We start from the raw sequence: 285,184 nt of genomic DNA on the forward strand, positions 1-285,184 counted from the left end.
TAACTACTTTAGTTGTGTCTTCAGGATCCTTCGGTTTCCTGCGGTGGCTTCTCATCTCCGCCATGTCCCCACCAACCTGGGCCACCTGAGTGTGCACGCTCAAGGGAGAGTCCCAACGTGCCCACATCCTCTGCTCAGGATTGTCCTAGATCCTTCCCACTAGACATAATGAAAGCATGTGCCAGTAATTTGTCGTTTGCACATCGCTTTATACATTACTTTTGAGATACATTTCTTTAAAAAGCATGAAGAGTAGAGAATGCGGAGACCCTGGGGCCAAGTCCTAGTTCCCTCACCAAGAACAGTGTAGCCTCAGGAAAAATTGCTGAGATAGATTTGAACCTCAGAGTTCTCGTGTATGCCTTCAACGTGATGGTCACTTCGGAAGTGACTGAGTTCCAGACAAGAGCAACAAAGGGTTGAAATCACAAGGGTGCACTCCACAAGAGCCAGCCTGCTCAGGGGGGTCATCTGAGAACCAGCAGAGGGCGGGTGGAGAGCTGGGGGGCTGCTGGGGCTCCCCGGGTGCTCCTACGTCTGGACCCAAGCACTGACAAGGTCAACCAGCTGACCAGCGAGCAAGTTCCAGCATCTTTCACAAGGTAGCTGGCAGGTTTTAAAAAGCCATATTTAGGGGCGCCTGGGTGGCGCAGTCAGTTAAGCGTCCGACTTCAGCCAGGTCACGATCTCACGGTCCGTGAGTTCGAGCCCCGCGTCAGGCTCTGGGCTGATGGCTCAGAGCCTGGAGCCTGTTTCCGATTCTGTGTCTCCCTCTCTCTGCCCCTCCCCCGTTCATGCTCTGTCTCTCTCTGTCCCAAAAATAAATAAACGTTGAAAAAAAAAAAAAAGCCATATTTAAGCTTCCAGGTAAATTAAACACTGAGAGTCCCAAACATTCCAGTGGATGGAGTTGAAACGAATTGCACTTTACCAGCTCCATAAACGAAGGGAAACATAATTCAGGTTCTAAAGAAAAAAAAGTTCCACCAAAAATTGCCACCATATATAAATCAATCGTCACCGTGTAACATGCCAGTGAGCCAATAGAAATCACACCTTCAGAGAATTTTCAATGTCAAAAAATTTACGATATGTTTGTATGTTAAAACAAAAGTTATCAAAGGGTCTGAACAGTGTGAGCTCAACTTTGTAAAAATACACACAAATATATGTAATCACATTGGGACCCAGGACACAAGACAGGAAATGTTAATAGTGGTAATCTTGTGAATTGTGAAATTTTATTCTTCATTTTTTTTTTGCAACTTCCAAACTTCCTAGCCACATATTAATTTTGAAACAACAGAAAGAACACGATGTAAGCACTGTCTTTCGAGAGGTCTCTATTTCACCCCATATGTAAGCCAGTAGCTACTCTCTTAAAAAAATTAATAAAGGAAAATAAAGAAAAAGAATTTCACTGCTTGCCTCTGTCCCTCCTGACCACAGAAACCTAGGCTAAAACTCTAAACCTGGAAACGGATGTCCTCGTGCTCACCAACAAAGTCCACGGGGAATACAGCAGGAATATGCCTGACGTGGCCAGCAGACATATTCCCTGGCCATTTACAAGATCGAAAGTCGTGGATTCTCCATTAGATGGGCTCCTGCCACTCCCAGACTCTCTGGCTAGCGAATGGCGGATCAGTACCACGCTTCCCTCTGGGGTCTCTGCGTCATCTGAGGGACACTACCAAGATATTCGGGCCCTCCCTGAAGAAACCACCACGGAATGACCAGGTCATGAGGTGGAACTGCTTTTTCTTGTCTTACTAGGAGTTGCTTGAACCTCCCTGGTTTTCACACATTTTTGTGTTTGTGTTACCGTAACATCAGTAAATTGGCAGCTCTGATTCGGTTGATCTGGGGTAGAACCAAGGTCCACGCGTTTTCCACCTGCAGTCCTAAGTGTGGACCTCACACCGCACTTTCCAAATCCCTGTTGGACTGACACACGGGTTTCTCAGACATCAGTGGAAATTGTACCAAAGTACGTATTTGAACACTTTTGCCTTGGAATTATGCAAAAGCTGTTGAACGGAAGGTGAATTTCAGTCTTACTTTTGTTTCCCCCTTGAAAAACAATTTTATACAGTATCACTATGCATTAAGCGCTCGCTGTGTGCCAGGAGCGGTGACAAGCATTTTTCAATGGTCTTATTTAATTCTCCTGGCAACCTCATGGAGCAGGAATTATCATTACCATTTAATAGGTGAGAACGGAGCTCAGGAGTGGTGTGCTCAAGGCTGTGCAGACACAGGGCGGTCGAGGGAGGGTTCTTCCATTCTTCCTCTCTTGAAAATCCAAGGACTAAGGAAGTTGATTTCTATTTTGCACTCTGTTGCTAAATTTCATTCTTGTTAATGAATGTGCTTCCTCGTAAGTAGGGGGCTGAACATTTTTGTCTTTCCTTGTTAGAAAGATTTTTTTTTTTTAATGAGCAGAGAAAGATTCATCTTAGCTGAGAATAAAAAGAAGATGTACATAGAGAACGCAGGCTTGGCCCACGGGTTTGAGGGAAAGAAGCGTAAACACAGCGTCTCGTCAACTGAGTAAAGCGCCCTACACACAGGCCTGGGGAAACAGGACACTGTCACTCTCCATACACGCCAGGGCAGAGCGAAAGGAGCACAGAGGAGATGAGCACCCTTCCAGCAAGCTCCTGCCTGGGAACAGGCCACACTTTCTGGCTTCTCAACCCTGCCGCGAACTTGGAATACATCGGGGCACGCGGCACAGTCCTCAGGGAAAGTCTTTTAAAATACTGACTATATCTGGGAACAAAGCAAAGCAGGGCCTCTGGACATAGGAAGGAAATGCTTACCTAAAATCACAGATTTGGGGCGTCCGTCAACTGGAAAGCTCTGTAAGGGAGCATCGAAGAGGGACCCGGGGCCAAAGCAGGGTGAGTGCCCAGGGACACCATCTTTACAAGCAGCAGCAAAACACAAACACAGCGCGTGGCTACAGCAGAACTGAGGTCAGAAAAATCCACCAGCCTTGGGGCGCCTGGGGGCTCAATCGATTAAGCATCTGACTTCAGCTCAGGCCATGAACTCACGGTCTGTGGGTGTGAGCCCCGAGTGGGGCTCTGTGCTGACAGCTCAGAACCTGGAGCCTTCTTCGGATTCTGTGTCTCCCTCTCTCTCTGCCTCTCCCCTGTTCACACTCTATCTCTCTCTGTCTCTCAAAAATGAATAAATGTAGGGGCGCCTGGGTGGCTCAGTCGGTTAAGTGGCCAACTTCGGCTCAGGTCATGACCTCGCAGACTGTGGGTTCGAGCCCTGCATCGGTGTCTGTGCTGATAGCTCAGAGCCTGGTACCTGCTTCAGATTCTGTGCCTCCCTCTCTTTCTGCCCCTCCCCTGCTCACATTTTGTTGCTCTCTGTCTCTCAAAAAAAAAAAAAAAAAAAAAACGTTAAAAACAAAAATTTAAACACACATCTCCCTGCATCACCACCCCCCGTAGCAATCCTAACAATTTCTATTTTTTACATTTATATCCATATTTTACATTCATTTCACATGTGTCTTATCATGAAATGGCAAATATCCAAATAGCATGCATGTTTAAAGGATGCTCGCTTTGGAATATAATTTCACATTATTCCATCCCGGTGGGGAGTTTGCCAAAGCAGCCTGACTTTAGTTTCAACCATTAATGTTTTTTAGTGTCTGTTATGCCCCCAGGAAGGTGTGTGATGCCATGCAAAGAAAATGAGCTGAGTAAAGCCCTGACCTCAAGGAATTTCCACTTGATGCTGGATACTCTCTCCGTTGCCAGCCACTGTGGTCCCAGACGGGCAAGCGAGGCGGGGCCAGATTGAAAAGGGAGCAAGGAGTAACGCCCCAGTGGATGGTACACCTGCTCAGGTCTCTGCGACTCAGGACAGGAAACCCCAGGTGTGGGCAGCCGGTCGGGGAAGGTTTCTGTCACCAGGAAAGTGTCAGCCACCCCCCTGCGTCCAGCCCTGCACCCTTCCGATCTCCCTCCTACTACAATACAAATCAGCTTTCCAAAACTCCCGTAAATATGTAATTTTCCTGTGTCAGATGTTTGCATCATTTTCTGTTATCTACAGAGACCAGCTACTTCATGCCCTGCAAGGCCCTCCAGAGGGGGCCCTGGACTTGCTTTTCCAAAAAATCCTCTGTCACTCCAGCACACTCCCTTCGAGTATCTGTGTTTCTGTAAATGCTCCTCCCCTGGCTTAGAGCACCATTCTTCCTCACCGCGGTCCTCCTCCTGAACTTCTACTCATCCCTCAGAACCCTCTCTGAAATCCTCTCTAGCTTTGAAAACAGTCTAACATGGCTCCTCCTCAGGGTCAGCACCAGGCCATGGACACGGTTTATATTTCAGCTGCAATGATTGTGTTTGCCTCCCCGTTCAGCCTGTTGGAGGGTGTGTGTGTGTGTGTGTGTGTGTGTGTGTATGAGTGTGCACACGTGTTTCTCCCAGATATCCACCTGTCGGGCATGTGATAGATGTTCTAAGTGCCCAAAAATGTTTCTTGAATGAACACTGGTCAAGGAGGACTCTGAGAAAACCCTCGGAGGACGTGGAAAAGCTGAAGAAAGCAGAACATTCAGCTTCAAGACCAGCATGGATGCCAGAAACGTCCGAATTCTCTCCCAGAGCTCAGGGAGCAGAGACCAAGAGTGGGAAATAGATGAGCCTTATCTTAAGCAAAGGTGTGTATGTGAAATACAGCGTTGGGGAGGTGAAGTTCGCCCCAGCACACCAGGTGGGCGTCACTGGGGACAACTGCACCGTCACAACCGGGAAGCCTGGACCCCGTGAAGAGAGACCATAGGACACTGTGGTGGCACGCCTGAGTTTTGCCCAATGGAGAACGTTCCAGCAAGCTGCTTTCCGTACATGGAGGGCACGTCACGTGCACCACAGTGAAAGGTTGACGACAAAGCCAACACAATGTGCGTTCTGAACAAAAGGAGAAAATGTATGTACAATAAAATATGGCTCTCACCATCCTGATTACTCATCCCATCGCCGTTTCCACGCCGGACAATTTAATTTAATTTTCTTTCCAGGGTTGTCAAAACCTTTCATTATTTATTGGCCAGCCCTCCGGAGGTACTGTTGCAATGCATACATTTCCATATTGAACAATTTCGTTTTGACAGGGATGATGTTTGGATAGATGCTCTTTGTTTACAGAAAGATGCAATCAGCGTGTGAGGGCACGGGAGGACAGGCGTGTGTGTTCTAAGAGGCAGTGTTATAAACTAGGGCACAATACGCCACGGTTACATGCACTTAGCTCTGACAAGGAAGGCAATTTTTCCAACGCAAAGTAATCGTGATGAGGCCATGGCTGGATCCAGAAAGCTAAAAACTAAACATCAAATTTATGCAGTGTATTTAAGGACTTTCATAACAGAAATTATTTACGTGTCAGGTACCATCTATCCTAAGAGGACCTACTTAGAAAACTTTTCAAATGCATATTAGCTACTTGATAGACTGACTAGAATAGCCCTCTAGAAATTACTGTAGTCTATCATGTATACATGGAGCTTTGGGTCTTTTTGAAGAAGAAAATGTGTATTACGTTTTCAGTGGAGCAAAACAGCTTCCCTGAGCCCTCTTGGTTTATTCTATTAGTCCCTGTAAACCAACACATAGCCTTAGCTCCTTTACAAGGCATGGCCACAACCCTAGCACGAAATGTGATCAAACAAAACCGATCAGCTCTTGGATGTGGTCATTGGCAGTGGTTCAATACCACCTCGCTTTGTGTTGAAAAGTTATTGTGACATTTGCCTAAGCAGCCAGTTTAACCTTCCTCTGCAGAATACCCCTAAGAGGGCACCTGACTTAAGTAGACGAGTTTGAGCCCCGTAGACTCCTGCCCTGTTTGCCTGGAAACACCAGAGAACCTAGGAAGGATGGGAATAGACAGGTAAGAACAGAAAGGGAAACCCCTCTTTGGAAGGCGATCTTTGAATGAGTCCCTGACTGAGCGCTGGGGTGTGTGTGTGTGTGTGTGTGTGTGTGTGGCTGCGGGGGCGAGAATAACCCATGACCTCCCATCCACCACACACAGAAGCTAGAGCTCTTTTTGGTTGTTTACAGTCATTCACTGGGCTTGGGGTTTCTTAAGACAAAGGTACAGAACTCCTGGCAGGTATCTTATGTGGAGGTAAATTTCCTAAAGATAAAGGCATACGTATAGATTTCTTACATATAGATTTCTACCTTCCTGTTCCCATGGACCAACATAGGAATGTTTTCTTTTGCATAGATTTTGTTTTTCGAAATCAAGTTCTGAAACTGGCCCTCTGTGTCACTGAATCATGGAGCATAAACTGTATTTGACCGGATCTGGTCTAGGCGGTCTAGCTGTCGTGTCTGGAGAGCACTGGGGAATGAACAGGAGAACTGGCATTTCAGTATTTTGCGTAAAGGAATGTTTTTGTCTTGGGCTCTCTCGCTAGGTCTCCAGGGTCTCACGGCCTGAGTATGATACACACATTGCGGACACACTGGCTGGCATGGGCCTCCTAGCTCACATCCGGAGCCTGGGTACCACGCCAAGGGGTGGAGGGACCCCGTGGTTAAGAGTATGCGTGTGGGCACCAAGACGGTCTAGATGACCCCAGCTTCATTCAGCCCCTGCATGCCTTTGGGGAACTTCCTAATCGCTCCCAGTCTCATGGCTAAAAATCATGCCTGTCTCAGAGAGCAGAGAGGACACAGCCAAATGTATTCCAGGAGTACCAGCTCCCAGAGTCAGGCCTCCTGTGTGCTCAGCGAGTGGCTGTGGACACCTGTGGAAGTCACGGCTTGGGGCCCCATCAGACCATAGAGGAGGGTGAAACATGGACCTATCCCATCCACCTCTAGTGGGTTCTAATTTAGTCTCTGGTGAGAAGCAGAAAATCTCATCTCTTTCTTCCATAGGTTTTCTTATTTGAAGAATTCAGGGTCGCCACAAAGGAGGAGCTAACAAAATCCGGAATGGTATTCCCAAGCCTCATGGGTTATTCACGCCACTGTAATACACACGATCGTGTGCATTCATACCTATCATTGTTTGCTAATAAAAAAGTAAAGCATCGTATGATAAACTCAGTATAATAAACAGATGCCTGTTTTTGCCAGAAGTTCATCATGAATGGGTGTGTAACTATCGGTCTGCTGTTCACCTGCAAAGGACCAGGTGTTGAATGACCTCTTTTTGCACAGAGCTTTGCTGTTAATCTTCTGGAGACATGTAGATATTTTCTTTGAATCAATTATATTATTTAAACCTACACTAAGAAATATTAAGTGTCATGCATTGTAATATATAACAGCACGATGACTGAAATCTTGGATCTCGGAGGCAGACAGACATCATTTCCAGTTTAGACCCCACCGCTGACCAGCACCAGCTTCATTCACCAGCCTTCGGTTTCACTGTCTGTGAACTGGGAATTTCTACCCCGTGGGACAGAGTTATATACACAGCCCTTCACACGGGCCCTGGCAGACAGGAAGCACACACTAAATGGCGGCTACCAGTGTTCCTCTGTCAGAAGTTAAATGATTAAAGTCAACATAAATGGAGAGGCAGCACTCGAAGGAGGTTACATACTCCCAGTACGACTTTCCAGTACATTTGAGGACATGTTTTTAACCAGAAAAAACATGGCGGAGATTTACAGAAAAGAAACAGAATAATAAAAGGCAATATATAACTTCTCACGTAAGTCAAACCGCCATAGTTAACCAAAACAATTGCTAAACAATAGTGCATTAGGAAACAAAAGCAGGACAGACCCACCATGGCGGCACTTAGCTACTAATTCAACCAAAGCCCGCGAGCGCTCTCTGTCAAACGCAGCAGGTAAACCGTGCTGTGCTGTCCACGACCTTCCTTAGTGCCTGCCTTTTGCTTTCCGCTTTTCCAGAAGGAAACATGAAAGAGAAAGTGTTTGCTTTGACTCTTTCACTCCAGTATGTTTTCTCTGGGAGAAAAAAACCTCTAATTTCATTAACTTGTGGTCATTCAAACCCGCCTGGATGCACTCGGCGCGCTGTGGCGAGACTCCAAGGTAAAAGCGTGTGCTGTGTCCCGGGGTTCTAAAGGCCCAGCTGTCTTCACTCTAAGTCACCCACTAAACCATTCACCCCTTCACTCCACCAACCAACCAGTATTTATTTGCAACAACTGTGGCCGAGCATCAGGGGAAATTACAAGGGACGAGACGGTAAGGACTCAGGTAAGGCGCTGGGCACCGCTCCCCTCCAGAGAAGTGAGAACACACTGCTTCCTACATTTCCTGGGAGAGCCCAACATGGGCACTTCTGTATCCACATTCCTCCCACTGAATCTAGAAATACTTTAACAAATTATATGCACCTGGTAAAGGAAGAAAGGATGGAAGGAGGGGGGAGAGAAGGAGGGAGGGAGGGAGGGAGGAAGGGAAGGGAAGGGGAGAAGGAAGGAAGGAAGGAAGGAAGGAAGGAAGGAAGGAAGGAAGGAAGGAAGGAAGGAAGGAAGGAAGGGGAGAGAAGGAGGGAGGGAGGGGGAAGACAGGGAGGGAAGGAAGGAAGGAAGGGAGGTAGGAGGAAGGAAGGAAGGGTGAAGGGAGGGGGAGGGAGGGAGGGAGAAAGGACACATTTCCTTCGAATTTCTTTAACATACATGGGGCAACCTCAGGAATATTCTGCTAAATCTGAAATGAAACTAGCCTTTCAAATAGAGTCTTGACAGTAATACACGTGTTTGCCTTCCAGTTCCCCAAAGAAAATTGCTAAATAATCTGTTAAAAATTGCACACATCATATACACGGCGTTGTACTGGTGCTCAACTTTACAGAGTAAACTGCACGTGTAAAATTATAGCAAACAGGAAATTCCTGGTCCTGGCTGTTCCCTCACAGAAAGGAGCCTGCAGAGGCTGGTGAGGACCAGAGGCCATTGGAAAGTCCCTGTTCTGGAGACGCTTGGGAGGACAGAGGATGGAGAAGCCCATGAACGTGCGTGCATGGGTAAAGGCAGCACTGTTTTTTGATGAGGCTGATCCAGGGGAGGGGAGACGAGACAGCTTCCAGAACTGCGGCAAGTGTGATGAAGAAAACTAGCCAAATCTTTAGCCAACGTGAACCAGCTAGAGAAAGCTTCAAGGATCAAAAAACTGGTGATATGGGGGGATCGCCGCACAACAAATTGCCAAGTTCACGATGCCTCGTGTTCGTTTAATTCCTGTAACTCGGCGGGCAGCTCTTTGTCCCATGTTTCTGTTTTCCCAGACGGCTGGGGACGCGGGATGGGCCGGCCAGTGCTAGCTCATGAAACTAACTGACCATGGAGCGGCCAAGGTCTCTCCCTAAAGCGTTGTGCAGCCACGAACAGGAAGCCGTGTGAAGCAGGAGGGAGGCTCTGCAGGAAAAAAGAGGGATGGTCTGAGCCTTGCCCCAGAGTTTCTGTGTGGCCTCAGACATCTCACTGACCTAGCTGGGCTTCTGTTTCCTGTCCGTCCCTACGAGGAGGTGGCTATAAAGACCCTCACTGCAATTACTTGGGTAGAGAATGTTAGTCCTGGCCTCACATCTCAGGTATAAGAGAGCTCTCTCATGATTTTCTTTAAATCATCTGCATTCTGACTTTTACCGTCGCCCCAGTGAGGGAGCCAATGTTTAACCTGTTGTCATCAGATGATCCTCCTTTCGATCTTGTCCCCAGGGTCCTCCATAGTGCCCAGGCATCCCAGCCAGCCCCGGTTACCATCGAGATAGATGCTTGTGTCCCAAGCAGTGTGGACTCCCGGGTTGGTCTCTGACTCTGTGCCGTGCTTTAGTACAGGGAATTGGACAAGTCAAAGAGTTCTATTCCAGGGTCTTCCCTTTTCAGTTGCCACAAGCAATAGTGCCCATTGAGGCTGCCACCATCCCAGGTGACATCACCGAAAGGCCTGGAGAGAAAGGTCTCTCTCCAAGTCCCAATCTAAATCCACCACTATCCCTGTCTGGCCTGAACAAAGAGCCTCTCTCCCTCCAGGACCCATGTATGCCCTTGTGGAGGGTAAGTTTAGATTGTCACAAATAACAAGAGATAAAGTGTTCTGTGGACAGAGTGCACTGGGGCCCCAGGGTGGACATGAGCAGAGGCAGGTGGTCACAGGTGGCCACTTCCTTCAGAGAGGAACAGGGACAATACTCAGGAAGGACAAAGGCAAGCTGTGTGTGTCAACAAATGAGTCCCCCACACCTAAACTCCTCGAGCACAGACCAGTTCGTTAATTCCAGAAATACACCAAGAAAGGAGACAAGTCACATGTCAGGGAATAACCCTGACATCAGAATCCAACGGAAACCACCCACGAAGTGCACGGTCCAGCCACCAATACCCACAAAGTGAATGTGCTGTTCCTCCCATCTTTGCTAAGAAACTAACTGTGCCCTGTTTCATGAAAGGATCAGGAGCTTGAAAGGGATTCTTTTAAACAGCCTATAACGGAGGGCAAAAACTGGGAAGGCATTAAAAAATTCAGCTATACAATCACTATTTTGCTGTGAGGTTTCCCTGATGAAGACAAGTCCACGGATGTATAAAATTATATAAATGTAGTATCTTCTGCAGTTTCGAATGTGACCATCGGCGAAAAACATCAATGGGCTAAACTGTTTCCTAGCACATACATGCACACGTTGCTGTGCTTGTAGAAGTTGTGTTGCTGTTGCTGTGTGACAAAGCCCTCTGAAAACTTAGTGGCCTCAAACAATGATGGTTTTACCTTCCTCAGTCCTGTGGGTTGGCTGCATCCCCAGCAAGAGGCTCTTCTCTTTCATTCGGCGTCAGCAACGGCCCGGCGACCGCCCCGAGGCTAGGATGTCTGAAATGGCCCAGCCATCCACCTAGAGCCTGGGCAGGCCCGGCCAAAAGAGGACACCCTCTCTCTCTTCCCACAGAATCCCACAGCCCTCCTCTCTGTGGAGCCTTCCTACAGCTCTTAAATGGCGACTCAGGGCTTCCAAGAGCTCGGAAGCAGAAACTGCCCAGACTCCTTCGGGCTCCTGTCCTGACACCTGTGCAGAGACACCTAGGGCACCTTCTGTTTGCTAAAGCAAGACCCTGCTTCAACATGGAAGAGCGATACAGAGGGATGGGGAGGCCAGGGTCACCGGGGACATCTCTGGAGACCAGCTACCAGGACTACAACAGGAAATGACATGATTTTCCTGATCAGCCCTCAAGGGGAAGATTACTAAAGAACTGAATTATCAGCACCTATTAAAGAAAAACCCTACCAGGCCACCAAGGAAAGACACGGAAACATGGTTCCCACTTCTGGTCGCATTCTACTTAGCACAGAAGCCGCATCTCGTGAGAGAAAATAAGCTGTATTTTAAGGAACTATCCCATCCTGATAAGAGTGCACCTCTGATAAACGCACAAGGCTCACTCAGGACACAGGAAGGAACATCCTATCTAGCACCTTAGGAGTGTTCTTGGTTTTTAATGAGAATGCACCCAGCAAGCCTTCGGTGGTGTTAAACGTACCTCACCTTGTTACCTACTAAGTAAAAAGGCACCGTGTGGGATTTAGCAGCGTTTTTCTCAGCGAACCAGGGATGCTGGCGTCACACCAACCACACCGTTGGCTGCAATTATGCTGTCCTTCTCACCGGCTATTTCCCACGCCCCCTTCCACCCTGCTCCACCCCGCCGAGGGCCAGGTACTGAAGCGAACGCATAAAACGTAGTAGCGAAATCCGTACGTGAACAGTGTGTCTTAATCGCTGGAATAATTTCGCCAAATAGCAATATTCAAAAACCCTACCAGGAAATTAAGGAAGTTTTGGAGCACAAAGCTTTACACTATGGACAGACACCCTTTTCTCTCTCCTTGATACACGGCTTCATGTCTTAAATGGGCTCTTCTGTCGGATGCTGAGAGCACTGCAGGGTCTCCGGGTCACGGTGGGGAGAAGAAGGGAGCGCAGCCTGGAAGCACCTGTCTCTCCCTCCTGTGTCCACGAGCACACCTCCTCCAAGCGCCGTCCCACTCGGTACATCCCCGGACCTACAGCCCCAGTGCCCATCCTTGCACACCTGCTAATCATGCCACACACACGTGCACCTCCACCCAAAGCTCGCTGTCCTGAGACACACGCAGGTCTCTCCAGATGTGCCATCCAGCTGTGTGACACGGCCAAGGCCGCCTCTCAGGTCACCTGGAGGCCAGCATCTCCCGCCAGACTCATGTTCTTCCCAGCTTTCCTCCTTCCCTGTCTTTCCAACCTCACCCCATGGCAACAGCGTCTGTCCACACCCGCTAGGAACTCACTGATGGGAAAGCCGGTTCTATTATTTGCTAAATGAGTCATTTGTGGGAAGGTGCAGCGTTTACCTCTTAGAGTCTGAGAAGTGGAAATAGCACGCAAGATCCCAGCACAGGGCTTGGCTCAGGGTAAGGACACAAGAAAGATTAGCCATTACGTAAACTTGCCAGTTAGTCCTTATTCTAAAATTGTTTTAATGTTTACTCATTTTGGAGAGACAGAGAGAGACAGAGCACAAGGGGGCAAGGAGCAGAGAGAGAGGAAGACACAGAATCCAAAGCAGGCTCCAGGCCCCAAGCTGTCAGCACAGAACCTGACGCGGGGCTTGAACTCACCAACCGCGAGATCATGACCTGAGCCGAAATCGGATGCTCAACCGACTGAGCCACTTAGGCACTGCAATTAGTCGTTATTCTAAATACCCCATTCTCGAGTCTACCTTACCATTAAATGTCTACTAAGCTAAACAGCATTGAAAGGAAAATGCGGAAAATTTTCAAAATTAAATTAAAAAGCAACCATAAGAAGACAACTTTCACACACACACACACACACACACCATATATATGTGTATATATATAAATGCGCAATAATATATATATTAGCCAGTTAAAGGAACCAGATGGACAATTTACAGAGGATATTTTTAACTATATGCAGAAATGACAGTGTGAGGGGGCTATGTCCTCTCCAACATTTTCCAAAACAGGAAAAGCTGTCAACAAAATGAGAAGGGGAAATAAAGAAAATACAATATTATTGTGGAAATGGTCAATATATGGGTTCCTTGGCTTTTCATGTAAGTTTGGAGAAATTACTAGCATGTTGGTGAAAATGTATAACAGCAGGAAACAAACCTGAGCCACGCTGTTTGTGTACTTTTGACAACATAATATTTCAGGGGGCAAAGGGGACATTTCAGCCACTTTGGGGAAAATGCAATTACCGTGACAGTCTTCAGTCCCCCTCTGCAATCACCGTGCTCGTGTCTTTCAGCCATGACCGTGAGCAGGGGGGGGGGGCACCTGGTCGTGCCCCTGAAGGACAACACATTTCTTTGCAAAACTTAAAGACACATTAGCAGCTTTAAGTCTAAATCATCGGGTCAGTTACCAAAGAATTTACATTTTCAAAATAACAAGTTGGGAACTCTGCAGATCAACTGACCTACAGCCTCGAAGTGTCTGTCATGAGAGACAAGGAGCTGAGGCACTGTTCTAGATTAACAGGGAGCAGAGACATGAGGGCTCGTGCAGGGCATGTACTCGATGGGATCATTTGGGGACCAGCCTGAAGGACATTATGGGATCGACTGGGGAAATACATTAAATAGTTGCATTACAGCAGTGCGAAGTCTCCCAAGTATAACGGAATAATATTCTCCCCAAAAGACGTTCCAATGCTACCCCTCAGAACCTGTGAATGTGCTGGATTGCACAGCCAGGGGGAACGAAGGCTACAGATGCCATCTCAACTGACGTGCACGTGGGCTGGTTTCCTGGACCAGCCAGGTGGATCCAGTGTAGTCCCGGGAGACTCGGTGCCAGAGTGACGTGCTTCGGGAAGGACTCCATCAGCCATTGAGGGCTTTGAAGATGGTAGGGGCCACGAGCCGAGGGGTGCAGGCTCGCTCCAGAAGCTAGAAAGGCAAAGACGTGGATTCCCTCCTGGAGCCTCTAGGCAGAGCGCAGCTCAACTGACAGCATGACTTGAGTCCAGTGAGACCCATTTCAGACTTCTGATATCCAGATCTGCAAGGTAATACGTTTGTGTTGCTTTAAACCCCCTACCATGTGGCTATTCGTTACACAGCAGCAGAAGAAACCAATACAGCAAGCATAAGAATTCTGCTGAAATTATGGAGAAGAATGTTCTTGTCTTGGGAAGTATATACGGAAGTATCTAGGACGAAAATGTCATGCTGTCTACAACCATCTCACAAATATCTCAGCAAAAACAAAAAAGGAGGGGCGTGGGGGGTCAGACACTAATATGATGATATGAGCAATCTCCTCCTCAATCTCCTGATCAATCTCCATGAAGAATGTGCGTGTTCATCATACCAACAACTTTCCCGAGAGGGTTTACGATTTTTCGGAATTCAAGTTCTCGGAATGAAAAGAGAAAAAAGAAAAGGGAAGGTTGTGAGATCGTGTCAGAGTTCAGAGTCGGAGTTGGACGAAGGGTTCTTCTAATCCATTAGCAAAGTCTACCATCGGCAACTCCCACTGTGTATTGGGACACCCCAGATACTCCACGGCAGGGAGGTGAGGAGACAACCCCAGGTCCCCTCCAACCGCCCCCGCTCCCCAGCAGAAGTCAGCAGTTTTATTGTCTGGAGTGTGTGGGTGGGGGGGTCAGGCCAACTGAAGGTAGATACACCATTCAGACAACAGGGGTCAAGTGAAAGCTTGCTTCCTGCACGTCTGGTCAGTCTCCACTTCCCCACGGGGCCCCTGGAACCCCGGCAGCTGACTCACACGCTCTGGGTGGGAGACTGGCGGAGTCTGCTCTGGGGAGTCTCAGCAGCCGCGAGGGAAGACGTCACTGCACTGCTGGTGGGGTCCCCCCCAAACTGGCCATGGAGACCACCCTGCAGGAAAGACCACCCAGGAGCCCACAGCTTTCAATCATGGTCTTAGTGCAGCACTCTGTGGTATGAGTCGTCGTCTGACATTTGAGAAGTATTGTTAATATGAAAGACACAGTCCAAAATAATACACTTTGTTTTGCAAACATTCAAAACATCCCCTAGGATTTTATTAACAGTGTCAGAGAATGGGAAAGGGTAGCACATCCATACAACAAACTACTAAAGAAATTTTAAAAAGGGGGGGAAGGATATGTGGAGAACAAAATATTTGGAGAACAAAAATGTTTTGAAAACAAAAACAACTTTGGAAACTGATACTATGAGAGCAGAAAATTTTTAAATTCAGTGACATAGTTGCGAGACGGAGCAGAGGAAACTTTACAACAGAGGAGTCCCCGGGGCTTCCCGGTTTCCTGTTTCCATGGTGACCAGTCACCTTCTTGGCCTATTTCAACGTGACCACGGTCTAAATGCTCTGCCCTGGGGGCTGACCAGGGTCACTGGCTGGGGAATCCGTGTTCCAGAAACGCTGTCCCAGCCTCAGCCAGTGCAAGGCCACGTAGGGGCCAAGCTCAAGGGGACAGAAGAAGTGTGAAACCAGATCCAGAGTCTGGCAGGAGGAGAAAGGTGATACCAAAGGAGGGGCTCTGGGGAGGCAGGTGCAAAGCCGGGGTGGGTGGCACCAGCTGACCCTGGGGCAGAGTGGGGGCAGCTTACTCGGTGTCTCTCCCATGTCTTTGTCTGTCTCTGACCTGATCCATTCCATTTTGCTTTTTAGGTATAACCACCAAAAGTCAACCTGATTCAGCCACGTTCATCCCAACACCATAGGACATTTTTAAAATAAATTCTCTGAAAGCAGAGAATCATAAATGTTTTGATGAACAAACATGTCTTCATTCCAACTTCACTGCAAGAATAGTTGGCTCTCTGGGACCCTTCGTACGGGACCCAGTGTCCCTTTCCACTGATGCCTGCTCAAAAATACACATGCTGGGGCGCCTGGGTGGCGCAGTCGGTTAAGCGTCCGACTTCAGCCAGGTCACGATCTCGCGGTCCGGGAGTTCGAGCCCTCTGGGCTGATGGCTCGGAGCCTGGAGCCTGTTTCCGATTCTGTGTCTCCCTCTCTCTCTGCCCCTCCCCCGTTCATGCTCTGTCTCTCTCTGTCCCAAAAATAAATAAACGTTGAAAAAAAAAATTTTTAAAAAAATACACATGCTGCTTAAGTGAAGTGGCCAGCCACGATCCTCGCCTGCGGGATGCATTCCACCGTCCATCCACTCGTGGTAACTAACATTGCATTTCATAGGGACCTATCACTAATAAGCGTCGTATTCCCATTCCGTAATTATTTTTCCAATTAAAAACCATTTTTAATTCATCAAATTTGTAAGGAATCACAACGTTCACATTAAGTACATGCCCGTAGCAATTTTCCTAATTGCAGAAGTCATCACAGCATCAAAGCTAAAATTTCCATTACTTTACAACCAATGTTTAAATTTCATTTATTTGCTGACGTTTCCTACACAGTCTCTGGTCGTAGGCACCGATGCCCAAGAGGGGCACTGCTAGCAGGCGACGTTTTGAAAATCCCTCTCTGACCGTCGGTCTGCCCGTGAACCACGAGGGCTGAACAAGGGATCATTGGCGTTCCGCTCCGATTCTGGTGCCCAGCCTTTCTCCCGCTTCCCCTTCCCCAAGTTTTCCAAGTGTTCCCAAGGTTCTCCGATGTTAGGGCACAGAATGCTCGAGTGTGAGAAGTAACGTCTCACAGGAGTCTGATTTGCTATAGAAAAGCCTCCCACGTGGAAGAGGCAGAGAGAGCAGGTGCCCACGCGGGGCGGCCCCTGTGCTCACCCCCATCCCGGGTTGCCAGAGCACAAACAGAAGTACGGGGCATCTCTTGGGGGACGGGCTGAAAATTACTCACTGTCGGTCGGCCTGACATTTAAACTTAACTGGGTGCCTACGTTTCACCCAGACCAAAATCCTGGCCGTTAAAATCAGTGCGGGCACACCAGCTTCCGGCCACAAGAGGGTAACAGCGTCCAGACCTACACTTGGCCGTAGACAGCCAGAACCCTGGGCCAAAGTGAAGGTGCGGTTCCTGACGTTGGATGAACATAGGACGGCGTTCCCTGCGGGGGAGCAATCCACGGGAAGGGCACCCCGGGAAGGCCCAGCAGCCAGGCGGGAGGACAGGCGAAGAGATCGCAAGCCAATCTGAGTGGTGGGGCCGAGGGTCCGGGCCGAGCTGTGGCCAGCCCTGATTCCTGCTGTCACGGTACTTGCCGGGGCCCCTCGACCCAGCTCCCTGACAGCTCCTCCTACTGTCAGTGCCGGCCCACAAAGTCCCCACCGCTGCACGCCTAGGGAGCCTGGTGGCCTCTCAGCCGGCCACCGATGGCCTCGGTGGCTGGCGTGGCCTCAGGGCCCTCCCGGGGGATGTGATCTTAGGTGAGCTACCAAATCACATTCCTTCCGTGACACCCGCTCCTAAGTCTGCTCAGCCCGCCCTCCCACAAGGGGGTTCTCATACATGGAGTTTCCTCCCGGGTCCGCCCAGACTCCTTGCGTCTAGTGCGTCCTCTGTGCGTATGCATCACAATCCCAGACGGATGAGGTCCCCCTGCTTCTCGAAAGCTTTGACCCATCACTGTGTTCGCGTCCCACCGGGGAGAATCAGTCCCTCAGCTCAGCCGGTTATGCTGTGTGCTGAGACACGCAGTCGGGCCTGGCAGGCCAGATGCTCCGGACATCGCCGCTCACTAGAGAAGGGAAGAACACGAATCTGGCGGCCAGCCAGCCGCCACGGCTTTGCATTCTTGAAACCCCTCGCCCCTGCCCCTGATTTTGCACCTTGCACTGGGTTCTGGATTTTACTTCCTAAATAGCTCTTGAATTGGTCACCTCTTCTCCTCCAGCACCAACTCTTACCTGTGCTATTATGATGTTTCTAGAACAGTCTCTCCTCCTCTCTTTGTAATCTCTTCAGGCTGCAGCTAGAGGATCTTTCTAGAACACAAAATGGGCTTATCCTCTCCTGCTTCTCATCACCCTCTGGGTAGAGACCAAACTCAAACCTACACAGCATGGCCCCTCTCTGACTTCAGCATCACCCCGTCCCCACCACACGTGGCCTTTTTTCAACCCTCATCCCCATGCGCCACCCCCACCCGGGCTCCACACCCTTCCTTCCCTCTGGGATGACCTTCACGGCCGACTCTCCTTCATCCTTCAGATCCCGAGCCGAAGCCAAGCCTCGCGGACCTCTCCTCCCAGGTAAATCCGCTCTTACACACTCCGGTAGCCCCACGAAGCTCTCCCCACGCCGTTCGCACTCCTGCATTTCTTTGTTTAATGGCTTGATGGATGTCTGTCTAGAGTATGAACTTGAATAAGGGCAGGAGTCCCTTTATTTTTGCAGCGACTGTCACAGTGGAAGTTTCATGGGTATTTGGGGAAGAAACAGAAGAGACAGTGAGAAGAAGGCAGAAGCGAGTGGTGGAGAGAGAGCAGGATGAAAGGAAGGAGGGGAGCAAGGAAGGGGAAGAAGGGGGAAGGACAGACTTCCCAGAAAGACTCACACACGAGCCCGACAGTCACTTCTCGCACTTCTTAGATGAGGACGGTGCACGTGGGAGGGCGAATGGGAAACTGAGGAACAGGACACCCGACCCTTCCGGGGAAGAAACTGTCAGAGGAGAACACTGGAAATGACCCAGGCCATACAGTCACAATGTGGTGCAGATGTGTCACCTTCCGGGGCCACCCGTGTTTACTTGGGAGTTGGCAGGAGCAAAAGTCAGCGGAGAACAAGGACATCCTGGCAGGAGTCAGGAGCCGGCACCCGCTCATCTCCACCAAGAGTCTCTTACAGGTCAGGCACGCTCCTGAATACTCAGGTGAGTACTTGGGATCCGTGAGTTTTTAAAAAGCAGAGCAGAGTTTTTCTGTGGTGAGTTCACATTCCAGTAGAAGTAGGCCTAGCGCTTTCTCCTCGAACAGATGGGAATTAGTCACTTTCGCAGGTCACTGGACAGACCGGGCTTACGGGTGGCCAGCAGACCCCAGTCTCAGGGTTGGGACTGTGTCCTCCTTCCACAAACAGGCTTGAGCATCTGACTTCAGCTCAGGCCATGATCTCACAGCCCATGAGTTCGAGCCCCACATCAGGCTCTGTGCTGACAGCTCAGAGACTGGAGCCTGCTTTGGATTCTGTGTCTCTGTGTCTCTCTCTTCCTCTCTCCCTCTTCCCCTCCCCCCTCTCTCTCTCCCTCTCCCTCTCTCAAAAATAAAAATTAAAACAAAATTTAAAGAATGCTAAATGACAAAATGGTATTAGCAGATAAGTCATCAAACCACAGCTACACGAGCAAAAATGAGGAGGTGAAAACAGTTTTACGTGTGGGGTCTACTCTTCCAAGGGAAGCCCACTCACCCTGCTGGGCTAACCTGCCCCCATTCTAGTAAGTTCTCAGAGAGCCCAGCCAAGCCTTGTCATCCCTATGTCCATAGCACCTGATGCACTGCCTGGTCCCAGGTGTTGGACCCAGAGAGTAAAGAAACTGGATAATCGCAAACACACCCGTGCTATCGATTCTGGAAAGCTGACTCTTTCCTGTCCACACTCATGATTATGGAAGCCCTGGAGATAATCTGACTTTGTTTCACTAAAAACACCAGTACTGAAGAAGAAACTACTGGGTGGTACAAATGGAGAAGCATTACCAGAATTGATTTATGGAGGAATGTTCGTAGTGGCAGATACTACCAGAGTGCCGGCGTTCAGAAGTTCACGGTCATTTCCATTACAAGCGGAGGTCCCTAAGTGCTTAAGATGGTAAGAGTTATGTAAAGGAAAAAAGTCCTATCTTCTTCTCAGAATCATGCCATTTGGGTCTATAGGAAGAGAGAACCTGTTCAGGAATGCATAAATATGAAACTACGTGTATGCATCACGCCGACATAAACAAATTACAGAACAGAATTGCTACGGTAAGATAGTGCGTCTTCTGGAAGGAGCCAAGATGGCGGAACAGCATGGAAGCTTTCTGTGTGTCTCGCGTCCACGAAATACAGCCAGACCAACACTGAACCATCCTACACACCTAGAAAACTGACCGGAGGATTAACACAACAATCTGCACAACCTGAACCACAGAATTCAGCAGGTACGCGGCGCGGACGAGTGAACTTGGGGAGCGAGAAGCCGCGGGAAGGGAGGTGCTTTTGCGGGTGGAGAGAGGACGGAGACTGGGGGAGGGGGGCGGGGAGAATAGGAAAAGCACCCCTCCCCCTCCCCAAAAGGAGCTGGAGAGAAAGTGGAAAATGGGAACCGGCCGCAGGGACTAAAGCAGAAAGGAGAGGGTTTAAATCCCATTAAGACTGTAAACGCGGGGAGCGCAAGGCTGCACCTCCGCAGCTCCCTACCTGGCGGTGCTCTGGTGGGAAGGGCGAATCCCCAGGAACAGAGTGGGGTCCGGGAGGTGCTCGGGCCCCACGGGGAAAGGCGGTTCCGCTGCCGGAAGGACATTTGGTGGAGACTGTTGAAGCCACCTGGTCCCCACAGACCCCGGAAGGCGGCCACGTTCGCTGGTGCTGGAACAAGGTCGTTGAGGGTGAAGCCTGGGGCCAGACGTGTGTTGCGATTTTCCACCATCCCCGAAACGCTGCTGCTAGACTGATCGCCAACTTTTTCTGGGGCGGGCTGGCCTCGGCCGCAGTCTCCGGGCACCGGCAGCAGCAGGGTCCAGCGGGCGTCCCTGGCTGCAGCCGACATTCGGCCGTTGCTCAGTGAGACCCCCCCAGGGAGGGGCGGAGCGGGCCAGGGCCACAGTCCTTCGGAAGTAAGGGGCCGGGGAAAACAGCCGCGTCTGAGGCAAAACTCGGGAGCGAGGTATGGCCTGGGGCCTGGTCACGGAGAGTGGGAAAGCGGGGAGCGGACGAGAGCTTAAGACGGAGGACGGGTGCGCCATTGCTGATCCGGGAGAACAGACCGGGTAGCTGCGTGACGCCATTTTGACCGCTCCCGCGCAGGCGCAGACGCACCTTCGAGCGCCGTAACACTCCACCCCAGGAGGCTAGCAGCGCCATCTAGTGGAGAGCGGAGCCATTACACCGAGCCCCGGCCAACTGGGCCAACTTCACCTTCAAGAACACAAGTCTCACCGCCGGCTTAGTTTATGGACTATAAGACGCGACATAGACTGACTTCTAGAGAAAATGAAGTAATTTCAGTCCTACTTCAATCTGTTAGCGGGTCCATCTATTCAATTTTCTTTCTTTCTTTTACTCTTTTACACTTCTTTCCTCTTTCTTTAATACAGAAAGAGAAAAAATTCATTTTTATTTTCAATTTTTATTAAAAATATTTTTCTTTCATTTTTTACTGTATTTTTTGCTTTTATGTAAATTTTTTCAAATTCCATTTTACTTCCATCATTTTATTTTCGTCTACTACAGTGTATTCACCTTTTCAAATTTTCAAATGATTTCCTTTTTTTTCTTTTTCTTTTTTCTTTTTTGTTTTTTTCTTGAATCCGGAAAGAGAAAAACTTCGTTTTTACTTTCAATTTCTATCAACAATATTTTTATTTAATTTTTACTACTATATTTTTTGCTTTTATGTAAATTTTTTCAAATTCCATTTTACTTCCATCATTTTATTTTAGTCTACTACAGTGTATTCACTTTTTCAAATTTTCAAATGATTTCCTTTTTTTCTTTATCTTTTTTCCCTTTTTTGTTTCTTTTCTTCTTGAATACAGAAAAAGAAACAATCATGTTTATTTTTAGTTTTTATTTAAAATATTTTTCTTTAATTTTTTTCCACTATATTCTTTACTTTTGTGTATATTTTTTCAAATTCTATTTTACTCCCATCACCTCATTTTAGTCTACATCAGTGTATTCATTTTTACAAATTCTCAAAGGATTTCCTTTTTTTTCTTCCCCCCCTTTTTTTTCCTCTAATCGGTCAAACCACTTTCAACACCCAGACCAAAACGCACCTAGGATCTAGCATCATCTATTCGATTTGTGTGTGTGTGTTTTTAATTTTTAATTTTAATATATTTTTAATTTTAATTTTTTTAATTTCAATTTTTCTACTTCATTAATTCCTTTTCTCCCTTCAAAATTACAAAACAAAGGAATTCACCCCAGAAGAAAAAGCACAGAGACACGACAGCCAGGGATTTAACCAACACAGATACAAGCAAGATGTCTGAAGCAGAATTTAGAATCACGATAATAAGAATACTAGCTGGAGTCGAAAATAGATTAGAATCCCTTTCTGCAGAGATAAAAGAAGTCAAAAATAGCCAGAATGAAATTAAAAATGCTATAACTGAGCTGCAATCACAGATGGATGCCGTGGCGGCAAGGATGGATGAGGCAGAAGAGAGAATCAGTGATATAGAGGACAAACTTATAAAGAATAATGAAGCAGGAAAAAAGAGGGAGATTAAGGAAAAAGAGCACGATTTAAGAGTTAGACAAATCAGTGACTCATTAAAAAGGAAAAACATCAGAATCATAGGGGTCCCAGAAGAGGAAGAGAGAGAAATAGGGGTAGAAGGGTTATGTGAGCAAATCACAGTAGAAAACTTTACTAACCTGGGGAAAGACTCAGACATCAAAATTCAGGAAGCACAGAGGACTCCCATTAGAATCAAAAAAAAAAAAAAAGGCATATCATACTCAAATTCAGAAAATACTCAGGCAAGGAGAGAATCATGAAAGCAGCAAGGGGGGGGGGGAAGTCCCTAAACTACAAGGGAAGACAGATCAGGTTTCCAGCAGACCTATCCACAGAAACTTGGCAGGCCAGAAAGGAGTGGCAGGATATATTCAGTGTGCTGAATCAGAAGAATATGCAGCCAAGAATTCTTTATCCAGCAAGGCTGTCATTCAAAATGGAAGGAGAGATAAAGTTTCCCAGACAAACAAAAATTAAAGGAATTTGTGGCCACTAAAGCAGCCCTGCAAGAAATTTTAAGGGGGACTCTATAAAGGGAGAAAAGATGAAAATATATATATATATATATAAATAAATAAATACCAAAAGCAACAAAAGATTAGAAAGGACCAGAGAACACCACCAGAAACTCCAACTCTACAAGCATCATAATGGCAATAAATTCGTATCTTTCAGTACTCACTCTAAACGTCAATGGACTCAATGCTCCTATCAAAAGACAGGGTAACAGAATGGATAGAAAACAAGATCCATCTCTATGCTGTTTACAAGAGACCCACTTTAGACCTAAAGACACCTTCAGATTGAAAATAAGGGGATGGAGAACCATCTATCATGCTAATGGTCAACAAAAGAAAGCTGGAGTAGCCATACTTATATCAGACAATCTAGACTTTAAAATAAAGACTGTATCAAGAGATGCAGAAGGGCATTATATCATAATCAAGGGGTCTATGGACCAAGAAGACCTAATAACTGTAAACATTTATGCGCCAAATGTGAGAGCACCCAAATATATAAATTAATCATAAACATAAACTCATCAATAAGAATACCATAATAGGTGGAGACTTCAACACCCCACTGACAGCAATGAACAGATCATCAAATCAAAAAATCAACAAGGAAACAATGGCTTTGAATGACACACTGGACCAGATAGACTTAACAGATATATACAGAACATTTTATCCTAAAGTAGCGGAATATACATGCTTCTCCAGTGCACATGGAACATTCTCCAGAATAGATCACATACTGGGACACAAACCAGCCCTAAGTAAGTACAAAAAGATCAAGATCATACCATGCATATTTTCAGACCACAACACTATGAAACTCAAAATCAACCACAAGGAAAAATTTGGAAACGAACAAATACTTGGAGACTAAAGAACATCCTACTAAAGAATGAATGGGCTAACCAAGAGGTTAAAGAGAAAATTAAAAAGTATATGGAAGTCAATGAAAATGATAACACCACAACCCAAAACCTCTGGGACGCAGCAAAGGCAGTCATAAGAGGAAAGTATATAGCAATCCAGGCCTTCCTAAAGAAGGAAGAATGATCTCAGATACACAACCTAGCCTTATGGCTTAAGGAGCTGAAAACAGAACAGCAAATAAAACCCAAAACCAACAGAAGACAGGAAATAATAAAGATTAGAGCAGAAATTAATGCTATCGAAACCAAAAAATCAGTAGAACAGATCAAGGAAACCAGAAGCTGGTTCTTTGAAAGAATTAACAAAATTGATAAACCACTAGCCAGTTTGATCAAAAAGAAACAGGGAAGGACCCAAATAAATAAAATCAAGAATGAAAGAGGAGAGATCACAACCAACACAGCAGAGATAAAAACAATAATAATAGAATATTGTGAGCAATTATATGCCAATAAAATGGGCAATCTGGAAGAAATGGACAAATTCCTAGAAACGTATACACTACCAAAACTGGATCAGGAAGAAATACAAAATTTGAACAGACCCATAACCAGTAAGGAAATCGAATTAGCAATCAAAAATCTGCGAAAAAACAAGAGTCCAGGGCCAGATGGCTTTCCAGGGGAATTCTACCAAACATTTAAAGATGAGTTAACACCTATTCTCTTGAAGCTGTTCCAAAAAATAGAAATGGAAAGAAAACTTCCAAACTCTTTCTATGAAGCCAGCATTACCTTGATTCCAAAGCCAGACAGAGACCCCACTAAAAAGGAGAACTACAGACCAATTTCCCTGATGAACATGGATGCAAAAATCCTCAACAAGATATTAGTCAACCAGCTCCAACAATACATTAAAAAAATTATTCACCAGGACCAAGTGGGATTTACACCTGGGATGCAGGGCTGGTTCAATATCCGCAAAACAATTAACCTGATTCATCACATCAATAAAAGAAAGGACAAGAACCATATGATCCTCTCAATAGATACAGAGAAAGCATTTGACAAAATACAGCATCCTTTCTTGATAAAAACCCTCAAGAAAGTAGGGATAGAAAGAGCATACCTCTAGCTCATAAAAGCCATATATGAACGACCCAACACTTATCCTCAATGGGGAAAAACTGAGAGCTTTCCCCCTAAGGTCAGGAACAACACAGGGATGTCCACTCTCACCACTGTTATTCAACATAGCATTGGAAGTCTTAGCCTCCACAATCAGACAACACAAAGAAATAAACGGCATCCAAATCAGCCAGGAGGAGGTCAAACTTTCACTCTTCACACATGACATGATACTCTATATGGAAAACCCAAAAGATTCCACCAAAAAAACTGCTAGAATTGATTCCTGAATTCAGCAAAGTTGCAGGGTATAAAATCAACACACAGAAATCAGTTGCATTCCTATACACCAACAATGAAGTGACAGAAAGAGAAATCAAGGAATCAATCCCATTTACAGTTGCACAAAAAATGAAATACCTCGGAATAAATGTAACCAAAGAGGTGAAAAATCTATATGCTGAAAACTGTAGAAAGCATATGAAAGAACTTGAAGAAGGCACAAAAAAAATGGGAAAAGATTCCATGCTCCTGGACAGGAAGAACAAATATTGTTAATGTCTGTACTACCCAAAGCAGTCTACATATTCAATGCAATCCCTATCAAAGTAACACCAGAATTCTTCACAGAGCTAGAACAAATAATCCTAAAATTTGTATGGAACCAGAAAAGACCCCGAATAGCCAAAGCGATCTTGAAAAAGAAAACCAAAGCAGGAGGCATCACAATCCCAGACCTCAAGCTATACTACAAAGCTATCATCATCAAGACAGTATGGTACTGGCACAAGAACAGACACTCAGATCAATGGAACAGAATAGAGAACCCAGAAATGGACCCACAAATGTATGGCCAACTAATCTTTGACAAAGCAGGAAAGAATATCCAATGGAATAGAGACAGTCTCTCCAGCAAGTGGTGCTGGGAAAACTGGACAGCAACATGCAGAAGAATGAACCTGGACCGCTTTCTTCCACCATCCACAAAAATAAACTCAAAATGGATGAAAGACCTAAACGTAAGACAGGAAGCCATCAAAATCCTCGAGGAGAGAGCAGGAAAAACCTCTTTGACCTTGGCCACAGCAACTTCTTACTCAACACATCTCTGGAGGCAAGGGAAACAAAAACAAAAATGAACTACGGGACCTCATCAAAATAAAAAGCTTCTGCACAGTGAAGGAAACAATCAGCAAAACTAAAAGGCAACTGACACAATGGGAGAAGATGTTTGCAAACGACATATCAGATAAAGGGTTAGTATCCAAAATCTATGAAGAACTTCTCAAACTCAACACCCAAAAAACAAATAATCCAGTGAAGAAATGGGCAAAAGACATGAATAGACACTTCTCCAAGGAAGACATCCAGATGGTCAACCGACACATGAAAAAATGCTCCACCTCACTCATCATCAGGGAAATACAAATCAAAACCACAATGAGATATCACCTTACACCTGTCAGAATGGCTAACATTAACAACTGAGGCAACAACAGATGTTGGCAAGGATGCGGAGAAAGAGGATCTCTTTTGCAGTGTTGGTGGGAAATGCAGGCTGGTGCAGCCACTCTGGAAAACAGTATGGAGGTTCCTCAAAAAACTAAAAATAGAACTACCCTATGACCCAGCAATTGCACTACTAGGCATTTATTCACGGGATACAGGTGTGCTGTTTCAAAGGGACACACACACCCCCATGATTATAGCAGCCGTATCAACAGTAGCCAAAGTATGGAAAGAGCCCAAATGTCCATCGATGGATGAACGGATAAAGAAGATGTGGTCTATATATACAATGGAGTATTACTGGGCAGTCAAAAAGAATGAAATCTTGCCATTTACAACTGCGTGGATGGAACTGGAGGGTATTATGATAAGTGAAATTAGTCATTTAGAGAAAGACAAAAATCATATGGCTTCACTCATATAAGGACTTTAAGAGACAAAACAGATGATCATAAGGGAAGGGAAACAAAAATAATATAAAAACAGGGAGGGGGACAAAACAGAAGAGACTCATAAATATGGAGAACAAATTGAGGGTTACTGGAGGGGTTGTGGGAGGGGTGATGGGCTCAATGGGTAAGGGGCACTAAGGAATCTACTCCTGAAATCATTGATGCACTATATGCTAACTAATTTGGATGTAAATTTAAAAAATTTTAAATTTAAATTAAAAAAAAGATAATTTGTCTTCTTTAAAAGTTCTCTAATTGCCTCGGTAATTATGCTCATCTGACAATAAGGCACTAATGTAGTACCACATTTTTTAAATGTTTATTTATTTTTGAGGGACAGAGAGCACGAGTGGGGAGGGTCAGGGAGAGGGGGGGACGGAGGATGCGAAGCACGTTCCATGTTGACAGCAGAGAGTCCAATGTGGGGCTCGAACTCACGAACCGTGAGATCATGACCTGAGCCAAAGTCAGACACTTAACTGACGGACCCGCCCCCAGGAGCCCCGAGAATCACATGTTTGTTTTCCATGGACAAAATATGAAGGAAGTGGCTGAGACTGAGGGAAGTGGGTGGAGTATCGGGTGCCACATACACATCTCTGCCCACAGACCTATTTTCTTTTCACACCATTAGAAACAAGAAATAAAAGTTAATAACATGCTCATCACCTGATTTTTCAGACTGGCGTTTTTTTTTTTTTATCATAAACGCTTGACTATTAAGTGGCTCATTTCACGGGCACATCTTCTCCCCGCCTTTCCAATAACTGTAATGATTGAATATGAAATAATTCCATGTGTTAAATTGCTTCTCCTTTCCTCAACATCATGCTGTCCGGGAAGCTCCCGTCCTTCGGCTTCCGGCCAAGACCCCCGATGACAGTGCACGATTTGGTCCCGACAGAGGCGAAAACATTGTCACTGAAGGTGCCAGGTTTCAATTTGACTAAAGCAGAGACGTTAAAGGAAACCGCCCTGCACACGTCCGTCTGCAGAGAGCACAGAGCCACCCTGCTCACCAGGCTACATTTGCACACGATTAACTTTCCGAGCCCTGGTTTATCATCTGGAGGGGTAATAAATTGAGCCCCTTGATTTTTGGCATGCCTTGTCATGTGTATTTGCTGTTGTGTCTTTTTCAAGTGTCGTTACCTTTGAGTGCACATAAATTCAGTCTTTCTGGGGGTCAGACCCTCATTAATTCACTTGACCGGGCTGGGAAACTGCTCTTTAGAAAGAATAGGGGCGGGGGGAGAAAATAAAACATTCTCCCCCAGGCTCGCCAGCAAGAAATCAGTGATATTAAATACCAGGAAAATCAGACCAAAGAAAAACATAATTCAGCACTGACCGTACAACCAACACCCAGGTCCTACCACAATTCCAATGTGATTGGTAAAAAGGAAGTTAAAACACCTTTTTAAATGGAAGTTCTACTTTTAGCGGCAATTAGAAATGCTAATAAAATCATAAGCTTGGCATCCACCGTCCCAATGGGTCTTTAGACTCGGACAGACTCTAAGTCATGAAAGTAAATTATGATGCTGAATTTCAAAGTACTTGAGTAACGTGATGTATTCTCCAGGAAGACCCCAAAGAAATAAATATTCCAAGCTTCTGGCCAAGGTCGCCCTATTGATTCAGCAGGAAAGGGCGTTCTAAAAGGCAAGTCATTTTTAAAAATTAACACTATACAGATGCGCCTTAATGCTTTTTTCAGAAATGTCTGAAACGTCGGATGGAATGTCAATTTAAAGAGTTAAGAAAAAACTCCGCTCACAAAGGAGAAAGTGATATTTAGAAAGCACGGCATACCTCACTGCCCCATGATCCTGCCTCAGAGGAGAGCCAGCAAGGAGAGAAGACAGAAGGAACCAATCTTTCTTTAGGGATTACAGGATCGCTCTGCGTTAATGGGCACTGGATTCCCACAGCGTTCTTAACACTGGAAAGACAGGGAAGGCCAGAGGTCACGGGGTCTGCGGGGGAGGTCATGACCTTTGGAAGCATTAGCTCCATTTGTAAATAGCCATGGTTTTGAGGGAGAAGAATAGAAACTCATTGATAAGTTGGAAAACGTAACTGGGCCCATGCACCATGAGCGGGGGGGCTCCGGACGGCCCAGAGGGGCAGGTCACAGCGCGACGGGGCTGGGTCACCACACCCCGAGTGGACTGTCCACCTGCAGGGCCCCTGGGGAAGGGACACAGGGACTTTCCAAGTTCTGTGAAATGCTCACATTAACACACCGTTCAAGGTGCTGCTTCTTCAAGGCAGACAGGCTCAAAGGTGGAGTCCGTCCCCCAGACTTGCCTCCCGCTTCGGGATTTAGGTTTCTACCTCAAAGAGCGAATCTCTGGTGTGAGAGACGCCCTGGTTTTCTGTCTTCATCTCATGGTTCACTTGCCCCACTCGATCTTGCTCGCTCCAGGCCTGGGGGGTGCGATGCGATGCGATGCGATGCGATGCGATGCGATGCGATGCGACGCGGGAGGAGCTGGCTTCTGCTCATCCCCTGCAAAGGGCATTTCCTTCACGTCGAAGTGGTGGGAGAAGTCGCCAAAGCCATCGCCTCAAATGTCTCTTGGGACTCTGCTGGCTTCTGTGCACACGGCCCTTTCAGACCCTGTCCTGGAACCACAAGACGTCACCCTGCCTGGATTTGAAAACTTGAGGCTAAAAGAGACATCCGTGTGTGTTTACTCTAACGAGCTACTCAACAGTAACTATAATTTCACTTAGTCACATTGACTTAGCACCTAAACACACACCAGGAACTGCGCTAATGGCCTGAAATGTCTGTAGGAACGTGCTTTCTCTCTGCCTGTAAGGAGTCTGCCGATTTCTGCACCAGCAGTAAGTTCTAGACCCGAAAGCCCACTCGACACAGGGGTGGGGATTCTAGAATGCCAAACCCTCAATGGAGAGCCCGGCTCAACGTCAAAAAGTTTGACATGCAAAACAATGAAGGTGTTTTGGCAGGTGAGGCAAACATCCAGGCCCCCAAAAGGTCCAAATTCTTTCTGCTAGTGTTTTGTTTTCTTTGACCTTGAACTCTGAGCCAGAATGTTAACAGTTGGTTCAGGAAACTCAAGCACGTAGCTAACGCTCATATTTTTAACTGGAAATCCCTAGAGTTTCTGTCATGTGTACCTGGCAAAGAAGTCTGACGTGGGGTCCGCTGGCATCTAGGGGGCTCAGAACCACAGACCGCCTGCGGAGCACTGGGAGGCGGGGGAGAGAGAGGCCAGTCTCCCTCGCCACCCTCGCCACCCTCGCCACCACGCCCTCCATGAACCTTCCATCAGACCAGCCTGTCTGGGGGCTGAGAGAGCCCTCCCTGCTACACCCCTGCTGGGAAACATTGAGGTTGACACACGTGAGATTAAATTCTGTCCACTTAGCCTCAGTCCTCCCCAACGGACTCCAGTCCTCTCCCTCCACTCTGGTGAGCAAAACCCTTCCCTCACATCATCGTGTGGTCCATCGCCACTCTTCCCCGTCTGTTGGCTACCCCCACGCCACTCTGGCTGCCCACCTGTCCCCACGCCTGTGTCTCATGCCCACGTCTCCACCTCCGCATCCACCTCTGTGACACGCGCCGCCTCGGTTGAAACTCCCATTCTGATGATAAAGGAAGTTTTCAGTGTTTCCTGTTTGTGGGCCCTGCTCCTGGGCTCTCAGGGACCCTACACTCCAACGTTTACCAAGGTCCGAATGACTCAGTAAAACCTCAAAGCACAGGCTCTATTTCTGCCCCGGAACACATTGTACAGCTGCATCGTTAAAGAGAAATCACCAAAAAGGGGCATTCTGGACACAAAAGACGAGGAAAAGGAAGAAACTTGCCTGGTTCCCATGAGGTGAAAGCCACACAGCCCTGCAGGTGCTAGAAGCTTAAGATAAGGTGTGCAGCTTTCTGAAATGCCCTTTATCTATTGACTCGTAGCTTTTTACGTAAAACCTGGGCATAACCCTACACCCCAAGTCCCTTTGCGGGAGCACTCTCCTCTTGGCGAGGACCCGGATCCCGGACAGCTGCCCTCCCTGGGGCTGGAATAAAACAGCCCCCCTTTCTCTGGGAAGTTCTGAAAGGTTTGTTCATTGTGGGACGCTGATACGGATCAGCGCCCGTTCATACGCGTGGACGGACGTGCCTCACAAAGCGAGCTCCATCCGCGACTCCATTGAAACGTGGCCGTGAGTGATGTCACCGGAAGACTGTCTAGAAACAAGGAAGATGTCGCGTCTCCCCTTTCCTGCGTCAAACACCACACAAGGCCCTTGCTGTCGGCACTACTCTGATCAACTAGTCCTGCGATATTACACTCACTCTTTTCTGATACTGTACAAAAATGATAAAGGCTTCGAGATTAAACTAAGCTTTCCTATCTTACAAAAAATGCATAGAGGTGCCTGGGTGGCTCAGTTGGCTGAGCGTCCAACTCTTTCGGCTCAGGTCATGATCTCACGGGTTGTGACACAAAGCCCCACATCAGGCTCTGCACTGACAGTGCCTGCTTGGGATTCTAAATAAGTAAATAAAATTTAAAACTTAACATCTTTTTAAAAAGGATAAAACCCAAGATGCTTGTGTAAGTTTTCTCCTTTACTGAGTGAGGACCGTCATGCTGAAATGTGTCCCGTTTGTGACTCCGTTCTGCAGAGTTTAATTTCGCTTCACAGAGACATCCAGTGCGAGGGAGGGATCGGGTCTCACATCACCTCTTTAATAGGACCCATCGTTGTTTTAACCAGGGGAGGAAGGCATCCTCTGGGGACAGCAGACAGTCCTCTGCTCCCACCGTGGGCCCTTCTCACCTCGCCAGGATCCACACCTGTGGGAGGCATAGACCGGACGGCCGCACTTCCTGCTGTCCCGGGTAGGGACCGCATAGGTGGAGGGTGACAGCCGTCACCTGGGGGAGCCACCACCTCGCTGTCGGCCCAGAAGCCGCACCCGAGATATCTTACATTCTTTCTCCCTACTAAGCCTTGGAAATCCGGAGGGGTTTGGCCCTGGCCTGTGGCGCCTCGGGACTCGCCATATTTCACACACTCAGAGGGCAACACAAGTCTGAACTCAGGTGTCAGTTTGTGACACCCGCTAGAAGTGTTTTCCCGGGGAAGCGTGACATTTTAAATAAAATCCACCCATCGCTTCTAAGCCGGGCCAGATCCTTTTTCTTGAACAAAATCCTTTTTTCTGAACCTGTAATGCTGTTCTCCTTGGACCGGATGCCAGATCTCAGTAGCACAGAGGAATGGTCCGTGTCTCCTTCGTCACCCGTCCAAGGCCCAGAGCTCAGCCTGTACGCGAGCAGTGCTGGGCACACGCACACACCTCACACACATCAGCCGGCAGATCCCCAGCAGCCCCCCACCCCCGAGCAGCTCACTCGGATGAATCCCTGTGTGCAGGGGTGAGCCGACTGCACGAGAAGGGGCACCCCTCTCTCTTCCCTGTGCTTTTCTCTGCTTTCGCGCAATGTCACTGGGTGATTGGAGATGGCTTTCCTGATCTTCCGTCTTCACTGATTTAACTAGTGGCTGTGTCTCTTTACGGGGCGGTGAGGGATGCGTCTGCTTCTCTGCAGGTGGTGCGGGTGGCTTTGTCTCCTCCTGGGCCTTGTAGTCAGGACAGTGTCCCCATCTCCCGGCCCTGGGCTCACTTGTCCTCCTTCTCCCGTCCGAAACTGTTGTGTGAGTCCACTGTGCTGAAATCCGCGTTGAAATGACAACACTACATCCCAAATTTCAACAGCAATGGATATGATCAAAGGGGCTAAAACTCTGTGAAGATTAACCCAACTTCAGCTGCTGTGGCTGGAGCTCGGAGAAGGCAGCCCGCGGACGTCCTGAGGGACGGCGGGTCTCAAGGCCACCCAGCCGGGAGGAATCTGCAAAGTCTTAACCTCAGTGCCGACAGCGGGGGCTTTGCCTACTTGTCTTTGAAAGGAGCCGGCAGAGAGGAACTACAACATAGCGGGTCCCGGTCAGTCCTCTGATCAGCCCAACACCCTGTGGCCATCCACGCGCCAAGCTGTAAGTCTGATCCACGGGAGACAGTAGGCGCTTTCTTTTTTAATTAGACGATTCCAACCTAGAAAGGAGGAGGGATTCCCTGCGAATGATACCATACAAGTAGCTGCTTTGAGCTGTGTTTAAGCTTGGTGTTATATCATTATTAATATCCGGAAGGACTCAAGTAAGAATTTCCGGTATCCCCAACTCACCGACGTAATAAGATCACAATTTCCCTCCTGTCCCTGGCCAAGAGTGAGCAGCGGGATTCAGCGCACGAGGCCTTTTACGCCGCAGACTTCTCTCACTGATCGTGGGAACTGGGCGGGGCAGGGTGTCTAAAGTTTTGTCTCGACCCTTCACTGAGGTCAGCGACTCCTGCCAGGAAAGCAGATCTTGAGAATTCAGAGTCCGAGGGCTGTAAACGCCAAAGATGATTATATGATCCACACGTTTGTACTTTGCTTTTTCACTGTGATAAAATAGCCCATGGTTTCAGGTGGCAGCTCTCAGAGAACACCTTGTGAGCATTTCTCAGAGGGATCAAGTCTGTAGTTCAATGGCGTGCTGTCTCATGGCATGGAATATTCGTTTAACAGATCTGTACAAGCCCCACATCCAAGGGGCCGTGTACCCTAGAACCGTACCACCTGTAACAGATCTCTGCTCAGAGGCGCCCCCTTCTGGACACTGGACACAGTTTACGAGCGTCTGGATTGCCACAGGAACACGTTTTTGTGTCCTTCCTTAGCATTGTATTATCGTAGCATTATCGAACATGCCAAATGTGGCAAGGTAAGGGCGTGAGGAGGCCATGTGTGTGACAAGAAGTAATGTGACGCCAGGGCTGGGCTCCAGGTGGTCATGCTGTGGCCACGCCCTCCGTCACCCCAGACAACCCTCCGCACAGGCGATCCGGGCCATGTGCCACCTTAGCGTCCTTCCAGCCCTATTTGGAAGAAAAGGAGACAGCCTCCCCTAACAGCGTCCAGAACAAGCCAGTTCTAGGCACACATCAAGACACAGCAGAACCTGCGTGCAGCAGAGGGAGGGGCCCATAGGAGGACCCCAGAGGGTGTACTCCCAGCATGAAAAATATTGCTCAACCAGAGATGCTCTCTGTGGACGGTGAGAAATGATGGCACGTCATAGAACTTGGGCAATTTAAGCTACATCGGTGATGTTTGATGATTTGCCTTTTTTTGAATGTTTATTTATTTTTGAGAGAGACAGAGACAGAGCATGAGCGGGGGAGGGACAGAGAGAGAGGGAGACACAGAATCCGAAGCAGGCTCCAGGCTCTGAGCCGTCAGCACAGAGCCCGATGCGGGGCTCGAACTCACAAGCTGTGAGATCACGACCTGAGCCGAAGTCGGCTGCTTAACCGTGTGACCACCCAGGTGCCCCTGGTTTGCCTTTTTTTAAATAAAAACATCCTCCTGATATATTACGCATAGCTTATCTGCAATTGAAGAGCCCAAGCTTATAGAATATTCTCAGGATTTCTGGGTAGAGGCTTTTATTAAAGGGCAGATCAATACCAGGCACTCTCAAGCATTTATGCTGGTGTCTGGGGCCCCAAATTATCTCCACCTGGTTCACTTGCACAACCAGCTTTCTCGAACATACAGCCTTTTGGATCCTGAAGGTTCTACAGGCAAGGGCGGCGGGTTGGGGTAGGGGCTCGGCCGCAGGGTGACCCGTGCCGTTTCCGCCCCGGGGGGACGAGGAGGCTCCAGTTGGGCAGGCTGGAGCCTTGCAGGCGGTGAGGGTGGTGTGACAGCGGTGGCTCCCGGGTGTGTGCAGGAAGACAGGGAGTTAGAGCCCGGGCCACAACGCCAGCCGCCGTGCTATCACCTGCGTGCGGGCCGCGGGGCTCGCTGTGCCAGGGGGGGCTCTGACCTCCTCCTAACTGAGACTCCTTGAATAAAGTCTACGTGCTGTCATCACCGCGCTCCGTCACCCGGGCGAAGGGCTGGCCCGGCGGCAAGGTCTGCAGACCACCGGGGCGCCCCGTCCTTCCCCTGCTGGGGTCACGCACCCCACAGCACTCACCTGCGTGTCTCCTCCAGCCTCCCTTTTGTTTTGTTTTTTTAATGGTTATTTATTTTTGAGAGAGAGCAAGCAGGAGCGGGGAAGAAGCAGAGGGGGGATGTGGGGACACGCTGACGCACAGAGCCCCACGCGGGGCTGCAAGTCATGAACGGTGAGATCATGACCTGAGCCCCCCAGGCGCCCCTCTCCTCAAGGGTTCCTGAGCGCCTCTCAGACGGCAAGAGCATGTCACAAAGGGCCCTCCGGTCCTGGGAACCTTGTAACCGCCGAGATAGACCCCCACCACATCCGCCTCCCACTGGGCCTGGAGGGCAGGCGGGCCCACGTCTTGTCTCCGCGCAGTGAGGTCCCCAGGGCCGCGGGCGACCACGCGGCACCGATGTGCCTTCCCCGGGCGGCAGGAAGTCGTGAGCCGGGCTGGCCTTGCAGGCATCTCCCGGAGCCGCAGCACAAAGGCAGCAACCCTCCTCTGGCCGGAGTGGAGTCCGGACTGTCTACACCCAGCTGCCCCCCTTAACACCGCCCCTCTGGTCCCCGCCCTGGCTTCAGTTTGCAGTGCGGGATTTTAGGCAAGGGTCCTCCCAGAGGGTCTCTGCACCAGCCCAAGGCTTGAAAGGTGGTGCGTATCTAAGGCAGGTTCTCTCTCGCCCCGTGTTTGACGCTCTCTAAGGGTCCAGCTGGTGGCAGAAATCTACTTTCCACACGACACGGCCATTTCCTCCCTGACTCCACCCTCGGCGCCTGCCAATGTCTGTGTAAGTTTACACCACGCTCTGCCCCCCACGGGATGCCCGGCTTTCTGTACCCCCGATCTCAGTCAACGGCAAATCTTCCTGGGCTCAAAAACAGACCCCACACCCACTTTCTTACTTTCAGCAGGAAGAAGAGACACTCACTTACTCTGCGTTATTTCATCCATGTGCGATTTCAATTCCAAAAGTCTATAGAAATTACCAGAAAATTGTAGATTGCAGACTCCAATTATTCATTTTTCCAAATATGGCATCTATTTGTACCTTAGGAAAAAAAAACCTTCTTCAGACTTTTTTTGCAATTGTATGCAGTTGCCTACAATGCAAACACACCCCGGAAAACAGGTTATGAGAGCTTCATAATGAGGGAGAAATTCAAGATTTTTTCAAATTTATTAAAGTATACCTCTATGTTCCCACATCTTTATTATTTATATATTTTTCCAAAATAACTGAATCACCACAGAACCTTTTCCAGGTAATCGTCCTCCTTCCATATGATCGTCACTCATTTAAGGCCATTTAATGAAGAAATATTCTCTCCTGAGATACTCTCTACAATCGGGTTTTTAAAAAATTAACACTCAACATGCTTCAAAAACAACAAGATGCCACAGGCAAAGTCCCGCTGTGAGATGCAGACATGAGTGTAACCTGGCTGAAAGAAATACAAGTGCCATCCGTGTCTGTCTCTACCTATGGAACTGAGCGCAATGAATTTTACTGTCCATGAACTTGCCCCAATGTTGCAGAGTTTACATTCCACCAAATGGGAACGATTAATCTAAGGCTATCTGGTTGGTTGGCTTGACTATAAAAGAAGCAATTTCTCCTGATTTCTTGCCATTCCTTTATTTATTCCAGGATCATCTTTCATTTAGCCTAGAAACGAAATCTGAAGAGCTCCAGAAATGGAATCAGACACCAACGTGCGGTCACGCGTCCACAGGGACGGATGGCCCCTTCTGTCCTGACGACGTTGGCAGGTAATGAGAAGGGTGGGAGGGGAAGGGAACGTGGGGGTGGACACACCTTAATGGGCGCCGGCTTTGGGCAGGGTGCCACGCGGGGTCACTCGAGGAGGGAAAGTCCCGGCCGCAAAGGGCTCACACCTTGGTAGCCTTCTAACCCTGCCTGTAACGAGGCAGGTTACAAATGCGGGAGACAGACACCCTCGGCGACAGACCCTGGGAAAGCCTCCCTGAAGTACCGACAACATTCTCCAGGAAACAGACACCAGCACAGAGGAGGTGAGATCTGTCAGCCTTAAGAGGTGCATGGGTTTTGACCAGCCAAAGAAGGCGGAGAGGATCTTGCCCACAGAGAGAACAGCGTGAGCAAAGTTGGGAGCTAGGAAAACACAAGGCATATCCGGGGATCAGTGAGACGTCAGCAATTCACCCGGAGCCTTGGAGAAACCAGTCACGTCACACACTCATCCTGAGACGAGACTTGGGTCGGCCCCATTCCTGGCCCATTAATTCCAGGAAGCTCCGTGTCGCGCGTCCTTGTCCTCATCTCATTAGGAGGACGCGACAGAGGCAGAGTGGTGACAGAAGCACGGCTCTGGCTCTGACTGGTGGGGTCACGAGTCCAGCCTCGCCGTCCTTCCTCCCACGGCTCAACAGTCAGAGTCAACGTCGCCGGCCGTAGTTTCTCGCGGCCCCCGGATGAATTCAGACTCACCGTTTCCTGAACACAGTCGCTCTAACACCATTTGCTGAACACAGACACTCTAAAAATAGTGAGAGGAGTTACTGCCGTGGCCTGGGATCGGCATTTGGGGAGACGGAAATGATGCCTTATTAACTACAATTGTAGTTATTACCCAGTTCAAAGAATGCTCATCTTTGATGATTATTGTAAGTAAGAAAAGTCAAGTCCAAATAAAGACTTGGAAAGTATTTGTGAGTTAAAGGCCAGAAATAAGGAATGTGGGTGAAGAACATGATTATCCAAAAGATCGGAGTCCAATAGACGAAGGTTTCTCACCGTTGTCAAAATTCTCTCGATACACATGGCTACGAAGGACGGGACGGAGGAAAGGTTAAGAATAATCTGTAATCGAGCCCACTCTCAAAATCACCACATAGCTTGACATTAGAGCTTTGTGTGAAGTTGCAAAAGATTTTTTTTTGATGTTTTTATTTATTTTTGAAAGAGAGAGAGAGTGAGTGGAGGAGGGGCAGAGAGAGAGGGAGACAGAAGATCCAAAGTGGGTTCCGTGCTGACAGCAGAGAGCCCGACGTGGGGCTCAAACTCATGAGCCGAGAGATCATGACCTGAGCCGAAGTCAGACCCAAAGCTCAACCAACCGAGCCACCCAGGTGCTCTGCAAAAGATTTTTAACAATACACATTAATAATTTCCAAATTATTTATGGATTTCTTGTGTATATGTTTGCACAGAAGTCCTTCAAAAATAAAGAATTGAAACCACGTGCCCAGAGCTGCTTAGAAAGCCCAGGATAAAGCATCCCACACAGCTTTCCTCAGTTTATCAATTTGCAGAATTACCAAGGGGAGAAAAACAGACTTCACTCTGACAGAACGTCTAAAATCCTGCAGGAAAGTCTCCTATGCAAACAATCTTGCGTTAAAAAACCCGAGGCATGTGACAGCTAAGGGGGTGGGGACAGTGAATGTTATAAACACTGAGAGTCTGCATGTCAAAATAATTCCTTACCTAAGGAAAGGTCGATCTTTACCCCTAAAAAAAAAATTCTTTGATTCTCTGCGTCTTCTACCAGACTAAACGATCCCCCTGACAAGGGGTCGCCTCCCATGCAGGAACTTCTCGGGGTTCTCCCCGCACCTACGAGGTAGAGCCGGTTCTCACACAGGGGACACCTGCAGGCACCACGGCCAGTAAGAGTAACGGAGAGTTTCCGCAAGTCACAGCCTTGGCTTGTAGTATCACCCCATTTAATCCTCATGAAGCCCTGGGACATGGACTCTTCAATTGTCCCAATTTAAAGATGAGGAAACTGGGGCTATAAAGCTACTTCTGTGGCCCAGAAAGCCACTTCTTTGTAACGCTGACATGGAAAGTGGCCCGTCACCTACCAGGCCCGGTGGGTTTTAAATCCCTGACACTCACGGCAAAATGAGGTGGCTACAGGCACTGACCGGGTGGCCCAGAGCCACACACACCCGCGAGGAGGGGACCGGGACACGGCCCGGGTCTCAGGCAGGGACCTATGGCCCAGAGGCCCTGTACACCCCCCTCCAGGTCTCAGGGACATCTTAACGGAGACACAAGAGCAGAAACGGGTGAGGACAGCCAGCACTCACGGGACCCCTGGGGGGTGCCAGGCCCAGCTCTAAGCTCGCGAACATCAGCTGGCTTAGTCACGACAACCTGACAGTGGTGCCCAAAGCCGGGGAAGGGCCAAGCCTGGGCCTTCATTCTCCCCCAGGGGTCCAGCCATGGCCTCGGGATGAGACAAATTGCAGGAAGGATGCAGGACAGTTCCTTTCTCCTCCATCAGGGCAGGTGACCCCAGGGCACAAGGGATGATGGGACGGACACCCCGGAGCACATACTGTATCCCTGAAGCGTCAGATTTCCTGCCGGAAAGCAGGCAGGCTTACCCCCCGCAAATCCTTGTCTTTTGTGGTTCTCTTTATGAAGCAGAACTTGCGAACAGACTCCCAGAACCCTCCCTCACCTGCAGGCCCATCCCAAACATCCGTGACTCCCACTCACACGTCCCTCAAAGCTGCCAGGCCTTCTCATGGGTTCAGTCACGTCCCCAGACTCACTCATGCTAAGCGAGCACCTCAGAGCGTGAGCTCGGGTGGGAATGGGCTCCTTGCGGACGCTCTTGGCCAAGGACAGGTCTCGCCAGAGCAGGACGGGTCCTCACCCAACACGACCAACACGACCACGGCCCCAGAAAAGGGGGGCTTTGGACACACAGGGAACAGCACACCAGCCCAAAGGCGGAGACCTACTAGAAATGCCAACGATGGCCAGGCGGCCATGAGAAGCAGGGGAGGGGGAGCAGGCTGTCCCTCGTAGCCTCAGAAGGAACCGGCCGGGGCCGCCCCGATCTCGGGCCGCCGGCCTCCTGACTGTGGTCTGAGCCACATTAGTCACGGCCGCTCCCGGGGAAGTCACTCGGCCGCCCTGTCGGCCCCAAGCTCGCCCCGCTCCCACTGGGCCTGGCTGGGCGCACGGCCCGAGCACCGGCGGGACCCCCGTGGGTCCCTTCCACCCGCCGTCACCCCTGCGCCGCTTGAGCCCACCCTGTCCTGTCCCGCGGCCTCATCTCCTCCAGACCCTCAGCCTCCAGAGCAGCACCGGGCCCCCCGGTCTTGCCTGCCCTCTGGGCCAAGCACCACCGCACCCCCAGAAGGATCCCACCTGCCCCGAACACAGAGAAGGCTTCGCGGCCCCCTGCTGCTGTCCTGGTGTGGCCCACAGCCCTTCCCGGGGAATGGTCTGCCGGCCGGGCCGCGGGGTCCCCGAGAGCAGGGCTCAGGTCTGTCCTCTGCGCCACTCACTTGTCCCCCACAAAGCACCTGGACTCCAGCAGACATTTTCTTTTCTTTTCTTTTCTTTTTTAAAGCTTATCTATTTTTGAGTGAGAGAGAGAGAGGCGGGGGGGGAGGGGCAGAGAGTGAGAGAGAGAGAGTGGGGAAGGGGCAGAGAGAGAGAGTGGGGAAGGGGCAGACAGAGAGAGAGAGAGTGGGGAAGGGGCAGACAGAGAGAGAGAGAGGCGGGGGGGAGGGGCAGAGAGAGAGAGAGGCTGGGGGGGAAGGGGCAGAGAGAGAGAGAGGCCGGAGGTGGGGGGGGGGGGAAGGGGCAGAGAGAGAGAGAGTGGGGAAGGGGCAGACAGAGAGAGAGAGAGGCTGGGGGGGAGGGGCAGAGAGAGAGAGAGAGGCGGGGGGGGAAGGGGCAGAGAGAGAGAGAGAGAGAGAGTGGGGAAGGGGCAGACAGAGAGAGAGAGAGGTGGGGGGAGGGGCAGAGAGAGAGAGAGAGGCGGGGGGGGAAGGGGCAGAGAGAGAGAGAGAGAGAGAGTGGGGAAGGGGCAGACAGAGAGAGAGAGAGGTGGGGGGAGGGGCAGAGAGAGAGAGAGGCTGGGGGGGGGGAAGGGGCAGAGAGAGAGAGAGGCCGGAGGTGGGGGGGGGGGAAGGGGCAGAGAGAAAGAAAGAGGCCGGGGGGAGGGGCAGAGAGAGAGAGAGTGGGGAAGGGGCAGAGAGAGAGAGAGAGAGTGGGGAAGGGGCAGACAGAGAGAGAGAGAGGCTGGGGGGGGAGGGGCAGAGAGAGAGAGAGAGGCGGGGGGGGGGAAGGGGCAGAGAGAGAGAAAGAGAGTGGGGAAGGGGCAGAGAGAGAGAGAGAGAGAGTGGGGAAGGGGCAGACAGAGAGAGAGAGGCGGGGGGAGGGGCAGAGAGAGAGAGAGAGGCTGGGGGGGGAAGGGGCAGAGAGAGAGAGAGGCCGGAGGTGGGGGGGGGAAGGGGCAGAGAGAAAGAAAGAGGCCGGGGGGAGGGGCAGAGAGAGAGAGAGTGGGGAAGGGGCAGAGAGAGAGAGAGAGAGTGGGGAAGGGGCAGACAGAGAGAGAGAGAGGCAGGGGGAGGGGCAGAGAGAGAGAGAGGCTGGGGGGGAAGGGGCAGAGAGAGAGAGAGAGGCGGGGGGAGGGGCAGAGAGAGAGAGAGGCTGGGGGGAAGGGGCAGAGAGAGAGAGAGAGGTGGGAGGGAGGGGCAGAGAGAGAGAAAGAGGCCGGGGGGGAGGGGCAGAGAGAGAGAGAGAGGTGGGGGGGAGGGGCAGAGAGAGAAAAAGAGGCGGGGGGGAGGGGCAGAGAGAGAGAGAGTGGGGAAGGGGCAGAGAGAGAGAGAGAGTGGGGAAGGGGCAGACAGAGAGAGAGAGAGGCGGCGGGAGGGGCAGAGAGAGAGAGAGAAAAAGAGGCGGGGGGAGGGGCAGAGAGAGAGAGAGAGGACAAGAGGATCCCAAGCAGGGTCCACACTGTCAGCACAGAACCTGATCTGGGGCTCAAACTCACCAACCGTGAGATCATGCCCTGAGTAGAAATCAAGAGTCTGGCACTTAACCAGCTGAGCCACCCAGGCGTCCCCCCTCCCCCGAACAAACATTTTCTTAAGTGACTTCTCTTGGGCCTGTGTGTTTCCTTTCCCACACAGAGTTCTGAATTTGCGCACTGGTCCCAGTCTCAAAGAATATAGACGTGATGTGGCTCGAGAGGCAGATGACCCGGGCTCGGCCGATCACACACACTTGCTGGATGTCCGCAACTGGGACCGAGAGTCGCAGCCTCCAGGCGTCTGTAACGGTCTAATGCAAGACCGTAGCCCGGAGCTGCCCGCTGCTCCAGAACCGAGGGGAGAAAGAGAGACAGGTACGCACCAGCTTCTAGAAGTCAAGAGGAAGGAAGATGCGGTCCGTGTTCCCTAGTCTGTAGCTGCCACGCACACCGTAGCCACTAACTTGGACTTGAATTGGTGGCATTTAAATTAAAATTAAATAAAATGGCAGCTCTGGGGTCTTCGCCACGTCTCCCGTCTCCGGAACTGGGGAAAGGAAGCGGGGAGGTGGGGACCTTCAAGCCTCCGAAGGCATTAGGGCAGGACAGAGGGAGAGCCCCCACCTCGTCCATGAATTAACAGGGCCCATCATCGCCAAAAGGGAGGGAGCGATGAGATCCGTAGGGTCCTTGCGTCTGTGGTTAAATAGCAGGTTTGGGGCCCCCCGGGTGGCTCAGTCGGTGCAGCATCCGACTTTAGCTCGTGTCATGATCTCACTGTTCCTGGGTTCAAGCCCCGTGTCTCCCTCTCTCTCTGCCCCTCCCCCCTCATGCTCGCTCTCGCTCTCTCTCTCTCTCTCTTAAAAATAAACATTAAAGGGGCGCCTGGGTGGCGCAGTCGGTTAAGCGTCCGACTTCAGCCAGGTCACGATCTCGCGGTCTGTGAGTTTGAGCCCCGCGTCAGGCTCTGGGCTGATGGCTCAGAGCCTGGAGCCTGTTTCCAATTCTGTGTCTCCCTCTCTCTCTGCTCCTCCCCCGTTCATGCTCTGTCTCTCTCTGTCCAAAAAAAAATAATAAACGTTGAAAAAAAAAATTTTTTTTAAAAAAATAAACATTAAAAACATTTTTTCAATAGTGGGTTTGAAATTGTCAGTAAAGACAGTGGGAGGGAAGCTCGGGCAGGGGGGCTGCGGGATCAGCAGTGACCCCGAGTCCCCGCCACGTGGCTGGGCCCTGCTCCGTGGTTCCCACCACCTCCGCTCAGCCACCCCGGGGAGGGGGACCCCAGCAGCACAGCCTTGGAAGCCTTGTCTGCAGGTGCACTTGCCGCCCCCACCAGAGACGGGGAGACGCGCACAGGGGTGTGGGGTGAGGCTGGCCCCTCGGAGCCATTGTCCAAACAAGAATTCCGTGGCACCTGGTGGAAGCCTTCCCGCCCCCGACTCCGTTTGGCCTTTGCACCGTGTTCACGGAGAGGATGAAAACCACGGATACGTGACGTTGTTAGTGAACTGTGGGCACGGGTCAGGTACTTACCAGTTCGTGCTCGCTGGAGGATGAAAAAAGGAGTCTGTAACCTGGAGGCCCCCGATCCGGAGGGAGGCCCTTTAAAGCCCCTTCAAACCCCGCCTTCGTAGAACCGGAGCAGGTCGCGCAGAAGAGGGAGCACAGGTGTCGGGGCCCCAGCACACTCCACCCACACCGGCTCGCAGCCTTAAACCACTCGATCCTCTGGAGCCACATTCCCCGGGGGTGGAAACAGGGACCCGGGACGCTCACGAAAAGAGCTACCAGAGAAAAGTGTCGACCGCGTCTCACAAAGAGCGACGCAGAATTCACCTTTACTCCTCCTTCTTCTCACCCTTGTGCCCATCAGTCTTTGTGCTCATCGTCTAGGCTGTCGGTATCCCAGCCTGCAGAATGCGCCGTCTCTAAAGACGGGGATGCTTTCCGGCTCCGGTCCGGTCCCCGAAGCCTGGCCCAAGCCTCGCCCTGCGAGGCGATTTCGCCAGTGTGATTCTGCAAATAAACGGGTGAACCCGTGAAGACCGCACTCGGTGCCCAAATGGAATTAGTGCCTTTTGAAAATGAAAAGCCCTGGGGCGCCTGGGTGGCTCATTCGGTTGGGCGTCCGACTTCGGCTCAGGTCACGATCTCACGGTCCGTGAGTTCGAGCCCCGCGTCGGGCTCTGTGCTGACAGCTCAGAGCCTGGAGCCTGTTTCAGATTCTGTGTCTTCCTCTCTCTCTGACCTTCCCCCATTCATGCTCTGTCTCTCTCTGTCTCTAAAATGAATAAACGTTAAAAAAAAAATAAAGAAAAAATAAAAAAAAATAAAATAAAATGAAAAGCCCTGTGTCTGATCACCGATGTAAAGCAGGCTGAATTGAATGAAGTGCGCGTCCCCCTGATGAAGCTGTGTCACACCCGGGCTTACTTTCCAAAGATTCCCGGGTGCAGGGCTCAGGGGCCAGGACCCACACGTAAGCGTCCCCATAATTTGGAGATTGGGGAGATCAAGTTCCAGCTCCATTCTGAGCTTTTGGAGCAACTAGAAAAACAAATCCAACGTATCTGTGAGTGAGTTGAGGAATGTTTTATGTGCTGAATGCTAGCGCGTAATTGATAGAAACACAGCTCATCGTGTTGAAGCAACTGAGAAAAACACGTTGAAAAGAAGTGAAACAATATAAAATATAGCTGGAGCTCGTGAACCATACGCATTTATTTTCCTTGCACACCATATTGGATCACAGAGAAGAGTGATGTCATTATTTTATTATTTATCACTACTGGGACTTAGCCATGTGAGACTTGGCTGAGGTATCTGGATTTCAGACCATTTGTTTTCTGCTTTTATCATTAATCATTCCTCCAGCCAAACACCGAAGCCATGGAAATGCAGAGATCCCAAGCCCCCAGCTGTTATGAGTGTGCGGGACTTACATGCACGTCTCCATGTGCGCCATTGGGCCGAAGATGCTGCGAAAGCATAACGCCGTGCAGGGCTGGCGCTGGGAAGTCTCTCAGGGGTCACCTGGGCCCCTTGCTTCCCAGGCTAAGGGTCGGGGCCTGGGGAGAGGCAGCGTCACACCGGAGAGCAGCTTCATTCCTAGATGCATGGTTTGGGTGAGTAATGTAAGTGCCCCCAACCTATTTTCTTTTTTTTTTTTAAATTTTTGTAATATTTATTTACTTTTGAGAAAGACAGAGAGACAGAGTGCAAGCAGGGGAGGAGCAGAGAGAGAGGGAGACACAGAATCCGAAGTAGGCTCCAGGCTCCGAGCTGTCAGCACAGAGCTCGATGCGGGGCTTGAACTCACGAACCATGAGATCGTGACCCGAGCCGAAGTCAGACGCTTAACCAACTCAGCCACCCCGGCACCCCCAACCTATTTTCTTCTTTGCAAAATCCCCTCCTTGCCCTCCTCCTGCTCCTCCTCATCATGGTCCCCCTCCCAAGAGGGGAACGTTTGTGTCAAATATTCTAGAAGCAACATCACTCCGCAGAGGTGGGCTCAGGCACTCAGCTCCGGGTCACTGGGGCGTCCCTCCATGGATGCCCTAAGACGGCACAAATCACTCGCCTCCAAGGGGCGTGACCTCCCGTGGCCCTGCAGCCACCGCACTGCCCAACACGATGGGCCACCGGCCACACCTCACTGTTGAGTCATTGAAATGTGGCTACTCCAAATTGAGATGTGCTGTAAATGTAAGACATTTACTGGATTTGAAGGGTGAATACAAAAAGAGTCAATTATCTCCTTCACACTTTCCTAGTAATTACAGGGAAATGGCAACATTTCAGTAGAAGAGGTCCAATAAAATATATTACTAAAACTAATTGTACCTGTTTCATTTTCTTTTAATGTGGCTACTAGAAAATACGAAATTGCACACGTGGCTCCCATCGGTGGCCCACATTCACTTTCTCTCAGAAGCTGTCCTAACACCCCCCGCTTGGCCCAGCCTGGCCGTCATGTGAGATTTCCTCCTCGTTCAGCAGCACCCGCGGTGAGACAGCAGCCCAGCTAAGACGAGGGGGCTTGTCCGAGGCAGCCAAGCCTTTGGCCCCAGTCTGCCTGCTCCTGGAATCTTCACGCAGCAGTAGGAACTCAGTCTACACCCGTTCTTGCCTTGAAACCTTCACTGTCAATTTTCAGGCTTTCCCCATGGCATCATTTAAAACAGACACTCCAGAGATACTATAATCCCAGGGCCAATGGCATAGTTGAGGGTTCTGGGTTAATTGTGTCCCCAGGTCCTAACCGCCAGTGCCCATGCATATGAACTTACTTGGAAACTGGGTCTTTGCAGAAGCAATTAGCAAGGATGAGGTCCTACTGGACTAGGGTGACCCTAAATCCAATGGCTGGAGCTCTTATAAGAAGAGGAAATGCCTGCTGAAGACAGACACAGGAGCACGCCGTGGACAACAGAGGCAGACGGACGGCGCAGTCCTGCGGGCAGGGACGGCAAGGATGGATGGCTGCCACCAGCTGCTGGAAGAGGCAAGGAAGGGTCCTACCCAGAGTCTCAGAGGGAAGCCGGCCCCTGGTGCCATGTCACTTGTGGTACTTGGTGACAGCAGCCCTGGGAAATGAAAATGCTGTCAGGGAGGGACCTTGCTGCAAAGCTTGCGTACTCTCCATGATGAAAAGACTTTATTTTGCAGGTTCATAACTAAATAGCTGTCTTTATGGGAAAAATGCGTATTTTTTTAACTTTTTTTAATGTTTTATTTTTGAAACAGAGAGAGAGACAGAGCATGAGCAGGGGGAGGGGTAGAGAGAGAGGGAGACACAGAATCGGAAGCGGGCTCCAGGCTCCGAGCCGTCAGCCCAGAGCCCAACGCGGGGCTCGAACCCACAGACCGCGAGATCGTGACCTGAGCCGAAGTCGGACGCCTAACCAACTGAGCCACCTAGTTGCCCCTGGAAAAAATACATATTTTATTAGTAATCATAAGACACAGCACCTAAAACAAAGCATGAAGAGTACATAATGCACAGTTCCATTTGTCAAAACACAGTTTGGTGACAGAGAGTTGACCAGCGGTTGCCTGGAACTAGGCGTGCAGGAAGAAACAGGCCACCGAGGGGCACGAGGGAACTTTTGGGGGTGATGGAAATGTTTTGAATTTTGAATCAGTGGCGGGTTCGTGGGTCTATACGTTTTTCAAAACTCTTCAAAATGCACGGTTCAAATGACGCAGGTCCTTGTATCTTTCAATTAAGTTGATAAAAAGCAGCATGGCATCGCAATAAACTGAGATGTTATTCGGTAAATGCTCGTAGAGTCATTTCCATCCTGACTTGGCGTCAGCAAGGTCTCTGCTACCCTGCACCACCTCTACTGTTTTAGCTTCTCGAACAAGCTTCTGGGCTGCAAAGTCGGGCCTGTGAACTTCCGGTTGTAGGTGTCCGTGGCATAGATTTTATTATTTTTCATTGAAAGAAAGACTTTTGTACTGCTGACACAGTGAAAGGAAGTGAAAGTCGAATGTTAACAGAAAACAAACACGCTTTTAAAAATCACATTCAGGGGGCGCCTGGGTGGCTCCGTCGGTTGGGCGTCCGACTTCAGCTCAGGTCACGATCTCACGGTCCGTGAGTTCGAGCCCCACGTCGGGCTCTGGGCTGACAGCTCAGAGCCTGGAGCCTGCTTCCAATTCTGTGTCTCCCTCTCTCTCTGCCCCTCCCCCATTCATGCTCTGTCTCTCTCTGTCTCAAAAATAAATAAATGTTAAAAAATTTTTTTAAAAAAAATCACATTCAGGTCAGAGTTTTTATACTAACATTTTTAGCACACGTATAGCCGCAATTTTTTTCACCTTTTAAATATTTCACACAATGCCTCATGTGGTCCCATTGGGTCTCTTAACCTTTCCTTTACACTTTCTGAGCATATTTTTTCACAAGTGATTTTCATCCATTTGAAAGAACAGGTGGAAATAAGAATACAAACAAACGGTCAAACGTAGGAGTCTTTAAAATCTTGTCTAGGTGGGTCATATCTGCTTGACACGCTATGAAAAACGATTAATCACAAACTCCTCACCTAAAGAAACTGCTAATGCTCAGGCTAATCACAATGTTCTCGTCATATCAATAGAGTAAGCAAATGATGCAAATAGTACTTTAAATATCAGTGAATCTTGATGAAATTTTAGCTACCCGAGAGTTTTTTAACGTGAGACACACACGCCCAGTTTTCTTCTAGCCTTAAGCGATGGCATCATCCACCATTAACATACAATCAAAAAAAATTTTCTGCATCCTTTCCACCCAAAAGTGACCACATAGATGAAAGAGCTATCCCGTGCCACGGCACTTTGTGTTTACAAAGGCGCTCTGACGGCTTTCAGCCAAAGGCGGGGAGCTGGGACCTGGCTGGACATCGATACAATTTCCATGCACACCACGGTCACTCAGGAACTCCAGTGAGCACAGAGTGAGAAATACTTTAAAGATATTCTTGGAAAAAACCAGAAAACATCTGGATGAAAAGGGGTGAATATGGCCACCACAATGACCCACAACGATGTTCATTTACATGCCTTGCCCTGTTTTTCTTCCACACCACACAATTTCATCACATACCTGCTTAACCAATTAGAGATTCGGAGGCAGGGGGGACTAATTATTACTTGGCCATTGGTAGAGCGATTGTTGGCCCCATAAGTCGTCAGAAGCGTAGATAATGCGCTCCAACACTGATAGGATTTTACCCATTTTCGTGTTCACCCACGCCCAATACTAAATAAAATGTGCGTGCCAGCATGATACCACTGTAGGCAGATTTTTCAGAGAATTCAGACAAAGTTGAATTCTTTCAAATAAAATTATTTGTTAGGTATATCCTATTGGATCCTTAAATGCATTGATTTTTTCAGTGATCAATGGAGCCTCTTATTAACAGACAGGTTCCCCCCTTTACTCTGTGAACCACGCGGAGTTTTATTCAAATCAGTGAGACCATTGGCCCACAATGGTACCTCTTCTGGCGTTTTTTTCACAGGACTTGTGAGAATGGCTGTAGCTGCCCACCCATCATCTCAAAAGATTTCTAAGGAAGGGGCGTCTGGGGGCCTCTGTCGGTTAAGTGTCACCCTTGATCTCAGCTCAGGTCATGATCTCAGGGTTCATGAAATTGAGCCCTACATCGGGCTCTGCACTGACAGCACGGAGCCTGCTTCGGATTCTCTCTCTCCCTCTCTCTCTGCCCCTCCCCCACTCATCCTCTTTCTCTCCCAAATAAATAAATAACATTGCAAAAAATCTTAAAAAAGAAATTCTAAGGACAGAACGCCCACACCGAGCTGCAGTTCTTTCACATCTAAACAAAAAGAAAATCTTGGGCTGAACAGAGCTTATCTTTACCCTCAAGGTCAACAGCAGGACGGTCCTCAGTCAGGCTGACAGCCTGGTTCCTGGGCATCCGCAGGGCTGCACCGGGCGCTAGGCTGTCCTGACTCTCAGACTCTGCGTCGCTTTGCTTGGGGACGCCTCTCATGTCTTTGGAAATAAAAGAGGAGCAAGATTCCAGCTGAAGTGGCGACAAAGAGATCATTGTTCCAGGGTTTGGCAGAGAGTAAAGGAGGCTCGGTGTCGTCGCGGCCAACTGCTATCACACGCAACGTTTTCTTTCCAGCCTTAGCTCACGACGCGGCCCAGAAATAAAGGTGAACGATCGCTTGTCAGACACGGGTCGGAATGAAATGTAATTAGGAAGAAATATGTGTCCTGACTGTCTAGAAAGACCGAGCTCCCTGAAAATCCAGGCAGCGCGAGCCCGGGGAGACTACTTGTGGGAGCAGAGCGCCAGCCCCTCGCCCTCCTCGTGACCCGAGGTCACCGGCGACCAGGGCCCGTCCGTCACAGGTAGGCCGTTAGCCTGCGTGTTGTCCTGTAGGAAAGCGGATGCAGAGACGTGCCCTCGAGTGAACGCAGCTTTGTTGTTTTACACGCTCAAAACACGTGCGATTTCAAGGACTGCAAAATGCACGGTTTTGTTTATCAAGTACGCACGCCTGGGTTGTCCCACGTACAAATCACTCGTTTCTGAGGACGATGAACAAGCAAGACAACAGTCAAACAAGTGCACCGAGGCTCACAGACTCCAGTTGGGTGATGGAGGCCACACAGCAGGTATGCAGGGGCCCACATCCCTGTCTCCTGACTCCAAGTCATGCTCCACACGCCCCCGCCGTGTGTCTGACCCAAGCACAGGTTGTCTGGGCCCCTTCACCACGGTCCTGTGGGGTCAGCCACGGGGAAGGACGCCCAACTTCAGAAAGACCAGCCAGAGAGGCTCTACCCTACTTGAACCAGGAACAAAGGGCTGGTGGATAGCAACCAGCAACAGTTGATTTTTTTTTTAATTTTTTTAAATGTTTATTCATTCTTGAGAGAGAGAGAGACAGAGACAGAGCTCGAGTGACGGAGGAGGAGAGAGAGAGAGGGAGACACAGGATCGGAAGCAGGCTCCAGGCCCTGAGCTGTCAGCACAGAGCCCAACACAGGGCTCAAACTCACAAACTGAGGGATCATGACCTGAGCTGAAGTCGAATGCTTAACCAACTAAGCCACCTAGGTGCCCCTGGAATTGATATTCTTGGATCATCTGCCACATTCTGTTGAATGTGGCCTCTGCCCGTGGGACTCCCGCCTTCTGAACATCAGCACACAAGCAAAATGGCGGCACTCTGGACTCATCTCAGCAGACTAGGTTTGGTTTGTGGTTGAGCTAAAGTGCTCTGCTTCAGCATCAGACATGAGCAGCACAACAGAGCCCCTCACTGAATGTTAGAGATACAGAAAACAGTCGAAGAGAGGCGAGGCGAGGTGAGGCGAGGCGAGGTGAGGCAAGGCGAGGCGAGACGAGGCAGGGAAGGACCTGGCAAGGCAAAGCAAGGCAAGGCTGGCAAGGCTGGCAGGGCAGGGTAAGGCAAGGCGGAAATAGAAATAGACACAAATGAGTTACTTCAAATCTCTACTGGCATTCATCGGGGTGCCAATTATTTCCAACTCCTTTCATTAGGAGAACTGGAAATGTACCCAGAGCAGCCCACGGCCTGGATTTACATGTAGACTTCTAACTTTGTCTTTGTGATCTGATGTTTCTAAAGGTCTAGAATGGAGAACGGTTTGTATTTTGTGGTGATGTTTTAGAATATGAACAACAACACAAAGCTGGTTGGCCATGGCCAAGGAAACCCCGTTGGCTTCGTGCTTGGTGCAGTGACGGTGTCTGTGGAAATACCATCTGGGGCTACGGTAACTCCGTATCGGACCTATCGGGACCCCCGTAAGCCCGGGCGGCCGTAATTCCAAATTCCATGTAGGAGCTCACCGGGAGCTGTTTGGGTAAGTTATTTCCTGTAGAAAATAGTTATTTATTTCCTAGTTATTTCCTCTAGAGCCACCCACAATGACTGTGGAAAAGCTTAAACTGGAACAGAGGGGTTTCCTAGCCCCTGTCCAACCTCGGTGCAGATCTACACAGCAAGCGGTTGTGAGCAATTTCCCCAGAGACGCTAGCCAACCAGAGGCCAGCTCTCGTTCTGCCCCTCAGTGTATTGTTATATACTGACAACCCACACCACTGGTTGTCGAATGGCACATTAAACATCAGAATTAACTGAGATGCTAAACCAGATAGAATAAAAATAGAATCACAATGAGAATTAACTCACACTCTCGTGAGGAGTGGGGTGCATGGGTCCAGGCCAAAAACGAATACATAGAAAGTCAACGGCTGAGGGTGTGCGGAGGTGGGGCCCAGCAGGGTGGTCCTCAGGGCTGCAGCCTGTCACCGTTCTGCCCTGTGTCCCCAAGCACGGTGGCACACGTGAGCGCCATGAAGGCTTGTGCGGGGCACTGGAGTGACACTCCGGAGCGGAAAGCATCTAGGTCATTGAGTGGCCGCCCCCTTGCTCTCAGAGAGCATGAGGCTAACGGTCCTGGACCAGGGTGCCACGCCAGAGGCCCTTCCCTAGCTGTGTCCGGCTTCCTAATTCGTGCTGCCAGTGAATTAGCGCTTCATCAGCAACAACTACGCAGCGGGCTGAGGAACGTTTTGGAATATAAACGATTCCTAGGACCACTGAATTGTGCAGATGTAGGTCTAGATTCATCATGAGCGAAGCATAATACGGATTCTAGACATGGCGTTCGTGAAGTATGATCGTGATTCTTTACAACCAAAACTGGGGGCGGGGGGGCCTGTCATTAGCATCCGACTTCGGCTCAGGTCGTGCTCTCGAGGTTTGTGGGTTCGAGCCCCACGTGGAGTTCGCCACTCTCAGCACGGAGCCTGCTTGAGATTCTCTCTCTCCCTCTCTCTCGGCCCCTCCCCCACATGAGCTCTCTTTCTCTCTCTCTCTCTCTCTCAAAAATAAATAAACATTTAAAAAATAAATTTTAAAAAACTAGGTAGATACTGAACACAAGTGTTACGGAATACTTTCATTTTTATAAAAGTATTTAATTAAATTTTGCAAAAAGTACATTTCGACTATCAACTTTATTAAAATAATTTTATTTAGTTTTTTTATATTCACTAATTATTGTTTCCATTTTGCCTTTTAAGAATTCTGAATATTTTACCAAGAAAGCACTCTCAAAAAACATCATGAAAAACCCATCTAATTTAACTTTTATTTACCTAGCTTTATAATTTATTGGTAAAATGCTTACATTTTATATTTTTCAACTGTATTTTCCTTCCTTTTTTTTAATGTTTTTAAACATTTATTTTTATTTTTGAGGGACAGAGAGACAGAGCACGAGCATGGGAGGAGCAGAGAGAGAGGGAGACACAGAAGCTGAAGCAGGCTCCCGGCTCTGAGCCGTCAGCCCAGAACCCAACGCGGGGCTCGATCCCACAAACTGTCAGATCATGACCTGAGCCAAAATCAAGAGTCCGATGCTCTACCAACTGAGCCACCCAGGCGCCCTTTCATTTCTAATCTTTTAGGTCAGGGGTGGTGGATTTTTTTCTATAAAAGGTGTGTGTTACGTCATTAAGAATGATTGGGGTTGGTATTTTCCTACAAATAGAGAACCTGAAACTGGAACCTAAAGGCAGAGAAGAAATAGTAACAGAAAACATTTACAGAAGCAGCCTGTCAAAATTTTAATAACAATAAAGATGAGCACACTTTTGTCAAATACGACCCACGTAAAATTTATGAACGGGGCATCACAAGTTTATTTTGTGAAAATTTAAGTATGACAGCAAATACGAGCAAGAAAGTTATTCTAAATCAAATCCACAACTTGAGCAATTTGCTATTTTTGCCAATTTCAGTCATAAAAAAATATAACTTCCCATATATTTTGATTTTGTTTCTATGAACAAATATTGATTATGAACAAGTACGAAGGATTTTTGTTAGCACCGTTTACAGCTTGTTTATAATTTTTAAATGTGAGACAAAAAACATAGTGTGTGGGTCTCCGTTAGTCACAGGCTCCGCGAATGTCGGGACGGGCCCAGATGAGAGCAGAGGAGGGGCTGCTTTCTGGGCAAACAGGAGAGAAGCCCACCCACCGAGAGATATGCATCAGGTGTCTCCCTGGAAGACTGTGTTTGCCACGGAAATCCCAAATGAGAAGGTGCAGATCCCCATCCCCAAGTTGCCTCCGGCCCCCGTTCCTCAGGCTGACGGGCAATGATGCCCACGGCGTCTCCAGAATCTACTGTTCCTCCCTCACTTCCCAGCACAAGTCTACCCAAAACGTCCACTCTGGTGCACCAGCCGCCCTGGCCTGCTGCCCGGCCATTGAGACCCGGGCTCGCCTGGTATGGCTCCACCGGCCCGCCACGCCCGTCTCGACACTCGTTCACGTCTCGTTCACGTCTGCCTCCTTGATGAAGCTTTTCCCTGACTACACATGGCCGTGTCTCTTCTGTCACCTTGGACGGTACGTGTTCTCTGCACGCCAGGAGGAAGGTGCTCTGAAGTTACGTTGCCAATGAGCGATGCGTCACTCCCCAACCGGTTTATGATTCTGGTAAGACCCGGAATTTGCTGAGGCACTACCACAGCAGGTACTATCAGGTACTCGACATCCGCTCTCGAGGTGGTAACAGTCATCCAATGCTATGTATCAACTGTATCTCAATAAAGCTGGAAAAATTTTTTCCAAAAAAAAGAATTCGTAAACGAAAACAAAAGGGATGTAAAAGGAATTATCATGGGAAAGTTTTTACAAAGATAATGAGGGATCAGTGACCGGGGGTTAACAAGGGAGGTAGCTGATATTGGTATTTACAAAGCTGGTCTCTCCTACTTTTCATCTCCTTATATTTTCTACCAGCCTCTATTAAAGCTTTAACAGTAGCATAAAAAGTATATAAGTGATTTATGGGGCGCCTGGGTGGCGCAGTCGGTTAAGCGTCTGACTTCAGCCAGGTCACGATCTCGCGGTCCGTGAGTTCGAGCCCCGCGTCGGGCTCTGGGCTGATGGCTCGGAGCCTGGAGCCTGCTTCCGATTCTGTGTCTCCCTCTCTCTCTGCCCCTCCCCCGTTCATGCTCTGTCTCTCTCTGTCTCAACAATAAATAAACGTAAAAAAAAAAAATTTTTTTTTTAAAGTATATAAGTGATTTTGGCTTTAAGGTGTTTTTTTTTTTATATGAAATTTATTGTCAAATTGGTTTCCATACAACACCCAGTGCTCATCCCAAAAGGTGCCCTCCTCAATACCCATCACCCACCCTCCCCTCCCTCCCACCCCCCCATCAACCCTCAGTTTGTTCTCAGTTTTTAACAGTCTCTTATGCTTTGGCTCTCTCCCACTCTAACGTCCTTTTTTTTTTTTTTTTCCTTCCCCTCCCCCATGGGTTTCTGTTAAGTTTCTCAGGATCCACATAAGAGTGAAAACATATGGTATCTGTCTTTCTCTGTATGGCTTATTTCACTTAGCATCACACTCTCCAGTTCCATCCACGTTGCTACAAAAGGCCATATTTCATTTTTTCTCATTGCCACGTAGTATTCCATTGTGTATATAAACCACAATTTCTTTATCCATTCATCAGTTGATGGACATTTAGGCTCTTTCCATAATTTGGCTATTATTGAGAGTGCTGCTATGAACATTGGGGTACAAGTGCCCCTATGCATCAGTACTCCTGTATCCCTTGGGTAAATTCCTAGCAGTGCTATTGCTGGGTCATAGGGTAGGTCTATTTTTAATTTTCTGAGGAACCTCCACACTGCTTTCCAGAGCGGCTGCACCAATTTGCATTCCCACCAACAGTGCAAGAGGGTTCCCGTTTCTCCACATCCTCTCCAGCATCTATAGTCTCCTGATTTGTTCATTTTGGCCACTCTGACTGGCGTGAGGTGATACCTGAGTGTGGTTTTGATTTGTATTTCCCTGATAAGGAGCGACGCTGAACATCTTTTCATGTGCCTGTTGGCCATCTGGATGTCTTCTTTAGAGAAGTGTCTATTCATGTTTTCTGCCCATTTCTTCACTGGGTTATTTGTTTTTCGGGTGTGGAGTTTGGTGAGCTCTTTATAGATTTTGGATACTAGCCCTTTGTCCGATATGTCATTTGCAAATATCTTTTCCCATTCCGTTGGTTGCCTTTTAGTTTTGTTGGTTGTTTCCTTTGCTGTGCAGAAGCTTTTTATCTTCATAAGGTCCCAGTAATTCACTTTTGCTTTTAATTCCCTTGCCTTTGGGGATGTGTCGAGTAAGAGATTGCTACGGCTAAGGTCAGAGAGGTCTTTTCCTGCTTTCTCCTCTAAGGTTTTGATGGTTTCCTGTCTCACATTTAGGTCCTTTATCCATTTTGAGTTTATTTTTGTAAATGGTGTGAGAAAGTGGTCTAGTTTCAACCTTCTGCATGTTGCTGTCCAGTTCTCCCAGCACCATTTGTTAAAGAGGCTGTCTTTTTTCCATTGGATGTTCTTTCCTGCTTTGTCAAAGATGAGTTGGCCATACGTTTGTGGGTCTAGTTCTGGGGTTTCTATTCTATTCCATTGGTCTGTGTGTCTGTTTTTGTGCCAATACCATGCTGTCTTGATGATGACAGCTTTGTAGTAGAGGCTAAAGTCTGGGATTGTGATGCCTCCTGCTTTGGTCTTCTTCTTCAAAGTTACTTTGGCTATTCGGGGCCTTTTGTGGTTCCATATGAATTTTAGGATTGCTTGTTCTAGTTTCGAGAAGAATGCTGGTGCAATTTTGATTGGGATTGCATTGAATGTGTAGATAGCTTTGGGTAGTATTGACATTTTGACAATATTTATTTTTCCAATCCATGAGCAGGGAATGTCTTTCCATTTCTTTAAATCTTCTTCAATTACCTTCATAAGCTTTCTATAGTTTTCAGCATACAGATCCTTTATATCTTTGGTTAGATTTATTCCTAGGTATTTTATGCTTCTTGGTGCAATTGTGAATGGGATCAGTTTCTTTATTTGTCTTTCTGTTGCTTCATTGTTAGTGTATAAGAATGCAACTGATTTCTGTACATTGATTTTGTATCCTGCAACTTTGCTGAATTCATGTATCAGTTCTAGCAGACTTTTGGTGGAGTCTATCAGATTTTCCATGTATAGTATCATGTCATCTGCAAAAAGCGAAAGCTTGACTTCATCTTTGCCAATTTTGATGCCTTTGATTTCCTTTTGTTGTCTGATTGCTGATGCTAGAACTTCCAGCACTATGTTAAACAACAGCGGTGAGAGTGGGCATCCCTGTCGTGTTCCTGATCTCAGGGAAAAAGCTCTCAGTTTTTCCCCGTTGAGGATGATGTTAGCTGTGGGCTTTTCATAAATGGCTTTTATGATCTTTAAGTATGTTCCTTCTATCCCGACTTTCTCAAGGGTTTTTATTAAGAAAGGGTGCTGGATTTTGTCAAAGGCCTTTTCTGCATCGATTGACAGGATCATATGGTTCTTCTCTTTTTTTGTGTTAATGTGATGTATCACGTTGATTGATTTGCGAATGTTGAACCAGCCCTGCATCCCAGGAATGAATCCCACTTGATCATGGTGAATAATTCTTTTTATATGCTGTTGAATTCGATTTGCTAGTATCTTATTGAGAATTTTTGCATCCATATTCATCAGGGATATTGGCCTGTAGTTCTCTTTTTTTACTGGGTCTCTGTCTGGTTTAGGAATCAAAGTAATACTGGCTTCATAGAATGAGTCTGGAAGTTTTCCTTCCCTTTCTATTTCTTGGAATAGCTTGAGAAGGATAGGTATTATCTCTGCTTTAAACGTCTGGTAGAACTCCCCTGGGAAGCCATCTGGTCCTGGACTCTTATTTGTTGGGAGATTTTTGATAACCGATTCAATTTCTTCGCTGGTTATGGGTCTGTTCAAGCTTTCTATTTCCTCCTGATTGAGTTTTGGAAGAGTGTGGGTGTTCAGGAATTTGTCCATTTCTTCCAGGTTGTCCAATTCGTTGGCATATAATTTTTCATAGTATTCCCTGATAATTGTTTGTATCTCTGAGGGATTGGTTGTAATCATTCCATTTTCATTCATGATTTTATCTATTTGGGTCATCTCCCTTTTCTTTTTGAGAAGCCTGGCTAGCGGTTTGTCAATTTTGTTTATTTTTTCAAAAAACCAACTCTTGGTTTCGTTGATCTGCTCTACAGCTTTTTTAGATTCTATATTGTTTATTTCTGCTCTGATCTTTATTATTTCTTTTCTTCTGCTGGGTTTAGGCTGCCTTTGCTGTTCTGCTTCTAGTTCCTTTAGGTGTGCTGTTAGATTTTGTATTTGGGATTTTTCTTGTTTCTTGAGATAGGCCTGGATTGCAATGTATTTTCCTCTCAGGACTGCCTTCGCTGCGTCCCAAAGCATTTGGATTGTTGTATTTTCATTTTCGTTTGTTTCCATATATTTTTTGAGTTCTTCTCTAATTGCCTGGTTGACCCACTCATTCGTTAGTAGGGTGTTCTTTAACCTCCATGCTTTTGGAGGTTTTCCAGACTTTTTCCTGTGGTTGATTTCAAGCTTCATAGCATTGTGGTCTGAAAGTATGCATGGTATAATTTCAATTCTTGTAAACTTATGAAGGGCTGTTTTGTGACCCAGTATATGATCTATCTTGGAGAATGTTCCATGTGCACTCGAGAAGAAAGTATATTCTGTTGCTTTGGGATGCAGAGTTCTAAATATATCTGTCAAGTCCATCTGATCCAATGTCTCATTCAGGGCCCTTGTTTCTTTATTGACCGTGTGTCTAGATGATCTATCCATTTCTGTAAGTGGGGTGTTAAAGTCCCCTGCAATTACCACATTCTTATCAATAAGGTTGCTTCTGTTTATGAGTAATTGTTTTATATACTTGGAGGCTCCGGTATTCGGCGCATAGACATTTATAATTGTTAGCTCTTCCTGATGGATAGACCCTGTAACTATTATATAATGTCCTTCTTCATCTCTTGTTACAGCCTTTAATTTAAAGTCTAGTTTGTCTGATATAAGTATGGCTACTCCAGCTTTCTTCTGGCTTCCAGTAGCATGATAAATAGTTCTCCATCCCCTCACTCTGAATCTAAAGGTGTCCTCAGGTCTAAAATGAGTCTCTTGTAGACAGCAAATAGATGGGTCTTGTTTTTTTTATCCATTCTGATACCCTATGTCTTTTGGTTGGCGCATTTAATCCATTTACATTCAGTGTTATTATAGAAAGATACGGGTTTAGAGTCATTGTGATGTCTGTATGTTTTATGCTTGTAGTGATGTCTCTGGTACTTTGTCTCACAGGGTCCCCCTTAGGATCTCTTGTAGGGCTGGTTTAGTGGTGACAAATTCCTTCAGTTTTTGTTTGTTTGGGAAGACCTTTATCTCTCCTTCTATTCTAAATGACAGACTTGCTGGATAAAGGATTCTCGGCTGCATATTTTTGCTGTCTAGCACCCTGAAAATCTCGTGCCAATTCTTTCTGGCCTGCCAAGTTTCAAAAGAGAGATCAGTCACGAGTCTTATAGGTCTCCCTTTATATGTGAGGGCATGTTTACCCCTTGCTGCTTTCAGAATTTTCTCTTTATCCGTGTATTTTGCCAGTTTCACCATGATATGTCGTGCAGAAGATCGATTCAAGTTACGTCTGAAGGGAGTTCTCTGTGCCTCTTGGATTTCAATGCCTTTTTCCTTCCCCAGTTCAGGGAAGTTCTCAGCTATTATTTCTTCAAGTACCCCTTCAGCACCTTTCCCTCTCTCTTCCTCCTCTGGGATACCAATTATGCGTATATTATTTCTTTTTAGTGTATCACTTAGTTCTCTAATTTTCCCCTCATACTCCTGGATTTTTTTATCTCTCTTTTTCTCAGCTTCCTCTTTTTCCATAACTTTATCTTCTAGTTCACCTATTCTCTCCTCTGCCTCTTCCATCCGAGCCGTGGTGGTTTGCATTTTGTTTTGCATTTCATTTAAAGCGTTTCTCAGCTCCTCGTGACTGTTCCTTAGTCCCTTGATCTCTGTAGCAAGAGATTCTCTGCTATCCTGTATGCTGTTTTCCAGCCCAGCGATTAATTTTATGACTATTATTCTAAATTCACTTTCTGTTATATTATTTAAATCCTTTTTGATCAGCTCATTAGCTGTTGTTATTTCCTGGAGATTCTTCTGAGGGGAATTCTTCCGCTTGGTCATTTTGGATAGTCCCTGGTGTGGTGAGGGCCTGCAGGGCACTTCCCCTGTGCTGTGGTGTATAACTGGAGTTGGTGGGCGGGGCCGCAGTCCGACCTGATGTCTGCCCCCAGCCCACCGCTGGGGCCACAGTCAGACTGGTGTGTGCCTTCTCTTCCCCTCTCCTAGGGGCGGGATTCACTGTGGGGTGGCGTGGCCCGTCTGGGCTACTTGCACACTGCCAGGCTTGTGATGCTGGGGATCTGGCGTATTAGCTGGGGTGGGTAGGCAAGGTGCACGGCGGCAGGGGGGGCAGGCTTAGCTCGCTTCTCCTTAGGTGATCCACTTCAGGAGGGGCCCTGTGGCAGCCGGAGGGAGTCAGATCCGCTGCCGGAGGTTTGGCTCCGCAGAAGCACAGAGTTGGGTGTTTGCGCGGAGCGAGCAATTTCCCTGGCCGGAGCCGGTTCCCTTTGGGATTTTGGCTGGGGGATGGGCGGGGGAGATGGCGCTGGCGAGCGCCTTTGTTCCCCGCCAAACTGAGCTCTGTCGTCCGGGGGCTCCGCAGCTCACCCTCCCTTTGTCCTCCAGCCTTCCCGCTTTCCGAGCAGAGCTGTTAACTTATGACCTCCCAGACGCTAAGTCGCGCTTGCTGTCGGAACACAGTCCGTCAGGCCCCTCCGCTTTTGCAAGCCGGCCTCGGGGGCTCTGCTTGGCTGGCGAGCCGCCCCTCCGCCCCGGCTCCCTCCCGCCACTCCGTGGAGCGCGCACCACCTCGCCGCCCTTCCTACCCTCTTCCGTGGGCCTCTCGTCTGCACTTGGGTCCGGTGACTCCATTCTGCTAATCCTCTGGCGGTTTTCTGGGTTATTTAGGCAGGTGTAGGTGGAATCTAAGTGATCAGCAGGACGCGCGGTGAGCCCAGCGTCCTCCTACGCCGCCATCTTCCCAGAATCCGGCTTTAAGGTTTTTCAAAAGAAATGAAAACATGCCAAAAATCAGTGTTTCTTGGAAAACTCAAAGTTTTTGTTGGACAGATTTTTTTTTTAATGAAAATAAAAGAAGAAGTTATGGTATCTCTGTTGGTGGGAATGCAGACTGGTGCAGTCACTCTGGAAAAGTGTGGAAAGTCCTCAAAAAATTAGAAATTGAACTACCCTGGGGCACCAGGGTGGCTCAGTTGGTTAAGCGTCTGACTTCAGCTCAGGTCATGATCTCACTGCTCATGAGTTCAAGCCCCACATGGGGCTCTGTGCTGACAGCTCAGAGCCTGGAGCCTGCTTCAGATTCTGTCTCCCTCTCTCTGCCCCTTCCCCACTCACTCTCTGTCTCTTTCTCTCTCAAATATAAGTAAAACATTAAAAAATGTTTAAATAAAAATAGAACTACCCTATGACCCAGCCATCGTACTATGAATTTATCCAAAGGATACAGGAGTGCTGATTCAAAAAGGCACGTGCACCCCAATGTTTACAGAAATTCTGTCAACAATAGCCAAAGTATGGAAAGTGTCCAAATGTCCATCAACTGATGAATAGTTAAAGAAGATGTGGTTTATATATACAATGGAGTATTACTTGGTAATGAAAAAGAATGAAATCTTGCCATTTGCAACAATGTGAATGGAACTGGAGGGTATTATGCTAAGTGAAATAAGTCAATCAGAGAAAGATAGATATCATACGATTTCACTCATATGTGAAATTTGAGAAATTTAACAGACCATAGGGGAAGAAAAGGAAAAATAAATTACAAACAGAGAGGGAGGCAAACCGTAAGAGACTCTTGTACACAGAGAACAAACTGAGGGTTGATGGGCCGGTGGGGGAGAGGGGAAAGTGGGTGATGGGCATTGAGGGGGGCACTTGTTGGGATGAGCACTGGGGGTTGTATGTAAGTGATGAATCATGGGAATCTACTCCCGAAGCCAAGAGCACACTGTATGCACCGTACGTTAGCTAACGTGGCAATAAATTGTTAAAAACAAAAGAAGTTAAGACATCTAAGAGCTACAATTTGCCAGCCATCTCACTGGCACCTGCACCCTCAGGAGACAGGCGTTCCCTTACCTTTCTCCCGTGGCTATCTGGAATTTCCCCATTATGCAGAATGCCAGAAATAGGTCAAAATAGGTCACTATGAAAATAAGAAAAAAATGTAAACTCGCCAATTCTCAAATGTTTTAAATTGTGAATATCCTACGTGTGTTTCCTTCTTCCCCCAAGGAAAGGAGTCAGCTCAGTTAGCATATCAACTTGCTTTCCCACCGAACAGTGTGACGGGGAAACTTTATTCGAACTGATGTGTGTTGGTGTTACCGGGCTGCAATACCACAGACACACCACATCTAATGTTACTTTTAAACCTCTCCGAGTGGGCCATCCTAAACCTCCACATTCACGTTCAAATCTCCATTCTAACTGCTTTATTCCTGCACTTAAAATGAGCAACAGAAGCTAAGGAGCAAACAGAGCCTCAGATGAGACTATGAGGTACAGCTGAAGTTGGGCTTTCACTGAATTTTTCATTGTTTAGCTGAGTCACCAAGCACAGATGCTGCTTGAAGCACCCCAAAACCCTGGTGATGGATGGGATTCTCAGGCAAGATGCCTTGTACCCACCTGCTTCTAGATGGATTTCTACATCACTAATATTTCATTAAAAGACAGGGTGCACCTTTGGGGATGCCTGGGTGGCTCAGTCAGTTAAGCATCTGATGTTGGTACAGGTCATGATCTCACGGTCCGTGAGTTCAAGCCTCACATCGGGCTTTGTGCTGACAGCTCAGAGCCTGGAGCCTGCTTCCGATTCTGTGCCTCCCTCTCTCTCTGCCCTTCCCCCACTTGTTTTCTCTCTCTCTCTCTCTCTCTCTCTCTCTCTCTCTCACACACACACACACACACACACACAATTAAATAAACATTTTTTTATTTAAAAAAAAAGACAAGGTACCCCTTTGGACAACCCCAAAGGCGCTTTAGGAAATGACCAAGGAACCAAGTAAAGGGGTCTGCCTATTTCAGAATGAGCAAGGAGGTATCACTTCTCTGTCCTACATAGACTCATCCAAGATCCACAAAGCAAGCCCAGAAGGCTTGCAGCTGGGACCAGCCGGCACAATTTGTGCTTCAAACTCATGCATTTTCCACAAATGAGAGCCCCCAACATTCATCCACGGTCTTCCACATTCTTGATTTGTATGTCCATATGACACGTTCTGTTATCTTGTTTCCAGGCTACGATAGATTGAAGGTAGTCAGTACAGTGGGGAAAATGAAGTGTATGGACAAGTTCAGTAGGGTAGTAAGAAGAAGAGCTTGCTGACAACAGAGCCAGAAAGAGAAGGACAAAAACAACGGGACACCATCACTCGGGACACCATCACTCAAGACACCATCACGCAGGACACAGGGCTCTTCAGTCCGCACACCATCACACAGCAATCTGTCTTCATAATGCTCATCCTGAGACAATCATGTTGAGTGAGTATGCAAGATGCCCTTGCACACAGATTTACCCTCCCAGGGTGTGCACACAGGAGTGTGAGCATTCTGCAGCCAGAGTTCAGGGAACAACCACACCTGTACCCCAGTCCTTGCAAGGACCAGCTGCCAAGGTTACTAAAATCCTGTTCTGGGTTGGATGGGTGTCTGCTCCTTGAATGGTGCCCCTGGGTCAAGTGGAGGCATAAACAACACCCTTCCATACCCCCTTCCTACACCTTCAGAAAAAAAAAACAAAAAATTTGTCCACTTGCCCCAGGAAGAACAAGAACCCCATAGTCTACAATCACTCACCATTGATGGGCAAAATCTCTCACCCCACTTCCCAGGTATTTCTCTACCAAAATTATTTATTCTCCCCAAAATCACCTTTCCAAAGGGGCAAAAAAGCAAGAAAATGTTCCATCTCTAATACAGAGAAATTCTGACAAGAGACAAATCCCCTGGAAAGCACAAAACTGAAGGCAAAACCCAGGACATCCATTTCAGGCCAGGATGGGGTAACAGGGGCTGGACACACTCTCTGCTTAAACAACTGGAAAACCAGACAAAATATATGATTTTAAGACACTGGACAGCCAGCCTAACTGTGGTACCCAAAGAAGGGAAATAAACAAGGTGGCCATGATTTCTTGGCTTTCTGCCTGAAGGCAGTTTCCAGGCCACAGAACAGACAAGTCAGGAGAACCCAACCAGACCCGGTGGTCTTGAGAATGGGGGAGGGGGGAATCCGGGAGGAGGAGGCTGCCCAAAGAGCAAACTCTAAGATACGCAGGGTCCCCTGGTGAAAAACTGATCTGCATATCCAGGAGACAGAACCACCCAAGAAAAGACCCACCATGAAGAAACAGACAACTCCCAAAGCCCACCTAAGCTGGAAACAGTTGACATCCCTGCCAGCCATGTGGGATGACTTCGTAACACTTGGGATGTCAGAGAGACTCTTCCCAAGCCTTCCTTCCCCGAGATCTGGAAGGCCAAGCCAAATGTACCCCCGGTATTCCGGGGATCTTCGGCAGGAAGCCACCCTTAGAACCCCACCACTCTGGACCCAGCCCGCTGAACGAAGGATGTGAGGTGGACCCAGAAGTCTGTCCTGTGGGCTGTGGGGTGATGTGACTCGAGTCCAGCCCAGCCGGGGAACCCCAAGCCAAACAGAAACTGGCCGAGTTGTCAGACCTTCTCCCTTTGCATTAGGTCAAGTGACAGTTTCTGCGCATTAATCTGGCTTCTTCTGAGCTTTCTCGTTCACATACAAAACGTGAAGCAGTAGCTGTTAATGTGCTGGCTCCAGACGAACATGCGGAGATTTAAGTCGTGCCAGTTTCATATCAGTGACACCAAACACTGAAGATAGAAAATCAATTTAACTAATTCCAGGGATGATTCCGTTTTTCATCCAGTTCATAGAACAAAGCAAGTGGTTTTGGAATCCCGTTCTGTTGAGGATGAAAGCACCTGACGTTACTGTGAACGTCATTGCGAATTCAGTGAAAAAGCTGGACATGAGACAAAATAATGGGGTTTGTGGGGATCACGTGAGCCCACATTGAAGTGGAATGCTGTGCGGTGGTTCAGTGATATTCTTACCAAACTGAGGACTGATGGAGTAGAAACGTACTTGGAATGGTCATGTGCTGCATATGCAATATTCTACCCACCGGAACAAAGCTGTCATTGTCAAAGCTGGTATTTTTATATATCAAAGAGCACGCCAACTACAATGCTTTTGTGATAATGTTGTCCAACAAAAAATACCTCCCGCATGCCAAGAGGCCCTTCTCTCTCTGCCTCCTGTCATCAGCCATTGTGAAAACGTTTGCGCTTTGAGGAACCACTCTGTAAATCAAACTAAGGGTTCCCCAGTGTATTAAATATTTCTTAAAGTCTTCTAAACTTTCGTTGTATTTTGTTCAAAATCTGTTGTGAGCTTTGATGAGATTATACAACCCAAAGGACCAAAAGCTACTCTTGAAGTCTGGGCAGCTTGCAATTATTGGGGGAAAGCTTGAAAACAGGAGCTCATTGAAGTTTACCCTTACAAAAACAAGGAAAATGCCCAACATTTTGAATGATGAGAGACCAACTGGAGACCACGATTTAATTCTGAAATCCTATAAGTTTGCTTGAAAACATCTCAACCTTTAGGAAGAATTGTTTGATAAGAGAAATATTGTTAACTGTACGAACTTATATGTTGTACCACAATAAGGTAAAATTCAGAAGCTTCGTGATTTCGCAGTATGTAAGTTTAACAAAACATTTCAGGAATCGTCGACAGAAACAACTTCTTTGATGCGTTTATAAAAATATTTGTCAATGAAAGACGCCCTAAATGGAAGCAACAGAGACGATAACCACAAAAAGTATTTTCCTGAAATCTTTACAATTTCAATAGGTTTTAAACGGTATGGAGGCTTTTGACAAGATGGCAGTGCAGCATGGACGTTCTCTGCTTCTCTTGTCCCCGAAACGCAGCTAGATCGGCGTCAAACCATTTTGCCCACCTGGGAAATTGACCTGAGGATTAACTCAACAATCTGCATAACTTGAGCCACAGAATTGGGCAGGTACGTGGCATGGAGAGGTGAGCTGGAGGCGAGAGAAGCCATGGAGGGTAAGGAGTGGTATTTGTGGAGAGAGGACAGAGATGGGGGGGGTAGTGCAGGAAAGGCACTCCCTCCGAAAGTAGCAGGAGAGAAAGAGAAAGAGTAGAAGCACCCACAGTTGCCTGAAAAGAAAGGGAGAAGGGAGAAAGGAGAGGGTTTCAACATCATTAAGACTCCATAAACAGGGCAGAGCAGCATTAGAAATTCCACAGTCCAATACCCGGCGGTGCTCAGGTGGGAAGGGCGAATCCCCGGGCGCTGGCAGTGAGGTCTGAGGGATCTGTGGGCCACATGGGGAGAACTGGCTCCCCTGCTACCCTGCTAGGAGGGCATTTGGTAGACGCGGGATAGCCTCCCAACAGGCAAAGTTCCCAGCAGACCCCAGAGAACACGATTGCTGGTATTGGAACAAAAACACCAGGGTGTGGTGAAACCTGACACAGGTTGTGTGTTGTGACTTACCACAATCCCTGAAACACTGCTGCCACGAGATCACATGAACTGATTCTAGGGCAAGCTGACAATCAGTCACAACTTCTGAGCCTCTGCAGCAGTGTGATTGCAGGAACGTTCTGGAAGCAAGCGGCATCCGGCCATTGCTCGGTGAGATCCTCCCCCAGAGGGTCATAGTGGGTCCAAGCCACAGGGCTCTCGGAAGTGAGGGGTTTGGAAACACAGCCCCATCTGGGAAAAAATTCAGAAGGGAGGTGCTACCTGCCAGGATATGGATAAAGGGGGACCCTCTTACATTGTTCTTGGGAATGCACGCTGGCACAGCCACTCTGGAAAACAGCACGGAGATTCATCAAAAAGTTAAAAATAGAACTACCCTACAATCCAGCAATTGCACTACTAGGTATTTATCCAAAGGATACACATGTGCTGTTTCAAAGGTGCATGTGCCCCTTTTTGCCCCACAATGTTTATAGCAGCGCTATCGACAATGGCCAAAGTATGGAAAGAGCCCAAATGTCCATCGATGGACGAACGGATAAAGAAGATGTGGTCTATAGATACAATGGAGTATTACTCGGCAACCAAAAAGAATGAAATCTTGTCATTTGCACAGTCGGAGAAAGATAAATATCATATGATTTCACTCATATGAGGAATTTAAGGTAAAAAACAAATGAACAGAAGGGAAGCAAAAATAATATAAAAACAGGGAGGGGGACAAAACAGAAGAGACTCTTAGAGAACAAACTGAGGGTTGCTGGAGGGGTTTTGAGTGGGGGGATGGGCTAAATGGGCAAGGGGTGTTAAGGAGGACACTTGTCCGGATGAGCACTGGGTGTTACACATGGGGGGGATGAACCACTGGAATCTACTCCTGAAATCATCATGGCATTATATGCTAACTAACTTGGATGCAAATTTTTTTAAAAAAATGCTTTGGATGAGTAGAAGTTTTAATTTTGAATAGAGTCCAGTTTATCAACAACAACCAAAAAAAAACAGTATTGAGAATTTTCCATATTTAGCAAAATTTGCTCTGAGCTCAGCAGGTTCCTCAGCACCTCTGAGAATTTTCTCGGTTAAAATCTGGAAGTGAATAGAAAAGAGTCAAGTGAAGGTGTCAGAATTTCCAAGTTACTAGCCACAAAGTATTACTTTGGAGACGACTGCTGGAAATTTTATGAAAAATTAAAATTAAGTAGACTATCTTAAAACACGCATTTTTGGGGAAACACCAAGGACATGGTATTAGATACAGATAATTTTAGGATGCAATTAACACATATGAATATGTACCAAGAACAGTTATTTTGCTTTTTTTAAGTTCAGATAATCAGTATCAAAAATCTCCATTTGTTTTATTTTAATGCACATAGATATCCGTTTGTTTTATTTTAAAAAGTTGTTTTAAAAACAGCTTTTCTAGGGGCACCTGGGTGCTCAGTCAGTTGAGCGTCCAACTTCGGCTCAGGTCATGATCTCACGGTCCATGAGTTCGAGCCTGCACCGGGGTCTGTGCTGACAATCAGAGCCAGAACCTGCTTCGGATTCTGTGTCTCCCTCTCTCTCTCTGCCCCTAACCCACTCAATTCTGTCTCTGTGTCTCTCAAAACTAAATAAAAACATTAAAAAAAAACCAGCTTTTCTAATAAAACTATTTTCAGATGTACCAATATGATCAAATTAATTTGGAGTCAATAAATCTCTTTTCCTCTCTCTCTCCCTCTGTGTATGTGCCTGCGTGTTTCTCTCTTTCTTCGTGTGTGTGTCTGTGTATCTGTCTCTCTTTGTGTGCATCCCTGTATGTGTCTTTCTACAAATGTGTGTCTCTCCTTCTCCCTCCTCCCTATCCTCCTTCCTCTCTCTCTCTCCCTTCCTCTTTACTCACACATACATATACTACATTATCTTGAGTACTTTTTGCTATTAAAAATATCCCAGTTCAGATAATACATGATATGATCATCCCAATCATCGGCTCAATGGACAATGCTTCCGCTTTTCCTCCCCTCCTTCCCTTCAAGTGGAGGGAGACAAGTGCTTCCTCCCACATCCGCCCAAGGTCAAATGAAGGAGGGTGTCATACCTACTGATCACAAAAATTGAGGGCTTGCAAGAGAGACAACCTGACGTGCCATTCCCCAGCTGGGAGCCCATGTGGGCAGCTGGCTTGCTGATGTGCGTCTCTGTACTGACACGAACCAAGGGAGAACAGAAGAAAATACAGCAGGTGCAGAAGTGGGGGAAGCCTGCAGTCCTAGCACTCGCAAGTCAAGAATGCATGCGAGAAGCACTTCCGAGATGGCGGAGTGAGGGCCATCCAAAGACCACCCCTCTATACAAGCAAGGAAAACACTACCAAAAAGTGTCCCAATTGACTTTTCCGGAACTGATGAAATTAACCGAAATGTCGCAGCTATCAGGGAGCATGGAATCAAGACAGAGAACTGAATCTCAGTGAGAACAGCAAACCTACTTCAGTCTCCCTCTTCCCAGCTTAACAGCCATGAAAACGAACAGCCTCCTAACCGCAGAAGCTGTGAAAAGTTGCAGGTTAGTGGCCACTGGAGAAGGCAGAATGGTTTTAAGACTCACCAGAGGTTCACACCCAGGTATCTGCTGTCTGGCAGCAATGTGAAAATCTCCATTCTCAGGGCTTCTCTCTCTCTCTTTTTTTTTAATGTTTATTTATTTTTGAGAGAGAGAGACAGAACGTGAGCAAGGGAGGGGCAGAGAGAGAGGGAGACACAGAATCCGAAGCGGGCTCCAGGCTCCGAGCTGTCAGCGCAGAGCCCGACCTGGGGCTCGAACGCACAGACTGTGAGATCATGAGCTGAGCCAAAGGCAGACACTTAACCAACTGAGCCACCCAGGCACCCCTGGGGCTCCTCTTTTCTTCGATCTGGTGACTCAGAGCTCTCTCTGTACAAACAGCCCTGTCTCCCTGGGACACTTCCAGAAAACAATCAGTGGCAACTGTTTAATATCACAGCTGCTTGAAGGGGCACATTGGTTAGGGCTGACCAAACAATTCTAACTTTTTAAGTGTTAGTTTAAAGGAAAAGCTAGGGAATCAGATATCAACGGGGGCTCTGCAAAGTTCTGATCGATTCCTGAGAATCTACAAGGCCATAGAGCTGTGTGCGTACCCGGGAAAGACCTGAGAAGGCCCTAAGGTCCCACCTTTGGCCGACCCTAAGACGTGCAACCTAAGAGGTGCACATCCCCTGCTGGATACCGAAGGGTCCCCAACACACACACAGAGCTCTCCAGGAAAGGTTGGAGACTTTCTGGGTTAAGGTGTTTAAGAAACTCTGTCCAATCAGCAGCTGAACACTAAACTCAACAAATTCCGAGTCAGATCAACTCACAGATCTGCAGCCACACACCTCATAATCAAACTACCCAAAGCCAAAGGCAAAGACAGAATCTTAAAAACAGTATTTTGAAAAAAGCGACTCCTCATATACAAGCGACCCACAGTACAACCGATACCTGTCCTGCTAAGACCTAAAGAGAGAAGCCCAGAGAGAATCACCACTGGGACAGCAGTCACCAGAACAGCCATTACTGGGACAAAAAGAACCCCAGCCCCTCAACAGTGATCCTTGGGACGATGTGTGCCCTTCCCACAACTTTGTCAGGGGAAGCCAGTCACAATCCCAGCCTTGAGTAACTTGCCTGGGCTAGCTACCTCCACGGTGGCTAAAATTGTTTCCTTGGCTATTACCTTTTTCTGTAAAGAAGAAATAACCTCTCGTTGTTCCTTTTTCTTCTGGTTTCCACTACCAAGTTCAAGAAGGCTCAGCAGAAGTTTGCAAACTCTCCTCTTCTGCTTATGTTCTCACTTTTCCTTGTTGCCCCATTAGGTTCTGACTCCTGTCACATCAGCAGGATTTCTTTGCACCCTTTTTTTCCCAACCCAGAGATTTGTTTTCTGGCATTCTTCCACAATTGGTAAACTTTAATGTTGTCAAAGCATTTATTATTCATACAAGTGTTGTGCCTTCTCAGTTCTCTATGGTGTAAAATTCCACCAGAACTATTCGCTCCCTAGTCTACCATGTAACCAGATTCAACTTCACCTGCTAGTACCCTGTCCTCTAGAAGCCCCCGTTCTAGAAGGGGCTCTGTACCTGCCCTTATAGACCCGACTCTGTAAACTACCCACGCAGTTTAGACCCGGCCCCTGCCCGAAATACTGTACCATCTGCATTCATGTGATTGTGCTAGAAGTACTCTCTCTTGCCTTCTCAGTCCTGAGTCCTTAGGGGACAGTTGTCCAATCGCACAGATTACTGAATCCCCACCGACATCTTTAATGGGTTTCCTGTCTCAAGGTTCATGACCCTAGGCTCCCTTTAAGAAAATAATTCCATTGCACCCTCTTAAACTTCATCTCTCCCTCTCTGTGTTAGATTTCTTTAGGCTCCCACAATTCTTCCTGACATGATAGCAACTAATACTCCTTTTCCTGGTTTTGTCTTTTCTCCCCCCAGGCTTGTCTTTTAAGAGCAGTTTTAGAACCCTCTAGCCTGGCCTCCTGTATCAAAGTATCCCTCAAGGTCCGAAAGCATCACGCCTTCTCTAAGCTATCTTCTAAGATTACAAACTTCGTCCAAAAAAACCCTCTCGTCTTCCAGGTGAAGGAACCTCCCGTCCTTACTTTCTCTTCTCTGCTTCTTTTTTAATCTCAAGACCCATCCTTGAACTTGGTACATATCACTGCCCCTTTTCCTAGTAAGTGTATTTTATCCTTTTGCTCTCTCTTACAATTTCTTTTATTCCCCCCTTGACTCTCCATCACTGACTCCAATGCATATTTCATTAAAACCTATTAAAGCAACCTGAGATTCCCAGCAGCAAACCTACAACTGTGGCCACATCTGTATCACTCTCCCACTCCCTCCTGCCAAGTATCCAAATAGCCCTCCCTCCACGTGCTCTTGCCTTCTGTCCCTGTGGCTTTCTTAAAATTGGCCCGTCGCACTCTTTCTATGGAATCATCCTAATAATGGCCTGCAACATTTTGAGCATCAATCATATGAAAGAAAGCGGAAGAAAGAAAAGGGGGAAAGGAAGGGGGGGAGGGGAGGGGAGGGGAGGAGAGGGGAGGGGAGAGGAGGGGAGGGGAGGGGAGAGGAGGGGAGGGGTGGAGAGGAGAGGAGAGGAGAGGAGAGGAGAGGAGAGGAGAGGAGAGGAGAAGAGAAGAGAAGAGAAGAGAGAGAGAAAGGGAAAGGAAAGAAGAAAAGCAAAGGAACAAGAAGGGAAAGGAAATTAAAAACTTCCCTGGACCCGCCCCCCCCATCTCCCTGCTGCCATTAATAGGATTGCTTCTCTCAAAGTTTCATTTCTTCTTCTCTCACAGGCCCTCTGTCCTCTCCTCTGAGACTCCAATTTCACTTATATTAAACCTTTTCACGAGATCATGCAGATCTCCTAGAGTCGTTTATGTTTTTTCTATTATTTTCTCTCTGTGTGCCTCAGTGTATTTTCTCTTGATCAGTTTATCAGTTTCCTAATCCTGTTTTCTGCTGTATTTGATAAGTTATCTCCATTCCTGTGTCACGTGGGTCTGTTCCAAAATTTCCTTTCAATCCCTTTTTGTAGATTCCACCTCTTTGGTAAAAGTCTCTGTTCTTTTCCTTCTATGTCCCTGAACATGCTGATTATTGTTATTTTGAAGTTCTTTTCTGCCGACACCAGCAGAGTAGTGTGAGATCACTACATCCCCTGTGCTTTTGCTGTTAATTCTCTTGATTCTCAATGATATAATCCCGTGTCTCTTCACACCTGATAATCTTTTCTTGAATGCAGGGCATTGGGCATTTAGGACCGTGTTATTTCCCCAGGGAGGACTTCCCCTTTCTGCTAGACTTTTAGTGGGGGTGGTATTTTAATCCAATTAGGGACTGAGCTAAATCAGGACTGGACTGCAGTGCTCCTATGACTCAACTAACCTCTTTCTCCTACTGGAATAGAAATCCTGTGAGCGTGGGGCTTTGATGGGTCTTGCTCGTCATTTTTCTCTTATGAAACATACAGAACTATTCCACAAGGCATCACAGAGGCTCTTACCAACTAGAACTTTGATGCTCCATATTTTCAAAAAGTGGACACACAGGAAAAATGAACTGCGCATCATTATAAACATAATCACAAGAAACAGGAGTCCATAGATTTCACCAACCTTGTCTAATTAATTTAGTGATCAAACTGATTCTTGAAGATGCAATTACATGTATATAGCTTCCTGGTGGGCGATAACATGGAGGGATAATTCGTCAAATCATTATGAAAGAGTCTAATTTTTATCAACATAGCTTTCTGTTTTACTCCATTTCTAGCCACTCCATAGGTAAACCCAATCAAATGTATTTGGCAAACAGATCAAGCAACTTAAAGGAGGAGGGTCACACATTCCACATATAATCATAACGGGAAATTGGCAATTCGTAGCTTCATTCTGGAGGAAATCTTTTTGATGGTGGCAGGGGCTCAGCATGGTAATAAGATCCCCCACGTTTTAAACTGTCCCCCCATGAAAAGAAACACTAATAGAAGAGAAATGATTCAAAGGAAAAAACGTGCAAAATATTCCTAATGCCGAAGCATCGACCCCAAGAGCCGACGTGGGTTATGACTCACCAACTGTGGGTCCCATGTGGAGTCTCAACCACTCTGAGGAGATCCACCAGTGAAATGGTGGTAGTGAGTCTTTTAGGTCGATACATTTTGCAGAGACATTCGTTAAATTGAAGAAAACAACAAACAAGATGCTTGGGTGGAAGGCGGGGGGTGGGGGGTGGGGTGGAAATTTGTGTTAATGTTTCTGTGGGTATTTCTGCAGCTCTGAAGAAAGCTAGTTGCCTGCAGGTTTGGTTGGTCAGTGTTTCTTAGGCAGACTAGAAAAGGAATACAGAAAACAGAGCTCAAATCTGCCCTACTTTCTCTGAACAAACACAGAAACAGATAGTATTACCTAATTAGCAGAGAATCAAATGGGTTCTAATACATTTTAAATTTGCAAAAACATCCCTGAAAGTCTTCGTATGTTTCCAAGCGCGAGAGACCCTAAGCCCCCTAGGTGTGCTCCGGGGACAGATTTCAATCTGTGGTTTTGAGAATCGACACAGCGACCCCGAGAAACTCCAACAAAGAAAATTACTCTACAGGGGGAAAAAAAAGTTCGTATTCAACTTTTTATAAAAGACTAGTTTGATTTAGAACGTATGAAAATGGAATTACAAACGATGAGAATTCTTTGAAAATTCTGAAAATGGGTCCGTACAGTACATAAAGTCTGGCTGTTTTCAAAGGGCAGTGTGAGTTTTGAACAATCTGATGATGTTCAATCATCAGATGAACAATCTGATGATGTTCAATGATGTTCAATCATCTGATGAAACAATTCAAATGATGTTTGAAGTTAAATAAAAATAAACTTGAGGGGCGCCTGGGTGGCTTGATCGGTTAAGCGTACGACTTCGGCTCAGGTCACGATCTCGCGGTCCGTGAGTTCGAGCCCCACGTCAGGCTCTGTGCTGACGGCTCAGAGCCTGGAGCCTGTTTTGGATTCTGTGTCTCCCTCTCTCTCTGCCTCTCCCCTGTTCATGCTCTGTCGCTCTCTGTCTCAAAAATAAAAAAACGTTAAAAAATAAAAATTAAAAAAATAAAAAAACTTGAATGCAGACCAATTTCCGAAACATTTTGAAGCATCGATAAAAATATACTAAGATGAAACTATTGAGTCTATTGTCGATGGTTATAATAGTTTAACCATAGTTGTAACAGTAAATACCTTTCAGGTTTGAACGTGACAGTGTTCCGTACCCGCCAAATGACACTGAAGTCTCTACTGTGAAAATTTCGCCTTGTAAGTAGCACATGATTTCTTTTTTTTTTTTTTCACCCAGATGTAAAGGCAAACAACCTACAGCTTCTTCAACTAGGACTAGAATGCAAACGGAAGAGAGATAAGTGCTCTTTGCTAACATTAAAATCTTTGCTGAAGAAAACTCAAATCTTTGCACTTAGTTGTATGACTATCACTTTTGTCTTTGTGAAAATACATAAGTAAACTAGGAAAATCCTTTTTCCAGCTAACCTTGGATATGTTTTCCTTTTGAACTGATCATTCAGAGGGTAAAATATTTTCATACTTAGAACTTCATATAGCCGAGGTTCTAGATCCCTCTTGGTGAGAACAACACCTTCCAATAATGAACCAGTATCTTCCAAAACACATTCCAAGGAAAACAAACAAGGGGCTATGCGCACGGGTGATTCCAAATTCCTCCGATTTTCCAAATGATCTTTGTGAGGCTTAATTACGAAGAACTACATGTCATTCTTTCAAATGTTTACTAAAAAGAAATGCCACCAAGAAAAGGACTTAGAACACTATGGGATCCTTTGGAAAACCCTCATCTTTAGCTTTTGAGAAGACACCGTGCATGGGTTTGTTTCCCCCAGACATGGTGTTCTCACTGTTAAAATGTCCGTATGCAAGATGGAAACACTATGATTGAAGGAATATTGATGTCAGGTAGATAGAAAAGTGATTTTTTTTTTAGTTTATTGGTTTCTACTCTCAGGCCATCTGAAAGACATTAAAAAAAAAAAAAGATTATGGGGCACCTGGGTGGCTCAGTCGGTTAAGTGTCCGACTTCAGCTTAGGTCACAATCTGATGGTTCGTGGGTTTGAGCCCCCTGTTGGGCTCTGTGCTGACAGCTCAGAGCCTGGAGCCTGCTTCGGATTCTGTGTCTCCCTCTCTCTCTGCTCCTCCCCTCCTCTCACTCTGTCTCTCTCACTCTCTCAAAAATAAAGATTAAAGAAAATAAAATGAAAAACAGATTAAAAGAGAACTTCCCAAAACTGTTATCATTTTACTGCATGTTCTGGGTGCTTTTCTAGATGGCAGCCTGTGGCATGTTGAGAATCTACAGTACTGCATGAAAATATCCCAGAGACACTCTTGCACTGTTGGTGGGAATGCAAACTGGTGCAGGTGCTCTGGAAAACAGTGTGGAGGTTCCTCAGAAAATTAAAAATAGACCTACCCGGTGACCCAGCAATAGCACTGCTAGGAATTTACCCAAGGGATACAGGAGTACTGATGCATAGGGGCACTTGTACCCCAATGTTTATAGCAGCACTCTCAACAATAGCCAAATTATGGAAAGAGCCTAAATGTCCATCAACTGACGAATGGATAAAGAAATTGTGGTTTATATACACAATAGAGTACTACGTGGCAATGAGAAAGAACGAAATATGGCCTTTTGTAGCAACGTGGATGGAACTGGAGAGTGTGATGCTAAGTGAAATAAGCCATACAGAGAAAGACAGATACCATATGGTTTCACTCTTAGGTGGATCCTGAGAAACTTAACAGAAACCCATGGGGGGAGGGGAAGGAAAAAAAAAAGAGGTTAGAGCGGAAGAGAGCCAAAGCATAAGAGACTCTTCAAAACTGAGAACAAACTGAGGGTTGATGGGGGGGTGGGAGGAAGGGGAGGGTGGGTGATGGGTATTGAGGAGGGCGCCTTTTGGGATGAGCACTGGGTGTTGTATGGAAACCAATTTGACAATAAATTTCATACATTTAAAAAAAAAAAAGAAAGAAAAGAAAATATCCCAGAGCATCCAGACAGCAGTTTGCTCCCAGGCAGGTACAGTTACAGAAACAGCCTTGAAAATTTATTTTGAAATTATTTCACTGGTCATCTCATATCTCATTAGTCCAGCGGTTGATGTAAAGCAGCCCTCTCCTGAAAAGCAAATCAAAACTGCAATGAGATATCACCTCACGCCTGTCAGAATGACTGGAATCAGCAACACAAGAAACAACAGATGCTGGCGAGGGTGTGGAGGAACAGGAACGCTCATGCACTGTTGGTGGGAATGCAGACTGGTTCAGCTCCTGTGGAAAACAGTATGGAGGCCCCTCAAAAAGTTAAAAGTGAGCTACCTATGATCCAACAATGGCACTACTGGGTATTTCCCAAAGAATGCAAGAGCACGAATTTGAAGGGATACACATACCCTGATGTTCATAGCAGCATGATTTACAACAGCCAAGATGTGGAAACGGTCCAAGTGTCCAACGACTGATGAATGGATACAGAAGAAGTTACTCAACCATACAAAGGAGATCTTGGGGCAGCTGGGGGGCTCAGTTGGTTGAGCATCCGACTCTTGATTTCGGCTCAAGTCATGATCTCACAATCGTGAGATCAAGCCCCGCATCAGGCTCTGCCTGGACATGGGGTCTGCTTGAGATTCTCTTTCTCTCTCCCTCTGCCCCTCTCCCACACTCACACTCTCTCTCTCTAAAGTAAAAAAAAAAAAAAAAAGGGGGGGGGCACCTGGGTGGCTCAGTTGGTTAGGCGACCGACTTCGGCTCAGGTCATGATCTCGCAGTTTGTGAGTTCGAGCCCCGCGTCGGGCTCTGAGCTGACAGCTCGGAGCCTGGAGCCTGCTTCAGATTCTGTGTCTTCTCCTCTCTCTACCCCTCCTCTGCTCACACTCTGTGTCTCTCTGTCTCTCAATAATAAATATTCTTTAAAAAATAAAGTTAAATAAAGTAAAAAATAAATACACAAATAAATACATAAAATGAAATTTTGCCATCTGCAACAACATGGATAAATCTAGAGGGTATAATGCTAAGTGAAATAAGCCAGTCAGAAAAAGACACATATCACGTGATTTCACTCATAAGTGGAATTTAAGAAACAAAATAAATGAGCAAAAAGGGGGAAGAAAGAGACAAACCAAGACACAGACTCTGAACTCTAGAGAACACACCCATGGTCACCGGTGGGGCAGGGGGTTGGGGAAACAAGTGACGGGGATGAAGAGAACGCATCTCAGGATGAGCACTGAGTAAGGCACGGAAGTGTTGAATCACTATATCGTACCCCTGAAACTAATACAGCACTGTATGTTGGCTGCACTGGAATTAAAATTAAAAATAAAATAAATAAAATACTATAAAATAAAATAACCCTTCATCCATCATCTCCCATTCCAACCTCGGCCCCACATCTTCACAAGTACTAAGACACCATGGTATTGTTTGGGTCTGCACTCTCGTTTGATTTTAATACTGAACAACTCTCCGAAGGACCCCCCTGCGGGAGGTCCTCCCCTAAAACTAGGCCCAAAATATGAACATCATTGGATGAAGCAGTACCCACGTATCCGCGAAAATAAAACGTATCCATATTACGCCAGGATAGTACTAGGAATTTCAGAGAGCCTCGTTTCATGTGCTTCACACACTTACTCAATAAGGTTGAGTATTACAGTGGATTTAGAACTAATTTTTTGGGGGGAAGAAAGGAAAGAAACACGTGACTCTGAGCCCTGCCCCTGCCACCAAAAGGTACAGTCACACGGGACTCTGGCGGCCTCCAACCCCCATGGTGACCCACGACGTCTGCTGTGCCCTCCACCACCTCTGGGGGTGCCCGCAGCTCCAACATTCTCAGTTCACCGAAAACAGCTCATGCTTGGAAATGACACGTAAATGTTCAAGAGCACACGGTCAACGCAGGTGGCACCTAGACCAGACCGGCGGTTCTCAACCACTGCACCCTCTTCACGCGACGACATACACCAGGACAGCGCACAGAGACCCCAGGCAAAAAGGAGCAGAGAATGCTGTTGTAACGTTCTTTCTCAAGCACCAAAGCGGGGACGACGCATGGAGCGACATCAACACCCACGGGCTCTCCACCAGAAACTTGTTAGCCAAAAAAAGCTAAAGATGAGACGGAGATGGTTTCCATTTGACCCCAATTCCGTCCTTAAGGAGTCGTAAATGCTGCAGTCAAGTCCAACAACAAACCAAAAACTCCACAATGATGGCGACACAACGGCTTTCCTTTCTCCTTCCACACGCCAGCACTCTGTGACTAACCAGCGCAGGTTTGATTTCTACCTGGACCCTGACAGTCCGAAAACCCTTGCTTCCAGGTTGGTTCTGGCAAGCAAGAAGCTCAAATACACTAAGGATCTTAGTAGAGAACCTGAGCGGAATGATCTGCTTGTCTTCTCTCACTTAGTGACAAACAGAGGGGCGCCTGGGTGGCTCGGTCGGTTGAGCGTCCGACTTCGGCTCGGGTCACGATCTCACAGTTTGTGGGTTCGAGCCCCGCGTGGGGCTCTGCGCTGACGGCTCGGAGCCTGGAACCTGCTTCGGATTCCGTGCCTCCCTCTCTCTCTGCCCCTCCCCCACTCGCACTCTGTCTCCCTCTGTCTTTAAGGAAATAAAATAACAAACAGAAAAACAACCAAAATGAAATAACAGTAATAACATATTTTAGTGTGTCCAGCATTGTTCTAAGTACTTTAGAATAAGTATCATCGCTTTAGGGGCACCTGGGTGGCTCAGTCAATTGGGCGTCTAACTCTTGATTTTGGCTCAGGTCATGATCTCACAGTTCGTGGGATCGAGCCCCACATCAGGCTCCGAGCTAATAGCGTGGAGCCTGCTCGGGCTTCTCTCTCTCCCCTTCTCCCTGCCCCTCCCCTGCTTGCGTGCACTCTCTCCCCCCCTCTGCCCCTACCCCCCCAAAATAAATAAACCTTAAAAATAAGTGTTATTGCTTTAAAATATCCCAAAAACTTATGAATTCGGTATTATAATTAGCCTCAATTTATGGAGGAGTAAACTGAGGCACAGACATAGTTCACACACTTAATGAGTGGAGAGGCCAGACTTGTATCATCTGACTTGAGAACCCATTCTCTTAATCACCAAAAATGTACCATTCCATGGGTTCTACTATCAATTTCTGACATATAAAGCATTTGTGTGTGTGTGATGTGTATGTTTGTGCATGTATATATATGTACAATTATTATACGATACCCTAATTCACTGCTAAACAGAAAAAAATTAACCATAGATAACTGTGTAAATAAATATGTGTCATTTTCAGGGCAACTGAGTCACCCGGAATACTAGATATGGACCGATGCTCTAAGAAATGAAGGTGTGAGCCAGGTGGTGATACACATTACATCTCACTAATCGCTTCCCTCCCCTCCCAGTTTTACTAAAATTCAGGGAACAGGGGAAGGAACTCCAGATGAATTTAGTCTTAATCGTGTTTTTAAACTTTGACCACCAAAGTATGAAATGCCCAATTTTAATACTGTACTAGCATACCGTGAAATAAATGTCTAATTTTCTTTTCATTTGCCGTACGATCCTTTCTAGCTTCTGACTGTTCTTTACAACATGGCTGATACGTTGTTTTCATGGTATTTGTTCAGTTTTTCCTCCGTGCGTCATCTCTTTTTGCCCCAACGATGGCTGTTCAGGTACGATGGTTCCCGTGTGTCAGGTATCTGTTCTTGGGATGGCTGCCCCCAGGATGGCTGTTCGAGCAATTCTTGGTCTTCGGGCTTTTCTTCTGATTGTCCTGATGATGATTCTTCTCGTGATTGCTGTCCCATTGGTGGTTGTCTTCGGTCTTCTATTTTCACTGGGGTTTCTAGTAGTACAGGTGTGTTTTTTCCCTCTAGAAGGTCATATGGTTCTTTTTCTTCAGTAAACAAAAATAAAACAAAATCACCAATAAACGTAGTAGCCATCTAAATCAAGTGACATAAATCATAAAATAACAAACATAGCTACTATATCATCAATTTCATATCGATAGTGATAATATTAATAAAAATAATTCCCACATGGGCTGTTACACTTCCAAGGTGCTTTACGTACATTATCACTTTTATTCTCACTTGGAAATAGAATCTTAAATAAGCATAAAATAGGTAGGATGTACTAGTATCGGAGAAGGTCAAGAGAAGCCAGTATAAACGATGTGCTAATATTAATTAAATAGATGTAATCCACTAGTTGTTTAAAAATTGATAAACCACAGGAAAGACTCTTGTGTTTTCACTAACATAAAAAAGACACTTTTAGTAAAATCAAAAAGGACGAATCAGAGCGCAGGAGAATCCAAAACCACTGTCTTTCTCCAGAAGAGGCACCAACACATGAAAACAACCTATGGAAGCAGAAAGATTATGAGGTACTTGGGAATCTGTCACTTGCCAAACCACATTCGTCGGTGACGGTACCATCTGTTCCTACGGCGAAACGTGCCATTGGGCACAGGGAATCAACGCTGCTCCCGGACACTGCAAACACCACTGCTGTACCCGCGGAATGGCGTCTTCAGCGAGAGGCCTCACGGAAACTCCGAGAAGGCAGGTGTGTCAGCGGACGTGCTTACCTGTTGCCTTCCCCCAAAACCTGTTCTTTGTCTCCTTCACGGAAGCAAGACCCAGGCCCCAGCCCAGAACCTCCAACTTCACCCTTGCCCCTCATATCCAACCTGCGGCCAAGTTTGGTCAATATGGTCAAATTCACAAATCTTCCTGCAAAGTCCCTTCCCTGCGGCCCAGTCCCGTCCGGGCCCCCATCACCTCCCGGGACGCCGTCCTTTCCCTGCGGCCCAGTCCTGTCCGGGCCCCCGTCACCTCCCGGGATGCTGTCCCTTCCCTGAGGCCCAGTTCCATCCAGGCCTCCGTCACCTCCCGGGACGCTGTCCCTTCTCTGCGGCCCAGTCCCGTCCAGGCCCCTGTCACCTCCCGAGACGCTGTCCCTTCCCTGCGGCCCAGTCCCATCCAGGCCTCCACCACAGAATATTGTGAATGAAGGTAACACTGTCACCTTGCCCTTCTCCCCTGATGTCCACATCATTATCTTAAACATCAATGCGATGATGTCACCCACCTGCTCCGACACATGAAGCCCCAGACCCTCAGAATGACACATCAGGCTGTGGCGGTGATGCCAGGGGCCGCCAGGCCGGCTCCCCTCCCCCATCCCTGGGGCAGAGCCACCAAAGACCCTTCCAGACCGCAGCCTCCACGGGGGGCCAGACGCCCATTCTGACCAAAGGGCCGTGAGACGAGATGCCCGCCGCTCTGGGCTGAGGAGGCGACGGCCTGAGGCAGCCTCCTCCCCGCGCAAACCCCACCGTCACCTGTGGGAGACGGTGACGCGCCCAAACCGAGGCCCCCGCGTCACCGCTGGGGGGAGACACCCAGGGGAGCCTGCAGGCCTCGCTACACTTCGCGCGATCCAGAGAGAATCTCTGTGCAAAGTCCCCGACACTCTGCCCTCACGGGTCCCAGCCTACCCGGTAGGACCTAAAACCGACCTGAAATGCACACACGCCTCCCGCCCCCACCGGTGCCGCGCATGCGCCTGTGTGGACCGCAGACGCCTGCACCTGCCGCGTGCGGCCACCGCTGCGCCCGTGGCACCTGCGGGCCCTTCTCCGCGGCGCCCGCTTGGCGGCTCCCCACGGACCGTCCACACCCCACCCGAGCCGCCCTCTCCTTCAGGGCACCACCTGGAAGTCCCTGCAGCCCCTCCCCGGCCCAGACAGGCCCACGTTCTCCTTCAGGGACCTTCCACGGCACCCACACAACCTCCGCTTATGCATCCGCCCCCAACCCCGGTATCAGTGAGCTTCTCGGGCACAGCAAGTCCGAGCCTCACTCGCATGCACCCTCGGTGCCCAGCAAGTACCCAGCGCAGAACCCGCAGCTCCTCTGGGAGCCCTGCCCCGCATCCCCCACCCCCCCCCCCCACCCCCGGCTTTAACAATAATATTGGACGAGTCGCCTTCCCCTTTCTGGGTTTCAGTTCTTTCCTTCTTAAAAAATTGGGGTAAAAGTATGAATCTTAAAAATGTAGGATTATGGAGACCAGTGAATGGAAGCAGACAGGGAGCTGTTAAAATTGACGGATACGTGATACGATACTCACCGTGATCACATGCACGTTTAAACAGCAAAGGCGGGGTGGGGGACTAAGACGCACACGACGCACAGGACTGTGTGTCGAAGGAAAGGCAGAGGCGGCGAGGGCTGGCGCCGGGCGGCCGCGCTTTGCAAACCCCGGGAGCCATGCGGGCTCAGAAGCTCGGCGTCCTCCCGCGGGCGCCCTCCTGCGGGTGGGTGCGATCCCCGCTCACAGTCCGCCGCCCCCACTGGCCGCCAAGAGGCTGCCTCCCCCTCTTTGTCCTCCGGCGCCCAGCTCAACCCCACAGGCCGAAGGTACTCAGAAAATGTCTGATAAATGAAAGAGGGCAATAAAGAATGAATGGACCAGCCATCCCCTAGCCCTGCACCCAAGGCAATCCTAAAAGCAGAGAAAATTAGAACGTGCAAGGTTAAAAATAGAACGAAGATATCAAAGCATGTTTATGGGTAATGTATTACCATAAAATGTAATATAAAATTACATTAAATATTACTATAACATAAAATACTATATGCGTTATGTTAATATATAATAAACGTTATTTCAAAACGCCCTGAGCTCTCCTGGCCTCTCAAATGCAATCGCGGGTGGGATATTGCTAGTGTCACATACGCGTGCTGTATTTTCCTTCAGGACTGAACCCCCGATCCAAGAGACCTCTAATAACTGCTACAAATGGGTCACTTAGGGGCACGTATTCACTTATTGGTCTGAAGTCTCCTGTCTGAAACCCGTACTTCGTGTTACAAGTTTCAGGAGCTTTATTTTTTCTCTTCCCTACTTTTTTTTTTTTTTTTTTTACCAACTATCACGAGGGTATGCAGTGAAATATTAAAGCAATTCCACGAACCGTGAGCCGACAGACAGCGCCACCCTATGGTGACGTCCAAACCTCCACTTGTCAAGTCACCTCGAAACCGTGCCATATCAAATGCAGCTTAGAGGGGTCCCTGCTTAGTCAGGAAAGAGTAAGTCGTTCGTTCAAAGCCACGTAATCCAAGCGGAAGGCTGCCTGTAAACAGATGGCCGTGGATGGCCAGGTCAGGCTGGGGCAACGCATAAAGTGACCTGCTTCGGACATTTTCAAAAGGGGAAACTCACAAATGGACAAAGTGAGCCCAGAGCAGCCATCCGCACGGGTCATTCACACCCCGTAAGCGATCATCGATAATTCACTCTCTTACCAGGAAACGGAACCACTTTTTTCTTCTCACTGAGGGTCTTGAGAGGTGATAAAAAGAGAGAAACATCCAGATATTAATCAACGGACCAACGGGTTTACATATTATGAGATTTAGATGTAAGAGCTAAAAGAATTGCTGGAATATTCCCATGGTGACTGGCTTTGAGAGAATTTAGAGCCAATTTCAGTAAAAGGATAATCGCGCGTTATTACGCAGGAAGTCATGCCAACATTACGTAAATTGTAGTTTCTGAGATTACAGGGCAACTGGCAAAATTGTGATCTTAGTTTTCTTCCTCTGAGGAAAAAAGGCCTTTGGTGACGGCGTTCTTTTCTCTTCAACTGTTTCCTCATGCGGTTTCATCGAGGGCAGTCAGGGGCATAGGTGGCGTTTCCCTGGCTCCACACAAGATTTAGGAGGTAACAGAGTCTCTCCGGTTACACCAGTAAACCGTAAAATGCAGGCGTTGGGTGTACCCTCCGAACAACCAGAAAACGTAAACCAGCTCGACTTACACAGCAGCTGTTTTTCAAAAACCCCAAGAGTAAATAGCAATAAAAATAGAACACTCGGTCTAAAATGAAAAACACTAAAAGCAGACACGTATGACTTATGTCAACGCTTGCAAGGTATAACATGCTAATCCACGCGGTACGACGTCAATAAAGGCAATCCAGCTTCTGCAGATCTGCCCCATTTAACATCTTATCTGGAAATTTTGCGTTGGCTTCAGGGATTTGGAGATTTATGCAGTCTCTGCCGATTCACGCACATAGCATGAAAATATCTATTCCATTACAGATGCGTGCTTCTAAGTGTATCTCTGTGTCAAGGTTTCCACTGGCGTGAGTAACACAGAAATACCTTTGCTAATAAGCGTTTCAGTCAACTTGAACTCCGGGGCCAAACAGCTAGACTGAAGGCCTGACATTTTGGCGAGCAGGATGAAAACGATATACGAGAGCGGCTGGGGTTGCTGACAGCCGCTGGAGGAAGAAATCCGAGAAGCTGTTACAAGATTTGATTGGGGAGATTAAACTGCCAACAGCAGCAGCTGGGGAGTCTGAAAATCGGGGCAGAGGAGAGTGAACGAGAACCGGGAGTTTCAGGAGAAGGCTGGTTGCGACGACATCGCAGGCGGTCAGAGACCACCGGGAACCAGACGCACCACGACAGCTGGATGAGTTCACAGAGACCCCCACCTTCGTCCACAAAGAATGCCATCACTCGTCTGCTTTACTGCATAATGTGACTTGAGTGTGCCGTGCGTAGAGCCGTCAGCGCTTGCCTTGAAGACTCCTGTTCGTTTGCACTTATTTTTGTGACTGCCGGAATACACGGCAGCTGCTGGTTATGAATTAAGATGTCAGGCTCAAATTGGTGAAAATAAATCCAGTGTTTGGGTTTAAGGTATAATTCACTCGCGATAAGTTAGAAGCCCAGAGTTAGGTAGCATTTAACTTTCATATTCTGTAACGATTACCTAGCCGTCTGATTTCTCTGTGGGCTGGAATGTTTTCGAATAAAGTAGCAAAGGCATTTTCCAAGTCCTCAGAGGGAATTACAAGTTAAATCAAAAAATAGTTTGAATTCACGGCGTCTCCGATAGTGGCTTGAAGGACGCGTCTCCCCCTGGCGACCCGGAATAACAAACAGGTTAACCTAATGAGCCCGCCTGCAGCCAATATAGACATTTTTACTCTTAAAATAATTTTAATTTTCGGTATTCAAATGTGCTTATGATAGAAAATTGGGAAAGCAGGGCAAAGCCCCCCAAAATGGAAATAAATTGGAGTCACAGACCCGCCACTCGCTGTTAGAAGTTGTAATTCACGCCAAGGGTGGCAACGGGGAATAAGAAATTGTCTGATTTTGTAGCCTTGGGATAAACTTCCAGAGGTGGATTTTGCTGGCTCAGAGGTACAGAAGCTTCAAAGTGCCCCGCAGAAGAGATTACCCAAGTCATACCCGCCTGAGGACACAGTCTCCCCCGCAGTGTCCCCAGGTGGTGGCGGCTGTCTCTCCCGCATGCTTGGAGGAGGGGACGGGTCCTCCTCGCTCCTCACTGCCATTTCTAGACCTTCAGCCCTTCCTCCTCCCTCTTCATAGCCCATGTCATCAGACTCTTCCTCCCACCCATGTTCCTTGGAGTGGCTATGGCCCTCCCTTCCTGACCCCCCGGCCTGCAGCCCCTCTGTCCCCCTAACAGAGCCCCCGTCACTGTCCTTGGGGATCTCAGCGGCCACTCGAGACACACCTTCCAGTGTTGGCCTCTCAGCTCTATAGCCCCATCCCATCCAGCGACCCTGTTTTCTATCCTTCTCCTGAGACCACACCTTGGGCCTCGTCTTTCCCACACAGGGTAATGACCCGTGTCAACTTCACTCTCCAATCCTGACAGAGCTCCAATCCTCTCTTCACCCAGCTTCACCTGGTGTTAACATCTTACACAACCACGGTACGTTTATAAAAACTAAAACCAACAGTAAGACAATGCTGCTTCACTACAGACTTGATTTGGAATTCACCAGTGTTTCCATTCATATCCCTTTGCTGTCCCGGGATCCAGTTCTCAATAGCACCTTGCAGTCAGTCCCCGCGTCTCCTAGTCTCCTCCAAACTGTCACAGCTTCTCGGTCCTTCCTTATTTTCCATGACCGTGCCACTTTTCTTGAAGAGTACCGGTTGGGTATTCTGTAGGATGTCCCTCGGTTTGGTGTCGCTGATGTTTTATCAGGAATAGACAGGAGTCCTGGCTTTGGAGGAATACTACTATTCTACTACGCTACTAGAGAGAAGCAAAGCCCTTCTCACCGCCTCACACCAAGACATCTACTACATTATTTATCACTGGTGGTATTCACCTTGACCCCTCAGGCCGGTGCTGCCTGCCAGATGTCTCCACTATAAAATTTTCCCATGTTTTCTTTCAAAGATTGAAAACCAAGGACTTTGTCCTTACCTTCTCTTTCACAGCTAAAAAAGAAGACCCGGGTGGTGACGGGAGTGGAACCTCCTCAGAAGAGAAATTGCAGGGGAAATGGGGAGACTGGATCTTTCGGGTCCCTTCCTAGACTAAATTCCAACCATGTTGTAAGCTAATTATTCTTTTCTTCCTGCCGATGAACACGTGTCAGCATCTTGTTTGAAAGAAACCACGACACATATGCCACAGGCCTTATTCCTGTGAAATTTGCCAAGAAATTCAAGCAAAGTATACGGTGCAGGCAGGGGAGATGCGTTCCTGGACCGCACAGGGATATTAAGGGTTTCATCCCGAGCATCCGCTTGGTGCACAGAGACCGGAAGATGCCACCCGGAGGACCAGTCGAAATCAGGTGTGCGGAGATGGCTGGCCACCGAGTCAGGATCCCGACGACGGTGAGCCACAGCAGGAAGGGGCCCCTCAGCCAGGCCGGGAGACGCAGGTGCCTCTACACAACACATGCATACAGAGCTGCAGAGCTCGGGGAAGCTCCCAGGGATGAGAGCGCACGATGAAGAATTGCCCTACGTCTGTTTACAGTTTAGAGTTTTTCATACACCTTTATGTCACTTTTCTCATTGAACATCACAACGGGGCCACGTGCCCTCGATTCCGTAGATGAGCAAAATAACGTTCAAAGAGTCTGAGTTACTTGCTCGGATGCCACGGGTACCAGGGGCAGGGCGGGCGCCCGACCCCAGCGCGCTCCGTCCGGCACACCTCCCCCCGCGCCCATGGCCGACGAAGCGATTAAGGTTCATTTGAATGCTCACTTCCTCTGGTTAACACTTTGCTTCTCCTTATCAATTCCCAAATATTTTAAAAATAATTTTTAGGTCGTTACATATTAATGTTCTCTTATCAATTTCAATCTATGCCATGACCGCTTCTCCAAGATCATCTTGGAGAAGTGATGTCAACAAACAGAAGGAAGGACACCCTGTTTTCGTGGCCCTCAGGAAAACAGGGAAATGGCCCCTCTCCCTGCACCCCTGTGTATAAGGCACAGTCTCCCATCGCTAATGGAGAAAGGCGCCACACAAATTCAACTTGTTTTATGAACACCAAGACATCTTTATGAACTTGGAAGATCATTTAATCAGCTAAGGTTACGTATCCTACAAAGCCGGAGAGGGGCTTCCTATTCAGGCATGCCTCGTGTCACTGTTGCAACTTTCCTTTATGGCACTTTGCAGACACTGGGGTGTTGTTTGTTTGTTTCTTTCTTTCTTTCTTTTCAAATTGAGGGTTTGTGGCTACTCTGAGTCAAGCATGTCTGGTGACATCCCTGTTCCAACAGCACTGGCTCACTCCGTGCCTCCGCGTCACATCTGGGTAATTCTTTCAATATTTCAGACTTTTTCATTATTGCTATATGTGTGATGGTGATCTGTGGTTATGACTCACTGAAAGCTCAGAGGATAGCATTTTTAGCAATAAAGTATTTCTTGAAGTATCTACACTGGTTTTTTTAGACATAATGCCACGGCACACTTAACAGGCCCCAGTGTGGTGTAGACGTAACTTTTACACACAGTAGGAAACCAAAACCTTCATCTGACTTGCTGTATTGCAGAATTCACTTTAGTGGAGTATTTGCTTTATTGCAGTGGTCTGGACCCAAACCACAGTATCTCCCAAGAATGACTGTTGACCAAATACCAGACGGGAATCGAGTTCTGCTAGCCCAAGAAGGAGGGGTCTTAGATTCTCCGAATCAACTTAGGTTTAGCGGTAAGGAAAGCATCTAAGGAGAAAAAAGTATAGTGAACAATTTTTTCTAGGATTACTTGGACCTAGTCCTGTCTGAAGGCAAAGACTGGGTTCAAAACTCAAGCAACCCCCGGTGAATGAACGTCAATCCCGCTGCACAGCCCAAGGGACCACTGAGCTCTCGCCCCCCATGGCAGCTGTCCCCACGGCCACCCTCCCGGGCCCTCCAGGCAGCCTCAGCACAGGCAGCACCACGGAGGGACGGGGCGGCTTCTCTGCACACGCTCATCAGCCGAGAAGAGCCGTCAGAAGGAGCCGAACCACACTCCGATTTCACAGTTCAGCCCGACTCAAACCCAACCGAGAGGGAGCACCTCCTCTTAACCAATTCCACCCGCCTCTTTCTGGGGCCCCTGGGGCCAATCTGAGTCGACACAGCAGGTCCAGAGTTACCTCTGGATGCCTGGCGCTCAGTCCCCTGTGCACCACGTTGCGGAACTAAGCGTCATTTCATACTTGCGTAAAAGATCACAGGACATCACTAAACGAATGTGCCAAAAAATGAAACCTCTCAAGCAACAGCACTCATAACGTACAGAATGGAAAGCCTGGCACTCGTGGAGTTGCTGCCTACCAAACATCTCAGACCGCACAGAAGCACGTAGACGCGCCGACGGGTAAACGGGGAAGCACAAATCGGGGGCCGAACACCAAGCCAACCACTTGCTTCTCTCTCAGTCTTCCTTATCCTTGGTCAAATAAGATGTGTATTCAGTGGAATCATTTTCTGCTTGGTTAGCATCCTCCCCTACAGACCAGGGCTGGCCTCACAGGCCTACGCGGCCTTACCGTCAGAGCCCCGTCACTTCCTTCCCACCCCCTTCCCAAGAGTCAGCTCGTTCTAAGATGGCTTCCAAGCACAAAGGAAGCTGGGCGCCACTGAACTTCACACTATGGGGTAGATAACTGGCAACAGCTCCTGGAGCAGAGGGCTTCTCCGCTGGCCACCCACAGGAAGAGAGAAAAGCAGGGAAGGACCCTCTGAGGGGTGGGGAGATGGGAAGGGCTGTGAGGGCTGCGCGGGGTCGCTCTGATCAAGGTCATAAAACAGCAGCCTGGTTCAGGCAAGTCAGTCCCCTAGCTTTACCCAAAGATAGTGAAATGAAACTTTAAAAATAAGTCATCGTGATTAGTTTTTCCAGGGCAGGGTAGGGTACCATCACAAGTCAAAGGAGGCTATGAAATTAGGCCACGTTTAAGAACAGTTCAGAAAGTCACAGTGTACTTGTGAACCAAAAATGTGTCGATCCAAAAGGCAAGCCTGGGGTACGTGCTCTCTGCGGTTTGGGAGGCCCTTCCCGCCTGCTGGTCCCACCGTCCCCACCAACCGCTAGTGGCTCTTTGAATGACAATCCGTAAGTTACGATTGTATCTTAAATGATTCCTAAGTTTCCAGACTGACTAAAATCATAGGAAGAAAAAAAAAAAAAAAGACACTCAAGGAAGCCTCCGGAGAGCGTGAGAGTCTGGCCTGGCCACGCGTCACCCGGTGGCTGCCGAACTTCGGCACACGGGGGAGCACCAGGCGAGCACCAGGCGAGGGGCCCCGTCTCACCGAGGCTGCGAGAGCAGGTGTCTGAGCCAGGCACCCGGGCGCTGAGCGGCGCTGTGCTCACTCCCTCACTGCCCCTGGAGCTGTGAACACTTTGAAGCAAAGTAACAAGGCTGAAAAACCACAGTGGAAAGACACCGGTCTTCTTTTTCGGATTCTTTTGTTCCTTCACTTTGAATATCGCTCTACTTCCCAATTCTCAAAACAAGCAAAGATAACAGCAACAGAACACAGCCCAAAATGACTCCCAGTGAGATAAAACAAATGAGATTATTATCACCTTGAATTAAACTCAGGGACTTCAGACGGCCTCATTCCCCCAGAAGAACGAAACGTGCAAACTCTGACAAAATGCAGGCAGGCACTGCGCTGTTCTGGGAGCAAGGGTTAGAACCGGCCAGAAGGCCAAGGCTTCGTGCACCTGCTTGCACGGGAGTTGATAGGACGGACGGCCACTAACAGCCACAAGCACTCGGTGGGAAAGGTGACATTTTTTCAGTGAGGTATGAAATGGGCTCATTCCCTTCTCCCAAATAAGTCCCAATTTCTGGTGGCCTCAGATTGGCTGATTAACTCCAACAGCCCTGTGTAACGTACTCGGGTGAAAAACCGCCCAGAGACCTTGAAGCTGTTGTTGAACCACACATCTATTGAGTGGAGCCCAAAGGTAACCTGGTCACTTGGAAACAAACTGGAGGGGTCATAAAATCACTCAAAGCCACCTCACCAGGTGACCCGGGGCTGGCGTCAGGGGTAAACCCACCGCAGACCAGAGCCAGTCCCCTGGGGGAGCTGGCCCACCCAGCACGGTGCCTCATGGGCTATGGGTGGGGGGCGGGGTAGAGGGAGGAGAAAAGGATTTGCTTGAATTTCTGCTGTTTCTTCTGTCACCTGTGTCACCGAGGACAAGACAGGTAGTCATTCTGTTCTCTGTGAAATGAGGATTATCACCTGGCAAGGGGATTGAAATGGAAATAAAAAGGAAAAGGAAATGTCTATGAAGGTATTTTGGAAGCTGTGCATAATTTTAAAGCGCCGTTAAAGCAGATGGTTCAATATACATTTCATATACTTAAGGCTCAATAAACGCCTGCAGCACTTAATAGGGTTTTTTTTAAAGTACTCAAGACCTTGACCGCAGGGGAAGGGCACAGGAGGGGCTGGCAGCGGGAGACAGGTTAGGTGTTGCTCGCTGAGACTTCTCCCTGTCATGAACTGTCACCCAAAGAGCATCCTTCAAATAAACAGCAAATAACAAGGGTGCCCGGGCGGCTCAGGCGGTTAAGTGTCCGATTTCGGTCCAATTTCGATCTCACGATTCATGGGTTCAAGCCCGGCGTCGGACTCCGTGCTGACAGCTCAGAGCCTGGAGCCTGCTTCAGATTCTGTGTCTCCCTCTCTCTCTGCTCCCCCACTCATCCTCTGTCTTCCTCCCTCCCTCTCTCTCTCTCTAAAAAATAAATATTAAAAAAAATTTTTTAATTCAAATAACAAAAAGAGACACAGTGGCTCAGACCCATATTCCACACCCGAAGGGACGCTTGGGCCCGACTTATGAGTGGCGCCCGGGGGTTCCCTTCTGGCCACCAGGTGGCGATCTGGGGCCCTCGTGGATGCCACACCTTCCAGTTTTAGCATCTGGGAGATAACCATTTTCTCTTCCAAACAAAACAAAACAAAATTCCCCGATTATCTTGTTGGCACTTACCATACTCAATATGATTTTTCTCTTAAGGTATCAAAAACCATAGAAAATCAAATGGTAGCCATTCCTGAACATTCAGGGGAGTTTCTGTTTTCCTGACATCCAATAGAAATTGTTGTTGAGAGATTTCAATCGTGGAAATACAATTATCATGAAAATGTATTAATCTTGATTTTTTAGGTTTATTTGTTTATTTTGAGAGACAGGTCACACGCACAAGCAGGGGAGCGGCAGAGAGAGAGGGAGAGAGAGAATCCAAATCGGGCTCCACACTGTCAGCACGGAGCCCCACATGGGGCTAGAACCCACGAACCGTGAGATCATGATCTGAGCCGAAATCAAGAGTCAGTTGCCTAACTGACTGAGCCCCCCAGGCGGCCCTATAATGAAAATTTTAAATTGAACCCCCAAACAGAATAAGGTAGAATGGGTTCCAAGCCAGCCTGTGTCCCTCACTGATTTTGCTCCCAGCCTACAGACGGGAAGTCGTACAGAAAGTCAGCTGACACGAAGAACCTCACTACCGTCATGGAGCCTGAAAACCACCGACGCTCCTACGGTCCAGCCTTGCTGGTCCCCAGACACCGCCCCCTCTGTTCCGTAGTGGCTCTACCGAACACGAGCCCGGTGCTCTCCACCCCCACACCTTGAACCTTCAAGGCTCTCGTGAGAGCTAGTTTATGTTAAAAATGAGTAATGCTAAGAGAAGTCAGCCAGTGAGATGGGATGGTGACAGCCGGCCCACCGGACCAGGGAGTTTGGGCTCCCCTACTCCCTACGAGCCAGCAGAGCTCCCTCCGGCCTCCCCTGCAGTCGACACCCCTCTGTCTACCTGCAGGGGGAGCGATGCTTGGGTCCTTCCACGTGGGTCCACGGAAGGAACGGGGGAAATAGTGCTAGGTAATCCCTACTGTGAGGTACCCTCAGAAGGCGTTCCTGTCTCAGGAACTGGAATCGCCACATTTTATTATTTTTTTTTAATTTTTTTTTTCAACGTTTATTTATTTTTGGGACAGAGAGAGACAGAGCATGAATGGGGGAGGGGCAGAGAGAGAGGGAGACACAGAATCGGAAACAGGCTCCAGGCTCCGAGCCATCAGCCCAGAGCCCGACGCGGGGCTCGAACTCACGGACCGTGAGATCGTGACCTGGCTGAAGTCGGACGTTTAACCGACTGCGCCACCCAGGCGCCCCGTGGAATCGCCACATTTTAAAGGAACAAAGGGCTGCAGGTGGTTTGTTTTGGGGACTAAATTACACCCAGAGAGCACAGTAGTTACTGATAAAGATCCGAGGCACGATTCGTGGCTGTGGAATGAACTGCCCACAGATCCGAGACCTTCAGACCCCAGAAGGCACACCGTCGGAGTCCTGCTACATCACAATTCAGAAACAGGAAATGACACGTGACCTTTTGGAAAGGACTCCTACCCACTCTATGCCTCGGTTTCCTCATCTGGAAAATACCCAGTTGACATGACGAAAAGACAAGTAGTTAATACGTCCGTAGGATTTTTACACTTTGCAAAGCATTTCCCAAGCATTATGTCATTTCATACAGTAATATATCATTTCCCACTCTTCACGGCTAGCATGTTACATCAGGAAATCATATACATCAAACTACTTTTAAAAACACAAATCTAAAAAATTATAATTATAAATAAACAGCTATGAAAAAAATTAGGAAACAATTTAAGATTTGGTGATGTTATTGGGTTTGGGGGGGGCAGAAGGAAATGGTGGGCAAGAAGTAAGACCTATCGAATATCTTCTGCATATTTTAACTATATTTCAAGAGACAAACTTGACTAGCCATTTACAACAGGATCATTCAAGTACCCGCACCCATGGCCGAATTACTACAGAATACACACATTTCTATTTCTTCCACATCTACGTGACATACCTTTTTCCTTTGTGCTGTGTCTTAAGGAAAACCTCTTCTTAAAAGACATTCGTGAATTGTCTTCCTGAAATAGAAACCATCAGTGTTAGCAGCTGAAACTTTTCTCTCTGAGCCATAAACAGAGGTCCTCAGGAGCAGAACACTCAGCTACAACCAAACCCTGGGAACTGAAGTTTGCAACAAAGGTTAGTCCCCTGGAGATATCAGTGCACTCGACGATGATTTGCCAAAACATGGCAGCCCGTGCTGGAAGGCCAGCTACCTTTCCACGAAATGGCAGGTGCACCTTTACTCTGGCCTTGCCTGCAAGTCCAGACGGAGACAAATGAAGCCCACGGATCACCACGGATGAGAAAATCTCCCCTCGTCTGGCCTCAGGACCCAGCCCCAGTCTGTTGGATTCTTCACTCAACGGTAGTTCAGGGATCAAGCTGGAGACTGGGACCCACAGACCCAGCTCATACACGGATTCCCGTGGGTCACTCTAAGGTTTCACCACCAATCACGTCCTCCCCAACACGTCCCATATCAAAAATGAGCCAGCTTTTCTCTGGAATGTGAAGAACTGGAAAGAGAGTCTCTCCTATCCCAACAACAAGACAAAGTGAGATGATGTATGAAATTACAATTTTCTAGAAGTCATCAGAGAGTTGGGATCACGGGGAAACCAATTAGCCAAGAACTGAAGGACAGACAGACTCTGCCAAGGAGAGACGGGGCCTGAGTGCTGGCTTCCCTGGGGCAGAGCGTGGGAGGAAGACAGGGGTAAGAACGTTTCAGGCTTGGATCAGAGTAGGTGCGGCAGGCCTGAGGGCACACAGCCAAGGCTCCCTGGACACATGACTGGTTCCACAGCAAGGGCAGGGAAAACAAGAGGGGCCTGGAGGCACTCGCAGTAACAGAAAAAAAGGAAGCTCTTAAACAGAACACGTCAAAGCAATGTGTTAAAGGGACCGGGAGCCGGGCTGAAGGAATTACAGTCCAAAACAGGAACAATGAGAACAACAAATAATGCCACACTGAATTACAGCCCAAAGCAGAAAATAAATAGACAGGAATCCATCACAATACGAATAAATGCTTGAATAAATAAACAACCAAATCGGAGATAAGAAACAAATTTTCCTTGTGGAAGAACTCCAAAGAACAGATTTGTAGACTAAGCTTTGCCTCCTGGAGGTGGTGGTGAATTCGCACTTTACTTCCTTTGGAGGTGAGACTCAGAGATTCACTTCCAACACCACAGAGTAGGAAAGGGATGAATGGTAAGTTGACAGAGGAGAATCTGACAAACACTATGTCACTAAGGAATGAAGGTTGCCATTATTGGGGACATCACATGAATGTCCCCAATATGATACCAGGAGGCCACTTCACCTCTATGGCATTCTTTCTAAAACCCCAGCCTGATCATGAGAAGGCACCACCGGGGGACACATTATGGGGCCTGCCTTAGCCTGATATCAAAACAAACAAAGCCTTCTCGAGAAAACTGCAGACTAATAACCTTCTCGAAAACAGACACAAGGATCCTTCACAAATATGACACATCCAATCTAACTATACATAAATAAAGATCTAACTATACATAAAGAAAAAAATGTATCAGGAACAAGTGGGACGCCAAAATGGCACAGCTGCTTAGGGAACCTGTGTCGGTCTTTATTTAGCAAAGTTAAATATGCTTTTACCCCAAGACCCGGCAATCTCACTCCTGGGTATTTACCCAATCTGTGCGTCAACGTCCAGAGCAGCTCTTTTTAAAACTGCAAACATCTGGGAACAACCCAATGTCCTTGATCTGGTGAATGGACAAACGCACAACGGTGCATCTGTAGGATGGAATACCACTCAATGAAAAGGGACCACTGGTTGGTACCTGCAAGACAGATGAGCCCCGCAGAGGCTGCCTTCAGGCAGCAGACTTGAGCCGTGGAGACCTGAGTAAGGTAGAAGGGCCCACGATGACGGCCAGGCTGAAAGCCAACACGCTCAGTAGGCGACCCAGTTCGAAACAGCCATACGTCCCAGCTGACCGATGGGCTACATACAACCAGGCCCGGGTACCAGAAAAGGAGAATTCCATACGTCCCCAAGCCTCCTCACTTTCCCCCCTTCACTAGAAACCCCCCTCCCGACCACCGCCTCCTGGCAGACAGCCTCCCCTTTGCAGTCCCGATGCTGCTCCCTGATAGCACGTTTCAACAAACTTCTATCTCCCTTGTTCTGCCTCAGTTGAGTCCCCTCACGGCCCAGACCGCCGGCCACCGCCCGATCGGTTCACCCCACAAATCCCACACACATCACTGTAAGTGGAAAACACACTCCCAAGAGAACAAACCGCACACACACTTCTGTTCTGTGACTCTGTGCAAAAGGCAGGACCTCAGGACAGAAAACCCACGGGTGGTGGCCAAGTCATGTGGGAGGGGAGAAAGGACAGGTGGTCGACTACAAGGGACCGAGGGACAAGCGGGAGTGGGGGTGCTGATGTCCCCCATACTGGACTACGTTGCCAGTTACATGACTGCGTGTGTCCCCAACTCCTAGAACACCCCGCTGGAAAGGCGAGGGTCACTGTACGTAAATTACACCTCAGTCTCTACAAAGGAGAGAAAATGGGCCCAACAAAGGAAGAACGGTATGACGTGGAGACTCGGGTCATTCTTCCCGCCGATCGGAATCATAAAACCAAAGAGATCACTACGGTCATTAAAAGCAGCTCTGAGTCCTTGGAAGCGCCAGGGCAGGACAGACGGAAGACGACTCTCTGTCCACGGGGGGCGGCGGTCCCCTGCGTCTGCTGCTTCTGGCTGCAGAAAATCACAGCTTGTCTGCCCGGGTTGGCAGAAGTTGGCCACTCGGAGCAGCCGAACACCTGGAAATTTAAGGATGCAATTCTGGAAGCGGGGAAGTTGAGGAAGGATGGAGCTCCTTCGTCTGGGTGGAAAGCCTGCCGCGCTCTCTTGCTCGCCGCTAACTGTGTCCATTTGTCAAAACCCCCGGATCCCCGTGGGTGTAAACTATACCTCAACAGCACCGCTAAAAACAGATTTGCTCTCGGAGGAAACGAACCTCAGGACAATACCTCTGGTGCTGGTGAGCCGAGCCTGCGAGAAGGGGTCTGCACGGCCACCTTTACAACGGCAGAAGGAGCAGAGGACACAGGAATCCAGGGGCTCAGAGCACGCCCTCCGTGACCTGAGATCTAGAATGCCCAAAACAGCGCTTGACGTCATATGACGTCACAAGGCCACGTGTGCAAGTTCACGTGCTCTGCCCGCGGGAAAGTGTGTCCCCCCTGGGAGTCCACTGGTGCAATTCCAGCAAGTTTCCCTCTGCCTCTTGCCCACGAGCTGGTCGGGAGCAAGCAAGCAGACAGCAACAGGAGGAACTTCTATTCCCACAGAGAGAGAAGGCAGGGAAAACCATACAAAGTTCACAGGAGACCCCAGAAAGCACAGCGGGAGCCGCTTTGCGAACAGACAGAAGCCCGGGAGCTCGGTCCTCTCTGGAAACACCAAACGACACAGCAAAGGGATTTGCCGTGTGCAAAATGATGGCTGGTTCATCGGGAGGCAGGATTTTCAAAATGAAGAAATTGTGGCTTAACTACAGAGGCATCGCATAGATGGAAAATCGCTTTTGCAAAACTCAGCATGGCTTAAAAATGAGAGATCAGTGAGATATTTCTAGATTTGCATTTGATCACTGTTCTCACTAAAACTGTTCAGTGCAGCCTGCAGCATCACTGAAAGCGTGTGGTAAGCAATTCGTAAGTCCTCATACCGTCTCTAAGATTCAACACAAAAACTTATTTGCAAAAACCTAGTCACTTCCTTTAAAAATACCATAAATACATAAAATACAGAAACACATAAAACATTTCACAGAAGCACGGGGCTAGAAACACAAACCCAAAAGGACGCATTCACTCTTCGCCACTCATCAGGGTCGCTAGGAGCACACACGTCACACCGCTCCGCAGCCCCTGTGTTACCCTGACCCGGTGCGTGCCTTTTCTGGCTTACCCCACCTGTAACTTCCACTCTCTTCTGCCCAAAATACCTTCTGGAGACTAAGCAGAAAGAGTAAAGGATACATCGCTTATCATCAGCTTTGCCTGTGACTTTGTGGGGTCGGAGTAGGGACATCTCACGTAGGCGAGGTGACTTGCCTTGATTGTCATCCATAGTATTGACAAGGAAAAAAATGTTAACTCGACACATGTCAGTGATTGTTTTGATCCCCACTTCAGTTCCTATTTCCAAGTTTTGAATAACAATCCAGTCTTCTTCAAATAGACCCAGAAAGAAAACGTCACGAATAATTCAATAAAATTCCCTAAGAGACCAGAAGTGGGGGTAAAAGGTAACACCATGAAAATCTCACCAGAAAGGGCTCTTCAGCTGGAATTTCAGCCCAGGTAGAAAAGCACTCTGAAATTAGGCTGTTTTTTAAATATCCGTCGTAACAATGAATCGCCCTCGCACATCGTGTGCGTTCCTCCTCTTCTCTGGGATGAAGGAAAGGAGAGTTTTTAAACCAAATACTTACATTTGATACCAAAATTATTTCCTGGGAACACGGCAGGATTTTGGTAAATAGTGATGATAAGGTGTTAACGATGGCCTCTTGGAAAAATCGAGTGCGAGCAAGATAAGAAAAAACGTAAGGCCGCAGGACACACAAATCAATGTACAGAAGTCCACTGCATTTCTACACGCTAACAATGAAGGAGCAGAATGAGAAATTAAGAAAACAATCCCACTTACAACAGCACCAAAAAAATAATAAAACACCTAGGAATAAACCTAACTAAAGAGGTGAAAGGCCTGTACCCTGACAACTATAAAACACTGATGAGAGGTGTTGACGATGACACAGATGGAAAGATATTCCACACTCAGGGGTTAGAAGAACAAATATTATTAGAATGTCTATACTACCCAAAGCAATCTATAGATTTAATGTATGGCACTGGAACAGAAATAGACACGTAGATGCGCAGAACAGCTCGTATATGTGAGTTAGATAGAGAGCTCAGAAACAATCCCACAGTTATATAGTTAATTAAATTTCAACCATAGGACACAGGACTATACAATGGGAAAAAGGCAGTCTCTTCAACAAATGGTGCTGGGAAAGCTGCACGGCAACATGCAAAAGAATTAAACTGGACCACTTTCTTTCACCTACGTGAAAATACACTCAAAATGGGTTAAAGACCAAAATGTGAGTCCTGAAATCATAAAAATCCTAGAAGAGAGCACAGGTAGTAATCTCTCTGCCCTCGGCCGCAGCAGCTTTTTTCTAGGTATGTCTCCTGAGGCAAGGGAAACGAAAGCAAAAATAAACTCCTGGGACTACATCAAAATAAAATCTTTTGCAAAGTGAAGGAAACAATCAACAAAACTAAATGACAACCTACTGAATGGGAGAAGATATTTGCAGATGGCATATCTGATAAAGGGTTAGTATCCAAAATATATAAAAAAAAAACTGATACAACTCAACACTCAAAAAACAAATAATCCAATTAAAAAATGGGCAGAAGACACGAACAGACATTCCTCCAAAGAAGACTTATAAATGGCCAACAGACACATGAAAAGATGTTCAACATCACTCATCATCAGGGAAATACAAATCAAAACCACACTGAGATACCACCTCACACCTGTCAGAATGGCTAAAGTCAGCAACACAAGAAACAACAAATATTGTGAAGATGTGGGGAAAAAAGGAACCTTCGTGCTCTGTTGGTGGGAATGCAAACTGGTGCAGCCACTCTGGAAAACAGTATGGAGGCTCCTCAAAAAGTTAAAAATAGAACTACCCTACGACCCAGCAATTGTACTACTGGACATTTATCCCCAAAATACAAAAACACATTCAAAGGGATATACACAGTGGAATATTATTCAACCATAAAAAAGAACGAAATCTTGAAACAACATGGATGGAGCTAGAGAATATATCGCTAAGTGAAATAGGCCAGTCAGAGAAAGACAGATACCGTATGATTTCACTCACATGCGGAATTTAAGAAGCAAAACAAATGAACAAAGGGGGAAAAGAGAGACAAACCAAAAAACAGACTCTTAAGTATGGAGAACAAACAGATGGTTACCAGAGGGGAGGTGGGGGGAGGGAGAATGGGTGAAATTTTTAAAAACATTATTCACTGGGGAAATGGCAGGATTTCAGTAAATATTAATGATAACAAAATCACTACGATCTCTTAGAAGAATCAAGAACAGGCAAGATAAGAAAATGTTTCCACAAAATGCACCTGCTCCTGCTGAGTCCCTCCCTCGCAGATTCGCTGTCATCCTCAAGGTGGAGTTTTTAAAAACCAGAAGCCAGGAAACAAAATAGGGGACAACACACGCAAGAGACTAGACGGGGGTCCTCAGTAAGTCAGGCGTGATGGAGGAAAAGGGGGCAGATGGCTCCTCTCGAAAGATGGGCAGAGATTTCAGCTGAAGAGACAGAAAATAAATGTCGATCCTCATTTCAAGGGTCTATTTCCTGAAAATGTGAAATGTTAGCCAACCACCAGTTACCTTTTGAGCACCTACTATGTGCCCTGGGTTCCGCCAGTCACTGCTGAGGGCTAGGGGGAAGGCAGGGCGTGCTCTCCACAGTCCTCCTGAGGGACTAATGAACAAATAGGAAGTGCGTGCCCAGTGAGACAGCAAATAATTAAGGTATAATGTTAATAACCACATATACTAATCTTGTTCATACAGAGTAAGTCATACAGGATTTCAAAAACTACCAAAGGTTGGAGGGGTCAAAGGTGGTTTCACAAAAGTGGTCAGACTTGGGTAAGGACGATAACGGTTTTGGAAAGAGCAGTGACATAGTTAAACCGGAAGACATGCGCAGAGGCAAACAGAGTCAGGGGAACTGTGTGAAGCCAGGAGTTGACCCACGTCGACCAGCACTGAGGCAGCAGAGCCAGAGGGAAGACTCGGGAAACAGGGCATCAGAAAGGAGCACTGGCCAAGTGGTGCCCCTTCAAGGAAGAACAGAGGTGCCATTGACGGAGACACGAAGGAACTGAGCGGCATTCAGGACGTGTCTTATTTGAGGGGACATCTACGTGGAAATGAAGAGGCTCGCGAAAAATCACAACATTCTATGTGCTCTGAGGGCCTAGAAGAATTGAGGTCATCCAAGGTTCCATTAAGGACAAGGGACCAAAATGGCATTTGGAAACAGCAGGGGGACGGGGTGGGGGGGGGGGGGAGGTCAGCACAACTGAAATGATCTCGGCCATCAGGGTAAACTCCCCGCGAGGGGAGCAGCAGAGAGGAGGGCCACAGCGACAGAACGTGAGGTCTCGCTCGGGGGTGGGCCAAGACGGAGAGGCCAACAGGCTGATAAGGACGGGAGAGTGTCAGGCCATGCAATGGAACGGAGGCTTTTGATGACCGAGGGGTTGATGGGCAGGGTCAAAATCAAAATCGAAGGATAGAGCAGGTGAGAAAGGATCGTCGAATCCACCCATCGCAGATGGTCAGCTATGGGGGACCGGGGTGGCAGCCGTGCCTCAAAGGGCCACCAAGGAGCCAGAGAGAGAAAGCGGAAGGATTTCGTGTGGACCATTGGTGTGGCACGCCCAACACGGAAGCAGCCGCAGCAGACTTCACACGGAGCGATCCACGTCGGTCCGTGCCCGACGGCCGGGACGACCTCTCAAAGCAGACACCTCTGCTGACTGGAGAGCGCGAGGGAGAGATCAACGACACAGGCAAGGCAGACAGAAATTGTAGCGCGGCGGCCCTCACAAGTGGAGGGATTGGGGAGAAGGATGGGGGATGGGCTCATTCAGGAAACAAGGGGACGTCTCTTCCTCTGGGGCTTGAAGCAGCGGTCTGACCTACAGGCGACGTCGAGATACCGACCAAGAGGCGGTCCTAGACGTGTCTCCAGGCCCAAACGGCCACCCCTAACTTGCTCCCGTCCAGAGGAGCCATACCTGACCCCCATCCCAGAATTCCAAAAATTACCAGAAGCCGCTGAGGGGTCCCCTTCTAGAAACACACGGGTTGCCTGAGATAGATGCTGCTGCCGTGACAAAAGTCCGCTTGGAAAGGAGGAGAAAACTCAGTCCTCGGACGTACGGATGAAGCTCTCGACTAGATCCCTGTCACCCAGAAGACGCAAGTGGGCCCCCTGATCCTTCGAGGGCTTGAGGCAGAGCAAGCAAAACTGTGTGGACCACAAAGCAGGCCTCGTCTCCACAGCCTGCAGCCTTCCTGTAGCAGGCAGGAGAGCAGCCATTCGTGTCGGATGACAAAGTCTCGTCCCACTGTGTCTGAACTTGGCACAGAGCCTTGTGCAACTCAACGGGCTCTGAATGCAGAGCCCGCCCTCCCGGGATATCTGGAATCGGCTTTAGACACGCGTAGTGCAAGGGGGGAAATCAGCACGAACCGCGGCATTGACAGAAGCAGAGATGTTTCCACTTACTCCCCAGTAACATGAAAGGACTGGGAAAGAATCATTGCCGGGGTGCTTTCTGCTCGGACGTTAGGATCCCAGAGACCCGGCATGTTCCAGGGACGGACCGCCCGGGCACGGAGCCAGCTGCTGGCCTGACGCAGCCCTACCGGTCAGGTGCAGGTGCTCGGGCTTCAGGACACACGTTGGGACGGTGGCAACACAGAATGTTGACGGAATTTCACACGGGCTTCTGATTCAGAGGGTGGAACCGAAGGACCTTTAGGAGCGTTTCACTCCGTCCCAAATAGACACATGGTTTGTTCAAACTCATGTGCATTCCGTGCCCACAATATTTACCAATCTGTGAAATTTACGGCATTTCAACGTGAGGTACAACTTTCCTTTTTTGATTTATCGCAAGTTCCAAAAAAAGGCCTGCCTTTCCCCCACTCATTCTATTTACAAGCAGAAAATGTGAATTTTATTTGTAGAACTTTTTTTTGCATTGCCACAGATTCTCCTCCCTCAATACCAGTGTAGACAAGCCACGATGATGAATAAATCCAGAGCTCGCCTTGACCTGACTGACCCAGCATCACACGGCCTCACGGACGGCGTCTCCGTGTGACCTCAAGAGCAGCCCTCGGCTCTGAGTTACAGGTACCTACCATTTCTCTTCCCGGCTCTCTCTAGGGGAAAAGCTCCCGGGTTCACAGGAGATGTGTGGAATCAAGAGAAAAGGCCCCCGAACAAAGTCACTGTCGATTCAAAGTGCCCGTGGGCTTTCCGGCTCCTTTCCTCTTCCTGCTTCTGATTTTCTTTTCTCCAACATACCCACGGGAGGAGATATTTTTTCCTCCAAAAGATGGCTGTCAATTTTGGGTAACTAAGTAACACATTCACCTAAAAGTACCTTCCTGGGGTGCGGTAGAGGCAGTCAATTAAGGTTTCTCATTAAGCTTTCGCAGAAACGGGAATTTTAAATGCTCTTTCTGTGTCTGAACATTGTATCTATGCCGCGTCTGTGTTTCACAAGCCTAACCTCCAGGTTGCTTGGCACCATCCCACACACTGTAAGTTGACCACATAAGTTCTCATAATGAAACATAATTTATACACGTTAAAAGTTAGAGACGGCATCTCTATAACTCATGTGGAAAACCAAGTAAATATGAACAAAAAGCTTTCCTTTTGCGACTGCAGTGGCTTATGCACATTTTGATAAAAAGCCGCCCTCCCGAGGCCAGCAGGAGAGAGGGGAGAAACTGGCCGCGATGCCCTCGCTCCAGGGCTGGGCTCACAGCCGAGGGGACCACCTCGCTTAATGCAGGAAAACCCTCTCCCCGGCCCATTTCTGCTACGTAAGCATTACAAGTTGGGCACAAAGTTCTGTTAAATTCCTTGCTCTCACCCCACAGGAGGTACCTCTGCTGATTAAGAGTTTGTCCCAAGCAAAATCCTGGTGCTGTTCTCGTCTATGTCCCAGGAGATGTCCCAGGAGATGTCTCCAAGTAAGAGGTTTGTCCATCTGCTGAAAATCAATTTTCTGTAACAGCTCGCATTGCCAGCGACCGGTGGATGAGAAAACACGCTAATAAGCGAACAGCCGAGAACCGGCTGCTGAGAAACAGGACACGTACCTGAGCATCTCCTTGAACTTGACCTCCCTTCCCTGCACGGTGACAAGGGTGACGGACACATCGGAGATACCCCGGGACCCACCGGGAGCCGGAGGGAGCTGGGGACACAGTCAGACCCATGCCTGGGGCGGTACTGCTGGAGACAGCAGCTGGGGGAAGTCGCCCTGTCCCTACCTTCCTGGGAGGGGGGGCCCACCGCTCACATGGGGCTGGGAGAGGCTCGAGGACGGGCAGGCCCCGAGGGGATCAGGAGGGTCCTCAGCCCAGGAGCCGAGCGTGGATGTTTCCGAGATGAAAGGCATCATGGAAGACACTGGCCTGCACCTGCTGGTGTCCTTTCCCAGCCTCGCGGAGGTGTGACGGACAAGTAACAATTGTGGACATTTAGGAAGGACGACGCCGTGGTTTTTCAGGAGTACCACTGTGCAATGGTGACCACGGTCAAGTTACTGAGCACATCGCCTCGCAGAGACACCTGCTTTGAACGTGTGGCGAGAACACGTAAGATCTCCTCTCGGGTGAACGAGATCACGTCGCTGGCCGCAGTCTCTGAGCTGTGCGTTAGATCCCTGGGGCTTTACGCCTCTTCTAACCCGCCCGTCCTCCTCCACTTCCTCCTTCTCTAGACAGGAAGGAAGCCATTTCAACTTCTCCTCCAGGTCCCTAACCGCGGTTTCTAAAATTGTCATCAATTCAACAACAGCGTCTCAGTGAAGAATACATGAAAACACATCTTCAATACCTTCCGTCTTACTAATGAAGAGCGTTATATACATAGAGTTGAAGATAAAGCATCTTCTCTATCTCAAGGGAAAAATTCCCCTTTGTGCTCGAATCCAAATGATTCTCCTACGTATAGAGGAACCCGAGCCTTATTTTTGTAGAACCATGTCATTCTCTAAAAATGTCATGACTTAATGTTTAATTCGCCATATCCCACTTAGCATTATCGATGACTCACACTTAGCTTTCGAGACTCTAGCGCTGATCAATATGAACCTTGTCTCTCAGAGAAGCAATAAAGGACTTCGCCGTAGTGACAAAACGGTATGAAGATAATAAAGAGAAAAAAACGGTAAAGAGACCGGGCAAGCAATGAATTTCAAAAATCAATTAAAGAATCAATGCTGGTTTTCATTTTGTCACAAAAACCCTGAGTCAGAGACAATGTGAGATCAAAAATGCCCTGGTTTTATTGGCATTTCTGGCAACGTTAATTAAATGAAAACCCTCTACGGACTGACCGATAACGCACACAACGGTAACAAAGCGCTGTCGCGGGTTTGCGAATACACTGGCTGTGGCAAGATCCTTACACGGCGATTCCAGCAGGAGCTGCAAGCGACGGAAAATGCGTCACGCCCTGCGCCTGGCATTTTTTAAGTATGTTAAGCCATTTAAATATGATTTGTGCCAGTTGATATAAACCATCACTATGATTACTTTTCAAACGGCCTCCCTGTTTGTCACTCGTTTTATAGCTAGAAACATGTCAACTACTCACTTTTCTTATCTGACCTTGTCTGGCATGAGGGCCACTGTTTCCCAAACTCGGGGACCATGTAGGGCAGGGAGCTTGTAAGGGGAAGTGGCCGAGTTCCCTGGACACTTGATCCTCAATCAATGTTCGAAGCACAACATGAGATGGGGTGGTCATAATGACAAGAAAACCAGAAAACAAAATAGAACACGAATCTTTTCCTTTTCTTTTTAAGAAAATAAGCACACATTTATCCATGATACATAACTCCTATTCTGTAACTATGGGCTGAAAATCACCCACTCTTTATTTTGTTTTTCCATTTTCTTATGACTCCACCCAAATTCGTACCATGTTCTGAAACTTCCAATTTTTCAACAACATGAACACTGAAGACGGGAAGTGACAAGAGGGCCAAGTCTCTCTCTGTCTGTCTCTCAGGCCAAATTCTAGTCCTACAACGCCCAGGCTCATTGAGTTAAGAATTTTTTGAACATGGGCGCCTGGGTGGCTCCGTTGGTTAAGTGGCTGACTTCAGCTCAGGTCATGATCTCATAGTTTGTGAGTTCGAGCCTCACATCGGGCTCTGTGCTGACAGCTCGGAGCCTGGAGCCGGTTTTAGACTCTGTGTCTCCCTCTCTCTCTGCCCCTCCCCTGCTCACACTCTGTCTCTCTGTCTCTCAGTAATAAATAGATGTTAAAAAAAAATGGTTCAATAGCCAGCATACAGCACACCTGGGTAGATCAGTTGGTTGAGTGTCCAACTCTTGGTCTCTGCTGAGGTCATGATCTCACGGTTTGTGAGTTCGAGCCCCACATCGGGTTTCGCACCAACAGTGGGGAGCCTGCTTGGGATTCTCTCTCTCTGCCCCTCCCCGACTCTCTCTCTCTCAAAATAAATAAATAAACAAATAAATAAAATAGCCAGCATAGTTGCCGAAAACAGAAAACACTAAGAAATGACCAGATTGGGCGATTCCAACGCATCTTGGGAGAGGTGACTGGTGAACGGGTCGAAGACGCGGCATTGGAAAAAAACTGACAACAGGCCAGCAACGTAAGCTCAGAAGTATGAGAAGTGACACCACACGGATGGCGTTCCTCCGGGAGAAGCAGGGGCCAGCCCCCAGCCACAGGGCAAGAGTGGGGCTCGGGCTGGAAAACGCACCGGCACCCCACAAAGTCGCTCACACCTGCACAGCCAGGCATCACCTGACCACCCACCACTTCCCTCACCAGCGCCCTGTTTCTTCCACTGCCAGCATGATCCTCACCGTGAACCTGCCGGAACACGTTAGCACCTCGTTGTGCGGAAGACACAAGCCTTGCCACTTAGAGACGTGCTCTAATCCCAGCCAAGGGCAAGGACCCTACAGGTTATTTGTCTCCAGACAAAATGATTCTGAGCGCTTCATCCCCAGATCGGAGCCGGGATAGCAGATTCTCAGCGGACACGCATCGGCTGGATGTCTCCGTTCATAGACGTTAAGATTTTATCAGAAGAGGTGACACTCAGATATACATATTTTATATACAGTTTAATATATAATGACAGATATCAAAGTTTACATATATCTCAAGGAAAAGAGTTAGTAACTAACAGACACAAGTTCTATTCAGACGTTGTTTGATATCATTTTTTTTCTTGCTTTTCCAAAGGGCTACAACATAAATGCTCCACAGGCAGACAGAGCCTGCTGTTTTCCCATCACATTTAACACAGAATGCTCAACAATTTTGCGGTGTGGACCATGCATTTGAAAGGACTCTGCCTCTCATCTCGTCGTACATAACATCGTCATAAAACACACACAATGGGGACGCCTGGGTGGTTCAGTCTGCTAAGCGCCCGACTCTTGATCTCAGCTCAGGTCATGATCTCACGGTCACGAGTTCAAGCCCCACATTAGGCTCTGTGCTGACAGCCTGGAGCCTGCTTGGGATTCTCTGTCTTCCTCTCTCTCTGCCCCTCCCCCACTCGTGCTCTTTCTCTCTCAAAATAAATAAATAAACTTTAAACACACACACACAGAGAACATATCTCTAAAGGGCCATAGACCATTTTATAAACTGATGAGTACATATGCCAAAAAGTAGCAAATTTAAGGCACTTTTTTTTACTGATAGCATAGCACACTTATCAGTCACTTTATGCTTGATATTTGAAGCCTTTGAGAAAAAAATGTCACAATTATCATTTCATCCCCTTACACACTCTGCACCTGGAACTTGTCACTATGGCAACCTGTCCTGATGCCTCTAAATCAGAAGCGATCTGTGTGTTCATATTATATCCTAAAATGCAAAGCCAAAACAAAACCACCAAATGCACCACGAGAGCATTCCAAATGTTCTTTGGTACATTTCAGAGAGTTATTATCTGTCTAACAGAGGATGGAATAATTCAACATCTGGATTCATGGCTTAAATTTTATTTTGCATTTTTTAATGTATCACTGGGTAAATTCTTCCTTCTGTTTTCTTAAGCCTCTCAAGTTTTCACCACCATAACGAAATAAACCTAGTGAGAAATCAAATGGAAAATTTATTCCAGTAAAAGAGAAATATAATTTTTTTTTGATCCTGGCATGTGATAAAAGGGTCAAAACAGATGCTACCCAAGGCAAAACCTGTACCATTGCTCTGGAGGAGCCCCGATTAAGCACAACTCGCATGCTGTTCGGTTGGTTGGTTGGGGTTTTTCTTAATGTGAACGGAATCTCTGATCAAAAATATTTAAATCCAGGGGGCGCCCGGGTGGCTCAGTCCGTTAAGTGTCTAACTCTTTTTTTTAATCTTTTTTTTAACATTTATTTATTTTTGAGAGACAGAGTGAGACAGAGCGTGAATGGGGGAGGGGAAGAAAGAGGTGGGGGGCGGACACAGAATCCAAAGCAGGCTCCAGGCTCTGAGCTGTCAGCACAGAGCCTGACGCGGGGCTCGAACTCGCAGACCACGAGATCATGACCTGAGCTGAAGTCAGACGCTTAACCGACTGAGCCACCCAGGCACCCCAAGTGTCCAACTCCTGATTTTGGCTCAGGTCATGATCTCATGGTTCATGAGATCAAGCCCTGAGACAGGCTCTGTGCTGTCAGGGAGGAGTCTGCTTGGGATTCTCTCTCCGTCTCTCCTCTCTCTCTCTCTCTCTCTCTCTCTGCCTCTCCCCTGCTTGTTCTTGCTTTCTCTCTCAAAGTAAATAAACTTTTTAAAAATGTTTAAACCTATTTCTAATAAATAAAATCAATGTTCTCAAGTACACTGAGAAAAAAACTTTAAAACACTGAAAGTATCCTAAATATTGATTCATAGTATTAATTAAAATAATTTTTTATCATCAGCAAAGTCATGATCTCTTTAATACACTATGTAAAAAAGTTAATGGAAAATCACCCTTAAGAATACACACAAAAGTGAAAACGGATGCTAACCGGAGGAATTCGATGTTTTTTCTAGTTTTTATCTGTGTGTGTTAATAATTCTATAATAAATATGAATGTTTTATAATTTGATAAAGTATTCTTAATCTTAAAACATGGGGTATCGTAGAAGAAAATTCAGTTTCAAAATATAATTAACGCCAACTGTGAATAAGGCACTGTGTGTGTCTGGCACTAAGAAAAAAGAAAATAAAAATCAAATGAAACTCCTGCTTCTAAGGACCTCAGGCTCTGGTGGGGATCATGGTTAGAAAGGAGGAGAGCAGTAGCCATAACTTACTCCATGCCCACTGGAGAAGGTACTCCAGGCATAGTCCTATTTTATATGGGCTGCACAGCTTGGAACAGAAGGAAACCGAGGCTAAGGGAAAGAGACTGCGCCCCAGACATAGTTTACGCGTGAGACACAGTTTACGCGTGAGACACGGTCGACACACGTCCAGGGTTTGCCCTTGCCTGCCATCCCATTGGCTAAAACATTCAGACTCAAAGAGCAAGGAACACAGAGACCAAACAAACGATATACTTTCCAAACAACCGCCTGACACGACAACCTAAAGGACGTTATCTGAGCTCACAGGGATGTCACCAGGGACGCCCGTTACCGTTTCCCCAGCAAAGTGTGGACAGGCTGGTTGCTGAGATAACGGAATTGGGGACGGAACTGGAGATAACGAAATTGATTCCGCTCATTTTAACAAGAAGAGTTGTGATCGGGAGCAGGAAAGTGTTTAATTTCCAACTGAAAAACACTTCTTTAAAACAATACAAATATCGGGGGTGCCTGGGTGGCCCAGCAGGTTAGATGTCTGACTCTTAATCTCTGTTCAGGTCATGATCTCACAATTCGTGAGTTTAAGCCCCGCATCAGGCTCTGTGCTGACAGTGTGGAGCCTGCTTGAGATTCTCTCTGTCTCCGCCCCTCCCCCAGCTCACACTGTTTATAAATAAGTAAATAAATAAATAAATAAACAAACAAACAAACAAACAAATAAATAAATAAAACATCGTTTTAAAACATAGCTATGTTACAATTTTCAAGAACTTTCAAATCCATGGTCTCAATGGATTCTTTTGAGGTGACTAAACCTATAAACATGTAAAATGACTGTTGATTGAATTAATGAAGTGCAGAGAGGTAAACTTTCTGAACAAGGGGCACCTCGAAAGTTTATGAAAGAGCTCGGACGAGAACACAGCGCTTTCCCACGGCCGTGTGCACATTTGCACGCTAGGGATGCATTCGCAGACGGGATCGTAGCTCACGTGGGCCTCTCCCCACGTGCTGTCAGGATTCTCTTACAATTCAGTTATCTCTGAGAACATAAATAAAACTCATAACATCGAGCATATTTCATATATACTGTCTCTAATCCTGGAGGTCGATTTTGCTATAAATAAACCATCGGACAAACTTCCAAGGAGGAAACCGAGGCTCTGGGATTCCACAGGGTTTTCCCAAGGCTCACGTACGGGTGAGTGATGGATGGAGCGTTCAACCGTAGGTGGATCTCATGTCAAATCCCAAGTGGTTTTCACATGCCAGTTTTGATCGGGTAATTCCCAAATATGAGTATTTATGGCCCAAGTTCTCTAAGGAGGGATGAGGAGTCTAAGTGAACCAAGGTATAAGTAAATAGAATCTTGCGTACTCAGACAAAAACCATTACGGTCACTCAGTCATTTATAAGTAACAGTGAGACCTTGATTGTGCGAAGGCCGGAGCCACGGCAGGGAGGGCAGGACAGTAGACATGGATGTGTCCCTGCCTGCCCCGTGGGGCCAGCTGTCCAGGCAGGCGGCTCTAAATCTCATGGCTACGGGGAGCCCGTCCTCCTGTGCCCTCACGTGTTGACACATTTGTCCTTGGCCTCGTGGCCAGGTCATGGCCTGAAGGTGCAGGTTTTAGAGCTCCCCGGAAAGCCCAGGTGAGGGTCAGCAGGTGCCTGCTCGCGGCTGACTTACGAAGGTATCGAGGGTGTTCCCTAATGCATGACTCTTTTTTCCCCTTCCGTGAAAGAGTCTTCACTCTCCTGTCTCCCATCTGCCATCAGGGCGGCTCTGTCCCACTCTCTGAAATGCCTTAATGACCTCTCGCTTCCTGAGTTTGCTTTCTATCTGTGGAAACAGAGCTACGGTGTAGCACAGCGGCATAGAAGTTCTATTCCTTAGAAAGCACCCGGCAACATTTGGGAATCCACTGATTATCTTGTTAGGTCTGTCCTCGGAATACAAAACACAAAAAGTACTGAATTTGTGGGTACAAACCTTTCTTCCATTATCTTCATAAGACCCTTCATCTTCTTTTTCCTATTATTAAAAAAATATAGTAATCAACTTCGGGGCACCTGGGTGGCTCAGTCAGTTAAGTGTCTGCCTTCAGCTCAGGTCATGATCCCGCAGTCTGTGGGTTTGAGCCCCGCGTCGGGCTCTGTGCCGGCAGCTCAGAGCCTGGAGCCCGCTTCGGATTCTGTGTCCCCCTCTCTCTCTGCCCCTCCCCTGCTCACGCTCTGTCTCTCCCTCTCTCTCAAAAATAAACTTTAAAAAAAATTTTTAAAAAAGAAAGACACTTTGATTCACTCTATTAAATCTGCTGACTGATGTCAAGTTACTAATGCACACGAAACACTCCCAGAGGCCAAAGGAGATCTACATAACGAGTCAACAAGGTGTGGCTGACCAAGGTCAGTGGCTGGTCCACACAGGCGTTCAAGTTCTAGCACAAACTCAGTGTCACCGCGATGCCTGTGTCCTCTTTCTATTAACATGTGGCATTCCGTTATTCCATAACTGAAACATTAGCACCGCTCTCCACTACTGCCCCGGTGCATGCACGTGATCCGCGTGACCCTTCACCTAACGCTCAGGGACAGACATTACGCCGACTCTCAGAACACAGTCTCACGCTCTTGTCACCGAAGCAATGAAATATTCTCTTTCCTCCTCATTTCAAAGTCTTCCTGATTCATGTAGATACAGACTACACACTTTCACTGAAAACCGCCTCCAAATCAAAAATATTTAAGAACGTAAGGAAGAAAAAGTGAATTGCTTGAAAGAGTGTTCCCTTTGGCTGGCTGTTTTAGATCATAAATTCCACTGATGTTGAAAACCCCAGACTTCCTTTTCCACAAATGCCCTTTCCAGGGTGGGCAAGAGACAGGAGACAACTCCCAGTAGCTCCAGCCCCCTCCCAGTGGCCCCCTGGGGTCACTTCCCCCTGTCCTTAAATGTGGGAGCCAGGAGGCCGCCGGGCACATTGAAGAGTGGAAAGGGATGGCTCACCAGGCCGTTGCATCCTCAGGTTTATTTACAGTTCTGGAAGCTTTGGCAGCAGAATAGACTCAGACTTGACACCCCAGACTTATTATGCAACCTCCTGCCTGGGGCCAAAAACTTTAAAACAAGAAACCAGCTTGAAAAAAAAAAAAATCTAGAGGTAGAATTTTGACAACAAATTCCCAAAAATATATCTCTTACCTACATGAATTGTGTATTTAAAGTAAATTTTGCCTTACATGTTCTCACCACGAAAGAAAAAGAGAGAGAGAAAGAAAGAGAGAGAGAGAAGGAGGGAGGAAGGAAATGGTAACTCTCTGTGGTGGTGGGTATGTTAATTAGCTTTACCTGCCATATATTCTTCAATTAAAAAATTAAGATAAAAGGAAATTTTGTTTGCCCGACACACACGTTTCCTGTAGACGAGTCACATAATCTCACAGACGAGTCACCACGGGAACGTGCTTCCCGCATCGACGGCACCCCTCCAGCAGCTGGTGGAGGAAAGAGCAGACACGGAAGCCACGCAGCCAGAATCTTCCTGGGCAAGCTCATGCTGCCACCTATGGAGTGTAAGCTGCCCGCGCCCCTGCTTCCCCAACAAGACGAGCTATTTACGCAACACCGACGACTCACAAAGCACAATGTCCGTGCTGTCCACGGACACCTACACGCCCACGCACCTGCTGCTATCCACCTCCTGGTTCTGCCCTCTAAATACGTATCTTGAAATTTGTTGGGAAAACAGTTGTTCAGTCTGCGACCCGAAGCACAGTAAAGGTAACCAGGGCGAGCACAAAAGCCATTAAAATTACTCACGTCATTTCTGGCCCCCAAAGACCTGATCTGAGGTACAGCCCGGCTGGAAAACATGCTATGTGTCTAACTCCAAGCCGATTTGTATCCTGGAACCAACTGGGCTCTACGGTTCTTTCTGCATCAAACGTGGGCTCCGCCCAGCACGTTAAAAGGAGAAGGGAGTCCGTGGACCCAGGCCATTCCATGCAAAATAAAAATAGAATCAGCTCACCTTGATGCTTTCGAAATCAGAGGGGTTATCGTGTATCTCTTCGTCTTCCGTGACTATCTCAGCCGGCGCCTGGAGGGAAAACAGAGCCCGTGTCAGGTTCAGTGGCGGTCAGCCTACGTCGAGCCCCGTGAAAGGAGCAAACGGCAGTGAAACAGAGCAACTCTGTGAACCACTTCTGTGGACAGAGCTGAAAATGTGGCCGGTTTTTCCACAGTGGTTGCTTCAAACCCCACTCTGTGTCTGCCCTGAATTTTTTACCTGTTGCTCCACTTACAAAATGCTAACCTGTTTAGTACAATCGCTGGAGAGATCTCTAAGGAGAAACACCTGGAACCCTCTTGTGTGAAAAGGAGCGGAATGCGGGCACCTGGGTGGCTCAGTCGGTTGAGCGTCCGACTTCGGCTCAGGTCGTGATCTCGTGGTTCGTGGGTTCGAGCCCTGCACTGGGCTCTGTGCTGACGGCTCGGAACCTGGAGCCTGCTTCGGATTCTGGGTCTCCCTCCCTCTCTGCCCCTCCCCTGCTCGCTCTCTCTCTCTCAAAACTAAATAAATATTAAAATAATAATAAAATAAAAGGAGTGGATTACCCTCCTGATGCCACTGGTCAGCAGGTAGTAAATGCCTGTGTGAGCCTCTGTGTGCCCCTGGGGACCACAACCGCCGCCCTCGTTCCCCGTGTTCAAGACACCCGCCACAGCTCCTCACCCAGCGGTGTGTGCTCACATCCTTGTGTATTACTTCCCAGTTTTTGTGACTTGTTTGCAAGAGGCAGTGAGCTGTCTTTAACTGGCACCCTGGAACCTCTCGACTCGGGGAAAACCATGTGGTTCTGTGGCACAGAAAGAAAGGGCCCCCCCGGGGCTACTTCCGTTATATGCCTATACCAGTCGGAGTAGGCGGGTGAGACTGTAGCGACCATCACGCCAAGTGCACGCGCCTCATGCCCACTGCGGGCTGGCCAGGGGGTCTGCTGCTCATCACGGTCACCCAGGATGCCCGACCGACGGGGACACCTACTCCTCACGTTTCCGTGATTACAGAGGCAGACGGGCGGTGTGGAGGTTACACATTACGTCTCTGCCAGGAAGTGTGGCTCATTAAGTCCACTCACCCGTCTGCAGTGAAGGCAGGTCGCAAAGCCACACCTGAGTTAAATAAGGTGGGTGGAGAAGTAGCCTCTCACCAGGTGACCACAGCTGGTGGTCATGATGAGCCCTAAGGACCCACCAGCCCCCGCCAGCGGATCCTCGAAGGAGCAAGACCGGAGTCCGTGGCTGTGTAGACGTGCGGGCGGCTGCCCCACAGCCGTTGCCGCTAGCCCGACCTTATCCAAACGTTCTGAAAACTCAAACACTCTATGAGGGCTCTCTTCCTACAGTCCACGTGGGAAAGTAATCACGATGAATAAGATTCTGCGGGGACTGCTCCAATCACACGAAAAATAAACATGAAAAGCACATTCTTTCAAAGCATCAGTGATGTCAACCATTTCTTCATTTACTCAGCGGTACAGACGGAATGCCTGGGTCCCATGACGCTGAGATACAATAGGGACAGCGAATGCAAACCAGTGTGGCCCCCGAGAAGCTTCGTCATGGGAGGAGGCAAACGTTAATCGAGTCACACAATCAAGTACAAAACCACAACAGTGATACGCTCTGTAAGAGAGACACATGGAGTTAAATAGGACACGACGCGGGTTAACATACATGGGAGACCACCGAATGCTCCCTCGGTACAACCTGAACTATGAGAGAAGAGACACGTTCATATATGAAGGGCAAAGGAAGACTATCCCAGGCAAAGGGAACCGTGCTGTGATCACAGTAGTGCAGCCAGGGGACGGCAGTAGTTGAGGCCAGCCAGACGGTGGTGTAGACAGACAGAGTGGGTCGCTTCCGGACATGTTATTAGGAGGTAAAGCTTGCAGCCGTTGAGATGGTCTGGATATGGAAGAGTGGGAAAAGGTGGGTCTTGGAAATATCTCAGAGTTTCTTTCTGTCCACTGGATGAACAGGTGTCATACGTCCATGGTCTCCGTGGTTTGGGGACGTGTGGAAGAACACGCATGTTCAGCATCTCAGAACATCTAATGCATGATGTCAACTCATAGAGTGTGTGTGTCTGGATGTGTGTGTGTGTACAGACACATGTTTGTATGTGTGGATGTATATTTGTGTGTGTGTGTATGTCTGGATGTGTGTATGTGGAGATGTGTGTGCACGTGTATATGTGGAGGTGTGGAGGTATATTGGCGTGTGTGTGTCTGGATGTGTGTGTAAATGCGGAGGTATGTGTGTACATGTACGTGTATGTGTGTGCATGTGTGTATGTGTGTGCATGCATGTATCTGAGTGTCTGGGTGTGTGTGCATATGTAGATGCGTGTGTGCACACATGTGTGTGCGTGCATGTGTCTGGGTGTGCGAGTAGGTGCGTGTGTCTCTGGATGTGCGTGTAAATGTAGAGGTATGTGTGTACATGTACGTGTATGTGTGTGCGTGCGTGTATCTGAGTGTCTGGGTGTGTGTGCATATGTAAATGTGTGTGTGCACACATGTGTGTGTGCATGTGTCTGGGTGTGCGAGTAGGTGTATGTGTCTCTGGATGTGCGTGTAAATGTAGAGGTATGTGTGTACATGTACGTGTATGTGTGTGCATGTGTGTGTGTGTGCATGTGTGTATGTGTGTGTGTGCACGTATCTGAGTGTCTGGGTGTGTGTGCATATGTAGATGCGTGTGTGCACACATGTGTGTGCGTGCATGTGTCTGGGTGTGCAAATGAGTAGGTGCATGTGTCTCTGGATGTGCGTGTAAATGCAGAGGTATGTGTGTACATGTACATGTATGTGTGTGCGTGTGTGTGTGTGCACGTATCTGAGTGTCTGAGTGTGTGTCATATGTAGGTGTGTGTGTGCACATGTGTGTGCGTGTGTCTGGGTGTGCAAGTGAGTAGATGTGTGTGTCTCTGGATGTGTGTGCGTCTGTAGATGTGAGTGTGCGTCTGCAGCCCAGGAGAGAGCTGGCGTCCCGGTGGCGGAGAGCTCTGTCTGGGGAAAAGTCTGGAGGGAGAAGAAGAGCTGCCCCGACCTGACCCATGCTGACCTCTGACCTTAAGCGCCAGGCTGAGAACGCGGAGTCTGCAAAGAAGACTAAGAGGGGCCTCGCAGGCTCATCAGAGGAGCGTGCGACTCTTGACCTCGGGGTCGTGAGCTCGAGCCCCACACCGGGCAAAGAGATTGCTTAAAAATAAAGTCTTACAAAAAAGAGGGAGGCCACGGGAGGGAGCGTTCTGCTCAGACCCGGCTGGCTTCCGGCCCGCGTACCGTCCAGCCAGGAGGACCCACGAGAGCGGAGAGGGGGATTCGATAACTGACGGCACGAGAGTCTCGAGGGGCTCTGAGGAGACAGGAGCGAGCCCAGGAGAAAGCGGGAGGACAGCCACGTCCACCGCGAAGACCACAGATTCGCGTGGACCCCGGGGCCACCTGCCCCCAGCCACCCCTCATCTCGTCCCTTTTGCTGAAAGGAGAGCCCAGTCCCGGGCAGCAACCCTACCGTCCAGAGAAGCCTGGGCCCTCCCCAGACTCCAGAACCAGATTAGTCCCCACCACCCAAGCCCCCTCGCCTGCCCCCCAGCTGCTGACGGGGACTTGGCAGACAGACACAGGCAGCGCGTTTCCAGAGGGGAAGGGCACAGGGAAGGAAACGGCCTCTCGATCCTTCTGCTCCGCGTGTCTCAGCACGGCGCCCAGGCTGGAGGCGAACGTCCGGAGACTGTGAGGAAACGAAGCCGAGGCCAACACTCAACGTGCAGAGGGAGGCTGGGCACAGCGGTGCCCAGAACCAGCCCGCCAGTGACACCACTGGGCCTCTGAGCCGCCAGCTTCGGCCGGCCCGTCCACGGGAGGCCTCCAGGATTCTGTCACATGGGCCCGTCCCACGGGAGGCCTCCAGGCTAAGTCACGTGCGCCCATAAGTGCCCCTCGGGTTTAAGCCACTTCTCTGCAGGTTGGCTGCTCTCTACAGCTAGAAGCACCCAACAGAGCACTAACGACGCTTTTTAACTCATTCATTACCGTGCGCGCCCGAACGCCCTTCGCGAGCACAGTCCGAGTCCCTCCCCGCACCTAGAGGTGCCAACGCTTTAAAGCGCCACTGTTTTTTCTAACTAAACAATCCGCAGATTCCACAGACAGACTGGCCTCCTCCTCGTGACTCCAAATTGTTTTGGTTTCACCTTCTTTAGTGTCTCATTCTTAGCGCTTTCTGGGGCGTGGAATGAATTAAAGTTCGGCGGCCTTGCTCTGCTTGCACGGGAATCTGAGCAAGGACACGCTCCTCTTGTACTGAGCCTTGGGGACTCTGAAGGAACCGCATGTCAGCAGCCGTGGGACCCGGCCCCAGGTCTCTGTGATCTCAGGAGGCCCGCCCTTCCGAGCACCGACCGGACGTGCCTAGCACCTGCCGGGGTCTCTGCACTAGAGGAGAGTTGGTCAGAAACGCTGACTTATCCCCTCTTCGACCCCGCAAACAATCATAGCTCAGAGGCTTGGGCTAAACAGAGCCTGCAACTCTAGGCTCTTTTCCGCCTTTTTTAAGTGTTTATAAAAAGAAACGTAACCTTAAATCTGGCAGAAGACATCGCTTTCGTGAAACACGTGTACCTTTAATCAGAACTGCAACATCGTTAAACCATCAGTGTCTTAGTATCTGGATGCCATTTCTGCGCAGATTGTAAGAGCCAAAAACTGCAGCGGGGACCCCGCCCAGGGGGCCTGCCAAACCACTTCCTGCTTCCCCGCTCCACAACCACAAGACCACCTTCCTCCCTCCCCAGGGCCGGAAAAAGTCCCCGGGTACCGCACGCTGGCAGGGCCTGTGCCGTGTCTCCTGGGGACCCTAGAAGGAAAGCCATTCCTGGGGAAGGAGATTGGAGTTAACTAAAAGCTTACGCAGGATCTTAAGTTTAGGGCCTCTCTGAAGCACCGGACGTGGGTCTCCCCGGGTGGGATGGGAAGGGCGGTGCTTCCCAAGCCTACTGACCACAGGGACCTTGTTTTCAAAGACGCAGAGCTCAGCTGGGGACCCAGTCTGCCTAGTGAAGCCGCTTCACTCCAACCTGCGGTGCCCCTCACCCACTGTGCCATCGCTTGGGATTTTCTCGTATCTCTTCAATGGGACTTATAAGCACCTGCTGGGTGTGAGGAAATGGGCGGTGAGAAGGCCCCCCCCTCAAGCGGCCCCTCCAGGCCCTCCCCTCTGGCCCCACCCGTCCACACACCACACACGCACTACTGACGTGGCCCCCACTCCCCCGTCTTTATGCCCATCGATGCCGCCAGAGCTGGGAGTCCCCTGTCCCCTTGTCCCTCAAAGGCACAGAAGGTGCTTTAACATTATCTCCGGACAGCTAGGGAGCCCCGGTCCACGGAGGCATCGGCCCTCCCTGGTGTGGAGAGGCAAGTTAGACAGAAAGCAACACATATGGGGGCGCCTGGCTGGCTCAGTCGGCCGAGCATCTGACTCTTGGTATCAGCTCAGGTCAGGATCTCACAGCCCTGGGACTGAGACCCACCTCGGGCTCCGTGCTAGGCATAGAGCCTGCCTGAGATTCTCTCTCTGCCCCTCCCCTGGTTGCACGCGTGTGCTCTCTCTCTCTCTCAAAATGAATAAACATTTAAAAGAGAGAGAAAGAGAAAGAGGGCAGTACAACAGCCATCCTCTCTGACCGCCCTGGGCTCCCCCGCCGTGGCGCCAGCCTCCTCTCTCCGAGCGCCTCCCTCACCCCCGCCACTCCCCTCCACGGACAAGCACCTGCGGTCTGCCCGTCTCTCCTCCCCCTACACACACCCCTCTGGGGAACCCAAGTCACCACACGGCCACGGATACAGCGGAAATCAAATACGGTACCAGCAACAGAACTCAGCAGTACGTGTATCGATCACGGTGATGCACATAGTACTCGTGACACCAGGGGTTCGCTTGTGTTTAAAACTTGCATCAGACGCTGAGTCCACAGCCCAGAAGAGTAACTTACCAAGGAAAATAATCAACGTTGGAAGGGGGCTGGGGGGGTTGCTAATTCTGGCATGAAAGGGACTGCCTAAAATGTCTTAATTTATTTACTACAGAAATTCCTTAAAAGTGCAGTAGAAATACTTAACCCGCTAGTCGGGATTTTATGAGAAAACGAAATCTTTTGGTCCCTGTCTGTCACGTCGAAGAAAGGAATAAAGAGCATTACTCGCGATTTAGAAACTACAACGGGACACGTGGGGAACGTGCTCAAAATGCCACAGGAAGTGCTAGAGACTTGACGCGGCCTGTAAAGTTTGTGAACGTGTCACCGGAAAGAAAAATATCAGAGGTTAATAATAAAGGGAGGAAATTAAGAGTGACTGAGTTTCAAAAGAGGGTCCTCTGTGACCGTAAGCACAGGGCTGGGGCCGCGTCCGTTCCAGAAGGACAAAGATGACACGCGGATGCAGACATGGACCTTCTGCAGAAGATACGCTGTTTTCTCAAAGACTGAGGATGAGAAATGTGCTTACGTGCTCTCAGGCAGATACCGCGGGCAAAGCTGTGCGTTTTAGAGCCCACCCAGCCCGCCCGCCCCGGGCAGGAGCAGGGCTTGGGGCCAGAGACCCCTGCAGACGTGACGTGCACTCCCAGGGGGCGTGGGGCCGAGCTGGGCGGGAAGCAGGGGGGACCAGGCCGCCGTGCGTTTGCTCCTGTGCAGGCTGAGGCTCACTCCTCACACCTTCCCCACTTCCCTCCACCTCCCCTGGGCCTTCCTCACACTCCGTGTCACGCCTCCGTGAGCCCCAAGGAAGGAAGCAGAGAGAGGGGCCCAGCGTGCATCAGGCCCTGTACCAGGCACTCACACGTCCCTCCCCCCGCCCCCCGCCGCCTCCACGTGGATAAGGAGTCGGGGGTCTGAGGTCAGAAAGCTAGAAAGTCGATGACCTGTGATTCCCAATCACATGACCCCTACACCTCTCGTTCCATCACCCTGTCATCCCCCAGTGGTTATCAAGGGCCCCCTCCCCATCAGAAACTGTGCCCATGAGCACAGCAGGCCATCCCCTGCCTCATCCAGTAACAACAAAGCTAACTCTGCGGTCACAAACTGTGACAAGCGCTCGGAAGGGTCCCAATAGCAGAAGAACCCTCCAGGGAGAGGGGCGGGCAGGAAAACACGTGATGTAGGATAAACAGCAGCTGACTGGAGAGGGCACAGAACATTCCAGAGGCCGGGCGAGCCGGGGGGAGGGGAGGAGGAGGAGACCGCAGTCGGCAGGGGCTGACGGAGCTGAATCCAAGGCGGGGGGCACGGTCTCGTGAAGCAGCTACCCACCTGGTCCACCGGCACCTCCACCTGCACACTGCTGTCTTCTTTGACTTCTGGCGCCTCCTGGGTATCCGCGCTTGGAGTCTGGGCTCTAAACACGTCACCTTCAGGAGAAAAACAACACACGTGGGGTTCTTGGGCCAACGGCCACCGCACAGCTTCTGTCCCAAACCGACGTCACAGCTTGGCGTCCTCTGAGCCTGCCGTGCCGTGGTCACGTGGGGCGGCCCGCCCGGGGGCCCCGGGTCCACACCCCTGTCTCCACGAAGCTCCTAGACCCTGAAGTCACGGTCATCGCTGTGTCCTACCCACCACGGGACTCAGTCCCGCGGATGAAACACGGTGATCGCTCGACCAGCGCGTGTCCAGTTAGCTCAGTGAGAAATAAACACAAAGCAACCCCCGGGCAGCAGAATCATATTCTGAGCACATGTGCCTTTGTTACTTCAAAATTACGTCAAGAACTTATTTGGAAGTAATGAGCGAAAGGAGTCTGGGTTTGGACAAAATGAGTTCTAACAAACGAGGTGTTAAAATTGTGCCCTGCGAGGTAGTCAGCTAAGCCGACAGACAAGAATCAGCCCATCGGCATTACGATGGGGTGGATTACTGCTTACAAAGTCCCGAGGTTCTCGAAAACTTTATCCTCACCCCCGCAAAAAGTGACAGCAAAAAGAAAAGCAGGCAGCCGCTTCCTTCAACACCCAGAGGGTGTAACCGTGGCCGTGATGGGCTCAGTGACCCGACACGGGATGGGCCACAGCTCATTCCACTTCTTCCTGTCCTTCCCCCCTCCCCTTCCTGGCCCTCAGCCCCAGGAGGACCGTCCCCCGGTCCTGGGCTATGGGGGGTCCTGCTCCCAGAGAAGGGATGAGGAGAAGGAGAAGGCAGAGGGTGGCATCCACGGAGACCTCACGTGTTCCAGGCCCTCTTCTGTCCGCTGGACAACTGACACCCATGCAAGCCCCCCACAAAACTACCGTGCCCGTGGTAGATCAGGAATTTGCCCAGGGCCCCAGGCTTGGGAGGGCCACGGCCGGAACCTGGGCCCCAGCACGGCACACGGCTTCCCGGAGGGAAGGTCTGATACACGCCGGGCAGCCCAAGCCGCCAAGAAAGACATTTTATGCGTGCTGATTGAATTCTCTATTACTCTTGATATGTTATAGTATCCCAGAGTATAACCTCCAGTGCTCTGCGGTATAATCTACAGTACTCTAGTGTAACCTACAGTACTGTAGGCTCAGTAGGCTCTGGTGTTAGGCCCAACCTGGCCATGGTCGGGTTGTATCAGAACACAGCGTGGGCCGTGCCCACCGGCCAGGAACACTGGCTAGAGAGGGACGTCTGACCCCCCCACGTGCAGACCCGAGCCTGGCGCACAGCAGGACGACGCCTTCTTCTGGGATGGGAAGGTCCGAAGGGGGAGGGCGGGGAGCAGGAGAGGCGGCAGGAAGACCTTCGAGTCTGTAGCCTGGCAACAAGCAGAGGGTTCCCGGGAAGCCAAGATACAATCAGAGCAGAGAATGGAGGAAACCGAAGGGAGCACCAGGGGAGGGAGGGGCTCTAAGAAAAAGGACTTCCAAAAGTCGTCAAATGCTGCCGAGAAGCAAAGGGGAGCCCTCCTTTCCGGGGTCCTATCCTCTGCGTAACCAGCCACCGTCAAAACACCTGTGACACATGCTGATGGATCAGGGGGCTGGCTCCCAGCCAGGGCTCAGCCCCTCCCAGCCGGGATTCAGGCCCCTCCCAGCCAGTCAAGCCCCTCCCAGCCAGGGCTCAGCCCCTCCCAGCCAGGACTCAGGCCCCTCCCAGCCAGTCAAGCCCCGCCCAGCCAGTCAGGCCCCTCCCAGCCAGGGCTCAGCCCCTCCCAGCCGGGACTCAGGCCCCTCCCAGCCAGGGCTCAGGCCCCTCCCAGCCAGTCAAGCCCCTCCCAGCCAGTCCGGCCCCTCCCAGCCAAGGCTCAGGCCCCTCCCAGCCAGTCAAGCCCCTTCAAACCAGGAGTCAGGCCCCTCCCAGCCAGGTCTCCGCAGAGTAGAAGCAGGAGCTGAGCAAGTATTTTTGGAATTATTTCACTTTAAAATCAGCTCCAAAGTTTAATCTTTTTTTTTTTTTTTTTTTTTTTCAAAGTTTAATCTTTTAAAGGTCCCTCCGACTCAAAAGATAAGCCTACACCATTCAGACGGATTTTAGTTTCACGTCTCCCTCCAAAGGCTAACTTGGCTGTGGGTTGTTTACTGCCTGCCTGGTCCTCAGGGAGAGCACGTCCCGCCCTGATGTACACAGAGACACGGAATTACGGGACTGATCCAGCAGGGCTTCCTGGTCCGAGAGCCCCACTGCCTTCGGCACGGGAATTTTGTTTTTCTCCTCTCACCACCACGGCCCCTCGAGCTGAATGTCTCATTAATAAACCAGATAGTCACCCATCGAGTATTAAAACCGGATAGTCACAAGTCATATCTTTGCGGTGAAACTGGCCCCGAAACAAAACACCGTCTTAAAAGGGTGGCATTTTTTAATGCCGGCAGCCAAAGGAAATTCACGTTACCTGAACCGCTTTGGAATGAGGGTTCCACCAGCGTCTTCTTCTTCCCCGCTCTGGCGTAAAAAACAGAATCCCGTTCCTTACGGGGAATGCTGTCATACTTATGCGTTTCTTTTCCTTTGGAATCCTCCTAAGGTACAGATCAAGAATCAAAAGTGTGGTAGGAACAGCAGCGTGCCGAGTCCTATCAGTCACCGTGAGAACCGTCAGAGCAAGCACACGGCTCCTTGACTGCCTCGCTCAGCAACCTGGAAGAGGCATCCCTTCTGGAACCATCTGGACGGCTCTGCCTCGGACACTTCTCTTCGTCTCCCTCACCAGGAAAGGGAGGGCTGTCCTACTAACCGAAGGTGCCCACGTACCTGACAAAATGAGGGAAAGCTCTGGAAGGGAACAGGAGAGTCTGAGCAGGTCCGTGTGGTTTTAGACACACCTAACAGCCTAATAAAAATCACTGTTTCAACAACTACGAAACTATTCCCGCTGGAGCTTCTGGGCAAGGCGGAGCATCTCGGATAAAAATAAATAAATAAACATGTGGCAGGTTCATTTTGGGTTGAGATAAAGGGAAACTCGGACGTCTTTAAATATCTACAGACAGTAGTAACCAAGCATGGCGGGATCGCAGCGTACGATGAACTAACCCCACACACCATCCCGGCTCCGTCCCACGAACCATCTTCACAACACAAACCATCCGAGGTTTTCCTTAGCCCTACCTTTGCCGAGGTATTCGGAGTGAACGCAGGCAGGACTGTGCAGAGGTTTCTCCCGAGCTCCCTAAGGCACCTGAGAAAACGTCAAGCTAAAACACCTACCTTGCACCATTGGTACATTCACGGTGCAAACCACCCGTGTTTTCTTCCCGCAGAAATCCAAGGGTGAAAATCACCCCACGACCGAATACAAGACCCAAGCAAACTCTTTCTACCTGTTCCAAGGGGCTTTCCTAAAACTCGAAGTCCTGCTCCTAAGTATAGGAAGCGGGGTCTTGGTAGAACCGGTCTTCGAGACAGAGCACGGTCCCAGGTGCGGGTCTGCTGGAAGCAGCGGGGGGTGCGATTCTGCAAACCTGCTTCACTCCCCGAGCATCACCGACATCTCCTTCTTGTGATCATTTGCCATATCGTCAGCCTCTCAGACAAAGGCACCAGCTACTTAGTGTGTTACCCCTGAAGTCAGACTCAAGGGACAGGACACAGACTCGTCCCGGCCTCCTCACGGGTACACAAAGCAGCACTCGGCACAGAGCGAAACGCACGGCGAAGGCCAAGAAGAGCCGCGGCCCGGCCACCGGCCCCGTCACCCCAGGCTCCGGCCACGAGATGAAAATGAGCTGGTCCACGGCGCCCTGGAAGGTCACCTGAGACACACGGAACTTCAGGCCAGCACCACGGCAGGCGAAGAGAGGGCACGATGTCAATAAGTCGATTTTACTGTTCACTCTCACACCTAAGTACCTGAAGGAAACTCGAGTTTTCAAGAGCACCTTATGTCCACAACGTCCAGTGAAACCTGGAGCCGCCCTGGTTTGGCTTCTCGCCAAGTCTTAGCCCAAACCCTGGCTTGTCCCCTGTCCGCGAGGACACCCTGCCGCACTCACCCGCACGCCCAGTCTCCTTCCTCCCCCTCGTCCGGTGCTGGACGCAATCTTCCTTCGTCTCTGGGTGGCTTGTTTAGGGTATTTTTCGTTCACCGGTCACCACCCGAAGGCTGGAGGGCACAGGACCGGGGACGTTTGCTTGTCTGACCATGAATTCCCGAGCCGGCACGTAGCGGGCACGCGGTAAACGCCCGGCGAGTGAGCGCGGTGCGAGCGTGATCTGATCTCCTTCTGCCTTTCAAACCGGTGGCAGTTGTTGCAACCTCAGGGTGCTGTTCACGTGCCTCAGCTCGGAGCTGGGACCCTCAAGCCCAAGCCCACCCGCCCTCCTGGCCCTGCACACCCACCCCTCCCTGCCCCCTTGCCCTTCCAGCTCCCCTCCCCCCTCGCTTCAAATCCCAGCGCAAGCCGACCTCGAGGGCCCTGTGCCGTGTCCCCCGTAACGCTGCACGTGGTCGCCAGAGCACGGCCGAGCCCTCTGCATCCCCGGTGCCCGGCAAACACAGTCCGTGCTCGGTGAAGGGATCCCCACAGCTGCTCTGCGTCTCCACTGGTTTCATGAACCGAGTAGACGATGCGGGAAAAGCAGGGGCACAGGAAGGCAGCAAAGACAGGGCAGGGCCCGACCGGGCTCACGTTACACGCACACACACATGCACACACACACACACGGGCCTGCACCGCCGCCCCAGCCTGCCTTCCCGTGCCCACGGGGGGGCCCCCCACGCGCCCCCAACCTGCCACGCTCCCCGAGAGCCGCCACCCCCTCCGGTGCAGCCTGCAGCCTCGCCTACGGGTCCTGCTCCGACGTGGCCACGCTCCAGGCAGAGGACCCCTGGTCCGCGCCCCACCCGGCGGCCTACACGGCCCCACGGCCACGCGCCTGCAGCTTCTGGCGCCCCTCGGGCCAGAGCTCCCCCAGGACCCGGCGGGGCTGCCGTCAGCTTGACACGCGCCTCCGGCCGCGGTGGACACTCTGCGTGTCGCCTGTCAGAGCAACGCGCATTTACAGCAGTTCTGGGAATGCACGGGTTAAACAGGAAAACAGGGAACCCGCTGCTCCCGCGGGGAGACTTTCAGACGTCACCCTCTGCTCCCCACTCCTCCCTGCCCCGAGTCCGGAGTGGAAATCAGGGCGGGCACCTTACAGAGGCGACAGGTGCTGCTTTTTCAATTTCATGTTTCTTTTTCCGACTACAGACATTTCCAGAAAACACGCCGGAGGCATCCTGTGCTTGCTTCTCTAGTGCTCTGGGAACTGTCACTTTTCTGCAGAGCACATCTCATTCGCTCTATGCTTTCCTGCTGCTGTCACAGCCTTGCTCAGGCACAGGGAAGAGCCTCCCAAGGTACCGTGGCTGAATTAGCTCGTCTGGTTGGGGAACAGGGACCACCTGATTGAGTCAGGTTCAGAGTCAAGCCACTCTGGGGGGCAAAGCCGGCGCTGAATGCTGAGGGAGTGTCCCGCTTCCAAGCGGGTGAGGTTTCGCATCGGTGAGCCAGCCCCGACTCCAAGCATTATTAAAGTGAAAGATTTGCTAACATTTGGACCTGACTGTCGCACCTTCTGGCCACTAGAGGCACGCACAGACGCAGCCGTGGATGCTGTGTGATACTGCTACAGTCTTGATGTTATTAGCCTGCAAATGGCATTTCCAAAGCCCTTACTCCGCACTGCACTTTACAGTTTAGACGGTCACTAAAGTGTGTGTCCCATTGTATGCATCTCTATGACTGTTTCTCACACACACACACACACACACACACACACACGGCTTTAACTTGTCAATGTTTTTCTCTCCATTTCTGTTCACAGACAACGTTTTTTGTGTTCTGCGCCCAAAAGAGAAGTAGGTAATATTAGTGGTCTGGTTGTGGATGTGATATAAATACAATGCTTACTAATTAGTCACTGATATCTTACAGAGGCTTGTACATTCAAATACTCATTTTAATATAGGAATGCAGCTTTAAACATTTATTAACTTAGCCTCGCTTCTTTGGAAAGTAATGGATACAAAATCACAGTAAATGTAGCTGCTGTAAAACTGAATCTGCTAGAACAAAATTAGAATATGTCTCTTCAGTGGTGCCTGAGTGACTCAGTCGGTTACATGTCCGACTCGGTTTTGGCTCAGGTCATGACCTCACGGTTTGTGGGTTCAAGACCCTCGTCGGGGCCTGTGCTGACAGTGCAGACAGAGTCTGCTTGGGATTCTCTCTCTCCTTCCCTCTCTCTACCTCTCTCTCTTTCTCTCAAAGTAAATAAATAAACATTAAAAAAAAACAAAGAGTAGATTCATTCGTTATTTTCAGAGGACTGAAACTGTCACAGCTCAACTTAACTGAGCCCTGGGCCACCCTGACCTCTCCCGCTCTCTCATCCACAACCACCCAGACATGCCAGTGCCCCTGCCCGGTATTTTTCTTCTCATTTCATGGGACCAAATGCCATGAGGCACGTGGTTATCTTATGTGTTGCTAAGAGACAAAGCAAGCTACCAGCTAAACTATGTCACACTGCTCCCCTGTAACCCGGGGGTTCTGTTTTCTGCTTACTGGAAAAGCCCTTGGAGAACTTTCAGACAGAGACGTTTATCACATCCCGTACCTGTGCATAAAGCAAGAGGACAGTGTAACAGACACAAATTGCTCGAACCCTCTTGAGATTTTATGTCCAGAGTCGGGCTCTCCTGAGCCATTTCTTTCTTTCTTTTTTTTTTTTTAACGTTGATTTATTTTTGAGAGAGAGACAGAAAGAGCATGAGCGGGGGAGGGGCAGAGAGAGGGAGACACAGAATCCGAAGCAGGCTCCAGGGTCCGAGCTGTCAGCACAGAGCCCGACACGGGACTCGAGCTCACGAACCGCGAGATCATGACCTGAGCTGAAGGCGGACGCTTCACCGACTGAGCCACCCAGGCGCCCCATAAATAGAACAAATATTTAATAAAAGGAAGAGAAAAGTCTATCCCTACCTTAAGGACCCGACAGCATAATGAGATGAGGGCATAACTAAAACGAGTAAGGGCCACCCCCCCAAACTACTGCTTCAGGCCTCTGCTCAGAAGCTTCCAAAACCACGGAAGTATGGGATTCTGAGGTTGTAGCACTCACGCCAAGTATCAACTTCAAACCCAGTGCCCACACCACCCGTGAGCTGGTTAAGGCAACCTGAGGAAAACTCCGTGAGGCTGGAATGGTGTGCACACCCACGCGGGTTCTTTGTCCCCCGAAACAGCTGCCCCCTTCTCCGACCCCTCGAGGACCTGCACTGGGTTGGCCGATCTCCACGTGTCGCCTACTCCCTGTCCCGCGAGCCATCACCCTGTGCATGTGACTCATTTACACGCCCCTTCTATGACGAGACAAGGCCATGTGTCATGTATCCTAACCAGATGAAACGCACCCTTAGGGCAGAATCACATCTATCGTTTTCGTGCTCTCAATGATTCTCGTTCTTTCATTCATTCAACAAACACTTAATGCGAAACTCAGCCCGTAGAGAAAGAAAATCGAAAATAAATGAGACGATCGTTCAGCTCTGGAAGCTACCGAAACAAGAACAGTCGATTCAGGAAAACCTTGATGCCAAAAGCCAGGCAAGAACAACACGGAAAAGAAGTATTCCGGGCTCATCTCCTCTATGAGCAGACAGGCAAAAAACCCTAACAGAATTTACCAAACCCCTTTCGAAAAGCATTTGTGAGCGGTGAGGCTTTTCAGTGAAGGCAGGTGGGAAAGGAGGGATCTCAGCGAGAAGAGTCAGGCCAGTCGTGTTATCATCGCCAGCGACACCGGGCTCCTTCGGCACAAGCGTGGGCGGGCAAGGTTCTGGGCCTGTCCGCGGCTGGACTCTCGCCAGGCAGATGCCACGGGGGCTCGTGGGTCGGGAAGCCCAAGCATTTCCAAGAGCATGGGTAAGACAGTGGTTATGAAATCCAAGCTGCACCAGGAGAAAAGCCACTCCAAGGGCCGGCCACTAGATACCGGAAAACAGAGGTCGACACGTGGGGAGACGGGTCTCAAGGCTGGGAAGTCTCAGTACGGAGGGTCCCTGAGCACAGGGGCTGGGCAGCCAGGAACAGGCAAACAGTAGACGCTCGACAGCTTTACTGAGCAAATCCTAAGGTCAGTAGAGCCACTGAAATGCAGTGTTTATAAGACGGTGGGGATATGTGGTCATCGTATACACAGGTGACAAAGACCCATATGGCCCCCAAGACCTGCTTCTACCCGCCCATCCAGGCTCTTATCCTGACACCTGCTGGCCATGCTTCTCGTGCTTTATGTGCAACACACACACGCACGCACACACACACGGTGAGCTGTGCCCCAGCCCTGAGACGCCCCCTCCCAGCTGTCCTCAGGCTCAGGGCAGCCACACCGGGCTTGACGCCCTCCCTCCTGTCTGTCCCCGCACCACACATCTTCCTCCTCACATTCACTGTGTCACTGTGTGTATGTCACAGACATCTCCGTGTACCTCCCGGTTCTACACCCACAGCTCCGACGCCTCATTCCCCACACGCACAGCGGGCAAGCCCAGCACCCAACACTGTGCCCAGAAGTCTGCGTCCCCACCGCGGGGCCTCTCCAGGGAGGCGTCCTTATCAAGGTCAAGGACACCACGGCCATCCACAGCTTCCACTTCACTGTGTGAAAAGTACTTGCTTTTTTCTTTTCTCTTGAGTATTTCTCGATGTCCGCGTACTTTCTGAGAGACAAACGACAGTCAGCTAGAAATTGGTAAAGACCAGCCAAAAGCCTCTTTCCGAGAACGTAGACTACAGCCGTGGCCTTGCGGGAGATGAGGCCACGGGGAAGGCCTGTCCAGTGTCCTGACGGCCCGGGGCTAAGTCCACAGCTGCTCCCCGGTCTCAGGAGCAGAAACGGCCCCAACGAGGTTTGCTCAGTTTCCTTCCCGGAGACCTTGGAAAATCTCCACTCACCAGTGTGGTAAACCAGCCCACGGGCAGCGTGCTCATGGGCACCTCTGTCCAAAAGCTTTCATACAGTCGCGGGGGGAAACCTAACATTTTCGAGGTTTTTAAATTTAAGTCTTTTTATTTTTTGAGAGAGAGCGTGCACGCAAGTGTTGGAGGGGCACCGAGAGACAGAGAGAGGCTCCCAAGCGGGCTCCCCGACGCGGGGCTCGAACCCACGGACCGTGAGATCGTGACCCGAGCCAAAACCAACAGCTGGTCGCTTAACACACTGAGCCGCCTGGGCACCCACATGTTTGAGGTTTTTGACAAACGGCAGTCACTCCCACAAACACGATTTCTCGCAGTGACCTGTGGCACATGTATCACGTCCTCCCTGGGCTGGAGAGGACGCACGGCTCGGAGACGTGAGGGTTTGGTCAAAACCGCGCTGCTGGTCAGGAGAACAGAGACCCCAAGCCCGTCCGGAACCCAGCCCAGCCTCCTTCCACCGCATGACAGACCACTTGTCTAACCGCCACCGTGGCGCAGAGGCACATGCCCCGCTCCGGATCCCCATGCAGGGGCGCTGACCTCCACCGCTGGTACGCGCGGGAGGGATACTTCTGGCACCGGCTCCCCGGCCGAAGGGCACCTCCCTGGCCCAAGGCGTGTACGGGAATGGACTTGAGTCTCCTAGCAGCTCTGCGGACGCTCTTCCTCCCGAGCCCCAACCTCTTCGGCGAGGAGAAAGATACTTAAGCGACCGACCGACACAGTTCAGGGTTCAGCACATGAACGACAAAACCCATTGAGAGACGGGGGCTCGGGTGGGGAGCGGGGGACACAGAGAGAACCACTCGACTCATTTCAACAGCCCCTAAGGTGTTTCGACCCACCACGCAGTTAGGACGGTCACCAAAGAATTAGCACGTCAATAAACTCGGGACATGGCCCTGCTGCCAGGCACGCGGGCAGGACCCTAACCTGCCCACCTGCCGCGGGGTCATCGTCTGTGGACAGGACGAAAGAGGCCACTCTCTGCCTCCAAGTTGAAACCCTAACGGCACAGGAGCGCACACGGGCACAAGGTCGCCACAGACACCGTCCCTGGCGGTGTCTCGGGGGCCCAGGCTCCGGGCGGGGAACGTACGGGGTGGGTGGGGGTGAACCCATCTGCCTGTCTCAGCACGAGACGAGCTCTGACAGCTCCTTCTCCTTCCTCGAGACAATGACCGTAGGAACCGTGCCGAGGAAGCAGCCCCAGGGAAGGGCCCTGGCAGGTCCTCTAACAGTTGTGCTGCGGCTGCGTGTGGCTCAAACACACCCCGGGACGAGGCTGCAAAATCCCACCACCAGCTGGAAACCGCTCCTCCCAGCCAGACCCGGGAATCGGGAACTTTCCGGGTGCAGAAACGGGCGCGGGCGCCCGAGTTAAACACTGCCTCTGACGGACTCCCGGGCGGAGGGCTCCATGTGCCCTGGAGGGGGGCACCTGACCCCCGGGCACCAGAGCCCTGCCTTCCAGGACAGGCGACAAAGGCCGTGGCTGGCCTGTCCCCTGCAGCTCAAGGGCAGATCGGTGAGGCGGCCTGTCTGTCATCCCACGCCCCGCCCTCTCTTCTTCCAGGGCCCAAAGGCAATGAACTCAGCCTTAGCCCTAATGCCGGGGCTTTAATTTGGAACAAAAAATTGAGGATCTGGGTCAGTACATACCTCTGAACTCCAGTCTTGCAGGTCACGTCCTTCCTGACCCACCACTGAACCTGGACCCCCCCCCCCCCGCCCCGTACGAACACACACAGGAGCTGTAGCCGCTGAGAGCCCCAGACTAACAACCGGGTTCCCGTCCCTGCCAACACAACGTCAGAAAAGTCAGGAAGTGTTCTGGACTGTTGGCGGTCCCACGGCATTTGGAGCAGGGAATACTGAGGCTCCAGCACACACACAACCGAGAAGCGAGGTGGGTGGAGCACTGAAGTCTCTCTAAGGAAACGTCAAAGGTAACGGCGGCGCCCTGAGGACGCAAGTCACACACCTTATCAGGTGACTTCAAGGTCCACGAACCGTGAGAACTGCAGGCAGACAGGGACTCCACGCCCGTCCCCGTGAGCATCAGTGCGGGCCTCTGGGCAAGCAGGTCCAGGGTGAAGCCGCTGGGCGTCCCTCAGGCACGAGCCTACAGGACAACGTTGTCCACTAATTCCTGGAGCTTGGCTGGCCCGTTCCAGACGGTGACGGTGGAGAGAGCAAAATGCACGGAGAAGGGACAGCCAGCCCTCTCCTCTCCGGTGACGGGACGGGAGCTCCCGCCAACACCTTCATCTTCCCTGCAGACGTTCCCGAACGTCCAGAAGCACACGCCCTGGTGCACCTGTTAGCCCGGGGCGGGATCCACCATAAAAGTCACCACTGCGATTTCACAGACCAGTGAAAGATGTCAGACTCTCGATTTCAGACCAGGAGAAACTGACCAAACGAACAGGGTGCCGGAGGGAGCGCTGGGCTCTCACGCCTGTGCCTCGGGGCCAGGGCTACGACTGGTTTGCGCACTGAGACTCCTCTCTCTAAGACCCCCAGTGTCCCCAGAGAAAAGACAGTGCATTCAACGCGAGGGCTTACTGTCCCTGTGAATATATCAAACCACAGGAGTCCCCCCATGCCTAATTTTGAAAATCCAAAACCGTGCCACTTATAAAACGAGAATATCAAGTTTCACTACAGGAAAACAGCCAATAGCTGAACAGGCCTTACACGGGGACAATCCTGGGGGAAAAGGCAGATTTTACCCACTCAGGAGGTAAAGGGGTGAAATGTGCTCACCGTTGGACCTCGCTGGGCACCTTAGAGGATTTCCAGTAAGGGAAATATCTGAAGGTCTCCGGTCCTGCCGCCACGTAAAAGTGGTTATCTTGCAGATCCTTGGAGTTGTCCAGAAGATGTCCGTTCATGGTAAATAATCTGTGAATAAAGAAAGAAGAAGTGGGCCAGAGACTTTCGAGCACCGATCTCGGGACCGGGGGCGTTTGCAGACAGTACGACCGGGACGTGGGCTACCGGCGGGCGAGCTGGTGAACTCTAAGCAAGTGAAGTCCAGACAAGCTAATGAAAGCCTGTGGGAGCTGCCCTTCCAGGGTCAGGCTTGCCTTCCATTTTTAGCCTGTTTAATTAAAGTATATTTTTAATTACGTACAAGGGCTCAGGGGCCCTTGAGAACATTTTAAGCTCTTGGTTGGTGTTCAATTAATTTTAACTAGTAACAGCAAAGATTAATACAAATTGGCTTATTTTGTTGTAACGATTCTTGGAAAACAAACCAGTATTTATTAGCCAATAATACGCCTTTTTATGAGCACCAAAAGACTAGTATTTGTCTACCTTTTATCCTATAGTCTTTTTTGGCAAGTATTCATTCACTAATTCAGTCACTTAAGAAATGATTTAAGGGGCGCCTGGGTGGCTCAGTCGGTTAAGCGTCCGACTCCTCATTTCAGCTCAGGTCATGATCTCGCAGTTCGTGGGATTAAGCCCACATTACTCTCTGTGCTGACCGTGCAGAACCTGCTGGGGATTCTCTCCCCCTCTCTCTCTCTCTGCCCCTCCCCAGCTTGTGTGTGCGCTCGCTCTCTCTATCTCTCTCTTCCTCCCTCTCTCAAAGTAAATAAATAAACATCTTTTAAAAAAGAAATTATTCAATTCACTCAATGCTGAGCATCTATCACACACTAGACAATGAGGGAGGCACTGTCTGGGATAAAAACATGGGTAAGGAAGTCACTGCTTCCCCAAAACCAAGGCTTGTACACAAACCTAGGAACGGAAATGTGACCAAAGAAGGGCAAAGATCCAGCCTTCCAAGAGGAGGACCCACCTGGAATCAACTGTAGGCCTCACAAAAGTGGGGGCACCAGTGGGGTGAGGATGTGGTAAGATTTCTTCACGTGCAGATGCGTAAAGCATTTGGGGTCGCAGGAGGGGCCGGGGCCAAAAGCCAGAACACGGGGGTTGATGGTCACTGAAGCGTGAAACGCACACACAGAATTTGCGCATCAAAGTCTGGAGCCTGGAACTCCGGGGCGAGGAATTTATCATGGACTTTGCCGCAGTGAGTGGATGTCGCTGTGGACGAGCGGACAGGAACTGAGTGTGAGCAATGGTCAGCTGACCGTTGGGGATGCGGACGGAGGAAAGGAGCCTGTCCCGTAAGAGGAGGCTCAGGTTGCCACAGCAGGCGTGCGAGGCGATCGTGAACCAGAGCCGCGAGCACCAGAGCGGGAAGGGGAGAAGGGCAGGCCGAGCGGGTGGAAACCACAGAACCGCCCTTGCCCTCCACCCATCTCCCCCAGACCTTAGCATCAGAACCACCCGGATGGCTTGCCACCGTGTAGACAGCCAGGCCCCACGCCCAGAGCCTCTGACTCCTGAGTCTGGGATGAGGCCGGAACACGCATTCCTAACAGTGCCGGCCAATGCCCATGCTGCTCCGGGGGCCAGGGGAGCTGCAGCCCTAGACCAGCCCCGGGGGAACAGGACCTTCCAGACAGGAGACAACCATGAGCAGCCACGGGGAGCTGTGTGGGCAGCAGGTGGCCTCAACCAGGAGCACAAGGTTTCCATGTGAAAAGCAATGCCTGGAATTCTGTTCTTCTCCTGCCATTTTGCCCTGGGACAGCCAGTGCCTGGGCTCACTGGAGGACCGCACAGCTGGTGACGTCCCCAGGAGTAAGTCAGGGAAGCACTGAGTGGGCAGGGGGCGCAGGGAAGCGGGCAGACTGAGCGGTGGCAGTGCCCGGGCCCCTGCCCGCAGACCCTGTTCCGACCCGCACACAGTGTCTGGTGGATTCCACCAGGAGCGGAAGCGTTGGATCAGATGGACCAGGAATTTGACATAAACACGAAAAACATTGTAGACGAAATAAGGGCAGAGGCTACCAATACGAAACAACAAGGAAGTGTGGCAAAGAACAACTAGAAAAGCGGATACAAAGAGCACATCCCGGAGGGCGGGGAGACGCAGAGCAAGTGGGGAGCGGACGAGGTCCAAGCCACTGTGGGGACTCCGAATCGAGGGCGTCTCCCAGAGGGAAGCAGGGGGAGAGAGAGAACGTGTCTGAGAGAAAAGCTGAGACGTATGGATGAGTAGGAACGCCAACATCCAGAAAGTAAGAATCTCGAAAGATAACTTAAAGCAGAAAGGAAGAAAAATGTACAGAAATAACGAAGACGAATTTCACAGAAGTAGAGAGAGAGGGAGGACCTCAAACTGAAAGTCAATAGACATCAAAGACAGAGAGGTCACAGAAAAACTCCCACGTAGGCACGTCAGGGGGACTCCTAAGGACGCAGGCCTGCATCCGAAGGGCTCCCCCCACGCAAGAGCCCACTGACACACCACACACGCACCACCGCATTTTTCAACAGCAGTCGCGAAGGCCCAAGACAACGAAGTGACATCTTCTCAAAATCTGAGAAGAAACAAGTTCGAAGCGAGCCAAACCCTCAGTTAAACGGGAGGCCCGATAAAAGTACCGTCACCTTGACAAGGCCTTGGAAGATGGGCCACAGGGACTCACGGTAAGAACGTTTCTACAGGAAGGGGTTAAATAAAAAGGAAAGAGCGACTGCAGAGACGCTGGGAGGGATCTGTGAAGCAGGGCGACCACACGCCTTGGCACGATCCCTGTTGTCATTAAATGAAGTTCGATCAGAGAGAACATGTTCACAATAACCCAGAATTCAGCGCCGGGGCCGGGGTTGTTGAGGGGGAGACTGAGGAGCAGGAAAACAGGCTTATGTTCTTGTCGGGGAGGGGAGAGACAGAGCAATCAGTTCAGAACTGACACCGGAGGAGATAGAGTCCAGATGTGACTCTGGGACCACGGCGGGAATCCGGCCGGCTGGGGGGAGGGGCGGTGCAGGAAAGGAGCTGTCCCCAGTGGTGGGGCTGCAGGAAAGCTGGGTCCTGAGGAAGCCCCGCTCAGATGTCCCAGATGCACCAGGAGCTGCAGGCCGGCCCTCAAGCGAGGGGAGACCCCAGGGACGAGACCAGCGCCTGTGTGTTCATCCCCACGGACGTCCTCACCTGGAGAGAACTAAGGGGAGAAAGACTAAGTAGGCTTATTAATCTAACGTGCTCTTTTCCCTCCAAATATCGTGTTTCCTTGCCTTGCCTCTGCCACATCACATGTGACTCACGGGATCGCTGACCCTGACTCCTTCCGGAAGCGCGCACAAGTGTCTCCTCCACGCGACTGTCTCTCTTTCTTTCAGAATAAAACGCTGGTATTTATAACCGCATTCTGGAATCACCTGGTCTGTAGTGACAGCTAACTCCCCTGGCATGTGCAGGGTCACCTGTGACTCACCACCCTCCCTAGGTTAACGACGCTCCCAACAACAGTTTAGGTCCTGCTCCCAACAGACCCTCAGTGTTCGTCGCTGGCGTCACAGCTCTTGATGGTAAATCAGTCGCTTACATCGCAATGTGCCCCCGAGAGAGACCATTGACCGAAAGTGAATTAGGAGTAAATGTTTTGGCTCTTCCGACCCAAGGCCCCCCGGAGACCATCGCTGTCCATAAAGCGGTCCTTCCAACACTCAGGACCACTCCACACCCCTTACTTTTCAGTTTCGAAGGCTTGTGTCTTCCCTACACTTTGCTCCTTCCCACAGTGGGGCCTCCTTATCCCAGCCACGTTCCCAACACTGAGGCTTTAACCTTTCCCTCTGCAACCTGCTAGCCTTGCTGCTCCCCTGCTCTCTCCTGGTCCACTCTGACCCTCTGATCCACACCAGGCCCTTGGTCTAAGTGCACCAAACTGTCCCCGGATTTACCCCCGTAACAGCCACAGCCACCCTGCCTCTCCCTGGCCCCATGGCCACTGTACCTCCGTCGTCCCCGCTCTGTCCACCCGCCACTGTCCACGCCACCTCTGTCCCTCCCACTTCTGTTTACCCCCATGGTCACTTCACCTCTGTCCCCGCTCTGTCCACCCACCACTGTCCATCCCACCTCTGTCCGTCCCCATGGCCTCATTCACCCCATTCACCACACCTAGCACATAGTAGATGTTCAATAAACTTTGTTCCATGAAAAATGAAAGAAACTGGCCAAAAATAAGTATGTAAAGGGACGACAAATAATGTCTGCCCCCAAAGAATTAAAATCGGAGTTAATGAGAGACATCCCCACACTGTGACCGGGTCTCCCCCAGGTGACAGAGCCTTACTTTTGAACGCCTCCTAGAGGGAAGACTTTTTCCCCAATCATGGCCAGCACGCTATTCCATTCCGTCAGACTGAATTTGGGTATGATAATCTTTACGGGTGGGATAAATAGTCTTCCATTTGTGAAAACACTGTAAGAATAAAAAAAAAAAAGCATTCATTAGTACCTCACACTTGAGGGGGGAAACATTGGAAATTCAAAGAAAGATCTAGAACGACAGAGCCATACGCAGCACGCAATGCGCCAGGCAGCCCTCACACCCACCGCCTGAGTCCGCAAAGGGACCGTCACCAAGCGCCCGATGCTGGAAGTCCGGTGACGCTGCAACGACGCCCGGAAACTTCTCTTCACGGAATAAAATACGCCCAGATGAACAGGACAGAACTCGCTTTTTAAATAATATGCCTCCACCATGGCAGGTAAAGTGAAGAAAATGGTGCCCGTTTGGCAAACAAAAGGCGGGTTTTGCCATTAAAAGTGCAGTCACTTTCTCTTTCCACGGGCCAAGATGTCCCCGAGGAAATAATGTGCGATCCTCCAAAAAGATAGTAGAAACAATTGGTTTCACCCGTGCAGTCTGGAAGCAGCTTTGCTGGAATCCCAGCGGGTTTATTTTATTTTCCATACGTGTCCGGGTGGGGAGTGGGGGGGGGGGGTACTCGATGCAAAGTTCTCCTGCTAATGAGGCCAGGCCACCCCGGTCCAAGCCACTTGGCAACAGTTACATGCTCTTGTAACTCATACTAAAATCATGTAAACTATGAGCCTTGTTTCTTTAAGTATAAAAGTGATGAATAGTGTTTTTTTTAATATTTTTTTTAATTTTTTTTAATGTTTATTTATTTTTGAGAGAGAGAGAGAGACAGAGCATGAACAGGGGAGGGGCAGAGAGAGAGGGAGACACAGAATCGGAAACAGGCTCCAGGCTCCGAGCCGTCAGCCCAGAGCCCGACGCGGGGCTCGAACTCACGGACCGCGAGATCGTGACCTGAGCTGAAGTCGGACGCTTAACCGACTGAGCCACCCAGGCTCCCCGATGAATAGTGTTTAACACGAAGGTGCTCAATTTTACAATTCTAGTTTTCAATTTTTTACATAATTATTTGTGGTTGCTGTTGCTTCATTGTTACTGTTTTTCTGTAATGCAAATAATTTAAGACTGGATGAACGCATCGCCTTTTCAGATCAAATATAAACTTTAATCTGTGCAGAAAATACAGAGAATCCACTTTCTTTGCTAATGTGCTGTACCAAGGGGCTTCCAATCAATGCAGAAACCCCCTTCTCCCATGTTTAAAATATTGCCCCAAAATAACCCTAGAAAAGAATGTTCTGCGCAAGTTATATTACAATGCATTTATGTGATATTATGCCCACAATAGATTTGCTACAATGTTTCCATCTATTGGTTTTCCTTATGCCAAAAGAATTCTTTCCGAACATGGGTCACTAATAATAATACAGGAAATAAATGTTTAAACAGGGTCATGTTGTGTTTTTGCTTAAATCTTTAAAGATATTTAACGTACACTCTTTACCTGAGTGTGGGGAAATAGGAACTCTTATGAACTGAATTGTGTCCTCCCCCCCCCAAATTTTGGCATCTCTTGCAGACCTAAGACACATGCACATACACTGTGGCTGCAGCTAAAAGTGTGCACAGTCTTCCTCGGGGGCGAGTCAGTAACACAGACTGATGAGACGTCTGTGATCAATAACTATTGACCCATTCTTCCCACTTTGTGAAATCCAGCCCATGGAAACGAAACAGATTTACATGCAAAGATGTTTCCCATAGGATTATGTATAGAACCGAAAATATGAAACCAATCTGCATGTCCAGGTACCCAGGAATGTTACGTAAATCGTCGCACGGCCATACGATAATAAAGTGTGAAGCAGTTTAAAATTGTTTATGCAGGATTTGCATTTACGGGGGGAAATGGTCAACTATAACGGATGCTGTAAAAAACACGACAGAAGGCACAAAGAGAACACTGAAGGTAAGCGTTCTTCAGGCCAGTGGCGGTTGTCCGAGGAGTGAGATAAGGGATGTTTATTTTATTCTTCACACTCTTGTAAGTTCCCACATTTATTTATAATAAGAATGTAATTTTTAAAGACAAGGAAGGGAAGTAAGTGTTATTTCCAACTTAAAGATTAGGAAATTACAAGTTCAGAGGGCAGGCGGGATGGAACACATCTCCCAAACTGAAGAATGAACTAGACCCCTTGCTTTGCCCGGTTTCACGGATCAGATGGTCCATCCGCCACCCGACAGATGACCGACCCCACCTAAGTGCCCAAGAACGGTTTCCGGGGAGAGTCTGCCATGGAGAGGTGACAGACAGGCAGGAGCCCCTGAGCACTGGGCAAAAGCCAGGCGTGGTTAGATGAGGGAACGTCTGAAATTTGGAATGCTGTGTAGCCATTGTTTTAAAGCACAGCTTATCCACATGGGCTCCTATGGAACCACCTCCAAGATGCATCGTGTGGGGAGAAAAAGGAGGATACACAGAGGTATTTGTAGGATACATATGCTTGCCGAAGCCTGGATCTCCCAGCCTGTCTTACAAGGATACAAGGCGGGGGGGTGGGGGGGGCACTCACTTTGAACATAGAACTTTTAGAGCTATATATGGCCATGGGCACAGATTTTTCGGGCCACAAAAAGATAGTTACATTTTTAAAAAACTTTGAAATAAGAGAAGAAGTTAAAGGCATAAACCTACTACTCAACACACTTTATAATGTGCTCATTGGTGTGTAATAGGAAATATTTTTAATTTTTTTGATGTTTATGTTTGAGAGAGAGAGAGAGAGGGACAGAGTGTGAGTGGGGGAGGGGCAGGGAGAGAGCGAGACACAGAATCCGAAACAGGTTCCAGGCTCCAAGCTGTCAGCACAGAGCCAACACGGGGCTCGAACCCACGAACCACGAGATCATGACCTAAGCCAAAGTCGGACACTTAACTGACGGAGCCACCCAGGAGTCCCTAATAGGAAATATTTTAAATATTTCAAGTAAGACATATTTTAAATTCTTTAAGATTTTTTTTTTTTTGAGAGAGAGAGCAAGTAGGGGCAGGGCAAAGAGAGAGGGAGAGAGAGAATCCCAAGCAGGGCCTGCACTGACAGTGTGGAGCCCGGTGCGGGGCTCGAACTCACAAAGCACAAGATCATGACCTGAGCTGAGATCAAGAATCAGACGCTTAACCGACTGAGCCCCCCAGGCGCCCCTCGAGTTTTTAAAATAGGAAATATTTTCAATTTGGTTTAAACAGGAAATAGCACGTAGATCTAGGAGCGGACCTTAGGTGACGATGATCCGCCGTCACAACACCTGTCACGTCACAGCTTGCTTAGCGGCAGAAGCAGGACATAAATCGGCACCTCAGCCTCCACACTTCAAACCCACGTGGCCTCACCAGCTCCGTTCTGCGGAGACCCAGGCAGGCAGGGGAGCGCCGGGCTCCGGGTCCAAACTCAGCCGTGACCCCCCAGCACCCCAGCCCCCCCAATCTGTGAGGAAGGGAGAAACCACTTTCTCCCTTCAACGTCGAAGCCTCCGGAACCCATCGCGACTGTTTTGTTTGCCTGTTTTGCAGTTACAAGGTCTCCAAGCAAACATGATCAGGTCTTTGTAGAAAAGACACTGCGTTTGAATGGATATTTGGGTCCATCTAGTGGAATTTCTAGCACACCAATATGAAGGACAAGGCACAAGCTGCCGGGGGTAATGGTCTATAACAGACAAAACTTGTCCGTCAAAATAAGTGAGAATCACAGATGTCTTGGCTCACGCCAAAAAAAAAAAAAAAACAAAAACAAAAAAAAAAAAATGTAAAAATGTAGGTTCTTTGCCAGGAAGGACCGTGAGATTTGTATACATTCTTCAGAAAGAGCTGCCCTTCACAAAATTTGGAAATGCTGTGCCTCCCGTCATGTCCAAGCAGCTCTCAGATTTGTAGAAGGTGCAGGGAAAGATCCACCACTGAAGGCTGCGTCTTGCAGACACGTAAGGGGACGTATTTTACAGACGTGGTCATCGAGGTTCTGAGGGGACGGGGAGGGGCCACGTTTGGCCAATAAACAGGGTGTGTTTCCTGCGTCCTTCTGCTTCCCAGGCTGGGCTCCGACGAGTCTAACGGGGGTTTGCGCCGAGGGGCCCTAGCCCTTCGCTGGGGGCACGAGCGTGAAGGGCACCTGGTCAGGAGTGCGGAGACGCCCGCTAGTGACCCTCAGACACGGTGAGCCCACGCCTCTGCCAAGCCCACTGACCTTCTGTCCACCGGGAGCAGAACGTGGTGAGAGGAGGGCGCGATCTCGCTCACGTCAGAGATTTCAACCTGTAAAGTATTAAAACCTCCCAATATAAGAAGGATTTGGAGAGTCTCTGCTCCGTGACCAGCGTTGGACGGGTGTCCTGGAGCTGTCACTTGGGGGCTCTCACCACCCCTGGAGGTGTCACTGGGGGGGCCCTCACCACCCTGGAGGTGTCACGGGGGGGGCCCTCACCACCCCGGGGGGGGGGGGTAATGTCAGGAAGCCAGTTCAGAAAGATGAGGTTTGTGACCTCCACAAAGACGATGAGATGAAAAGCCGGATTTGAACCCACGATGGTTTGAATCCAGCGTGTTCTTTCTACAGCCCCAGAACGTAAGGCAGACTGGCCCACAAAGCTGTCTCCATCAGCCCGGACGTACTGCCCCGGGCACCTCTACAGCTATAGCACCGGCTGTGGCTCCCAGGGCCACGTTCCAGTCCTGCACCAACGCTTGAGCGGGAAGTGTGGTAACCCTACAGGTCTTTGCTCGTGGTGGGAAAATAACTTGTAAAGTGTCCTTTCCACGTCCAGCAGCGACAACTGCTAGATGTTTTTTAAAAAGTGAAAAGCCTAAGACTAAATTCTGTGTGTGAGGCCCTCGCCCTTCCAGCCCCAAGTAAACTGTTCAACAGCCTGGCAACTGGATTGATTTCCAAAATCAAGGTTCAAAGAGAAGAAAGGATTCATGGCACCTGAAAGGCTGAATCATACAGGTGTCCTGTCGGAGAGAGAGAAGGAGAAGGGAGGAGAGGAGCACGGGGGGGGGGGGGGGGGGGAGGGAGGGGGAAGAGGAGGGGAGAGGGAAGGAGAAGGGAGGAGAGGAGCACAGGAGGAGGGGAGGGAGGGAGGGGGAGGAGGAGGGGAGGAGGGGAGAGGGAAGGAGAGAGGAAGAGGCCGGGAGGGGAGAAGGGGAAGAGGAGGGGAGGAGGAGGAGGAGGAGAAAAGAGAGGAGGGGGAGGAGGGGGAGGAAGGGAGGAGGGAGGAGAGGAGGGAGAGGGGGTGACGGCGAGTCTAACTGGAACTTTATCTTTAAGGAGCCACAGCAAGTAGTGATCTGTCGCCCGCGAGGCCTTACTCACTTGACGAGCCGGGACGTTCACTGGAAGGTTTGCCACCTGGAAGGCACATTCAGGTCACAATGTACCACCGGTTTGATCTGCAAAAAGAAAAGGCAAGCCTCGGGACTCGGTTCAGACAACCACTTGCTAAATACGGTTTGCCCAGCACCGCCCCCAAAACAGCAGTGCAGGGGGGTGGGAGGCCTTGCTAAGGGAAGCACGGGGGAGGACCCAGGAAGGACTCCGGGGGAGCAGACTCCCTGCTGGGAGGGGCCGGGACTCCCAGACGCAGGGCAGGTGACCTCATGGGGACGGGGCGAGAGGGCTGTGAGTTCCGAGGCCGGAAGGTCGGGTGCGAGGGCACGGAGCGCGGCGGCCGGGAGGTCACAGAAGTCCAGAGACACAGACCGGGCCGTCGCGCTGAGGACAGGCCAGCAGCTCGACCAGCAAGCTCCCGTGATGTGCTCCCCAGGCGCCCGGCTGGGCCAGACTGCGGCCCCAAGACCGGGCGTGTGGCCCCTAAGTCAGCCCGTGGGGTTCCAGCTAGGACGTCCCGTGGCAGGGGACAACACCCCCCATGCTCCCCGGACCCTTCTCTTTCCTATGACTCCAACCTGGGGGCTGAGCCGCCCCCCGGGGCCTGGTCAGCTTCAACCTCACAACCCCTGGGGCCCCGAGAGCGGGAAGGAGAAGGATGTCTGAGCCCTGCCACGGGCAGGCAAAATCCCTCTGCGGCGGTCCTACTGTCATCATTGACAGCCTGGGTGGGGCGAGATCAAGGCCACGGCCCCACACAGTCTCGAGGCCCCTCCATCACGGTGACCTCCTCTGAAAGTCGCTCCCCTGCTACGTTCCTTGTCTGTCCCACCTCTAGAGGCTCCGCCCCTGAGACACCAGCCCCTCCCACCTCTAGAGGCTCCGCCCCGAGACACCAGCCCCTCCCACCTCTAGAGGCTCCGCCCCGAGACACCAGCCCCTCCCACCTCTAGAGGCTCCGCCCCGAGACACCAGCCCCTCCCACCTCTAGAGGCTCCGCCCCGAGACACCAGCCCCTCCCACCTGTAGAGGCTCCGCCCCTGAGACACCAGCCCCTCCCACCTCTAGAGGCTCCGCCCCGAGACACCAGCCCCTCCCACCTGTAGAGGCTCTGCCCCTGAGACACCAGCCCCTCCCACCTCTAGAGGCTCCGCCCCGAGACACCAGCCCCTCCCACCTGTAGAGGCTCTGTCCCTGAGACACCAGCCCCTCCCACCTGTAGAGGCTCCGCCCTGAGACACCAGCCCCTCCCACCTGTAGAGGCTCCGCCCCTGAGACACCAGCCCCCCCCAACCTGTAGAGAGTCCCCCTTGAGACACCAGTCCCTCCTACCTCTAGAGGCTCCGCCCCTGAGACACAAGCCCCTCCCACCTCTACAGGCTCCGCCCCTGAGACACCAGCCCCTCCCACCTGTAGAGGTTCTGTCCCTGAGACACCAGCCCCTCCTACCTCTAGAGGCTCCACCCCTGAGACACCAGCCCCTCCCACCTCTACAGGCTCCGCCCCTGAGACACCAGACCCTCCCACCTCTAGAGACTCCACCCCTGAGACACCAGCACCTCCCACCTCTAGAGGTTCCACCCCTGAGACACGAGCCCCCCCCCCACCTGTAGAGGCTCCGCCCCTGAGACACCAGCCCCTTCCACCTCTAGAGGCTCCGTCCCAGCCCCTCCCACCTGTAGAGGCTCTGCCCCTGAGACACCAGTCCCTCCCACCTCTAGAGGCTCCGCCCCTGAGACACCAGCCCCCCCCAACCTGTAGAGAGTCCCCCCTGAGACAGCAGCCCCTCCTACCTCTAGAGGCTCCGCCCCTGAGACACCAGCCCCTCCCACCTGTAGAGGCTCTGTCCCTGAGACAGCAGCCCCTCCTACCTCTGGAGGCTCCGCCCCTGAGACACCAGCCCCTCCCACCTCTACAGGCTCCGCCCCTGAGACACCAGACCCTCCCACCTCTAGAGGCTCCGCCGCTGAGTGAGACTCGGCATTCAGGGCCTACCTAGAGTCTCGTCACACCTGCTCCAGCAGAGCAGGCACAGTGGTAGAGGGTGTCCCCCGGGGCCCCCCGGTTGGGCCTCCCGGCCTGACCTGTCTGGATGTCCGGTCCCCCTCCACTCGCTGCCCCTGCCATGGTGCCCTCCTCATTTACACACAGAGACAGCCCAACCTGTGAGGTTAGCGCAGCTCTACTGAATCACCCCAGTGAGTGAAAGTATCTATAAAGTTCCTTCGCCAAGAATAACACCGACCCGCGTACCCGGGGTTCACCCTGGGGTGTCAGGGTGAGCTGCACGTACCCTTAACACGGGTGACAAGGTTTGGGCATCTCAGGGTCTCCCCAGCACTATTTTTTAGACGAGGAGAGGAAAATGTGCTGCTCCGGGTCTTCTGAAGGAGACGAGGAGGCAGCGTCCACGTGTGGCAGCTGGAGAGGGTCAGGAGGACTGGGACTGAGCGGTGGAGAGCCCCTTCGGCGTCCTGCTGAGGGCCTGAGGCACCATTAGACGCAGGGGACAACTGGCCGAGAGGCAGCGGGACAGCAGAGCGAAGCTGGGAGGCAGCCCGGTGGCTTTGGACTCGGACAGACCGGGGCTCACCTCCCAGCGCTCACTGTCCGTGACTTTGCCGGGACTGTCTCACCTCTGGGCTGCCATCTGTGAACGCCTGCAGCGGGGACCATACACCTCGCAGGGTTTGGGGGAGAGAACGTTTTATAAAAGGCACAATGCCGTACCTGCCACACGGGGATAAATATTCAATCCAATAAACATGCGTCTCCCAACACACACAGAGACGCAGAGACGCAGAGAGACGGAGGTGGGGAGAGAACGGAGAGGGACAGACCACAGACCATCTGGCATCTCAGTCTCATCACGGCCCGGATAGAATCGCCGACTGTTCCCACAGCCCGCTGACCGTCCCCAGACTTCCCGGTCTCAGGAACCGGTGCAGCACAGACCCGTGTGTTTGACCGCAAGATCTGGGGACACCACTGTGTCGTCTCCTCCCTTACACCCCGCATCTCTCAATTCTGCCTCAAAACCGTATCCCCGGACGCGTTCACTTCTTGCTGCCCCCACCGCTGCCACACTGGCCCCGCGGCCCCATGTCTCCGCAGCTCGCCCCCCGCCCCCCACAGTCCCTTCCCCACAAGGAGCCGCGGTCCTGGTAATCACCCGTCGCGATGGGCTGCCCCCTGGCTTAGAACCCCAGTGGAGGAATCAGCGGCACACACACGACAACCCCGCCCCTCCCTTCCCCCCCACGCCACAGCCCGCGTTTGCCTTCTTCCAAACATCAAGCTTGTTCCTGCACTAGACCTGGGGCCTGGAATGTTCTCCCGGGTCTTAGCACAGCTTGCTCTTTCTTGCATTAAGAAGTCAACTCAGAAGCAGTTCCTCAGCGACCCTCCCCGACCAATATGGCCATCGTAGCATGCAACACTGTCTGATAGTTTTGTGTTTATTTATTTACTTATTATTGGTTCCTCCTCATAGAATCAAAGCCTCCTGAGAGCAGGGACCTCGGTCGTCATGTTCCACCAAGGACCCCACTGCCTGAACAATGAGCTGCCCACCGCGGGAGTTTGAGAAGTATGCCGTGAATATGGATGAATGAATGACGGATGAATAAATGATAAACGCTTCGGTGGCAGGTGATAAACAGCTCTGATACTCCAGGAGGAATCCTGGAAAAAGTGAGGTCACTGGAGATTGTGGTAATGCACACGTCCGTCCACTGTCACCCTCTTGTCACGTGATATACAAAATTACTTTCTATATAGGAAATTACACACGCATGCATACCGTTAGCCAAAAAACCAAGGCCGTATCAGCAATACCACGAATTTACTGACCTGGTTTATAACACAACAACAGAAATTATTCCCTGCAAAATTCTATGAAGGTATAACTACCCTAAGAAACAGTTTTCTGGCTGATGGCATAAAATTATGGAAACAGTGAGCTAATGGCTTTTTTTACGTGTTAATGATTCATTAACCCTGCTGTCACCTGCCTAATTAAATAACCCCAGCAATTAAATACATGATTCTGGATTTTTTTTTCCTGCATTTCACGTGATCTCCTAAGAAAGCACACGTGGCTTTCTGTCACTGCCCGACGGGGACGACAGGTTCCGACATGGTGTCTCACTCACCTGCCAAGAGGCTGAGGGGCTCAGTGGGCTTTCGGGCTCCGTGACCAACAGTCCGAAGTAATTAAACCAAATCCGCAGCAATGCGGGAAGACCCCCGAGGTAACCACAGCTGTGTTTCCCCGAGTGGCAGCTGTGGGTTACTGAACGCCTGCTCTGCGTCACACTACATTCGTGCCCAGTCCTCAAAACAACCGGGCAAAATACCCACATGGTGACCAATCAGAGCCACTATGTAATCTCCACAAGGACACGCTGTCACTAAGTGTCCTGGCCATGACAGGCCATCAAAAATACCTTATGGTCGATTTTAGCCCATTGCGAATTGGAACCTATACCGGCGTGGCACTTGGGAGCCTGCGTCCGCGTTGTCCGCGATCCCAGCCCTGGTTCCACCACCGTCTCCTCACACCACCGTGAAGAGGTTGCTGTGCCCACATCCTCGTGTGTGAATGCGGATCCGCTTCCGGGAGGGACAGCGCCAGAGGAGATGACGCATCGCGAGGCGCCGAGCAAAACGCCAGAAATGAGTGAAGAGCTTTTGGCGGTTGTCATTGCTGTTGGCCTCCGAAGTCCTTGGTCTTTGCGCCCCATCGAGCCTCTCCAGCTACCCTCAGTGAACATCCTCCCAGCCTTTTCCGTGCAAAACTTCAAACCAGAAAGACCCAAGGGAGTCTGGCACCGAGAAAAGACCTCATCACGGAACCGTAAAGGGAGGATCTCATAATTAGCGAACGGCGCTCGTCGGGGTCTGGAACGTGCAAGCTGACTTAACAAAGATGGCCCCTATGCCACTCGACAGTAGACGCTAAACACACACACAGTCGCCACAGATCACAGAAACCCTGCGGAAGGCGCAGTGGGCTCCGTACGGTTCATGTAATTCATTAGGGAAAAGGTCATCCTGGACCACCTCCGAAGTCACTTCATTTCTCATTCTGTGATCCTCTGAGTCAAAAAAATAAAAATAAAAAATCAGCGTCACTCTTTCCCCAAAATGGCCAAGAATCTCCCTAGGTTAGGCATTCTGGAGCAGTGTGCAAGGGATGGGAGGGAGAGCCAGGCCGATGGGAAGTCGCCCTTCATCCACCCCGGCGCCGTTACCTGTAGAAATGGGGCAAATCTGGGCAAACCCTCAGCACCTTTGCAGCCCTCCCCCTGCGTTACACTGCATTGTACTCTCGAGGGGGACGTCAGGCACGTGTGTCCAACACATGGTTGGGGAGATGGGTTTTCGGCCTTCCTGGTCGTGATGATGATGAATTTTTATTTCCCGTTTTTTGGAAAATGTTGAGATATTTTTACATTAAAGAAGAAGAAGAAGAAGAACCATGACTGGGGTTTTGTAATTGACCTAGCTGATATCATGCGTCCATGAAGCTCTCTCAGGGTCTAAATGTTAAGATGTCACCCCCTCTGGGAAGCTGGGAAGGACGCAGGGACGCCTGCCCAGGCCTCACTGAGGGTTTCCCGACTGAGACGCCGTGGGCGGGGCAGGTCCCGCGTCTGGCATCCTGCGTGTCCTCTACGACAGCGACAGAGGCTGAACTGAGCCATGGGGAGCCGTGAGCGGAAGGGCTGCAGATCACCCCGGCGGCTTCCCCGGGACGCCCGCGGGGCTTGAGGCCCAGACATTGTGTGGAGTCAGCAAGGCAGTGGTCAGAGAAGAAGCCAAGAGCTCTTGACCTCTGACAACAGCGGGGACTTTGGAGCCTCGCAACGACAGACACTAGAGCAACTAGGATCAACGGAGGTCTTAACTCCCTCCTGGCATTTTGCTAAGCAGCGGGGAATGCGTCACCTCGTTTCACATTACTTGTACCAAGAGCAATGGTGTTTCCCACGTAATTACTCCTCCCGAATGCCTTTCAAGGTTTTGTATTTCAGATCCTATTGGATTAGTAATTTCTTTTGTTCTAGTGAAAGATGCTTCATCTCCCCCAAACTAGTTGGCATTGCCAACGGCCCCTCGTACACCAGTATCTCTCCCTCACCCCCCTGATCACCATCTCAGCAAACCTCAGGCCTCTTTCTCAAACGGAGGGGGGGACAATACGCAAAGCGAGTAATCAGCCAACGAGTGTCCTTGGAGTGAGCCTGACATTCAGAGGACATCCTTCAATCATTCCTTTTGTAAAAATTAAATAGTAACCAATGAGAACAACCACTCCTACTGGCCTGGTGTTGACCACCTACATTACCTGCAAAGCCTCAAACGATGGCAGATGAATAAAAGAACTGAAAGGGAAGAAAGAAGGGTGAAACTGTGAGGGTGGAGAATTAGGGAAAGTGCAAACAGAAGCTGGGAAAATAAGAACGGAAGTAGGGACACCTGGGGGGCTCAGTCAGCTGAGTGTCTGAGTCTTGGTTTCAGCTCAGGCCTTGATCTCACAGTTCGTGAGTTCAAGCCCCACATGGGGCTCTATCTGACAGTGCAGAGCCTGCTTTGGATTCTCTCTCTTTCTCTGCCCCTCCCCTGCTCATGCTGTCTCTGTCTCTCTCTCAAAATAAATAAACTTGGGGAGCCTGGGTGGCTCAGTCGGTTAAGAGCCTGACTTCGGCTCAGGTCATGATCTCACAGTTTGTGGGTTCGAGCCCCGCGTCGGGCTCTGTGCTGACAGCTCGGAGCCTGGAGTCCGCTTCGGATTCTGTGTCACCCCCTCTCTCTGCCCCTCCCCTGCTAGTACTCTGTCTCTCTCTGTCTCAAAAATAAATAAACGTTAATAAAGAAAGAAAGGATAAACTTAAAAAGATTTTTTTAATAAAATAAATTTTAAAAAAGAACGGAAGCAGGGTGAGGGTGAGTGCTCCCGAGCACGCGTACACTTTGTCAGTATCCGTGTGGTCAGAAGGGACTAACTCTGCCTGTATGTTTAAACCGTGCAGTTAAAAGAAATAGGGAAGCTGCTGATAAACGCTACCGGGTGGAAGGGGAGGAGTTACCCCGTCAGCCTCCATGATGAGCCTAGGGAAAGCGGGTCCACCGAGCAAGGTCGGCAGAGAGGGGGTGAAGGAAGCAGGCGAACACGCCAGCATGGCACCGGGGCTGTGGCGTGTGCCCGAGCCAGCCGCGCCCCATCGGCCTGACGCCAGGACTGGAGTCTCCATCGTTGGGCCAACATGTTGTCCCCATGGTGTCTCTGACAAAAATGCAAATGTGTCACATGGCGGAGAAAAGAAGTCAGCTCCCTCCTGCCACAACACAGCAGAAACCAGCCGTGAAGGACTGTGCCCTGGGAGGGAAAGGCGCTCGGGAGCACACAGGAGAAGGATGTCCCAAAGAGAAAGGGAAGAAAGCAAGGGTGCAGAGACAGTCACCCCAAATAGAAGCCTGTCTCCCTACACATCAGAAGACAATACAGTTCCAAGCAGAATCAAGGAGGGGTGCCCGGGTGGCTCAGTTGGTTAAGTGTCTGACTCTCGATTTTGGGTCAGGTTGTGATCTCACTGGTTCATGAGATCGAGCCCTGAGTCAGGCTCTGTGCTGACAGCGTGGAGCCTGCTTGGGATTCTCTCTCTGGCCCTCTCCCGCTCTCTCTCCCTCACTCTCTTTAAATAAATAAATAAACTTTTTTTTTTTAAGTTTATTTATTTTTGGGACAGAGAGAGACAGAGCATGAACGGGGGAGGGGCAGAGAGAGAGGGAGACACAGAATCGGAAACAGGCTCCGGGCTCTGAGCCATCAGCCCAGAGCCCGACGCGGGGCTCGAACTCCCGGACCGCGAGATCGTGACCTGGCTGAAGCCGGACGCTTAACCGACTGCGCCACCCAGGCGCCCCAATAAATAAACTTTTTTTAAAAAGCAGAATCTAGGGGCGCCTGGGTGGCTCAGTTGGTTAAGCGGCCGACTTTGGTCCAGGTCATGATCTTGCGGTCTGTGGGTTCGAGCCCCGCGTCAGGCTCTGTGCTGACAGCTCGGAGCCCGGAGCCTGCTTTGGATTCTGTGTCTCCCTCTCTCTGACCCTCCCCTGTTCATGCTTTGTCTCTCTCTGTCTCAAAAATAAATAAACATTAAAAAAAATTTTAAAAAAAAGCAGAATCCATGAAATTGAAAACAGAACAAAGAAATCGAGAAACACAATGAAACCAGAAGTTGGTTCTTTGAGAAGATTGATCAGATTGATAACACCGAACAGACTTGGCAAGAAAATACAGAGGAGACACAAATGACCAGGAATGGCAGGAATGAGGGAGGTCACATCACCAGAGGCCACAGATATTAGTTGGATAAGAGAACAACTTCATGCCAGTGGACAAATTAAATGGACAATTCAAAGATACAGGCTAGCAAAGTTTACTCAAGAAATAGACGATCTGAGGAGCCCTCTATCACCTCAGGCAGTTGGATTTGTAGTTAAAAACCTTCCCACAAAGACAACTCCTGGCCCAGCTGGCTCCACTGGTAAATTCTACCAAACACTTAAGGAAGAAACGATACCAAAACCAGAGAAAAACATTGCAAGGATTTCAAAAACTACAGACCAACATCCCTCCACGAACATAGTTGCAGAAATCCCAAACAAAATGTTAGCAAATAAAATCCAACAATAAAGAAAATGAACAAAATTTCATGAGTGAGATTTGTCCCAGGAATGCAAGGTTGAGTTAATGTTTGAAAATCTATCGGGGCGCCTGGGTGGCTCAGTCGGTTGAGCGTCTGACTTTGGCTCAGGTCATGATCTCACGGTCTGTGAGTTCGAGCCCCGCGTCTGGCTCTGTGCTGACGGCTCGGAGCCTGGAGCCTGCTTCGGATTCTGTGTCTCCCTCTCTCTCTGCCCCTCCCCTGCTCACAATCTGTCTCTCTCTCTCTGTGGCTCAAAAATAAATAAACATTAAAAATATATAAAATAAAACATAAAATAAAATAAAATAAAACAATGACAAAGCAGAATGACTCAAAGATCTGCCGATAGCAAAGCTTAAATAATTATGATAGATTCACACGATGAAATTATTAAAACATGTTGCAGAAGACCATTTACTGAATGAGATAATGGTCACAAAATATAGTAAATAAAAAGCAGATTAGAAAACAGTGAGCATTACGGGGCGCCTGGGTGGCGCAGTCGGTTAAGCGTCCGACTTCAGCCAGGTCACGATCTCGCGGTCCGTGAGTTCGAGCCCCGCGTCAGGCTCTGGGCTGATTGATGGCTCAGAGCCTGGAGCCTGTTTCCGATTCTGTGTCTCCCTCTCTCTCTGCCCCTCCCCTGTTCATGCTCTGTCTCTCTCTGTCCCAAAAATAAATAAACATTGAAAAAAAAAAAAAAAATTTAAAAAAAAAAAAAAGAAAACAGTGAGCATTGATGGATCCCAATTCTGCAGACATATATACCCATATATGTGTACACATGTACACATGTATACATGGGTATACATGTACTGTGTGTGTGTGTGCTTCTGTGTATACCTACTTGCTACGTGTGCATAAAAAAGCACCTGGACACGGACAACATGACAGAGTCAGAGCGCTGACCTTTGAGGGGTATGTGGGTGACCCCCGTTCTCTTGGCATTTTTTCTCAATAAGGACTCTTTTATAATCAGGTTTTTTTTAAGGAAAAAGTGTATACTCCTAAAGAAAAATTACAGAACTCTTTGGGGCGACTACAGTCCCATTGGTGTGAGGACACAGAGGTCCCCACTCCAGAGCACTTGCTACCAGGCACCTCGCCTAACATTTGTGATCAAAGCCTCCTCAGCCGGAAAGCAAGGGGGGCTGACAACACAACCCGGAAGCTGCCTTCCTGTCCCCCAGGGCTAACTGCTCGTTCTAATCATAGCGCCGAAATGCACTCAGGGTACGCGTAGACTGAACTTGAGGGGAACTTTTCAGAATCGTTGCTTACTCCCCGTGCCTGCCCCACCTGGAGATGGGAAAGCAAGTGCCCGGGTGTTAAGAATAATCATACACCATGCCCACTCTGTTTACTAAGGTGGCCCTGACATTCAGTCACTGCTGGAATTGTTTCTTTTTTTTTTTAACTTTATTCATTTTTGAGAGACAGAGCATGAGCGGGGAAGGGGCAAAGAGAGAGGGAGACACAGAATCGGAAGCAGGCTCCAGGCTCTGAGCTGTCAGCACAGAGCCCGACGCGGGGCTCGAACCCACCAACTGCAAGATCATGACCTGAGCCGAAGTCTGACACTCAACCGACAGAGCCAGCCAGGCGCCCCTGGAGTTGTTTCTTTTTTTAATTTTTATTTTCAACGTTTATTTATTTTTTGGGACAGAGAGAGACCGAGCATGAACGGGGGAGGGGCAGAGAGAGAGGGAGACACAGAATCAGAAACAGGCTCCAGGCTCTGAGCCGTCAGCACAGAGCCCGACACGGGGCTCGAACCCACCAACTGCAAGATCATGACCTGAGCCGAAGTCTGACACTCAACCGACTGAGCCAGCCAGGAGCCCCTGGAGTTGTTTCTTTTTTTAATTTTTTTTTTCAACGTTTATTTATTTTTTGGGACAGAGAGAGACAGAGCATGAACGGGGGAGGGGCAGAGAGAGAGGGAGACACAGAATCGGAAACAGGCTCCAGGCTCTGAGCCATCAGCCCAGAGCCCGACACGGGGCTCGAACTCCCGGACCGCGAGATCGTGACCTGGCTGACCGCGAGATCGTGACCTGGCTGAAGTCGGACGCCTAACCGACTGCGCCACCCAGGCGCCCCCCTGGAGTTGTTCCTTATTGGAGACTTGCCTGCCTGCCCTTGGCAAGTTACAGTAGAAGGTGGGGACGTACGACCTGACTCATCGCACTGCCCTGAAATGCAGACTCTGAGGAGACAGCTAAATGCTCTGCCGGCAGATGCTGGAGCTCCAGGGCCGTCCTTTACCGGAACTCGGCTGCAGATTCAAGGGCACACTAAACCCTGCTTCTCTAAACTGTGGAGGAAGAGGGCCAGCACTGATCTCTTTCTGGAACATTATGCATATTTCACCATTCGGTCCTCACGCCGGTTCAAGGAGGAGAAAACAAGAATACCAAAACCGGAGGCACCAGGGTGGCTCAGGACGAAGTGCCCAACTCTCGATCTCATCTCAGGTCATGATCTCACGGTTCGTGGGATCGAGCCCTGCATCAGGCTCTGCGCTGGCAACACAGAGCCTGCTTGGGATTCTCTCTCTCCCTCTCTCTCTGCCCCTCCCCTGCTCTCTCTCTCTAAAAATAAGCATTAAAAAAAAAAGAATACCAAAAGCACCACTTAGAGAATAATCTCAAAAATCTCCTCTTTGAAGTACCCAACAAAATGACAAGTCCATTTTTTAAGAAAATTTTACATATTATATTATATTATTAAATATATGATTCATATTTATACCATATATGATATATAAGAAATATAATATTATGGATATTATATAGTAATAATATATAGGAAATATATTATTATATTTACATATTATATTATATAACATCCTAAATCATATTATAGTCTAAATATCAGCAGGATATCTTGCTTAAAACTTAGCAATTTTTGTTGCTTATTTTAAAAGGTGGATCTCTTTTTTTTTTTTTAACATTTATTCATTTTTGAGAGATGAGAGAGACAGAGCACGAGCAGGGGAGGGGCAGAGAGAGAGGGAGATGCAGAATCCGAAGCCGGCTCCAGACTCTGAGCTGTCAGCCCAGCACAGAGCTCGACACGGGGCTCGAACCCGTGAACCGTGAGATCACGACCTGAGCTCAGGCCCGACGCTTAACGGACTGAGCCAGCCAGGTGTCCCAAAAGCTGGATCTCTTTTATACATATTAAATAGAATTTTTTTTTTTTTTTGGCTAAGAACCAGGTGATGTGAACAGAGCGAGAGAAGGTTCCACACTACAGAGCTTTCAAATGTGTATCAAGCACAAAAATGTTGAGAACTTGGGGCAAATCTTTAAATTGAGCATTCTAATTAGCTTCAACGTTATGTAAATTAAAATAGCTTTTCCTGACACCCATCTTTCCAAATCCCCCGTGACAAAAGAAAAGTGAAAAGTTTCAGTAAATAATTGCACAGTGTGTCACAGACGACTATCTTTCTAACCGTGGTCTTAGGGTATTTTTACTGACTTCCGTCACGTTAGTTACTTAGGGGCTTCGACAGGTATGACAACCCCGCACAGTGGATTCGGGTTTCCAGAGCAACGGGCCTTTAGAGGCATTCCCTACAAAATGCTAGTCTTCTAAAAGTGACATTATTCAACAGTGACATTCGGAGTTTTCCCGGATCATCCAATTTATCCCACCGTTAGTCATTAGCACCGAACACTTACTTCCTTCAACTTGCTCAACTTTCCAGGTTTCCTGGGAACTATATGAATATAACTGCAAAAGAAGACAGAAAAACCTAATTAGAAAGTAAATAATTTAGGGGGGAAATGCGAGCCTCTTCAGAGAGGACTCCTTCTCAGCACTCGGACCTGCAAATCCACAGCAACTTGAAACTAAAGTCAAGAGTGCCACAGTCTTCCGTCAACATAGAACAGCAGTGTCACGGTGGGACACTATGGAGGGTGTCCCACTGGCTGCTGTCGGCATGGCCCATGGGAGACTGTCACCTGAATGGCACTCTCCTATAATGTTATTAATCAAAAAGGGACCCGAGTCATCATTTATTCCACTTTCTTTTCTACCAGGTCACGGAAGGGCCCAGAAATGAGCTCATCAGAGTCCCACAGATTGGCCAGAGTCAGAGCGGAGACCCCCCCCCTTGCAGCTCATCACCGCCTGCACTGTCCCCTCCTGTCACACAGAATTACATCCGTGTCCCCATTCTGCCCAACAGTGAACACCGGGAAAAGCCACCAGAAGAGCACGGGTGGGAGTCCGGCTAATACAATTCCTGGCACTTGGGGGCTTTTGGAGAGCCCTCCATATGCCTCAAAAGTAGAACAGATGTTTTTTCATGACAATAAATACCTCAATTTTGTATCTTTCAAGGTTTCTTCCTGATTAAAAAAAAAAAAATTACATTTGAGTTTGCTGCTGTTTTTGACAGTTTTACAAGATTCAGAGAAGTGTTGCCTACATTGGCAGCTGGAAGGAAAAAGGAAGTAAGAAATATTCAGTACAGCCCAGAGTCCCAAGCCAGGTGCCCACAGAGGCCAGACGGGCAGTGAGGACGCTTGCCCAGGGCAGCATCTGGGGGGAGGGGGGCGCTGCAGGGCGCAAGGACCCCTCCCGTCCAGGGTGAACACCTCCCACAGCCCCAGGGCACAGTTTCCACGCGACAAGGCCGACAACTACAAATTTAGTCCTTCCGAACAGTCAAATCCTCCATTTTTTTCCAATTAAACTAAAACGCTATACTATTCCATGAACTCCTCATTACAAAATGTCCAGCCAGTTCACATCTTTGAAAACTGTGATCCAAACTAAACAAGGCAGCGCTCGGGCCCCCCGGCTCACCACCTCCGCCGGCCCTTCCGTGAGCTCTTCCGGTTTTAAGCCCCCGCATTCCGTGTTTGATTGTGAACATCAATCCCCAAACGAGACAACTTATTGCATCAGTAAACGGAAACAAAAAGCAAAAATAAATGCGGAAACACTAAGGCGTCAAAAGATCCAGCAAAGAAGTAAAATGCTGTTTGTTTCCATGGTGCATCCCAAAGGACGCATAAATAGAACAGAAAGAGGGGCTAAGTACTCCCTCAGAGACCCAGTGGACCGGAGTCTCCAGGCCGGGCGCTTGGAGAAGGCGTTGGTGGGGCGTGGGTTTCCCCGGGGTGGGCAGGGGGTGGGGCAGGCACCTGGCGTAGAGACTGGACGTTCGTGTGCAGCACCCTCCTTGCTGCTTCCGGAGAATAAAGGAAAGGAGGAAGCCGGCCACGAGAGTCAGGCCAGGCGTCTGCAAGTGCTGCGTCCATAACATTCTCACAGCACCACTCGGGATGTGACGCCACACCGCTTGTGAGCTAAGCCCATTTCGGTGGTGAGGACACCATCCCCAGCAAGCTTATTCCATGTGCTCAATGCTACTGAGATAAGGAAAGGTCAGGATGCACTTCAACCCAGTTCAACCTTCTTCTGTCCCTGAGACCACGTTCCTGCTCCTCTGTCCTGTTCCTGCCACCTGCTATCCCCGGCGTCCAAATGGGTGGCAAGGAGACACGAGGAAAGTTGGGGTGCAGGCAAACTACGATAGTGTTATCGAAAGGGCCTTTGCCTCGTACCTCAACTGCAAACTCACAAGGCAAAGAGAGACCATTCCTGGGGCAATCCAAATCCTTCGGGGTCTCCCCCAAACTTGCGCACACACCCCTGCACACGCACAATGCCCTGGTTTACAGTTTGTGTGTGTGTGAAGATGGCTCTCTCCTCAAAAAGAATCATGAGTTCTAAGCTTTACAGGACGTCTTTAAAGTAATGTTTAGCCTATAATATTTTGTTCTATGGAAGAAAAAATCATGTTCTTCATCTCAGACTAATTCACTCCAGAAAATGTGAGAGATGCTTGAGTAATGATTGGATTTTATATCCACCTAGATCTGATGGGGTTTGTCTCTTCAGTGTAGTGTTCTGCAGCCGTTGTTTCTAGAAGAGCCCCAGGATGGCCGATACGTCATCAGGTCTCACCACAAAGTTCACTTGCCCGTGGCACAGTTAGAAGATTATTTGCTGGAGAAAATTAATTTTAATTGCTCACTGGCTCGGTAATTACAGGATATAAACTCCAACCAGCACCAGCCTACCGATACCAGCAGAAATCAAGCCAAAATATTTCCCAGAGCTGCATTCACCCGCGTCTGGGTGCTGATTTCATGATTCCTTGAGCTAAACAGTGGTGGAGACGGTGAAGTCTAAACATCACTCCGTGATCATCGTCACATGCAAACGGCACCCATCCACGCGCAGCCCCAAAGCCACACGGATGACGCCAGACAACCGAGGCTTTGGCCACATGACAGCCCCCGTCTGGCCTCTGCTCTCCCGTCGCTGGACTGGACCACGCCGCCTCCCTCCCGGAAAACAACAACAAACGCTAAGAGATCGGGGAAGAGAAACGCCTCAACGTCTCCATATTTCGGCCACGTGTCCGAAGAATTTCAGACACACCATGCAAGTTTCCCTACCGAAGCAGGGGTCTAACAGGGTCTCTTAGAAAACGCCTCGCCCCACAAGACAGAACAGAGAGGAGCACGCGCTGAACAAGTTCCGGGCATGTTCATCTGTGCTGCCCCTGCCCCAGCTTCCTTCCTCGTCAGCTTACAGGAAAGACACATGTGATGTTCGCCAGGAAGTGTTTGGGCGGGAAAGTTAAGTGCTTTTCATTATACGTGCATTGAAAAGGACTCTAGGGGCGCCTGGGTGGCGCAGTCGGTTAAGCGTCCGACTTCAGTCAGGTCACGATCTCGCACTCTGTGAGTTCGAGCCCCGCGTCAGTCTCTGGGCTGATGGCTCAGAGCCTGTTTCTGATTCTGTGTCTCCCTCTCTCTCTGCACCTCCCCGGTTCATGCTCTGTCTCTCTCTGTCCCAAAAATAAATAAACGTTGAAAAAAAAAAAAAAAAGAAAAGGACTCTAAGGTCAATTTTAGTAGGAATATCTTCTTCTCTTGTTGGAAAGCAACACTGAATAAGGATTCTGGTAGGAAATCGGAATTCAGCACATGCAGTGTCTAAGCCTGTTTGGGCTGTGGTAGCAGAGATACCCCAGACCCAGTGGCTTAAACAACAAACATTTATTCCTCACGGTTCTGGAGGCTGGGAGGCTGGGATCAGGTACCAGTGTGAGTGGGTTCCAGAAGGGACCCTCTTTCTAGTTCATAAATGGCTGCCTTCTTGCTGGGTCCTCACGTGGTGGAAAGGGTAAGGCGCTCTCTGGGGTCCCTTTCATAAGGACATGAATCCCCTTCATGACCGTTTCACTGCCATGACCTACTCAGCTCCCAAAGGCCCTACCTCCAAATAACCACACAGGGGATTAGGTTTCAACGTATAAATTTCAGGAAGACACAATAATTCCATTTACAGCACAGTTAGAGTTATACATAACCTAATATGTAACTAACCCTGAAAAACATCATCACAAAATCAAACATCTACAAAGGGCTGTCTGTGTTCTTGTCAGCGAGTTCTCACACACAACAGGATTATCACCGTAATAAATTCAAATCTAAAACATCATGGCATTAATCCAATACCTCTTGGCAATTCGGGTGTCTGTGGATTAAGATTTTCCTTCAAAAACAAGAGGAGGTTAAATTCGCATCTTTGCAATGCCATTAAGAATTCGGATCACAGGTCAGCTTCCTCATAAAATTACACTATCTGGGCGGTCCCCCAAAACTCCCATGACTGGCTGAATCTGGGGTGTCTCTGGGCAGAGAGCACTGTCGGCACGTGGAGAAGGAGCACGGGAGCCCTCTCCGGAGAATCTCACCTTCACCTCAGCCCTCCAGGAGGTTCCTCAAACAAAATCCACATAAAAGGAGTCACTTGCAGTCCGAAAGTAAACGAACAAGGAGGTTACTATCTCAGCTGAGAGAAACCAGCTGAAATAACAGAAAACAGAAACAGGTTTCCAAGACCATCATCACGGACGCAGAAAGACAGTATTTCAAGGACAGCCAAGCCTGATGGTACATGCAGGACCAAGAACACTGAAGAATGACACAGATTATTGAAAAAGAACCAGACAGAAGTTTATTTATCTATCTACTTATTTACTTTTAAAGTTTATTTTTATTTATTCTGAAAGAGAGATAGAGAGCAAGCAGGGGAGGGGCAGAGAGAGGAAGACAGAATCCCAAGCAGGCTCTGAGCCGTCAGCACGGAGCCCAGTGTGGGGCTCGATCCCGTGACCCGTGAGATCATGACCCGAGCCGAAATCAAGAGTCAGACGCTTAACTGACCCAGCCACCCAGGTGCCCCAGATAGAATTTTTAGGAATAAAAAAAGTAAACAATTTAAGTTGAAAACCCAGTGAACAGGTGGATAGCGTTTTATACACAGCAGAAAAATTAGCCAAAAGATCCGTGTGATCTGCGTGAAGTACCTAAGTGCAGCACAAAGGTAAAAGGGAGAAATTCAGGACCGAGTGGAGGACTCTTGGAGGTTACCGTCAATCAGAAAGGCCAACCCACGTGGACCCTGACACAGAAAACACAGAGAGCATAAGACAGAGGCATCCTCTGAAGACAAAATGGCTGATGAAAGTTACCACACCAGACTCATGAGAATTCAATCAATCTGCACTTGGACGTACCATTTAAACACCATACACTGAGGTCAAAGAAAATGAATTTTAAGCAGCCAGAAAAGATAAAATATTACTTTCAAATACGCAAATAATGATAGCAGACTTCTCATCAGCAAACTCGAAGTCAGAAGACAATAGAAAACCACCTTCCGTGGCCTGAAGGACACTGCTATCCACAGGACTACAGGATCATATGTCCAATAAAAATATACATGAAGAACAAGGGCCAGAAGTCTTCCCCCCCCCCCCCCGGGAACCATGGGCTAAGCAACTCTGATCAACCTGTCCACTAAAAACTAATAAAATGAAAACATCTTCTTGAAACATAAGACATCTAACAGGATAACATCTGAGGAATCGCCAGGCCAAGATCCAGGAAATAAAGGGAATCCAAAGACGTGAGCTTGATCCCTGGGGCCACTTTAGCCCAGGGGTTACTCTTGACTATGGACAGAGATGTTGAACCACATCCTGGACAGGCTGTGTGGCCAACAGGCAGAAGTACATGCTCATGACACAGCAGAGGCCGTGGCTGCTTCTGAACTACCCCTCTTTGTGAGCCGGGACCCCGATGGGGTCCATCCTGTCTCCCAGCCACGTGGTGGCCCAAAGCATCTCACATTCTGAAGCTGTATGAAGGTACTCCCGAACCTTCCCGAGCAGGTATCTGGCCAAAGCCCACAACAATCAGCTTTGGCCAAAGAGAAAATCACCCTAGACTTCAAATTATTTCTGCAAATGAGTTTTGAAAGTCACGTCCAGCACAGACAGACAAATAGGCAGATAGAGAGAGAAGACAGCAAACAGAGAACCAGCAGTAACAACATACTTTGGAGCTTCAGCCTGGCCCCCTCCTGGATCACTCCTGCTGGGAAGACCGGGCGGTAAGTCACCTACGGAGAGGCTCCCACAAGGATGAAGCTTCCTGCCTCGGCACCAGGAAGCACCCGCCCCAGTCAGGCCTTCAGATGACGGTAGCCAGCATGCTGACTGCAACCCCACGAGCGCCTCTGAGCCAGAACCACTCAGATAAGCTGCTCTCGGGGACTGCACGATAATAAAGTTGTTTTAAGCCAATACGCTTGGAGTGATTGGTTATGCAGCAACAGATAGCCAATGCACCCTCCTAGAGAATCTTACCCGTACGCACCGGAAGACATGGAAAAGAATGTTTACAACAGTGTTGTTTATTTTAGCATAAAATTAAGAGCAACCCAAATTATCCATCAATAGATCGGACAAGTAAGGATGTTTTAGTCGATGCAAATAACATGGCGGTAAAAGTGATTGCCCTACAGCTACACTACTGACGTGAATGAGTCTCACGGCACATTATCGTGTGAAAAAGCACCAACAGAAAAGTATGTACAATGTAATTGCATTTATAGAAAGTACACAACCATAAAACGTTGAAAAATCTGTCCTTTGGGAATGAATTTTTATAAAAGGATGATTATTACAAAATAGTGATTACCAGTGGAAAAAAGGCTGGAGGTGACAGGTTTTAAAATACTGGCCATGCTCTTTCTTAATCCACACTGTGGTTTACACAGAGTTTTGCTTAAACTGTACACAGAATTGTATACACTCCTGTATGAACTGTGCACAGAAGTGTATACATTCCTGTATCTACACTACCTTTCACAGTACAAGGAATGGGGTCAGCAGCAGTGTAAATAAAGACAATATATCTCTGAAAGGCAGACACAGGAAAGAGGTCAGGAGCTCACAGAGAAGGAGAAACAACTTTCCCCACTTGCATTTTGTAAAGGAAGCCTTTTCGGAGGTCCTGAGCCTAAAACAGAATCTGTCACAGTGGCGACCCCTTTCTCTTCTGTGCCGACTTGTTTCTTATGTCCCCCAAAACAGACATTGCAAGAGCTCTCACAGCCTGTGCAGCCCCCAGACACTACGCCGTGGCAAGAAGAGAACAGGAGCTTGACTCTCGCGTTGCAAAGACATTTGTATGATGACAGGTAGGAAGAAAGTTTAGAGAAACTGCTGAGGGGACTGGAGTACCCTCGAGAAGAAAACAGAACTGTGCTGTATCACCCCGGACGCAATAAGATCTCAGAGATTGTGGCGGGAGTCAGGGGCTCAACAAAAACGAATCAAACGGACGTCTTGGGCAGACACCATCCAGTGCAACTAACAAGCTGAATGTGGCCAATTTCCTGCGTGTGCCCACAGGCGCATCTCCCCAGGACAGTTTACGCCCCTCCCAGCCCCCGTCCCGATCTCAGCAGACACTGGGGAGGGGATTCCTTTGTTGCCCACGGACATTCACTGAGTCTGTACATAGTGTGTGCCGGGATTCCGGAGATCACGCGCACAATGCGTGTCCTCTGCAGGGTCACAGTCTAGCAAGAGACACCGCCAGGAGACGCATGGATTACACGGCTTAGCAAGCGCCTTCCTAGGAGAGTGAGTGAGCCTCCGGGTAGGCAGAACGCCAGGCTGGGGCAAGCCGTGCAGGGGGTGACTGGGGGCTGGTTCCTGCCTCCCAACCTGCTTCCCCCGACTTCCTGGGCGTGGCTAACTCCCTTTATTCTTCCAGATCCTTGGGCCAAGGTGGCCTTTCCAGAGAGGCCTGCCCTCTTGGCCACAGCCCTCCCACTCCTCGTCCCCACATCCCTTCTGACTCTAACGGAAGACGTGCTGACAGGAGGTGAACGCCAGCCCTGCCCGTGGCCAGCGGGGTAGAGCGGGCTGTGGGCACAGGTGGGCTGAGGGCACAGGTGGGCTGTGGGCACAGGGGGGCTTAGCACACAGGTGGGCTGAGGGCACAGGTGGGCTGTGGGCACAGGTGGGCTGAGGGCACATGTGGGCTGAGGGCACAGGTGGGCTGAGGGCACAGGTGGGCTGTGGGCACAGGTGGGCTTAGCGCACAGGTGGGCTGAGGGCACAGGTGGGCTGTGGGCACAGGGGGGCTGAGGGCACAGGTGGGCTGTGGGCACTGGTGGGCTGAGGGCACAGGTGGGCTGTGGGCACAGGGGGGCTGAGCGCACAGGTGGGCTGAGGGCACATGTGGGCTGTGGGCACAGGTGGGCTGTGGGCACAGGGGGGCTGAGCGCACAGGTGGGCTGAGGGCACATGTGGGCTGAGGGCACAGGTGGGCTGTGGGCACAGGGGGGCTGAGGGCACATGTGGGCTGTGGGCACAGGTGGGCTGTGGGCACAGGGGGGCTGAGCGCACAGGTGGGCTGAGGGCACATGTGGGCTGAGGGCACAGGTGGGCTGTGGGCACAGGGGGGCTGAGGGCACAGGTGGGCTGTGGGCACAGGGGGGCTGAAGGCAGAGGTGGGCTGAGGGCACAGGTGGGCTGTGGGCACAGGGGGGCTGAGGGCACAGGTGGGCTGTGGGCACAGGGGGGCTGAGGGCACAGGTGGGCTGTGGGCACAGGGGGGCTGAGCGCACAGGTGGGCTGAGGGTACAGGTGGGCTGTTGGCATAGGTGGGTGTGGGCACAGATGCGCAGGGAGCCCCGCCGAACTCATCGGGTCACCGCGCGGATGGCGACAGGTGCACCGCGGCGCTCGGCGGGTCACCGCGCGGAGGGCCGCTGGCCGCGCAGGGAAGGGGCGCCGCACTCACTCGAGCTTCTTGAAGGGCTCGCGGCCGGCCGCCACGTACTTGCCACCCGCCTGCAGCGCCTGCGGCTCACGCACCGGGTGCCCGCGTGTGGGCGTCAAGAGGCGCCGCCCGCCGAACGGCACGTCCACCTGCTCGGTCAGCTGCTCCAGCAGCGCCTGGAAGGTGGGCACGCGGCGCCGCGGCACCACCAACCTCCGGCCCACGAAGAACGCGTCCCCGTTGCGGTACACCAGAATTGTCTTGGCCGGCGTCGTGTCCACCAGCACGTGTGACCTGCGCGTGCCCATGGCCCCGCCGTCGAAGGGCCGCCGGCCACCGCCCGCTGCGCTCCAGCCGCGGGGCACCCGGGGCGTGGGCGCGGGGACCGCGGGGCGGCTCCCCGCCGGTGCTGACGCGACCCGGCGATTGTGACCGCCTGCCTGCCACCTGCTGTCGGGAGGGAAGCCGGCGGGGGGAGGGGGGGGTCGGGGGGAGGGGAGGGAAAGGTGAGGGGGCATCCGAGAGGTGGGGGGATGGGGGGCAGGAAGTGGGAACAGGTGAGGGGGCATCCGGGGGGTGGGGGGGTGGGGGGGCAAGGAGTGGGAACAGGTGAGGGGGCATCCGAGAGGTGGGGGGGTTGGGGGGCAGGGAAGTGGGAACAGGTGAGGGGTCCGAGAGGTGGGGGGCTGGGGGGGCAGGGGGTGAGAACAGGTGAGGGGGCATCCGAGAGCCTAGACAGGTGGGGATGACAGAGCTCTAGCGAGGGGAAGGAGGCAGCCTCTGTGATCTCTCTGCAAAGGTGGCAAGAATGAGAGGCCGGGGACATTCACAGCCACCTTCCCACCACAGTAGCCAACCTCCTATGCAGAAGAGGTTGGGGGATGGGCCGGGAGCGGGGGCCATCAGGACCATCTTAACAATCAAAACCGTGTCCAGGAGGAATTGCGTGGACCCATTCAGGGCATGTGAGAAGCCGGGTTACGAGCACAGCTAGCATACAGTGTTCCGAAGGTTTAGCATCCGGAACGCACCTTCACCGGGGAAGAACAATTCAAGGGGGTGTGTGTCCTTGTGAACGTCATTCCTTATTCTGGGTAACAACGGGCCCATCCTCTTGAGCTGAGAAGATGAATGGTTCCAGAAATATGTTTTTCCGGTGGTTTTGATGGGCTTAAACTTTTAAAGACAATAAGCTACAAGTATCACTTACCGAATCTACATGCAGAATGTACAGAATTCAGTTCTGTAAATATCAATATCTTGTAGTGTTTTTTAAAAAAGTGATCTTTAAGAGACCGCCTATCTTTCACCACAGACAATTTTCACACGACCAAACGCTCCACAGTGACGGTAGGTACACGTACCGAGGTGTGAGCGTGACCGCTTTATTAAATCACCAGGAATTACGTTGGTCTTAAAAAGATCAATTGCCAGAAACCTCTTAAGTTTCAGATGTTAAACACCCTTCAAGAGAAGAGTGCGACGGGGCCACCGCACGGCCGCACGGAGTCACAGGTTGGCCCGGAAGCCTGCCTTCACGGAGAACCTCATCATGGGCTTCTCCCGGGGGCGCAGGAGGCAGAGGGAGCTGGGGAAGCCGTTGAGGCGCAGGCGGCTCACGCCCCCGTCCGGGGTGATGGTGAATCTCACGTGCGTGATGACGTCCTGGAGCTCCAGGGTCAGGCTGTCGAACAAGTGACTTTTGTCGGCGGACAGCTGAAAGAGAGGCAGGGAGCGGTCCTCGTGATAACGCGGAGTGAGGCCCAGACCGGCTGGCGTGGACTCAGGGCCCGTGACCCAGGCCAGTTACTCACTGATAACAGGCTGGCTTACCACAGAGGAAGGCTAGCAGGGGTCAAAAGCCCAGGTAATGCTAACATGAACACTCGGGTCCATGATGTTCGTGCTTCTCAGTGGTTAATTAAGTGGATACACCGATAAGAAAAAGAAAGTGAGAAGTGGGCATATTGGTGCCTCCCAGAGGCCATCACCCATCACCACGTGGGAGCACCCCTCACCCCCCACTCTGACCCACAAAGGACTGTCCTTCTACTGGAGCAAAGAGGACGCTTCTGGAACATCTCCGCGTCCATCTCACAAGAGGACACATTGTTATAGCTTTAGCTTTAAATATATTAGTCACCCCTTCTAGAAAGTCAATACACTGCAGAAACATTTTCCACACATACATGTGTCCTTTGTACATGATGGTTTAAAACAAAACTTGGTTGTTAGAAATGCACACGAATGAAAGACTAGAGCCTGTCTTTCTATTACATAAATGCACAGATACGGTTTTTAGAAGCTTGTGCGTCTTACTATTTAATCTGAGCAGAAGATTTGGAAAGGAAATCTGAGCAAAGCGGCCCCGAAGGCGGGTCCGGCCTTCCCGGGTCCCCGCGGGCGCCATACCTTCGTGACGGGAAGCAGCGGTTTCCACTTATGGCCCGGAAGCTCCCACTTCTGCTTGATCATGTCTTCCTCCTCCTGAGTCGTCAGGATGCAGCCGTCCAGCTTACAGCTGTCGGGCGAATTGCCTGTCGGGACAAACTCAGGGTCACTCCCTCCACTCTGCTTGCCCTCGGCAGTTTGGCCGACTTTTTAATCAACTCAAAGACCCAGCAAAGGACAAATCGTTGTTCTCTCTGAAGAGAAGCAAAGGCAGGACGCGTGTGAGAGAAGGAACGTACCCATCTGTGACGGAGGTGGATTGCCTGACGCAATATGCGGGAGTTCATTTTTCAGAGGAATCAAAATCCACTCGATGCGCATTAGTGGGCCGGCACCTTTGAATTTGCGTGTACGGCATTTTACTTGGGAAGTGGAAGGTACCTGATAAGCATCCCTGATTGCAGCGTTAATCACTTGCACACTGCTATGTGGCTCACCCCAGACTATCGGGAGGCTGGGAGACACTTTCCTTATGGCACCGCATCGTGTCACGAGAAACAAAAAGAAAGACCGAGGCCAGTTAACCAGCCGGGGCTTGGCCTCGACCCCACGTGCCGTCTTCCAGGTGTGCTACGCCTTCACCCGGTAACACATGTGGTCCTGAGTCTCTCTCCTCTCTGGAGTTTCCTCAGAATCGTGCCCAGTGGGGTTAGAAGACCTCAGGGGAAGGGTCCCACACTCTTCGCGGGGAGAACTGCTGTAGGGGTGCCTAAGACTTTAAGATCAACAGAGGAGGGGGTTCTGATCACAGGAAAAAAATACTCAGTGCTCCCGTGCCCCCTGTGGCGCATCTCTTAAGACGGTGACCTCCAAGGTGCAAGCACGCTGCTAAGGGCACATGAAAACCCGAAAGATGTGGGAGGAGGACACGAAAGCCGCTATTTCTGTTTCTGTTTCTTCAGTATCTACACACATACGTGCATATCTGTTAGGTTTCGTGTACGTGAGATTACAGCTGGGGTCGGCACGCCCCTCGGGCCGCGACTGTGCTCGTGCTGTGATGGATAGAACTGAGAGGGCCGACAGCAAATTCAGGACGGCGCAGCCCGGGCTCCCTGGTTACGTGCACGTACTGGCCGTTCCCGGGCTCTAACTAAACTATCGCTCACAAAATTAGCAAGCGATTTACATCATCCATGCAGAGACCCACGGACTGAGGACACCGCCAGAAACACAAGCACCCAGGAACCGCAAGAAAATAGCAGGGCTGCATTCCGCCGACCCAAGATGAGCTGTTCGTCGGCTGTGTGGAAAAGTGAAAGCAGTGACCCGCTAATCAGATCTGAAATAGTCTTTCAGGGGCACCTGGGCGGCTCAGTCGGCTGAGCGTCCCAACTTCAGCTCAGGTCACGATCTCACGGTTCGTGAGTTCGAGCCCCGCGTCAGGCTCTGTGCTGACGGCTCAGAGCCTGGAGCCCGCTTCAGATTCTGTGTCTCCCTCTCTCTCTGCCCCTCCCCTGCTCACACAGGGTCTCTCTCTCTCTCTCTCTCTCTCTCAAAAATAAATAAAGATTTTTTTAAAAAATTTTTTAAATAAATAAATAAAATAGTCTTCCAAAATTAGGTCACAATCATCCATACTGTGTCTTAAAATAATTAACTTAAATCCACTACCACTGAAGAAGAACCTTGCCTTAAACACATACTGTGCCTTGGTGTAGTCGTTAGTAATCGCGTGAGGCCACAATGATTCACAAGACATTTAAACATCAGGCATCCAAGGTATGAATATAAACTGCCACCGCTTACTGAGACAAGTAAGCAGTCAGGAAACATCCAGTCCAGCACTAATCGAAATTTCACCCGACAATTATAAAGGTTTAATAACCCCTCTTGAACTGTGTCCATATAATGACACAGGTGTATATTTCAGAAGAAAGTAGGTTTCAAATGCCAGCGGCACTTGTCCGAATATGTTTTTACTAATAGCACACTTTTGAAAACGTGTAGATCCCTGCCTTACAAGTCCACGTCCACCCTGGGCAGGAAATGCCCCCCCAACCAATCTCCCTAGTCCCCCCCCCCAAGAGAATACACCCCCATCCAGTTCTTCTGGATGGGACTAACCAGGAACGATTGCACAGGCTCTTTCCAAATGAGATTCGGGGCCCCTACAGTGAAGAGTCTTAGAGCATCACAGAATCTCGGATGACTCCGGGGGGTGACCCAGCTCAACTCTGACATTTTACAAAGGGGGACGTGGGCCCGCAGAGCTAAAGGAAGTTGCTCAAAACTGCACACCCGGAGAGAGTGCAAAAGCCAAGTGCCGAGCCCACCGTCCTGAGCCCCACGCCCACAGACCACGTCATCTGCGTGGTCTGCGTTACCAGCACGCGGGTTCTGTGCGCTGCCTGATGGTTCTACATTCACCTTTAAAATACGTCGTATCGATTTCAATTTGAGTGATCACTCCAGGATGTGCCAGCCGGAAGACTGCCCATTCGCAACCCGGAACAAGGAGACTACCGTTCTCGTCATTCTGGGATTCAAAAGGAAAAAGAATAAAAAGAAGCCAGCTTGAGGCCATTCAGGAAACGAATTCTGAAAACAGCGAGTGAAAAATGTCGACATGTGCTGATGACATTTCTTTTATTTCTTACTACGGAAGAGCGTCTCCTATGCCCCGGTATGTAAATTTACTTTCTGTGTTAATTGCCCCCCTTGTCTATTATTCCTTAAATGCCTCAGGAGCTTATTGGGTAATTGCTACGTTTTTATAAATTTCTGATGTGATTTTCTATGTCGACTGTAAATCTGTGTAGAATGAGACACACAGAAGGGTCTGTATCCAACCCGGCCCCTAGGTACTCTAATCAATTCGTTTTGACCTTTCAAAGTAGATATGTTCTTGGTCAAATCTATACCACTGTGTAATCTGCCTCCAAACTTAGTTTCTGGCAACGGGAGTCGTCCGCTTCCCATTGGAAGCGTTGGCTGACACGGAGGCTAACCCAACAGAGGGGTGTTGTCCGGGGAAGTTTTCGGTGGGGTTAACAAAGTGCAAGGTGTTTTGTTTTGCTTTTGTTTTGACTTTCTTATCTCACATTAGTTACTAGGCAAACTGAACAGCTGAGCCCCCTGTCTGTCACACACTCATATACGTAGGTAGTCTCACCCAGGGACACATAGGTACCGAAAACCATGACACTGGTGGGGTTTTTTTGCCTCCAGGTCAACCAGTGAATTTATCCACGGGTTTTATATCATTAAATTGTAGACCCTTAATTATAGAACCGGCGGCATTTCAACCATTCGTTGGAGTAGCAGGCGCGGCCAGCGTGTGCGCCTTCTGGGTCCTGCCCTGATGTTACCGTGAAGCAGTAGGCAATCCGGAAAACGACGAGAAGTACTTCCGGAATGCTGCCTACGAGGTTCCGGAAGGAAGCGCTTCCTTGATGTAAACTTAAAACAAGACAGAGGAGACTCTGAATCGTGGCCGTTTTGAACTTCTTACCTCTAACACCGGTGGCCTGTCCGGCCTCCTTGCGGTCTCCCAGCCATCAGCCATACACCTAGCCTTGCCGACTCCTGCCAGAAATGACATTATTTAATGGGAGTGTCACAGGATTTTATTTTAAACGTGAGAATGAATGCATGGGAGTAACGAAACCACAGATCCCTTGTGCCTGAACGTTGCTACATAAATTATTGCCATTCAACTTAACGTTTTGATAAATTCACATGCAGCCATAGGGTAAGTTTTACTCTTCCCTTTCAGCCAAAATTAGGAAGGAAAATTAGGAAGGAAAACTGATTTACTTCACATCATAAGGGCATCCAATCCTGTGTGTGGATGGTTGATCTCATCCACCCGCGTGCTTCAAGATGACGCCTCCTAAGTCACTCATATCCTATTGGGGTGCTTAGTGCGGGTTCATACCATATTGGGGTGCTTGGTGCGGGTGCCCAGACGCCCCAAATGCAGGCCAGCTCCCACAGCAGCATCTCACCTATCATATTGTTTGGATGCCCAAAGTGTGCGTTGCTGAATCCTACACAGGTGCCCCCGTGAGCGATGGCTGCGAGGTCAAACGGTTCCTTGGGATCAGTTGCGGTCCAGTCCTTCTGTCCACAACCATACACTCTAAGACGTGCAATCCCACCGTCTGAGAAGGAAAGAGGCCGTGGTCATTTCTTACTTGGAGAGGGGGCTGTTTGTGGGTCATAAACGACAAAGCTCTCCACACCTGCCTGCTCTGTTTCTCAAATACACCAACCCTACTGCCCCAGGGCATTTGCACCCACCATTCCCTTGTACTGGAACTACTTTCCCAGCTCTGCAAAAGGCCATTTGTTGTTCTTAGGTGTCACCTTATGTGTCATGCCGTCAGAGATGCTCTTCCTGTCACTGTCTAGTTATCTCCCTCCAGCTCTGCCTGGCCCCGCCTGACTCTCCAGGTTGGGTGCGTCATCATCCCCTCCTGCGAATTTTTGCCAGAGCTCAAATCACAGCCTGAAATGATCTTGTCATGTATTTGTTTAAGCCCCTGCTGATATCAGTATCTCAGAACCAGAATATAAAATCTTTGAAAGCCAGAATAGTGATCTATCTCGTTTGCTTCTCTATTGTCTCTACCTAGTACTGGTCCTGGCACACAGCAGGTGCTGACATTTCTTATTGGATTAATAACTCCAGGAAGGTCAAAGAGCTGTTGGAAGATCCACCAGAGATATAATGTTTGGGGCCACAAGTTAGCGTTGCTAAATACCACACAGACTCATACAAGAGCCTTATGTTTCTATTTTTGTAAAAACACTGATTGAGAAGAGGGATGATAATGTTCACAAAACCAAATCGCTCTGAGAACCACAGCAGCCTAGAGTAGGTCTGCAGAGCACACAGTAGCCGCCCACATCAACTCACATTCTCGGATTCTGAGAAAGCGAATATTTTATGTGTTTGAATAGTACTTCCTGGAAGATGGGAGGAAGCTTTGTATAAACAGCTTTCCTCGTTATTCTACTGAAACCAAGCCCTTATATTGTTCCACGAAAACCTTGATGAAAGTGAGTGATCAGAAAAGAATTCAGTAGAACGGTCTTGATATTTACAATAAATAAAACCAGACTGTGTTGGCATAAAACCCTAAAAATTACACCAGAGGGAGTCATTCAGCAGAAACTAACTTAGGGGAACCTCTCCTCTGGTTCACAGAGCATCGGGATTCACTCCGACGCACAGAACACACTTGCCTGTTGAGTGTAAAGCTGATTTTAAGTCTTTAAAAAATAAGATTCTTCTTTACAGAGTTCATATCCAGCCTCGCTTTTAATCAAAACTATCAGGGACATTAGGCATGCCACTCCACGCTCTGAGAGTGACTCATCTAAAGCAACCTGTTGCCACTCCAGGACAAAACACTGGTTCCTTCCCCTTTATACTTGAACCCCGGGGAAAATATTTGTAAATCTGATAAAGGATTTGTATCTAGGAAATACAAAGAGCTCTTGCAATTCAACAATAAAAGACAAAAACCCAACTTAAGAATGGGCGAAAGATCTGAAAAGGTATCTTTCCAAAAAAACATGTAGGTGTGTGTGTGTGTGTGTATGTATATGATCTGTACATCAACACACGCAAATGGCCAAGTACAGAACTGAAATATGCTGGTCATCATTAGTCCTAGAGAAATGCAAGTCAAAACCACAAGGAGACCCCACTGCACATCCTCTAAGATGGCTCCAGTCAAACAGGCAGATGACAGTACGTGTTGGTGAGGATGTGGAGAAACAGGAACCCACCCACGCTGCCGGTGACAACGTAAGATAGTGCCACCATGGTGGAAAACAATGGGAGAGTTCCTCCAACAATTAAAAATGTAGCTATCAGGGCGTCTGGGTGGCTCATTAAGCATCCGGCTCTTGATTTCGGCTCAGGTCGTGACCTCGCTGTTCGTGGGACGGAGCCCACGTCAGGCTCTGTGCTGGCAGTGTGGAGCCTGCTCGGGATTCTCTCTCTCCCTCTTTCTCTCTGCCCTTCCCCCACTCACACATGCATGTGCTCTCTCAAACTTTATTTAAAAAACGTAAATAAAAACATAGTTATCATATGGCCCAGTGAGTCCAATCCTACGTGTATACCCAAATGAAAACATATATCCACACAAAAACCCATAAAGGAATATTTACAGCAGCGTTTTTATAGCCAACAGGTGGAAACAACCCAAATGTCCATCAGTAGATGACTATAGAAACAGTACGGTTTATCCATACAATGGAGTATTGTTCCTCCACGGAAAGACATAAAGTACCCCTGATAATGAGCCTTGAAAACATGGTAAGCGAAAGAGGCGAGTCACAAAAGACCATTTATGTGAAATGTCCAGCATGGTCAACTCTGTCCAGACAGAAAGCAGACTGGTGGCTGCTGAGGGCCGAGGGAGGTGAGGGTTGAGAGCAAGATACAGGATTTCCTTTTGAGGTGAGAGTAGTGTTCTCAAATTGAGCGTGGTGATGGTTGCACCTATACGGTGTTTTTCCGCATTACCCGGCTAAACCATAAACCGCTGAACGGTGCACTGCAAGTCGGTGAATTACATCACAACAAAGTTGTTAAGTAAGAGAAAATGAGGGACTTTTGCACACACCGCCTCATCTGCTGGTGCGCCTGGCGAAATAGAATTTGTTAGGAGACATTTAACCTGACACAACTCCCTCCCATCACCTCCTAATTGACCTGGTGCTTTTTCAATAACTACCAACGGATGGCTGGGCCGCGACGAGAACTTCCTAGGGCACAAAAAGGGGCCACCTGTCACCCGAAAATGCTAGAGAGATAAGTGCCTTCACCCTGAAACGTGCCCACACCAAGTCAAGAGGCCACAAGACGGCAGATGGGGCCACATCACACTTACCCGGGAAAATGTTGAGTCTCACGTGAGTCCACCTCTGCTGGGAGTCGACACGAAAATAATTGTGGCTGGAAGCAGGCTTTCCTGGTTTAAGCTCTGTCATGGGAACCAAGTAATTCCAGTCGTTGGACCCCAGCTAGCAATAAATAGAAAGTGTTAGCAGTGGCCCCAAGGACAGTAAATTCTCTCACCCCTGTGCTCGTGTGGGGCCTACAGGATAGAGATACTTTGGAACAAAACCTGATGATGGCTGCCTAGTAAAATACTTCAATAAAAATACTGATAAAGATCAAGTCCCAGGTTTAATAAGCAGACTACAGCCCTGAGGGCTTTTCATCCAGATCGAAATAGGCACCGGGCGATGGCAGCAGGGGAACGGGCAGGGAGGGTTGGGAAGAAGGGACAAGACCTGGGACTCCCTCTGAGGATTCTAGAAGAAACCAGAATTGGTGACGTGAACATCGGTGCACACCAGGCTGCTCCCTTGGACCCTGAGACCTGGGGTGAACGGGTTGACCTGAACGTCGTGACCAGCATTCCTCAGACTGAAGGGCCTGTGTGTTGTTCCTCTCACTGTTTATTTCCCAGTCTGTTATGGATCAACACTTTCGTAAAACACAATATAAATTAACGACTGGACAGGCTTTAAAAGACAGGAATGTACAAAAAAGCACAAGTCCACGTGGTTCCTTTGCCAGACTCGGCAGGCATAAAAGGTACGTAAAGTCGTACTCCCGATTTCTGTATTTATCTTATCGGGGTAGCACCTGGCAGGTAGCAGGGCCGGGCAGACCCCCTGGGACACATCGCTAGACCTCACTCGGGCTGTGGAAACCATTTGTGACGCTGGACAAGTAGATGAGGAGAGGCGTGAGTGGGTGGGGTGTCCCTAAGAAGCACCCTCGTGCCCAGGCCTGTGCCCTGGCCACCGCGACAAACCGCCGACCCTGTTAGCAGACGCACCTTAGCAACAGCCTCAAACTCCGCCGGGGTGGCCGCGGCCCCTGTCCTGACTCCTCTCTGTGGCATTTCTGGTGCTTTATCTGGAAGCAGAGGGACCAACGCGGTTACAGTTCACGTTCAGAATCAAAGACAATATACTCCTAGTGGGCGGTCTGCTCGTTTTTATTCCGCCAAATCACCCCAGAGAGAAGCTTCCTTAAGTCAAAGTATCCGATGATCAAAGTGATAGACTTGCTGAAGTTCCTCGACATTTGAAATACTGAGTAATTCCAGAAGGTGCTGCAGTACATTTGGTAGTACTTTTGCTCGTCAAAATACAACACCATCTCCAGGGTGAGTCTAGCTGCAGCAAATCTATCACACGACTCGAGTTCTCAGGAGTCGGATCAATGGAGGTTCTGGAAAATTGCAACGTCAAGGCCAGAAGAAGACCGTCCCCCACGGCATCCTTGGAATCGACACTTGGGCGATCCCGAATCGGACTCGGAAGGAATCCTCCTTTTTGGCATCAGGCATTTCCTGCCTCGGCAGCAGCACCTGTCCTGTCCTCACCTACGTCCTCAGGTGCCCCCAGTGTCGGGAGCAGGGCCTGTCCCCTTCCGTAGAGCCTCGTACAGGGCCGTGGACACGGTGCTTTCAGCCTAAATCTGCCAACCGGCGTGATTCATCTTCCCTAAACACGTGTACGTACACGCACATCGTGGTCCCTGCTTCTAAAAACAGTAACGCTGGGACCAGCATCAGATGGTACCGTCGAAGGAGCAAAAGCAGGGGTCTGACTTGTACTTATGCTTCGTCCCACGAGGCACAAAGAACCCCTTCCTGACAACTCCGTGGCTGCCGCACTCGTGCCCACAGGGACAGCCACCACCCCACAGCCGGCCCACGCCTGGCCCCACGCCTGGCCCACGCGAGGCCCCAAGAGCGTGGGAACAATGGACTCCACACGTGGCCAAGCTAAAACTCAGAAACCACGGAACGCTGCACTGGGAACCCAAGTTCTAAAGCCTGTGGCACTAACGTGGCCTTAGACACGTTGCTGAACCTGTCTGGGCGGAAATTGCACGGGGCGGGGGTGCTGGGGGAGGGGGAGCAGGCCAGGGGAACGGTTCCCAAGGCACCTCCTTCCAAGTTTGCTGCTTGGATTGATATCCGAGGAGCGTAATCTCCCATGAAGTAGGAAATGTCCACATCGAAGCCCCGGATAATCCCTTGTATCCCCAGCTTGATGAGGCACCAGTCGTGACCTACGGGAGGGAAGCGAGGGCATCCCCGTCAGGCCTAACTCAGCAGACAAAGCGCGTGATTGAACAGGACCGAGACGAAGAAAAGACTCGGCGACACCCCCTCCCATCCCAGGAAAGGGCACGCAGGGTCACTCTCGGCTGTGACGTAAAGATGCCCTCGGCGCGGCCACGCACGCCCCGTGCCCCACGACAGCCCTCCGCCCCAGGCACGGGCCTTGGATCCAGGGAGACCCGATTCCGGTTCCAAAGTGAAAACCGGCCCCTGCGAGCCTCCTTCTTCGACTGAGAATCAGGGACGAGATCAGCTTGCAAAACTCAAATGTGACTGCGTCCAGGGTAGAGAACAGCCCGCCCCGCTCGGCAGGTGCTTGACGCACGGCTGGGCCTCCGGCAAACCGCTTGCTCGCCGTCGCCTCAGGCTCTGCGGGGCCCAGCTGCCCCCTCCCCGCGGCTGCTAAAGCGCAAGAAGTCTACAAGCCACAGGTCACCCAGTACTCCCTGGCTACTTGTGGTCACGTGTAGACCCGGCCTGGAAATGCCCAGATTCATCAGCAGCTGCTAATGGACCTGGGAAACACCCAGGACCTCGTAGCACTTGACGCAGCCGAAGAACCCAGTTATCAGCTGGATAAGAACCCGGTTACAATGCCGATTTAGTTTGCTCTCACAGGCGCGTCTGCAGCTCTCACAGGGGTATTTTCATTGAGCCTGGTGAGGAGCAACGAATACAAGCCGGCCCTTCTCACTGGTGACGGGACGGGGGCTGCGTGGGCGAGCCCGTCTACACAGCGGTCAAGGAGGGACCAGGGCACCCTCTTCAGAGAGCCGTGTAGACGCAACGCACACACGCACGCCACCCTGTGACGTTGCCACCCCGCTCGGGGAGGTGCGCCCCGCCCCCCACAGCCTCGCCAACACGCCCGCTGTCCCAGCAGCACGTCCTCCTTTTCACCTGATGGCGCACAGACGACCCCTTCCTAAACCCTCCGAGCCTGATGTTCGGAAGGGTCACGTGAGGTCCGGGGACCCGGGACGGAGCTGCCAGAACGCTCCCCGGCTTCCCAACACCCGCGTTTAAGCTTCGCCGCGTTGCCACAAGGAGCGGTCTCAGTACCTGGAATCCTTTTCCTTCTGGTCTCCCATCCATCCATCCACTTCCCAAACTCCGTGTATTCGTCTTCTCTGAAGCTTGGGCTTTTACTCTAAAGCAGAGACGGAGACAAGGTGGTGGTTGCCGTCCCTGCGAGGGCCTGGCCTGTTTTGTCCCCCCGAGGGACAGGAGACCCACGCCAACGGGGACTCGGAGGGAATCCCCGGCCGGCGTGGGGGTGCCTGCCGCGACCCTCGCACTCGGGCAACCCGTTCCAGATCAGGAGAGGCCGCCCCATTTTGCGACACCTCCAGAGAAAGAAATCCTGCTTCTCTGCGGCCCTCGATGCATAGAATTAACTGGCCGTAGCGACAGCTGAAACCCCATCGCAGTGAATTCCGTGGCCCCACAAACGGCGCGGCCCCCCCAATGCAGCCTACGGCATCCTGAAAGAAAGAGCCAGAAAGGGTACGTCTCCCAGGCAACCCAGAAAAGACTGCTTAGCAGGGAATCCGGCCCAAGCGCGTGAGGCGTAGGCGGGATGCTGAGGCCCAGCTGTACCCTTGGACCCCGGCCCTCGGAGCTGCTCTGTGTGTAGACAGCTAGCCTCTTCCCTTTAGTGGCTACACAGTGTCCCATATGTGGAAGTTCGTATATGGGTCCCATCTATGGACAGTTGGATTGGCTCTTTCCCCTCCAAACAACACTGGGATGAACATTTTCTACACATCTTTGCCTACTTTTGCAAATAATATAAACCCGCGGAATAACAGGTCAAAGTGTGTAGGCATTTAAGTTTTCTATAGACAGACATATGGTAAAACGAAAAGAGCTTTGACATCTATTAGCTGTGTGACCTAGAACAAGTAAATCAACATCTCTGTTCCTCATTCTATTGTCATTTTCTCTGAGGAGTAAGTTAATGTATGCAAGATGTCCTTGGAATGTCATACTTCAACATGCTCTAGACCTGGCCAGGTCCTGCCCGGAAAGAGGGGCCCTGTCACCAGGGTGACGACATGGCCGGTAACCACGGTGGAGGACAGTATGCTGCCCACTCACGAGAACTCACACCCCACGGCCGGCGTAGCAAGGTAGCAGGATTCCAGCCGAGGTTGCTTTCTTCCCTATATTTTCAGGTTTGTTTTTTCTCTTGTTTTGTTAATAAGCACGTCCTACACTTTTGCAATTAGGCAGGTAAGACACGTCCCCAAAACTCAACGTGTGTGCCAGATTTCTTCCTGGCCCAGATTATGAGCTCTGCGTGAGACAGAGGACGGTATGCAAGGATCTCAGCGATTTTCCCATAAAGCCATGCGGCCCCCCACGTCCCTGTGTCCGATGCCCGTCTGTCTCCAATGTGTCCTAGCACGAGCTGGTGCGGATCTCTACATGTTTCTACTGTTCCAACGTGCCAGTTACCGGTCCACACTCCAGGACTCCCATCTCAAACATCCGGGCAGATTCTAATTGCCGTGTCGGCACAGATGGGTCTACCCCAACGCTTCACGGTGCGGGGTGCCCACTTACGATACCTTTACGGTGCGGGATGCCCGCTGACAATACCTTTATGAGGTTTTCCGCAGGAGCAAAAAAATCATCCGTTGCAAATAAAATCTAGACAAAGAAAGAAAGAAGTAAAGATAAAACAGCCATAAGTTAAAAACGATTTTATTTCGTTTTGCAAAAGACACGGTAGAAAGAAACGTGGAATTGCCAGGGGGAGAGAATGCTATGCTTTTGACACGTCTAGACTTCGTGGCCTGCCTCAGCTCGTTCCAGCCTGTACTCTGCACCCCTTTGCCATCTGGATGGGGACGTGCTGACTTCTTACACTCAGGAAGAAACTACACCAACTCTCCTTTTCACGAATGGAGGACACTGGGCTTTGTGACTCGCTCGCACACAGAGCGATGGCCCAAAAACACCACCCTGGGCCATGCCTGTGGTTCGGCTGTCTCACCGTCGGACGCCCTGCAGGAGGGGGCGCCTGGTAATTCATCAGCCAAAGCAGGACGTTTGTGAGAGGGAGGGGGTTGCTACTCATCACCCCAAGAAAACAGGTGTAAATGGACTTTTCTGGACAAAACGGGCCGCGGCCCCACCGACCGAAGCCAGACCCTCGTGACAGCTGCCGTCGGGAGGGGACCCCGGGCACTGGTGTCGGGAATTAGCCGGTGACGGTTGCAAGGCCACTCGTCTGTGGCTGAAGTGAGGTGTGTTCATCAGGGGGCATCTGTCTACGTGGAGGAAGCCGTGTCAGGACGCTGTCACTGGCACCTGTCGCGAGGGCTCAGCAGCTCGAGCATTGACGGGCACAGCGGCTTCGCGGAAGGGACACTGAAACTCCCACTACTGGGACTCTGTGGGGTCTACGCAGAGGGTCCGCTCTGGGCAAGGCTCCACTTTGCCGACATGAGTAGCTCTCCAGAGATCTCGACACACCGCGGCTGCCGGGGCCGAGCCTCCTCAGGCGGCACTGGTTGACCCGGGCCACGGTCTCGGCAGAAGGGACCCCTGCCCCTGCCCTGCCGAGGCCGCTCCTCGTGGGTGGGGGGGCAAGCCGCGTGACGGCCCCGCGGTGCCAGCCATCGGAGCAGCCGCCCTGCCCGCGTGCCCCGGTGCCGCCTCCAGCAGCCACGAGGGACCCGGGCCGGCAGCCGGCCCCCAGCTCTGGGCTGGAAGGACTGACTCTACGGAGAACCAGCTTGCAGAGAAGGACACCTCGCCTAGCCCCGGACTTCACTGATCTCCTCTCCCCGCTGCCTGGACCACGAGTGTAGTTAGTGTCGCGGGTTTGGGCGTGTTGTCTAGGAATCGTGATCGTGCAGGCTATTAGTTGCCGAACTATCGCTGGCAAAGCCAGTCTCAGCCTCCGAGCATAATTCGCCTCTAATGACACTACCGTCCTCGGACCCCAGCCCAGAACCTACAGGTCAGGGGAGACCTCGCTGTTTTGCCGCGGATGACTGTCGCGGAGGCAGAGTGGAGGGGATCGCGGCTGTGTCGGGGCCGACCCGCCCGCTGAGAGTCTGCAAGGGCCAAGCCCGGGTGAGCGGAGCGGACATGCGGGAACGCGTCCAGGCCCGTCGCTGGCGCCTCGGCAGAAACCCTCACGGGGCACCCGGGGCCTCTCCGACCTCCCCGGGCCCATGCCCCCCAGCAAGCCCCTGATGACTTCCAGAAACACTCAACCAGCTGGGGCACGCCTCGCTGCCTCCCCCGGCGTCCTGACCGAAGCGGCCCCTCGCCCCTTTTCCTCGCCGGCTCCCTCTCCCACTGGAAGACCCCCTGTGCAGACAGGGGCCGCACAGCCTTTCCCAGCACCTCCCGCCCCACTCGCGGCCCCCGGCTCCCGCAGCACCTGTCTCCCTGGGGGAGAAGGAGCCTCTGGAGGGCAGGACGCCCCCCTCAGCCCCGTCTGTACCGGACGACGCACCTGCGAGGTGCTGGCGCTCAGTGCCTCTGCACTTTACCGGTATCGCAGTGCCCTGTGCTTGTCAACCACCGTTCCAGGTAATCCCCACACTGACATTTGAGGACCACTGATCTATACCGTGAGAAAACACAGAGGGACGGAGGACTGGTCACAGGTGCAGGATGTCTTTTTGCTCTAAGCTTAAAGCAATACTGCCTTTGCTAGAATTGTCCCCAGTTTCTTAAAAATTCTTCGGAAGCCTTTTGCAATAACGGGCTGGACCTTCGGCCCAATTCTGGCCATTCTAACTAGGTTCCTGCAGTGTTCTCCTTGCCGTGACACCCCCACTTACCTCTCCTCCTACGGACTCAGAGGCCATGTCAACCAGCCGGGTGAAGTCCAGAGACCTGGCCGGTCTTCCCTCCCTGGGAGAGTCGGCCATGCTTCCTAGCAACGAGAAGGGAGGCTCGGTCAGCCTCGGGCGTAGAGGGTAGCAGAACCCGCGTGAGCAAGCGAGGCCCTCACCCGGGTCCCCCAAACCAAGGTCTGAGACACTCGACAACACACATATTGTCCAGTGGACGTGGCGGGTGCCCACGCACTCCAGGGTCCCCAACTCCAGGTTGTGACTTTGTGCAAACACTGAACCGGGAGTGAATGAGAGCACACTCCCTCTGAACTACGTAAGAACAAAGTTCCACCAAATACACGAATCCCACTGCCTCAAATTGCAATTTTATTTCATTTTTTAAATTTTTTTTCCTAATGTTTAGTTATTTTTGGAAGATAGAGACAGAGGACAAGCGGGGGAGGGCAGAGAGAGAGGGAGACACAGAATCAGAAGCAGGCTCCAGGCTCCGAGCTGTCGGCACAGAGCCCGACGCGGGGCTCGAACCCACGGACCGTGAGATCATGACCTGAGCCGAAGTCAGACGCTCAACCGACTGAGCCACCCAGGCGCCCCTTTTTTATTTTTTAAAGGGGAAACTTTTTCTAGTTTAGAAAGGAATAATTTGCTTTTAATAGTGTTTGGATCATTCAAAAATCACTTCTTGAGCAACTAGCTGGCAGGCCCTGGCTAGAAATGGGGTACACAGGAGAATGCATGCCCTGCCCACACGGACTCCCCCATGGGGGAGACCGATGCCCCAGACACCCATGCCGAGCAATGCTCTGGAACCATCCGAGACCACAGCACGGAGACGGCTCCATCCAGGAACATCCGGGACCGTTTGTGGTATCACCAGTGGGGCTGGCGTACGTTAACCCAGCCCCCCACGCCCCGCCGCACCCTTAGTTTGAAGTTGAGAAAGCCGAGATTTGGAGAAGCGGGGGAGGCATGGGAGGAGGCCGGGGGACTCGGGGCCGGCCTAGAGGTCGCCCCCCTCCTCAGCCAACGGGTGACCTTCGTTCCTACCTTTTTTCCTACCCCTCGTGGTGAAAAGAGAAAACTACACAAAAAACGTCTCATTAAGAATTATTCACACAAATCAAAACCACAATGAGATACCACCTGACACGTGTCAGAATGGCCCACATTAACAACTCAGGCACAACAGATGTTGGCCAGGATGCGGAGAAAGAGGATCTCTTTTGCATTGTTGGTGGGAGCGCAAGCTGGTGCAGCCACTCTGGAAAACGGTACGGAGGTTCCTCAAAAAACTAAAAATAGAACCACCCTACGACCCAGCAATTGCACTACTAGGCATTTATCCAAGGGATACAGGTGTGCTGTTTTGAAGGGACACACGCACCCCCATGATTATAGCAGCACTGTCGACAATAGCCAAAGTATGGACAGAGCCCAAATGTCCATCGATGGATGAATGGATAAAGAAGATGTGGTCTATAGATACAATGGAGTATTACTCGGCAATCAAAAAGAATGAAATCTTGCCATTTGCAACTACGTGGATGGAACTGGAGGGTATTATGCTAAGTGAAATTAGTCAGAGAAAGACAAAAATCCTATGACTTCACTCATAGGAGGACTTTAAGGCACAGAACAGATGAACACAAGGGAAGGGAAGCAAAAATAATATAAAAACAGGGAGGGGGACAAAACAGAAGAGACTCATAAATATGGAGAACAAACTGAGGGTTGCGGGAGGGGTTGTGGGAGGGGGGATGGGCTAAATGGGGGAGGGGCACTAAGGAATCTACTCCTGAAATCGTTGTTGCACTAGATGCTAACTTGGATGTAAATTTTAAAAAATAAAAAATAAAACAAGATAATAAAAAAAAAGAATTATTCACAATAAGGGGGCACTTGGGTGGCTCAGTCGGTTGAGCATCTGACTTGGGCTCAGGTCACGATCTCACGGTTTGTGAGTTTAAACCCCGCGACAGGCTCGCTGGTGTCTGCTCAGAGCCTGGATCCTGCTTCAGATTCTGTGCCCCCCTTTCTCTCTCGGCCCCTCCCCTGCTGGTTCTCTCTCTCAAAAATAAACAAACATTTAAAGAAAGAATTATTCACAATGGAAGAAACACAAATGGTCAATGCACATGAGAAGTCAGCTCTCCTTGAAATCACAAGAACGTGATTCCTCATAATATGACATTTTTCCTCATGAAATGGACACTTTTTTGTAACAAACAGACACCCACCATCTGCTGTCAGGAATGTGAATTGGAACACTGTCTGTGATGATCTTGTAATAACTCAAAGAACAGGCAGCTCCCCCCCAAGCTCTTCATGCTGGAGGGTCCCTGTCTCTGCTGCGTCCTCTCAGCCCGGTGGCCCCACACGGTCCCCGGGCCCCTAACGTCACCCACATGCTGGTTGTCCCCAAATACATATCGCCTTCCTGGATTTCCACCTGCCAACCCCAGCTGTCCCCCGGGATGCGTGCCCCACGTGCGAGGTCCCCCCCGACTCGGGCTCCCCTCCCCCGCTGGACTCACGTCGTCCTCAAGCCGCCCAAACAGCCTCAGGGTCACCTTTCATTTGTCTCCTCTTCCCCTGACGCCTCGAATCCAGTCTGAAGTTGGATTCAGAACCCTGAAATGATACGACGTATGGAATATCCTTCCAAATTATCCGAGAAGGAGAGGAAGTACTTCAACACGCGGATGAAACAGTCTGGCCAGGACTCGATAACCGTGTCAGTGGTGATGGGTACGTGAGGGGTCCAAAGATCACCTGCTTCTGTACACGATGAAATCGTTCACGGTAAAATTATACGTCTTACACGCACTGTCCCCACGCACGAAGAGAGACAAAGTGGGGGGAGGCATCGTCGTCTCTCTCCCGCGTCATGAAAACACCCCCAGGGGCCTCCCTGTGTCCGTCCTTCCCTCTCTGCAGCCGTCTGTCCTCATCGAGACACCAGACCAACCTTTTGCTAAGTAGAGTCAAAAGTTAAGACCCTGTGTGGTTTCCCAAACAGAGGAGGAGCTGGTGTCCTTCCGAGGTCCACAGGGCCCTCCCCCACCAGCCCATCCAGGGCCCCCTACGCCTCCCCGACCCCCCCCCAACCAGTGCCACGGGCATGTCCCACCTCCGTGGCTCTGCTGGGAGGCTCTTCCCCCCCCTTCTGTGTGGCACACGCCCTCCCCTCCCTTCAAGCCCGTGCTCCACCATCACCTTCTCAGGAAGGCCCGCTCTGACCCTCAGGTAGAGTGACAGGCGGACACACGGTACGATCTGCTGGTTTATTATCATCTGTCTTTCCCAACTAGACGTGTGCTCCACGAGGACAATAATCTGTTGGGTCCACTGGTGTTTCCCCAGGGCTTGGAACCCTGCCTGCCGCACACAGGCTGCACAGTAATTATTTGTCCATTAAACGGGTGAGTGAATAATGTTTTCTAACTCATTTTCTGTTTGAGAATACTAGTTCCCATGGGGCACTTGGGTGGCTCAGTCGGTTAAGCGTCCGACTTCGGCTCAGGTCATGATCTCACGGTTTGTGGGTTCGAGCCCCGCGTCGGGCTCTGTGCTGCCAGCTCGGAGCCTGGAGCTGCTTCGGATTCTGTGTCTCCCCCTCTCTCTGCCCCTCCCCTGCTCATGCTCTGTCTCTCTCTCTCTCTGTCTCTCTCAAAAATGAATAAACATTAAAAAAACTTAGAGAAGTTTAGGGGCACCTCGGTGGCTCAGTCGGTTGAGCGTCTGACTTCGGCTCAGGCCATGATCTCACGGTTCACGAGTTCGAGCCCCGAGTTGGGCTCTGTGCTGACAGCTCGGAGCCTGGAGCCCGCTTCAGATTCCGTGTCTCCCTCTCTCTCTGCTCTTCCCCCACTCACGTACGCACTCACTCTCTCTCAAAAAAAATACATACATAAATAGATAAGATACTGGTTCACTCACTGAACTAAAATCTTCCTGAGGATGAAAAGGTGCAGAAGAAAACTGCTAACGCTGATCGTGAGTTTGCAATAACATCATGCACAGTCCACATATTTTATGTCTTTGATCCACAACAACCCTGCGATTTTATGTTATTCACATCTTGCAAATGAAGGGAATGCACCTCTGGGAGCTCAAGCAGCCCGTATAAACCACGCAGCCGGAACGCGAACCACATTTCCTACCCGGATCCGCCCAGACGAGACTGACACGCGAGAGCCCCGGGCACACGTGCGTGGCATGCGGTCGACCGGCCTGTGACTGTGCAGTGCTGTGACGGCACCGGGTCCCACCTGCTCGGCGGGCTCACGCGGAGGGCAGGTCACAGACACGGCCGGCGGTGGTGTTCAAGATGGCAGTGCCGGACTCACGGCGCGACCGCCGGGGCTCCGGGGCTCCCTGCCGGAGCGGACGCCTGAGTTGGGACTGGAGGAGAAGAAGGGACAAGGGAGACAGCACGTGCCAGGCGCGCGGGCAGGACAGGCCACGGGGGCCACGGAAGAAGAGGTCGACATTCGTCTGCACCTACGCTGTCCAACCGAGAAGCCACAGGCCATGCGTGGCTATTTAACACATGGAAGTTCAATCGAAATTAAATAAAATTAAGAATGTCGTTTTCCCTGCCACTAGCCACATGTCGGTGCTCAGGAACCACATGTGGCTTCCGTGGTGGACAGAGGACACGCAGCACCTTCCGTCCCAGGAAGTTTTATTCAACTGTGCGGGGAAAGCACTGAGCAACGAGGGCGCAAGAGCCCAGCCCTCCACCGCCGTGTAGACTAACACTACCACGGACACTGCACCACAGGACAGACACGCGCCCTACGCGCAGGCTGACGTCACAGGGCTTCTGCGTAGAGCTCTCCTGTCAGGTCAACCCGTCAAGGCCGAGACACTGGCGGTCTGCCGTGTCCCAGCTCGGGCTCGGCGGCCTCTCCAGCAGGCAGCACGCGGGCTCAGGAGCGCAGAGCTCAGGGCCAGCCCGACAGGTGCCAAGATGGGGGCCTGGCCAAGCCTGTGGGTCGCTGCAGGCTTTCCCCCCACAGCAACAGCTTAGTAACCGACCTGTATCCTGGACAAGGTGACACAGTGCCAGGCCAGTCACGGGCACACCACAAAGCCTTGCTGGATATTTCGTCGTCTTGATCACAAAACATTTGATTTACCCGGTCGTTCTTTTGAAAAGGCCCGATTTTTTTCCCCGGGCAGTTGCAGCGAGCTCCCTATGCACCAGGAATTTGCCAAAGCCAGCGATTTAACGCCCCTTCTCCCAGCTACCGGGTTTGGTGGAAAAAGCAAGGTGTCACGGCAACGTGGGGCGGGGTCCTGTGGTCCAGCCTCCCCGCTGGCCGGAGAGCAGTGGGAGGGGGAAGCTCTGGCCATCCTTGCTGTCTTTCATCTTTCTCTCCCGTGCGCCTCCCATCCCCTCCACCAGGCAGTGCGTGCTGCAGGTGTGCGGGAGGGAGAGCAAGCCAGGGAGGCGTCTGACACGCTTCTCCCAGGGACCAGTCTCAAGCCATCCAGTTTTTAGGCTCCACCCTCCATCAGACAATAAGCCACTTCTGCTCTTCCTTTTAAAAAAAGAATGCTCTAGCAACGTGGATGGAACCGGAGAGTGTTGTGCTAAGTGAAATAAGTCAGGCAGAGAAAGACAATCCTGAGAAACTTAACAGAAGACCATGGGGAAGGGGAAGGAAAAAAAAAAGAGGTTAGAGAGGAAGGGAGGGAGCCAAAATATAAGAGACTCTTATTAAAAACTGAGAACAAACTGAGGGTTGAGGGGGGGCGGGAGGGAGAGGAGGGTGGGTGAGGGGCATTGAGGAGGGCACCTGTTCGGATGAGCACTGGGTGTTGTATGGAAACCGATTTGACAATAAATTTCATATTTAAAAAAATAATGATAATAAATAAAAATTTAAAAAAGACTGCTCCCTTCTGGAAATGAATGTTTCCATTTAGCAAATCAATAAATGGGAAGCTCGTCTTCAGAAAACATCAGTCAGGGTAGCGGTGCCCTCTGGGGCTGACGCTGTAAAGCAGGCGGGACGTTTCCCGTCCCGGCCTCCGAGGTGCAGGTGGCACTCGGGGTGACAGAATCCAGCCCGCTCCTCAAACCGGATGAACACGCTTTCCCCAAGCTCCTCGAAACGCGCGTGTATTCCCTGAAAAGCACCGCGAAGCCAGGCCTCGAGGCCGATGTTCGTCTTTCCAAATGAAACCTAGTGCTTGGACACATCTGTTGGAATTGGCAGAAGTGAATCGCTTTGGGGCAGAGATTTCTCCGCGAGCTTCGTCCTCAGCCCCCCGCCCCTGGCTGACCCCTAGCCTGTGAGCCCCACGGGGGACGGGGCGCCGCGAAGGGACCCTCGCGGCGGCCCCGGGACACAGTCACTTCATCATTCTCCTGCTAAGGCTCCAACTGTGGCCAAGCCCCTGCCCCTGCAGCGGGTCAGAAGGTGCTTCACCGCGATAAAAGAGAAACAAACAGACCTTGTAAAGTACCAGAGGCGCCACCAGAGACAAATCCGAGAGGAGCATGAATCTCCCGGTGCAATTTAACGGAAACAGCCGGGGGCGGGGGGGACGCAGGTAAAATTCAGCCCCAATTCCCTCTGCTGCCACTCCCACCCCTTTCCACCACTTTCCACAAAGAAGTCAGGTCTGCAAAGAGCAGAGACTCTCCCCGTGAGGTACTGAGCACGCAAAGGGCGTGACGGTGGCCCAGCCCGAAGATGCTAGCCCTTGCCACATGGGTACGTAGGTTTAATCCGATGCAAAAGAAAAGTCGGTTTCGTGGTCACACTCGCCGTATTTTAGGCGCTCGGAAGCCAGGTGGGGCTGGTAGCACAGGAGAGAGATTTCTATTGCTGGGGCAGGATCTGGCCATCCGTGCACGTTGCAGGAGGGCACCACTGTTTCCATTTTCGTTAATGACCTTAGACATAAGGCCAATGTTCAGGAATGATCTTAGAACTCTCTAGCAGCCTCTCAGCAATGCCAGGGAAGCGCCAGCAACGGTGCAAAACCAAGTTTTGCCGGCCCCTGTGACCGTGCGACCTCACCCGGCCATGGGGACTCTGCAGATGCGAGTGTGTCGACCGACCCTGAGAGGGGGAGGGGCTCCTGAACAATCCAGGTGAGTCCGCCGTCTAATCTCAGGAGACGGGGTGCGAGCAGAGACCTTTCTCTGGCTGGAAGCGTGCGAGGGCCGGACGGAGCCCTGGAGGAGCCACAGGCGGCGGCCGCTGGCCCCAGCAAGGAACCAGGAACCTCAGCCCTGCAAGCACGGGCGCGGCCTCTTCCCTCCCCTCCCCTGCCCTCCCCAGAGCCTCCTGCACTCAGGCCGGCACTCTGACTCCGCCTGTGAAACCCAGCAGGCAGCCAGCCGAGCCCAGCCGGACTTCTGAGCTGCAGACCGTAAGATAACAAATCTGCGTGGAGACCCTGAGGGTGTGTGACAACAACCTGACGCACCCCAGAGTTCTCTATTCGGACTTCACGACACACGAGGTCAGAGAGGCGCAGCGGGCTTTCGCCTTCCGGGACGGACGACGAGGCCCCTCGGGTCCCGGGGGCCAGAGGCTGTGGCCGCGTCGCCTGTGCCCGTTATAAGGGACTCGCGGGGGCGCACACGGGACGTTCGCTGGCGCCGCTGGGGACCCCAGGCTGGCCTGTGTGTCTGGGGGCGCCCGGCCCTCAGCCCCCCAGATGCCCTGCTGACCGCGCTCAGGCTGTGCCGGCCTCTCGGCGGGTCCAGCCAGGCCGGCTTTAACTCACGTAGCCCAGTGAGGCTTGCGTGCAAGCTGGGGCCTCCGGGGGAAGTCTGGGTCTGGCTCTAGGCGGCGTCCCGCCACGCTTTCCATCAAGTAAGCATCACCACGTGAGACGGGCACATGGAAGAGAACGGAGGTCTGCAAGCCTCAGCCCCGAATCTCCACTCCTGTCCTCGTGCCTCCCTCATGCCAGCCGGAGAGTGACACACGGTTGTACCCGCCGCAGAGAAGCCCGGAGAGGCAGGGTCACACGGTCACGCAAGGGAGGGGACACGTTTCCAGGGAGGCCGCCCCGGCCCCTGTGTCAGAGCACAGCCCCGCCCGTCCATTACCCATCAAGAAAACGGTGAAGTCTTCGCTGTCTCCCCCGGAGCCACACGACTGGTGTCTGTTCCCCCCACAGTCTCGGAGCCCATGGCGTGAAGAGTCTCCCACCACAGACAAGAATGCGCCCCATGAGGCGGCAATCACGCTACCGGGTATTTGCCCAGGGGTACAGAAGCACTTAATTCAAAGGGGCACGGGCACCCCGACGTTCATAGCGGCGTTATTTACAGCAGCCAAGACAGGGAAACAGCCCAGTGTCCATGGACTGATGTACACACACACACACACACACACACACACACACACACAACGGAATATCACTCGGCCGTGAGAAAGAACGAAATCTCCCCACTTGAACAACACGGATGGAACCAGAGTGTAATGCTAAGTGAAGACAGTCGGAGAAAGTTAAAAACCACATGACTTCACTTATACGTGGAATTTAAGAAACAAATGAGTAAAGGGAAAAAGAGAGAGAGGGAGAGGAACCACGAGACAGACTCTTACCTACGGAGGACAAACTGATGGTTACCAGAAGGGAGCTGGGCGGGGGGTGGGCTAGGCGGGAGACGCCCATTAAGGAGGGCACTTGTGATGAGCCCTGGGTGTCGTCTGCAGGTGACGAATCACGATATCGTACACCCGAAACCAATATTACACTGTATGTTAACTACACTGGACCTCAAATAAATAAATAAAATTTGTTTAAGTTTATTTATTTATTTTGAGAGAGAGAGAGAGAGAGAGGAGGAGGGGAGGGGCAGAGAGAGAAAGAGACAGAGAAAATCCCAAGCAGGCTCTGCCCAGTCGGCACAGAGCCTGACACAGGGCTCAAACCCATGAACCATGAGATCATGACTTGAGCCTAGATCGAGAGTCAGATGCTTAACTGGCTGACCTCCGCCGCCAGGAGCCCCAGTAAAATCTTTTTTCAATGTGAGGTGGGGAGAGGACAAGCAGCACGGGAGCAGGGTCCAGCCTGGCACCTCACTGGAAACACCACCTGGTGTCCGGCCAGCCCCACGCCCGGCCCCGGGTCCACAGGGTTTGGGGACCCGCCCCCGCCCTTACTTCCAGCTGGCCATTCGTCCAGGGTGCCATTCGTCCCCCGAACCGTGGCAAGGACAGCGTTAAAATGGGAAGTTATGTACAAAGGGGACCCTACCCTCACCTCGGAATCCGAGGTCCAGTGTTTAGGGCTGGATTTCTTGCTCCCCACAAGCCAGCCCAGGTCCCGTGGTGGTCTGGTGCCCGCAGGAGAGAATTACAGGGCCCTCACCTAGCAAGACGGAACTTTCTGGAGGTCGGCCGAGCTTGTGTGATGTCACAAGGGCAACGGGGGGAGGCGGCTGGGAGGGGGAGCACTCTTCCTGGAGAAGCCAAGGAGTCTCACGGAGCCTTGCTGGAGACACACATCCCAGTCCCTCCCACAAACACCCACCCCCACCGTGCCTAGTGAGTGGCCTCCCGCTCCTGGCCTGGCCAGCTATCACTCAGTCTTGCCTCTAGAAGGTTCCTGCAAATGCATTTACTCTGCACACCCGGCAGTGCTTCTGGAGATGACAGCCTCTGGGGGATTCGTCAGAGGGGAAGGTCTCTCGGCCCCAGGAAAATGCAGGCGCCCCTGGAGTTTTCATGTGACCTCGTGGACCTTGATAAGCGGTGCTGCCCCTGGTGGCCGGCGGCAGACTCAGGTCCCTGCCCTGGAGCCCACGGTCTGGAGGAAGAGGTCTCCGTGAGGCGGGAACGGCACAGGTACATGGCGGCTGGCCCTCGTGGCCACGCCACCCTGGACAGCAGGCGGGTCCTGCCTCACAGGTGCAGAAACTGAGCTCCGGAGGAAGAAGATCTATCCAAGGCCACTTGAGTCCTAAGCCAGGGAATGGGAGCAGGAGCTCAGAGCGTCCGGGGAGGGGGGTCCCAATCACGTGGCCTGGGAGGCCCGGGGGGCGGGTAGTGCGGTGTGGGAGTCTGTCACGGTCCTTGGTTTTCTTCACCAGGCTTGGCCTGCCCTTCTGCCCTCCTGCCCCCCAGCTCTCCCTGATGGAACCTCCGGGAAGCTCCCGGCCTCTCCCCGGTGCCCACGTCCTCAGGTCCGTGCTGACACGTCTGTCTACCCTTCGTAGAAGGGTAGGCGATTCGTAAGAACACGGGCCACATCCTGTCCCTCTGTACGTAGCAGATGGTGCATCAAATTCACAGATGTGACCCTGGGACCCTGTCCTGATAATCCCTTTACCCATGACCTGAGTCTAGGCCCCGGCACAGAGAACGGCCAAGAGGGATGCTCAGGGGCTGGCCAAGGCCGCCCGACCCGCCCGTCCACGCCTGGAGCCCGGCTCCCCAAGTCTGCTGTGCGTCCGGGGCCACTGGGGAGTCTGCTCAAAGGTGAGTTTTGACTGCAGATTCGAGAGGCGCCGGGACCTCGACGCGCAGCAGGCGATGCTTGGAGGGCAGGTCGGCGACCACACCTGGAGGGCGAGGGTCTACCGGCCGCAGCAACCAGCCGCCGGTTACCTAAAATCATACCTAAAATTTAAACTCACGGGGCACCTGGGTGGCTCGGTCAGTTGAGCATCGGACTCTTGACTTCCGCTCAGGTCATGATTTCCCGGTCTGTGAGTTCGAGCCCCGGGCTGGCGGCGTGGAGCCTGCTTGGGACTCTCTCTCTCCCTCTCTGTCCCTCCCCCGCTGGCCCTGGCCCATACACGCACGCTCTCTCTCTCTCGTTCCCAAAAATAAGCAAACTTTGGAAAAACATTTAAGTGTATTTAATACAAGTTCGATGAAATTTTAAATTTACATCCTGTCTCACTAGCTAAATTCCACGTGCTCGGTGGCCACGTGTGGCAGCCCAGAGCCTCGTCCACCACGGCGCACGCGATTGCAGTCGGCTCTGCTGGGGGGTGAGGACAGCAGGAGCAGGCAGAGAGGTGGTGCCGGACCAGCCCCGAGCCAGCGACGAGCCCGGCAGGGGCCCCGCATGCGGGCGACCGCGGCTCCTTCCCCCGGAGGCGCGAGGGCCACCCAGGAGGAGCCCTGGCCAGAACCACCGCGCTCAGCTGCCCCCACGCTCCTGGGCCACAGAAACTGCGCGAGACCACACACACGAGCTGCTGAAGCGTAGGGTGATTTGTCACACGGTGATGGAGGGCTGATCCCGGCAGGGGAGCCTCCCAGGGGTGACGGGTGAGAGAGGTTTGGGATCAGGGCGACCGGCCCAGAGACGGTGCGAACGGGGACCGGAGAAACGGCACCCCGGCCTCGGGCGCTGCTTCAGTGCCGTCTGTCGAGGAGGCGAGGTGCCCCTCGGGGCCACCAGGGCTTGGCGCACCACGGCCTGATGGGGTGGGGGGGGCAGGACACTGTCACCAGGAGCAGCCCGCTGTGCCTGAGCCCCGGGCAATGCTAGAAACTTCTGCCTTGAGACCCGCCTCGTGCCCCCACCTCCTCCCAGGCCCCGGAGAGGTTTCTGAGCACAGGCCCTGCCCCAGTGCCTGCTGGACCTTCAGAGAAAGGGACAAAGGAACAGATCCGGCGTCCAGCTTGCTGGTCTCCTCCCGTGCTGTCCCTTCTGCCCACACGGGCCGGATCCCACGCTGACCCCCTGCCATGCCCTTCCTTCTCCCCCCTCCCCCGCCATCCTGGACCTCGGCCCTTATTTTGGGCCACATCTGGCCGCTTCCCTGCGGGCGGCAGACGCACCCACAATCCTCTACACCCGTTCGCAGCTCCTCCGGTCGACCCTCCCCTTGAATCTGGACTCACCTTCCGACTACTTGGCCTTAGACGGCGACAGAGCCATGTTGTTCCGGCTCGACGCTTAGGCCTCAGGAAAGCTTGTGGGCCCACTCTTGCTTTTTGGAACGGCCACCTGGGGAACACGCTCAGGCTGGTCCCTCGGGGATGAGAACCGGTTGCAGAGCGAGCAAGCCAAGATGTCCTAGAGCGGCCACCCCAGCCACCGCGGCAGCTGCCGGGAGACGTGTGAGCCCAGCCAGGACCAGAAGACCCATCCAGCTGGTCTCAGCCCAGGCTGCTGACCCCTAGAATCACCGTTAATGGGGAAAGACTTGGTCACTGCTTAGAGGCACTGAGCTTTGGGGTGGGCCGCCGCACAAGCAGAAGCTAACTGATGCGTGTGTTTGGTACACGCTCATCCTTGGAGAGCAGTATGGCTCCCGCCAGAGACCCTGAGAGCCTTGCACCTTCCCAGCCCCCTTCGTAGCTTCATAGCACAGACACATGCCGGCCACCATGTTCCATGAATGGTGCCTCTGGATTTGTGCAGTGCACAACCTGTGCAGACACACAAACCGGCCCCAGAACACTAGGTACCCGAGCAGACCTGCCCCTCCAGACTCTGGATGGGGAGCTAGTGAGGTACCGACGCAGTGGCTACAGCCTGCTTGCACGGCGCCCACGGCGGCAGCTGCCAGCCACGGCCGGACCCAGCAGGCCCATCTGTAGCACGCGCTGTGGGCTCCGTTCCCTTGCACGCAGCCCCCGGGATGGTTCTCCGGTCTTTCCAAAACTCCCGCGAACTCCCAAAAACCTTTCAACGAATCCCCTCTCTGCTTAAATTAGAGAGACTCAGATGGTCTTGCTTGCGGCTAAGAAACACCTGGCACCCTCGGTTTAGGATTTCCTGGATTAAACTGGGTTGTGCCTGGTGACCAACCTTGGTCCTCACCTGCCACCCACTCCCCCCAGGAAGCAAGGTGGGCCTGCCGTCCAAACAGTCCCCAGGGGTAGCCACCCGCGTGGGCGGAGAGCGAGAGCGGCCGTGCAGGCACGAGAGAGGCAGGAACGTGACACGGGGCTGCCCGGGGAGAGGGACCGTGGACAGGAACCCCAGCTGCCCCGCAGAAACACCCCGGTCACCCTCCCGTTGGGCCGGGACCAAGCTCTGTGCAGGTGCTTCCGGGACCTGGAGACCAGAGATTAACCGCATCCCAGGCCTAGAGCTTATCCTCCTCCAGCACTCAGAACCACCCATTCTTCTGACTGGGCTTTTGTCTGGCGGCTCTAGATGGCCGCCACCGCCCTGGGGACCTGGGGGCGCCGGCGGAGGAGGAGTCACGTGGAGGAATCACGTGGTGGAGGATTTTCTGAAGGGCACAGCACCTCTGGGGACCGCAGCCCCTCCTTTCCCCCCCTGCCTGCCAGCCTTTGTTCCGCAGCATCTCCACCCCCCCACCCCTGCCTCTCACTGCTCACCCCTCCCCTCCTCTCCCTTCCCCTCTGTCCCCTCCCCCTTCCCTCCCCTCTCCTCTCCTCTCCTCTCTTCTCCTCTCTTCCCCCGCCCTCCCTCCTCTCCCCTCCCTTCCCCTCCCCTCCTTCCGCTTCCCTCCCCTCCCTGATACACACGCACACGCATGCACACGCATGTACACGCACACACGCGCTCACCATCCTAAAGAGCTCCTGCCTGCGCTGCTTGCGACGGACGCTGGATGGCAGTGTGGACACGCGGATCCGGGCCGCGCTCTGCTCCCCCCGCCCCGTCTCCGCCCAGCCTCTCGCAGGGCCCCCGAGGAGACTGCGCCGCAGCTCCGCGGTCACGCCTCAGTGCGGCACCTCATCAATCCCGGCCCTGTCCTCAACCACACCGCCCCCCCCCCCACACTTTGCAAATCAGACTCTGCAGTCTGCACAAGAGGCCCCTTCTTGAAAAGTCGGGGGATTCAATTAGGGGCAATGGTTCTGATTTCACGCCCGGGGGTTGACATCCTATCAGATGTGCTCTGCACCGATCGATCGTAATCCCGCAGGAGCAGGTACGAAGGCCCAAGGCCGGTGTGCCTTCCCCGGCTGTCTGAGGACAGCTGAGTGCGGGAGGTGACAGGAGGGCTGGACCTGCTGAGCTCCCCCTAACTTCGGGAGACTTGGAGGCGACGTGAGAGCACAGAGGTGTTGACCCCCGCCCTCCTCACCTCCAAGTGAGGAAACGGAGGCCCCGAGGGGTGCCGGGGCTCAGCATGGACTACGCAGGGGTCAGAAGAGCCCATGGAAGGAAGGCAGGTGCACGCGTCTCACCCACCGTCGGGCTGACAGAACAGGGGCTCCTTGCAGGTTGGGAAAACGGTCTTGGGGCAGAGACAATGGCCGTGAGGCTGTGCACCTCAAGGCTTGGGGCCCCTGCAGGGCCCTGCCCAGCCACAGCCACAGGACCCCAAGGACTGGATCTGCCCCCGGCACAAGGGAGGGTCTGCGCACTGAGATGCCCCACATCTTCCCGACCCTGTGGATGGCAGGGGGGCCTCCAGCAGGGGTCTGCTGCTTTGCCCCCCCCCCCAGACCTACAGTTAAGCAGCGGCCAGTGTTGGCATGGGTCTGAGTCCCAAGCTCCAGTCCCCACAGAGCAAGTGACGAGGCCCAGGTAACACCTTTGTGTGCAGCAGGTGGTTCCAGGATAGGACCTGTGAATTTAGGGAACCCAAGCCCCCTTGAGTGGGCAGGAAGCTGCCACCCCTCCCTCTGGAGGGGGACATCACCTCCATCCTGCTGGCTTGTAACCGTGCCTGCCCATTGCTCTGGAAGGCTCTAGGCAAACATCCTCAAAAGCATGGTCCAGGGGCGTCTGGGGGGCTCAGTCTGTTGGGCATCCCACGTCGGCTCAGGTCATGATCTCACGGCTCATGGGTTCAAGCCCCACATCAGGCTCTCTGCTGTCAGCACAGAGCACACTTCAGATCTTCTGTTTCTCTCTCTCTCTCTCTCTCTCTCTGCCCCTGCCCCACTTGCTCACGCTCTCTCTCTCCTTCTCTCTCTTAAAACTAAATAAACATTAAAGAATTAATTAATTAATTTGGAGCGCCTAGGTGGCTCAGGCTAAGCATCTGACTTCAGCTCAGGTCATGAGCTAGAGCCCCGCACTGGGCTCTGTGCTGACAGCTCAGAGCCTGGAGCCAGCTACAGATTCTGTGTCTTCCTCTCTCTGCCCCTTCCCCGCTCATACTCTGTCTCTCTCTGTCTCAAAAATAAATATTAAAAAATAATACTTAATTTAAAAAATAAAAACATGGTCCAGAACACTGGCTGGCCTCACTCACAAGACACAAGGAACACTGGAGGCCCCTGGAGAACTGCTCCCACAACCTCAGCTGGGTCTTCTGTATGTGCTCACGTGTTGTATTCTTGAAACAGGAAGTTTACTTTTTACTAGGGATTCTGACGCACAGAGCGGAGAAGAAGCACAGGTGATCATAGCAGACAGTTCTGGAATGGCTCCCAGCGGACCTTGCCTCCCCATGCTGTGAAATCCCCTCCCCGAGCTGGCCTAGACATGGTGGCTCACTCCTCGTGAACAGAATATAGTGATGGGACGGCACATCACTCCCCGGACCAGGTCACAAAGGACCTTCACGGTCCTGCTCTGGCCCTTCCTCGCGACTCTGACACAGCCAGCCATTGTGTTGAGAGCTGCCCAGCAGAAGGAGCCCAGGGGACAAAGAGCCGGATCCTGCCCGTAGGCACGAGGGTCTGGCTGAACCCCCAAAAAAGTCCTCACCCACGGGAAGCGTGAGACACTTAATATTTGTTTTCGCAAGACACTAGGTTCGGGGTAAGTTTGGGCAGTAACACCTGAAGCTCCTGGAGACACCAAGGCAACACAGTAACACCAGGCACTCACCTGTCAGGTCTAGAGAACTTTTCCTTTCCCCGAAACCTGCTTTTGCAGCAAGCAAAATGTCCCTGCTTGGACAGTAGTGGGAAGGAACATAGATTTGATTGTCCTTTACAGAACTATTGGCTGGAGTCACGTGGGTTCTTTTCCAGACAGAAATTCAAAGGAAGACGGTGATTCAAGAGCCCACTACCATTGTTGGTACTTGACGATTATCATGTTTAAGCTTTTATTTTATAGTTGGGACAAAGGCAAGAGCAATTCTGAGTAATGATTCCATAATGAGACTTGGCTACAATGCAAGTGATAAAACCTCACTTGAGAAATAACCCCCGGAAACCTCTTTCCTCCCGGGCAATCGTCGGCGGTTCACAGGCCGCCGTCGCCCCGCCCCCCAGTGGGGCCCCGCCCCGCCCCGCCCCGCGCAGGCGGCAGGTGCGTCTGGGCCCGCGCGCGCGTGCGCACTGCTCCGCTGGGGCCACGTGCGCGGCGCGCTCACACGTGCTCCTTGTCGAACTCGCACAGGAAGTGCATGGTGACGTGGCAGGCCACGTCGTTCCAGCCGCCCGAGGCCACCATCTCCACGCAGTCCTCCTCGTCGTACGCGTTGTTGGGCTCGCCGCTGCGCCACTTGTTGAAGGTCTGCATGGGCGAGCGGTCCGAGTACACGAACGTGCCCTCCCTCTCCAGGTCGTTGATGCCGATGAAGACGCGGGCCAGGCCGGCCTGCGCGATGTAGGCGGCCATCAGCCCGTTGGCGGCCTCGTCCTTGGGCATGCCCAGCGTGCCCCCGCGGCCCTGGCACGACAGCTGCGCGTCCACGTAGCGCTTCTCCTCCTTCACCAGCAGGTAGATCTTGCTGTCGGTCTCGCGCACGCCGGCGACAGCTGCGGGGGGGGGCAGTGCTGGAAAGTGAGCGCTCGCGTTCTGTAAGCACACTCGGGGCGCCGCACGCGCACACCCGCGGGACGCGGACGTGGGGACACGGCCGCCCGAGTCCCTCCGTACTCCCTCCGCCCCGCCCCCCCGGGCTGGGGTTGCGCGTACCATTTTTTATGAATTTCAGCTCCGCCGTCAGCTGGCTGACCTGGTTGTCCGTCTCCCCGATGGCCTTCCTCAGCTGGCTGCACTCACACGGGATGCCTGCGGACGCCGGCCCCTGTGTTAGTGAGACCGGACGGGACCGTGCCCGGGGTAGCAGCCCCCCGCCCAGATACAAAGTGCATTCGGCGAGGAGCAGGCGGGGCCTTGGAGGCGGGGACACCCAGATAGCGGGCTTCGTCCCCAAGGCGAGGGGAGGGGTGCGGGAACCTCAGCAGGACAGGACCAAGCCCGACCTGTTTTATTTTATTTGTACCTTAAAGTTTCTTTATTAAGATAGCGCATAAGTGGGGGAGGGGCGGAGGAAGACAAAGAGAGAGAGAAAGAGAGAATCCCAAGCAGGCTCCATGCTGTCTGTGTGGAGCCCACACTCACATACCGTGAGACTATGACCTGAGCCGGAACCAAGAGTCAGAGACCTAGCCAATGGAGCCACCCAGGTGCCCCAGAGACCCACCTGTTTTGAAATCGGGCTCTGTTTTCGTGGGAAGGAAGAGGGGAGGTGCAGGGGAGGTGGGTGGAGGGTGGAAATGAGGGCCCAGGAGCGCGCCTGCTTGGGATTCCCTGTCTCTCCCTCTCTCCCTGCCCTTCCCTTGTCCATGGATGGACCTGAAGGCATTCTTGCCGCGTGAGGTGAGCCAGGCAGAGAAGACAAATCCTGCAGGACCTCACTTACATGTGTGGTGGGGGAGGGGAGCTGGAGGCAGGGGCTCAGACAGTGCAGACGCCCCACCCCCACCCCGGCTAAGATAAATGCCCACCAGGGATCCGATACACAAAGTCAACACTGCTCTGTAGCACGCAGGGCGGCTGCCGAGAGACCCAGTCCCCAGAGCTCTCCTCGCAAGTCCTGCTTTCTTCCGTCTTTTCTTTTTATTGTGTCTACACGAGAAGACGGATGTTAGTGGAACCTATTGTGGCCGCTTTGCGGTATCTGTGAATCAAACCTTCGTGCTGTACGTCTTAACCTTCTCCAGGGAGGTATGTCATTATTTTTCAATGAGATTGGGAGAAAGTGCAAGTTTTAATACGTTTTTTTACAAACCCTTGGGCCCTCTGCGCCATACCTGGTTCTCCATTAGGGCCGGGGGGCCCTATGTCACCAGAATCTCCTTTTTCACCTGAAAAAGGCAAGCAAAGTCAAAATCACCAAGTGGAGCTGAGACACGTCACTCAAGTTCAGAATTATCAGGGTTGACAACGTTCTGTGTGTCGTGTCCTAGGATCTTCCCCTGGATAACAGTGTTGTTTCTTCCATGGTAACATCCTAGGAGTTTCCCCTGGACCCTCTTTTTGCTGTGAATACAGAGAGTTGTATTCTATAGATCTCTAATTCTTCAGGCTCTCTCCATGTGACATGGGACACAGGCCTATCACTAGATTTTAGAGACTGCCGGACGATCCTTCTTTAAATCGACTCCAAAAACCCCAGATGTCTCATAGAACAATTTGTAGGTTCATGTCATGAACCTTTAACCCCCTGGGTCAGTAACAACTAACCCTGACTCCTACCTGTGCCCTCATGATGGCAGGGAAACTCAGGGAGAACGTGTCATGTGGGCACTGGGGTGGACCTGGGGACAGTCTCACCCCAATGGAGTAGAGAGTCCTTCCTGAGCCCTCTCCAAGGGCACCAGGGCCCCCACCTGGCCTGTCACGCTGCCTCCTGGAGACAGGATGTGCCATGCAGCCCTCCTGCCCAACCTTGCCCCGCAGCTTATAAAGGAAAGGCAGGGGGGGCGCCTGGGTGGCTCAGTCGGTTAGGTGTCTGACTTCAGCTTAGGTTATGATCTCACAGTCTGTGAGTTCAAGCCCCGCATCGGGCTCTGTGCTGACAGCTCAGAGCCTGGAGCCTGCTTCGGATTCTGTGTCCCCTCTCTCTCTCTGCCCCTGCTCCACTCGTGCTCTGTCTTGCTCTCTCAAAAATAAATGTTAAAAAAATTTTTTTAAAAAGGAAAGGGGTTGGACACCACCATGGTGACCAAGCTTCCTGGCTACCCTAAAATGAATAAACTTTAAAAAAATAAAATAGATAAAATAAACATAAAACAATAAAATACACAACGAATGTACAAAGGCGCGTGAGCACTCCTACAGCGCTTTCTCCTCCCTGAGAGCCTAAACATCCAGCTGGCGCAGGCGGTGGAGGACCAGTGTCCCCTCCCTCTGTGCAGTCTCAGCACATTCTGTCGGGGGGGGGGGAGGGGGGAGAGCGTGCCAGGTCTGTCCAGACGACCCCTGTGACTCTCACCAGCATCAGGGCTCAGGAATGACAGACAGGTCAGCCTGACGAGCACATAAACTAAGCTGCATGAGGGGCTTGCTGGCAAACTGTCCGGCGGTGAGACACAGACATTTATTCAGAGCACACGCTGTACGTGAAAAGCACACACACCCCTACTTGTATGCCAACATCCATGGCGCTCTGCGCAGCACCTACCAGGACCTAACGGGTGGAAACAGCCCGAATCTCTGCCGACAGACACGTGAATAAGTAAGATGCGGTGTGGCCATGATTCAGCCTTAAAAAGGAAGGAAATGCTGACCTAGCTACAACATAGAGGAGCCTAGAACACGTTACACTCTGTGACATAAGTCAGACACAGATGACAAATCTAGTAGGATTCCATTTACGTGAATGACCTAGAACCTAGAGCACACAAAGTCATGGACCCCAAGAGTAGTGGTGACCACGGCTGAGGGAGGGGACCGGGGGACGCTGCCTCACAATGACCGAGTTTCTCTCCGGGGCCATGAGAACATTTTGCAAACGGTGGTGAAGGTGGTACATCACAAAGGTACTTCATCCCACTGACTTGTACGCCTGAAAATAGCTAACGTGGCAGATCTTATATTAGGAATGCTTTACCACGATTTTTCAGAGCCTTTGCAAAGCACACGTCTCTCTCTGTGCCACGCGTATCTATCTATGTGCTCTTTACATAAGGAGTGGGCCATCCTGAACAGGTGCTCCCCGGAGCACCTGAGCTCCGCTGAGCTGGCCACAGTGTCCGTCACACTCCTGGCCGAGAACCTGCCGGGGACGGGCTGAGGCCGGGGGGAGGTGCGTGACCACCGATCAGAACAAACCACCCGAACCCACTCGCAGCCCAAACCCCCGAGGCAGGTTACTGAGGCAGAAGAAACCCGGCACCAGAGTTGGGCAGACCACACGGACCCGCCCCTTGCGCCCCACCCTCACGTTGCCAAGCCCTGGTCGTCCCCAGCCTCGGCCGCCTCATTAGCACCCTTGGGGGAGGTGGGGAGACCCCTGTGGCCTCGCTTACTGAGAGCACAGGGCACACCAGGGGCCCAGGGCGGGTTTGCTGACTGGGCGGTGAGAGAGACAGAGGGGCTGTGTGGCTCGAGGCCACATCCTGACCTGCCCGCCCCTGCAGGGCCGTACCGTCAGAGGAGGTCTCGACGCGGACCCAGGCAAGTGCAGGCATCTCATCACTAGAGGGCTGCCCTCACTGGCTGTTGCCTTCCTGGGCCCCGTTCGCACCCAGAGACACCCCACGGTTTCAAAAAGTCACCAGAGCTGGAGGTGGACAGACAGTGTTTCCGGAACACCATCCTTCCATCAGTCAAACGGGGCTCCGGCGTCTCGTTAAACTGGTTACGGAAGTGGTAGTGACCGTCCTGCCAAGCACACGAGCCCCGGATCCCCCTCCCGGGTGCCCTGTGCGCCCTCCGGGACAGGAGCCCTCGCCCCACCCTGGTGGGCGCACAGCCAGCAGGCGAGTCTGACCACCACTGCCCGCTGCAAACCCTGAGACCACAGCGTAGAAAGCACACAGAAGCACAGCCGCCAGGCGGGCCTGGCCAGTCCGCAACCATCCTCGAGCTCCCGCACCCTGAGCCCGGGAAGGAATAGGGCAAGAAGTGTGTCGCAAATACCTTTAGAACCAATGGGACCAATTTTTCCATGGCGACCCACACTGCCCTTCTGTCCTTTGTCACCCATGTCTCCTGTAGAAAACAACAAGATCAAAGTTGGTTGGTGCGTAGGTAATCCGGCATGCCTCCTGTTCAACATCACACACGCACACGCACACACGCACAAGAGGAGACGGAAAACGTACATCTGTCCTCTTAGTCTCTTCAAGGTCACGTATGTGACGGACCCTGGAAGGTTCTTCACAGGTGGCTGTTGATACGTTTTCCAGAGGAAGACACACCTCGCCTAAAAGTCACACACACTATGGAACGAAGGGGGCCCGCGGTGCATCCCTAATCCTGAACTCAGTCGAGGCCCCTCCGGTTACGTCCATGGACAAGGTTGTCTGTCCTCTGTCCCAGCCCGTCTTCCTGCACCTGGCCCCAGACCAAGTTGAGCAGACCACACTCCTGCAAAGGGGCACACGGGTCACCCTCCACCGCCCGCTGCTGGGGGAGAAGGAAGGCAAGGAAGAGGGCGAGGAGGATCCTGGGAACGCTCGTAGGGTCACTAGTCTTCCAGCGAGGCCGGCTTGCACACCACCTGCAGTCCCATCACCGGAGCTTGGGGGGGGTCACCAGTGCTGCCCCTCACCTCCTCCATACTTCCCATCACCGCAGGCTGGCCCGGTGACTGGTCCTCACGCCATGACCCCAGTGACGTCCTCGTAACAGTCCCCATGCAACCGACCGTCCTCGCCGACCAGCTCACTAAGACCAAGAACGGCCCTCCTCACCCACTCACGGAACCAATCACGTCAGCGGGGGGATTTTCTCAACACTCAGACTTTCTCCCAGAAAGTGTCCTGAAACTGTCAGCAGCCATACCTGCCTGTCCGCTGGTGATCGCCACAGACCACAAGCCAAGCCGGCCAGCGTCAAACAAACACGCAGAACATTCAGTAGAAGAGACACAAGATCGGCTTTAATTTAAGAATCTGAAACTACGTGAAACTCAGCATAAGCAGCTCGGCAGGAGAGACATGGTCGGAAGGACTGTGTGTGACGCAGATGAGGCTTTGTCCTGCTGTCCTGACGCCCACCCTCTCCTTTAACCTGAGGACTTCCCAGCCAAGAGCTCTTAGTTTTGCGATATTCCCTAAGTTCGGGACAGAGACCAGAGGCTTCGGACGAGCTGCGGCTCAAATGGAAACACACCCATCACACACAGAGCTGGCTGAGGCTCACACAGGAAGCACACTCACGCCCGTTCTCTTACACGAGTGACTCACGACACAGAGGAGACGCAGAGGACCTGAGTGGCTTGTCCGGGTCAAGCGTCTGGGGTACGGCAGGGCCAGGACCGAGCTGTGACCGCAGATCTGAGACCCCACGGGAGGCGGGGGACGCCACAGAAACCGAGGCCAGGCTGGCCCAGCCACCATAGAGGCGACTCAGGCCACAGGTCCTGCGGACTGCGTGCTGTGCCTGGTGCCAGGGACACGGGCAACAGGACTGAGACCTGCGGGGAAGATCTGGGGGCGATCAGACACCTGTAATGGGTGTAATAACCAGAGAGGGTGTGAGTAAGCCCTGGGAGGGGCCTGAACCCATGGACCGGGGTGGAGGAAGGATGGAGGGGGGTGGGAGTCAGGGAGGAGAGTGACAGGATGCCATTGGTGCTTGGCCCGCAAAGGGGCTGGAAGGGGGCGCAGACACAGGGTCGGGGGAGCAGGCCCCGGCGGGACGGTGTGGGAGCAGCAGTACCAAACATCATGGACAGCCCATGTGAGGGGTGACAACGGCAGCAGGGGACCCTACCCCCCAGGGCTCGCGGAGGTGGGGGGGGGGGCAGGGAAAGGGCGCGGTCCCCTGGACCGCGCAGCTGGGGTGTGGGGCAAGGCTGGCCATGACTCAGTGTGCCTCGAGGGCCCCCGGCCGGTGCGTCCGCGGTTACTGGCAACAGGCAGCCTGGTGATGTCGCCCCGAGGGGACGGGCCCCGGGGACCCCACTGCAGGAGGGGGCCCGCAGGGTCAGAGCCCAGTGAGACAGGTGGGACGGGGCGAGAGCATGAGGCCCGGGGTGGGTGGAGTGGGGGGTCCCAGTGGGGCAGCAACGAAGGGTGGGTGCGGAGATGGTGCCCCCTAGTGCGGGGCAGCCCCCACTGCGCCAGCTTGGGGCACAGCGGTCCGTGTGCCGCTGAGCACTATCTGCGCTGCTCTGTCCCCTGAGTCACCAGCCCTGCCTCCCGTCCTCAGCCAGATGACCCTGAGTCGCCCGGCCACACTCCGGTCACCAGGCCGGCCTATCCTGCCGACGGGGTCCACGGGACAGGCTCACCTTCATCAACCCCAACCGCGAGCCGCCAAGGCAGCAAAGGAAGACGGCCAAGAACAGGTCTCAGGCCAGCAGTCAGCCCCGCATGTGCCCGCCCGGTGATCCCGCACCAGACAGCGCCGCCCGCACCGCGTCACTCTCCGCGCAGCCCGCGGTGAAACACGCCCGACATTCGTCTTCCCCCAGGCCGCGCCCCTGACGTTCCAGTTCTCGCTGGAACGGCCGCCTCTTCCTCTGAGCACGGCCGTTCTGTCTTTGTTCATCTAGCGATGAAACCCCCCCCCCCCCCAGGCAGAGTGTCCCAGCACGGCCCGACCATCACCTCCGCAGGGAACTGAAGTGTGCCCCCCCCCACCCAGTGTCCGCTGCTGAAGCCCTAACCCCTAACCGGGGGCTGCAGGTGGGCCTTGGGAGGTGACCGGGCTTAGATGAGGGCATGAGAGTGGGGCCCTGGTAGGAAGGAGAGACGCAGGTGGGGGAAAGAGCGCCGTCCCCCGCCGGGGACGAGGTCCTCACCAGAGGCAGCCGGATCTGGACGTCCAGCCTCCAGCACCGGGAGGAATTAATTCCTGGTGACTGTGGCATGTCCACCCAGCCTCTTGCAAAGAGCGTTCTGCGGAAACATCAACGTTCCCTGGGAGGCGACAGTGCTGCGCACGGCCTGTGCGCCCGCTGCCGGCCTCATTCCCCAGGCCTCCCTTCCAAAGGCTAACCTAGCTGTCCCCCAACTCTCCACGGGGCCCCCTTCCTGGGGCCCCGGGAGGGATCTCAAGTGCCGGAGAAGCTGGGCTGGGCCGCAGGACAGGTGTCAGGATGACCTCAGCATGTGTGCCTCTGTAACTGTCGCAAGTCCCCCACACCTGAGGTCGTTTTGCTCATTTTCACTCAGCGGTCAGCCGTGACAGCAGTCCGCTGGGACATTCGGTATCTCGTCCTCCGTCCTCACGGGGAAGGTCAGGCCCACTAAACACCACACAAGCTCCGAACGGTGCTCCCACGAAGGCAGCGTCCAGAGCAGGACGTCTCGGTGGAGACCGCCCGACCGAACCCTGTCTCCAGATGGGAAGGCAGAGGCCCAGAGAGACCGGGAGGCTTGCACCTGCGCTAACCCTGGGCCCCCGCTGAATCCCCCGACACAGGGGCAGGGCTGCCAGATCCCGGAGGATGATGGAGTGCGCCTTCCTGTTCAAAAGCCCGAACACGACAGAGGAGACTGGGAGCCACAGTAGAGCACAGACTGGACGTGAGTGCGGCCCCATCACGTGACTGAAGAGCCTGCTGGCCGCTGGGAAGATCCCACCCCGAAATGTGGGAGGGGATTCTCCCTGAGCCCTACCCCCGCCCCCCCTGCCCCGCACAGAGAAACTGAAAACAACACCTGGCCCTGTGCCCCCATCCAGACGGCTCGCCTCCCCTCCCTCCCGCACAGGGAAGGGGTGGGGAGAGCCAGAGGAGAGTGCCTGCCTGCAGGTGCGTGGCTGCTAAGTGTTTTCCCCACCCCCACAGAACGATTAATTACTGATTGATTTCATCAGCGGAAAACGCGCCCTGAGGGTCCCGCACACATCCTGCCTTCTGAGTAACTTAAAACCCGGGAGTAACTTGAGAGCATTTGGCTCTTGGCCCAGCTCCGAATGGCACGGCCAACGTTAACGCTGATTCAAGGTCGCTGCTGTCACGTGCCCCCCGGCCCCTGCCCTTGGAGAAGTGTGGGACCGTGCCTTGGGGGCTCCGGGGAAAATGGGTGCCAGGAGGGACGTTGCGCAGCTCACGGAGCAGGGTGACAGAGGTGGTCATGGGGCCCTCGGCACGCTGGCACCCGGGTCTCAGACATCAGCCTCCGGAGCCGCGAGAGAATAAACAGCTGTTGTTGACACCCCCGGGCCCGTGGTATTTGTCGCGGCAGCGCTAACAGTCCAGTACGCTTTCTCTGCCCCCAGCGAAACTGGGATTCAGAGAGGCAAAGCCACCCACCTCGAGTCACACAGCGAGCTGGGCAGGCCTGTTGTTCGGTGGCCTGGAGCACGGACCCAGCACATGAGACCCCAATCGCAGTCCTTTGCCCATGCAAGCTGGGACAAGTTATGGTCCTCTCTGAGCCTCTGGGTCCTCTCTGTAAAGGGGACCCTGCGTCACTGAGCACATGGTAACGTACGTTCCGCTCAGACTGAGGTCTCCTTCTCCAGCCCACACCTCGGCTGAGGAGCAGGGGCCGGTCTTCCAGCACCAGAGAGGCTCCCCGTGGAGCCAGTCACACCCGGAAGGCTACACTGCCATGAGCGGGGCTGAAAGTATGCTACGGACTTATGGGAAGACAAACACCACCCCCCGCCCCGGGCCGCCTCGGCCGAGGCTGAGGACACCTGGCCATGGGGACCGGGGACAGCTGCCAGTTGGCCCCGCCTTACCTATCGCCAGACTGTCCCTTTTGCCCTCAACAATGTCCTCTTCCACCGGGCCCCCCTCCACAGGCCCTGAGACGTGGCAAAACCCGGTCGTGCCACACACCGCAACAACCTTACAGGAGGGCCGGTGTGGGGAAGGGCCGGCCCTGGGGACCTCGAGGCCTGAGTGCGGGTCAGAGACTCCACACCTCCATGCACGGCTCCCACCCGCTGCAGACCTGCTTTCACTGGGCAGAATGAGCAGAGCCATCCTTTGCCGGTGCTGGGCGATGCACACACGAATATACGCACACACGTGCATATACGCAAGTGTGCATGTATGCGTGTGTGCACACGCGTGTGCACATATACACATACGACACACTCATGCAAGCACGCACCCATACGTGCCAACATAAATGCAGGTGTAAACGCGTGTCCTTGTGTGCACACACATACGTGCCAACATACACATGCCTGTTCCAAGATACGTACACACGTAGAAGCATACGCACAACCCATACACCCGTGTGTGTGCACAAGTGCACGAACACAAACGTATCTTTTATCCTCACACCTCTCGAGGTTGTGAAGCTGGTAAGCACTGGCTGGGCTTGAACCCAGACCACCAGGGCACCCAGGAGGCCCCCCGCACACTCGCCCCCTGCCACAGCCCCTGTGCACTGACCTATCCCTGGGGTGGCTACCGTTCCCAAGAGGAACGTTCTGTGTCTTGGGTGTGTTGGAGACACAAAGGTAAGAACCATTAAACTCCCCCGAGATGGTCAGCACATTCTCCATAGCGATCCCGGGCGGTTTGTGTAGCTGACTTGTTTTCACTCGCAGACGTTTCTTGGGCAGAGAAATAGTGTGGTAATAAGCCCGGAGGCTCTCACGGGAGCACCGATGAGAACGAGAGCTCTTGGCCTTTTTGCCTGCTTCCGGGAAGGTTTTCTTGCCCTCCAAACGACAAGAAGCTTTTTGCAAAAAGCAAACAAATTTCCCTGACTCGGATGTAGGAGGTGATTGGAAATGCACCAGACACACTTAGATCCCGTCCCCGTAAGTTTGAAGAGCTGGTGGAGGCTCCCCAGGGAGCCGGGAGCTGACGTGATGTCCCTCCCTCGTCCCGTCCCACTAATGAGAAGCGTACAAGAGCGTGTCTGTCCTCTAGACACACGGGAGGAACGAAGGAGCGGGAGCAGAGCACAGCAGGCACGTGATTCTGATTAATTTTAATGAAGATCTCACACAGTCCTTTGAAGTGGAGACGGGGGAGAGAGGGCACTCGGAATTCACTTCCTCAGCGATTTTTAACGAAGGGTAATGTGCACGTTGCAGAGCCCAGAAAGCCTGTCACCGACACAGGGTCACCCTCCACCTTGGCGCGCCAGGAGGGCCCTGGCTTCCAAGGGGAGCGGCCCGGGGGCCCCCCTAATCTTGTCCTCCTAGCAGGGCGCCTTGAAAACGCGGATGACACACTTAGCAGGCCGTGTCAGCAGAGCCAGCCCTGTACGGTTTCCACCTCGCTGTGCAGGCTAGAAATGTGCAAATTACGCTTATTTCAGTAAAGGACAAAGGACAGCAGGAGGTTTCTGAAGCCCCTTCGGCTGGACTCTGTTATTTCAGAAAAGGCATCCATCGGCTGGCGGGCACTTTCTCCTGTTTGAGTCCCCCGGGCAGGGGGGCTGCTCCGTGTGCCCACCCGAGCCCCTCCCCCCACCCCAGCACGCAGCAAATCCGCCAGAGGCCCCGCGGGACGCGGTTGCACTTTATGGGATCCGAGATGAGCAGGGCACCCAGGTGAGGGCGAGCAGATGTTCACGACCGACCTGCAGCGCAGACGCTGGAACGCTGTTCCACGCGGGAACAGCACCGCCTGGGTGCCTGCCGACGGGTGCCCGCGTCTCCGCCGCCTCCGGAACGGAAGCTGCACTGTAACGAGGGCCCGGCTGGTTCCCTTGTGCACCACGGTTTGAGAAGCAGCAGCGGAGCAGAGCCAGTGAGAAGAACCCAGCTCTGCGTGGCCCGATCCTTGGCCACAGACCCACAGACCCACGTCTGCACCCCTGGGGCCCTCGGCGCGGCGGACAGGGTCACCGCAGATTTCAAAGATATTTGAAGAGGCTGATTTTCAAATTATTTTTCAATTGATCGAGGTCTTTCCAAGCGCCGGGTCTCGCGTGAGACCAAGATGAAAGCAGGTGGGTCACGCCCACCACGCACGGTGCGGACTTGCCATTAAAGGCCAGTCACCAGCGGGGCCACTTCCGAAGGACCCCAGGAGAAATGCCCCTCAGGCCTCGATGCCAGAGACAGTTTGCAAGCGTAAGCAGCTCACGTGTTTTGCCAGATGGAGTCCGAGTCCCATGGTCTTCGGGACCTGCAAAGCCCTTAGAGTAGGCGGCAGCCTGGGGGGGCGGGAGGGCCCACGACGTCCCGGAGCCCGCAGGACCCCCTCTGCCTGCAGGTGCTCCATGCTGTGGACACTCGCGCTGCTTCACAAAGAGAGGAAGTTTGAGAGTCGCTGACCTAAGTGGCTGTGTCATCCTTCTGGCACTGATGTGAGAACTGTGGAGCCGTCTTGGCGGGTCACCTGACCGAATGCAGAGGACCTCACTGCGTGAATTTCATCCAGATAACCTCATCCGGGGACTCCTGGGTGGTCCAGTCGGTTGAGCGTCCCACTCTTGACTTTGGCTCAGGTTACGCGCTCCCAGTTCGTGGGTTCGAGCCCCGCGTCGGGCTCTGCTCTGACAGCACGGAGCCGGCTTGGCATCCTCTGACCCCCTCTCTCTCTGCCCCCCTTTTCTCTGCAGATGTGTGCACTCTCTCTAAAATAAAATTTTATGTAACAATCTCATGTTGTCCATACGTATTTTGTGGTGTCCAAAATTTTCTACCTTAGCTGAAACGTAGTATGTTGTATTTTAAACATGCCATGAAACAAAACAGAATGGGGAGAAGGGGAGGGAGAGAGATTAGCGGATTAGCCGCGGAGGCAAAGGGCGATGTAAGGGTCCCTCCCGCACTTCCAGCAGCAGCCCCGGGGGTGAGGGGCACTCTCTCCACTGTGGGGAGCAGCAGGCCCCCATCAGCGGCTCCTAACGATCTGCCCAAGATGTGAAGGAGGGGCTGAGCCCCAAAGGCAGCGTTGGGACCACAGATCCATCCAGTCCCGGGACTTCCCCAAAGGGAGGAAGCCCTGCCGTGGCGCACTTGTGGAAAACGAAGCGTCTCGTCGGGGAAGGGACCCACCCTGCAGTGGTGAGCGGAGAGGAGGGGAGGGACTCGCCCAGACACTGAGCCAGGAGGACAGGAGGCTCAGGGCGCCGTCAGCACTCACGAGACCCAAGGCTGTGGAGCCTCAGATGAGAAAGTGGGTTGGAAAGTTGAGGGCGAGACTCCGCACGTGAACCTCCTGGCAGCGGTTGGACCAGGTGCCGGAGAGAGGCTCTGGGGACCCTCAGCAGCCACCGTGAGGCAGGCGGACGACACGTGTGCAAGCGGGAGCACCCCGAGAAGGGCGGAGGACCCCGCCCCTGAGGCCCGGACGGCGCCCCACCTGGCACGGCCAGATCCCAGCTGAGGAAGCTGCAGGGCGGTGCTGTGGGCAGGAAGCCGGCGTCGGGGCACCCGGGTGAAAGCTCAGAACGGCAGCATCGGTCACCAGCAAGGTGTGACAGAGATTTAAAAACTGATGAACTTTTGAGACTTCTCAAGGAGGCCAGTAATGTTTACACGGAAAAAAATGATTCCGAGACATGAAAAAAGGCGGCGGTCCCTTTGCCCACGCCCAGGTGGTGCCCGGACTGCTAAGAGCAGACACGTCCCGGACCCCCGGTTCCTGCAATGCTCGCTGCTGTCCGCGTGCGTCTCCGCGGGAGAGAAGAGCCTTCTGGAAGCTACAGGTGTTGGAGACCGGGCACCAGGAAGAGTGTGCCGAGCGGTGGCTGTGAGCCACCAAAACCCTCCCGGACAGGAGGGGAGGGTGGGAAAGAGGGTGGGAGGACCCTCAGGCCCTGAGCGTCTGCCACCCCGCGCTGCGCAGGGGCCGGGGGAGGGGGTCTGTGGAGGCCCCGGGAGCTGCGCCCATCCTTCCTGGGAGCTTTGCCACAGGGGAGCCGGGCCTGGCACTTCCGAGCTCGCCCACGGCTCTCTCCACGTCCAGCGCAGACCGTGAGCGCGCTGTCAGCACGCGGGGTGTCTGCAGGAGGCCAGGGACACCTGCTGTAGGTCCAGCCGTCTTTATAAAACGCGCCGACATCAAAAATCAGCTCGTGGTCTTTGTCCAGAATACCAAAAATATGGAAGGAACGAGGAAGGGGCGCCTGGGTGGCTCAGTCGGTTAAGCACCTGACTTCAGCTCAGGTCATGAGCTCGCGGTTTGTGGTTTCGAGCCTCGCGCCGGGCTCTGTGCTGACAGCATGGAGCCTGCTTGGATTCTCTCTCTCCCTCTCTGTCAGCTCCTCTGTAGCTGTCTCTCTCTCTCTCTCTCTCTCTCTCTGTGCCCCTGTCCCACTCACTCTCTCTCTCAAGATAAAGAAAAGAAACAGCACGCAAATTTATGTGAACAACGTAATCACAACAAAGCAAAAAAAAAGCACGAGAAAAGGAAACATACCGAAAATAAGTAGCAGTCTCTGGGTGATTTTAGCATGGCTGACTTTCTCACTTCCGGTATGCATAAACCTTCTATCAGAGCACCTGTTACTGCTGTGCGTTGGAGAGAGCTGAAACAAGGCAGTTACTTCATGAAGGCGGGACTTCACTGCCACTTGCCTGTTGAGCTCAAACACGGTGACTTGGAAAACACATCGGTGAAACGGGATCGTGAGATGAATTTGTGAGCATCTAGGATTGGGGAGCTAGCCCACTTCCCGGCTGCACAATATAGAATCGTCCCCACAAAGAAGCAGAGAAACATCCTCTTACCACTGCGTAAATTTCATAACTAGTTCAGTAATAAAATTAGAGGTACATGTACAGCACTTCCCACTTTCCTGAGAAGTATGGGAATGAAATAAAAACAGCAAGCCCTGTAGTTCTGAGATTGTCACAACCCAAGCACTTTGCGAGGCACAAGCTGACCACGGAGCCCGCCCCGCCCGCCCCCCGGGGCCGGCTCTCCTCCCGGTCAGCCGGGCTGGCATCCTGCAGGGGCCCCAGGAGAGGGGCTCCTGCCTCCCTCACTCCTGCTCCACGGATGGAGTGCTCCAGAAAACGGGAAGAGTGCATAGAGAGGTACGCACGGATAGCCTTTTTGAAGTATTCTAAGGAAACGTATTCTGAGGAGATATTCAGAGGTAGGAAAAGTATCTTGTGTATCAAGAAGAAAAAGAACCCAAAAGCATTTTTTAAAGGCTGAAAAAGACACAATGGAAGAACCAAAAGAAAACATACAAATGGCTTTTAAATACACGAAAAGTGACTCTGCTTCGTTCATAATAAGAGAAGCAAAGTGAAGCCTCCTAAGGCGGCATCTTCCTACGGTCAGGCTGGCAGCCTCCCCACCTCAGCGAGGGCGTCGGGCGACGGTTCTTTGTGTTGGCCGTGAGAGAGCGCATTGCCTCCATCCTTTGGGAGGGCAAGATCGACCAAAATGTCAAATGCTTGAGCACGCTGACCTGGCGATCACACTGTTAGAAATTCACCTTCAAGCCGTACTCATACACGCTTAAAAAGGACACATACTGGATCATTCTCTGCAGCAAAGCCCCCTCCAGGAATGGAGCCCAGTTGAAGCAGGATGAGTCCACACGCGGAATCCCACGTCACCACGGGGGAGGAGGCGGGAAACACGTCCGTGCCCACATAGAATGATCTCGGGGACATATTGTTAAGTGAAAGAGGGAAATGCAGATCAATACGTGTACAGTGTAACCGTCTGCACAAAAGGAGGGAGGAATAGAGCGTACACGTGCTTGCCGATTCGATTCGCGGACTATCTCTGAAAAGAGAAATCAACCCAGTGGGGGGGAGGGTGCCAGGGAGCACGGAGTTTCTTTGAACTTTTTTTTTTTTTTTTTTTTTTTAAAGAAAGGCAGACTGCCACGTGCAGCGCCTCATTTGGATGTGTCTGGAGTCTTGGAAGCTTGACTACCCTACGTTCTCCTACAAATGGACCTTGAGAGCTTGTTTGGAGGTTCTAGCAGGGGAGCGCAGCTACTCGTATACCCTTGACCGAAGAACGGTCCTCCTCTATCGGGGAAGGTCGTCCTCTTCGACCGAGCGCGCAGCTTCGGGAGGGACGCACATGGAGCGGTGAGGGAGGAAGGGGACACCCGCCTAGCCAGCCAGATCAGCCGAATCAACCCTGGCGATCAATGGGGTGACAGATGTCGCAGCCAGATCACCCTCACATCCTAGTTTCTTTGAACTTTGAGAAGGAGTAGGCTTTGAACTTTGAACTATGAGAATAGTTCCTTTATTTTTTTAACTAATTTGTTAGGAGTGAAGGAGAAAACAAGAAATAAAAATCATCAGGGATGATGGAGGCATCGTGACCAAAATACTCTGGGTCTTGAACGTGACCAGGGGCTTCCCAGGTGTGTGCAGCTGTCCGACTCATGACTCGTGCATCAAAAGGAGCATGTCCAGAAATCATACCTCAAAAAAGTGAAAAAGTAGTGCATATGCTTGAATACACAGTAAAGCCTTGGTTTGTGAGCATAATTTGTCCGAGAATCACACTTGTAATCCAAAGCGCTCGTATATCAAAGCGAGTTTCAAGAACCATTGGCTCGGACGTGATCACGTGACGTCCAGTGTCACGTACCGCCCGTATTGCAAGACATCGCTCGTTTATCAAGTTAAAATTTATTGGAAATGCTTGCTCGTCTTGTGGAACGCTCGCAGAACAAGTTACTCGCGATCCAAGGTTTTACTGTATATGCTCACTGGCCTTTATCTGCATTGTTGTAATAACGTTTTGAAAACTGGAAACCACCTAGCTCTCCAGCGTTACGGGATCGACTGGGGGACCAGCTGGACGGATGGCAGCGTAATTCCCAGAGCAGAGTGGGTATACGCTGGCACGCGCCTCTACCCCGTTTACTGGGCGGCGACTTCGCGGGCACGATCTATTTCCTGTGGGACTCAGCACGGCCCCGGGGGGATAGGGACAATGACACTGCTGTACTAAGAAGGAGCAGCAGAGTCAGCAATTAGGGCCTTTTAGCCAAGGCAGGGGAGCCACTGTGTAGCCCCACACACACCAGCCACGTCTGTCCGCTTGGTCCCTTGCACACCCCCATCGCTGCTCGCACGCCTCCTTATCTATCTGGTTAAATGCTCCCATCGCTGCCCGCAGGCCTCCACAAGACTGCTTGGAATCCTCCATAACTTTTGGCACACCCCCATCACTGCGTGCACTTCTCCATAACTGTTGCACAGTCTCACAAGTGCACTTATACGTGTAATGTTCACAAATGATCCCCATTTTGCAGAGGACGCTGGTGAGGGGCGAGGCCAGGACCGAATTTCCATGCACGTAACCACCCTATTAGGTGGGAAGGGGCACTCTTGCGCCCTGGTTCACTCCAAGGTTCCAAGGTGTCGAATTGCTTTTGAATCCCCGCCCCCCACCGCCCCCCCCCCCCCCCCCCCGTGGCTCCCGCAGGAGCCAGAGCGCCAGCTGTTTCCCCTCGGGCAGGTCTCTGAGGTGCCCGGAAGGGCCAGACCTGGGGGAGGGAGGGGGGAAGGGCGGGTACCTTTCTCTCCCGTGGGGCCGACTCTTCCGGGCCGTCCGGGTGCACCTTTGTCCCCCTTCTGTCCGGCATCCCCTGTGGAAGAAGTCACCGCATTTAGGACCTCGTTCTGGGCTCACGCTGCAGTGCAACATGGGGAGGACTGACAACAGACGGCCTGTCACCGTATCTGAGCTACCAGCCAGGCCCCGTGGCCTCCTCCCCCCCACCCCAGCCCCCAGGAGATTTCATCTCTCATTCTGACCATCTCCCACCCCCGCAGGCCTTCACCCCTCCTCCCGGCCCCCATCCCGAGATCTCAGGTTGCCCCGCCCCAAATCTGTGTGGGCTCTGCCCCCGCCCCCCGCCTTCCCTCCGGGGATGTTGTGTGTCTCTCCCTCCAGTCATGCCTCCGGGCCAGCTCGCCCTCCGGTGCGCAGCCCTCCCTGAGACCCTCTCTGCCCCCGGCTGCCCCTCCGCCCCCACGGCCGCTTGAGGGGCCCAGGGGTCTCTCGGATCCCCCATGGCCAGGTGTCCTTCTGGCCACCCACCCTGCGTCTGGCTGATGCACCCGGGAAGAATAATCAGGTGCCCATGTCAGCACCGCCTGGTCCCTTCAGCACGAGCCCCCCACCCCGCCACCTCCACCCCCACAGCACATGCTCCCGCTTGGGGGCCGGGCACCTGTGACCAGGTGGGCACATCCGCCTGATTCAGTTCGTTATCAAGGTGGGTCCTGCTCTCAGTCACTCTGCGCGCCCCCAGATGTGTCCCGCTCTCCGCCCACACGACATGCCCCCGCCTTTATCACGGGTCCGGGCATGTTTTGGTGGCAGTCACCCGCTGTTCTTTTATCTGTTGCTGATTTCATTCAGAACTGAAACAGGGAGATGGGCTGTTAAGTCTCCTGAGACCCCACGCTGGCCACAAATGGACCTGATGGCTTTTCCCCAGGGATGAGTCCGTCCTACAACTTTCCTGGTTCCGGTGGCCACACTGATGCTCCCAGACTGCAAGCCCGGGCCCGGCTGTCACCTCTGCTTTTCTGCGTCCCTCATCAGCTAAGCGCAACCCCCGCCGGGGTCTGTGAGGTCTAACTGGCCCACTCCCTGTCCTGTCCGTGTTCTGTCCCCGTCGGACTGGCCCTGGTGACTGCCCTCAGGCTGCCCATGCAGGACAGACGGGCACAGGACACGGAGGCACCCGGAAGGAGCGGTGCAGGCGTGGCTGGAGCAGAGGACAGGGTCCCAATGTTCGGGGGACATCAGGGTCCCCCCAGTCCTCCCCCACCCCCCCAACCCACACCTAAAACACAGATCCGATGATGTTATTTCCCTTCCCAAAACCAACAACAAGCTGAATGTGGTTACAAATAACGTCCCGTTTCTAAAGCCATCGTCCTCAGTAGGTCTGTAGCCCCTGCGTTGACGGCCACCTTCTCGCCTGACTCTCCAGTTTGCACCCCCAGTTCCCTCACCAGCTGCCTCTTCTCTCCGGGGGCCGGGACCTCGTGCCACATCCCAGCCATTTTTATATGGCTCGTCCGCCTAATCGGGGTGGCGTTCCTCCTATGAGAGCACATGGGTGCCGCCTGCGGCCGGGGCACCTGCCCAGGTGTGCGCCATGCCCGCCAGCGTCTGCGTAACTCTGGTTCTCTGCGACTATCCTAGGCACTCACACGTGGGGAGAGGCTTGACTGGGTTACACATTCCCCAGCGGGATTCCCAAAACTGATCATCTGGCTGGAAGGAGGGGACGTTCCATTTAAATTTAAGTAAACGAAGAGAGGGCACCTGGGTGGCCCAGTCAGTTAAGCGTCGGACTCTTGATTTTGGCTCAGGTCATGATCTCACGGTTCGTGGGTTCGAGCCCCACACTGGGCTCTGCGCTGACTGCAGAGCCTGCTGGGATTCTCTCTCTCCTTCTCTCTCTGCCCCTCCCCTGCTTGCTTGTGCTCTCTCTCTCTCTCTCTCAAAATAAATAAATAGCCAAAATATTCTTAAAAGTTAAGTAAACAAAGAGAAAAGCAAAGTGAGTGCCAACAAAAACTAGAAGACAGAGCTGGCATGTCACCGTCACCTCCGTGCCACAGCCAGGAAGGCTCTGGCCAGCCCCCCGGCGAAGGGTGTGCTGACATAAGCCTACCACACATGCGTGGCCCTTAAATCTCTGAGTCGTTTGTCTTTCTTCAGAGAGGAAATTATTTCAACAGCAATTCTTGGAGACACCTTGAGAGACCAGTGGGAAATACCAACTAACAGGATGAACTCACCACCAAGAACGTGCAGACATCTGGGGACACCAACGTCAGGAAAGAGAAACAGCAGAGGAACAGAACTCTTGGGGCAGTCAGAGCCTGCTCTCAAATCACACACTGAATATCTTCATCAAAATAAGACATGGGGCACCTGGGCGGCTCAGTCGGTGGAGCGTCCGACTTCGGCTCAGGTCATGATCTTGCGGTTCATGAGTTCGAACCCCTGTAGCTCAGAGCCTGGAGCCTGCTTCTGATTCTGTGTCTCCCTCTCTCTCTGCCTCTCCCCCACGCACACTCTATCTATCTCTCAAAATAAATAAATAAACGGTTTTAAAAATAAAAAAAGATGGGAGAATAAGTATCTATGAGCAAAATGAAAAAGCACTGAAAAAGAACCAACTAGATCTTGTACACGAAATTAATTTTTGAACGGAATCGCACTACAGAAAGGCCGAGAAGCAGAACGGCCCATGATACAAGCTAGCTCCTGAAACAAGAAATGAGGCTGAAGAATTTTTTTTTTTCACAGTGCAACACGAAGAGATAAAGAACTGGAAAGCTTTGTTTGGACTTAAAAAAATAAAAATAAAAATAAAGCTATCAAGTTGAGAGTGAAGAAATGCCCCACCAGTTCCACTATCCACCTTAAAGGAATTCCAGAAAAAGGGGAACAGACGCTGGAGCCGTGAGAGTGTGCAGATTTAACAGCTGGGACCTCCCGGCACCAGGGGAAGGTGTAAAAGAGCACGTGGCAAGCGCCCACGGAGAACCACGCAGGAGAGACGAGCAGAAACGACCTGGCCGTGTCGGAGTGACGCACGGAACATCGAGAATGAAGAGGAAATTGCGGCGGCCACCCAAGAGGAGGGGAGGTTGTAAAGGCTTCCTGCGCGTGAACGAGAGTCAGGTTGACATGAGAATCGTCATTTGCAACGCGGGATGCAAGATAAAGTGAGATAAAATGAGGCAACGATTTCAACCTGAAAAAGCCATAATTCAGTTGAGCGATTGGAAAAGGCCCCTCTGATGAAAGGACTTCTAACTGAGACGGGCTGTTGCCAGGCAAGGAACAGGGAAAAGGGTGTCTGAGACGGGGGTGGGGGGCAGCGCCTGCACAGGTGAGGGGCCAGGAGACCGGGAGAGACTGGTCCACAGGAGCCCACGAGGGCGGGGAGAAGCCAGCGCTCAGACCTCAGGCTTGAGGGCCACATGAAGCCACCAGGGCCGTTACACGGTCCACCCTCCGTGTCAGGGGAGAACATCGAGTGTGCTACTGCAAGGGTCCCAGCGGGGGCGAGCGTCCATCGCCACACGTGCGGCAGCAGCAATCTGCTGTCACGCGCCACGTCCTTGGCCTGAAACTCCTTGATGGCACAACTTCTGCCCGCTCTCCAGCGGCTTCACGCGCCTGCGTCTAACCTGGTCGGACCGGCGTGCGTAGCAAGTATCTGAGGCACCGACACACCCTCACAGCCCCAAACGGCCCCTCGTGTCCCACAAACCCCTCTTCCTAAAGCAGGAAAGGTGACTAATACGCATCATTAAACATGAGTCTTCCTAATAACATGGGTTTTCTTGGTCGCTCTCAGATAGTTAGAAAGTCCCTCAAACTTCGTTCTCCCCACGATTCTGCTTCCTTGACAACCGACCGTATTAGCCAACGTGTTGCGGCCACTACTGGTGGCCGGTGCCCTGAACTCCTCTGTGGTCCCTGTGGCTCCGTCCAGAGCCCAGAGTCCGAGACCCTCCCCGCCACCTGTGCCGCGTGGACTCTCCAGCTCCGGGGACAGGACGCGCTGCGTCCTGGAAAACACCAGCCGCATGGGTGTTGCTATGAGAAGCCGCGTCCCGCCCCTCGCCGTTCTCGCCCAAACTCGGGAGCGGCAGCGCTGGGGGCCACAGAAACCATCGGTGGCAGGACTGCCTCCTGGTGACCTTGGCCTCCTCCTTGGAGCCGAGCCCTTGATGTGCTTCTCAAGAACAAAGCTGCTTTCGCGGCACTGGTCACGGTCGGCAGGGTCCGAAGGGCCTGCTGTCTGCTGGTCTCAGGAGGTGGGGTGGCTGGGAACCTCTCCCCTCAAAACTTACACGCGTTCTGGGGCGCCTGGGGGGCTCGGTTGGTGGAGCGTCCGACTTCGGCTCAGGTCACGATCTCGCGGTCCGTGAGTTTGAGCCCCGCGTCAGGCTCTGTGCTGACAGCTCGGAGCCTGGCGCCTGCTTCGGATTCTGTGTCTCCCTCTCTCTCTGCCCTCCCCTGTTCATGCTCTCTCTCTCTCTTTCTGTGTCTCAAAAATAAGTACACATTAAAAAAAAAACCTTTTTTAAACGAGTCGTCTCTCTCTCCAAATGCACAGCGAACGTGCTATTGTTAGGTCTGAATAGCAGATACATTTCATCCCAAGTGCCAACACCAGTCGGTGCAGAAGGGCCGGCAGGAGTCGGGTCGGGAAAGGTTCTGAAGCCCAGTCTGGATCCGGCGACGGACAGGGGAGGCCTGTGTTCGTGTCCCCGTAGCGGCCCTCCCTCCGGGCCCGGCCCGTGGGGTCTCAAGGACGTGTGGAGAACGAAAGAAGAGATCGTTTACGTGCTCGTTTCGTGTTCAGAGCGGGGCCTGTATCGCGCCCGTATTCTCACCTCCGCTGACGGACGCCCGCGCACCAAGCTGGCTCTCGTGGCCGTCCCAGAGAGGGCAGCAGGCCGGGTCGCCCGTCACCGGGGCCACTCACAGGCGGGCGTTGAAGCCACCACGCCCCCGAGCCCACCGAGAGTCGTCGTCGGGGCGGAGCGCTCTCTGCCGTCGGGGGCGTCGTGTGGGGGCGGCGTCACCAACTCTCTGCCAGGTCGGACCAGGGGGCTGCGTCCAGCGGCGAGGACCGCTGAGCATCCGGGCCCCGTGAGGCCGCGCGCAGGGGGGCCGACCGAGTGGGGCCCGGCGCCGCAGACGGCAGAGGGAGGGGTTCCTGTTGCAGGGGACAAAAGTCTGCCGCATCCTGAGCTTGCGTCGCTTACGAGCCCCGAATCATCTGGTCTTTTTTGGCACAGATTTCTCTCCTCTCCCCTCCCCCTGCTGCCCAGGCTAAACAGCAGAACGGTAAAATCCGGACGCCGAGTAAGGGCTCTCTGCATCGGGTCGGCCAGCTCAGGGCCGTGTTGCCCCCTTGGTCCTGGGTCACCACGAGACCCCCAGGCCTCGCCCCACCCCCCCACACACACACACAGCATGGGACGGTGGGAGGTGTCGGCGGGCTAACGAATGTGGCTGTGACGTCACTTCACGAGGTTTCCGTGTGTTCAGTCGTCCCCTTGAACACATACAACTTGCCAGTTAAACCTCAATGAGGCTGGACATAAAAGCGGGACGTCCAGGTCATAAGGACTTCGGTGAGTGTGAGAAGGCGTTCTCTACGGAATTGTCCCTTTGGGGTGGCCAGGCCGGTCACTCTGGGGCAGGGCTGCGCTTGACCAGCACGTCTGGAAGACACGCTCCGCGGCCCCGAAACATCCCACACGGTTCCACACGACCTGGAAACGTGTCTTGTTACCTGCTAGAGGACAGGCCCTTGGGAGCACGGCATCCGGGTCCTGCAAGGAGCCCCACCCTGTCCTGCTCCCCGGGGACTCCTGCCTGGTCCACGCTGAGCTGGGGCCTACCGCCTCGCCTCCCACAGGTCTCAGGAGGCACCTGGCTCTGACTTTGGTGGCAGCCATTCTCGTCACGGGTCCACAGCCCCTAAATGTGAGTCTATGTTCTCCAACGATCTCCATGGGGAGAGCCGTAGGCATTCCCGCAAAAGTCCCATCCGGCAGAGACCAGGCTTTGGGGCCCGGGGTGCGCACCGTCCGAGTGGGAAGGGAGCAGAATGGAATTCGGGGGCACGCGAGGCAATCAGTGCAAGTCGTGGGCCGGCCCCTCCCGCCCTTGCCTCTTGCTCCTGGAGCGAGAGGCCCAAGCTCGCCCACCCCGCGTGGGACATGTGCCCTGGCCCTGATTTGAAGTCTTTTTATAACTCTGAACAAGAAGCCCACATCTGCATCTTGCGCTGGGGCCCTCGAATGGTGGATCCCACTTGGGAATCACGTTGTGGAATCTCTTGCCCGAGCTACGGAGAAACCAGGGACCTTTTCTGAATGAAGATGCCAGTCTGAGGGCCCTGACTCTTTCCCCTGTGCTGGTGCCCGCCCCCCATCGGCTCCGCCGGGCAAGCTCCACCAGGAGTAAATTATATGCAAACCAACAAGAGAAAAGTGTTGGGGGGTTTCGCTTGTTTGTTTTTTAAAGTAGGAATTTAGAGCTCTCAGGAACTGGCGTAGGAGCACTGGCTTCGTAGCCTGAGTGACCCAGTTTGTTTGGCAAATTGCTACACGTCCCTGGGCCTTGAATGTCCTTATCTGCAAAATGGACCAGAGGCTGGGGCGCCTGGGCGGCTCAGTAGGTTGAGCGTCCGACTTCGGCTCAGGTCATGATCTCGCGGTCAGTGAGTTCGAGCCCCGCGTCGGGCTCTGGGCTGACGGCTCGGAGCCTGGAGCCTGCTTCGGATTCTGTGTCTCCCTCGCTCTCTGCCCCTCCCCCGCTCACGTTCTGTCTCTCTCTCTGTCTCAAAAATAAGTAAACATAAAAAAATGGGCCAGATGAGATCTCACTCTGCACGTCATTTGCGATAGATAACGTGTGTGGTGCGTGGACCACACGTCAGCAGTGGCTTGTAGCTTCAGAATTACAGGATCTCTTGGCCAAAGAAAGTGTGCACATCATGTAGTCCAACCCTTAATTTTGCAGATGGGGAAACTGAGGCGCACGGAGGTCAGACCCTGAGCTGGCACTCGGCCGCGCGTGGGAGGCCGCGGTCAGGGTTACCTTTGAGGCCCGGGACGAGGATGTGCAGGGAACAGGCGTCTTCCGCCGTCTGCTGAGGACGTCCAGACGGGAGCAGCCACAGGAAGGCCAGGCCGAGGAGAGCCAGACCCCTCCTCATCACGAGCGCGTGCGGGACGCTGACTCCTGCAAGAGGGAAGGGGACACAGTGACGGGAACTCAGAACCCGGGGCCAGGGCGCGGGTAGCTTCTGGGCCTGTCCCCGCGTTTGGGGCCCTCCCTCATGGGCCCGCCCGTGCCTCCCCTGCCGGCCCGCTCGGACCTCCATCCTGACAGCGGACACCGGATTCTCACGTCTGCTTCCCTGTGGCGGATACTTGGTACACACGGAGGCAGGGGCACGGTCGCATGGAAAGTACCACACTTCTCCTAGCACAGTGGCCCCGCAGTCCCCGGGCCCAGGACCACCCCAAGCCCCTGAGGAGCCTGACTCTGGGGCCGTGAACGTGCGTCTCCTGCGGTTTCCTAACTGGCATTACCGTAGGCCCCTGCATTCTTCAACAATATGTTGTGCAGTTTGCTCGGTTTGGGACTTTATAAGGCACCATAGTCCTCTGAGCCTCGACTGTTTTACTCGACCTTCTGCCCTAGGCTCGCCCACGTTGCCACGTGCAGCTACAGCTCATTGATTATCTAAGTCTATCACCTACACCACCGAGATCCGTCCCTGGGGTGGGGGGGCAGGACGGGGACAGACCCTGGAAGGCGCAGGGTGCACACAGCTGGCCGTGCGTCCCTCCCCCAAGTGCCGGTGGGGAAGGCTTGGTGGCGACATCCAGACACCCCCCACTCCGAGACTTTTACGTTCACATGGCACAGCGTTTGGGCACAGCCACGCGCCCGGCTGCAGGCCAGCACCGGGACCGGTGCCCGGGCCGCATCACAACTCCGTTGTCAGCCTGCGCTCACCTTACAGGGGAGGCTGGAGCCCCCGAGGTCCCCCTGAGGAGGAGCCATGGAGCACGAGAGGTCTGCAAGGGGCTGGGCCCATGCGCGGCAAGCACTTGCTGAAGACAGCATGATGCTGCCGTCACCACGCGGCGTGAGGGCCCCGCGGCCCGCGACGGCTCCAGACAGAGGAAGCCAGAGTCTCTGAGCTGAGACGCCGGTGCCCTCCTTAGCGTGCCCACGCTGTGCCGCTTTCTCCATGAAAAGGACGCAGGCAGAAACCGCCTGCGCTCCGTGACACCTGCAGGGAGGCCCCAGCTCCCCTCTGCGTGACCACGGGGTGGACTGTAGAGGGTAGGGGTGAGGCTGATTGTCCCTCGATGGGGGAGAAGAGAAGGCCCACGGAGGTCAGCACACTGCTCCCGTCCCACCAGCCAGGGGACCACAGATGGGGGACGAAATCGGCTGCCCAGAGTTACCCCTCGTCGGTGGGGACGGTGGGGTCAGGACCTGGGGCCTCCTGACGCACCTGACCTGTCCCCTCTGCTCCCGTCAGCCACTGAGCACCAGAGTGGGCCCACCTGCCCGCTTACATCACGATGCCGTGGCTTTTATTGTGTGTTGGTTTAGGTCTGGTAGAGAGAAAAGGAGCCACCATTTATTACCTAACCCAGACACGTTGATCTTATTTAGTTCCCAAAACCACCTGGGGACCTCGCTTCTCGCCACGAGGGTGGCGAGGCCCAGGCCGCGGGAGGCTGAACGGCCAGCGTCGCACCACAACTGGACCAGGAGGCTGGCGCTCAGCCTGTGGCGCTCACACGGGTGACCGACTGCAGGAGGGAGAAGACGTGCGAGGTCGCCCACAGCCCACAGGGATGACCTTTGCCCTTTCCCTTCTCCTCTGCCGGCTGGGCCGGGGGGCCCCGAGCCCGCAACGTGGTCGGGAAGTAGGTCACGCCCGCAGCTGGCGAAGCGCTCAGGGCACCCTGGCCGAGTGAAGGAAAGAATCCGTGAACGAACGAACGAACGAACGGACAGAAGTTCACGAGCACAACACACAGAAGTGGGTGCTCTCTTCCTGCTACTGCCTGTCCAGCTCCCCAAGGGTTTTCCATGCCTGACGTCCGCACGTGATTCCCAGGGCCAGCCCCTCGGACACACGGCCGCTGCAGAGCCAGGGGCCCGCGTGGACACGGCCTCGCGGTCCGTCTGCCACACGGCCGTCAGGGTCCCGGAATCCCTAACAGTTTCTGAACAAAGGACAGCCCGGCCCGGTCACTGCAGTGTGTCCTTCACTGCAAGGATCTTAGCTGCTGTAGAAGCAAAGGCTTTGGCTCTTTCCAGGATGTAGCTCTGAACAGTGTTTGATAACGTAATGTTATATGTCAATAATGTCTCAATTTTAAAAAAGTCACGGTGTGCCTGGGTGTCTCAGTCGGTTAAGCGACTGACTTCGGCTCAGGTCATGATCTCGCGGTTTGTGGGTTCAAACCCCGCGTCGGGCTCTGTGCCGACGGCTGGAAGCCTGGAGCCTGCTTCGGATTCTGTGTCTCCCTCTCTCTGCCCCTCCCCCACTTGCCCTCTGTCTCTCAAAAATAAATAACCATTAAAAAAAATTTTTTTTTAATTTTTTTTAAACATTTATTTATTTTTGAGACAGAGAGAGACGGAGCATGAACGGGGAAGGGTCAGAGAGAGAGGGAGACACAGAATCTGAAACAGGCTCCAGGCTCCGAGCCGTCAGCACAGAGCCCGACGCGGGGCTTGAACTCATGAACCACGAGATCATGACCTGAGCTGAAGTAGGCCACTTAACCGACTGAGCCACCCAGGTGCCCCCAGAAAAAATTTTTTTAAGTCACGATACGAGCTTCTGGGCAGCTCAGTCGGTTGAGTGTCCAGCTCTTGATTTAGGGCTCAGGTCAGGATCCCAGGGTCGTGGGATCGAGCCCCAAATCGGACTCTGCTGAGTGTGGAGCCTGCTTGGGATTCTCTCTCACGCTCCCCCTGCCCCTCCCCTACTTGCACATGGTCTCTCTCTCTCTCTCTCTCTCAAAAAAAAAGAGTCATGACAAACATCTGTTCCACACCTACTTCGTGCGGAAGCCAATGGGCATTTGCTGGTATGTGGGGAGGCAAACAGGGTTTAGGTTTTGGGGTGTCAACAGCTGACCTGGAAACTTCCCCTCCAGATAGAAGGCGTGTGTCAAGAGACCGCCACGCTGCTCAGCCCGACCCATCGCCCTCACACGAGGCGGCTTGCTTGCCACCTGCCCAGCAAGGAGGTGCCCAGGGAGGGGACAGCCCAGAACCGGCAGAAGCCAGAACGCCTCCCTGAGGCCCTCGCTGCTGGCGCATCAGCAGGGCAGAGAGCAGGGCGGCCCTGGGTGGGAGCCCCTTCCCCAGGGTTCTGGCTCGCCCGCCCCGGAGGAGAGGAATTCTGTTTGTAAACGCAGAAGCTCCTGGCCTCCTTTAAGAATAACATCCTTATCTCCCGGCCAGAGACCAGGAGGTTCCCACCCTCCCTTCAGTGAAGGAAGCCAGGGTTTCAGAGGGGAGATGCAATCTGGAATTCTCAGTCACCGTTCCTTATGAGAATGAAGGAGACGATGAAAACAATGTGGCTTAATCTGCCAAACGTACAGTGGTACGTTTTCATTAAACATCCACATTAGGGCCCACCATTTATAGACGGAGAACCACATCCAGGAGCACCGGGGCGCTGGGGCCCCCACCCCCACGAGGGGGTTGCTTCCTATGGTGACGGTGACGCTGATGAGGGGTCCTTCCCCAGAGCCCACCCGAGAGGCACACGCAGAGTAAGAGGCTTTTCCCGTCGTGTTCTCCGACCTCTGTCTCCTCTCGTCACTCACGGGCCTCTCAAGCTTGTGGATGAACCAGAGTAGCCGTGAGAGGTCGGGCGCGGCTCTGGCCCCCAGGAAAGTCCTGTTACGCACACACGGCGGCTCTCCAACTTTGCCTTTTAAATTCATAAGCACCTCCTAACTTCGGCCTCCAAGTTGTCACAGCCAGCAGGCCAGGAAGGGCCCCCGTCACACCATGTCTCATCCAGTTCGGGAGACGAGAAACCCCCACTCCGTACCAGGCGACCCTCTCTGCGCTTGAAAGTGACCTTCTCCGGTCCTATCTTTGCCCGCATCTGGCATTCCCATTACCGAACCCCAAAACAGAGCTACCGGCCACGGGTACAGGTTACTGCTGTTGTCCGTGCGGCCCCACGCTGCGACTGGCGATTCGGAAACTCGCTGCCCCACCTCTCTGAACGTGTGCGGAGCTGAGAAGGCCTCCCCCAACCGTCTGGTAGCCGGCAGCCCTAGGTCGTCGTCAGTTATCCCCGGGAAGTTTCCACCACGAACTGGTGAATTAACAAAACGGTGGAATTCTAGTGCCTGGTTCACGTGACACCCCCATCCTTTGTGGGGACCTAAGAACAGATTCCCGTCTGTTCTCCCATCTCTGGCCGTACCCGGAACCTCGCCTCGACCAGGCGACCCCCGTCCTGCCCTCCAAGACCGCCAGGTCACCCGGTAGAGTGTCCCTACCTGCAGCGCACGCTAGGCGAAGGGGGCGTCCTGACCGTCGGGGACCCACGAGGACACTGCACCCGGGAGCCTCATGGCTGCTATTTACAGAGGCCGCTGAGCCCCACAGGCCAGGCGAGCGGGGCCCGGCTGTCAGGCTGCCCAGCAAATCAGGCTGCAGCCTTATCTGCAAAGAGCTTCCTGTTTGAAATACATCAGCTGCCCCGCGGGAGGGCGGCGAGGAGGGTGTGGGAACGTTGCAAACTCCCGGAGGTCAGGGCTCCCGGCAGACCACGGACCCGCCCCGAGAGTCCTTCCAGCTCTTCACCCCCGACGCCACCCCGACTGTCCTGGGTCTGTTCTGTGCTTCTCTTCCGGGAGGACGGTGGGGATGCAGGAAAGCATTGAGTGGTCCTTATCACCTGGTGTCACATCAGACAGAAACACGCGCAGCTGACACGCTTCCTCTCCCGTTCTCCGTGTGGGCTTTCACTTCACAGCATTAACCTCATCTACTGGTCGAGACTGAACCCGCGGCGAGACCCCAGACTCACCGCGCTCACCGAAGCTTCGTATGTGCCCCCAGAATCTCTCTGTGCGGTGGGCTGGGCGGGTCCAGCTTCTGCGCAGCCTGACTCTTGGGGGGGGGGTTGCTTCTTTAAGAAAGAGATACACACATAAAATTAGGATCATAAAAAGCTACATTCAGGGGCACCTGGATGGCTCAGTCGGTTGAGCGTCTGACTTCGGCTCAGGTCATGATCTCACAGTTCGTGGGTTTGAGCCCCGTGTTGGGCTCTGTGCTGACAGCTCGGAGCCTGGAGCCTGTTTCGGATTCTGCGTCTCTCTCTCTGCTCCTCCCCGGCTCGTGCTGTGTTAGTCTCTCTCTCTCAAAAATAAATAAACATTAAAACCATTTTCTTAAATGCCACATTCAATGGTGCATTTGTATTTATACCGAAAAGAAAAACCTCAAGAGATTACAAATTTTGTAAAACCTGTCAGATTCCATGCACATCACAAAATCCACGAAAAAGAATGGATCCTTTGTTAAAACCACCTAATAGCATAAATAAATCTCACAACCTGGACCAAATGGGCCACTTCCAGGGAAACACAGGATCTACCACAATGGACCCAACATGAAATAGACGACTTAGCAGCCCCATAACAATGAAGGGAACTGAATTTGTCACTTAAAAAACTCCCAAAAAGGAAACTCCAGGCAGGCCGGGTGATTTCATACGAGAATTCTACCAAACTTTAATTTTTTTTTAATTTTTTTTAACATTTATTTATTTTTGAGACAGAACATGAACGGGGGAGGGTCAGAGAGAGGAGACACAGAATCCGAAGCAGGTTCCAGACTCCAAGCTGTCAGCACAGAGTCCCACGTTGGGGCTCGAACCCACAGACTGCGAGATCATGACCTGAGCCAAAGTCGGACGCTCAACCGACTGAGCCACCCAGGCGCCCCTTTACCAAACTTTTAAAGAAGAATTAACACCAAGTTTACATACCTCTTCCAGAAAACAGAAGAGGGAGGAGCATTCACCAATTCATTTTATGAAGTTGGCATGACCCTGATACCCAAACCAGACAAAGACAGTACGAAAAAAAGAAAGAAAGAAAACTGTAGACTGATAACCCTCACGAATACAGATGCAAAAATCTTTAACGAAATGCTGGCAAATAGGATTCAGCAATACATAAGAAAGATTTATAAACTGTCACCAAGTGGAGTGTTTCAGGGATGTAAGCCTGGGTCAATATTCAAAAGTCCAGCAGTGTCATCAACCGTAGTAAAAGCTAACAAGGAAAAATTGCATGATCATATCAACAGGTACAAGAAAAAGCATTTGACAAAATTCAACACACCTCTTCATGAAAAAAAAACTCTCTGAAGGGGGGGGCTTTCTCAACTTGATAAAGCAGCATCCATGTTTAAATAAACCTACGATAACATCACACTCAGGAAAGACTGAACATCTCCCTCCTAAGATCTGGACACGGCAGGACATCCACTCTGACCACTGCAACGCAGTGCTGGAGTCCCGGCCAGGGCAAAAGACACGGCAAGGAAAGAAAAGGCACGCGGGTCAGAAAAGAAACACCGAACAGCCCCTTGTGCAGACGACAGAAGTGTCTGCTTGGAGAATCCCGGAGAGTCTACAGAAATTCCTAAAACCGGTAAGGGGGCTCAGCAAGGCTCCGAGTACAACATGAACACACGGAAACCCGGGGCACTTCCGCGAGCGAGCAGCGAACACGTAGACTCCGAAATTAAAAATCGTTTACAATCGCTCAAAGGAACGAAATGAACACAGAGACTCCGAAATTAAAAATCATTTACAGTCGCTCAAAGGAAGGAAATGCCTGGATGGAAACCTCACAAAACACGTGCAGGACGTAAGTGCTGAAACAACGCGCCGACCGGGAAAATCGCAGCAGGTTTAAGAAACCACGAGGCGCGTCGAGCTCCGGGACGGGAAGGCTCCGCGCGGAAAGGAGGCCGGATTCCCCCCAAAGTGATCTACAGGCTTAACACGATTCCTATTGAAATCCCAGCAGGAAGCTTTGTAGACAGAGACAGGATTCTTCCAGAACTAGAAGACAAAGGAGGCAGAAGAGGCAAAACAATTTGGAAACGAAGAATGAAGTAGGGGGAATCAGTCTGCCCAACGTCAAGATTCATTATATGGAGAAGCAGAGCAGGGAACCCACACAAATACACCCAACTGCTTTTTTAAGTTTTCTCGTCCTTGTGATAAAACACACACGACGTACGATTCACCGTCTTAATCACTCTTCAGTATACAGTTCGGTGGTATTGAATACATTCAGATGTCACGTGACGCATCCCATCCACCTCCATGATTCCTTCCCTCTTGTGAAACCGGACCTCCGTACCCGTTAACGCCACAGCCCCGTCACACACCCACCTCAGCCCCCTGGCCACCACTGCTGGACTTTCTATGATGTTGACTATTCTAAGACTCTCACGTAATGGGAAGCAAGCAGTATTTGTCTTTTTGTGACTGGCTTATTTCACGGAGCGTAACGTCCCCAAGGTTCATCCGTGTGGTGACAGGTGTCAGAACAACTTAACCAACTGAAATCCAAACTAACACAGCCCAACTTGACTTCACCCCTGCCCGGGGACGTTTGGCAGCATTCTGGAGATACCGTCACGCCGTGCCGTTGGGGGCGCGGTGCTGGCTTCTTGGGGGAAGGGGCCGGGATGCTGCCGAGAGTCCCACGGTGTTCTGGACACTCCCCACCACGAGGAAGAGCCACGCCCCAAAGACGCCCCTGGTGCCACGAGCGTCACCGGACAGGAGGCCTGAGACCGCAGTCCTGGGTGACGGCATACGGTGTCCCGAGGGTGCATCCCCTCGCCCACGCTCAACGCCAGCTGAGGGGAAGGCGCGGCATCCAGGTGCCAGCAAGGACCCCTGAGTCAGCCCCTATTCAGTCCTCAGCACTTGCCCTCCCACGAGGCGCTGGCACTGTGGCGAGAGCGCAGGAGACAGGGCGGAGAGTGACAGCCCTTGCCCAGCTCATGCTTTGCAGACCGCGTGGGACGAGCAGACAGCGAGCCTGTCCCACGCCCCCCCCCCCGCAACCCTCCTCCTGTCTCACCACTGACCTGGGACACTTACCTTTTGTTCTGTGTCCCGAATTGTTAAGGGCTCTTTCAAAAAGTGCCAAAACCTGAGAGTCACTCTTGGTTACAGAAGAGGTGGTAATATTATACTAACGTACCTGCTTCAAGTAGCTTGTAAATTGGAACCGAGTTTCAATGGGGAATCGTGTTTACGCCTGCCTGGCCAACAAGTACCAAAAAGTCATGAGAAATCACTAGGCACGTCTCCCTCCAGACCTTCTCTGTCTTCCGTCCCGCCCTCAGTTTTCTTCTCGAAAGCGTGCAAGTCATGGCCCTGGGCTCGGGCTTCTCCCGGTGAACCCCGACCCCTCCAGCAGCCTGGCCCCGCGCAGTGGGTCACAGTGAGAATCTGGCACGGCTCCCCAGAATTATTTACATCTCCCACAGATAGCGGAGCCATCCGCACACAAGGGCCGGATCAGGCCTGTCTGTCTCTGGACAGGAATTTTCCCTGGAGTCACCCGGTCGTGCAGCTGTGGCCGTGGACACTGTCCGTGAGGCCGTTCACCGTGCTCCCCCCGTCCCAGGCCCGAAGGCTCTGTTTCCCCAGAGTTCCCTGAAAGCCTCCCTCCGCTTGCGTATCCTCAGCCACACTGGTCACCGGTGGGCACAGACCCCAGACGGTCAGGGAACACTCGCGCCCACCGGGCCGGGACATCCGGCTCTGACTTCACAGTGTCGCTCGCCAGCACGAGGGCTGTTACCCACACTCAGGGATGCTACGACTCACCGCGACCTCTGACCACACCACAGCATCCAAGGTCATGAGAGCACCCGAGATCGCGGGGGGGGTCTCAAACGTGAGCGTGCACCGGAACCATCCAGAAGGCCTCTGAAAACGCAGACAGGGCCCCACCCCAGACCTGAGTCAGTGGGCCGGTGCGGAGACCCGGGAACTTCCATTTCTCACCAGTTCCCAAGCAGGGCTGGGGCTGCTGGTCCGGGGACCGGGCTCTGCGAAGCCCCGACTCCCTCACAGGGTCGCTGCAAGGCATCGAGTTAATGAGGCACCGGACACGCGGGGATGCTCACGCGTCATGTGGTAGCCGTCGTGCAAATTCTCACTTCCCACCTTCCCTCCTTGGTTGCCCCACGAGACCACACGCTCCTGCCCTGGCACAGGGACCGACGCCAACAAACCCGTCCCTGTTCCTTGCGGGAAGAGGGAAAGACCTGATGGATGTGGTCCCCGCCTCCCGCAGCAGCCCCCCCAGGAGCGGCGAGGGACGGCCACAGAACCGCACCATCAGGCCCATCGACGGGCCCGGTGAGGGGGAGGCCGCCTCAAGCGGCCGGGAACAGCCTGAACTTGAACAGCACGGGGCAGCTGTCAAAGCTGCTAACCCCACACGGGGACTCCTGGGCCGGGGTCCTCAGTCTTTCCGTGGTCCCTCCAGGCCGCCCCTGTGCACCTCGTCCTGGGTCAACAGAAGCCAAAGGGATGGACTCCGCGAGCCACCAGGAAGGCAAGCCTTCTTACCTACAGCGCGTCAGTAACTGTGAAGTCAAGGCCGCCTGGGTTCACGACCGTCAGACGTGTCTGCCTCGGGCCCTGCGCACCGACGACCTTCTGGGCAGAGGCTGTAACTTGCCTCGTTTTTCTGTGCCCTGGGTCTTCCGGAGGATCCGCGTGTCGCCGGCCTCAAAAGCAGGGGCCTCTGCGCAGCCTGGGGCACCTGGGTGGCTCAGTCCGTTAAGTGTCCGACTTCGGCTCAGGTCATGATCTCGCGGTTCGTGAGTTCGAGCCCCGCGTCGGGCTCTGTGCTGACAGCTCGGAGCCTGGAGCCTGTTTTGGATTCTGTGTCTCCCTCTCTCTCTGCCCCTCCTCCACTCGTTCTCTCTCTCTCTCTCTCTCTCTCTCTCTCCCCCTCTCCCTCTCAAAAATAAATACACTTTTTTTTTTTTTTTTTTTTTTTTTTGGGACAGAGAGAGACAGAGCATGAACGGGGGAGGGGCAGAGAGAGAGGGAGACACAGAATCGGAAACAGGCTCCAGGCTCTGAGCCATCAGCCCAGAGCCTGACGCGGGGCTCGAACTCACGGACCGCGAGATCGTGACCTGGCTGAAGTCGGACACTTAACCGACTGCGCCACCCAGGCGCCCCAATAAATACACTTTTTAAAAAATTAGAAAAAAAAAAGAATAAAATGTAGAACTTCTCCTTTGTTCCGCTCACGGATTGAAGGGTTGCAGACTGGGCTCTTAGCCACCTCACTTCCCAGTACCTGCAAGATAACAAACCCTTCTTGTTCAGGAGACTGATTTCACAGATTCTCACTCCTTTCAAAACTAACATCACCAATTTGTTTTCAAGGACAAGACGGCTCATGTATTCTTTTTTTTTTTTTTTTTTAATTTTCTTTTTTTCATGTATCCTTTCAACAAACAGCGGGTCTGCGTAAGTGTCACTCTCCAAAAGGACATACAGCTCCTCAGCGGGGACTGACAGGTCGTGTGCTCTGACAGCGACCCTTATGATCGGAGGAACCAGGAGACTCGGCCAGGCCGGGTCCCGTCCTCTGCTCTACACACGAGAACTCAAGTCGGAGAAGCGAGGCAGCTCCCGGAAGGCCCCAGCTCCCGCCCGGCGACGTCCCTAACGGACCTGTGCCGAAGGATTAAAACGGGCCCAGTGGTCAGCACTGCCATCGGGCCCTCACTGCACCGTGTCCGCAGTCCAGGCTTGCAACGTGCCAAACGGGAACGGTTATGAATAGAATTAGCGGAGTGACAAGGCCATGGCCGTGGGCCATAGTGGGCTCAGTCGCGTGGTGGTTACAGACCCAACAGGGTTTTGCCCCACTTCAGGGAGGTGGGAAGGCTGTTTTGGGAGCAGAGGGTAGTGTGCTGGGTACAACAGACCCCTCACGTAAGTACATCACTACAGACCATGAACTTGATTTTATCCGTATAGAATTCCGAGTAAAAATGTAACTGCCGGAGGAAGCGGCATTCAGACCGAACTTCCTTATAATCAGTCACACACTGTTGCTGCTGTCTTGATTACAGCGAGAACATTCCAACTGAGCTGAAGGCACTAACTGCTTCTCCAGCAGTGAGAGCGATCTTTGTGACCAGAACCATCTCTGATAATTGAAGTGTCTCTATTTTCATTAGATGTGGTTTTATTGTACTGTCACAAATTTTTGTAGGTATCAAGTGTAGTATTAAGAGACCTAAAATTATGTATCTCAGCGCCTCAAGAAGTTGAAAATGTTCCACTAAGGAACTTTGCGGCTTCATATACCTTTATTGGTTCTTTTACCATATTGTAGGAATTAGGGACTAAAGGCTGGACTAATACACAAGCTGAAGGGAAAAGGAAGATTCAGAAAGTTACATCTGGGGCGCCTGGGTGGCTCAGTCGGTTGAGCGTCCGACTTCAGCTCAGGTCATGATCTCGTGGTTCGTGAGTTCCAGCCCCGAGTTGGGCTCTGTGCTGACAGCTCAGGGCCTGGGGCCTGCTTTGGATTCTGTCTCCCTCTCTCTCTGCCCCTCCCCTGCTCACCCTCTGTCTCTCTCTCAAAAATAAACATTAAAAGATAAAAATAAAAAAATACCCCAGCAAAAAAAAAAAGGGGGGGGTGCGAGTAGATTAAATAAGACCGATAAAACATCCAACTGCTGAAGCTGGGTGACAGCTGACATCCCATTATACTTTTGGATGTGGATAAAGGCTTTTCCAAAGACAGACGTGAACAGAAACACATCACTGGCTATGCCAGTTGTCAGTTGGGCAACTACATTTGCCAACACCAAAATTTTCCACCTTTCCTGGTATTGGGGTAATCTTTGTTCTTATAAAGCAATTGGAAATGGTTTGATATTTAAGTTTCTAACAAATGAATGCTAAGTCAACTGAGTCTTTGGAAGTTTTTGAAAGTGTTAGAATATTCTCTTCCAAGTTGTTACCGTACGCAGATTTTACAGGTGACACGTTGTCTAAAATGAAAGCGCTTCTCAGCGGCCACCTTAAAATATACTTGTTCCTTGGCGCATGCTAGTTTCGAAAGCAATTGTGTTCTCACAAAGTGCTAAAATGTATTTTCTTGGGGCATGGATTTTGTTTTAATGTCACTTGTCATCAGAAAAACCAACAGATTCAGAATTGTTTAAAAGAAAAATTTCTGGAAGCTTTCTGGAAAGTTTACCAATCTTGTTTCCCACAGAATGAGACTGAATGTAGCAATCTTCATGACCACTCGGTATCTGATGTAAAGATTCAACCACTTAATATAACCCACAAAACCCCCATCACTAGGAACTTGTAACTGCAGTATTCTCCCAGGTTACGGGGCTGTGGCCATTGACCCCAAAGGCCTGACACGTGCAGTTTAATGAAGTGCACACTTAAAATCCTGGGCACTGGTCACTTCTTTAAAAAAAAAAACATCACTATCTTGTTTTAGGTATGTGCTGTAAAGTAGTAAAATCCCATTTTACAGATACGAAAACAGGCTGAGTGGCGACACCGGAGAATGCTGTGTTCTTATGGTGATAAGTAAAACCATGTTATCAACCTACAGCTCATCACTAATTTCTGGGTTTATGGCCACAAAGACTGAATTTTCCTTCCTTACATTCATCTGGCATTTTCTTTCTTTTTTTTTTTAATTTTTTTTTTTAACATTTATTTTTGGGACAGAGAGAGACAGAGCATGAATGGGGGAGGGGCAGAGAGGGAGACACAGAATCAGAAGCAGGCTCCAGGCTCCGAGCCATCAGCCCAGAGCCCGACGCGGGGCTCGAACTCACAGACCGTGAAATCGTGACCTGAGCTGAAGTCGGACGCTTAACTGACTGAGCCACCCAGGCGCCCCTCTTTTTTTTTTTTTAAAGATTTTTTAAATGTTTATTTTTTGAGAGAGCCGTCAGCAGAGCCCCACGTGGGGCTCGAACTCGCGAACTGCGAGATGGTGACCTGGGGTAAAGTTGGTTGGGCACTTAACCGACTGACCCACCCAGGCGCCCCTCAGCTGGTATTTTCTGAAGACCAAAGTATACGCTAAACGTTGTCGAAGACAATTAGGCAGGGGCCCTAGAGCAGCACAAAAAAACGTAGAGCCTGGGAAACCAAGATGGCTTCACGCCAGGGAAGGGCGAGGGAAGGGCGAGGCAGGCTTGCGGCACATCAGCCGGGGCCTGAGAAAACCAAACTTTACCCCAAACTGGGAGCCACTGAGCTTACCACGGTGGGGACGGTAGAGTGAGGAAACGGCAAACGGGGTCCTCCGAGAAGAGCCGAGTTCTGGGCGACTGCCTCCCCTCGGGGAGGCCTTCCTCCCTCAGCCACCAAGCAAAGCTTGAGCCGCCGAGCTGGGGCAGCACCAAGGGGAGCCCTCCCTAAAACAGCCCAAACGGCCTGTCTGGGATGGCCTCGACCCCCATCTTGCAAAATGGGGAACTACCACCAGCTCGCCTCACGGTGTAGCTGGGATCGAAATCTCTTTGCAGGTCTAATTTGGTGCAAAAGGTCACTTGGGGCTGCCTCCAAGGATGTTTCTTCCCCCCAGTGAAGAGGGGCGGCTCTGAGAGGCGGTTGTGAGGCTTAGCAATCGTGTGTCGCGGAACTCGACACCTACCCCTCCCCCAGCCACCTGGGAGAGAGCTGGCACAGCTGGGGCCCCTGCTGCTTTGCCCCCCCCCCCAAAACTTCTCATCAGAGGGACACCGGACTGTCGCGCGGAAGACGGACCGGACCGCGAATCTGTGCGCGACAACTGATTCCGCAGGAAGGGGAGCAGGGGGCCGCTCAACGGGCGGTCTCAGTTCTCACAGGATCGATCCCACATTCACAGCAGCGTATGCACCTGAGACCACTGAACTGTGCCCTCACAAAGGATAAGATGGTAAACTTGCATATGTGGTTTTCTTTAAATGTTTATTTTTGAGAGAGAGAGAGAGAGAGAGAGAGAGAGAGAGAGAGAGAGAGAGAGAATAAACCCCAAGCAGACTCCACAGTCAGTGCAGAGCCCAATGTGGGGCTTGACCCCACAACCGTGAGATCATGACCTGAACCAAAATCAAGAGTCAGACACTTCACTGACTGAGCCCACCCCACCCCCGCCGGGGGGCCCCTGAAGTTCAACCTTGAGGTGGACTTTCCAGGAGACCCGGTACCCGAGTAGAGCACCTCGGCGGGACTAGGACGTACCGTCACCCCGACTACTCGCGCTCCAGTTCCCGTGGATCTTTGGGATGAACTTGTCAAAGCGCCGATACTTGGCCATTTGGGGCGATTTCACGTGGTCCCGCCCCCTCCGACATCCCCGACTCCAGGTACACCCCTCGCTTGCATCCCGTTTCCCCGAACAGCCCACAGACACCCTCTCTGTTCAGAATCTTCCAGCCTGTGCAGGAAGCTACCGGTAATGCATCCACATCTCCGAAATTCTGAGAACCACGCCCAGAGCAGAACACTGTGAATGTTTTATTTAATCGTTTCGTCTACAACTGAAACTCTGGGAACTCAAAGTTAACATCCTTGCCCGTGAGCTTCTTATAGACGCCCGAGAAGGTTTCCACCTACGAGCAAAGAAAGAATTCGTCACAAAACTCTTAAATACGCACATTCATCTGAAAGCCTAACGATTATGTGAAACTGGGCCCTGCATGGCTTCCCCCCCCTCAGCAGCCGGGCACACAGGGCACGAGGGGTACATAGGGCGTGCCCGCCTCCCAACGCTGGGGACGAGCTCATCTCTGATGCTGAGGGACACGGCTCTACGGTCTGTGCCCGACTGAGGGGCTCTGAGCCCGTGACGGAGCCCGGGGACCGTCCACCTCAGTCACGCTTTCCCGGGAATGAAGGGAAGGGACAGTTCTCCCAGATTCTGACACCACCACATCTCACCCCCAGAAGGATCCACAGCCTTGCTGAGGGGAATTACCTTACTTCCAATGTTCCTAGTAACTTAAAAGGTAGAGTTTTGACTTCCAAAACATCCCCCACTGTAAAACCCGACACGGAATCCAAAGGGAAGCGTGCAGAGGTTCCGATGGAGAAAAGCTGGCCCTGGGTTTACGCTCACTGGCTCTGGTGACACCGGAGACAGGTCGTGCCGTTTGCCCTCCCTGTGTCCGGACCCTCCCGCGACGCAGTCACCCCATTACCTTGTGTTCCACGTTGTTCTGCTGTGCTTTATCCAAATGAACCTTTATGAGCCGGCTGCCGTCCAGTTTCACACGGATTCTCTTGCCCACAATCTCGCTCGGGAAAACCAAGTCCTCCAGGATCGCGTCGTGCACGGCGGTCAACGTGCGGCTGAAAGAACAGAACGACGGAAGTGAGAAACCTGGAATCTACGAAGGCCTGCCCTCCTGTGAGCCCCTTCCAAGTCAAAAACGTAAAAGGCAAATCCCAGGCCCCTAAACCAAGTTACCACTGGGTTTCCAACGGACGACTTACATCTAATCCGTCGCCAGGGCCGGTGCCAAACTAGACAGGGCCACGAACACCTACGGCTTTCCTTCAAAGCTTAGGGGGAGTTCAACGTGACGCCTTATAAACCACACACGCCGCTCCCGGTGATCATCTCCAGGGAGGGGGGAGGCAGGGAGGACTTTCACTTTTACACACAGCTGTAGGTGTATTTTCGGGCACCGTTTCGACGGAACACCTCCGTAACCTCTTAACCACTCGCTCTTCTGCAAAGCCATCCTTCTCCGAAGTTGTCAAATTATCTACAAATTCCTGTGACCACGTAACTTCCTAACACAAGATCCTGCAAGAGCTCGCCATGACCTGCGAAGCTCCTCCTGGTTCCCTGGGACGGGATGGGGCACCTCGGTCCCCAGCTCCTACACCCCCACTCTCATCCCACCACGCACGCCTCCGCGATCGTCCCACTCGCGTCCCTGACACTGCATCAAGTCCACGACCCACGTGGCCGCTTGACGAGGAGGTTCAACTGATTCCGAACCCCAAGCGCTAACGGGATACTGGGATGAGAGAAGAAGGGCGGCCCTCAGGTTTAGAGGCACCTGTGTCACGGAGCCCATCAGGTCCCCTCGCCCCCAGCAGGTCCGAGACCGCATTCCCCTCATCTGTGCTTCAGAGCTGTCAGTTCCTACACACACGTCACACCTTCTAGGGGCTCCCGGATGCCTCCCGAGGGCTTCCTGTTCCACGGCCACGGACGGCAGGCTCAAGGGAAAGCCACTTCCCAAATCCTGCATCACCTCTCAGAAAGCAAATGACAAGGACGCCGCCCCAGTTAAGCTTTTCCCACAGTACGAGGAAGAACACAAACACGGACAAGTGTCTACCCTCCCCCTTTAAAGCACAAATCAGAATGGAATCACAGCGGCCGCACATCTTCTGACTCCAACACGGTCTATTACAACGGGGAGGGACGGGGATGCAACCTTGACCATCCCAAGCCCCAGGAACGGAACAGGCTCAGAGCAGTAATGGAAACCCTGCTGTAGATTAGAAACAAGAACAAAAACAAAAAGAAGTGAGTCTCAGGACCTCACGTATACGGGAGAAAGCCGAGTACTGAAGGAGAAGAACCATGGAACCAAGCGGTGAAGGGCCGCGGCCGGCCGCCTAGGGCTTAGCGCAGGAGCACAGAAGGCCCCACGTGTGGGGGGCAGGTCACCAGGGACGTGGTGAAGTCGTCGTCCCCGGAGCCGAGGTGGAAACACACGTCTGGGAGGGGGGACGGCCAGAGCTGTGGGTGAGGGTCAGTCCTGCAGCTGCCCTCAGAGCAAAGGCTTCGTTCTCACACTCCCAGTACCGACGCGGGCTCTCACGGCCCGCGTGCTCTCCACCACCCCGCGTGTCTGATCTCGGGGTCACAAACTACCCAGAACACCAAAAATTCCCTGAATCCTTATGTTACTCCAACTGCTCAGGATCAGGCTCAAAGTACTGAAGCCCAAGATGCAAGTTCCAGAAAGTGTGGCCCCAGCCCTTCCCTTCCCCACTCCTCTCCCACAGGAGCAAGTATCTGCCTGTAAGACTCGAGTCCCATCCCTTGTTCAAGTGGTTTTACAAACAAGATGAAGTTAAAAACAGCCCAGCATTACTGGTGTGGCTGAAAAGAGTCCGTTCTCCTTATCCCTTTAGAAATAAAGACACGACCGACTTCACCTGGAGGTCAGACAGGTACCAGAGGAGTTTCCCAAATGGTCCCCAGGGCAGGGCCTGCAGGGCTTCAATAATCCAACTCTGTGAAACGAGACTTCAACAACACACCAAAAGGCCCAGATCAAGGAGCCAACAACTCTCAATCTGAGTTTAGGCCAGAAAACCCTAAGCCAATCAAGTTTAAATAACACCGTTCGTGAGCATCTATAACCGCAGCAACACTTTTAATCTGTGATGTCAGCAACAGAAAAATATGCCTAATTTCTTAGCCTTAATTCACTGCAAAAATAAAAAGTAAAGACCCATCTCAGCCCCCCTCCGCTACTTCCAGTGTGCTTGATCCCACAGCTCTACACTGAGGATCCCCTCACTGTTCCTGTCCTTTACCCAAAGAATTGGAGAAAACCCTCTTTTCTGAAAGCAATGACCTATTCATTCTACCTATGTAAACATGTAATTCTTACTCTAGAATTCATTTTAAAACATTTATACATGGGGCGCCGGGGTGGCTCAGTTGGTTAGGCGACCGACTTTGGCTCAGATCATGATCTCGCAGTTTGTGAGTTTGAGCCCCGCGTCGGGCTCTGTGCCAACAGCTCAGAGCCTGGAGCCTGCGTCGGATTCTGTGTCTGTCTCTCTCTCCGCCCCCTCCCCTGCTCACGCTGTGTGTCTCTCTCTCAATAGTAAATAAATGTCTAAAAAAATTTTAAATCAATAAAATAAAAACTAAAATAAAAAAGCAACCTACCAAAACTCTTAGTACAAACAATCGAGCAGATAAGGAGTTGTTCGTAAGGGGTTTACAGCACACTTTTTCGATGCTGATAAAATACTCACCTTCTGGGACGCTTTTGCTTGTTTTTTGTACGGCTTTTTCGAGTTGGCTTAGGCAGAATTCTCCTCTGTGAAGATTACCATGGAAAAAGAAAAACCTCAGGTTAGCAGAAAGCTGGCAACTGTCAAAGTGCTTCAAAAGGCAAAGGGCAGTAACGATAAATTCAAAGTTTGCAAAAGTCAAACCACCCACACCGAACAAGCTACTGAGAATTCCCCGATTTCTCATTAATTCATTCAGAATCCAGAGAATATATTCACACGGCGCCAGAAAAAAAAGATCCCTCGCTCCTGATTTGAACCCCAAAATACTGCACACCTGCCACAATGCCAGGCCCGCCACCTACCGTCGGTAGGAACACGCCTGCGGAGCCACAGCGCTAGTTAAATTTGTCACTGGCACTTCACCCCCACACATCTGTTTGCACCAAGGCCAGATCTGAACTTAAAAAAAAAAACACAGCCACCTTTCTTGACTACGGGCCCCTTTCCAGGAACTATTCCTCACCATCTGCTTTCCTCCCAAAGCGTACAGCCGCCCGCTTCAGTTCTGTCCTGCAGACAAACCACGGCTCAGACCCACCACACGTCCAGAATTCCCTCGTAAACGCACTACATTCACGCCGTTGTAAACGTGGAGAGCCGTTTTCACGTTAACAGCGGAAACGTACTTATCTGTTTACCGCAAACACAAAGTGAAACACAAGTGATTTTAACAAAATGCCCAAAACAAAACATTCCCCAGGACTACACACACCTGAGCAATAAAGACCACGTGCTTCCCGCTGAACTTTTTCTCCAGCTCACGCACGAGCCGGACTTGGATTTTCTGGAAAGACTTCAGTTGAGGAACAGGAACAAAGATGATGATAGCTTTGCGACCACCGCCAACTTCGATCTCCTGAAGGAAGAACACAGAACACCAGCGTGACCTTAAGTTCACACGCCCATCTTTCCCATCCGAGCCCAGCGCTGAGCGCGAACACTCGGCTTGAACGTGGTCAAATACTCTAGCACACCAAAATTTTAAAGAAATCCTCCTCCCGTGCTTTCCCACCGCCAGGGCCAGCCCTCAGTCTCCCCTCCCTCACAAACCCCACGCAAGGATGCGTGGGCAACGCTGTGCTCCAGGAGGTAAACGTGCGCAGCCGGAACTGAGGCTGCTTGTCCCGTGCGCAACCTCCAACCCCGTCCACACGCACTGCAGCTCCTAAACTAAAGACGGGAATTTGAAAAAGTGAATTTCCCCAGACACAGAGTCCAGACCGGCAGCCTGGAAAGCAGACCCGTAAACGCTGCAGCAGAGAAGCCCCGGGAACAAGCGGGAAGGAAGCGCGTTGTTCTCGCTGCCAACACGCCCACGTTAAGAAGGCCAAGCCTCAGACTTTCTCTGCGAGACGCTCCTTCCAGGACCAGGGAGCGGGGACGGCCGGCTCGGCCACGTCTCTGACCCACAGTGCGCCTCCCCGCACACTGTGCCACCTCGAAGACGACCTGGGGCAGTCCCCCCACCCGCACGGCCGCACCTGCACGGGGCGCGCGGGAAGGGGCCAGGCGGCAGATCCCGCCACCGCGCCGCGCGGACGGTCCGCCTACGGCCACCCCCACCCCCGGCATAAACCCCCCCCTTTACCTTGGCCGCCGTGATGTTCAGCTCCCTCAGCTGGGCTTTGAGGTCGGAGTTCATCTCCAGCTCCAGGAGGGCCTGGAGAGAGAAGCAGCCGAAGCCGACCCTCAGCGGGGCGCCCGCACCGCCCACGTGCAGACACTCGGGGCCTCCTCCCGGACGCGTCCCCACCTCCACCCGAGGTGACACGCGCCGTGGGGGTGGGGGGGGGTGCCGGTGCCGGGGCGCGGGCGGCACTTGCTGCGGGAGGATGACGGACACTTGTTGGGCAGGGGAACGCGCGCGTGGGGGCGGGGGGAACACGCGCCGGGGCTCCGGCCCTGCCCTCCCCTCACCTGGGAGATGCCAGACTCGAACTCGTCCGGCTTCTCGCCATTGGGCTTCACGATCTTCGCGCTCGAACTGAACATGGCCTTCTCCTGCAAGTACAGGGCGCCCTAGCTGAGGTGTCCGCGGCCCCAAGCCACAGACCCCCGCCGGTCCCGGCCCCGCTCCACCCCGCAGAAGCCATCGGGGGGCACAGCCCGGGTAATCGGCCGTATCCCCGCCGGGTGAGCCGGGCCCGCCGATGCAGGGAGGACTCCGACACGTGTAGTCCTCAGAGTCGGCGGAAAAGTCCGCCGGAGAGAAGGCCGCCAACATACCTCGGTAAGAGCGCCGGTCTAGGAAGAGGCCTAAGTCTCGCGAGAGCGCCTCAAATCCCGGCGGCGCAAGGGAAGAGGCGGGAACAGTGCGCGAGAGAAACCGGAAGAACCACCGAGAAAAGGTCGAAGCCGAGAGAGTCCCAGGAAGAGGCTCGTGGGGTCGGGCGCGTAGGGAACGCTCCTCCGGAGGCGCCGTGTCGTACCAGGCGGGGGCCGGGCGGCCGGGCCGGGGTCTGGGCGGAAGACGGGGGCCGAGAAAAGCAACCCCACCCCGAAGAGCGGATGTTCAAAAAAGTCTCATTTAACCCGAAGAAACTCACTTCCCCACCGAAGCCACGAAAAGGAATCCGAGGCTTGGATGCCAGTTCACCCCGGAGGGAACCCGATGAGATGACGTTCGTTAGAGCTCTTTGGAAACGAAGTGCTTTACGAGTAAACGTGGTTTTCCGGCCCTAAACAATTTAGCCCTCGTCCCCACTGCTTGGTGCGGCGGACACTTGGGGACGTCCGCGGACACCTCTCGTGCGGGCCGGAGCGCAGCGAGCCGGGGGCTGGGGGGGGGGGAGCCTGGGGCCCCGGGCGCCGACGCGAGCGGGGCAGAGGGCTCGGGGTGCGGTGGGGGACCATGGGCAGAGCCAGGCCGGAGCTGGACAGCCGGGGTCAGCCGGCCCTGACCTCAAAGCCGGCAGAGATCGCGTATGAGGAAAGATTGGGGGATGACACATCACTACTGGGTTCGACAAAGAAGTATTTATTAGAAAAGTGCCTCCCGTTGTGCCACGCTGTCACTTCCCTCCCGCCCTAGAGAGGAACGAAAAACATAATGCAGAAATACTCTATGATGTCTATACTCTGTGCTAATGCTTCACTAGATGCTAGCGATTTAGTAGAACCCGCTGAATCCTTGCCCTCGGGAAGATTTACCTTTTGGTGAGGAAGACGGAACATAAAGTGGCAAGACCAAGTATGTAATGACAGATGATAGTAACAAACAGTAAAACGAGTCAAGGGGAGAAGAAGGATTCATGCTCTAAGAAGTCAGGGAAGTTTTTGAAAAAAGATGTGGAAGAAGTAGGAGCTGTTCGCCAGGAAGAACATTCCAGACAGGGAACAACTTGTGCTAAATTGTCTGGCCGCGGTCACATAATTTAATCTCTAGAGGTCTAGTTTCCTTGACCGTCATATTTAACGGGCCAAGCACTGTGAAAACTGCTGACACCTGTACACCAGGTGATCTCTAAGATTTCCCACCACCTTTACTAAGCTAAAATTGAGTTCATCTTAGAGTTTGAAAGCTAGGTACGTTTTTCCAATAATGCTTTTTAAAAAAAGGCTACTATCTCCTTGGAAAATTAAGAGTCAACTTGTTCAAGAAAGAAAGAAAAGTTTAGCTGCACCTCTAATCTTATCGGGGCAGTCATTCCAAACACTGGACGAACTATTGCCATTTCCTTAACTCTGCACGCCTTTCCAGCCTGGTTCTCATCTCTGCAGCCCTACCAGAGTAGCACAGGAAGTGTATTCAGCGAAGTTCTTCCTGGTTTCCCCTGCTCTGTTGAGTATTAGTAGTGCGAGAGGCCATGATTGTCTTGTTCCCCATCTGGGGGAAAGCACTGTCTCATCAGAAGTATAATTTAGCATTAGGGTTTCTTTTTTGTGGATGTTCTTTATCAGGTTGAGGAAGAACCCCTTTATCCCTGTTTTCCTTAGAGTTTTTATCTTGAGTGAGATTGTGTCACATTCTTTTCATGCAACAATTAATAGCATCTTTTGAGTTTTTCTTCTTAGCCTGTTAATCTGGTGGATTACATTCACTGATTTCCAAACACTGAAGCTGCCTTGAATCTCTGTTATAAAACCCCACTTGTTCGTGGAATATCATTCTTTTTAATATTGCTGGGTTCCACTTACTAATATTTTGTTGAGGGCTTTTTGTGTGTCTATGTTCACAAGGACCATTGATCCCTAGTTTTCTTTTTTGTACTGTTATTGTGTGGTTTTGTATTAAATTAATCCTAGCATCATAAAATGAGAAGGGGAAGTATTCCCTCATCTTCTGTTTCCCAGAAAAGATTGTGAAGAATCAGTGTTAATTCTTCAAGCACTTGGTTGAATTCTGTCGTGAAATCATCAGGGCCTGGAGACTTCTCTTTCTTTCTTTCTTTCTTTCTTTCTTTCTTTTTTTCTTTCTTTCTTTCAGAGTATTTAATATTACAAATTGAATTTAGTGGTTACAAAGGTATTCAAATTTTCTATTTCGTGTGGGACTGGATTTGGTAGTTTGTGCTTTTAGAGGAATCTGTCCGTTTCGTGTAAATAGTTAAATTCATGGAGGCGCCTGAGTGGCTCAGTCGGTTAGGCTTCTGACTCTTGGTTTTGGCTCAGGTCATGACCTCACAGTTCATGAGACTGAGCCCCTTGCTGGGCTCTGTGCTGACAGTGCAGAGCCTGCTTCGGATTCTCCCTCTCTCTCTGCCCCTGCCCATTCATTTGCTCGCTCTCAAAATAAATAAACTCTAAAAAACCACATTGTTGAATTTTTGTGGGTAGAGTGGTTCATAGTATTCTCTTATTATCCTTTTAATATTCCTAGTTTTTTCTTAGGTATATTTTTAAGTAGGTTTCACAGGGAACCTTCAAGTCAACACATTATTATAACCCTGATGGAATATGCTGAATTTTTAAACCTTGGAACCTGATAGAGTGTTGCATGTGTACATTTAATAGGTGTTTTTAGGCTCACGTTCAAAACTTAGAGGTCACTTTACTAATATTTATGTTGGGGAACTAACTGGTATTTGTGCGTTTACTGGTTTCTTTAACTGGAAATGAGTCAGTAACATCAACAGGACTGATTAACAAATAACAGAAATGTAATCTCTCCTGTTCACTTTTGTTTTGTCAACCACTTTTGTGCGCATCATTATGGGTTTGTGACTGCTCATCAGCCAACCTCTGCCAGTATTCTGCTTTGATGTTCAAGTTGTCTCACTCAGTTTTGGCCAGCAAAACTGTAAACGACTTGAAACATTAGCCCCTCTTATGGGGGCACCTGGGTGGCTCAGTCGGTCCTTGATTTTGCCTCAGGCCGTGAGCTCACAGTTCATGGGATCAAGCCCCTAGTCAGGCTCTGCACTGACAGTGCGGAGCCTGCTTGGGATTCTCTCTCTTCTCTCTCTCTGCCCCTCCTCCACTTGCCGTGTGTGTGTGTGTGTGTGTGTGTGTGTGTGTGTGTGTGTGTCTTTCAAATAAGTAAACATTTAAAAAATGATAATAATAAAACATTAGCCCCTTTTTAGATGAGTTTCTGTGTCCCATCATCTCTATTAAACTTCGAGCACTGTGCTTTTTGGCACACGGAGCTATCCCAGGCTCATTTCGTACTGTTCTGTCTCAGACATGGGGTTAACCTTTTCTCCAGAAAGCTTGGTTCCTTTTACTGGAAGAATGGTATTGGAAACCAGGATCTTGACACAAGGGTGCATCATGGGGGGCCTCCTGAGGCCACCTTGATCTTCATAACTAGCATGATCTTTAATAGGTGTTCTTAAGGTCATATGATTTACTAATCCTCCTTGTGTGTCTGTAAATTTTAGTCCTTTTGAGGAAACGAACAGGAAGCCCCCACATGTCACAGAACAGGCATTGGAACTCTCACAGCCCTCAAGCACTGAAAGCTAATGGAAGGCACCACTGAATCATAGGGGCAGGAAATGTGGCCATTGCCCCCACTCGGTCATCGGAGACCCCTGTCCCTTTAAAACCCTCTTGGCTAGGCAGAAACCACAGAGTTGGCTTTTGGACCAGAGGCCACCTTCTTCCCAGGCGGTTGGCCTCCTGTGTAAAGCTCACATTCCTTTCAATCAACACCCATGTCTTGAGTATTAGCCTTTTTAGGTGGGCAACCAAACGTGAGATTTAGTGACACTCTTAAACCATGTCAGTGGACAGAAGTAGAAAAGATGCCCATCTTAAATCACTTTTTCATGTACAGATACAGGTTCATAGTGCTATTTCCAGCCCAGTTCTAATAGGACAGCATTCCTTCTGAAACCCTTGGTTCTATAGTTAGATCTCCTTTTCTCTTATAATAAGCATCTTGATCCCTCAGCACATAAATACGATTACTTAATTGCTTTATTTGGCAGTATGGGAAAACAAATTCAAAAGGACAGTTCAATATGGATATAAAACCTACAATTAAGAAAATTCACCATTTCTCTAGTAGGATTTGCAGCTACTTTGCTACATTCCACAGTTGACTCATGTCCCGCTCTGGCATCTTTTGAAGTTTCTCCAGTGAAAGTTTGGGTCTGCTGTTTGAGCTTATTTTCACTTTGCGGGTTTTGACATCCTAACAGCTGATCGTTCTGAATACACAAAACAAGGTGGCTCTCAGCTACTAGCAGAGAGATGGTCTACTCTACATCGAGACAATGGAAAGACCTTCAACTCTCCAAAATTCTCTAAGTTTTTTTTTTTATGTTTATTTATTTTTGAGAGAGAAAGACAGAGCATGAGTGGGGAAGGGGCAGAGAGAGAGAGAGGGAGGCACAGAATCTAAACCAGCTTCAGGCTCTGAGCTGTCAGCACAGAGCCCGACGCGGGGCTCAAACTCAGAAACGGCAAGATCATGACCTGACCTGAAGTCGGTCGCTTAACCGACTGAGCCACCCAGGTGCCCCTAAAATTCTCTACGTTTTTTTAATGTTTTATTCAGTTTTGAGAGAGAGAGAGCATGAGCAGGGGAGGAGCAGAGAGAGGGGGAGACACAGAATCCGAAGCAGGCTCCAGGCTCCGAGCCGTCAGCACAGAGCCTGACACAGGGCTCGAACTCATGAACCACAAGATCATGACCTGAGCCGAAGTCAGACGCATAACCGGCCGAGCCCCCCAGGCGGCCCAGTCTCCAAAATTCTTTACGTGGATTCACTTAGCTGCCTTCTGAGTTATCCACCCACAAAGATATGCAGCAGTACCAAATTCATAGAAATGGGCGCCTGGGTGGCTCAGTCAGTTACACGTCTGACTCGGTTTCAGTTTAGGTCACGATTCCACAGCTCGTGAGATCAAGCTCTGTGTTGGGCTCTGTGCCGACAGCATAGAGCCTGATTGGGATTCTCTCTCTTTCTGCCCCTTCCCCACTCATGTTCACTCTTTCTCAAATTCTCAAATAAACTTTAAAAACCAAAATTCATAGAAATAAGTGCTAGCTGAACAGTTAACTTCCCCTTATTTTTAAATTTCAATACCAGAACTCAAGTATTGCACATATTCAGAAAAAAAGTTTTAAATATCTAATTCTTGTTTTGATCACTCATGCTTTATAAGTTTCTTTTTTTAAGCTATAAGTTCCTTTTCATTTTACGATCTATAATATCCCTTCTGACCTAACATATTGTTGTGCCAAAGTCTGCAGTATGTAATCCACGAAGGGTTCTCCTGACGGTATTTTGTTGGTCCATGTCAATGCTTACAGCCAGAGATCACCACGAACACTCCTATAATTGAACAAGGTGGCTTATTACACTCTGCTGCAAGGGAGACACACATCCTGAGCAGCTGTGAGACACTTCATAAGATGTGAGGAAAGACTTATTAGAGGATTGGGGTTGTGTTAGGGGATTTGGGAGAAAGCTTAAGGAGGGGGGCATTTGTACCGGGGCAGATGCCGTCAGGATGCAGGGTAATTTATTTATTTTTTCTTTTTTTTATTATGTTTATTGTCAAATTGGTTTCCATACAACACCCAGTGCTCATCCCAACAGGTGCCCTCCTCAATACCCATCCCCACCCATCCCTCCCTCCCACCCCCCATAAACCCTCAGTTTGTTCTCAGTTTTTAGGAGTCTCTTATGCTTTGGCTCCCTCCCTCTCTAACCATTTTTTTTCCTTCCCCTCCCCCATGGTCTTCTGTTAAGTTTCTCGGGATCCACATTTGAGTGAAAACATGGAATCTGTCCTTCTCTGTATGACTTACTTCACTCAGCATAACACTCTCCAGTTCCATCCACGTTGCTACAAAGGGCCATCTTTCATTCTTTCTCATTGCCAAGTAGTATTCCATTGTGTATATAAACCACAATTTCTTTGTCCATTCGTCAGTTGATGGACATTTAGGCTCTTTCCATAATTTAGCTATTGTTGAGCGTGCTGCTATAAACATTGGGGTAAAAGTGCCCTTATAGGATGCAGGGTAATTTAATAAACCTCACGTACAGGGGCGCCTGAGTGGCCCAGTCGGCTGAGCATCTGACTTCAGCCCAGGTCACGATCTCGCGGTCTGTGAGTTTGAGCCCCGCGTCGGGCTCTGTGCTGACAGCTAGGAGCCTGGAGCCTGCTTCAGATTCTGTGTCCCCCTCTCTCTCTGCCCCTCCCCCGCTCATGCTCTTTCTCTCTCTGTTAAAAATAAATATTAAAAAAAAAAAACCTCATGTACAATGAATGCAGACTAGAGCAAGGCTATAGCTACAACAGAGAGAGGCAACAGTCACTCCTCTGAGTCCAGAGAAAGGGTTTTTTGGTATTTTGTAGCTTGGACAATGTTTACGTTCAGTGTGTGTTCAGATCTTGGAGGGGCCTTATTCTTGTCTTCACCAGTCATGGTCACAAAGTGGCCTTCTCTGCTGTCCATGTTCAGTGGGAAAGCTCCAGGGACCTTGCTGTGGGCTCCCTACCGACTCCTGGAGGTCAGGCTCCTGCTTTTTCTCACCCAGTACCAGCCCACCTTCCGCTTTCCTGAGGGGCTCTAGGAGTGACCAACGACATTAGAATTTCACATGATTGGCAAAGGACAACATATGAATACATTTTTTTTTTAATTTTTGAGAGAGAGAGAGAGAGACAGAGAGTGGGGGGGGGGGCAGAGACAGGGAGGGAGACACAGAATCCGACAAAGACTCCAGGCTCTGAGCTGTCAGCACAGAGCCCGATGCCGGGCTCCAACTCGTGAACCGCGCACAGATCATGACCTGAACTGAAGTCGGACACTTAACCCGACTGAGCCACCCAGGTGCCCCTTTATGAATACAATTCTTGAGTCACCTAAAAATCCTAATGGGTACAAATCAGATTTTATGTATTTACTAGTATCCATATATTTTTAAGTTTATTTATCTTGGGGGGGAGGGGCAAAGAGAGAGGGAGAGGAAGAATCCCAAGCAGACTCTGTGTGGTCAGCCCAACTGGGGGCTTGATCTCAGGAACTGAGATCATGACCTGAGCCCAAACCAAGAGTTGGACGCTTAACTGAGCCACCCAGGCACACCCAGTGTCCATATTTTTACTATAGAAGTCATAAATGTAGAATTTCAATTTCTCCGAAGACTTGGGATAAACATAAGTATTTATACTTTAATGCTCACCCAGTTGAAACTTCCTAACACCAATTAGGGATGTTATAAAGTATAATCAGAGTATATAAAAATAAATACAATTAAAATTTTTAAATAACTGGGAAATCTGTCAGATATTATACTTTTAAATCATATCCAAAATTTCCAGTGGAAATTTTTCCATATGTTTATGTTACTTTCAAATTATCTGAATCTTGCTAGAACTGGTTCATAAAAGACACCAATATATATAATTATAACAAAATGTAATTGCAATACATTGTAATCTAAATTCTGTTTTACATCACAATTACATAAATCTTCAGCTATTTAATTTCAAAAAAAATTTTAATGTTTATTTTTGAGAGAGAGCAGGGGAAGCCCAGTGAGAGAGAGAGAGAGAGAGAGAGAGAGAGAGAGAATCCCAAGCAGGCTCTGTGTTGTCAGCACAGAGCCTGATGTGGGGCTCGATCTCATGTTGAAATCCTGACCTGAGCAGAAACCAAGAGTCGGTTGCTTAACTGACTGAGCCACCCAGGCACCCCTTCAGCCATTTAATTTTAAAGAAGAAATCATACGCTTCCCTGAAACCAAGCATATCATGTCCTGAATTCCCCAACTACGCATTCTTCATTTATCACTGAAAGACAAAATTATATTCTTTAAATTTATGTTAAGTGATAAAGTCTCCGATTTTGTTGTATATATGGATTTCTTCCCCCTCCTTTTGAGATGTGAATCTCATGAATTAAACGATCTAGGTTTAACAATTGGTGTTTCGGGGTGCCTGGGTGGCTCACTTGATTGAACATCTCTTTATCAGCTCAGATCATGATCCCAGGGTTGTGGGATCAAGCTCCAGGTTGGGCTCTGCCCTGAGTGTGGAGCCTGCTTAAGATTCTTTCTCCTCCCTCTGCCCCTCTCCTGCTCATGTGTGTGCTCTCTCTCTCTCTCAAAAAAAAAAAAAAAAAAAAAAGAATCAGTGTTTCTACAAAGTTCTGAAGATGGAATAAACATAAACAAAAAGAAATCATCTTGAAAATACAGATTCTGATTCAGAAATTGGGGGCTGGGGCTCAATATCTTGTATTTCTAACGTTCGCAGGTGAGGCCCATGAGACTGGTCCAGGGACCACACTTCGAGTAACAAAGGACCCGATATAGAGAGGAATTACAAGAGACATAGTAACCAGGAACTGAGAAAGATTCCTTGCAGCATGAAGGAAATGAATCACAGTATGGACGTTTTCTTCCTGTAGGGACCAAGAGACCCTGCCTGGGTAGTTCTGGTCATGGACAGAGCACTGTAGGGGTGGGGATGCCGTTAAACAGCTAAGCTCTGTTGTCCTTTAAGAAAAAAAAATACTAGTTCTATGTTGCATAAAGTGCCCCGTTAAAAATGACCCAGCAGCGGGAATGTATGATGTCAGCACTGGAGGCACAAAGCCTAGAGGTCAGGCAGATGAGCGAGCCCAGACTGCAAGGCTGTTCCCTCCACACCGCTGCTCCCAGCGTTCGTAATAAAGTGACAGGAGGAGAGTTACACTGGAGTCCTTGCACGTGAAATGAATTTATGGACCTGTCTGGCTGAGCAAAAATTAATGGATTGAATTTAGCAAAAGGTTTTGTCTATCTCTTCCCCTTACAGCAGCCAGGGTTTTTATCATTATTTCCTGTTGGCCAGGGGGGAGCATGGAAATGAATGAAGGTGCAAACCGGTGATGAACGTGAAAATCAAATGCATACAAGGAAGCAAGGTCACTGGCTGCTTCTGGAAAGTTTCAAAGTCACTCTTCCTATGTAACAATATATCATCTGTAGACATCCGTGACCTATCAGGGGGATGAAAGGTAACTGCTCAAATATTAATATCTAAAATACAGAAATACACTTGATTTTTATCATAAGCTGATAATTTGCTCATCTTCAATATATTTCATCAAAAGCAGCACCAGTGTTCCTATTAATCTTCACGGAACATGGACAGGACGAAAAGAACTAATGTGACATTGGGAACACGCTTGGTGTATCGCACCAGGTCAGAGGCTGCACACTGTGTTCACAGCCACCGCGCACAGCGTCATTATCTCCGTGTTTCAGAGGAGAGAACAGAGACTTTCAGCAACTCACCAAGTTTATACAGCTGGTAAACTGTAGAGCTGAAATTTGCAATCAGTGTGTGTGAACCACCCAGGTCGGGGACAGGGGAGGACAGGTGCACACACACGCTGCATTGCCACCCTCGCCCTTCCCCCCACCCCCGCGGTGTGCTCATACCACATGCCCCACAGAAGTCCACACCACTCCACGGTGCCAGCACACCAGTAACCTCACCCCCGTTAGCTGAGGTCCTCCTGAGGTTGGGAAAGTTGATTGTCAGAGCCCTGCTGACCTGACAATCCTTAGGTATTACACTTTGCTAAGAGGTCACCTTTAGGTAAATAACAAAAAAAGTACACTGTCTCTGGAAGGTTGCAGTTAACATGTCCTTAGCTCCATAATCATGTTCCTTAGGCTACATGGGGGCATTTTCTACAGCTATTCCGGCTGAAGGGGCAGATTTGGAAAACCACCCCCAACTACTAGAAACCTGCGGGTGTGCACGTGGAAGGGGCAAGTGGGGGGGGGCAAGGATATCCCAAGCCTGTGTGATGCCCAGAGTTTACTTTGTAAACATCCTTCTCCAGTCAGTAAAAATATTTTCAGTTAGAGGTGGCTGGGTGGCTCAGTAAGTTAAGCCACTGACTTCTGCTCAGGTCATAATCTCACAGTTGGTGAGTTCAAGTTCCCCATTGGGCGAGAGCTGATGTGAGGTTTTGCTGCGGAATGTAGCAATGTAGTTTTGCTGATTGTTTCCTTCGTTGTGCAGAAGCTTTTTATTTTGATAAGGTCCCAGTAGTTCATTTTTGCTTCTGTTTCCCTTGCCTCCGGAGACATGTTGAGTAAGAAGTTGCTGTGGCCAAGATCAAAGAGCTTTTTGCCTGCTTTCTCCTTGAGGATTTTGATGGCTTCCTGTCTTACATGGAGGTCTTTCATCCATTTTGAGTTCATTTTTGTGTACGGTGTAAGAAAGCGGTCCAGTTTCATTCTTCTGCATGTCGCTGTCCAGTTTTCCCAGCACCACTTGCTGAAGAGACTGTCTTTATTCCATTGGATATTCGTTCCTGCTCTGTCAAAGATTAGTTGGCCATACGTTTGTGGGTCCATTTCTGGGTTGTCTATTCTGTTCCGTTGATCTGAGTGTTTGTTCTTGTGCCAGCCAAGTTAAGTTTAAATTAGGGAAGTTGAGATTTTTAAAGTGGATGTTCCCTGAGTTCACACGCAAGAACACCCTTGACCATAGCAAGCTCTATCTCTCCTTTGCTGTTCCTTCTTCCTTCGCTGTGCCTGATGCAAGTGCATGGACAGTGTTGGCTTCCCACCCCGTCCCCAACCCCCGGGGCGGGGTTGGGGGGGGTGGGTACAGTCAGACTCTCCGGTGTCTGGCACGCACTTCTCAAACAGGTGGCTGGGCGATGTGGTCTCCTGGGTCACGTGCCCATCTCCGCGGTTCCTGGGTGCTCAGCTTGCCTTACTCTAGTTTGCATACTCAGGGCTTGGGCAGCGCGCGCTAGCTGTTCCTAAGATTTCCCGAACTGAACACCGAAGGAAAATTAAAGTCATTTAAAATTAATTAGAAAAGCAAGGCTTGCCAGTGGACTGGACTTTTCAAAGAAGTTGATTTGCTTACCAAACAAAGTCAGACATCGGGCAGAATTCTAACGAACTGCCTTTTCAGCTAAATTTGCTCCCTGGGTCCCCGCGCATTAAGCGTAGGACTCCTGCGGGTCACACACCCACGTGGGTGGGGTGGAGGCGGCCCACCCCCTTTCCCAGGGGCGCTCCTGAGGGAAGGCGCTGCCCTGCCTCCGGCCTCGGCTTTTTCATCGCGCAGTGCCAGTGTTTCGAGCCACTGCAGCAGTAGAGCGCAAGCCACCTCTTTGTTTGGGTAGTGCTGACAACACACCAAGGGAGCAGAGATCGTCCGCCACAGCAATGTCGAGGGGCCTCTGGTGGCCCAAGCCGTCCACCTGGCCCTGACCCCGCCTTTCACTCAGCCCCGCCCCGCCCGCCCCCGCCCCTCATCGGTTACCGCCACAGACTCCGCCCTTCGCTCACCACCGCCCCGCCCACCCCGCCCAGACCCTCCTCCCCTTGCGCGGCCCCACCCCTCAGGAGGTACCGCTCTGCCCACACCGCCTAGACTCCGCCCCTCACGCCATACCGCAGCGCACACACAGCCCAGACCCCGCCCCTCACGCGGTACCGCCCTAGACTCCGCCCCCCAGTCGGCACGGCCCACACCGCCCAGACGCTGCTGGGCTCCTCACGTTGTACTCCCAGCCCACACCGCCCTAGTCCCCATCCACCTCCGTAGGCCCCGCCCCTCCCGGACCGCCCACGTCCGACTTTCTGACGCCAGACAGTTGATCCGGAAAAGCCCTTGCTAGGCCCCTAGGCCCCGCCCCTCGTCTGCGGCTCTGCGGGGACGCGCGTCATCTCCCCGCGCCGCCGCCGGAAGCTGAGTGTGTGTGACGACGGCGCCAGGCGCGGAGCTAACAAGTTCGGTGATGGCTGGCAGTGAGTGATGACCCGGTTACTATCCGTTGCGCGCAGAGTCGTTTTGGCCGCCGTGCGCTGCAGCGCCCGCGGCTGCAGCGGTCTCGGCATGTTCTATGCCGTGAAGAGGGGCCGCAAGGCCGGGGTCTTCCTGACCTGGTGAGTGGGCGGCCCCGAGTCGCGCCCCCGGCAACCTCGCGGCTGGGAGTCGGGCTGTCACCCGGAGCTCGCGGCCCTCGGCCTGGGGTGCAGCGCGCGGGGACCCGCCGCCGGCCGCGCGGTGGGAGCCCCGGGCCCGTCTCCGCCGGCGTCGGCTCGCAGGTCCCGGTCGGAGGCTCCGACTTACGTTCCATGTCTGTTGGCATTGTCAGAGATGCCACGTATAGTGTAAGGTGACTAGGGCTCTCCGCTTATTCCTTCCTTTTTGTTTCAGCGAAACAATTTCCAAGTGGTTACACGTAGCGGAACTCTGAAGGTACCTAATCGAATCTTCCCCGTGTCTTTAAAAAGAGCAGTTCTTATAAACTGATACTTAGGTCCCTGTAACAACCCTTTAGGTGGGTGAGTTTATTATTTTCAGGTGTCGTTCCCGTGGTCAGGAAACTCATAGGGCTAGTAAGTGATGCGGTAGGACTTGCATGCAGGTGTTCGGATTCCAGGCCAGGACTCGCCCCGCCGTGGGATACCAAGGTTTATTATCCGTGTGTGTGCGTGCCCGCAGTTGTTTACCTGTGCAGCGGTGCTACCGAGGTAGAAGCAGCTCAGAGGCTCACCTTTTTGCTGTAATGAAATGTTAACAGGGTTTTCTTTTTCGAACACCCCAAAATTCTAATGTGTTTTGAGATTGAGGAAACTGTTCCTGACTGGTGTGCCGTCTGGCTGGGACGCAGCACTACAGGGTGAGGTGTTGGACGGGAAAGAAAACTACACACGGTTTGCCCCCACGGAGCTGACGGACTTTTGTCACGCTATTCCTAACCTCAGAATCCGTTAGAAAGAGGATGAGTAAGGGAGGAAGGAGGTAACATTGCACTCTGTTCCAGGAGCGAATGTAGAGCCCAGGTGGACCGGTTTCCTGCTGCCAGATTTAAGAAGTTTGCCACCGAGGAGGAGGCCTGGGCCTTTGTCCGAAAGCCTGCAAGCCCGGATGGACCAGAAGGTAGTCAGCCGCTCTCATCGTGGTGGCGTTTCATCAAAGCCTTGCACGGCCCAGCGTCACTTGATCTGTGTAGCTGCCTTCATAACGGAGCAGATAGGATCGTTTGTTTCCATTTTACAGACAAGGAGACAGGCGGAAAGCAGTTTACCTTAGGGAGTTCTGTTAGTACCTGAGTTAGAAACAGGCCAGGACACCAGTCTCCTGCTCCATTCAGTGTCCTCACTGTACTTAATTTTCTCTTTAAAAAAATGCTTGTTCTGTTATCGAATTGAATGGGCTACAGTTTTTGTTTTTTTTTCAACGTTTATTTTTGGGACAGAGAGAGACAGAGCATGAACGGGGGAGGGGCAGAGAGAGAGGGAGACACAAAATCGGAAACAGGCTCCAGGCTCTGAGCCATCAGCCCAGAGCCCGACGTGGGGCTCGAACTCACGGACCGCGAGATCGTGACCTGGCCGAAGTCGGACGCTTTACCGACTGCGCCACCCAGGCGCCCCTGGGCTACAGTTTTAAAGTGGTGAGCGTAGGTTGTCTCAGTGCATGCACCTGTATGGTGTGTCCTTTTTGTGTAGGACAGTCACATGATCGGAATTTCCCCCAGTTTTAGTGCAGAAAGTACAGTTAATTGAAGCGTAATTCCCAGTATAAGGAACACCAGGTGTGCAGGACTAAGGGTGACTGCCTTAGAGCACAAAATTTTAAGAATATACTTAACCCTTGAACAACACGTGTTTGAACCACGTGGGTCAGCTTATGTGTGGACTTGGTTATATTTATTACATAGGTTTATTTGTTATATTTTCCTTAATAACATTTTCTCTTGTCTAGCTTATTCTATTTTAAGAATACAATATATAAGACATATACAAAATATGTGTGAATTGATTATTTACATTACCAGTAAGACTTCGGCTAACAGTAGGCTATCAATAGTAGTTAAGTGTTTGGGGAGTCAATGGTTATACTCAGATTCTCGACTGCGCAGGGTGTTAAAACCCCCCAGGTTGTTCAGGGGTAAACTGTATACCTTAACCGACTTTGAAAAAGTGGTGTTTCATTAGCTTTACTCAACGGACTTTTTTTTTTTAAGTTTATTTATTTATTTTTGAGAGGTGGCGGGAGAGAGAGAGAGACAGAGACAGAGACGGAGAGAGGGAGAATCCCAAATGGGCTCCACACTGTCAGCGCAGAGGCTGACGCAGGGCTTGAACTCGTGAACTGTGAGATCATGACCTGAGCTGAAACCAGGAGTCGGACGCTGAACGGACTGAGCCACCAGGCGCCCCTAGTGTTAGGTGTTGTGATCATTGTTATAATCCCGCTGGCAGCCCAGATGCAGACTGTGTCCTATTCCAAATTTAGAAGTATGGCTCTTGTCTTAGTTGTGTTCTTTTTTTTTTTTTAATTTTTTTTTATGTTTATTTATTTTTGAGGCAGAGAGAGACAGAGCATGAACAGGGGAGGGTCAGAGAGAGAGGGAGACACAGAATCTGAAATGGGTACCAGGCTCTGAGCTGTCAGCACAGAGCCTGACGCGGGGCTCGAACTCACGGACCGCGAGATCATGACCTGGGCTGAAGCCGGATGCTCAACTGACTGAGCCACCCAGGCGCCCCATGTCTTAGTTGTGTTCTTAACACCTCCTTTTCACTGCATTTTTGTTTTAACCAATTAGCAATTTATTCAGACTTCAGTTTTCCAATATGTTTCTGTTCATTAAATCCTCTAAGTCCTAGGGAAAGGTATTTCTTTATATCTAGGAGTCACCTTTCTTAGAAGTTTACAGAGACTTCCTAGTTAGTGACTGATGTATGTAAATTGAGATTTTAACATTTTTGGTGTTCAAAAATTGTAGCAAAGCAAAAGCGTTAGCCTCTTTCCCAATTTTTCCCTTAGTGTGACCTATATTTTTATTTTGGGATTTTTGAGCTATTTGCCAGTTACTGCGATTTCTGTAAGATGATTTGGGGTTAACTTACTCAAAAAAACACAGTTTTGTGAAGGAAAAAATTATCTGACGTGGCCTCTTTTTCCTTCAGTCTTATCCTTTAAAAACTTTCATGCCAGGGGCACCTGGGTGCCTCAGTCAGCAGAGTGTCTGGCTCTTTACTTCAGCTCAGGTCATGATCTCATGGTTTGTGTGTTCAAGCCCCACATCAGGCTCCGTGCTGATAATGGGGAACCTGCTCGGGATTCTCTCTGTCTCCCCCTCTCCCCCTCCCCCTCCTCCTCCCTCTCCCCCTCCCTCTCCCCCTCTCTCTCCCCCTCTTGTGCTCTCTTTCTCTCTCAAAATAAATAAACCTTTAAAAAAAAAACCTTAAAAAGTAAAAACTTTCATGTCAACTTAACCCTCTTTTCCTATAAATAAAATCGATATTTAGAGCAGTATTAAAATTCTGCAAGATTACCCTTTGACCTGTACTTGTGTTTTGGGGTTTACGTGTATAAAGTACCTAGAGGTATATTTTTAAGGTAAATACAGGGTTACACAAATGTAGCAGAGTGGAAATACCAAACGTTACTCTATATGGTGACTTCACTCAGATTTTGCCTAGATAACCTTAGCGGTCTTCTGACAGGTGTGGGTGGAGAAGCTACTCCAGGCAGGACATCCTGGCTTGGACCTATGTGGTAGGTGTTCAGTCAACATTTGAGCTCCATTTCTCCATCCCTGGTTTAGGGGCTTAGAGCTTAAAGTGAACTCTGTAGTGTTGGGCTTAGTTGTTGTTTTGGAGATAGAATCAGCTGCTCCTTCTGTGCCCCTATTCCCGCTCCGTAAAATGATAATGTAGGAGAAGCTGCTCCCACATAACGTGAGAGAGTATGAGAATCCCTTCGGGGTTAATCCCGACTTCACCTTCCCCTGAAAGAAAATTCTGCAGCTACTGCCCTGGAGGAATTCAGTCCCTTCTGCTGTTGGTTTCTGTTCCCTTTCTCAGTGTGTCCCATTATCTGTTTATGTGAGGTCGGGTTACCCATGCCCGCTTACCTTTCTTGGAGGCCTTGACGGAGTCAGAGTGTCTACAGTAGGGGGTAAGGTGTGGAACCATGGACGCCACTGACCTTACATACAAAAGTTAAGTCCTTGTTTTCTTTGTCTGGGGAGAGAGTCCCTCAGACTTTGACACTGCCTGCCATCCCCGTGGGATGCAGAACCTTTGGTATCTACTGTCTCTGTCAAAACCAGATTGCTATTACACTAGAAATGTTGCTCCTGCCTTCAAATCGCCCTTACCAAGCTTTTCGTGGAAAAATCAGAGTCATTTCACAGGCCATCAAAATCTGAGATGGTGTGGACTGCCTGAAGTCAGTTCCTCTTTATAGGGCTACGTACAGAGGGTATTTAAGTCTGATTCGGTGGTGATACGGAACTTAATGAATTTCTGGATTCTTAAGCATTTTATGTGTGTTCCCTTTTTCCTGGTTTTTGAGTAGACTCTCTCTTTCAGGAGAGAAAAATGAACATGTACAAGAATCACAAGTGAAAACAAACAAGCGAGTCCGTGAGCCATTGGACGGAGATGAAAATGCAGAACCGTGTGCGAAGCACGTGAAACAGAACACAGAATCGGTGCCTTCAGTTAGCAAAGACACTTTTTCTTACATGGGTATATTTTTCTTGGATTTTTAAATATTTATGTAATAATCCTGAAAATAGGTGTAAAAACTATTCCCACTTAATGGGGGAAATTTGAGCTAACGTTTACCATCTTTGTTCTTTAAGAAAAGGGTTTTTTTTTTTAATGTTTATTCTTGAAAGAGAGGGAGAGAGGGAGAGAGAGAGAGAGAGAGAGAGACAGAACATGAGTGGGGGAGGGGCAGAGCGAGAGAGGGACACAGAATCCGAAGCAGGCTCCAGGCTCTGAGCTGTCAGCACAGAGCCTGACGCGGGGCTTGAACTCAAAGACTGTGAGATCACGACCTGAGCCGAAGTCGGGCGCCCAACCGCCTGAGCCACCCAGGCGCCACCACCTTCATTCTTATCTGAAAAGATTATCTAAAAATCTAAGGTTACTCTTTTAGAGTTGATCAAACTGCAGAATTATTAAGACTTTGGACTTTCATTAGAAAAGCGTTATGTGGCCTACAAATGAAAAACATTATAATCTTTTGAAATATCAGTATTCTCTGTGCACACAGGCTTTCAGGTCACACGAGAAAGTGCAAAGGCTTCAGCTTCTTCCCATAAGAAAGGGCCTGCACAGAGCTCTCTTTCAGCATCAGTATCTTCACCGTGGACGTTTAGCCTTTGCAAAACATAAGTGATCTCACCTTGTCCTCTACCTCTAACTCCAGGGACCAGTTTATATTTAGTGACTTATGGCATACAAAGCACCTTTTTGTTTTTTAGACGTATGAACAGAAAATAGGAATAAGTAGCATTTTTGTATAAATCACTGTATTTGTGGTTCCAAGTTTTCTCCAAGAATAAGCCATCTCACAATTTAATTCGAGGAAAACCAGTAGAAAATGTTTTGTTAACCTGTGTCACAAATGTATAAATCAGAGCGGCTGGCTGGCTCAGTCGGTAGAGCATGCGGTTGTTGACCTAGGGGTGTGAGTTCAAGTATCACGTTGGGTATGGAGCCTACCTTGAAAAACACAAAAGCGTGTAAATCAAGTTTGCAGTTAGGTAAAAAGACCAAACGTTCTTGATTGGGTTGTTTGCCAGCAGTAGTCAGAGTGTGTATCTGTGGAGTGATTGAGGGATGGCCATTTCTAAGGTACTAACGGTGGCTTAAGGTACGGTGGCACCTGGCACAGTGCCTGATGGGTACTCTCATTTGAAACAGTTCGGTGACCAGGAAGGTAGTCATGTTGAGAGCGTCAAATTCAGTTGAGCCCGGGATCCTCGCCCGGCACCCACGCTCCCCCACACTCCTGGCCCTGCTCTGGTCGGGAGCGTGCTGTTCTATCACTTAACACCTTCCCTCCTCTTCCCTCCCTCTGTGCCTTGTTCGGCCTGCAGTCCTTTTGACAAACAGCTTATAGAGCCAGGCCTCTGTTTGCTCCCATGGCCCTGCTTTTTAAGACCTGCCAACTCAACCCCTCCTACCGCCCTGCTGAGCATGTTCTGGTCACATCTGGGGCCCTAGAGTGGCCTCATGTCAGTCCTTTTCTGCCGTCTTCCTTACAGCACTGGTAGGTTGATCAGACCCTCTGTCCTGATGGAAAGAACAAAGACCATAGTTTCCTTGAGGCAAATATACTAAGAAAAAAAATTAGACCAACGTTTATCAGAGGACTAGACCTTCTGGCGGCCAGGTCAGGAACTGATCGTGTTTTCCTGGACAGAACGTACTGACCGCGTCGAACAGTACCCTCGCGGTTCAGCCTGTGGACGCTAGCTCAGTGAGTTTGTGAAATAGATCCTCAGTTTTGGTGCTCTTGATCCAGTGGCACTCACTGAATTCCCTCTTCCAGGAGACTTTGTCGTTGTCTACACTGACGGCTGCTGCTCCAGTAACGGGTGCAGGAGGGCACGTGCGGGAATTGGTGTTTACTGGGGACCGGGCCATCCTTTGTGAGTAAACAAGCCTTCAAATCTGAGTGAATCTTGGCCCAACACTTGTGAGGGAACGACCCGGGGTGTGACCACCTGGCGCGCGGCTTTGGCGGAGGTGACGGAATGACGAGCTTCAGCTGGTGCTGACACAGCTTTGTTGCTCAGGACAGAGGCCTCAGCCTTCCTTTCTTGGCTCTGAGTCCTGATGCGTCTCTGTGTCTCGCTGACAACCTCTTATACCCAAATGACCTCCCTGCCCCCGCTAGGCGAGTCACAGGTCTCCCGTGGGGTGGTTTTGGCAAGGATGTCCCAGGGGCAGGTCGCCAGACTTGGAACCCCGCGCGTCCCCATGACTCTTCCGAAGACCTGGGGGCTCAGAGGTGACCTCCCGTTTTCCACAAGGTGCAGAGTCGGGATGATGCCAGGTGTGGTCATTCACAGGTACCCGCAGCAGTGTTAGGCATAATGTAAGATAAACTGTTCGGTGATCATAAGGCTTGACATTTCTCTTGATCTGTGGTCTACTGAGTTCTTTCCCCTTAGTGTCCCACTTTAGCTTTGAACCCTGTCAAGAGGTGGCGAACTTGGGTTGCACTGAGTGTCTGGGCTTAGTGTTCATCTGAGACCATGCACTAATGTATTTTAGGGCCAGAAATAAAACTTTGCTTTTGACTTCTGGCCCAGGATTCTTTACTAGACCATCCCACGATGCTTTTCCATAAAATGTTAGTACTGTCGGCGTGTTTTGTATGATGCTTTGATATGTCAAAAAAAATATATACAAGCCTATCCTCCATCGAGAGGCTTATGGAATCACTTTGAGAATTAACTTCATCTTCCTTTGTATCGTTTTGAAACCAGGAACTTAGGCATTAGGCTTCCCGGGCGGCAGACGAACCAAAGAGCAGAAATTCATGTAAGTCGTCACGTTTCCCACCAAGTGTTAAGTCCATCATGGCGGTGAGCTGCATACACGCTGTGTGTGTAAGATACTCAGAGTCCAGAAGAAACTCAGTTTGTGGTTAGTAACAACTGCAATGGGTAGGGATTTCCCAGAAAAATCCTAGAAGTGCTTTCACAAAAACGTGCAAATAGCTGTATGTGTAGCATTATTTCGTAGAAAGAGTATACCCCTTACACTTAGCACAGAAAGAGAAAGACTGTTAAAGTGGCGGAGTGATTTTGAGCGTTAGTGAAGTTGAGCGTTGCACAGTTTCTGTGGTGTGCTGACTGACTGGTTTCTTCAAGGCAGCCTGCAAAGCCATCGAGCAGGCGAAGGCTCAGAACATCAAGAAGCTCGTTCTGTATACGGACAGTATGTTTACTATAAATGGTAAGCTTTTACCTTTCGCTGCTTCTGGTGTTGTCCTAGTAAGCACAAAGGGAAATGGTATTCCCTTCTCCAGTAGGAGGGATTGCATCGGGCAGAACGCAAACGGAGGTGGGGACCACGTTTGGTTTGTCAGAGGTCAAGAAAAAGGGGAGGTTCCGGAGCCCAGTTCTGCTGCTCCGCTGTGTGCCCCACAGTCAAGGTGTTTGTCAGGCACCGAGCACAGGGCAGTGGGGTCGGTGTGCCCCTGCTCTCGTGGTCCTTCGGGTGTAAACAGCATAAGTACCTTTCAGGGGGCCGTGCTGACAGCTCCTTCGGGAAATTCCGTGTTCAGGACGCGGGGTGGGGGGCTGGGGAGGCGGAGAAGGCGGCCTCTTAGGCTGGGAGCTGTGGGTCAGCACAAGTCTGAGCGCAGGGCTGAGCCGGGGAGCGTGCCAGGCCTGTGCCCCGGGCCAGAGGACAGCCCGTGTGGGCAAGTGGCAGTTGCACACGCTGCGCGTCTTGCATCCACACGACTCCTGAAACAATGCTGAGGGTACCAGTGACAGTCACAACAAAGTGTATTGCAATGAGAGGCAAGGCCGACCCATCGGGACCAACACTCTTGATCAGCGTGTGGCCTCGAACAGCCGGGGTACAGAGTTTTTATAGCCGATCACATCGTTTTATCATCACCTGGGAACAGAACAGAGAAACAGTTCCCAGATGAGTTAGAAACACCCCAGATGAGGTGATTATTTTAGACTTTCAGCCGTTAAGTCGCAACCAGTGGATCCTCCTGACCCTGCCTCTGATGCTCTTTTCTTTGAACTTTTGTTTCCTTAATTGGTGAAGCCTAATTTACAAGAGTTTGAAGCATAATTTACAAGAGTAAAGCAAGGCTGTTATCTCTTAACCTTCAGTGTCAGAACAAAGCTGTTATTTCTCAAGCTACACGTTAGCCCTACACTAGTTTAACCGTTACAGGCGGAAGAGTGGGCGGGTGAAGGAGGGAAATCTGGGGGAGGAGCAGAGACCGGGACATTGGAGCTCGCGGAGCTTACTTGAGAGCGTGTACTTCTTACAGGGATCACTAACTGGGTTCAAGGTTGGAAGAAGAACGGGTGGAAAACGAGCACGGGGAAAGACGTGATCAACAAGGAGGACTTTGTGGTGCTGGAGCAGCTGACCCACGGCATGGACATCCAGTGGGTGAGTGTGCTCCGAGCCGGTGCTGTCACCTGGTCATCAGGACCAAATGTTCTAAGTTAACTGAGAGATCAGTGGTTTCTGTAAGTGATTTAACGACTTGAGAGGTAAAATAACAGTGCACGAAATTAACATCATAGCGCGTATTCGACAACACATTTGACTCTCGATCATCACAAAAGTAACACTGCTCATTCTTGGTATGATCGTGTGTAGACCACACTCTTCAGGCAGCGTTACAGACGGATGTTCCGTATTCTTTCTGTTGTCTTTGCGGTGCTTACTAGTGCCTGGCCTGGGCTCCCTCTCCTCCCCTCCCACTGTTAAAGTGACTTGTGACAGTCACTGTTGGCTTCTTGGGAATCAGCCGTAATGTCAAGATAAAACTAATTTATGAGGAATTTTTAAAAAGTAAAGCGTGATAAAACTTTAGTAACATGACTTCTTTTCCAACATGGAAATGTTTTTCTTTTTCTTTTAATTTTTTTTTTTTTTAATATTTACTTACTATCGAGAGACAGAGAGACACAGAGCATAAGCAGGGACGGGGCAGATAGGGGGGGAGACACAGAATCTGAAGCAGGCTCCAGGCTCTGAGCTGTCAGCACAGAGCCTGGCGCTGGGCTCGAACTCACAAGCTGCGATTTCATGACCTGAGCTGAAGTCAGACGCTTAACCGTCTGAGCCACCCAGGCGCCCCTGGAAATGTTTTTCTTATAATAAATAGTTTTTAGGGGCACCTGGGTGGCTCAGTTGGTTGGTTGAGCGTCCGACTTCGGCTCAGGTCGCCATCTCACAGAGTGTGAGTTTGAGCCCCACGAGCCCCGCGTCGGGCTCTGTGCTGACAGCTCAGAGCCCAGAGCCTGCTTCATATTCTGGGTCTCTCTCCCTCTCTGCCCCTCTCCCACTCATGCTGTCTCTCTCTGTCTCTCAAAAATAAAAAATAAAAATAAAAAAATAAACATTATAATAAATAGTTTTTATTAAAACTATCTGTTCAAGCAATACAGAGCACGTTGAATGACAAGCATTGTCTGAACCCTACCCTGTCGTCCCTCCCCAGGACCACTGGGAGCAGTTTGGTGAACTGGGGTTTAAATTTGCCTTTCAGCCATTTAGATATGAACAGTGGTTATATACGTACATCCCTTCTTTCGGACAGCATTTAAAGACAATAAAGTACGTGCGTTGGATACATATTTGTGTGTCTGTACATACATGTGTTTTGCCGGGAAAGCCCTCCCAGTTCCATCATTCAGTGGGGAAAGAAAGCAATACAAACAGGAAAATCAAGTTTGTGGAGAATGAGAATGGGATTGTTACAAATGCTTGCATTGCACAGGTGCCCTGGGCAGGCAGGCTGTGCTGTCGAACTGTGTCGGGGTGGGGGGGGTGAGTCCTGTCCCACTCTGGCCAGTGGGAACAGTTGCGTTTTTTACAGTAAGGGTGTACTCGTGTATTGCTTATGTAAAAAACCAGTGAAGATAAACAAAATTTATTTAACAGATGCATGTTCCTGGTCATTCGGGATTTATAGGCAATGAAGAAGCTGACAGATTAGCAAGAGAAGGAGCTAAGCAATCTGAAGACTGAACGAAGTAATTTTAATTCTTGGAAAAGCTTCCGTGAGTGACTCTTTTCTTACCCTTCCTTACTGGTGTGAAAAATAAATCAGAAGGTACATCAGAAGGTCATTCTGTGATTCCCTGTGGTTACATGTATAATACATTGAACAGATTTGAGCATTATTTGAGATTTCAGCATTATGCTTTATTGGGTTGGACACTGTTCTCATTAGTTTTATGACCATCTGGACAGAAATTTTAGGACTGGATTTAATAAGGCATGAATACAGCAGTGGTTTTAAAATGCAGACGGGAAGTCTGGAAGTATTCTAAAAGTGTTTATTTACCTTACAGTTGGCAGGATTCAGTCTCAGAATATTCTGGTTGACTTGTACCTCTCTGTGGAGTAGAGCAAGTCAGGGCTGGGCCCACACCTCGGTGCAGAGAGAGCGGACTGGGTCTTACCTGCCCGGGCACCTGTGCGCAAGGCAGGCCTGCACATCCGTAGTCCTGGCTGCTTGACCACTGATGGGAGCAGTTACTTACACAGCAAAATGCATAAATAAACCTTTTAAAATTTCTTTGGCTGTTTTTTGTTTTGTTTTAATTTTTTTAACGTTTATTTTTGAGAGACAGACTGTTAGCTGGGGAAGGGGCAGAGAGAGGGAGACACAGAATCCGAAGGAGGCTCCAGGCTCTGAGCTGTCAGCACAGAGCCCGACGCGGGGCTCGAACCCACAAGCCGTGAGATCATGACCTGAGCCAAAGTTGGATGCTTAACCGACTGAGCCACCCAGGCGCCCCACTTTGGCTGTTTTTCTTAAAAGCACTGTGCAAGTTAAAGTTTGATATAATTGTTTACTTTTACCTTTATTTGTTTACTACTTTGTTTTATCATAAAAACATACAGAAAATGACACAAATGTATAGCTTCTTGAATTATTACTGTAAGGTTAATTCCCAGGCGAGAACTAGAACTTTGCTGGACACCCCAGAAAGGCTCTCCACGTTCTCCAATCACAGCCCCTCCCTCCCTCCCAAATTAATCCTGACTTTTATAGAAATGACTTGCTTGTGTTTCTTTATGGTAATTCGGCCTTGTGTACTTTTTTTTTTTAACTTGAGATTTCTTAAGTTTCTTTAATTTACAGGTTCCCCTGCCATTTATTGGGATCCTCACAAGGTTTACCCGTTGAGGAACCTGGGCCACTTGTCCTGTCGTTTCCCACGGTCTAGATTTCTCCATATACACTCTACCGGCACGGTCTGGCATTTTCTTTTGTCTTCTGAATTTCCTGCAAGTTGGCAGCGGGACCCAGAGGCTTGATCAGGATCGGGTTCCACACGTTCAGCAAACGGTAGATGGTCGCGTGGGTCACTTGCAGCTGCAGGCTGCGGTCGCCCTCTTGATGTTGGCAGCTGCCGGTGCTCAGTGTCCGGATCCACTCGTCGTTCGGGCTCCAAAGTGGTGACACTCTGGGATGTTGCCCATAGTTATCGGCTGGAGTGGTTTCAGAAGATGCTTCCTGTCGCCTATCTGGTTATGCCGTGGTGGCGTTCATTTAGGGAAGTCAGCAGACATGCAAAGATGATTGGTCTGTCGTCTTTAGAGGGCGACTGATCAAGGTTTTTTATTTATATATTTTCATAACGTGTGTCGTGAGCTTGTGTACTTATTCCTTCTTGATAGGTTTCAGGTCATTGTGGTTTTTATCTTTATTGAACCCACATGGTAGCTTCTTTGGCCTGTAGGAGGGAGGTTCTTCCGGTTGGCTCTTGATTTCTTTGGATATTCATGTGTACACACATATGCACTGACCACACCCGTTTACACGTATAGACCACAGGCACACTCGTGCACAGTCCACGTGCCCTGGCACGCTCACACACAGACCACCCATGTATGTGCCCCCAGTCATCTGCTCCAATGCTGTCTGCTGTGTGGGGACTCAAGACCCATCTGTACATTTCCTCCTCCAGATCTGGAATTGGCTGTTCCTCTAAGAATCTCCCCTCCCCTCCCCTCCCCTCTCTTTCTTTCCCTCCCTTCCTCTCTTTCTCTCTCTCTCTCTTTCTCTCTCCCTCCCTCCCTTTCTTTCTCTCCTTTCCCTCCCTTCCTCTCTTTCTTTTTTCTCTTTCTCTCTCTTTCCCTCCCTCCTTTCTTTCTCCCTCTCTCCCTCCCTCCCTTCCTTTCTTTCAAGGTAAGGAATGTCCACACCCAACATGGGGCTTGAACTCATGACCCCAAGATCACGAGCTGCCTGCTTTGCTGACTGAGACAGCTGGTTGCCCCTGGCAAAAAAGGTATTTCAGGTGCTCATTGCTGTGGGGTTGGTCTTTGCCTCTAGGCCTTTTCAGGGAACAGAATTCTAAAACATGCACGTACACATATTTTAAAGATAAAATATTTGAGTTCGTGTTGATATTCTCAATAGAAACTCAGGATTTCAGAGTACTTAACTCTTCTATATTATGTCTGTGTCTCCTTCTACACTGAGGATCCTGGGATAGATATTCCTTAATTACCAGCTTGCTTTTTTCCACTTGAACATGCAGTGTGTGGATACGAACACTAACGTGTATTATAGTGAAAACAGTGCTGGGTGTACGTTGCCGGCCATTACTTGGTAAGATCTCCCCCTCTTGCCCTCCTCTGGTTTTCCTCCTGTGCATTTCATGGCCACACAACCAGTGTTCGGTCAGTGTCCTCTTGGAAACCAAATTCCCTGAGCTCCCCACGTTGAACTTTGTTTGTTTGCTTTATGCTTGAAAGCAGTAGGATAGAAATCCTTGGCTCACATCTTCTTTCCTTGAGTATCTAAACTACCGATTTTGTTTTCTTCCAGCATGAAAAGTCTAACGAGTCTTACGTTCCTTCTTATAAGTCATGTGCTCTTTGCCTAGATGTCCAAGGCGTGGGTTTCTTGTTCATGTCTCTCCAGTCCTTACTGTGTCAGACTGTGTCCCTGTGTCCCGCGTTGGTTGCCCGCGGTCAGAATTTGCAGGAATATGGTGAGCTCTTGGCGCGTATATTTCCAAATCTGCTACTTCAGGAAGCTTGCCTTGAATTGTGGCTTAGAGTTCTGTTTTTCTTGGTTTTCTTTGGGGGTGGGGGACCTTGTTCTGTGTATGGGAACATCTGGTTTAGCCATCCTTGGTCTTTTCCTCTTTTTCTTGAATCTCATTTATGTTTTAAGTTTCCTTTGTTTTTTTAATTAAAAGTTGTCCTCCTGGTGACGTCCTATCTCTGAAGGCATTAGTTACTGTCTTCATTTGCTCTCGATTCTCATTTCTGAAAGTACTTGTCTTTCTAGTTTTCTTGAGCTCTGTCACCTTATTTCTGGTGTTTTCTAGCACTAATTTGCCGCCCTCCCATCTTGGATCTCGTTGTTTGAGGCTTTGAAGCCGCACATTTGGACCTGTGTGGTGTCTGTCTGGAGTGCTCTCGCTGTCAGCAGGCTTTTATTTTCCTTTTCTTTTTTCTGAGAATAGCTCTGCGTGGGATCGACACTTTCCTGTCGCTCATTTTCCTAAACATTTAGTTCAGGTCGTTTTTCTCACTCCACAGAGCTCTCTGCCCTGTTGAATCTTGAATAATGCTAAAAATGTGGCGGCTGGCTCCCAGCACTCTCCCGGCTCTGGCCCTGCCCCGCTTGCATTGGGTCCCTCTCCTTCCTGTCTGTTGTCCCTGTGCTGTGCTGCTGGCTGTGTCCCCACAACACGGGTCCCTGCCGGCTCGGCCGTGGTGGATCTCGGGCTCCACGGCTCCAGCCCTCCGACCTTCTTGAAGTGGGTCCCTTGCACCTGTCACCACCGGGGGAGGACAGCCGCCCTGCTCCAGCCACCGGCCTCAAGCCGGCCCACCATGCTTTGCAGTGGACACCCGCCGTTTCCTTTGGGGTTGTCCTTTCAGGGGCCCGTCAGGACCCAGTGGCCCCGCTGTGCTTCTCCCCGTGGGTGTACAGGCTGTGCTGGGCGGGCCGTGCCCTTCACTGCCGCACGTTGGCTTTGTGGAGTCCCCACACCGCTGTGCTTTTTAGCGGCTTTGTGGCGGTGTGATCGAAAGGCAGCAAATGGTGTGAAGGTAAAGTGGGCTGTGGACTCACCTGGGAACCTCTCACCAGGACTGCCTGTCATCCCCCCCTCCCCCGCCCCTCTGAGATCCTTCCCTCTTTGACCCCATCCCCTGGAGACCTTCCGTTTGCTTTCCGTCGCTGTAGACTAATTTGTGTTCTTTGGGATTTTGTGTAAATAGAGTCATGCAACATAAACTGTCTGTGGCCAGAGTTTCTTTTCGTCGGTGTGATTATTTTGCCCACCCCCCCCCCCCCGCCCACGTGGGTATCAGTCGTTGGCTTCCCTTCACTGCTAGGTGGTGCCCCTTGTAGGCATGTCCCAGTCTGTGCGCCCATCCTCCCGTTCGAGGCTGTCCCCTCCGTTTGGGCTGTTGTGGAGAGAGCTGCCTTAGCACCGACGGGCCAGTCCTTCTGCGAGCACGTCCTCTGATTTCTCTAAGTGGAACAGCTGGGCCACAGGGCAGTGGGTGCTCGACTTCAAGGAACGCCAGCTGACCCCTCTGGCCATTCGACTTTCCCACCAGCAGGGCAGGAGAGTTCCGGTTCGCTCCGCGTCCCCGCCGGTGCTTCTGGTCACCTCGTTCTGTTAGGTCCGCGGTTCTGTTTCGGGTGAAGACTCGGGAAGATCCCACAGCGCCCTCGCTGCCGCCACTGCCCTGCTCCGCCCCCGAACGTCTGATTTTGCTTTAATGGGGCGGCGCCTCTTCATGGGCCCAGGATTGGAAGTACAGAGGCGAGAGATCGTGCCTCCCAGACCTTCCAGGCTGCTGGGCAGTTTGCACAAGTGCACGTACCGTCCGTGCGGAACCAAAAGTGCGTGGAGCTCCAGGTAGGAGGAGGCCCGGCCGCTTTCAGTGAGAAGGGGAACAGGACGCCTTCAGGAAGCACATTCCTTCTTGGGGTTGCCTAACGTGCAGCTGCCTCATTACAGCTCCAGAGAGTCGTGGTTCTGTCCGCTTTGTCAGCTCCCGGAGACCTTTGAGGGCTGCCGCGTAGACCAGGCGGAGCGCCGTGCCGTGAGGGACCGCCGCGTGGACCAGGCGGGGCGCTGTGTCGTGGAAGATACCAGCTCTTCAAAAGCTGCTGCTGCTCTCAAAATGTGCTCCTGATGCTTTGCAGACGGAGGCTGTTGGAGCGACCCCGTGTCTTCTACGCCAGAGCGACGAGGCGGCTCCATTGCTGGGGGTCGAGAAAACCGAGAGGATCTCTGCCTTCTTTCAGGACAGGCTCATGGGATGTGGGCGAAACGAAACAAATCCGGAGAGCCGGTCCCGGGTGGGCAGCCTGCGTGGTGGTGAACCGGCGCCGTGAAGCCACACGTTGGTCCCAGTGGGATCTGTCCCGACGGGCGAGCCTGGGGCCTTAGGTCACGTGTCTTAGAAAGACCTTGGTCTCCATTTCCAGATGTCTCTTAATGCTCACATCCTGGTAGTTCCGGAACGGGACGGGAGAGCTGCTCGGGAACAGCCCGTTCTCTGTGACGGGTCAGTCGGACTCTCGCCGCTCCGCCACAGCAGGTGTCCGAACTAAGCATCCAGCACCTCGCAGAGTGTCTCCTTGACGTACAAATCCTGCTTTAACCTAATTTTAAAACCCAGAGGCCACCTTACCTGAGTCATAGCTGCGATGGACTGTGTCCCCCAAGTTCATATGTTGAAGCCCTGACCCCCAGTGCGGCTGGTATATACAGATGGGGCCTGTGCGGAAGTAATTCAGGTTAACGAGCTCACTTTTGAGGACACAGCAAAGCCAGGACGAGAGCCCTCCCCGGAAGGCAGATCACTGACACCTTGATCTTGGACGTGGCCTCTGCTGGGATCGTGAGAAGTCAACGGTGGAGCCCCCGGCCGGCGGCGTTCTGTCCGGCCGCCTGAGCGGGGTCCCCAGCCACGGAGGTCTGCTGAAGGCCAGTCTCCTCTCCTGGGGAGGAAAGGAACGTGAGGCCCAGTCCTCTACCCCTCGGTGGCTACCTCTCCTCTGCTTACCGTGCGGACAGCACGACTGCGCCACGTGAGCCAGGGCGCGTGATTCTTCGGAGATTCTCCGCTCGGTGGGTGTCGGTGAGGCAGCCCTGCTCTGTTCGGTGACGGGTTCTCCGAATGTAAGTTGGTAGCGACCACGTTGTTTTGCTGAAGCCTAGGAAACCAAAAATAAAAATCGAGAAATAGGACTGTAGAGAGAGGAGATGATTACTCCCATATTTGGTCTGTGATTTTTTTTAAAACTAGAAGAATGTCTAGTTATTTAGATTTAGGAATCTCGACACTGGCTGGGACTTCCTTCTCTGTGACAGGCCCTAGTGAATTGATTGGTCTGCTTAAAGGTATTCAGACAGACTCTTCGAAAACTTCGAGAAGAGACCCGTGAGATCTGTGTCTTCCAGCAAGTGCTTGTTCTGCGTTTGCAAAGCCAGCGGGTGATAAGCAGCAAGGCCTGCTCTGGTGTCTGGACCTCTGCTGGTGACCTTCGTTTTTTTTGTTCTTATTTTATGTTTTGTTTATTTTTGAAAGAGACAACATGAGCCGGGAAGGGACAGAGAAAGGGACAGAAGATCTGCAACGGGCTTTGTGCGTGGGGCTCGAGCTCGTGAACCAGACCGGGAGCTCCTGGCCTTAGCCGACTGGGCCGCCCAGGCGCCCCCAATTTTTGCTTTAAATGCCCGAGCAACACGAGAAAACCCTGTCTTGAGGCAGACGGAAGCGCCCGTGGTCAGGCCTGGAGGACTGGGCCTGAGGACCCGCTGGCTGTGAGCCGGACCAACGTTGGCGGCGCCCGGGACCTGTCCCCACTGCATTGTGTCAGCAGAGGCCTTCGAGGCACGAGTCGGGTCAGCGCACAGCTCCCTTCTCCCTCCGAGCCTTCTGTAGGCACGTGCGCTCCTAACACGTATGACCTCACTGCAGTCCCCGCATGACCGGCTCACCGTCCAGCGGCTCCGGGCTCGGTCCCGAGGGCGTCGTGCTGCTGAGAGGGCCGCCCGTGCCCTCGGCACTTCAGGACGCTCCTGGGGACCCCCTCTGCCGTGTCTGGTGCGCCTGTCTCCGCGGCCTGCTTCCCACCATCTCTGGGTGGAGCGGCTCGAGGCCCGACGCAGCCTCCGTGTCAGCCGGAACCTAGCATGGCGTCTGCTGGTGCGGGTGACGGCACCGCCAGCCAGGCCCTGAGCACGTGGGATGGAGTGTAGCGACCGGTCTCGGCGGTGGTGTGTTCTAGAACTGTAAATGATCTTCAGTTTTTAATTAAAAACAAATTCTTGGTGCTTTCCTTTTTTCTTTTTCTTTTTTCCTTTTTTTGACGTTTATTTATTGTTGAGACAGAGAAAGAGCATGAACAGGGGACGGTCAGAGGGAGAGGGAGACACAGAATCTGGAACAGGCTCCAGGTTCTGAGCTGTCAGCACAGAGCCCGACGTGGGGCTTGAACTCAAGAGCCATGAGATCACGACCTGAGCCGAAGTCAGACCCTCAACCGACTGAGCCACCAGGAGCCCCTTCTTTCTTCTTTTTAAATGTTTTATTACTTTGAGAGAGAGAGATACATGGCGAGTGGGGGTGGGGCAGAGAAAGAGGGAGATGGGGAAGCCCAAACAGGCTCCCTGCCGTCAGCACAGAGCCCAACGCTAACGAGCTGTGAGCCATTGGCCCGGGCGGAAATGCAGAGCCAGCCAGGTGCCCCTTGGGGGCTTTCTTAAGGTTTTACATGTGCTAATTCGTCTCCAATCACTCCCTCATTATTGTTGAATCGTTCTTTTCTTTCCCCAAGAAGCTCACTTGACCTGGAAAAAAGTTACAGAAGGTGGTAGGCCTCTGTAAGGACAGAAGACTGCTCAAGGAGTTTCACTTGTTAGGAAGGGAATTCTCCCGCAGAAACTTCCCGACCCTGCAGGCCTGCCCTCCCCCTCGGAGCAGAGGGCTCCCTGGTCTCCCCATGTTTGTCACATCCCGCAGTGAGAGCGGTTCCTTTTGTTTCTGTGTGTTTGTTAAAGTGTGATGCGCAAGTCCCGCCTTGAGATTGTTGGGTGTTAAGAGAATGAAGTGTAAAAAGAGAAATTGAAACTAAAACAGAATTTTCAAGGTTATATGGCTCTTCCTCCCGTATTACCCCCAAGAAGCACATCCTTTATGGTTTTTTGATAAAGGCTCTGAAAACGATTCTTGGGTCATTCGATTATAACTCCTTGGCCACCACATTGTCACCATTCAGCATGACCCATGCCTTTCCCTAGGGCTGTGTTGGTGACCCACCCTCAGAAGGGCATCTGTGTGGGGCTCCCTGTTTGTCACAGTGAATTTGCTGGGCCTCACCCAGGGCCTTGCAGTGAATGACTCTTTATCCTTGTCTGCAATGAGGGCAGGGGAACAGTTCCTCTGGAAAATTGTCTTGACGGGGCCGTCGTAATCTCGTCTACTGTATGGGTTGACCGAGAGGTTGGGAAGGCACCCTACTTGTTCTGTGATCCCCAGAGAGAGGAGGCCACTCTGGGTCAAATGTACGTGTGTGTGTGTGTGTGTGTGTGTGTGTGTGTGTGTGTGTGTGTATCCATACTGCTTTTCAGAAGCCTTTGCATTTTTCATAAAAAGTATCCGTAAGTCTGTACCCGCACTAATATTAAGTCTCCCCATACCTTTTCTGTAGATACTTTTTCATCTTTGCCAAGGCCCTTTACCAGACTCCTTGCTCTAACTGACATTTGAGGTTTCTGGAGAGGTTGGAAATCTTTTTATAAATCTAGATGGTTTCCCATCTAAAGAAAGTAAATACTACACCTTTATTCAAGCCTTTTTAAAGGTACTTCAGAAGAAGAAACAGGTATGACATGTGAGTATAGTTGATAATATTGTACGGTATACTTGAAGTTTGCTAAGAGTAAATCCTTTTTTTAATTTTGAGAGAGAAAAACGCATGATTGGGGAGGGGCAGAGAGAGAGGGAGAAAGAGACCATCCCATACAGGCTCTGCACTTACCAGCACGGAGCCTGATGTGGGGCTCGAACTCATGAACCGTGAGATCATGACCTGAGCCAAAGTCAGAAGTTTAACTGACTTGAGCCACCCAGGCACCTCTGCTAAGAGTAGATCTTAAGCATTGTTCATGCACACGTACAAATAAAAGTTTACCTGGGAGGTGATGGATGTGTGAATTAACTTGATGGTAATAATCATTTTACAGTGTGTATAAATCAGCACATTGGCCAAAAGTAGACCCACATAAGTATAGTCACCTTGTCTTTGACGAAAGGGCAAAGACAACTCAATGGAGCGAAGGTAGTCTTTTCAACAAATGTTGCTAGAAAACCGCATCCACAAAAGAATGAATCTAGACCCAGACCTGACACTCTTCACAAAAATTAACTCAGAATTGGGGCACCTGGGTGGCTCAGTCAGTGAAGGGTCCAACTTTGGCTCGGGGCATGATCTCACAGTTTGTGGGTTTGAGCCCCGCGTCGGGCTCTGTGCTGACAGCTCGGAGCCTGGAGCCTGCTTCGGATTCTGTGTCTCCCTCTCTCTCTTCCCCTCTCCCGCTCGTGCTCTGTCTTAAAAATAAACATTAAAAAAATTTTTTTTTTAAATTAGAATGGATACTAGATCTAAATGTAAAACACAAAACCATAAAACTTCTAGAAGATATCATAGCAGAAAAGCAAGGTGCCCTTGGGTGTGGCGGTGCCTTCTTAGATCCAACACCAAAGACACAAGTCATGAACAAACTAATACTCTGTACTTGTTAAAATGAAAAACTTCTGTTCTTGAAGGACACTGTCGAGAGAATAAGACAAGCCACAGACTTGGGGAGGGTATCTGCAAGAGGCACCTCTGAGAAAGGACTTCTCCAGAACACACAAAGGACTCAAAACTCCAGAATTAGCAAACCAACCCGCCCAGAAAACGGATCGGTGGCCTTGACAGAGACCTCACCGAAGAAGATACACAGGTGGCAGGTAAGCACCTGAAGAGCCGGTCCACGGCACAAACCATCAGGGACAAGCGGTTTACAGCCATCACGCCGCTGCACACATACCAGAGCAGCCCAAACCCGAACTGTGACGGCACCAGATGCTGGTGAGGACGAGAGGCCTCGAGAGTGCTCACTGCTCGCTGCCGGGGATGCAGGGTCACGAGGCCACTTGGGAAGACAGTTTGGCGGGTTCTTAGAAAACGAAACCTACTCTCACCACGCCACCCGGCAGTCACGCCCTTGGTACTCACCCAAAGGGGTTGAAAACTTACGTCCACCCAGAACCTGCACCCAGATGTTTGTAGATCTGTGTGTAATGGCCAAGCCCTGGAAGCAACCGGGTGACTGGACAAACGCCCTGAACATCCGTATTCGCTAAACCGTAACCAATTATCAAGTCACGAAAAGACTCGGAGGGACCGTAAATACACGTTACTGAGTGAAAATCGAATCTGAAAAGGCTATGTGCTGAATGATCACAACTCTAGGACATTCTGGAAAAGGCAAACCTGTGGACACAGTTAAAAGGTCAGGGGTGGCCAGGGGTTGGGGTGGGGGCGGAGGGAGGGATGGGTGGGTGGGGCCCACGGGATTTTTGGGGCCGCGAGAGTGCTCTTCGTGATACCGCAGTGCTGGGTGCGCTTCGTTACCATTTGTGCAGACCCCCAGAACGTGCGAGACCACGAGTGAGTCCTACGCAAATTCGACGCTGGGCGATGATGCCTCAGTTTACCTCAGTTGTAACGCGTCGACCCTGGGGGGGTGGGGCTGGGACGCGGGGCTCTAGGGGCAATCTACCTTCCTCCTAACTTGGCTGTGAACCTAAAACTCTAAAAAAATAAAGTCTTTTAAAAATCATGTTGTACATTTACATATAATTTTGTCAACTCTGCCTCAATAAAGCTGGGGGAGGGGCGCCCGGGCGGCTCAGTCGGTTAAGCGCCCGACTTCGGCTCAGGTCATGATCTCGCGGTGCGTGGGTTCAAGCCCCCTGTTGTTCATGTTGTTCTCTGTGCTGACAGCTAGGAGCCTGGAACCTGCTTCGGATTCTGTGTCTCCCTCTCTCTCTCTCCTCCCCTGCTCGTGCTCTGTGTCTCTCAAAAATAAACATTAAAAGCAATTAAAAAAAAAAAAAAGGAACAACAGTGGATGTGGACTTCCTGAGTTTATGTCCCGGCTCCTCCTTTAGTTTGGCGCCACTCAGACAGGCAGGGACTTGGGCCGGACCTGGGTGCGGTGCTCGGGTTGCCGGGGGGAGCCCCAGAGCCGGCGAAGAACAAACAGCAGGGCCCAGGCGAGGCCGGAGGGACAGGAAGCCAGACACCTGCAGAACAGAGTCCTGCGACTGCCCCGGGCCACAGCAGGGAGGTGGTGCCGGCTCGGACGGGACCCTCCCGCCCGCACGCCTCCGGGGTGGGCTCGGGTGTTCACCTGCTCCCGCTCCTGCGAGACGCGGACCAACGGTCAGCAGTGCGTCCGGAGTGGGCTCTACCTAGATCGCAGCCTGATGTTTCTTCAGCGTCTCCCCTCGGACCTCTGACGGACGTCGCAGACACAGCCCGTGCGACCCAGACTCCGCTCTGCCCCCACCCCAAATCCGCACGGTCCGTAGTCCACGGTCTCCTCCATCTCCACCCGCCACGACTCCGTCCTCCCAGGCTCTCAGGCTGTAGCCCCAGATTACCCCTGACCGCCCCGCGCCGGTGCCTCACATCCCTGCATCGTCAGCTCTGGTTGGCCTTCGTGCAAAACCGATCCGGAACCTGACCGTTCCCACCACGCACGTACTAGGTCCTGACCCAAGCCCCGACCTCTGTCACTCCGAAGATTGCGGTAGCCTCCCCGGTTTCCTTGCTTCCGTCTAGCCTGCCCTGCAGGTGGTTCTCCGTCTAGAAGCCCGACTCCCATCACACCAAGTGGCCGTGAGCGTCCCCACGGCTCTGGCCCTGCCTCCCTCCGGGCCTCCTCCTGCTGCCCCAGCCGATGCACCGCAGGCCCCGAGGTCCAGGACCCGGCGCCCCAGGCCGCGTGCTGACGTTCTCTCCGCTTCCTCCGGGTGTTTGGGCTCCCCCCTCCCCCAACTCCTTCCATTGGCTGCTCGCGGAGACTCATAGCCTGCAGGCTTCCCTGCCCCTTCCCACCTCCGCACTCCCTCTGGGTCCCTCTCCCCCTCTGACGCCGTCCTCCCCTCCCCGACCCAAGGCGGTCACGTGTTACTCCTGTCTCCCTGCGTTACGTTCCCCTCCCCGTCTTCACGGGGCTCACGCGTGCCAACGTCCTGGGATCCTCACTGCCAGATATTTGGCCCGTGAGAATCTGTCACGCCGGCCAAAGTTGGTTTTCCACGAAAGTGAGATTTGCTTTCTGAAAAACTATTTCCCAAATGTCAGTATCTGTTACTTCTACGTCCTTGTGGTTTTTATTACTAAGACTTGGTCCCAGTGCTTACTGTAGTCGTTGGGTGTTCTCGTGTTTCTGCTGCCCTGCCCCCCAACATTGGCGGGTGTTGGAATCAAAAGCAAACGGAGACCTGCCTGGAAAATCCCCTGAGCAGACAAAACCAGTTTGGTTACACAAACAGAGATTAATGTGTATTTTGCAAGACTAGCCCGACCTGGGCCACTTCTCGCTTAGGCCCCTGGAAATCGCGAACAAAACTTTTCTTTCCCAAAAGTTGCTATGAGCTAACCGCTAACCAATTCCGTGTCGTTAAAGAAAGTCTAATGTTGTGACTACTCCCTGTGAATCTCGAAGTCCCTGCCTCCTCACCTCCTGCGCGGCTGTCTGGAAATGCGGCCCTGAGCCCCGTCTGTGCTTTGGTTACGTGCTCCCAGCTGGGAAGTGGTCTTTTTGGCGAACGCGCGGTCCGTCTTTACTAGTTGCTACTTCAGTCACTTGCTGCACTTTTGTCAGTGTTCACCAAAGAATGTCGTGCGGGACATTTTTGGAATGAGTACATGCCGCCCTCCAAGAGGAGGAGTCTTATCACCCTTTCGCGGCGTCTTCGTGACGAGCCTCACCACTTTCCAGAAGAGAGTTAGCATAGGAGGCCCCCTCAAAGTTTTTGACCTCAGAAGGCTTTTTCCCGATCCTTTCTCTCAACGTATGTGACATGGAGCACGCCTGGGGAAGAGTCTCATCGGAGCAAGTGTTTGGGGACAGTGTGACGCAGGTTTGATGACGTCTGGAGAGAGACAGGGGTGGCACACTAGAATAAACATGCGTTTACTTGCATCCTGGAAGCCCAAGGGCAAGGGATGACTCGCTGAGAGGCTGCAAATGAGGCTGCCTCTGTCCCCAGGGCAAGAGAGGGTCGCACTCACCAATGTCTGAATGTCTCCTTCTTTCTTCTTTGAAAGACGTGTTAAGAGCCCGAGAAATGCTCTCCTTTAGACCGCGGCCTCCCGGGGCTGTGTCAGTGCTGCTCCTTTGGTAAGAAATCCACTCCGACTCCCTTTTTTCAGGTACGAACAGTTCACGCACAGCTGGCTTGTTTCTGAATTCAAAATGCCACAACTTTTTGTAAAAACCAGTGAAATTGTCCAAATATACATGCAAAAAGAATAGTTTTATGAACGTGCATACATCCCTGTCACCCAGTTTCATTGTATGAAAGTCTCTTTCAGCGAACTGGCCAGGTTGTAGGATAGGGGACGGCCCCGCGGCTTTTCGTCCCGCAAGTCCTGTGTCAGCCCTACGTTCCATTTCTAGACGGGCCCTTGTGTTTCACGGCCAACCTTTATTTTCGGCCCTTTCTTTTCAATGATAATTTTTATCCCGGTGCACCCGTTGCTTCCAACCATTGGCACCTCTGCTGTTATTTATGACGCCTGCACTCCCTTCACACTCCCTCTCTTTTCCAGAAAGCCCTCAGGCTTTCCGTGTAGAAGACATGGGCTGAGCTCTGGCCCTGACGGGAAAGTCGCCCAGACACAGGCTGCTCCGTGGGGCTGGGCAGGTCTCCCTCGCACGTGGGCGTCAACAGTGAGGGGCTGCAGGGCACAGGGCCTGAGGACAGGGACAGGGACCGGTGGCGCCGACTTGACAGCAGTTGCCAGGCCCTCTGCTCTCCTCAGAGAGACACCCACCGAGTAGGAGGGCCTTGGCAGCCCAGTGTTCCAGAGCGTCTGCCCGGTTGTCTGCCCGGCCCTCCTCCTCTGGGTCCTCGGGGGTCCTGGCTTTGTCCCAAGGGGCTGCCAGGCCCGGTCTCGCCGGATGGCCGACCTCGGGCTTCGGCAGAGATCCAAGGGGGTGGACGCGTGGTTCTGCCTGGGCCATCTGGAACCTTCCATGAGACTGGCTCTCCAGACACCACCTAAAAGAGCTCCTTTCTCATGAATTACAAGCATGGTTGTGGAGCTACTGGGGGCTGGGTTTCCTGTACCGACAGGAAGCTCATTACGGGAGGTGAGAATTGAGCCAGCTCTTGGGGAGGAGAGCCGAGGCAGGCCGAGGCCGAGGCCGGGAAGGAGGGAGCCCTTAGCACCCTCTGAGCCCCAGCTCAGCCTTGCTTGAGGCGAGGCCCCCCAGCCCGCGGCAGAGCCAACCTATCTTTGTTCTGTTTTGTTTGCACATTGCGCTCCTGTCCCCGGAGCCACGAAGCTGGGCCGTGGTTCCTAAAGCACGAGGGGCTGCGGCGTGGAAACACATCCCGGGGAGCCAAGACGCGGAGGGCCCTCCCTGTGCCGAGCAGCGCGGTGAGGGGGCAAAGGCCGCGCCGGGGCAGCTGCTGGCGCTCGTGCGACACTCCTGTGCCACCTGCCGCCGTGGCTGCTCGGACACACGTGCAGGAAAGCCGGCCAGACGTGAAGCCCCGCATCTCTCGAGAGATGAAGAAAGATGAGGAAGCCGTAAACAATTAGGAAATGTCGACGTCTGCGTCGACGCGTTAATGTTGTCTGTGACGCAAGGGAAGCGCACAGAAAGCATCTCTGCTATCAACCCAAGTGTGACCGTTGCCAGGAGAGAGGCCCCTAGGATTGGCCTGCAGGCCGAACTCGCCCCCAGATCACCATCGCTGTTCCGGCCAGGGCGCCCGGCAGACGCTGTCTCAAAATTGAGCCGAGCGAGCCTGCCTTCGCAGTCTGACTTGACTCAGCGCGCGGTGGTCGCCGGGGGCGGGGCGCTGCTGGAACCGAGAGGGGAACAGTAAACACGCGGCCCTTACTGAGGCCGCGCTTACGATGGCTGTGCCGTCCAGAACCCTCCCTGCCAGAAAAACACTGTGATCGTCTCCTAAGGCTTACCCAGCTGTCGTATACTCTGGAGCTGGAGTTCCCTCTTGTCCAGCAACAGGGCAGACGCGGGATTAAAATACGAGAGGCTAACGTCCGGGAGGAGACAGGGGCCCCAAGTAAGGGTCCTTGCTCCGTTTTTATTGGGGTCAGAAGGCTTACAAGCGTGATGGGCGTGTACCAAGAGACAATGAAACCGTGAACATTAACTCACGGGCAGGAGGGAAAGCGGGTGTTGAAGGCACGCGGTTTGGGTCGATACAAAACAGACTCCTGACACTGGGTGGAAGGTTGTTTACAGCAGACGTGAGGCCCCACCTCTGTTTACCTAAACTGGCCTAGGGGATGAGAAAGACGGAGCAAGCTACGTCAGGGTCAACAAGGCACCTTTCTTTTGCTAATTAGCTCCTCTCTGGGCAACTACACCCCACCGAGGTCTATAGCGCTGTTTACCTGTTCACCTAATTGGTCCTTCCTTCCTGTGAAAGCAGCTTTCTGCTGTTGTACTAAGTTGGGGGGCATTTCCCCCCGAACACCTAATCTCGTTTACTATTTTTGGATGCTTTCATCCTGCGATTTCCTATTCCTATACTTTTGTCCTATTCTGGGGGCCTTTGCCCCATTTACCTGACCTTTTTTACCCAAACTTGGGTGTGTTCATCCTGTGGCTATTTCTTTAGGCCTTGTTAACCCATCCGTGCAGGCTCAGGGAATTCCTAAGCTTATTCCCCACGCCTAGCAACTTGAGGAAGTGTCATGCTTGAGTCAAGGTTATTCTCCTGGCCTCTGTAGAGGTTTTTTTTGTTTTTTTTGTTTTTTTTTTTTTTTTTTTTTTACTGTATCTTAAAAAGTTTTCTAGTTACCATCAATTTAAGAATCCTAAATCGGGGCGCCTGGGTGGCGCAGTCGGTTAAGCGTCCGACTTCAGCCAGGTCACGATCTCGCGGTCTGTGAGTTCGAGCCCCGCGTCGGGCTCTGGGCTGATGGCTCGGAGCCTGGAGCCTGCCTTGGATTCTGTGTCTCCCTCTCTCTCTGCCCCTCCCCAGTTCATGCTCTGTCTCTCTCTGTCCCAAAAATGAATAAAAAACGTTGAAAAAAAAAAAAATTAAAAAAAAAAAAAAAAAAAAAAAAAAAGAATCCTAAATCCTATGAAACCGTGACATTGATAACTGTGCTTATACCTAAAACATGGACAGCTGGTAAATAAGTAAAAGTGAGCAGGGAGGGGCCACTTTTTTTTTTTTAAATATTGACCTATTTTGGGGGAGAGCGCAAGCTGGGGAGGGGCAGAGAGAGGGGGCAGAGGGTCTGTAGTGTAGCGGGCTCTGCGTTGACAGGCTAACAGCAGCGAGCTCAACGTGGGGCTCAAACTCACGAACCCTGAGATCATGACCTGAGCCCAAGTCGGACGCTCAACCAACTGAGCCACCCAAGCACCCCTGGTGCCACCGTTCTTAACCATTTTCAGTCTTTGCTCAGTCACTGTGACAGTGAGTAGGAACAATACAGAGACTTATGGATATGGTAAGCAGCATTTTGAGATCCCCCCCCCCCCCCGGGTGGACAAGCCCTGTATCAGACCCTTGAGCGTGGGTGGAGCTGTGAGTCTGGCTGCTGGTGAAATTACTGAGCCTTACTGCAGGAGTAACTAAAGCCCCAAACCACTGGACTCAGAGTTCATCAAAATGGAGGTTATCTTTGGTGAGCCTGAACTAATCGGGCGAGATCTTCTTGGAAGGAGAGATTCAAAGGGATAAAGCCTTTCCTGTTGGCTTAGAGAAGTAGGCGTCTATGTTATGGGCAAAGGACTGAGGGCATCTTCTGGGCATAGAGAGCAGCTCCTGGTCACCAGCCAGTAAGAAAAGAGGGGTCTCGGGTTTACTGAGTGAGTTCTGCCAACAAGCACGCTCCAGCAAGGAGGCAGCCGCAGCGACCTTGACTGCAGCTTGTGACGCTGAGCAGAGGGTGACCCTCGCCGCGCCCACACTTCTCACCTTCAGGACCGTGAGCACTCTGTCATATTTCCAAGACTCTGTCCAATAAATGCACATAGAGCGGGTCCCAGTTCTCCACGGGCCTCTGACATTTCTGCACACACACCAGTGGGATCCTAACTACCGTTGCAGGGATCTTTGTTTAGCCCAATGGCCTTGGAAGACCCATGTGGTTGGTGTGTCCCTGGAGCAGGGGCAGGCGTGCTTCCTGCCCGGTATAATGGAGATCTAGGTTCCTAAGCTCAGTGCAGCCCGCTGAGCACACGGGTGTCTTCTGGTCTCTTCGCGTCCCCTGGGAGGAGCCGGTGCAGAGACACTGACACCAGCCACTGCCGTTGAGTCGGGCGCTGGGCCTTGCCTCTGACCCAGGAGACTCGGGTCTTCCGCCCGCATGCACAAGCTTATGGCGAGCTCCCTCCTTGGCCTGTTAGTAGCGTGAAATCTGAGACTCTGACAAAGTGCTCCCCACAGGCCAGGGAAATACAATTTTAATATTATTATTGGGATGCAGTGGGGTCAGCAGATTCCAGCCTGAGCCTGTTTTTGTATGTTCTGTGAGCTAAGAATGGCTTTTACATTTTTTTAAAAGTTTATTTTGAGAGAGAGAACGGGGGGAGGGGTACAGAGAGGGGGAGACAGAGAATCCCAAGCAGGCTCCCCGCTGTCAGCACGGAGCCTGACGCAGGGCGCGAACCCACAAACCGTGAGGTTGCGGCCTGAGCTGAAATCAAAAGTCGGACGCTTAACCAGCTGAGCCACCCAGGCGCCTGTTTTTCACATTTCAAAACGGTTGCTACTGAAGGACCCATCTCCTCTGCTTGATCCTGCCTCTTGGCCCACGAAGCCCGAAAGACCCTCGCAGAGGAAGCACGTCGCTGGCACGGGCGCACACCCGTGGATGGGTGGCGGGCGTGCGGGCGGGGCCGCAGGGAGGGCGACCATCTGTCTTTCAAAGCATCTACAGGTCCTTCCCGAGCTGTCCACTTCGGGGTGATAAACTCCGGTTGCACGATGTATTTTTTGGCTGCTGCTGGCTATTGTGCTGGAAGAAGCAGTTCAATTTCAAGAGACTTCTTCCCTTCTAAGGAGGATTCCCGGAGGGCGGCACTGGTCACAGGAAAGCGATGCGATGCGTGCCGTTCGTGTCTGCTTCTGCCTGCTCGGACCCGCTCTGCCAGCGAGTGCCAGGTTCCGCGGCCGCTTGTCCTGCTTTTCCACAGCATGGTTGTTTATACAGACATAAAACAGCTCCCTCTCTCCTCCCCAATAGCGAAAAATAAATAAACGAGGCTCCTGCTTGACGTGGAGGCCAACGAACGGTGACACAGACTGTGCTGTGCTGCCCTATGGTGGCGGGGGCGGGGGTGGGGTGGGGTGGGGGCGACCCTGCAGGTACTTAGTTCCAGGAAGCGGTCATTCCCCCCAACCGCCGCACGCTTTGAGGGGAGCCCAGATCCCAGCCTTGCTCTTTCCTGGCCGTGTGACCTTGAGCCAGTTATGAGCCCTGCTTGCCTCAGTTGTCGTTAAAGCGTGTGTAGTAAGGGGGCCTGGGTGGCTCGGTCGGTTAAGCGTCGGACTTCGGCTCAAGTAGCGATCTCACAGGTCGTGGGTTCGGGCCCTGCATCGGGCTCTGTGCTGACAGAGCAGAGCCCGCTTTGGATCCTCTGTCTCTACCTCTCTCTGCCCCTCCCCTGCTGACACCCTCTTTCAAAAATAAATAAACATTAAAGAAACGTGAGGGCAGGTGAGACCACGTGTGGGAAGCCCACGGAAGATTACCCAGCGCACAGCATTATTTTCTAGGGAAGGAGATTTGATTTGAGTTAGGAGGGCAGTTGTAGTGATGTTGTGGAAACTCTGGAGTGCTTCTCATAGCCTTTCCGCTTTCATTCAGCAGACTTCCTTTTGTCTCCTGTCACATACCGGGCACTGGTCCCTGGAAGACACACCCTGACCCCAAGACACAAGTTGTCATTGGCAACACACACGTATTCATTCGGCAAGTACCAAAAACATGGGGCCGACAGTCCTAAGGTGGAGGCTGACATTGGCCGAATACATCATTAGACAAGCACCAGGAGCGTGTGAAACAGGGAGACCTCCCAGCCGTGCGGGGTGCGGTCAGAAGGCCTCTCTAGGGAGGGGTCCTAAGCGGAGAAGGGAAGCACGCAGGGGAGAACGGTGTCTGCAGGATGGAGGGAGGGAAAACGCACTGGCAAAGGCCCCGAGGTAGGGAGGACGGCAGACTCAGACGCTGAGAGACCCGCGTGTGTGGAGGGCAGAGAACAGGCGGGAGGCAGAGGCTGGAGAGGTGGTCGGCAGCCGGGCGGTTGGGAAAGGAGGGCTAAGCAGACAGGTGACACAATCCCATTTGTGTTTTTTAATACACGCTCTGCATGGAAGTGTGCAGCCGCAGAAACGGAAGCAGGGGGTCAATTTCAGTAAGTCCATTTCATCAGGCAAGAAAAGAGGGCAGAAAGACCCAGGATGGGGGTAAGTGAGTGGATGTGTGGTGTGCTTTGGAGGTCAAAGCGACAGGATTTGCTGCTACACTTGGCTGGATGCTGAGGGGAGGGGAGAGGAAACACAAAATCCCTAGACGTTTGGCGCTGCTGTTCGCTGGGTCAGGAAAGGCTGGGGAGACACGGCTGGGTGTGCAGGCGCTCGACTCCGTTTCGGCTGAGTTAGGTCTAGATACCGACCATGCGTGTGGTGATGCCAAGTTAGACACGGAGCCTGGTCTCAGAAGAGGTCCTGGCTGGAGACAGATGGTGGGGGTCAGTCATCGATGTGTACTGCACCACACGAGCACACCTACAGCGTGTGCGGATAGAGGACAGCACACGGAGAGCCCTGGGCACCCCAGCACATTGTGGCCACGCCACGGAGAACCAGGAGGGAGCGGAAGGGAAATGACAAGAAATGTCTCGGGAAGGGAGTAGGCGACTGTGACGAACTGACTGAGAACAGAAGCACGGACTGGACCTGGCAACAGGGGGGCTGGTGGAGGGGGGCGCCGGGGCTGCCTTCTGGGAGCGGCCGGCAGGGACTGGTGAGCTCTGGGGCTCTACAGGGTGGGCTAAGGGGAGGGCGTGGGGTGATACCACCATCAACCACCACGTTCCGCAGCTTTGTCACGAAGCGCAGAACAAAACCGGCAGTGATGTCGAAGGTGGAATCCTGGAGGACGAGCTGTCGCTGGTCAAGCTGGAGAGGCGGGCTCTCCACCAGGACGTGGTGCAGTGCAGTCGCTGCAGCAGCAGAACGGACACGAAGTAAATGTGTGCCTTGTGTACAACTTGGGGAAGTTCTAGAGTGGACTAGAGCGGTCTAGTTTAAATCCCATACCTTTCCCAGTTACTTGATTCCCTGCTAGAGACCGTGGTGAATGGCTGAGATAATCCCATCTTTTCTGGTTCATTGCTTTGAAAGAAATGAACCTTTCTTTTCTTTTCTAATCTGCTAAACGGATTATCAATTCAAAAACTGGGAAAGGGAAGCTTGTTTATTTCTCCTAGGACGTTAAGTCCTAACCCTGGGAAGGGGGATGGGCGGTTTAAAAATACAGGGTCGTACTGTAGACCTGCTGCTGTTACAAAGAAGGGGGGAGGGGTTGGAGAAGGCACAGTCTCCTGAGTGACACCGGTCCTGCGTGGTGACTTGACCTGACCTCGAGCCGTGCTGGGTCCCACATCAGCTGCGTGGGTTGTGATAAAACCACTTCTTTTGGATGGCATTTAGTTTCCTTCCTGTAAAATACTGTTTGTTTCACAAGATTCTTCTGGCTGTCCAGAGATCCTAGCACCCGGCGCCACTTGCAGAGGGCTGGAGGACGCTGAATTTTACCTGCGCCCCGTGCACCCCGAGAGCAGGGCAGTAGGAAAGACTCGGGACGCCCCGTTTACCTAGGACGAGGCCAGACTCGGTGCGAATTCCGTCTGTCTCACCCACGCGGTCCCCGCTGAGCGGCAGCAAGTTGACCCTTGGCCCTGGGGCAGGCTCTTCCTCCTGGTCACCAGCCCCGCCCCCCCGTTGCACCCCCTCCCCGCCCGCCCGCCCCGCAGTCCCCCTTCTCTCCCCCACGCCCCGCCCCCTCCGACGGGCGCGCCGGCCCCGCCCCGCCCGGCCGCCCCGGGGCAAAGGCCTTCCCCGCGCGGCGCGCCCGTTCTTCCGCCACCGCGTCCCCGGCCCGGCCATGGTGCAGGCCTGGTACATGGACGAGTCGGCCGACGACCCGAGGCTGCCCCACCGCGGCGACCCCTGCAGCCCGGTCGGCCTGGAGCAGCTGCGCCGGCTCGGGGTTCTTTACTGGAAGGTACGCGGCGCGGGGGCGGGCGGGGGCGGTGTTTCCCCCCACCCGCCCCCGCGCTCCCCGCACACCCGAAGCTTCGGCGAGTGGGGACCGCGGCCAGGACAGGGCCGGGGGAAGAGCTGCGCATGCTCCTACAGGGGGGTCAGGGGTCGGGCGGTCGGCGGCGCCCGGGGCACGCAACGCGCACTGGGTAGCGGGGCTGGAGTCTAGGCGCCCCGGGAGCGGTGCGCATGCTCTCGATCCGGCCGAGCGGCGGCGTGCGGGGCGCTCAGCGCTTGCGCGCCTCTAGGGGGCCTGGGCGTCCTGCGCATGCTCGGCGTCTCCGCTGGGTGGTGGGCGGCCTGGGCGCGCTGCGCATGCTTGCAGAGGGGTTGTGGGGGGAGTCGGGTTCCCCGCGAGGTGTCGGGGCGGGGGTCTGGGGTCTGCGGTCTGACGCGGCGGGTGGGTTCGCGGCGTTAGCGGACTGCAGCGGGCGAGAGCGGGGAAGGAGACCTTGGGCCACCCAGGGTCCCTGTGCGGTGCGCCGGCGGCAGGTGTGCCCTCCTGGCGAGGTGCACGCAGGGGTGCGGGGTCTGGGGGGGGGTGGGTCTCGGCAGGACCGCTCTCCCCCCCTCCCCCACCGCGGGCTGCAGGGGCCCGGCTGTCGGAGTCTGCTGTGACGTCCGCTCCCGCGCGCGTGCTCCATCTGGGACCAGAATGGAATAAAGTCTGATTTGTTTTGTAGCGACGCTTTACCCCCGGCGGACAGGCTCGTAGAATGTTCCAGCCTAACAGCACTTTAGACCTCATCTGGTCTCTTTTAGATAAAGGAGAAGCAGGTCTTCTTGGTACCTCTGGTTGAGCAGTGTTAACGTTCGTTTGTTCGTTCTTTCTCTCTCTCTTTTCTTTCTTTCTTTCTTTCTTTCTTTCTTTCTTTCTTTCTTTCTTTCTTTCTTTTTCTTTCTTTCTTTTCTTCTTTTCTTTCTCTTCCTTCCTCCCTTCCTTTTCTCTCTTTTCTTTTTTTTTCTTTTCTGTATTTTCTTTAACTGTTTAAGTAATCTCTACACCAGACATGGGGGCTCGGACTCACAACCCGGAGATCAGGAGTCGCATGTTCTAGGGACTGAGCCAGCCAGGCGCCCCTAGTAGTGTTGACTTTCAAAACAGAACTGCCCCGTTATTTTAGCAGTGAAAATGGGTTTATTTAGGAATAGAGGATTGAAGTCCAACCTAAGCAAACCACAGCAAAACCGTGGTCAAGTCCCCTAATAAATGAGAGGAACAGTCTTTTATTAAAAAGGTGGAGGAGGAGTTGGGAATGCTGTTGTAAACAAAAACCACTCTGGAGTAAACTGGGAGCTGGAGCGGTGGCTTCGCGGGGCCGTTGCTGGGGTGGGAGGAAACCTGCAGGTGTAGTGAAGCAGCGGCCACCTGCCAGGCGAGGCTTCTGGTGGGTCGGCCGTTGACGGGGAGCGCGGGGCGTCGGAGCGCCCCCTGCCGGCCTCCCCGTCCCTGGTAAACAAGGCTCCTTTGGTTCATTTTCACATGAGCCAGTGTAGAAGCACGGCTGGCCGCCTCGCCATTAAAAGGGCTTCCTCTCTACTAAACGGGTTGCTTTTGTGCCTGTGTTAATGTTTACGGAGTATTTGTCTTTTCCCAGGCTAAGGTTAAAACACCCAACCTACTGGAAGGTACCATTTTTGAAACAATCAAATGGTATGCAGTGTCTGTTACAGAGGGAAATTTTGTTTTATCGTAAAATCAATTATCTGCAATGTAAACAATCAGAAAGGTCAAGCTACTGTGCTTTGGGGGTTTCATTCTGGTTTTTACAGCTTAGAACAAGAATGAGATGTTGGTCAACTTGTGAAAGTATCCAAGTGATAAAATACGACATTTTATTAAAAACTTTTTTTTTTTTAATATTTACTAATTTTTGACAGAGAGAAAGACAGAGCATGAGCGGGGAGGGG

General features: G+C 51.5%; 6 protein-coding genes and 1 non-coding gene across 11 annotated transcripts in view; 2 read left to right on the forward strand and 5 right to left on the reverse strand.

Annotated features, from left to right (window-relative positions):
• Positions 1–79,068: 79,068 nt before the first annotated feature.
• On the reverse strand, positions 79,069–162,370 carry DCDC2C (doublecortin domain containing 2C). Its single transcript, XM_047069772.1, is given in 12 exon segments — positions 79,069–79,403; positions 92,756–92,819; positions 110,041–110,082; positions 112,082–112,150; positions 119,441–119,538; positions 121,986–122,112; positions 128,258–128,300; positions 131,332–131,469; positions 135,738–135,866; positions 141,143–141,219; positions 153,567–153,618; positions 162,084–162,370. Coding segments are annotated over 12 exon segments (1,383 nt in total). The 3' UTR covers positions 79,069–79,146.
• Positions 162,371–163,508: 1,138 nt separating this feature from the next.
• Positions 163,509–178,524, reverse strand: ALLC (allantoicase). Its single transcript, XM_047069817.1, has 11 exons — positions 178,435–178,524; positions 176,231–176,281; positions 174,689–174,776; positions 173,449–173,574; positions 172,328–172,407; positions 171,368–171,500; positions 168,464–168,619; positions 167,968–168,041; positions 166,884–166,992; positions 164,475–164,599; positions 163,509–163,778 (listed from the first exon to the last, which is right to left on the reverse strand). Exons 1-11 carry the CDS (start codon positions 178,522–178,524, stop codon positions 163,572–163,574), a joined length of 1,239 nt encoding a protein of 412 aa, XP_046925773.1. The 3' UTR covers positions 163,509–163,571.
• Positions 178,525–178,956: 432 nt separating this feature from the next.
• On the reverse strand, positions 178,957–179,041 carry TRNAR-UCG (transfer RNA arginine (anticodon UCG)). Its single transcript has one exon. It is a non-coding gene; the product is annotated as a tRNA-Arg (tRNA).
• Positions 179,042–194,655: 15,614 nt separating this feature from the next.
• COLEC11 (collectin subfamily member 11) lies at positions 194,656–218,783 on the reverse strand. 4 transcript variants are annotated; one of them, XM_047068775.1, is made up of 6 exons: positions 218,663–218,783; positions 211,575–211,646; positions 199,162–199,233; positions 196,329–196,382; positions 195,208–195,303; positions 194,656–195,047 (listed from the first exon to the last, which is right to left on the reverse strand). In XM_047068775.1, exons 1-6 carry the CDS (start codon positions 218,778–218,780, stop codon positions 194,656–194,658), a joined length of 804 nt encoding a protein of 267 aa, XP_046924731.1. In that variant the 5' UTR covers positions 218,781–218,783. The 4 variants fall into 4 exon arrangements, with proteins under 4 accessions (XP_046924731.1, XP_046924728.1, XP_046924729.1 ...); XM_047068772.1 differs by lacking the exon at positions 211,575–211,646 and having other exon boundaries at positions 218,663–218,780; XM_047068773.1 differs by lacking the exon at positions 199,162–199,233 and having other exon boundaries at positions 218,663–218,780.
• Positions 218,784–233,194: 14,411 nt separating this feature from the next.
• Positions 233,195–239,008, reverse strand: RPS7 (ribosomal protein S7). The gene is made up of 7 exons (XM_047068900.1): positions 238,980–239,008; positions 238,671–238,754; positions 238,342–238,413; positions 237,466–237,609; positions 236,712–236,776; positions 233,894–234,044; positions 233,195–233,305 (listed from the first exon to the last, which is right to left on the reverse strand). Exons 2-7 carry the CDS (start codon positions 238,743–238,745, stop codon positions 233,228–233,230), a joined length of 585 nt encoding a protein of 194 aa, XP_046924856.1. The 5' UTR covers positions 238,746–238,754; positions 238,980–239,008; the 3' UTR covers positions 233,195–233,227.
• Positions 239,009–250,885: 11,877 nt separating this feature from the next.
• On the forward strand, positions 250,886–272,229 carry RNASEH1 (ribonuclease H1). Of its 2 annotated transcripts, none has more exons than XM_047068544.1 (9): positions 250,886–251,071; positions 251,956–252,071; positions 255,521–255,679; positions 257,496–257,595; positions 258,439–258,493; positions 258,826–258,910; positions 259,974–260,098; positions 261,602–261,720; positions 271,490–272,229. In XM_047068544.1, the coding sequence occupies exons 1-8, from the start codon at positions 250,941–250,943 to the stop codon at positions 261,686–261,688; spliced, it is 858 nt and encodes a 285-aa protein (XP_046924500.1). In that variant the 5' UTR covers positions 250,886–250,940; the 3' UTR covers positions 261,689–261,720; positions 271,490–272,229. The 2 variants fall into 2 exon arrangements, with proteins under 2 accessions (XP_046924500.1, XP_046924499.1); XM_047068543.1 differs by lacking the exon at positions 271,490–272,229 and adding an exon at positions 262,015–262,240 and having other exon boundaries at positions 250,887–251,071.
• A 10,817-nt stretch (positions 272,230–283,046) lies between these two features.
• Positions 283,047–285,184, forward strand: part of ADI1 (acireductone dioxygenase 1) — a 7,708-nt gene continuing 5,570 nt past the window's right edge. Inside the window, exon 1 of the mRNA XM_047069082.1 lies at positions 283,047–283,235. Within this exon, the coding sequence (XP_046925038.1) occupies positions 283,116–283,235 (120 nt within the window). The 5' untranslated portion in view covers positions 283,047–283,115. The remainder of the gene's footprint in view (positions 283,236–285,184) is intronic.

Source organism: Lynx rufus, unplaced genomic scaffold (assembly GCF_022079265.1).
Source record: "Lynx rufus isolate CCGP_SWC_20201006 ecotype Redwood Valley unplaced genomic scaffold, mLynRuf1.p SCAF_8, whole genome shotgun sequence".
In the NCBI taxonomy this organism is placed as follows: Eukaryota; Metazoa; Chordata; class Mammalia; order Carnivora; family Felidae; genus Lynx; species Lynx rufus.

Bases quoted from the DNA above. Each gene is read 5' to 3' on its own strand.
- ALLC (XM_047069817.1), bottom strand. From the start codon at position 178,524: ATGGCCGACTCTCCCAGGGAGGGAAGACCGGCCAGGTCTCTGGACTTC. The intron at 174,777-176,230 runs GTATTGTCAGCG...TCTCTGCTTTAG, and splicing joins CTGCGGAAAACCTCATAAAG to AGTAAAAGCCCAAGCTTCAG. The intron at 168,620-171,367 runs GTAAGTGTGATG...TTTCCTTCTCAG, and splicing joins GAGACTCAACATTTTCCCGG to ACGGTGGGATTGCACGTCTT.
- RNASEH1 (XM_047068544.1), top strand. From the start codon at position 250,941: ATGACCCGGTTACTATCCGTTGCGCGCAGAGTCGTTTTGGCCGCCGTG. The intron at 255,680-257,495 runs GTATATTTTTCT...TCCCTCTTCCAG, and splicing joins AGACACTTTTTCTTACATGG to GAGACTTTGTCGTTGTCTAC. The intron at 258,494-258,825 runs GTAAGTCGTCAC...GGTTTCTTCAAG, and splicing joins ACCAAAGAGCAGAAATTCAT to GCAGCCTGCAAAGCCATCGA.
- RPS7 (XM_047068900.1), bottom strand. From the start codon at position 238,745: ATGTTCAGTTCGAGCGCGAAGATCGTGAAGCCCAATGGCGAGAAGCCG. The intron at 237,610-238,341 runs GTAAAGGGGGGG...TTCTTCCTTCAG, and splicing joins TGAACATCACGGCGGCCAAG to GAGATCGAAGTTGGCGGTGG. The intron at 234,045-236,711 runs GTGAGTATTTTA...CTGTTCTTTCAG, and splicing joins AAGCAAAAGCGTCCCAGAAG to CCGCACGTTGACCGCCGTGC.
- COLEC11 (XM_047068775.1), bottom strand. From the start codon at position 218,780: ATGAGGAGGGGTCTGGCTCTCCTCGGCCTGGCCTTCCTGTGGCTGCTC. The intron at 211,647-218,662 runs GTAACCCTGACC...CTTCTTCCACAG, and splicing joins CCTCGTCCCGGGCCTCAAAG to GGGATGCCGGACAGAAGGGG. The intron at 196,383-199,161 runs GTATTTGCGACA...TGCCTTTTTCAG, and splicing joins TGGTCCCATTGGTTCTAAAG to GTGAAAAAGGAGATTCTGGT.